The 261,132-nt window shown below is 40.4% G+C and overlaps 5 protein-coding genes across 11 annotated transcripts; 4 read left to right on the top strand and 1 right to left on the bottom strand.

Annotated features, from left to right (window-relative positions):
- Window positions 1-15,284: 15,284 nt before the first annotated feature.
- Window positions 15,285-49,682, bottom strand: ZMYND12 (zinc finger MYND-type containing 12; the record flags this gene model as incomplete). Its single annotated transcript, XM_082613871.1, has 8 exons — window positions 15,285-15,610; window positions 23,589-23,738; window positions 24,971-25,082; window positions 27,614-27,736; window positions 30,043-30,212; window positions 37,551-37,722; window positions 38,400-38,541; window positions 49,573-49,682. 8 exons carry the CDS (start codon window positions 49,680-49,682, stop codon window positions 15,486-15,488), a joined length of 1,104 nt encoding a protein of 367 aa, XP_082469997.1. The 3' UTR covers window positions 15,285-15,485.
- Window positions 49,683-50,174: 492 nt separating this feature from the next.
- PPCS (phosphopantothenoylcysteine synthetase) lies at window positions 50,175-66,478 on the top strand. Of its 2 annotated transcripts, none has more exons than XM_082613625.1 (3): window positions 50,175-50,743; window positions 50,916-51,019; window positions 65,617-66,478. In XM_082613625.1, the coding sequence occupies exons 1-3, from the start codon at window positions 50,236-50,238 to the stop codon at window positions 65,788-65,790; spliced, it is 786 nt and encodes a 261-aa protein (XP_082469751.1). In that variant the 5' UTR covers window positions 50,175-50,235; the 3' UTR covers window positions 65,791-66,478. The 2 variants fall into 2 exon arrangements, with proteins under 2 accessions (XP_082469751.1, XP_082469750.1); XM_082613624.1 differs by lacking the exon at window positions 65,617-66,478 and adding an exon at window positions 52,788-54,134.
- Window positions 66,479-72,350: 5,872 nt separating this feature from the next.
- On the top strand, window positions 72,351-201,990 carry CCDC30 (coiled-coil domain containing 30). The gene is made up of 20 exons (XM_082614037.1): window positions 72,351-72,474; window positions 79,506-79,595; window positions 81,149-81,302; window positions 85,946-86,017; window positions 100,275-100,390; window positions 102,561-102,659; window positions 128,083-128,208; window positions 130,225-130,362; window positions 134,889-135,058; window positions 143,262-143,505; window positions 147,029-147,208; window positions 152,526-152,735; window positions 156,047-156,201; window positions 166,637-166,799; window positions 179,512-179,624; window positions 188,978-189,119; window positions 192,871-193,007; window positions 194,027-194,141; window positions 201,342-201,409; window positions 201,661-201,990. The coding sequence occupies exons 1-20, from the start codon at window positions 72,376-72,378 to the stop codon at window positions 201,836-201,838; spliced, it is 2,769 nt and encodes a 922-aa protein (XP_082470163.1). The 5' UTR covers window positions 72,351-72,375; the 3' UTR covers window positions 201,839-201,990.
- Window positions 201,991-206,076: 4,086 nt separating this feature from the next.
- On the top strand, window positions 206,077-227,870 carry PPIH (peptidylprolyl isomerase H). Of its 6 annotated transcripts, XR_014293344.1 has the most exons (11): window positions 206,077-206,231; window positions 206,583-206,647; window positions 206,957-206,980; window positions 207,255-207,299; window positions 207,506-207,548; window positions 211,914-212,006; window positions 215,228-215,315; window positions 215,811-215,851; window positions 216,653-216,742; window positions 225,803-226,434; window positions 226,666-227,870. XR_014293344.1 is itself a non-coding variant. In XM_082613330.1 (10 exons), exons 1-9 carry the CDS (start codon window positions 206,166-206,168, stop codon window positions 216,719-216,721), a joined length of 534 nt encoding a protein of 177 aa, XP_082469456.1. In that variant the 5' UTR covers window positions 206,077-206,165; the 3' UTR covers window positions 216,722-216,742; window positions 220,268-223,549. The 6 variants fall into 6 exon arrangements, 5 of the variants coding, with proteins under 5 accessions (XP_082469456.1, XP_082469457.1, XP_082469455.1 ...); XM_082613330.1 differs by lacking the exons at window positions 225,803-226,434; window positions 226,666-227,870 and adding an exon at window positions 220,268-223,549; XM_082613331.1 differs by lacking the exons at window positions 225,803-226,434; window positions 226,666-227,870 and adding an exon at window positions 218,169-220,259.
- A 655-nt stretch (window positions 227,871-228,525) lies between these two features.
- On the top strand, window positions 228,526-247,117 carry YBX1 (Y-box binding protein 1). The gene is made up of 8 exons (XM_082613626.1): window positions 228,526-228,846; window positions 229,537-229,600; window positions 238,899-238,932; window positions 241,468-241,557; window positions 241,857-242,159; window positions 242,262-242,344; window positions 245,676-245,941; window positions 246,732-247,117. The coding sequence occupies exons 1-7, from the start codon at window positions 228,681-228,683 to the stop codon at window positions 245,908-245,910; spliced, it is 975 nt and encodes a 324-aa protein (XP_082469752.1). The 5' UTR covers window positions 228,526-228,680; the 3' UTR covers window positions 245,911-245,941; window positions 246,732-247,117.
- The last annotated feature ends 14,015 nt before the right edge of the window (window positions 247,118-261,132 follow it).

Genomic DNA, 261,132 nt, shown 5'->3' on the forward strand with positions numbered 1-261,132 from the left:
CTCATTGCACATTGGGTGGGGGGGATGGGGGTGGGGGGAGTGGATAATATAGACATGACACCAAGTGCTTTTCATTTTAACTCTTCCAGCAGTAGATGATGACACTGCCCTTGGGAGAAGTCACGGACATGGAGTGTTTCATTTCTGCTTCTGTGAAGTATGACAAAAATGAGCAAGGCTACCTTTTTAACCAAATACACTAGAACATATGCACTCAAGAGTCACCATGATTGTGCTTATTTCCCTGGGAGACCTTACTCTTGAGCTGTGATGTTGCATGTACCAAGAACACTAGACTTCCTCTTTGGAGTTACCTTTGAAGCCATGCAAGAAAAGAGGCCTCATAACGTTGTAGTCAGACCTCGTTTTTTTACACCACCCTTCCCCAGAGTTCATCCCGAGCTCCATCACCCATTTTATTGATCAGACTTATCTTCTAATGCTCTTTGGCTGTTAAAAAATGTCATTCCTCAAAAGAATAAATCTACCCTTAAAGGACAAAGACTTATCAATGTTAAGGATGCTTACAAGTGGACAGTTTCCAAGGAAGGTTCTAGAAATGTTATGAGTAAGGTCAGCTTCCCTGGACTAAACATACATCTTCCCAACGTGACCAGTTTGAAGGCAACAACACCCATTTGGGTGTACGAATTCCTGTACTTATTCTGCTGTAAATGTAAAATGTGTATAAAGTCAAACTATTACATTTTTTCCACAACACATTTAAATAGAAATTGGCTTGAAAATACTGTGGCTAAAATCAGATCTCACCAAGTAACTGAAACTGAAAAATGTTTAGCACCATGCAATGGAGATGTTGCACTACACAGTAGTAGTTTAAATACAGTCAACATAGGGTGCATGCCACTGAACTGTAATTCCAGTCATGTGTCTGTACAGTTGAAAAATGATAATCCTTCACCTTTATATAGGTTAAGATATGTACCTTATCTTTACCACTCAGGGTAGGTTTTGAAGGATGGTCCTAGGTCTGTTCTCGTTGGATTTGGCCAGATGTTTTCTACGTAAACCTCTGAACCAAGTGATGACTTTCTGGAAGCTGCATTCACTCCTTCCCACAGTTTAGTGTAAGCCCAGTCTCTCCACTTTACCTAAATAGATGCTAGTGAGCCCCATCCTGAGCACAGCAGCTAGAGGGTGCTTCCAGACTTGTCAAAGGGGGCCCATTTTCCAGCTGCCAGTGACATCTGTCGTCATTGGCATCATTGCTTGGAACCCTGTCTAGAGAGCTGGGGCACAGCTGGATCATAGTCTCCCTCCAGGATTTCCCATACTGGCTGTGGACCCTGTGAGCCTCAGCCAGGTGGCTGGGCCACACTCGTCACAGCTGCCCACAGGGCCTGCTGGAAGGAACATGGGGCACAGAGCCAGATGCCAGTTCTGGTTCTCCCCTAAAATAGCTGATTAACCTTATACAATCAAGTTGACTCTGTGCCTCGATTTTTCCATTCTTCTGCTAGGGGAGATGCCTATTCTATTTAGCTCTTGGGGCCGGTGTTTTGAGGTTGGAGTTAATTAATGAAACTGTCCATTGCGTGGGAGGTGGTAGAAGGACGCCCCTCACATCTGGTTTTTAGCAGTTTCCTATCACCCCCCTCTGGGGGAGTTAAAGAGGCCATAAATTCTTGGCATTAGCACACTAAACAGTGGTAGAGGGCCTGAAAAGGGATGCAGCTTCTCAGAGGGTTATGACCTGAAAGAAGTAAGGCTGTTAGTGTATTCAGCATTCTGGATGGATTGTATCTAACCTGAAACTCTTGACTCTCGTGTATCAACAAACAGTCTTCCTCATGTAACATAAATTGCAGTGTCTGTATACAGTCTTCCCATTATCTGGTAGTAGCATCTTGAAACTGGTCAAAACTTGAATGCCAATAGCTCAGTCACTCAGAATATATATAACTTTGCACTTGGGAAAAATGTCTTCATGCTGTTTGTCTGATTGCTGAGGGGTATGGGGTTCCCCCAGAAGGTGGATGTGGGGCTTTAGGTCTTGAGGATCTGATCAACAATATAAGTAGATCTTAAGCCATTAGTGTCACAATTGCAGACTCAATTCTCCCAGCTCAGAGGGGATTCCATGAACGTTGGGGATGGGCGAGGAGGAAGGAGAGGAAGGTCTGGGATAGTTTTGTGACATTTCAGTGGAAGAAATAAGTTGGGATCATCTGGAATTCTAGTGGGAAGGAGGAAGAAATGGCTCTTCCGTGGGTTGTTTGAATGGAAGAATTGTGAATATGTTTTGCTTATAGAGATAGGGGTCTTTGAAACTACTCTGTATAAAGAAAATGAGTTGCATGGATTCTCATCCACCTCAGCGGAAGTAAGAGAGACATACCTCATCCCCCCCTTTTTTTTAATTAATTAATTAATGTATTTATTTTTTTTAAACCTCAAAGACAATTTATTTATTTTTGGCTGTGTTGGGTCTTCGTTTCTGTGCGAGGGCTTTCTCTAGTTGTGGCAAGCGGGGGCCACTCTTCATCGCGGTGCACGGGCCTCTCACTATCGCGGCCTCTTGTTGCGGAGCACAGGCTCCAGATGCTCAGGCTCAGTAGTTGTGGCTCACGGGCCTAGTTGCTCTGCGGCATGTGGGATCTTCCCAGACCAGGGCTCGAACCCATGTCACCTGCATTAGCAGGCAGATTCTCAACCACTGGGCCACCAGGGAACCCCCCCCCCCACTTTTTTTTTTATCTTTTTTCATGAGGTTTTTTTTTTTTTTTTAGTTGGAGCATAGTTGCTTTACACTGCTGTGTCAGTTTCTGCTGTACAGCAAAGTGAATCAGCCATATGTATACATGTATCCCCTCTTCTTTGGATTTCCTTCCCATTTAGGTCACCACAGAGCACTGAGTAGAGTTCCCGGTGCTATGCAATAGGTTCTCATTAGTTATCTGTTTTATACATAGTAGTGTGTATATGTCAATCCCAATCTCCCAATTCATCTCACCCTCCCCTTCCCCCCTTGTTCTCTACCTCTGTGTCTCTATTTCTGCTTTGCAAATAAGATTATCTGTACCATTTTTCTAGATTCCACATATATGCGTTGATATATGATATTTGTTTTTCTCTTTCTGACTTACTTCCCTCTGTATGACAGTCCCTAGGTTCATCCATGTCTTTGCAAATGATGCAATTTCATTCCTTTTTATGGCTGAGGAATATTCCATTGTATATATGTACCACATCTTCTTTATCCATTCCTCTGTTGATGGACATTTAGGTTGCTTCCATGTCCTAGCTATTGTAAATAGTGCTGCGGTGAACAATGGGGTGCGTGTGTCTTTATGAATTATGGTTTTCTCAGGATATATGCCCAATAGTGGGATTGCTGGGTCATATGGTAGTTCTATTTTTAGTTTTTTAAGGAACCTCCATACTGTTCTCCATAGTGGCTGTATCAACTTACATCCCCACCAACAATGTAAGAGGGTTCCCTTTTCTCCGCACCCTCTCCAGCATTTGTTGTTGTAGACTTTTTGATGATGGCCATTCTGACCAGTGTGAGGTGATACCTCATCGTAGTTTTCATTTGCATTTCTCTAATAATTAGTGATGTTGAGCATCTTTTCATGTGTTTGTTGGCCAGCTGTATGACAAACTATACAAACAGCTCATGCAGCTCAATATCAAAAAAACAAACAACCCAATCAAAAAATGGGCAGACGACCTAAACAGACATTTCTCCAAAGAAGACATACCTCATCCCTTCTTTAAGTCCTGATGAAGGCTGATCTTGAGAACCAGCTCTGAATGTAAATTAGAGGAAGTTTGAAGCAGCTAACTGGGGGTAGCGGGGTGGGGTTCCATGATCACTCAAGTAACAGCTGACCCTCCCGGAAGTTAATGAACAGAATACCATGTGCAGGCGGTCACAGAGCTATGTCGGAGGGTGAGTCCAAAGTCAGTGAAACAGCCTAATAATTTCCTGTGCACCTGGAGGTGAGGCTTCTATCTGCTGTCAGTCTATGCTGATTTTTTGGGAAGAGCCCTGACAGCAGCCTTCTTGTCACTGTCCCTGGAGTCAGTGGTCCTAGGTCTGCCGCTGTAGCCTAATAGAAAACCTGCTGCTGTTTATGAGTGCTTCTGAGACTCCCCAGATCAGATCGTGGCTTAAACTGTTATCACCTGGAAGACCACCATCTCAGGCATATGTTGTCTTAATCCTTTCTTAAAACCGTATTATGCTTCCATTCCAAATCTGTGGTTAGACTGCAGCCTTCCCTTCTAAAACTCACACAGCTGAGTATGAAAACCTTGTCCCTTCAAGCCTTTGCATTTCCTTCTCCAGCTGCGTTTCCCCTGCTGACAAGTGGCACTGTTCTGGGCCCCATGCTGGCAACCCAACACTGTTGGGTAGTCTTGCTCTGGCATTGCATATTCACTAGGGCTCTGAGGCAACCCTAAGAAGTTCACCCATCAAACCAGATTTGAGGGCACAGGAATAGCAGCACTTTGGAACTAGTTCAGTCCCTGTTTTATAGATGGGACTCTGAATCCCAGAGGCCAGGGTCACTTAGCTAGTCAGCAGTAAGGTTGGGACCCAGGCAGTCTGGTTCGCAACCGGTGTGGCATACTGCCAGAGGTGGCTCTGTTCTTCCATGGCGTCCAGCACTGCTGCCATACTGGACCCACCCTGTGCCCATCCCCCTTCTGCTGAGCCTCTGCTCTGGATCAACATGGTGCCAGCTGTGAAGGATTCAGCTCTTGGATGGCTTTTAGGTAAAAGCCCCAAAGGCGTAGATAAGACTTTCTGGTGTATGTTGGCTCATGGCCTGTGCCTTCTGTAGACCAGCCAAGACCACGTAGCCTCACATTACACTATCAGTGATGGGATGTGAGAGAAGGCCCCTGCCAAGCTGACTGAAGGCTTCCTTGGCCCCAGTTTGGTTCATGTTCCCTCACTGCAGAATGTCTTGGATTTGCGGAGGCCTTCGTGGGCCTCCGTGGAGGCCAAGGGCTTGAAGGTCCCAAACGTCTCCCGTCAGGCACACCTGAGGGGGAATCCTGATTGACACACATGTTAGCTACAATCAGCCACAAAGTCAAAGGCTTCCTCCCTCTCGCAGTTCCACAGTGCACCTCCCTTGCAGCCAGCCACTAGGAGCACTCTTCCCTGTTGTAGCCCATGAGTCAGCTGAGGACCCCCTGCTGCGTGAGATCCAGAGAAGTCTGATAACTGGGCCTTTGGATCCCTGTGATTTCTAAGGGACTTATATCTTGGCAGTCACTGCTGACTCCAGACTTCTGCTGCCTCATTTTAAGCAACAATCATGTCTCATCCCTTCACCGCATCAGCTGAGACAGGCTCGGTTCCTGTCCCCACTTCCACACACACCAAAATTCAAATGAGTCAGTGTGGGATTGTGTGCCTGTGTGTGTTTCAGTGATGTGGGAGGAAACGGGAGACGTGGCAGCAATGCAGGCATTGCAGCAATGCAGACGTGGTACCCCCATTCATAAAATGTTCTTCTATATTCTACAGAGGAATCCACTCACCTTCCACTCCATGTGGAACCTGACTCCCTTCTCAGGACAAACAATCCACGTATGTTCTCATGGACGGCAGCATAGCCATTCCTTTTCCTAATATGATTCCTGCCAACACCTCTACCTTTAAGATTTCACCTTCTATCACGGATGGCTTATTAAAGGCATTTTCCTAAGCAAAGACCACTCCCTCCTCAAGAAGAACTCAAGTGCCATCCCTTAGGGTGATATATTTTCCATTCCCACTACCCTAGCCAGGCATGGCAAACACCATAATCAGCACTAGCTGTTGGGGTCATCACGCTTTATGGAAGGCAACACGGATTGATGTAAATGGTGCTAGTTTGCGTTAGCCCCGGTTCAAATCCTGACTTGATAACTTATGGCTTATGTGACCTCAGGAAAGTCACTTAATCTTGCTTAACTTTTGCATCATCACCTATAAATGTGATAAATAAACACAATCCTGAATGTGAAGCTCTTAACCATAAGTCTGGCTTTCAGCAGGTTCCTTTCCTCTTGCTTTCTCCACTGTCAGCAATCACAAACAGCTCCCGCCCGTGATCATGGCTCAGTGCCAAGGGATAAAAGCTGGCAGACAGCAGCTTTACAGCTGGGAAAAGAGATGCGGGGGAGGGAGGGGATAGGACTGGTGGCTGCTTAAGCATGCTGCGGTTTAGGCTTAATGACTGAAAGGTCCCATCCATCCCTGAGATTCTGTGATGCTCTAGTGTAAGATACAGGGGGTGTATCTGGCTTAGAAAAGTCCTGGAGGAAAGGCTGCCTCAAACACCTGGGAGGCTGGAGAGTGGAGGAGCAGCGCGACCTTGTATGATTTAGCACCTGGTTTCTCTGGCTCTTCCTGTATGAGGTTTGCTGGCTTTGCATCAAATGGAAGGAGGAGGTGCCAGGGATTTGAATTGAATCTGTTAAACAGAGGGTGAGGGGAGTGCAGAAGGCTGGGGGGCGGGGGCGCGGAGCTGTGCAGGGAACTCTGATAGCCCAACAGCACCATCTGGACTTGGCAGGGATGACAGCCCTGAGAGCAGATGGAACTAGCCAATAGAACAGCTGAAATTCTGCTGTCCTGGGCCTGTCTCGAGTCGGACCCCCAGAATCTTCTATTTAGAAGGAACACTGCTCTACTATAAGTGGAGAACTGGGGTTCTTAGTCTAGAACTAATAAAGGTCTTCATGAAGGCAAGACCAGGCAGGTGGCTGGTTTGTTTAGTCCCACCTGGAGGTCCCCAGAGTACCAGTGTTGTGGTGGAGCCGGCTTGGACCAGCCCATGAGAGCGGATTGTTACAGTTTCAGGAATTCTGTGGGCTGGTTGTTAGATGCAGCCACAATTTAAAATTTAATTATATAAACCTAAAATTAAAGTATATTAAAAATATAGGTGGGCTTCCCTGGTGACACAGTGGTTGAGAGTCCGCCTGCCGATGCAGGGCACACGGGTTTGTGCCCCGATCCGGGAAGATCCCACATGTGGCGGAGCGGCTGGGCCCATGAGCCATGGCCGCTGAGCCTGCGTCCGGAGCCTGGGCTCCGCAACGGGAGAGGCCACAACAGTGAGAGGCCCGCGTATCGCAAAAAAAGAAAAAAAAAAAGGTAATAGGGCTTCCCTGGTGGCGCAGTGGTTGAGAGTCCGCCTGCCGATGCAGGAGACACGGGTTCGTGCCCCGGTCCGGGAAGATCCCACATGCCGTGGGGCGGCTGGGCCCGTGAGCCATGGCCGATGGGCCTGCGCGTCCAGAGCCTGTGCTCCGCAACGGGAGAGGCCACAACAGTGAGAGGCCCGCGTACCAAAAAAAAAAAAAAAAAAAAAGGTAATAAATATTCAAAACGTATCACTTCCTAGTTATTTTTATTACGTTTTACTATTGTCTGTGCTCCTGAGGTTATTGACATCTGTTGTATTTGTACAGTGGAAATGCCATATAATGGTGTGCAACTGAGCATCTGTTCCCAACTGCATTGTTCAGTGACATCACACTGGTAGTTTGAAGTCAGCCATGGAGGGAATATTTACCCCACAGAGATGGGCAAACACTATATACCAAGTATCTCCCCTGGAGAGCTACCTGTTAAACATTTACCAGCACACCAGTGCCACTGGGTAACCAAGAAAGAAATTGATACACCGATGCATTGAAACATCTCAATTCCAGGGAGGTAGCATGTGTGATGGATTTCTCAGAAGCCAGTGTCCTATTGTAACGTGCAGAACTGACTTGAAGTAAAACGCTTGAAAGCACTGCTTCTCTGCCTGTTCTGTCTTCCTTTGTTCTCACACGTGAGAAATCTTTTTGGTTTGCTCCTAAACTTAGTGATCTTTGAGGCTGTGTCTCACCTGTGAGCTGTACTTCAGCTAAGTTCCCCCCAGGAAAGTGAATTGTAGATTTTCCTGCCTAATTGGCAAACTGAAAATGTGCTGTGAAGAATATATCTTAACTAGGCACCCAAAGAGTTCATTTCCAAGTGGTTTGAACAGCAATAACAATGTTAACTTCTCCCACAGAGAAGAAATCATTTCTAAATGATTGTTTTGCTGGTTTTGCTTTTTATTAAAATTATTACCATGAAACAGAATGCTTTGTTTGCCTTTGTCCCCCAAACTCTGTCCCTTTTGGTTGTTCTTTTTCAGTAAGTATCACGCTGAATCTACATTTTATTATTTTCATATCATAAAATGAGGAAAAGGCTTCATAGAAACTTCATCCTATTCACTTGCACACCAGCTGCATTCTGAAAAACCATAATTTTCCTTTCAAATGCAGAGTGCTGTCTGAATTGTAATCTTGCCAACTCTCAACTGTCAAGATGATGGAGGAAAATACTAATGCAGATGGTATGAGCTTGTCGTGGGCCTGCTCAACATGCTCTCCTGGACTGACTTTACAATGAAGATTCAAATAGCAAGTGAAAGCTTGCTGTGTGTAAGAATGGCTGTGTGGTGCAGGAAGGATCCCAGGGGACTGGAAAGATTTGTGTCCCCACCGGAAGAGCCATTAGACTTTGTTTGCATGACATTTCAAAAGGCTTCCTGGGAGAAGCAGTGCTAAGGCCTTTAGGAACGAACTCCGATCAGCACCAGGCCTGAGACCCTTGAACAAAGGCTGTTCCTCAACTTGTGAGGGTCAGGGAGCCCACCCTGAGGTAAGAGAGTCACAGGGATAACGCTTCTTTGTTGCAACCAGGGATGCTACTCTGTTGTACTGCTCATATTGTCCTTCAACCCAAACACTGGGGAGTGTGACTTGTATTTCTTTTTTATTCTATTTATATATGAAATTCTTCAAACTACACAAAAGTCGAGAGGATGGTTTAGTAAACTCCTCAAATGTTAAATTATCAAAATTTTCTATTTTTACTGCATCTACCTACTTCTTCTTCTTAAGCATTTAAAAACAATTTCCACACACTGTATCTTTTCTCCCCTGCATACTTCAGCAGGCATCTCATTTTATTTTATTTTATTTTTTTATTTTTATTTTTTTTTGCTGTACGCGGGCCTCTCACTGTTGTGGCCTCTCCCGTTGCGGAGCACAGGCTCCGGACGCACAGGCTCAGCGGCCATGGCTCACGGGCCCAGCCGCTCCGCGGCATATGGGATCCTCCCAGACCGGGGCACGAACCCGTATCCCCTGCATCGGCAGGCGGACTCTCAACCACTGCGCCACCAGGGAGGCCCAGGCATCTCATTTTAATAAGAGATTTCCTTATGCCTTTACCGCGTATAACAAAATTAACAGTAATTCCTTGATAGCATCTAATTCCCAGTTCATATACACTTTCCCCAGTTGTCCCAAAAGAACTGCATTTACTGCATTGTAGACCAGTGTGTTTGGTGGGGCCAGGGGTCCTTTGAGAAGGGTAGTGACTGCTTCCCCACCATCCTGACTGTGGCTCTGGCAGCAACCATGCTGACAGGGCACCAGTAGAAAGATCTTTAGGCTGCCTACAGACACCATCCCCAGTTATTGGATCTTGGGATTTCCTCTCCCCAAGGAATAAGCCTATGAGACTTCCTCTTCTGTTTTCCAGGGTTCCACGGTCATCCCCCGAAACGTTTCCAGCTTCATGCTGCTGACACCCACCTGGCTGTCATGCTGGTTCCCATTTCACTGCTTTTCCTGCAGCTGCGTTTTTCACTGCAGGAATTCCCTCAATCAGGGAAGAGCCTTCCCCCAAGGGTTACGGCTCTTCCACCGGCCTCAGATCTACTGTACTTCAGTGAGTCACAGCTCTTCAGAGCTCCCAAAGGCCTTGGCTTCTTCATTTGTTAGAAAATTTTGGCTGAATTTCTCATAAGTCAGAGAAGATTTGAGTAGCAGGACACTGTGTCACATTTAAAGGCCTAAAGAGACAGCAACTGAATGCACTGCTTGCTCAGGGATGTTCTTTTGCTCTAAAGAACATCATTATGACAAGTGGTGATATCTGAACTAAAATCTGTATTTCATTGTTTGATCGCATCCTATCAATGATTAATTTCCTTTTTTTTTTTAAATTATTTATTTATTTTTGGCTGTGTCAGGTCTTCGTTGCTGCCCACGGCTTCCTCTAGTTGAGGTGAGCAAGGGCTACTCTTCGTTGCGGTGTGGGGGCTTCTCATTGCGGTGGCTTCTCTTCTTGTGGAGCATGGGCTCTAGGCGCGGGGTCTTCAGTAGTTGTGGCTCGCGGGCTCAGTAGTTGTGGCTTGCGGACTCCAGAGCGCAGGCTCAGTACTTGTGGCACACGGGCTTAGTTGCTCCACGGCATATGGGATCTTCCCGGACCATGGCTCGAACCCGTGTCCCTTAATTGGCAGGAGGATTCTTAACCACTGTGCCACCAGGGAAGTCCCTAGTTTCCTGATTTCGATGATTGTACTGATGAGAATATGTAAGAGTTTCCTTGTTTTTAGAAGAACCACATTAAATATTGAGTGACAAAGGGGCATAGTGTTTGCAACTTTCTTTCAAATGGTTCAGAGAATAATGGGTATCTATATAGAGAAAATGATGAGGCAAATATGGTAAAATGTTAACATCTGGGGAATCTGGGTGAAAGATATATGGGAATCCTTTGTATGAATACTCTGAATAAATCTGAAATTATGTCACCCTCGTCTGCTGGGTTCCCCTCTTCTCTATTAAACGTTCTGTTTCAGGGCATTTCCTGGGGCTCTCTTCCCTTCCTTATCTCTCTTCTCTTCCCTAGGTGATCTCCTTTGTTTCCACGGTATTAATTACAACCTACACGATGCTCTCAAATTTACCTCTCGAACTCAGGGTTCTTTTCTTAATGTCAGATTGCCTGTGCAGTTGCCTGCCTTTTCATCTCCCCTCAAATGTCTCATAAGTATCTGAAACTCACCACGCCCCAATCTGAATTCACATTCCTCTCTCCTGCAGATCCGCTCCTCTTCCAGGACCTCCTCACCTGAGGGCACAACGCCAACCACTTGCTCAAACCAGAAGGAAAGAAAACACACTTCAGGAGTCATTCTTTGGCTGCTATCTTCCTTATCCCTCACATCCAGTTTTGTTTCTTGCGGTGAAACATGACTTTCAAACTCTGAATGGTCTTTTTTCATTGAAAGCTTTTCTCCCTTGATCATTAAGAGGTTCTAGGATTGTTTCTGCAATCCTTAGAAAGGTTCGCAAGCAAGGGACAACATTTATAATATATCATCTTGGTTTTATATCCTGATCTCAATAGTAACCTTGCTTATATGCTTTTCAAACCTGCTGCTGTTTATTTAAGTATTTATTAGCTATTGAAACTGTCTGTGTAAGCGTATCTATTAAATAAAATATTTATCTCCATCTCATCACCATCAATCTTGATGAATATCAGGAAAAACATACTTTTTCTAGCAAACAAAATGATGATGTGGTTTGTCATCCAAGTAATGCTTCATCATCTTTTCGGAAGCATCTACTTTGCCAGATGTGTGTTTTGTTTGACCTCTTGTTCTTGAGAGATATTATGCTTCGTAGAGCCATCGTGAATACAGAAACCTCACTTGCATGATATATATCTATAGTAGGACCTAGTGGTGGTAGAGCACCTTGGTTCTACTCTTGGTCATCTGAGGACCTATGGCACAGCACAGGTCCAAAGCTGTGCAATGATAAAACATGGGAAAGTTGGTACTCAGAGCAACTACTCAATGTGAATTTTTGTTAAATAAATGTTCATAGACAACATGATATAATTTGTAACACTGCTATGTGCTTGCTAGTAGAAAAAATTGAGCCAGGACTTTCAGAAATGATCCCTCAGCTCCACACCTGCAAATTCTGCTGAAGATGCTTAGGGAAGGTTACCTGGTAGAATGATAAGAGATATTCTTATCTCCCAAGAACTCCTGGTTCTCTTGAACCTGCATATACCTTTTTAGGTCAAGTAAATCACATTTCACAGAGATCTTCAGAACTGAGATTATGTCCTGCATCACTGTATCATGTATGAAAGTGAAACATTTTCATTGATGAGTCAAAAAAAGAGGGCAAAATAAAACATTATCAAATTAGTGAAAGAAAGAAAATCTGAGTATTTGCCATCAGCAAACCCTCACCGTAGGAAATACTAAAGGATTTATCAGTGATGTGAACCCAGATAGAGGGTGTGAAAAGCAAGAAGGAATATGACTTTATAAAATAATAATGACTTTATAAAATAATAATAATAATTGTGATTTGTGGGTTTAAGATATACTTGAAATAAATCACAGTAATAATATATAAGTTAGGGGGAAGCAAATGGAATTTAAAATTTTTAAAGCCCTTGTACTGTCCAGGATGAGGGTAAACATCCTGAATAACTTTAGACGTTGATAAGTTAGGAATGAATATTTGAATTTCTGGAGTAATCACTTAAAGAATAGAAACACAGTGTTTAACCTACAAATTAGCAGACAGGGGGTAGAAAATGGAATGAGAAAAAATACATAATCAATCTAGAAGAAAGAAGAGGGAAAAAAGAACGTGCAGTACAAATAGAAGGCACAAAATAATAGATTTAAACCCAAACAATTTAGCATACAAATAAAATGTAAATTGACTAAATGATTCTTTTAAAATTACAGATATAAAAATATCTAACTATACTATTTTTATAAGAGATACATCCAAACCATAAGGGTATAGATTGTTTGAAAGTGAAAGGTTGCAAGAAGAAATACTAAGTGTTTGGTCAGGATTTAGTCAGGAAAACAGAAGCCTCTCTGAGCATTTTGAGTAAAGAGATTTATTTAATGTAGGGAATTAGAATCTTACACAATCTTTGAAATGTCTGGGTGATCAGGAAGCAAAGGTCAGCAAGCTGCTTTCACAGGAAATCTGCTTTCAGGAAAGAAACAGTGGGTGATTCTCAGGAAGATTAATGGCTGTTCCTTCTCATCCGGCTTCCAAATCCTGTGCAGTAGCCCCTCATTGGCTGAATTTAATCCAGAATCATAAAAGGAAAGAAATACTGGGAACTGTAGTTCCAAGCTTCCCCTTTGAAGCAGAGGTAAATGCTGAAGCAGAGGTAAGTGATAACACCTAGCTGATAACAAGCAATCCAGCCCAAAAGGAAATAGGCATAGCTATGTTAACATCAGACCAAAACATCAGACTCTAAGGTTAAAAGCATTACTGGAGATAAAGAGAATCACTTCATAATACAAAAAATAAGTATTCAATTCACCAGGAAATTACAATATTTGAACTTGTACTTGCCTAACAGCCAAGCCCCAAAATATGTAAAGCAAAAACTGATAGAACTACAAGGAAAAATAAATATAACCACAATCATATTGGATGGATTTTATGTACCTCTCTCAGAAATAAATTAGAAATTCAGCAAGGAGATGCAGCGTTTGAAAATATGAAAAAAATTTGACTTAACGGACATATATAGGGCAATGTGCCCAATAACTCCATTCTTTTATAGCACACACAAAACATTTACAAATACATATTAACCATATCCTGGGCCATAAAGCAAACCCCAAACAATTTCTAAGTCAAAATTGTACACAACATATTTTATGATCTCAATAAAATTAAGCTGGAAAACAGCAAAAAGGTAACATCTTTTAGAAATTAAGAATCATACTTCTAAATGACTCATGAGTCAAAAAAATTAAGAAATATTTAGAGCAAATGATAATAAAAATGCATTTCATAATATGTGGTATCAATGAAAGCAGCATTTAGAGGAAAATTTATAGGCTTAATGCAAGTGTTAGAAAAGCAGAAAGACTGAAAGTTATATTTCTAGACATGATGTGAAAAAGCAGAAAATTATGAGCCATAACCAAGAGAAAAATCAGTCAGTAGGAACAATAAATTGAAACAGTAATTTTATAAATATACTCAATGGGGAAGGAGTCATGAACAAGAATTCATGGGTGGAGAGAACAGAAAACAGATAAGGGAGGGGAGAAAAAGAGAAAGGGGCCAATGACTATGGTAAAGAAGAGAACTAGAGTTTAATGAAATGGACTTTGAAGGACTATTTTAGAATAAGGAAGTTCTAATATTTTCTTTTAAATTATCCGCTGAAGAGCCATTGATCCTTCTCCTCACTCCTCCAATCTTCATTCAACATCTATTTGAAAGAGCTGGCTCATATTTGGGGTTAGCAGGTGAGAATCAAGAAGAAGGGATGTGTCCCTAAAGAGACGAAAAAAACAGCTACAAGACAAGATGTGGAGAATGACAGAGTATAGATAATTGAAGCTAAAAACTGAAGTGAGAAGAGAAAAGTAAGGCCCTGGGACTTCATAGCCATCTTGCAGAAGCATAAGAGTGCCCCAAGTGGATTTTACCTAGACCTGAAGGTGCAGGGTGGCCATCTGACATATTTTTATTATATGTGCCTGAGGGAATTAATATAAGTGAGGAACATAAAACTCTGCGACAGGTCCTTGATTTGCATAACCTCTCCCTGGTACAGATCTACCCAGGAAGCAAAGTGGTAATAGGCAGGCTGCTTAGCGAGTCTGGAGAAAAAAAGGATGCACTAAATGACCAGAGTCCTCGATGGCACTAGCTGATACAGCCATGGCCACACCTGGGCCATTTTAGAACATAATGAGGAGGTTGGGTGTGTGTGGAGGGGTGGGAGGCGGTGAATCAAGGTCACAGAGCTGTTACGTGAGAGAGCTGGGATTTGAACCCAGGCGTGTCTGCTCCAATGCCTACACTCTGTCCCCTACATCACAGGGGACCTTCCAGAGTACTTCCCCCCTAGACAGTATAGATGGCTCATATCCCCTTCAAATAAATGTCTGAGAAAAGAGACACCAATGTGGAATGGTAACTCGGTCAATCCATACTGGAGCTCCTTGAAAGGCCCAGGGGCCTTTTCTGGCAAAGACCTACAATTTATGTCTGCATTTTGCTATTTGTTTTCTATATGTCTCACATCTTTTTGTTCCTCCATTCCTCCTTTACTGCCTTCTTTTGCATTAAGTGGATCTTTTCTAGTGTACCATTTTAATTTCCTTGTTGATTTTAACTGTTTTTTAGATTACTTTTCTTAGTGATTGCTCCAGAAATTATAATGGGCATTTTAATCACAATCTACCTCAGATTAATGCTAACTTAATTACAGTAGAATAGGGAAGCTTTACTCCAGTATAGCTCTATTTCCTACCCCTTTCTTTGGCAAAGACCTATGAAGAATGCATCACTGGGAGACCTCTGAGAAATAGGATAAACTATTTGCAGTTTAATTATAAATACCTTGTTAGTGAGCTGATAACACATTATTCAAAGTCATGCAAAGCCATGATAAATAAGAGTTTTACTGATTTCTATGCCAAAAGCTCTATATTCCCCAACATATGCTGTGAAACAATAAAAACACAGCTATGAGTGCAATCCCAGGGGATGAGGGTGGGCACTTCGGCAATTCATAGCACCTCAAAGCAGCTATGAAAGGCTGGAATACATTAGATGCTCAATAGTCCATGATGCAGAGCTCTTGGTCACCAAGTAATGGGATGAGCGTCCTCAGCTGAGGTGAGATTTAGTAAATCTTGAATGGTGTTTTGTTCATGGACACTGAGCTGCTGTTCTTTGGCTAGATCCAGGGCTCTCATGGCGTATTCCTCTGCCTGAAATACAATTGCAGTGATAAAAGGAAGTTGTTACAGAAAAGCATTACATTGGAAGCCCCATCTCTGCTCGACCCCAAAAACATGGGAAAGGACCCTTCAGCTTCTCACACCAGCCACTGAGTTCTTTGTGGAAACTTGTGAACATACACTGGGTCTTCACAGCTAACCACAGATGTAGGATGAGGGTGAGAGGGGTTAGGGAACAGGAAAACATGGTCACTGAGCTTACAGTGGACAAAGCTTCTTTTCTACATTTCAGGGCCCTTTGAACCAACATTGGGAGGCATAGAAGTGGAAGGTGCCACAAGTAAATTGCCATCTAGGGGGCCAAGCAGCCCAGAGTTTTGACTTGGACAGAGGCTTCACAGGACATCTTGGGACAGGCTCTAGCTGGCCTTTCCGCCCGCCCTCCCTTCCCCGCTCCGTCTCTTCTTCTTCTTCTTCTTTTTAACATCTTTATTGGAGTATAATTGCTTTACAATGGTGTGTTAGTTTCTGCTGTAAAACAAAGTGAATCAGCTATATGTATACATATATCCCCATATCCCCTCCCTCTTGGATCTCTCTCCCACCCTCCCTACCCACCCCTCTAGGTGGTCACAAAGCACCGAGCAGATCTCCCTGTGCTATGTGGCTGATTCCCACTAGCTATCTATTTTACATTTGGTAGTGTATATATGTCCATGCCACTCTCTCACTTCATCCCTGCTTACCATTCCCCCTCCCCGTGTCCTCAAGTCCATTTTCTACGTATGTGTCATTATTCCTGTCCTGCCCCTGGGTTCTTCATAACCATTTTTTTCCTTTAGATTTCATATATATGTGTTAGCATATGGTATTTGATTTTCCCTTTCTGACTTACTTCACTCTGTATGACTGACTCTAGGTCCATCCACCTCACTACAAATAACTCAATTTCGTTTCTTTTTATGGCTGAGTAATATTACATTTTATATATGTACCACATCTTCTTTACCCATTCACCTGTCGATGAACACTTAGGTTGCTTCCATGTCCTTGCCATTGTAAATAGAGCTGCAATGAACGTTGTGGTACATGACTCTTTTTGAATTATGGTTTTCTCAGGGTATATGCCCAATAGTGGGATTGCTGGGTTGTATGGTAGTTCCATGTTTAGTTTTTTAAGGAACTTCCATACTGTTCTCCATAGTGGCTGTATCAATTTACATTCCCACCAACAGTGCAAGAGGGTTCCTTTTCTCCACACCCTCTCCAGCATTTATTGTTTGTAGATTTTTTGATTATGACCATTCTGACTGGTGTGAGGTGATACCTCATTGTAGTTTTGATTTGCATTTCTCTAATGATTAGTGATGTTAAGTATCCTTTCATGTGTTTGTTGACAATCTGTATATCTTCTTGGGAGAAATGTTTATTTAGGTCTTCTGCCCATTTTTGGATTGGGCTGTTTTTTAGATGTTGAGCCACCTCTGTATTTTGGAGATTAACCCTTTGCCAATTGCTTTGTTTGCAAATATTTTCTCCCATTCTGAGAGTTGTTTTTTCGTCTTGTTTATGGTTTCCTTTGCTGTGCAAAAGCTTTGAAGTTTCATTAGGTCCCATTTGTTTATTTTTGTTTTTATTTCCATTTCTCTAAGAGCTGGGTCAAAAGGGACCTTGCTGTGATTTATGTCATGGAGTGCTCTGCCTATGTTTTCCTCTAAGACTTTTATAGTGTCTGGCCTTATATTTAGGTCTCTAATCCATTTTGAGTTTATTTTTGTGTATGGTGTTAGGGAGTGTTCTAATTTCATTCTTTTACATGTAGCTGTCCAGTTTTCCCAGCACCACTTATTGAAGAGGCTGTCTTTTCTCTATTGTATATTCTTGCCTCCTTTATCAAAGATAAGGTGACCATATGTGCATCAGTTTATCTCTGGGCTTTCTATCCTGTTCTGTTGATCTATATTTCTGTTTTTGTGCCAGTACCATACTCTCTTGATTACAGTAGCTTTGTAGTATAGTCTGAAATCAGGGAGCCTGATTCCTCCAGCTCTGTTTTTCCTTCTCAAGATTGCTTTGGCTATTTGGGGTCTTTTGTGTTTCCATATAAATTGTGGAATTTTTTGTTCTAGTTCTGTGAAAAATGCCATTGGTAGTTTGATAGGGATTGCATTGAATCTGTAGATTGCTTTGGGTAGTAGAGTCATTTTCACAATGTTGATTTTTCCAATCCAAGAACATGGTATATCTCTCCATCTGTTTGTATCATCTTTAATTTCTTTCATCAGTTTCTTATAGTTCCTGCATACAGGTCTTTTGTCTCCTTAGGTAGGTTTATTCTTAGGTATTTTATTCTTTTTGTTGCAATGGTAAATGGGAGTGTTTCCTTAATTTCTCTTTCAGATATTTCATCATTAGTATAAAGGAATACAACAGATTTCTGTGCATTAATTTTGTATCCTGCTACTTTACCAGATTCATTGATTAGCTCTACTAGTTTTCTGGTAGCATCTTTAGGATTCTCTATGTATAGTATCATGTCATCTTCAAACAGTGACAGTTTTACTTCTTTTTTCCAATGTGGATTCATTTTATTTCTTTTTCTTCTCTGATTGCTGTGGCTAAAACTTTTTAAACTGTGTTGAATAATAGTGGTGAGAGTGGGCAACCTTGTCTTCTTCCTGATCTTAGTGGAAATGGTTTCAGTTTTTCACCATTGAGGACAATGTTGGCTGTGGGTTTGTCATATATGGCCTTTAGTATGTGGAGGTAAGTTCCCTCTATGCCTACTTTCTAGAGGGTTTTTATCATAAGTGGGTGTTGAATTTTGTCGAAAGCTTTCTTTGCATCTATTGAGATGATCATATGGTTTTTCTCCTTCAGTTTCTTAATATGGTTTTTCACATTCATTGATTTGCATATATTGAAGAATCCTTGCATTCCTGGGATAATCCCCAGTTGATCTTGGTGTATGATCCTTTGAATGCGCTGTTGGATTCTGTTTGCTAGTGTATGTATATATATATATATATATTTTTTTTTTTTTTTTTTTTTGTGGTACGCGGGCTTCTCACTGTTGTGGCTTCTCCCGTTGCAGAGCACAGGCTCTTGGACGCGCAGGCTCAGCGGCCATGGCTCACAGGCCCAGCTGCTCCGTGGCGTGTGGAATCCTCCTGGACTGGGGCACAAACCCATGTCCCCTGCATCGGCAGGCGGACTCTCAACCACTGCGCCACTGGGGAAGCCCTGTTTGCTAGTATTTTGTTGAGGATTTTTGCATCTAGCTTCATCAGTGATATTGGCCTGTAGTTTTCTTTCTTTGTGGCATCTTTGTCTGGTTTTGGTATCAGGGTGATGGTGGCCTCGTAGAAGGAGTTTGGGAACGTTCCTCCCTCTACTATATTTTGGAAGAGTTTGAGAAGAATAGGTGTTAGCTCCTCTCTAAATGTTTGATAGAATTCGCCTGTGAAGCCATCTGGTCCTGGGCTTTTGTTTTGTGGAAGACTTTGAATCACAGTTTGAATTTCAGTGCTTGTGATCGGTCTGTTTATATTTTCTATTTCTTCCTGGTTCAGTCTCGGAAGGTTGTGCTTTTGTAAGAATTTGTCCATTTCTTCCAAGTTGTCCACCTTATTGGCATATAGTTGCTTGTAGTAATCTCTCATGATCCTTTGTATTTCTGCAGTGTCAGTTGTTACTTCTCCTTTTTCATTTCTAATTCTATTGATTTGAGTCTTGTCCCTTTTTTTCTTGATGAGTCTGGCTAATGGTTTATCAATTTTGTTTATCTTCTCAAAGAACCAGCTTTTAGTTTTATTGATCTTTGCTATTGTTTCCTTCATTTCTTTTTCATTTATTTCTGATCTGATCTTTATGATTTGTTTCATTCTGCTAACTTTGGATTTTTTTGTTCTTCTTTCTCTAATTGCTTACAGTATAATGTTAGGTTGTTTGAGATTTTTCTTGTTTCTTGGGGTAGGATTGTACTGCTATAAACTTCCCTCTTAGAACTGCTTTTGCTGCATCCCATAGGTTTTGGGTCATTGTGTTTTCATTGGCATTTGTTTCTAGGTATTTTTTAATTTCCTCTTTGATTTCTTCAGTGATCTCTTGGTTATTTAGTACTGTATTGTTTAGCCTCCATGTGTTTGTATTTTTTACAGGTTTTTTCCTGTATTGATGTCTAGTCTTACAGCGTTGTGGTCAGAAAAGTACTTGATACAATTTCAATTTTCTTAAATTTATCAAGGCTTGATTTGTGACCCAACATATGATCTATCCTGGAGAATGTTCCATGAGCACTTGAGAAGAAAGTGTATTCTGTTGTTTTTGGATGGAATGTCCTATAAGTATCAATTAAGTCCATCTTGTTTAATGTATCATTTAAAGCTTGTGTTTCCTTATTTATTTTCATTCTGGATGATCTGTCCATTGGTGAAAGTGGGGTTTAAAAGTCCCCTACTATGATTGTGTTACTGTCGATTTCCCCTTTTATCGCTGTTAGCATTTGCCTTATGTATTGAGGTGCTCCTATACTGGGTGCATATATCTTTACAATTGTTATATCTTCTTGGATTGATCCCTTGATCATTATGTAGTGTCCTTCTTTGTCTCTTATAATAGTCTTTATTTTAAAGTCCATTTTGTCTCATATGAGAATTGCTACCCCAGCTTTCTTTTGATTTCTATTTGCATGGAATATCTTTTTCCATCCCCTCACTTTCAGTCTGTATGTGTCCCTAGGTCTGAAGTGGATCTCTTGTAAGCAGCATATATACAGGTCTTGTTTTTGTATCCATTCAGCCAGTCTATATCTTTTGGTTCGAGCATTTAATCCATTTACATTTAAGGTAATTATTGATATGTATGTTCCTATTACCATTTTCTTAACTGTTTTGGGTTTGTTATTGTAGGTCTTTTCCTTCTCTTGTATTTCCTGTCTAGAGAAGTTCCTTTAGCATTTGTTGTAAAGCTGCTTTGGTGGTGCTGAATTCTCTTAGCTTTTGCTTGTCTGTAACGTTTTTAATTTCTCTGTCGAATCTCAATGAGATCTTTGCTAGATAGAGTAATCTTGGTTGTAGGATTTTCCCTTTCATCACTTTAAATATGTCCTGCCACTGCCTCTGGCTTGCAGAGTTTCTGCTGAGAGATCAGCTGTTAACCTGATGGGGATTCCCTTGTGTGTTATTTGTTGTTTTTGCCTTGCTGCTTTTAATATGATTTCTTTGTGTTTAATTTTTGATAGTTTGATTAATATGTGTCTTGGAATATTTTTCCTTGGATTTTTCCTGTATGGGACTCTCTGTGCTCCCTGGACTTGCTTGACTATTTCCTTTCTCATATTAGGGAAGTTTTCAACTATAATCTCTTCAAATATTTTCTCAGTCCTTTTCTTTTTCTCTTCTTCTTCTGGGACCCCTATAATTCGAATGTTGGTGCATTTCATGTTGTCCCAGAGGTCTCTGAGACTGTCCTCAATTCTTTACATTCTTTTTTTTTAATTCTGCTCTGTGGTAGTTATTTCCACTATTTTATCTTCCAGGTCACTTATCCTTTGTTTTGCCTCAGTTATTCTGGTATTGATTCCTTCTAGAGAATTTTTAATTTCATTTATTGTGTTGTATATCATTGTCTGTTTGCTCTTTAGTTCTTCTAGGTCCTTGTTACATGTTTCTTGTATTTTCTCAATTCTATTTCCAAGATTTGGGATATCTTTACTATTATTACTCTGAATTCTTTTTCAGGAAGACTGCCTATTTCCTCTTCATTTGTTTGGTCTGGTGGGTTTTTACCTTGCTCTTTCATCTGCTGTGTATTTCTCTGTCTTCTCATTTTGCTTAACTTACTGGGTTTGGGGTCTACTTTTCACAGGCTGCAGGTTCGAAATTCCCGTTGTTTTTGGTGTCTGCCCCCAGTGGGTAAGGTTGGTTCAGTAGGTTGTGTAGGCTTCCTGGTGCAGGGGACTGGTACTTGTGTTCTGGAGGATGAGGCTGGATCTTGTCTTTCAGGTGGGCAGGACATTGTCTCATGGTGTGTTTGGGGGTGTCAACTGATTATGTTTTTAGGCAGCCTCTCTGCTAATGGGTGGGGTTGTGTTCCTGTCTTGCTAGTTGTTTGACATGGGGTGTCCATCATTGGAGCTTGATGGTCATTGAGTGGAGCTGGGTCTTAGGGTTGAGACTGAGATCTCTGGGAGAGCTCTCGCCGATTGATATTACGAGGGGCCAGGGGGTCTCTGGTGGACCAATGTCCTGAACTCAGCTCTCCCACCTGAAAGGCTCAGGCCTGACACCTGGCTGGAGCACCAAGACCCTGTCAGCCACATGGCTCTACTTGCAAAGGTGAAAGAGTGCCTCAGGAAGCTGAGCAGGTGCTTTCACCCCCCTCCATCTCTTCTTTTCTCCCTTATTTCCTTCCTCCCTTCCTTCCTTCCTTCCTTCCTTTCCTCTTTCTCTCCTTACTGTCTTTCAATAAATATTTATTGAAAGGCTACTATGTTCCAGGTACTGTGACTATAGGCAGAAATTCCTACCCTTGTGAAATTGACAATATAGTGGGGGAGAGAGGCAATAAACAAGACAAATAATTAAAATGCAATGGTATCTTAAATAATGGTTCATGCTAAGGAAAAAAAATAAAGCAGGAAGGGGAACAGGAAGCATTAATGGTGGCAGTGGGGTTTTGCCATTTCAGACAGAGGGCAGGGAAAGCCTTATTGAAAAGTAGACAGCTGAGTCCAGACCTGAAGGAAGCGAGGTGCCAATCCTTAGTAGATAGAGGTGTCTCTTTTCTCTAAGGACCCCTTGCAGACCTAACACTCTTAACACACCTTGGGGGAATGACTTCCTTGAATGGAAAATGAGACCCTGAAATGTAGAAAAGAGGCTTTGTCCACTGTAAACTTGGACATACAATGGAAATGTTCCCTGTTCCCTAACCCCTCTCACCCCCATCCCACATAGGGCCGCTGTCCCTCTTTTGTGCTCCCACAGGGCCCTGGGCTTTGCTATCACACTCTATTTTAACCCACTGACTGGGAGCTCTTCCAGGCCCTGGTATACAGTAGGTGCTTAGTAAAAGTTTGCTGATGAAAGGAAAGAAGGAAGAAAGGAAGGGAGGAAGGGAGCGGGGGAAGGACATCTTAAATTTTCCCATGTCACCCACACAGAAAGGCCTCCTCCAACCATCCTCCCTCCTCTCTCCCCTTGCCTGCTTTATTTTTCTTTGTAGTGCTTTTCACTCTCTGAAATTATATTACACATTTATATGTTTACTTGTTTATTGTGACTTCCCCTCCTCCAGAAATATGTAAGTTACTTGGAAATAGGGAACTTGGCTGGTGGTTCACCACTGCACCCCCAGTCCCTAAAACTGTGCCTTGCAAATGGTACAACCTCAATAAATACCTGAATGAATGAGTGGATCAGTCAATCAATAAATCAAGAACCCTGAGATTTGTCACTTGCTGTCTATAAGAAATTGGACAAGCAATGGACCCTCTCTGTGCCTTAGTTTCCTTATCTGTAAAGTGGGAATAATAAAATACCTTCTTTGTAAAGGTAGTATGAGAATTAAATGTGATAATTCATGCAAAGTACTTAGGCTAGTGACTGCCACATAAAAAGCACTCAAGAACAACTGCCTTTCGAATTATTTCTGCCTGGATCCCTGCAGCAACAGGGAACTCACTACCTGTGTATGGTTAGAGCAACTACTCCATCCCCCCAAGGATTCCCCAGAGCCCTTCTTCCCTGCAGGCTTCCCAGCACTGCCCCGGCCTCAGTTAACCTGTGTAACCCTAGGGAGGCCCCCTTGAGGGAAGAAGACAACCCCATGTCCATTGTGCAGGTTGGACTCAACACATAAGAAATGTCATGAGCATCTGAACTTTTTTGGAGTGAAGGCTCACTCTGAGGGTAAAAGCTAGTGCAGTTGGGCAAAACACAGCTGAAATCAACTAGAGGAACTTCTCCCTCCATTTTAGACATGCTTCTTTTCTAGGGGAACTTGCCTTTGAAGAATTCATCATCAGGTAGTAAAGCATGGACAGGATTTTTAGAACAAAGATTGTTTTCTGGGGGGCTTTGTCAGATGTAGATTCTCGAATGTTCAAGATTGAAGTCAGGATCTGAATGGCTTCTGCTTCCTGGGCTTCATCTGCGATGGAAAGAAAGGGAGGAAAGAAGAAACAGGCCCTAGGGCAGCTGCATCTACCCTCAGGGATAAGCACCCTGTTAGGGCACCTGTCCTTCAGGCAGTTAACCAGCTCTGCCCACCAGCTCTGCCCAGCCTGTCATTATCAGAGTAACCTAAAAAAACCAAAACAAAACAAAAAACAAAACTCATTGCTACAGGTCCCAGAGTTGCTTAGCTTTCTTTCTTTCAGAGTCCTAAACTAGATCTCTTAGGCCCCCAATACAGGGAATTTGTCAGGGTGGGATTTCTTGGGTCCAACTCAACTTCCATTCTATAGCAAGAGGAGGGAGCCAGGGCTTCTGGCAGCCACAGCACCTTAATTCCTCTTCCCCAAATCCAAAGATGCTTAAGCAGTAGCCTTTCTGCTTTTCCCCATGTGAGGCTAAGCTTAGAGAAAAAGACAGAAAAGACATACACTGTAATGTTAAGGTTGGCTGTCTTTGGATAGCTATGATTTCTGAGTTTTCTGCTTTAACATGAACTGCTTTTATAATGAGAGAAAATTCAATAAAATTACTAGTTGTTTGAATCTTAGCTCAAAACTTCTCCTCCAAGAAGCCTTCCCTCTTCAACATCATCCAACTGTCCTCACCTCTTCATTCTGGGACTCAGCTTGTAATATAATTTGTACTTGTAGAAGTTTTCTTTTCTTTCACATAGTTTCTGTCTCACCCACTACACTATATGTCTCTTTTGAGAAGAAACTAGATCTTCCATCTCTTTTTATGATCTCAGAGGGAATGATGCTGTACTCAGCCTTCAGCCCTTTGCTGAGCTGTGGGTAGAGAGATGAATCAGACTCAGCCCTGCCACTGAGAAGTTCACTGTCCAGTAAAGGAAGAGGATAAGGCACCAGAACAAATGAGCAATGGGACTTCCATGTGGAGAGATAACACATAAAAACTGGATGCTCTGCAGGAATCTCAGGGGGCTCTGGCAGGGTCTTTTTTTCTCCAGATCTGTCCCTTATTAACCCCCCTGCAAGACTGTGTGTGATGCTAGGGACCTGAATTCTTCCCACCGCTGGTCAAATCTCTTTGATCCCCCTGTCTCAGTTTGCCCATTGGCAAAATGGGAAGATGGCACTGATGTGCCCCACGACAGGGACAGCTGCTCTCCCTCTGAGGGGAAAAGTCTGTGGATCAGAAGAGATGAAGTCACTGCTCTGCTTCCTAGGGAGAAATGCCACTTACCCAAGCCAGTGTCGGTCTCAAATTGTTTGCCTAGTAGATCTACTTGTTGGGTGCGAGCCTGTGAGAGGACTTGATAGTGATTGTTCAAATATTTATTCCAGATCTCAGAGACCTGTTGGGAAAGGAGATGGTAATCAGACAAGCAAGCTGGACCTTAGCCGTTGGACCAACCAGCTGAGAGGGCAGCACCTCTGGCCAGGCTTCCTGCCGGTCTGCAGACTCCCTCTCTCATTGTGCCTGAAGGCAGCAGGAGCCTTAGGAGCCCAAAGGTGCTTGGCCAAGGTAAGTGTGACAAGTGTTGGGCTGCAAAGGGCACATGGAGGGCTGATCTGGGGACAACCCTGGTGGGGTCTTATTACAATGGCTACCATGTGTTGAGCACAAACAACTACCTTTACATCCTCCCAACATCCCAATTACGGTCGTATTCTTATTACTCCCATTTCATAGATCAATAAACTGAGGTTCAGAAAAGTTAAGATCACTCTTGACTTTTGGTAAGAGCTGCTATGTGGCACAGCCAGGATTTAAATTCAAGTCTGCCTGATTCCAAAGCTCATTTTTTCTTCAGCTGCACAACAATGCCTCTTCTTCAGAAGTGGGTCTAAAATATGAATAAATAGTCACCGCATGACAACCTATATCACACACAGAAATTGTTGTTTGCTAAGTAAGATGTTATTATATGAAGATAACCAACATTTTAATATATTGGAAACAGTTTTTTAAGGAAGGTCCATACTGTTCTCCATAGTGGTTGTATCAATTTACATTCCCACCAACATTGCAAGAGGGTTCCCTTTTCTCCACACCCTTTCCAGCATTTATTGTTTGTAGATTTTTTGATGATGGCCATTCTGACCAGTATGAGGCGATACCTCATTGTAGTTTCGATTTGCATTTCTCTAATAGTTAGTGATGTTGAGCACATTTTCATGTGTTTGTTGGCCATCTGTATGTCTTCTCTGGAGAAATGTCTATTTAGGCCTTCCACCCATTTTTTTTTTTTTTTTTTTTTGCGGTACTTGGGCCTCTCACTGTTGTGGCCTCTCGCGCTGCGGAGCACAGGCTCCGGATGCACAGGCTCAGCGGCCATGGCTCATGGGTCTAGCCTCTCCACGGCATGTGGGATCTTCCCGGACTGGGGCATGAACCCATGTCCCCTGCATCGGCAGGCAGACTCTCAACCACTGCACCACCAGGGAAGCCCCACCCATTTTTTGATTAGGTTGTTTGTTTTTTTGATATTGAGCTGCATGAGCTGTTTGTATATTTTGGAGATTAATCCTTTGTCAGTTGCTTCATTTGCAAATATTTTCTCCCTTTCTGAGGGTTTTCTATGACCCAGCAATCCCACTCCTGAGCATATATCCTGAGAAAACCATAATTCAAAAAGACACATGCACACCAATGTTCACTGAAGCACTACTTACAATAGCCAGGACATGGAAGCAACCTAAATGTCCATCAACAAAGGAATGGATAAAGAAGATGTGGTAGATATATACAATGGAATATTACTCAGCCATAAAAAGGAACGAAATTGGGTCATCTGTAGAGAGGTGGATGGACCTAGAGACTGTCATACAGAGTGAAGTAAGTCAGAAAGAGAAAAACAAATATCATGTATTAACACATATATGTGGAATCTAAAAAAATGGTATAGATGGTCTTATTTGCAAAGCAGAAATAGAGACACAGACGTAGAGAATAAACGTAGGGATACCAAGGGGGAAGCGGGGGTGGGATGAATTGGGAGATGTGGATTGACATATATACACTATTGATACTATGTATAAATAGGTAACTAATGAGAATCTACTATAGAGCACAGGGGACTCTACTCATGCTCTGCAGTGACCTAAATGGGAAGGAAATGCAAAAAAGAGGGGATATATGTGTACATACTTTGCTGTACAGTAGAAACTAACACAACACCGTAAAGCAACTATACTCCAATAAAAATGTTTTTTTAAAAAGAGGAAAATATTGTATAGACTTGACAAGCTACAATTGGAATAGATACATACTATTCTAAAAGATTTAAATTAAAACTATTTAAAATTAAAAAAAAAAAAAGAAGAAGCCTAGTACTTTAGACTCTGTCAAGGTCACCTTCTCTTGCAACTCAGCCCCAAATCATCTGACGGTAAAAAACTTGGTATCAAAAGCAGTTAAAAAAAAAATATATATATATATATATATAACAGTTTAACATATTTCACAGGTAAAGATGGACATTTTAAAGTATTTTCATGTTCTTTGATCCCTTCACAGGACCTTTCAACAATTAGTTTCGCTTAAAAACTTCATCTCCTCCTTTATCCCACACCTCAATATGCCCACATTAGCTTGCTCCTAGGGATATGACGGGGTATCTGACAGCCTATTTGGAGGGGTTTGGTTCTTGTTGACCCATAAGTTATTATTTGTTAATTGCTCTATGGATGCTAAGGACTAAACTATTTTGGTAGTGGAGAAACCAGAAGAAAGAAAAGTGGAATATATCATGTATCAAGCTATGTGATTTTGGGCAAGTCACTTCATCTGTCTGTGCCTCGAATATCTCATGAATGGTCTGACACCAGTTGTAAGATACAAGGCCTAAGTATCAAGGCTCAGCTCCCATATTCTCCAGCTCACCTTGGTGTACAATGTGTCTGCCAGGTCCAACTTTTTAAGGCCATAGAAGATATTAGCCAGGTAGAAGTAGCCTCCTGAGGTCCTGATGTGCTCTGTTCCAAATGCACAACTGGCGAAATAAATCTATAGCAGAAGGAAGAAAGAGAGTGCTTGAGTTTTCTTTGTAAATCATATATCTTATAAAGGACTTGTATCCAGAATCTATAAAGAACTTTTACAACAGCTCAGTTAAAAAATGGGCAAAGGATCTGAACAGATAACATGTCGCCAAAAAGATACACCAATGGCACATGAAATGATGCTCAACATTATTAGTCACTAAGAAAATGCAAAATAAAACCCACAGTGAGATACACCTTCACACACTCTAGAACTACTCTAATCAAAAAGACAGAAAATAACACTTATTGGCAAAGACGTGGCAAAAGTGGAACTCTTGTACATGCTGGTGGGAATATAAAATGATGCAGCCTCTGTGGAAAACAGTTTGGCAGTCCTCAAAAAATTAAACATAGTTTTACCACATGACCAAGCCATTCTATTCTTAGGTATATACCCAAGAGGAATGAAGACATGTCCTCACACAAAGACTTGTACACAAATGTTCACAGCAGTATTATTCATAATAGACAAAAAATGGAAACAACCCAAATGTCCATCAACTGGTGAACGGTAAAGAAATTGTGGTATATCCAGATGATAGCGATAAAAGGAATGAAATATTGATATATAAACAACGACACGGGTGAATTTCAAAATAATTATGCTAAGTGAAAGAAGTCAGATGCAAAAAGCTACATATCATTCATTTATATTAAATGTCCTAAAAAGGTAAATCTAGAAAGACAGAAAGTGGGAATGAGAAATGACTGCAAATGGGTATGTGGGCTCTCTCTAGGGTGAAAACTGGATTATGTTGATGGTTGCACAACTCTAAGTTTACTAAGAATCATTGAATTGTACACTTAATTGTACATACCATTGACTTTTATGGTATGTATCAATAATGCTGTGGTGGTTTGGTTTGGTTTTTTTTTGTTAGGCTGAGCTTGATCTGATTCTTAACTGTGTGACCCAGCTTAAGAGAGAGTGTGCTTCTGCTTGATGTGTTGAAGGCTATGAAGCACAGAGAGGAAACACAAATGAAGAAGTGCATTGGTCAGGCTCCTAGGTGGAAGTAGATGGCACCCTTACAAGTATCAATATTCCCTGAGGCTAGTACAATGAAAGGATTATTTACAGAGACGTGGAAGGGGTACGGAACCAACAAGAGTTAGTGAAGCACTAGGGACTATCAATAGCAAGAGACTGTTTACAGTCCAAACTCCTGAGAAAACCAGGGGAGAAAGCAGGGTTACCAGGGCCCAGCAAGAGCCAGAGCTGTGGAGGAAGGCTACCTGACAGGAGCCGTGGCCATGAGGAACACTGGCCCTGCAGGGACTGGGCTGGTGCAGAAAGGCAGCAGAGTGAATACCCCAACCTCTCTCTCCTCCCAACTTCCACTCCTCTGCCATGCCTTTCACTCTCCAAACCCAGTGAGGCCAGAGAGCAATGGAGTCCACCGAGGTCAGCCTCCCAGGGAAGAGTAGGGCAGAGAATGCATTTGGGGTAAGGGGATATGGAGAAGAACCAGCACAACAGTGTTTCCAGCAAATTTAGGGGCATCGTGCAGTGGCAGGCAACCAGAGGGAGGGTTGCCCAGTGGAGAGGCTGAAGAGAGACCCAATCTGCACGGAGACTGCAGTCTAATTCTAACCTCATCCAGGTTTCAGGCTCAGGAACTCTTCCCTCCGGTAATATTGTCCAATACTGAAATCCTAACAGAAACCTCATGAACTTGGGAAGAACAGCTCAGTCATCACCCTCATCAACCTATCTAACATTGGTACAGAGTTTTATAGTTTATAAAGCACTTTCATATACCTCCAGCTCATTTAAATGCAATAATCACACTCTGTAGTAGAGACGTTGATGTTATTTATCAAAATCATAGCCAAAGTACTGCACATGTCGGGCCCTCTTATTCCTCTCTGCAATGACCCAATGAGGCAGAGACTATATTATGATTTCTGTCTTACAGGTGATGAAAAACGTTAAATAATTTATCCAAGTCTGTGTGGCTGGTGAAATGGCAGAGCTAGGACCAGGAGCAAAGTCCTGCTCTTAACCAGGATGCTCTTCTGCCTCCCTTTATCATCCCCCAAGCAACTGAGGCTTGGGAAGTGATGTGACCTGGACAAGGATGCACAGGCAGAAAGCGGAAAGTCTTGAATTCAGGTCGTTAGAATTGTGTTCTTGCTAATACTCCACCAAACAGACAGTTGTACACAGAAAGTTTCAGAGAAATTCTCAGTAAAAAGAAAACAACAACAAACAACAACTAAACAGAGCTGTTCTCAGAAACAATCGGGTGTTATTAGTTTGTTTACATCATTGGCCAGATGATAACGGGCTTCCTCATAGTTTTCCTTAGCAATGTAGAGAAGTCCCAGGTTCCGATGCAGTAAGGAGTGGGTGGCATAACAACATTCAGTTGATTTCAGGACTGTCCACTGCGCTTGGGATAGATACTCCTCAGCCTGGACGATCTGGCCCAGACCTGCCCAAAATAAATAAAGATTATAATCCACATCCTAGCCAGAGAACACATGATGAAATATGAGTCATCACCTATTCACTCATTTATTCATTGACTTGAATACTTACTGACACACAAAAACTTGTATGCGAATATCCATAGCAGCCTATTCATATTAGCCAAAATATTGAAACAGCTTAAATGTTGGTCAACTGATGAGTAAATATACAAAGTGTAGTCTTTCCCTATTCATGAGTGGCATATTATTCAGGCACAAAAGGAATAAAGTGCTGATACATACTACAACATGGATGAACCTTGAAAACATTATACTGAGTGAAAGAAGCCAGACACATAAGGCCACACATTGTATGATTTCATTAATATAAATTTTCCAGAATAGGCAAATCAGAAAGTGGATTGATTAGTAAGTGGCCCAGGATTGTAGGCATGGGAACCGAGGTGTGTCTGCTATTGGTATTGGGTTTCATCTGGGGGTGACAAAAATGTTCCCGAATTAGATGTGATGATGGTTGCACAATCTTGTGAATATACTAAAACCACTGAATTGTACTTTAAAGGGGAGAATTTTATGGTACACAAATTATATCTCAATTTAAAAATATATGTATACGTATATTTGATACTTTTTATGTGCCAGGCCTTGTGTTAAGGGATAGGAATTCAAAGATGAATCAAAGCCCTTACTCTTGAAAAATGTACAGCTTGGCTGGCGGAATGAAGACATGAAAACAAGTATATTTGTAATATAGTGTAAATGCAATGATAGTAACATTATAAGGTTTGGAAGTGGAAGAGAGTAGGAAGTGTTTAATTCTTTGGATGGGGTGGAGAGGGACAATGGAGTGGGGAGAGGCATGGTCAGTGTTATGGACTGAATGTTTGTGTCCCCCCAAAATTCATATGTTGAAGCCCTAATCCCTAATGAGACGGTATTTCGAAGTGGGGCCTTTGGGAGGTAATTAGGTCATGAGGGTGGAGCTCTCATGAATGGGATTAGTGCCCTGATAAGAAGAGACAAGAGAGAGATGATCTCTCTTTTGGCCATGTGAGGGTATAGCAAGAAAAGGCGGCTGTCTACAAGTTAGGAAGTGTGTTCTCACCAGACACCAGCTCTGTTGGCACCTTGATCATGGACTTGTAGCCACCAGAACTGTGAGAAATAAATGTTTGTTGTTTAAGCCACCCAGTCTATGGTATTTGTTATAGCAGCCAAGCTAAGATAGTCAGAAAAGTCTGAGCTAAGTTTTGAGGATGAATATAAGTTTTCTAGATAGTTAAGGGAGGGAGGGCATCCCAGGGATAATTAACACATATGCAGAGTCATAGAGATATGAAATGGTGTGCTGTGCTTAGAGAACTATATATTGGCCTGTGATGCTGGGGCACAAAGTATAAGGGATCAAGTGGCAGGAAATGAGGCTAAAGAGGTAGGCAGGGCACCGATCATGGAGGACTTAGGAAGTCGTGCCAAGGAGCTTGATGCATGTGGATAAAAATTAGAGGATTTTCAGAAAGGGAGTGAGAACCAGAGTTAGATTTAGAAGAGTCCTCTGGCACTATGCCGAGGAGAGATCAGAGGGGAGAAGGAAAAGGAAAACACTCACTAGAAGACTTTTGATATAGTTCAGGCAGGTACTAGACCCTGAACTAAGGCAGCAAATGAAGATGGAGTATATAAAAGAGACATTCAGGAGCTAGAATGGTTATGTGGTTAACCATTTCATGTGGTTAAGTGAAAGTCACCTTTATTTCTAATATTCAAATACTCTTGACACTTAACTCTTTTTGTTTAGTTGTGAAAGAAAAAAAAAAAGGTCATGAAGAACCTAGGGGTAAGACAGGAATAAAGACACAGACCTACTAGAGCATAGACTTGAGGATATGGGGAGGGGGAAGGGTAAGCTGTGACAAAGTGAGAGAGTGGCATGGACATATATACACTACCAAACTTAAAATAGATAGCTAGTGGGAAGCAGCCACATAGCACAGGGAGATCACCTAGGTGGTTTGTGACCACCTAGAGGAGTGGGATAGGGAGGGTGGGAGGGAGGGAGACACAAGAGGGAAGAGATATGGGAACATACGTATATGTATAACTGATTCACTTTGTTATAAAGCAGAAACTAACACACCATTGTAAAGCAATTATACTCCAATAAAGATGTTAAAAAAAAAAGACAAGAAAAAAAAAGACAAGAGAAAAAAAAAAAGAAGATACGTAATAGTTTCCTGCCTACACTTACCTCCTAGGGAAGTTGTCAGAAGTGAGCAGAAAATTACTTTGAGAACATTCTGCAGAGCAGGAGACATGCCCTATGTGTGAAGGGTTCTGTGTGATGGGTGCTGCAGCAAAAATGGCATCAGTAAAGTGTCAGGAGATGAAGACACGGATCCCTCATAAGTCAACCTTCTGTTCTTCTTGTGCTTCCTCCCAGGCCTACTTCATATGTAAGCATTGCTTTATTCTGGTTGTAATCATACCTCTCTGAATTACAGGAGAGGTGAAGAAGAAGCAGTCAACAAGAGGTAGCAAGTAACTTTGCCTGACCGATGCTCACACTAAAATGGGAAAATATTAGATCAGAATCAAGAGGCCATGGCCCATGATCCTCGCTCATGTTACTTAAATAGGCGAGCCACATTTTCCACCTGGGTTTTGCTTAAAAAAATAAGAGCTTTAGACTGAGGTCCTATCAAATTTAAAGAAGCAAATGACTCTTAGCTAAGACATTTATCTTGGGAAACAGTTGGTACGGGGCATTGATATATATTGGAAATTTACATTTTTCGTTGTCCAGTTCTCATTTACAGAGGTATTGCTGAAAAAAAGAAAGGCCCCCATGTCAAGCTGAACCACATCTAAACAAGCATCAGTCCCAAAGGAAAAAGCCTATTTGCGAGAAAAAAACTACAAGGCTGCAAATTCAGAGAGCAGGGTATAATGAGGTGAGAAGAACAAGCTGTGACAAGCAGGTCAGAACTAAGACTGTGACCAGTGAGTGGGTAAGTTCAGGCATGCCCTCCTACATACAGTGCTTACCTGGAGAGGTGTAGGGATGGAGTAGAGGTAACAGAGACCTAAAGTTGCCAAAGGAAGTGAGACTCTCCTAAAGGGGGACTTTCAGGGTATATGCAGTAGAGAGAGAAGGGGTGGCCAATGCATGGGGCAGTGGTACTTGTCTTCAGGGTGAGACAACAGGCTTACACTGGGTTAGTGGCAGATCTGAGAGACATGATGGGGGAAGATTGTGCAGGACTTGCGGATGAAAGTAAAGGAGCACAGGATAAAACAGTCACGGATGATTCAAAGGTGTGGCTGTGAGGCGCTCAGGGGAAGCAAAAGGCATCATTTACTGAGGGCCTGCCTTACCCTATGCCTTACACATGCCTTACACTAGGCTAGGCCATCTGCATCTGGGATTTAAGTCTGCAAAAGAAACATCAGAGGAGGAAACTGCGCATTCATTCAACCCTATATTCATCTAATCTGTTGAGTCTCTACCACTCTGCCAGATGCTCAGTGCATGCTGGATCCCTGACCTTAAAAAGTTCACAGTTGAGTGAATTCGTTACACAATAAAGAAACAAAAAATGAAGTGCTAGGAAGGAAATGAACAGAACACAGTGATCAAAAAAGGCACGGAGAAACCTACTTTGGATGATTAGGGAACACCTCTCTGAGAAGGTGGCGTTTAAGCAGGTACCTGAAGGTTGAAAAGAAATCAGCCATGTAAGAGGGAGAAAACTGCATTCCAGGTGGTATGTGTGAGAGCCCTAAGGTAAGAAAAAGCTTGATGACTAGGATCACATGGCTAGTAAAGAGTTGGAATTTGAACCTAGATTCTCCCGGTTCCAAAACACTGAAAACAGTGGGGGAAGATGAGGAAGGTGGCTCCTCTTTGAAGTGTTACTGAAAATGTCATTTCTAGTGCGTTAAAATTCCAAAGTTTTACTTTGAAAAAAAAGTATGAATGCCTCTTATTTTTCCACTCCAGTCTGGAGGAATCTCTAAGGTGGGAGAGGCATGTCCACAGGGGATGTGATTTATGTAGACTTTCAAAAAGGTTGGCAAGGTTTTAAATCAGTAACTGTGGGAGTTAGAATGAAACCTTCCATTTAGACAGCACTTTTCTGCTTGCAAAGCATTTTCATGTCCATTATACATGAATTCATTTAAACCTCAAAAGAATCCTGTGAAGAGGACTCAGATTCAACAAATGCTTACATAGTTCCCATTTAGGTGTCGGGTTCTAAGGAGTTTTTGAGTACCTTCCCTGCACTAAGTACTGTTCTGGATGTAAAGACACTACGAGGAGAAAGAATAGAGAGAGTCCCAGTTCTCCCTGAACTTATGGTCTAGTGCAGGAGAGGAGCTTTAATTAAACAATCTCATCAAAAAATGTATAATTATTATCAAAGTAAGTGCCCAGAAAAAAGAAAGAGGTTTCTAAGTGGATACATAAAAAGAGACCTGACCCAATCTGGGGGCTTGGGAAAGGGTTCTAATCAGGGGGTGGTGACTCAAGCTGAGACCTGAAGGATGAATAGGAGTTAGTTAGGTGAAGGGGAGGGGAAGAGAAGTGGGGGGAGTGGCTAGAGAAGAACCTTCCAGAACAAGGAAGCATCACAGTGCTTCTGAGGAACCGAGAGAAGGCCAACACAACTGAAAGGGAGAGAGAAAAGAATGAGAGGTGAGGTGAGAGAATTCATAAAGGCTGGACCAAACAGGGACTCATAGTTTGCTTTAGGAACTTGGTCTTTATTTATTGGAGTGACTTGGTCACATTTTGTTTGGAGACCAGGTTGGAAGGAGGCCAGGGAAGATGTGCAGAGACCAGTTGGCAGGTAGTAATCCAAATAAAAGATGATGGGATTTAGGCTAGGGTGACTTTTCCAAAATCCCATAGCTACTCAGTGTCAGAGATAAAGAGAGCCTGGGCTGTATTTCCTTGTCTAGTGCTCTTCCACTAGTTTTGGAGGAGGGACAGTCCAGAATGGGGAGTCAGATCTGAGTAGGGTAAAGAGGGCATTCTTTCAGCTAAGTGGCCTGGTATGAAGTCAGAGCCCAAACCAGTGAGGAGGGGGTCCATACAGAAGAGGCATCCCAGAATAGGAGTCAGAGCCCCCAAAAGGAGAGGAGGGCATGCAAGGGGAAAGGATAGGATTGGAGATGGGAGGTTGGCTCATACAGGGTAACCAATTAAATACATAAATACATCAATGAAAATGGAAGCCAGCATTCTCACTGTCAGAGAAGGGAGCTATAAACATGGAATGGGAGAAAATGAGATTGAATCCTGTGGATTTAAATGTACTCCTATGGACCCATGATCATACACAGATACAGATGTAGAGACGGAGATGGAGATTTAGAAATAATGCGCATACACACATTATTATATTTACACATGTTCCCTAATTCTGTCCATTGAGAAGCCTGGGAGCAGCCATACCTCAATAGCAACGAGTATGTCCAGTGCACAACTCTTGGCTTCTAAATTCCATTTTCTGCTGAAAGAAATCAGGGCTCCTTGGAGGTATGTTCCAGAAAGCAGGAAAGTGATCAAAGAACAATGGGGAAGAATTCCCTGGCAGTACAGTGGTTAGGACTCCACACTTTCTCTGCCTAGGGCTCAGGTTCAATCCTTGGTCGAGGAACTAAGATCCTGAAAGCCATGTAGCCAAAAAAAAAGAACAATGGGGATGTATTAAGGAGACACAGAAGCCAGTGTGATGGGCTGCCACTTGCCAAATCAAGGACAGTTTGAACATCAAATTAATGATAGTAATGGATTGTAACCCACTAAATAAAACAGGAAAACAACAGTCTATGTTGATATAAATAAATAAATGAGTTCATTGAAAGTTTGTTGAGGAATGGAATATTTATATAGTTCCAAATACCTCTCTATAAAATACTTATTAATTGCAAAGAGAAGAAAGAGTAACTTTACAGAGAAGAAACCTGGCAGACACCACCTTAATAAAGTAACTTAAATGAACATCATCAATAATGGAACAAAATAAAAACATGTGCCAACTTATAGGATGGGATGAGAAGAACACAGCATCACTTCAGTGATATTCCTGCCAAAGACACATCACCTAAGTCCAGTCATGAGGAAACATCAGAGAAACTCAAATTGAAGGACATTTTATAAAATAATTGGCCTTTAATCTTTGAAGGCGTCAAAGTCATAAAAGTCAAGGAAAGATTGAGAAACTATTCCAGAATGAAGGAGACTAAAGACACATGGCAACAAAATGAAAAGTGTGATTCTGGACTCTACCCTTTTGCTGTAAAGATGTGATTGGGACAACTGGAAAAGCTGAATGGGGTCTGCTCAGTAGATAATCATGGGTGATATTTGTATTGTGGTTATAAAGGAGACGTCTCTGTGGGAAATACATACTGAAGTAGTCAAGGCATAGGGCATCAAGTAAGCAACTTACTCTCAGATAGCTTAGGGAAAAAGTTCTTTGTACTGTATTTCCTACAGTTTTACTTTTTAAAAAGTTTTTTTTAAAATAGTGGCTCTTAAGGTATAAAGCAGTAGTACAGTACCTAAAAGGCTATAGATGCTCAAAAATGTTAATTCCCCTCAAAAATGCTAATTTTCCTGTTGTAGCAACCACCATGTGTGATGTCTGTGCCCTGCTCTCAGAACTGCCTCTGCCATCCATAGGAGCAGGTTCCTATTTTCTTGCTTGAACTATGTGACCCTGACACAAAGGTAGATACAGATAGATGCCACACTCAAGCTGAGTCCACACAATTCTTTCTTCCAGGAATTTAACACTGGAAATCAGATGCTAATTCGTTTCTATAACCCACCTTGAACCTGGAGGATATGTAAATTCAATGTAAATTCAGCTACATCTGACATTTTGGGGTAGCTGTCTTCTGTAGTAAGAATAGGGTAGAAAAATCTGGTCTGCAGAGATGGAAAATAAAGCAGATGCAGAGAGGGAAACCTAGAAACAGACAAGAAACAAGACCCCAAGACCCAAGAGACAGAAACAGAGACCACCAGCCTTGGTTTGTTATAGCATTCTGAGTAGAGTATCTCATGAAGTCTCACTTCCCTTAGGACACCTCAGCATCCTAATACATTTCCTCCTTTTGCTAAGGCCAGCTAGAGTGGATTTCGTTCAGTTTTACCAAAAAGTCCATGACATCTCCTTCCCCACCTTGTGCCAAACTTTACAGCAATCCTGCTTCTCCACAAAAGGCTCCTCCTTTGCCACTGCCGAAGCTGGATGTTTTGGCCACTGATATGACCCAGTATAGCACTTCTTACAGGCTCCAGGGGGCCTCAAGTCAGTTTCACTTACCAAGGCTGGCCTCGGCCAACAGCAGGTAAGCAGGTACCAGCTCTGCTGAACTCAGGCCATGAACACTCATGCGGAAGCGAAGAGAGTGCAAAGCTGCTGGGATAGCATCTTCATGTTTTCCTTCAAAGATATATTTCTGGGCTACGGTGTAGCAAAATTCGATCAAATGCTTCTGTGGGAAAAAAAAAAAAAGAAACTAGACTATCTGAGACAGCCTAAGGGTAAAAGGCAATGGTGGATATAGGTACACCTGGAGATAGGGCCAACACCTGATGACCTGCTCGAGAGCACACAGTGAGCCTGTCTGCATTGAGGTGGACATGAGACCCAAAATAGGTGATTAAAAAGGCAAACTCTGGACTGTGAGTTCCTCAACTTGTCCAGGAACAAGTATCTTTTCATCTTAGGTTGGTGCTTGGCATAAATGAGTGCTCAATATAAAATTATTAAATGATTATTATTCTTACATTTCTAATAAAATTTTAGTTTAGCAAAGCTTTAATGTCTCAGGACAATCTAAAATGTTCTGCCTTTCTATTTAAGTTTGAAAGAAACATATTTTTCCTTCTGGAGTTATCCTGCTTCACTAATATCACTAATGTTAACTAATATAATATTAATATTAACTAATATATTAACTAATATTAACTAATATAACTAATATTCACTAATGCTGCAGGTTTTCAGTAGATATGTGGAGAACAACAATGGCGTTGAGGACATAAAGACATAAAGCCAAGTCTCTGCCCTCAGAGGTTATAGTTTAGTGACCTCGCACAGTACAACCTTTTCCCTGGGCAGGTTCTCTGCATCCGTGAGTTAACGCTGCAACCGTCCCATAAGCCCTACCTGCCGCTGCTGCAGCTGCTGCAGGCCATGCTGCCGTTCTTCCTCTGAGTTGTAGAAGGGCATGGAAGTGCGCAGGGGAATCAGGAGCTGACATATCTTCTCATGGATGCTGCCCCAATCAGCTCTTTGATGAACCACACCACTGACAACAAAAACATGGACTGCATTATCTTTACCTTTGGCTCGACCACTGATTCTCCTGGCCCTACTGCTGGCCCAGCCCTAGAAACTAGAAAAGTAAGCCCAACACAAACCAGGCAGGGAGCCCAAAGCCATTTCTTACACAAATCGCTTTTCCTTCATGCGGTTATTGGGTGGTGGTGTAAAAACCAGGGGTGCGGGAGGATGTTGTTTCTGCAGGCAGTTATATGCTGTGGTTATTCTGCTTTTCTTCTTCATTAATAACAACAAAGACAGGGCCTCCCTGGTGGCGCAGTGGTTGAGAGTCCGCCTGCCGATGCAGGGGATACGGGTTCGTGCCCCGGTCTGGGAGGATCCCATATGCCGCGGAGCGGCTGGGCCCGTGAGCCATGGCCGCTGGGCCTGCGCGTCCGGAGCCTGTGCTCCGCAACGGGAGAGGCCACAACAGTGAGAGGCCCGCATACCGCAAAAAGAAAAAAAAAAAAATAACAACAAAGACAACTTTAACTCTGCATTGGTCTAAGGTCATTTTCAAAATATCTGAACACTGAAGCTGATGAATTTAAGGGTCTTTTTCTTAGGGAAAGGAAAGAAATTTACATTTGATGAGGCTCTAGGAGACACTTTCCCTACATATAGTATATATACCAATTATAGGTATATATATATATACATATATATATATATATATATATATATATGCCAGTTATAGGTATATATATATATATACCAATTATAGGTGTATATATATATATCAATTATAGGTATATATATATATATATACACCAATTATAGGTATATATATATATATGTTGCATGGCTTGGGAGAGCACCATTTGCATTGTCTTCTGTGCTCTAGGAGGGCCACTCGCATAGAATACACTGTGAATGCCCTCCAGTCCTAGTGGTGCAGCAGGTGGTCATGAAAGTAACTGTTTAACGTTTTGAAAACAAGACAAAATCATTATTTTTTTAAGGTAAGGAAGCACAGGTGTCGAGAGTAAGTAGTTACTCTAGGCCTGTACTCCAAAGCCAGTCATTTTTTAGTTCTCCAGAGGGAAGCATTGTGGCAGTTTGGTATACAGCTTTTCTGACTGTTTTATATGCATATTTAGTATTTTTGTTTTGTTTTGTTTTTTTTCTTTTTGCGGTATGCGGGCCTCTCACTGTTGTGGCCTCTCCCGTTGCGGAGCACAGGCTCCGGATGCGCAGGCCCAGCAGCCATGGCTCACGGGCCCAGCCGCTCCGCGGCATATGGGATCCTCCCAGACCGGGGCACGAACCCGTATCCCCTGCATCGGCAGGCGGACTCTCAACCACTGCGCCACCAGGGAGGCCCATATTTAGTATTTTTTAAACACTTAATTGGACAGCACAAATATAGAACATTTCCATCATTGCAGAAAAATTCTAGTGGACAGCACTCCTACAGAGAATCTACTCCCATTCTTTTTTTTTTTTTTTTTTTTTTTATGGCCGTGCCACGTGGCTTGCAGGATCGTAGTTCCCTCTACCAGGGACTGAACCCACGTCCTCGGTAGTGAAAGCGTGGAGTCTCAACCACTGGGCCACCAGGGAATTGCCTCCTATTCCTTACATAATTGCCTCTATGAATGACTCCCAAATCTATTACCTAATCTGACCCTTCCTCCAAATATGTTTATATAATTGATACATAATTGATATTGATATATAATTCACATACAATAAAAGTCATCCTCTTAAAGTGCACAGTTCAATGTTTTTATTATATTCATGAGGTCATATAGCCATCACCCTATCTAATTCCAGGGCATTTTCATCACTCAAAAAAGAAACTCCATTTATTCTAGCAGGTACTCTCATTCTTCCCTCCAATCACTGTTGCCCAGAAGCCACTAATCTATTTTCTCTATGCATTTGCCTGTTCTGGACTTTGCATATAAATGGAAACAGACAATATGGCTTTTATGTCTGTATTCTTTTTTTTTTTTTTTTTTTTTGTGGTACGCAGGCCTCTCCCGTTGCAGAGCACAGGCTCCGGACGCGCAGGCTCAGCGGCCATGGCTCACAGGCCCAGCCACTCCGCGGCATGTGGGATCTTCCCGGACCAGGGCACGAGCCCGTGTCCCCTGCATCGGCAGGTGGACTCTCAACCACTGCGCCACCAGGGAAGCCCTATGTCTGTATTCTTTACTACTGAATACTATTCCACTGAATGGCTATATCAGTTTTTGTCTATCCATTCATCAGGTGGTAGATATTTGGGTTGTTTCCAGTTTTTGGCTATTGTTATTAATGAACATTTGTGTACAAGTTTCTGTGCGAACATATGTTTTCAATTCTCTTGAGTACACCTAAGAATGGAATTGCTGGGTTATACAGTAGCTTTATGATTAAACTTTTGAGGACTGCCGAACTGTTTTAACATAGGTTGCACCACCAGTGATGTATGAGGGTTCCATTTTTTTCTACATCCTCATCAATGCTTGCTATTTTCTGTCCATTTTTATTACAGCCATTATAGTGTGTGTGAGGTAGTATTTCATTATGGTTTTATTTTGCATTCCCTTAATAACTAATAATGTTGAGCATCATTTTATGTGCTTATTGTCCATTTGTATATCTTCTTTGAAGAAATGTTGATTCAAATCCTTTGCCCATTTTTTTGAACCAGGTCCTTTATCTTTTTATTTTTGAGTTTTAAGTGTTCTTTGCATATTCTGGATAATAGATCCTTAACATTATGATCTGCAAATATTTTCTCCAATTCTGTGGGTTGTCTTTTCACTTTCTTGATAGTGTACTCTGATGCACAAAAGTTTTTCATTTTGATGGTGCCCAGCTTATCTATTTTTCCTTTGGTTCCTTGTGCTTTTAGTGTCATATCTAAGAACTGTTCCCTAATCCAAGATCACACAGATTTACAACTATGTTTCCTTTTAAAAGTTTTATGTTTTTAGCTCTTATATTTAAGTCTTTTTGAATATGGTGTAAAGTAGGGGTCCAAATTCTTCTTTTGCATATGGACCTCCAGTTATCCCTGCACCATTTGGAAGGGACCATTCTTTTCTTAATTGAATGGTCTTGGCACCCTTGTTGAAAATCAATTGACCATACAATTAATCTACAACTAAGGAGACAAAAATATACAATGGAGAAAAGACAGCCTCTTCAAAAATAAACACAAAATGTATGTAAGACCAGAAACCATAAAACTCCTAGAGGAAAACATAGGCAGGAACACTCTCTGACATAAATCACAGCAATATTTTTTTGGATCTGTCACCTAAAGCAAAGGAAATAAAAGCAAAAATAAACAAATGGGACCTAATTAAACTTAAAACCTTTTGCACAGCAAAGGAAACCACTGACAAAATGAAAAGACAACCTACTGAATGGGAGAAAATATTTGAAAATGATATGACCATCATATATAATCCATCATATATAAATAGCTCATACAACTCAACATCAAACAAACCAACAACCCAATTAAAAAATAGGACGAAGAACTGAGTAGACATTTTTCCATAAAAGGCATGTAGATGGCCAATAGGCATATGAAAAGATGCTCAACATCACTAATCATCAGTTAAATGCAAATCAAAACCACAATGGCTATCATCAAAAAAGAACACAAGTAACTGTTGGCAAGGATGCAGAGAAAAGGGAACCCTCATACACTGTTGGGGGAAATGTAAATTGGTGCAGCCACTGTGGAAGACAGTATGGAGGATTCTCAAAAAACTAAAAATTGAATTACCATATGACACAGCAATTCCACTCCTGGGTATATAGCCAAAAAAAAAAAAAAAAAACCCCAAGAACATTCATTTGAAAAGATACATGCACCGCAATATTCATAGCAGCACTATTTACAACTGCCAAGATACGGAAGCAACCTAAGTGTCCATCACCACATTAATGGATAAAGAAGATGTGACATATATATATATACACACACACACACACACACACACACACACACACACATACACACACACACACACTGGAATACTACTAAGATAAAATGAATGAAATTTTGCCATTTGCAGCAACATGGATGGACTTGGAGGGTATTATGCTAAGTGAAACAAGTCAGATAGAGAAAGGCAAATACTGTAATGATATCACTTATATGTGGAATCTAAAAAATACAACAAATTAGTGACTATAACAAAAAAGAAGCAGACTCACTGATATAGAGAACAAACTAGTGGTTACCAGTAGGGAGAGGGGCAATATAGTGGTATAGGGTTAAGAGGTACAAACTACTATGTATAAAATAAGTTACAAGGATATATTGTACAACATGGGGAATATAGCCATATTTTATAATAACTATAGATGGAATATAACCTATATTTCAATTTTTTTAAACTGCAAAAAAAAAGAAAAAGAAAATCAATTGGCCATAGATGTATGTGCTTATTTTTGGACTCTCAATTCTATTCCATCAATCTATAGGTCTATCCTTATTCCAGTACCACACTATATTTATTACTGTAGCTTTGTAGTAAATTGAGAAATGTGAGTTCTCCAACTTTGCTCTTTTTTGAGATTGTTTTAGTTATTCTGGGTCCCTTTCATTTTCATATGAATTTTAGGATCAGAGTGTCCATTTATGCGAAAATGACAATTGGAATTTTTACAGGGATTGCATTGAATCTGCAGATCAAACTGTTTGATATTAAGTCTCCCAGGTTATGAATATGAAATATCTTTCCACTTATTTAGGTTTTCTTTAATTTTGTTCAACAATATTTTGTATTCTTCCAGTGTATACGTCTTGTACTTCTATGGTTATTCCTTTATTTAAAGTGCTATTGTAAATGGAATAGCTGTCTTAATTTCATTTTCAGATTGCTCATTGCTAGCATACAGAAATATAACTGGTTTTTGCATATTTATCTTGTATATTCTGTAACCTTGCTGAATTCATTTATTAGCTCTAATGGTTTTTTTGTGGGTTCTTTAGGGGTTTCTCTATATAAGATCATGTCATCTGTGAATAGAGGTACTTTTACTCCTTCTTTTCCAAGCTGGATGCTTTTTATTTCATTGTCTTCCCTAATTGCCCCAACTAGAACCTCTAGTACAACGTTGAATAGAAGTGGTGAAAGTGACATTCTTGCCTCATTTCTGATTTTACAGGGGAAAGATTTTATAGACTTTGACTATTAAGTATGATGTTAATGTTGTGTTTCTCTATGGTTCTTTCATAGATACTCTTTACCAAGTTACAGAAATTCCTTTCTGTTCCTACTTTGCTAAGTATTTTTATCATGAAGGGTGTTGGACTTTGCCAAATGTTTTTTCTGTATCTATTGAGATGATTATGTGATTTTTTTCTTTATTCTATTAAGATGATGTTTTATATTGATTGATATTCATATGTTGAGCCAACCTTGAATTCCTGGGAGAAATTCCATTTGGTCATGATATATAATTCTTTTTATATTCTGCTGGATTTGGTCTGCTAGTATTTTGTTAAGGATTTCTGCATCTATATTCATAAGGGATATTGGTCTGTAGTTTCCTTTTAATGTTTTTCTCTTGTTTTGGTATTAGGATAATATTGGCCTCATGAAAAGTTGGGAACTCTTCCCTCTTCTTCTATTTTTTGGAAGAGTTTGTGAAGAATTGTTAAGTCTTCTTTAAATATTTGACAAAATTCACCAGTGAAATCCTCCTGGGCTTTTCTTTGTGAAAAGTTTTTTGATTACTTAGCTTAATCTCTTTATTTATAGACCTACTCAGATATTCTATTTCTTCTTGAGTCAGTTTTGGTAGTTTGTGTCTTATTAGGAATATATTTCATGTAGGACTTCAAATTTGTTGGCATACAATTGTACATAGTATTCTCTTATAACCCCTTTTATTTCTGTAAAGTTGGTAGCACTGTCTCCACTTTCATTTTCTTTTTTTAAATATTTACTTATTTATTTATTTGGCTGAGCCAGGTCGTAGTTGCGGCATACAGGATCTTCGTTGAGGCATGCGGGATCTTTAGTTGCAGCACGCAGGATCTTTAGTTGCAGCATGTGAACTCTTAGTTGCGGCATGTGGGATCTAGTTCCCTGACCAGGGATCGAACCCAGGCCCACTGCATTGGGAGCACAGAGCCTTAGCCATTGGACCACAAGGGAAGTCCCTCCACTTCCATTTTCTGATTTTAGTAACTTGAGTCTTCTTTTCTTGATCAGTCTAGCTAAACTTTTGTCAATTTCAATCTTTTTAAAGAAACAACTTTTGGTTTTGTTGATTCTCTGTATTGTTTTCCTATTCTTTATTTCATTTATCTCTGCTGTAATCTTCGCTATTTCCCTCCTGCTAGCTTTGGGTTGAGTTTGCTCTTCTTTCTCTACTCCTTAAAGTATAAGACTAGGTTATTGGTTTGAGATCTTCCTTCTTTTTTAGCGTATGTGTTTACAGCTATAAATTTCCTTCTAGGTACTGCTTTCACTGCGTCACATCAGTTTTAGTATGTTGTGCTTTCGTTTTCATTTCATCTCAAAGCATTTTCTAATTTCTCTTGTGATTTCTTCTTTGACCCACTGGTTATTTGTGTGTGTTATTTCTACACATTCATAAATTTTCCAAACTTCCTTCTGTTATTGACTACGAATTTCATTCCATTGTGGTTGAAGAACATATCTTGTATATTTTCAATCCTTATAAATTTACTGAGCTTTTTTAATGATTTAATAGCTGGTTGACTCTGGAGAATGTTCCATATGCACTTGAGAAGAATGTATATTCTGTATTCTATAAATGTCTGTTAGGTCTAGTTCATTTATAGTGTTGTGCAGGTCTTATATTTCCCTGCTGATCTTTTGTCCAGTTGTTCTATTCATTGTTGAAAGGCAGATATTGAAGTGTCCAACTATTACTATTGAATTATTTATTTCTCCCTTCAGTTCTGACAGTTATTGCTTCATGTATTTTGAGACTGTGGTTGGATGCATACAATCATAGGTTTCTGCATTTCTATTGCCTATTATATATTTTTATTTAAATGTGAGAAAGTTAGCTATTTGATTCCATTTATACGTAGTCCAAAACAGGTAACGATAACCTAGGGCAGGGATTAGCAAAGTTTTTCTTGTGGCCAGATAGTAAATTTTGGGCTTTGCGAGCTACTTGGTCTCTGTTGAAACTACTCAACTCTGTTGTTGTAGCATAAAAGCAGTCATAGACAATACAGAGCTGTGTTCAAATACTCTCTCTCCTTCCTTTCTTCTGGGACAACAGAAATGTGATAAAGTATGTTCTTTATAAACTGTGACAGATCTCATAGAAATGACAAAAAGCATTTTTAAGGGTTTTTTGACAGAGAATTATTGAAAACAAATCAATAAAAGCACTTAACAGCCTGAATAAAGAAATAGGTGACTTCCACAGGGTATTTATTTAATACAGGCTTACTGAGTAATTGTGTGAGCAATGGAAATATTAACTTACTTAACTGTCTGAACTTTTTTCCTACTGACAGCATCTGCATATCTTGCCTTTCTAAAGAAAGGGCGCATATTTATATATTCCTGAGCTCTCTCCTTATTCATCTGTATCACCCCTCACAACCATCACAGGGTCATGCATAAAGAAGGAGTTGAAAAGTATGCTTTCAAATTAGGGCTCACAATCAAATAGCTTGTGGGCCAGGCATGTTTTGTTTGGCCATTACCATGTTTTTTAAACTAATTTGAATGTCGTTAGGCGGGGCATTCATTCTCCAGTTCACCACAGATCTTACTATCGAATACCACTTCACTGTTTTCTCTTCCTGGACAGTGAAAGCATTTTAATTTGTGTCCCATATGTTAAATGAAAGGAAAAATTATTGCAAATTACTCTTATCTATATGCTATGACTTACTAACCTATAGTATTGAAGCCTCTTTCACCTATAATGTTTCACTGTGTACTTTAATAAAAATGCCTTCTCTTAAAAATGTTCTATTTCCTGGGAACGTTCTCACAATCCAACACAGAATGATATGCACAAGATTACACAGAGTGTATAAAATAAATGTATTTATAGGAAAAGAACATGAAGAAATTCACCAAAATGTCAGGCTATTAATTATCTGGGTTGTGAGATTATGGATTATTTTTCATCTTTATATTTAGTATTTTCAAGTTTTCTGTAGTGCGCATGAATTACATTTATAATTGGGAAAAATTATTTTGCAAAAAAATAAACTTTCACAAATCCAAGTTGACTGTCCTTCCTGCTCTTTAAATTTGGGATGAGGAAAAACAATATTTATTGAGTGCCAGCATGGTCTCAGGCATGGGGCTAGATGCTTTACATTCAACCGTGAAAACCCTGGAAGGGGATATTAAAGGCCCTCATTTGTGAGATATAGAACAATTACCACAGTTTTATTTTCTGGAAAAATCATGAAATCTCTAGGACACAAGGATATAGAAATCTGGAGAAAAGGTAGGGGGAGAGTAGAAGACCTTAAAAATAATTAAAGGTGGTGAAAGAAGAGAAAGAAAATAATGGAGGATAAAGGCATAAGAAATAATAATTTATTCATGCATTCATCAAATATTTAGCTTCAATTATTTCAAGATACTTTGCTGGAGACCATAGGTTATACGCAGATGGGTCTGAAACAGATGAAAAGATAACATACATATGACAGTCCTTCTCCATATTCAACATAATATCCTGCATTAACAGAGCATAATAAAATTGAGCTAACATGTTTGCCAACAACTAAAATGAGGCAGGGAAATAAGAGTCATCTGAGAGGTACAGAGTAAGTACAAAGTGAGTTGAGAGGAAGGAAGAATTGCTTCTGGCTGGAGGGATGAAGGGGACAGGGGAAGAAGTAGGTGCTCATATCAGGCAAAGGAGTCTCATCTCTCCCCAGAGTGCCAGTCCTGTACTTAAAATTGTTTACTCAGGACTTCCCTAGCGGTCCAGTGGTTCCAACACAGGGGACCCGGGTTCAATCCCTGGTTGGGGAACTAAAATCCCACAAGCTGCACGGTCCAGCCAGAAAAAAAAAAAAAGATATTAAACAAGTAAAACAAAAACAGAAAAGTACAGAAAAAGTGAAGAAAAAATGTGAGAGAGAAAATCAGATAGGGGCATTTAGGTTGGGTTTTCCAGAAAGACCTCTTTGAAGAAATAACATTTCTGAGAACAGAAAGATGAAAGAGAGCTAGGAAGATTCGTGACTGTAGGGAAAGTTCCCAGCAAAGGCAACAGCCTGGGCAAAGAAACTGAGGGAGGAAAAGAGTTGGCAAATTAGACTTGAAAGAAAGCCTCTGTAACTGCATCAAGGAAAATAGGGGATGACTGGTGGGAAATGAAGATAGAGAAGCAACCAGGGCTTTGCAGTTTCTGTTACAAATTCTGAATTGTATTCTATATGCATTGAAGATACAGCAATGAAAACACAGATGCTGTCCTTGCCCTCATGGGGCATACAGCCTAGTGAGGAATACAGACCACTGAACAAGTGATTTCAATCCATGTCATAAATGTGAGGCTAAGGGACCTAAAGAGTGCTGTGAAAGCACCGAGGAGGGACACCTAATTCAGTCTCCACTGAGACCACTGCAACTGAGAAGTTACGTAGCCTTCAGCGTCTACGTTCCAATCTAAAACCATCCATGACCCCCCAGAGGATAAATTCCAAACTCCTTGATCTCATGTCACTGTTTGGGCCTAGCCTTTATCTTCTTGGTTTAAACTCCTACTACTACCTATCACAATGATGTTTAAACTTTTTTTTTTAACTCAGCGTACAGTAGGAAATACATTTCACTAGTACAAAGACACATAACCACATAAATCACTAAACAAAAGTTTCAAGAAACAATTCAAGTAGGATTACTCTGATACTTTCTATTCTTTTTTTTTTTTTCTTAAAATGCTGGTTGTGATTTATTCATGACCCGCTAATGGGCCCTGGACTGCAGTCTGAAAATCAGTGACTGCTCCCTCCACGGCTACCTCCTCTACCCACCTCTGAACAAAGTCTGTTCTCTCACCCTTTACCCAAGCAGTCCTGGATGCCAGGAGCGCTCTACCTTTCCTTCTTCATTGTTCATTCACCTAGCAATTTCCTTCTGACCCCTCAAGACCCAGCGCAAATGTTACTTCTTCAGAGGAACCTTTCCAGATACTGCCCCATCACCATGCTTCCATCCTTAGAGGTCCCAGGGAATAGTACTCCCTGAGTGACAGCACTTATCATGTAGGGTTGTATTATAATGACTTTCTTTTTTAAACAAGTCAGTTGGCTCTGGACTAGGTTTCTGGACGTCAGCAACCTAGCTGTTTTATCTCAGGTCCCAAATAGGGTCCAATCTGAAGCACAGATCAGTGGATGTTATGCTGAATAAATGAAAACTGATCTCATCTTGTACTACCCTCCCCACACTGTCACCATCTTGGCTATGCTCTGACAAACTAACTTTCTATCTATTCCTCAAACACACCAAAGTCTTCCCTCCCTCGGAGCCTCACTGTGCCACTCTTCCCCCAGCATTTCTCTGGCGGGCTGTTCCTACTCTAAATTCAGATCAATAGTCTACCCTCAGAGAGGCTGTCTGCCCAACCTCCCATCACATTTCTTTTGTCTTTATGGCATTTATCACTCTCTGAAATTATCTTGTTTTGTCTGTTGGTTTACTTATCTTTCTCGTTAGAACATTCGATTTTTTTTTTTTTTTTGCCAGAGCCACATGGCATGTGGGATCTTAATTCCCCGACCAGGGATCGAACCCTACGCCCCCTACAGTGGAAGCGCGGAGTCTCAACCACTGGATCGCCAGGGAAGTCCCAGAACATTAGATTTTTGAGGGACGTGGTGTCCCGAGTTTCCCCCAGTAAGTTCAGCACCTAGAACAGTGCATAGCACACAGTAGGCGCGCAACAAAACATCTGGGGAGGAATGATTGAGTGGGAGAGGAAGCGGACGCAGACACAGAAGTCTTAGGGACCTGTCTTGAAGCCGCTTTGAGGGTTCCCTGACTGAGAGAGAGGGGATTGAGGCGCCCAGGTGCCACGTTTCAGGGCCTACCAGTAATAAGTGACTGTGCAGGCCCCGCAGACCCGCTCGGCCGGAGCTTCGCACACCTCACAGCAGAGCCGGCGCCCCTTGGGCACCGCAAGAGGGTAGATCACGTTCATGCTGTGGCAGACGGTGTTGTCGGTCTCTAGGACCGTTGCCTGGAGAGGACACACTGGACGGCGGTGTCACGTGACCAACAAGGCGCAGCCTCATTCCAAGCTTTTCGCGGGGGGGCGTGGCTCGACTGACACTTGGAGCGTGTTTGTAGGGTTTAAAAAAAACAAAAAACAAAACAAGCCCTGCACTACAAATCCAAAGGTTAAATGGCCGGGCACTCAAATTTTAGCGAGGTCCAAGCCTAGCAGGGCCTGTATGGTAGCCGGTAAGGGTCAAACACGTCCAGCTCTTCACCCAGACTAGGAAACTAAACGAGGGGGTGTGACTCCTCCAGATGCCTGCCCAGCCGAGAACTCCCGCCAGCTCAGTGTCAATTTCGCACGCTGTGGGGCGGAACCAGCACGCATTTCCAGACCTGCAGAAAACCGGCACTGGCTTGCAGCGCATGGTAGCGAACCGCCCCCTTACTATTGCGGCTGCGCGTGGGCCAGGTACCGGGGCAGGGGGCGTGGCGCCAAAGACCCTGTAGCACTGGCGCGGCGGGTTCCGGGACCGATGGCGGCAGTGGACCTGGTCGCCGAGTTCCCCCAGCCCGCCGGTGCTGCGCGCTGGGCCGAGGTGATGGCTCGGTTCGCCGCCGGGCTGGGCGCGCAGGGCCGACGGGTAGTGTTGGTCACGTCCGGCGGCACCAAGGTTCCCCTGGAAGCCCGGCCTGTGCGCTTCCTGGACAACTTCAGCAGCGGGCGGCGCGGTGCTACCTCGGCCGAAGCCTTCCTGGCCGCGGGCTACGGGGTCCTGTTTCTGTACCGTGCTCGCTCTGCCTTCCCCTTTGCCCACCGCTTCCCGCCCCAGACGTGGCTGTCGGCTCTGCGGCCCTCCGGCCGAGCGGCTTCGGGCTTTCTGAGCTTGGAGGCGGAGGAGAAGGCACTCCCGGGCTTCGCCGCGGCTCTGCGGAACTACCAGGAGGCTGAGGCTGCCGGCACCTTCCTGGCCATAGAGTTCACCACTTTGGCAGACTATTTGCATCTGCTGCAGGCTGCAGCCCAGGCGCTCAATCCGCTAGGTGCGTGCCTTTAGGAGTCCATCGGATGCCGGGAGGCAGAGGCTTTCCCCCAAGACGCGCATCCCCTTACCCCCTTTTTACCCACGGCTCTCACAGCGGGGGAACCTGAGTTGAAAAGGAGCTGACCCCATACCCTTCTCCGATTTATTACACCCTGTGCTTCTTTTTGCAGGCTCTTCTGCGATGTTTTACCTGGCTGCGGCCGTGTCAGATTTCTATGTTCCTGTGTCTGAAATGCCTGAACACAAGATCCAGTCATCTGGGGGCCCACTGCAGGTGATGGGCGCTTCTCTTCCAGAGATCTGATTCCCTATAACCAATCTTGGGTTAATTTCCTTTTGATCTGGAGATGGCCTTTCTGCATTCCGTATGTGCTAGACACTAGGGATCAGAGATGACTAAGACACCGCTCTCCCTCAAGGACCTCACAATCTAGTGAGGTTGCTGGACACAGACATAATTACAGTACAGAGTGATAAATACTCTAGTAGAGGTACGTACAAAGTGAAGTCAGAGCATGGGGTGAGTGAATCTCGGGGAAAGTCAAGGCTCTCTGGAGGAGATGGCTTGAACTGGGTTTTGAAAGATGAGCAGAGGGTGTACCAGACAAAGTAGGGACGGTCACTCCAGATAGAGTAAACGATTGGAGTTTGGAAATGGTCAGTGTGTTGTGAACTGAAGTTGTTTGGTAAGGCTAGAGAGCCTGGAGAGTGGTGGGGATGGAGGGCAGACTGAAGAGACAGCTTCCTACATAGAAGATTTTGTATTCCTTCTTAAGGAGCTTGAACTTTATCCTGTGGAGCCAAGGGAAACCAAAGTAGGAGAATGAGATAAAGGTTTTGTTTGAGAAGAACATTCTGGCATCAGTATGAAAGGTGAATTAGAGAGAGTGGTGGGGGCTAATTAGATGGTGGTTATTGTTGCAGTTTAAGGAAGAGGTATGGGGAAGGTAATGGTGTGGTTGAGATGCTGAGATGATCTGGCTGCTTGGAACCTGAGGGAATTCTTAGTCATTTACTGGGTGATACAAGTAGAATTTAAATAGGAGAAACTACCTGTGGGGCACTTTCTGACTTTGTAGAATAGTTCATTTGTTCATTTCTTCAACAAATATTTATTGAGTACCTACTATATGCCAGGCCCTATTATAGGACCTGGAGATAGAGCAGTGAAAAGAAACATACTGTGCCCTTGTTTTGATTATATTCTGCAGAGGAGACAGTAAGTAAGTCAAATGTATACTGTGTTAGGTAGTGATAAATGCTAAGAAGAAAAATAAAGCAGGGAATGGGTATATGATCCCTATCATACTTGCTAACCCTTTGAGGGGATATCCTGATGGTTAGCTTAGTGATTTCATAATTTTTAAATTCTGGGAGCTTTACTTTATCCTGTAATTTCTGTCATTCCTAGTTCTATCTTGAAAGTACACAAAGCGACTCAACATTCCCCTTAGAAGGGATTGAGAATAATATAGTAGTATTTAATGAATGAAAATAGAGTCACTTCTGTTTCCTCAATGCTAAGATGGTACATGACAATTTTATTTTTTTTTACAAGTTACAATTTTTAAATGGAATCAAATAGCCAGTCTAGCAATGCAAGAAGTATTTTAGATTGAGAGGTTTAAAACTCAACCATATTTGAACTTCCGCCAAAGTAACATCTGCATAAACAGATTATTTGCATTTGTTTATTTGAGGGTTTGGTTTAAAAAATAAAAGGGAATGTTTGAGAAAATGTAATGCTGTTCTTTAGAGTTCTGTTAATGGCCATGAGGGTTGCAGAGCAGGGCTAATTCATAAGACATGGTTTGCCCCAGAATATGTATGAAGCTTTGAAATCAGGCATCTTTATGAACACTACAGAGTCAAGGCTTTTAAGTAAGCATTTAATATGCTTTAAAAAGTTTGAAGTGAGAAATCCCACTTGAACTGACATAGCCAAACATATGAGTCTCTGCTTCTTTAGTTTCCCTTGAGATTGACCTGGTTGGTAGGTGGTAACCTTGTTTGCTTATTAAGTTTCTCTTTTTCCAATACAGATAACAATGAAGATGGTGCCAAAAATGCTTTCTCCTTTGGTTAAAGACTGGGCTCCCAAAGCATTTATAATTTCCTTTAAGTTGGAGACTGACCCGTCCATTGTAATTGATCGTGCACGGAATGCTTTGGAAATTTATCGACATCAAGTGGTGGTGGCTAACATCCTTGATTCACGACGGTCCTTTGTGGTTATTATAACCAAAGAGTCAGAAACCAAGTTATTGTTATCAGAGGAAGAAGTAGGAAAAGGCATAGAGATAGAAGAGAAGATAGTGGATGATCTTCAGTCTCGACATACTGCTTTTATACATGACAAAAACTGAAGTAAAAAGCCTTTATTTATAAGATCAAAAATTGTTCAGTGGACCAGGGCTCTTACAGATGGAGAGAACTAGAATAAATCCTTTGCTTTCATAAAGACAGAAAATGAAGGGGAAAAGCAGTGAGTGGTGTGCAGACAAATATTGCTTGGTGTTTGTCTTTTAAAGGTCTTTTAATACTCATAAAACGTGAAAACAAAGGTAAAGCAGTTATGACCAAACCACCTGACACACTCACCTGAATGATATCTTGATTTTGAAAATGATTCAAGTTGTTTCTCACCTTAAAGAAAAAAAAAAGCTTATTGGGAATTATATTCCTCAAAATATACATGTGGGGCCTGAATATCAATCTTCTTCATACTGTAAAAGGGATTATGGATGCATGAATGGCCATGCTTTGAAGAGCAAATATTTGTTCATGCCTACTATGTGATAGGCCCTGAGGATTTTGAGGATTCAAAAGATGAATAAACATGTCTAGTTTGGGAAATGGATATATTAAAAATTAAGTACAATAAAGTGTGTGCCCCAAAGCCAACACAATGGAAAGGATGATAATGTTGTGGGGTTTTTTTGAAATTTACTAAAGATGGGAGTAGGAGAGAAGGACACCTCCCCAAAGATAGATTATCTATAGAATGATGATTGTCCCACTACATTTACTCCTTGCTTCTTGTCCTAGACTCACTCCATATTTGAGTTAAGAATTTACCTTTCAAATATTTTAGAACTGCTCTTGAGGGAAAGTTAACCCGGGCTTCTACCTGGGGCCATGCAGGGCCCAGTTGGTGGCCACTGCCCTGAAGGAGGCATTACAAGGTGGTAAAGAGTATGGGTTTTGGAGTCATCTTAGCCAGGTTAGACCCTTCCAGCTGTGCCACCAATTAGCATTGTAAACTTAGATACCTGATTTAGTTTCCTCATCTATAAAATGGCGATAATTTCTCTGCAAAATAGCACCATTTGTTGTGAGAATTCAATAAATAAAATGGTGAAGGTAAAGCATGAGTCTGGCACTTGGCACATAATTCACATTCAATAAATGGTTGCAATTGCTGTTTTTCTCACTTAGCAAGGCAGTGTTTTCAAAGCTCCCACTGTCCTGGGCTTTGAGTTGGGAGTGCAAAAGAAGTGGAGTCCTGAGAAATACCCTAAATGATCCATAGAATGGTCCGGAGTGCAATGTGGAAAACTACCGTTAAGAACTAGGTAGAAGCAAGTCCTCTACCCCACATAAATGAGTTAAAATGCAATTCATGGAGTGAGTTGGGAAGGGTAGCCCAAAGTGTGTCTGATAACAGAAGTACAATAAGCTTTAATTGAAAAGATATGAACAGAAGTGCTAAGATACATCTAAATACTTCAGGTGAAGTGCTTAGGAAATGTGACTTCATTAAATCAGGAAGCAGAGGAAAAATAACTGCAGCAATCAGGACTTCTCTAGAAGCAGAAATCCTATTGAACAAAAATTTTAAATTAACTTCTGGTCCAATTGGCAAAACCTAAAAAGCAACAGACTAGGCAGTGGCTGCAGTACTAAAGGGGCATGAAATAAAAGATTGATTTTCTTCCCTACATCATAGCTTATGTGGATGATGGCTGTCATTATCTTTGACTGTACAGTGAGGATAAGTGGAGTTAGAACTAGAAGTGATTCTAATGTTTGTTTTTATCATAATTATTGCTTCCCTTGGGAACCATTTTCTGTTGTGTTTTGTTAACGCTTAAAAACAACCACCACTACCCTAAATGGAATTATTTAGAGTGTTTTCCAATTCAGTTTAGTTTCCATTCAGAGCATTTAAACAGTATTTACACATGTAAAAATTCCATTAAGTTGTTTTGTTTGTTTGTTTGTTTAATCAGCAAATGGAAGTGTGTAAAGAATGAAAGAAAACTAAGAATGAGGGTGGTCTAATGGTTAGGATGCGGCGCTTTCACTGCCGTGGCCGGGTTCAATCCCAAGCCACGGCTTGGACAAAAAAAAACAACCTAAGAATGAAAAGGAACGTAAGTCAATGAGAGCAAATAAGGAACTTGATCTAGATTGGAGGACTAAGGAAAGTATCCTTGAGGAGGAAATGACGCTTGAACTGCTACATGGAAGGTAAGTGGGCTGGAGGTGATGGTGGTGAGCATTTCAGATCAGAGAGGAAAACACTTGCAAGGGCTCTGGTGCCAGAGGGAGAGATTGAAGCACTTCTAGAAAGTAAGGGATAAGATCCGTCCAGATAATGCATGTAGAACCGGCACAGCTTTGGAAAGGATCCTATGAGAAACTAGAATAAAACTAAGAAATGTCAAGTATGTGTTTGGGATACCAGCAAAGCAAGGGCCCCAAAACATGAGTAAAATCGAGCTTTGATGAACTAACTAGAATCTTGCGGTAAGAGCATTTAAATGAAGATGATAAAAACCGAGGCTATGTTAAATTTTGTGTCTTTCAGATATTTTTATTTTGCATTACATAGGTGGAGATACTGTTCGCATAAACCGAATTTTCAGTGCTTAGGGCTTCTGAAGGACTTCAGCTTTAGGGATAGTTCTAGTCAAGTCCGGTTTCTTCATTTTTACAATAATAAGCCGATTCCAAAAGTGTTGTGATTTGTCTTAGGTGCCCCACCCAGGTAATGAGTGACAGATTCTGACCTAAAATTCAGAACTCCTGACCTAGCAACCTCCCCCTTTAAGAATGAAGTTACTTCTAGAAAAATAAATCCAAGTTTATTAGGCTTGAGCTCTCGATAAGGTCTGGCGGGGAGCTACTTGAGAACTATAAACACTATAAAGTGTGGCAAAACTTACACTTAAAGTTGCAAATACACGCCATTACGTTACCATGGTTACTACAAAGCCAATGGGATGAACCGTACCTTCGTTCCCGGAGCTAAGCCAGAGGCCAATGTTCTGCGCTGTAGCAATGGTCTCTGGCAGGAAGCACAGCCCCTGAGCCAATGGTGCGTGTCGTTTCTATGGTTCCCGCCGGAAGGACGCGGCGTCTCCGCAGAGAGCGCGGTTGCTATGACGCCCGTGACTGGACGGGCACCTGCAGCTCTCCGCTGAGCAGCGGTGGAGCGTAACTGCCCCCGGACACTCACTGCTCTCTCTAAAGGACAATTTCCGGCCTGGTTCCTGAGGTTCCCGCCGCAGCCCCAAGGAGAAAAGCAGCTATTCTCCGCTCTTTTTTTTTATTTTTAGCATTCCAAGTCTTTCCCGCTTTTCTGCCCAGCAGGGCCTGAAACGACAGAAGAGACTCACCTGGCTTGGCCTTTCTCTGCCTGAGGATGGATTCGCCGGTTTCCCGGGACCCACCCGCCGCAGGTCTTTAGAATTAGGCTGCTGCTTTTATTTAAAGAGGGCTTAGAACCCTCAGTCTGTTAGGTAGACGTTCCTTTTCTCACTTTCCAGGCGAAGACTCACCCCTGCACAGAGACTGCATCTGAAGGTCCAGGCCATGACAAAGTCCACCGAGCCACGGATTCCCCTGGTTGTCGGCCTGTGAACAAAGAACTGCCGTTTTCTCCGTTTTGCCCTATGTTCGCCATGCAGAACTTTAATTCCTGGTGAAGCTCCGGAGGCCTCTTGTATCCGCAACATCAGGCGTCATCAAGTCAGTTACCTTCTGCATTTCAAGCTACAACCTCATCCACTTCTTTCATTATCCTGAGCGCCAGTTTTCTCATCCTGCTCGTTCCGCAGCCATTCTCACCCTTTCTTGTCCACACTGCACACTCCTGAATGTCCATTCGTCTCCACCACCTCTGTCATATCTACACGACCTCCTTCTTTCCTGCTACAATGCTTTGGGTATCTAAGTATTTCACATTCTCCAGTCCTGGAATCATTTGGAAGATTTTCTTTGTTTCTCTGTGCTACGGCAAGCTTTCTGTCTCGGGTAAACTAGAGACGAGAATGGAGAAGCACACTTTGGTAAATACAACCAGTAAATTTCTACTAGTGTGTTTTGAAAGTGGAGGGGAAAAAAATCAAAATGCATTTTTTGGGCTTATCTCAGTCTTATATAAAGAAGGAAGATTGTTCCTTGCTTAAGTGAATACTGTGTTAGGCATACATTTTAGTGATGCATTCATGTATGTGAAAAGATCATTCAGAATGATCATGTAACAAGATTTCAACTTTAAGTTCATATGAACCCAAAACCGCGATACGATAGAATTTTCGGGAAAGGAGATGCTTGAAACAGTTCTTGTGCCTCCGCTTCATGTCAGTTTGTTAATCAGAAACATCCCTTGTGATGTGAGTCAAGAAACAACAACAACAACAACAACAAAAAAAAAAAACAGGAGGAATGATTGAAAATAAATATTTTTGGCAAGGGGGCAGGCTTAATAGTCCTAAAAAGACTGGAACAGAGAGGCCTTAAAAATAGAATATGATTTATTTAAATCCAGTGCAATTGTATTTTAGCATGGAAAACTTTATTTAATTTGTCTTAAAGTATGTGTTTCTCATTGAGTCTTACTATTCTTAAATGTAAAGTTATTTTGAAGATATGCAAAGTGTACCTTTTTAACAGGTATTAGTGGGGATAGAATGATTTAGATATTTTTATTTCTCAGGCCAATTACAGCAGTTATTTGTGATGTTCATGCTTAAAGCCAAGTCAGGTTTCCAAATTCTGAGAAATTCAGCTTTCTTTTTTATAGTAGATTGGAAAAGAAAAACAAGTTCTGCAGCTTTTTCAATTTTTCACATTAAATGGGAACTGAGTAAATTCTAACTCTTGAAAAAAGGGGCTGTTAGATGCTATATGGTAAGGAGTTTTCCTTTCCCCTTCCAATATGTATTTATTGAACAAACATCATTATGTCAATATTAACATAAAATTAAAAAATTTTTCCTCTCACCCCTAGCCCAGTGGTTCTAAACCTGGGACGGGGGTGGGGGTATTTTGCTCTGTAAGGAACATGTGGCAATGGATGGAGACATTTGTCGTTGTCACTACTGGGGATGTATAACTGGCACCTAGTTAGTAGAAGCCAGGGATGCTGCCCTACATTCTAGTGTGCACAGAACAACCCTCCACAAGAAAGAATTAGCCAACCCCAAATGTCAGTAGTGCTGAGTCTGACATATCAACAGTTCATTTTTCTGTTCTGTGTCAGTCCTTGCTTATGTGCATACGTTTTTTACATAGTTATAATTATAGTGTACATTTTGCCTTTCTTTTTCACTTAATTTTATATTTTAAGTTTAAACATTGCTACATTGTTCTGAACTTCTAAAAAAAGTATTTTTCTCATTTTATTCAGAGATTGAAAAGGAATAAAAGGTATGATATATACTGTATTTAAGACATCTGTAAGTTTTAAATTATATTTGGGTAGGAGGAAGAAAGAAGGGCTAGGATGAATAACCCAAGTGGATATCTCAGTCTTCATGGCCATACTCTTTACTGTGTTCCCTTATGTCACTCGAAGACCATGGGATCCAAAGTTCATCCTTTTCTCAGAGGCAGGAGATGTGCTGTAGCATGAGGTATGGTCCTGGCCCCTGCACTGTCGTTGGAGGGCACCTACTAGGAGAAATAAGAACAAGTCGAAATGACTGCACTCATTCTTTTTGCCCTCCTCCCATTTAAAATTCTTTGTCTCTGTCTTGGTTTGCTTTGACAGCTTTACTGCCTCATTCTTTACATCTAGACATTTTTGGAAGCCCCAAATCGCTACAAGATGTGCTTCTTCCCAGACAGTGGCTTTTTAAGATACTTAATGAGCATTTTTTCAGTATCTCCTTTTAAAGAACAGTGTTCTTTTGTTTGTTTGTTTGTTTGTTTTGTTTTGTTTTTTAATTTATTATTTTTTATTTTTTGCTTTATAACAAATTTAATCAGTTATACATATACATATGTTCCCATATCCCCTCCCTTTTGCGTGTCCCTCCCACCCTCCCTATCCCACCCCTCCAGGAGGTCACAAAGCACCGAGCTGATCTCCCTGTGCTATGTGCTGCTTCCCACTAGCTATCTACCTTACGTTTGGTAGTGTATATATGTCCATGCCGCTCTTTCGCTTTGTCACAGCTTACCCTTCCCCCTCCCCATATCCTCAAGTCCATTCTCTAGTAGGTCTGTGTCTTTATTCCTGTCTTACCCCTATGTTCTTCATGACATTTTTTTTTCTTAAATTCCACATATATGTGTCAGCATACAGTATTTGTCTTTCTCTTTCTGACTTACTTCACTCTGTATGACAGACTCTAGGTCCATCCACCTCATTACAAATAGCTCAATTTCATTTCTTTTTATGGCTGAGTAATATTCCATTGTATATATGTGCCACATCTTCTTTATCCATTCATCCGATGATGGACACTTAGGTTGTTTCCATCTCCGGGCTATTGTAAATAGGGCTGCTATGAACTAAAGAACAGTATTCTTATATACTTTGTTATGTGGGCCATTTTAGGCCCACTTTAGATGTCAAAGCATTTAGAATTCAAAGAATGAATTTGTATTACCTCAAGATCTGCATTTTTAGAATTTTTGAATTGCTCAACTATCGGGTCTCAATAAATCCACTGGAAAAATGTTAATTCTGAGATGTCAGAGCAGAACAGGCAGAAGGACCCAGGATTCCAGGCAGAGGGACCCAAATATGCAAAGTCATGGAATAAGAAGCATGATGGGGACCAATCCGTACACTGCAATGAAGGGCTGTCAAGGTGTGGCAGGAGATAAGACAAGAGAGACAGGCGAGAACCAGCTTGTGGAGACTCTGGTGCCAAGCTAAGGATTCGAACTCTTTGTGAAAGCAATGTGAATGTTAAGTGGCAAGTGACTTGCATTCACAAGGGTCAGTCTGAGAGCTTTGTGGAGTACAGACTGGATGGGGGCCAGCCCGGGAGCAGGGAAATCAGTTAAGGATGCTATTACCCTAAGTTGGGCAAATGATGAGGAGAGGCTAAACTAAGAGAGGATGAACTGGAAAATCATAAAAGATGTAGAATCTACAACTTCAGGACTGGTTGTCCATGAGAGTGGGATGAATAAGGAGGGGCTAAGGATAACCCCTAGGTTTCTGGCTTGGGAAGCTATATGTTGATGGTGATTTTATTAACTGTAGAATGCAGAAGGAGGAGCAGGTGTAAGAGAAAGATGAGTGGATTGTTCAAACTGAGTTGTTCACTAGAGAGTTGGATATGCATTGGTCTTAAATAGTAGACTCATTTTGTACTGCCTTCCTAGCCTACATACTCTTCCCTGGAACTTGTACCTCTCCACCAATGCTTGCTTAAAGACTAGGCTTTGGTGGCCATATTTGTACCCCTACTTCCAACCTATCCCAGCCACAAATGACTGAATGAGGAATACTGTACAACTAACTTCGGAGAGAGGGACATAATTCGTTAGGTGAGCAACAAATAATTAATTGTCTCTCTTTCATAAATTTGAACTAAGAGGTAGATAACAGGAATGACTTAATCTGAAAAATTACATAGGCTTAGGACTTGGATGGCTGTTTTTAGCTGATGAGTAAGGAAGCAGAGAAAGTCCATCCATGTAGAGAAACAAGTAAATGGGAGCAGATTCACAAGGAAACCCATAGACAAAGACCTCATGGGTCAGGATAGACTAGTAATGGCTGTCCAGTTCCATATCTATTTCCCATGTAGCTAGGTTTAGTTTGCAGCATATGCTCTTGTATCATATTCTTCCAGTAACCCTCCTGAGTAGTTGGGATTGGTCAGCTGTAAAGGTGAGAAAACTCAAAAACTATTGGCTTGAAAAAGAAATGTATTTCTCTCACATAAAAGTCAAGAATAAAGCAGCCCAGAACTGATAGGGCAGCATTTTGAAATTGCCAGAGACCCGGATTTCTTCTCTCACGATACTACATTATCCATGGCCTGTGGCTTCCGCCTCATGGTGTCTGGGATGGCTGCTCAAGGTTCAAGCTGTCTTGTCTGCATTCCAGCCAGTAGAAAGGAAGAGGAAGAGGAAGAGGGCATCTTATGTCCTTGATGCCCTTATGTCCTTGAAGGAACAACCTTCAAGGACATTTCCTAGACTAGGTGGCACACAATTCCATTTACATCCCATTGGTCAGAACTTAGTCACACAGCTGTATCAAGCTGAAAGCAGGCATCCCTGTGATCAGTCAAAAAAATTAAATGTCTTATTTCTGCAGAAAAAGGGAAGAATACATATTGAAGGACAACTGGCAGCTTCTGCCACCTGCACTTTTATTTGTTCTAACTTCAGTGTATTTCTGTTTCTTTCCACTTTTTCTAGATACAGCTGGAGCTTAGCAGAGATGGATTATTATTTAATCCTCCTAACAACCGAATGAGGTAGGCATTACTATTATATCCATTCTATTTGGGGGAAAGCAAAGTTTTAAAAAGTTAGATGGGGCTTTCCTGGTGGCGCAGTGGTTGAGAGTCCGCCTGCCGATGCAGGGGACACGGGTTCATGCCCCGGTCTGGGAAGATCCCACGTGCCGTAGAGCGGTTGGGCCCGTGAGCCATGGCCATTGAGCCTGCGCGTCCGGAGCCTGTGCTCCGCAACGGGAGAGGCCACAACAGTGAGAGGCCCACATACTGCAAAAACAAAACAAAACAAAACAAAACAAAATAAAAAGTTAGATGACTTGTGTTAGTCACACAGCTATAAAGTGATGGAGCCAGGGATTGAACGAAGGTATGTCAGACTCCTTTGCCCGAGCTATTCATCCCCATGATAGTGAGAAGGGCAGAGAGCCAAAGTCAGGGTCCTTAAGAGTGGTGGCGTTTGACAGGTCTGTGGAAGAGGAGCCCAGGAAGAACACAGGGAAGGAAAGGCCAGGGAGGTAAGAGTGAAAACAGGAGAAAGTGACGTGACATCATAGAACAGAGAAAGGAGTGGGCAGATACTGCACAGAGGTCGTATAGAAAAAGAGCAGAAACACGTCCAGTTGGATTTGGCATTTTTTTAAATTTAATGTAATTTTTAAAAAATTAACTAATTTATTTAATTTTTGGCCACACGGATTGTGGTTCCCCGACCAGGGATTTAACCTGGGCCCTCGGCAGTGAGAGCGTAGAGTCCTAACCACTGGACCACCAGGGAATTCCCTGGATTTGGCATTTTGAGCATCGTTGTAAGAGCAGAAGCCAAATACAGTGATTTGAGGAGTGTGGAAGACATGATAAAGAGGACAGTAACTTGAGGGGGATGTGGTGGGGTCAAAGAAGAGTTATTTTTTTATCTTTATTTTCAAGATCAGAGACCTCTTGACCTAAGGGCACAACGTCAATAGAGAGGGAGATAATGAGCAAACAGAAAAGAAAAAGCTTCCTTGAGGAAGCAATAGAAGATGGGCTCTAGAACACAGGTAAAGGAATTAGCTTTGGTTAGGAGGATGGAAAGCTCCTCCTGGAGGGAAAGATGAAGGTTAGTGTATTGGTGGTAGCAGAAGGAGCTGCCAGAGTTTTATCATGGCCTTAGTTTTACTAGTGCTATGGGAGACAAGGTTGTCGACCAGCAGAGGGGAGAGGTGAGATTTGGAGTTTGATGGGAGAGGTGGAAATCCTGAATATTTACCGAGTGAAATGGTAGAAGAAGCTGGCAAAGTGCATAGAATGACCTATGCAAGTAAAGGAGCTTGGCTCAGGCTGCAGACCCTGGATTTGTAGTGGCTCCAGTCTGCATACTTGTTGCATTTTTCTCTACCAGCAACTCAGCAAACTAAAATAGGCAGAGAAAAGTCAAATGGTCAAACTTTCCCCTGGGTTTGGATTTGCAGGGAAGGTGGGACAAGGAGCTAGATAACTGGGGATATTGGTGAGAGATTGATTGAAATGAACAACAGTTGGGTCCAGGCTTGAGGGGGAAATAAGTGAAACCAAAGAGTTTCTGGTAGTTTGAGAGAGGATGTAAGGGTCCAGGGACTGGAGGGTTCAACTGTTATTATAGAATAAGTATAGTTTAAGAAAGCAACAACTTCATACCCATTACTATGATTATTATTTATATTTTTATGGCAGTTCCTCAAAAAGTTATACATAGGTTTATATATCCAACAATTCCAAAACAACGAGCAGGGACTCAAACAGATACTTGTTACACCAGTGTTCATAGCAGTGTTATTCACAATAGTCAACAGGTGGAAACAACCCAAATGTCCATCAACAGATGAATGGATAAACAAAATACATACAATGCCATGTTATTCCACCTTAAAAAGGAAGGAAATTCTGATCCATACTATAAAGTGGATGAAACCTAAAGACATTATGCTAAGGGAAATAAGCCAGAAATAAAAGGACAAATGTATGATTCCACCTATATGAGGTGCCTAGAATAGGCAGATTTATAGCTAAAGAAAGTAGAATACAGTGGGAAATGGGGACTCATTGTTTAATGGGTACAAAGTTTATGTTTGGGGTAATGAAAAGTTCTGAAAATGGATAGTGGTGATGATTGCACAACAGTGTGAATGTGCTTAATGCCACTGAATTCTACACTTAAGTATGGTTAAAATGGTAAATTTTAAGTTTCATGAATTTACCACACACACAGAAAAGAGCAGAAGGTGGTGGTCAGAGTGGGACATTTGGAGCTGAGGACTGCAGGATTTCAACAGTAGTTTAGGCTATGGCAAGAGCTTGGCTGTAGCCATGGGCATGGATGACTAGGTGGAATGGAGGTTAAAGGTCTCTGGCTTTGGAAGGGTGTTCAGTCTAGGAGCTTGGATGAGTTGGGTATTGACTTGCAGCCTCTACCGCCCTCCTGACCAGCCAAGCCCCCTCTTCCTATATCCCTGCTTACCTTCCGATACCCCAAATATCCCAGAAGCCAAGGATCCAAAGGTATTCTCAGTATCCCCCATCCCCTTCTCCTTTCCACTTCCTCCAGCCTAAGACTCTCCCACTCCGCCTCACAACATGGGGGGGTGGGGGTTATGCTACTCTCCGGGGGCAAGCAACTCACAGTATAGGACATGTAATAATTCAAACATTTGTTTTCTAATTATTCAAAATCTCATCCGTTTATCACAACTGTGTTTTAACATTTTGATGTGTTTGCTTCCATTCTTTTCCTTCTGTGTCTGGTTTTTACATAGTTGTAATAATACCTTTTCATCTACTTTTTCTTTTTATTATAACATAAGCATTTTTCTGTATTGCCAAATAGGCCTCATAGAATGTAATGTATTCCTAGTGTCTTGGGTGCTCTGATACCCAGGACTAAAACCACAAGGAACTGAATAGTGCTAAAAAACCTTGTAGGGGGCTTCCCTGGTGGCGCAGTGGTTGAGAGTCTACCTGCCAATGCAGGGGACGTGGGTTTGTGCCCCGGTCCAGGAAGATCCCACATGCCGCGGAGCGGCTGGGCCCGTGAGCCATGGCTGCTGAGCCTGTGCGTCCGGAGCCTGTGCTCCGCAACGGGAGAGGCCAGAACAGTGAGAGGCCCACGTACCGAAAAAAACAAGAACAGCAACAACAACAACAAAAAAAAACCTTGTAGGGAGGAGGGTAAGAGTGCGGACCAGACGGTGGGGGTAGAGTGGGGAGGAGCACAAGAAGACTTTTAACTGTAAGTCATGGGGAGGACGCATGGGGGCACAAAGATTCAGATCTGGGTCCCTTTTTTTTTTTTTAATTATCAGATGATATTTAACATTCTGTATATCGACCACAAAAACTGTTGATGTGAAAAGGATGCGACTCTGGAAAACTTAGCAAGAAAAGATAAAAATAATCAAAATATAGTTTTGCTCTTTAAAAGCAAAACTGAATATAATTATGTAGACTAGCTGCAGTACAATAACAATTATGCTTATCCCTACAATCTGGGTCAGATTAACTTGGTTAAAAGTTATGTTTAATTGTACCAGCAAGTCTTATTCACAGTTAGTGATTCTAGTAATACAGATACGACTTCATCAATCAGCAGACGTTTATCTCTCCCCCACCATGTAGTGCAAGCTGTTATGTAGCATGACTACTTCCAAGTTAAAAAAAATTAAGACAATATCTATGGCAGGCTTAGATCAAGAAGTTTTAGAAGAGAGTTGAATGACTTAGAAGTCAACAAAAATTATAAGACATATTCTGTGAGCAAAATAGTTCCTTGATAGTACAGAATTAATGGGCTCTCTAGCTTCCAGAGGAGTCCTTTTATTTCTAAATATTCAAAAGAATAGACAGAAACTTCTTTGGAATTTATAACATCGCAAGGGGCCTGTGGAAGATTTTCAGATTATTAAATTGCAAACTTCAGAACTGGGCAGACAGAAAGCTGATTTTTTTTAATGCATCTATTTCATGTCATTTCTCATTTTAGAAGATATAATACAACTCTTCAAAGCTTTATTATTTTTTGTATTGCTAGCTATTTCATGTAAGTGCTCATTATAAATGGATAACATAACCATTAATTAATAGGAAAACTAAACTATACTTTGTAGAGAGTCTAACTCTACATATGAGATTTCTTGCATGCTCAGTTTTATATTTACACGTGTGTATACCTACACATATGCTTATCTCTTTTATCAAGGGAAAAGTTCAATTAGAAGACTTACTTCACCATCTTGGGAAAGAAAGGATTGAACTTCTTGCCTTTACAGAAGAACAACTCTACTTTGTCTGGTGCTTGTTACAGCAAAGACAGGCTGAGGACTGCTACCAGAAATCTAGAAGAGCTATCAGGGAAGCACATGGAAGAAATTAAAGAAGTAAGAACTAATATCATAAAGTTTTAAGACAGCTATGGTTTTGGGACTTCCCTGGTGGTCCAGTGGTTAAGACCCCATGTTTCCAGTGCAGGGGGCATGGGTTCAATACCTGGTCAGGAAAGTTCCGCATGCTGCGCACCGCAGCCAAAAAGAAAAGAAAAAAAGATGGCTGTGGTTTTGTTCATTGTCCTTCATTATATTAACATTAAAAACCAACATTTGAATATCACTGTGTAATTTGCAAAGCACCCACATGTACACTTTTTTTTAATGAAATATGTCAACAAGCTGTATTGGTTTCCAATAGAGTACATGTACAGGACATTGCCCAGAGATGACTAGTTGAATATCCAAATAGGTCCGCTCAAGGTGCTTTCATTATCTTGGTAAATTCATCCTTGTCTCAATAACCAACCCTCTAGCTGACTCTCCTCCTAGTAGGCTTAGAAACCTGATTAGTCAGTGTACTGTGAATGGATCTGCTTCTCAAAGGTGACCTTGTATTGACCAAACACAGAGAAGTTTGTAGAAAAATAGATACCAGCTTTTTAGTTGACAGTAAGAAATATAACTGCCAAAGGAACCAGACACATATATCCTGTGACTGATGCCTTTTTTCCCTACAGGCACACTACATAGGAAGCCAAATTTTAATCAAATGTCTACTTGCTGAACAAATGATTCTAATTTTTTAGAGCACTAGCTAAGATAGCCAGGTTTACACCATAAAGCTATCCAGACCTGCCCTTATTTCTGGACCTGTTATATCCTAGAACCAAGGTACCTAGCCCTTAGATGAGAAGATAATGGCACCTTTTGACTCTTTAATCACTCTTTCTGATGTGTCCAGTACTGATCAACCTACTTTCTTACATATAAGCTACTTTCTTTAAATGAGTTAATAAAATTTTCTCAGGTTGCTTGCAGATCATTGTGTTGTGTTTTGACAGCTCAGCTCAGCTAACTTGCTGATTTTTAAATTTAACTCTTAGAGGGCAGTTTGATTTCCAAACTCTTAAAGAAGAGTACAGCTCCTTTAGAACAAAAGCAGGGTAGCATAGTAGACCGTGAACTTTAACATTAGGCAGTTGGGGGTGAAAAATTGCCTTTGGCACTGACTCACTGTGTAACCTTGGGCAAGTTACTCAACTTCTTTGAGCTTGAAATTTCTCTTCCGTAAGTTGGAGATGATAACAGCTCCTTCAAAAGGATTTGTGAGGTTTACACATGTTAACGTGTAGAAAACATTTCACATACGTACTTGGCACCCAGCAAGTATTCAATAAATTATAACTGTTATTATTAGAAATAAGTAGTATTGTTCCTGCCATTTTAAAGAGGAGGAAACTGAAGCATACCAGGGAGTGATAAAGTTGGACTGTGTTTCTGTGTTCCTTCTACTATATCATTCAGCTTTATGTTCATATTCTGAGCAGTTGTCCCTGAAAAAGGCTTCAACACAATTCAGCAAAATGCAGTTATTTTGGTAGTCTCCTTCTAAGTAATTTGGAATAGTAAGAGCTCAGGCTCTGGCTCTGGCCCACCTCAGTGTGAAGTCCTCCCTTTCCTCTTCGCTTGACAACGCAAGTCCATCAGCCTCTCTCAGCTGCCTATGAAGTGGGAGATAACAGTGTCATAGGGTTGTGGTGAAAACTCAATATTTGATGTCCTTAACATAGTACCTGGAGCATATAGTTAGCTTTCAATCTATTATTATTAGCCACATAAAAGTGCCTTTTGTGAAGCTGTCATATTAATCAGAAACTATTTTTAAAGAACACCCAATAGTTTATTTTAATACAAGCTCCTATTAGCATTTAAGACATCTTAATCATGAGTTTTGCTTAAGATATAAAATACTGTGTAGATACTTCTCTGTTCCTGAGTATCATGACCATATTTCCTAAACCATAGATAAGGAGACTTGATTTGAAACCTGATTTGTTAATGGAAAAAAATATCAGCGATTGTGACTGTCCCAGAAATTTGTGGTGATGTGTCATCCTATCTATGGGAAACAGTGGCTGATAACATGACAGCTGGAAGGAAGTTTAGGGAGAGAGACCCACACTTAAGCAAAGTTGAATTTTCTGTTTATTACTTAGATTATAAACATTGATAGTATGGTGATCTCTTAATGGCTCTTTCACTTCATAGACTTGTAAGAAAATGTATTATTTTCTTCTCAGGTAGAAAATTATGCAAACTGTGTCTGTAACTTACCAGAGGAAAAGGAAGCATTTTCTCATGGTTACGAAAAGGAAATCAAGCAGTCTAGACATGAGTTTAAAGGGCTCCAACTCAAACCGGGTAATTTTTCCTTTTGTAAACATGTAAATTTCAATTTTTTCCCTAATTCTAATAATTAGCATGAGACAATTACAGAAAATTTGGGAAATATGTAAAAGTAGAAGGAAGGAAAAAAATTACTACATATCCTCCACCTCAAGAAAAGTACTTGTAGGGCTTCCCTGGTGGCGCAGTGGTTAAGAATCCGCCTGCCAATGCAGGGGACACGGGTTCGAGCCCTGGTCCAGGAAGATCCCACATGCCACGGAGCGACTAAGCCTGTGTGCCACAACTGAGCCTGTGCTCTAGAGCCCGCGAGCCACAATTAACGGAAGCTCACGTGCCTAGAGTCCGTGCTCTGCAACAAGAGAAGCCACCACAATGAGAAGCCTGTGCACCACAACGAAGAATAGCCCCCGCTCTCGGCAGCTAGAGAAAGCCTGCGTGCAGCAACCAAGACCCAACACAGCCATAAATAAATAAATAAATAAATTTATAAAAAAGAAAGAAAAGTACTTGTAATGTTTTAGGTGTATTTTCTGCCTGTCTTTTTAAGGTATGCATTCTGAAATATTCTCAAATGTGTGTGAGAGATTACAGAGTGGTGATTTTCTTTAATGTCGATTACAGCACTTACCACACTATGTCCTAACTACCTGTGTCAGCTCTTTTGGGGCAGAGATCTCATTCTAGTCTTCCTCATTTCTGTGTTTTTGGCAGCACCGGTCTCGTAAAGTACCTAGCATGTTAAGGGCTCAGGAAATGTTTATTAAGTGCTCCAAAGCTACAAGGGAAAATACAGATAGGACCCCTTTAGAATACTGTATTTGTTTAACTCCATAAATTAGATATTATTATGATATATGGTCAATGATTATTTACATTTGCCACACATTTATGATTTTCTTTGCTGAGCATTTTTCCTTGCATCTCAGATATCCCATTTGAGATCATTTTCCTTTTTTCATTTTAGAACTTCCTTTCATAATGGTCTGTTGATAGAAGGTTTTTCTGTATTTTGAATCTCAGGTGCAGAGAAAATTGAGCTAATCACAGGACATAATTCATATGTACTACACTCGGGTTTCATTTTTTTCCCCTTTTTTATTATCCATTGGATAATTGAGTTTTCTTCTTCTGATTTAAAAGCTTGCATCCTAGTTTTGTTCATATGGTGGTTGCATTTTAAGAGTTTTAAAAATTTCTTCTGACATTTTTACTTATTCTCGGCAGCAGGGTTTTTCAGGGCTCTAATCTGCCATACTGTAAGAAGCAGAAGCTACTCTATGCCCTGCTCCTAACATAAATTAGCTCATGAAGGATTGGGAAGTAGGGGAGTGATGTCACTATAATGTGGAAGTTCACATGTAATTTTCCCCAGCGTGTTAATGTTTTGGGCCCACCAGCAAGCCTTGGAGTTTATACATAAAGCCCGTTCATCCCATGTTCCTCTTCTGGGCTGTTTGGCCACATGTTTTGTCTTGGAAGTGCTTATTGCAAAGGTATTTCTAATCTTTTGCATTTTGCCTTTGTTTCCAACTCTGCAGACTCAGCTCCTTCGTTAGCTCACCTTTACAGTAAACCTGATTTTTTAAAAGAAGACAGAGTCCTATATTTGCTATAGTATTCCTCTATTTTTTTAGGAATTTGACACATCTGTTTAAATCTACCAGTATAATATTAGGATTGTCAGTGTTTTTTATAGCACTCTAGCTACACAATGACAAAGGTTTTGAGTGCCCTATGCCAACCTTTTTTCCATAAGCTCCATTATTTTTAGAGAGCAGTTTTGCGAAATACAAGTTTACTTGTTTGTTTTAGGAACACATACCTCAATCACATCAGAAATGCTTCTATAATTAAAGGATGTCTTTTGAAGGTGGAGCTAACATGATTTGGTAATGGATTTCATATTGGGTGGGAGAAAAGGAGAGAAATCACTGGTGACCCAAAGCTTTTTGGCCTGAGCAGTTGAAATATTGGAGTTCCTAACTACTCAGATGGGGGATACCATGGGAGGTCCTATTTGGGGAAGACAGTAAAGAGTTTGCTTTTGGACATCTACATTGGATGTGAATATTAGACATCCAAGTGGAAAGGTCAAGTAGGCAATTTTGTATATGTTTGGAACGCATTGTGAACTAGAGATGTAAATTTGGGAGTCATCAGCATATACCAAATACTTGAAGCCTTAGGACTGTAGGAGGTAACCTAGGGAGTAAAAAGAAGAAGATTCAGAGCTGGGCCCTAGGTCATTCCAGTGTTTAGAGGTTGGAAAGGTAAGAAATCAGCAAAGGAGTCTGAGAAGGAGTGGCATGAAAGGTAGCAGGAAACCTAGCAGAGTGTGGTGTCCCATAAGAGAAATGATGAAAATGTTTTAAGAAAAGGAAGGGAACAGTTGGGTCAAATACCATTGATAGGCTATGTGGAGTGAGGACAGGTAATTGACCATTGGATTTGGTCACATGGGGGTCATTGTGACTTCGAGGAGAGCTGTTTCTGTGGAATGGTGGATATGAAAGCCATTGGAGTGAATTCAGGAAAGAATGGTAGGAGAAGGGGAGGGGACATAGCTGTGGTTGATCCTTTCTTTTCTTTTTTTTTTTTTGATCCTTTCTTGAAGTTGTGCTGCAAAGAGGAATGAAGACATGGTGGAGGAGCTGGAGGGTGTTATGAGTTTGAAGGAAAACTTTTGTAGTTTTCATCACTGTTGTTTTTAATGGGAGATGTTATACCATGTCTCTAAAATGATTAGTTGGGAAGAAAGCTCCATGAGGCAATAGAGATGAGTCAGCTGCAGTTTTATCTTTGAGAGGAGAGGGAATGGGATCCAGTGTACAAAGGGGGGAGGGGGGCGGGGGTGGTGCTGGCCTTAGGAGCCAAGGGTAGTTTGTTACATCTCACAAGAGGGAAGAGTATGGGGGAGCTGGCAGATTTGGTAGGGGAGCTTGTGGAAACTCTCTTCAGAGTGCTTCTCTTTTCTCGGTGAAATAAGAAGTAGGGTATTCGGGCTTCCCTGGTGGCGCACTGGTTGAGAGTCCGTCTGCCGATGCAGGGGACACGGGTTCGTGCCCCGGTCTGGGAAGATCCCACATGCCATGGAGCGGCTGGGCCCCTGAGCCATGGCCACTGAGCCTGCGCGTCCAGAGCCTGTGCTCTGCAATGGGAGAGGCCACAACAGTGAGAGGCCCGCGTACCGAAAAAAAAAAAAAAAAACAAGTAGGGTATTCAGGTGAGAGTGAGGATGGGGAAAGAGGTATTAGAGATATGATGAGGGAGAGGGATGAAACAAGCAGGGGGATGTAGGAGGATTGCTGGGCAGCAGTAAGGGCTCACTTGAGGTTAGTAGTCGTGAGATTGAAATGAAACCAGTCAGCACTTACCTGTGCAGTTTTCTGTAGCCACATCCAGCTTCTGGAGTGTGCTGGCGAAGAGCTGGATTTAAACAGGTTGGAGTTTTGTCACCAAGTATAATGGAAGGAAAGAGGGTCAAGAGAGTTGTGAATGTTTTCAAGGGAGTGATTGTAATGATGGACTATAGAATCTCAGCTGGGTAAGTGAGAACAGGAATGGGATAAGGAACACTGAAAAGTGTTTAAAGTCAATGGATGATAGTTTCCAGTATGGTCAAAACTTATTGAAATTGAGCTGCTAGTACATAAGAAGGGGTGATTGGAGGATAAGATGTTTGAAATTGAAGCTAGGGAGGAGTTACAGAAACGATAGAGGCTAATGACCAGGTCTAGGGAATTACTGTGGAGTAGGTGGCTGAGTGGGGTGGAGGACTAGATCTCTGGAAGTTAGCTGGTAAAGGAACTGAAACCCAGGGGACTGGGATAATCATCTACCTGAATGTTGAAATCATCGAGACTTTTGGCAGGATTAGTTGAGTGACTGTGGACAAGTTTCTTGGTTTTTGGTGCCTGAGCCCTCATTTCTTAAAAAGGAAAAATCATGGTTCCTACCTCACTGGGTTGTTGTAAAGATTAAATAAGATAGATTTATCTCAAATGCTTAGTACAATACCTGCCACATAGTAAGCACTCACTAAAACAACAATACACTTTAAAGTTATGCAAGAACAAATTTTAAACTTCTGCAAATAGTAAGAAAATCTACTGCTTTTGAGAACCTTTTCCCACTACTTTTTAGTTATTTGCCTGCATTTCTTTTAACAATTTTGTTTCTGGTGTTTCTTCCTAACAGAAGTGCAAATAAAGGAGGTCGAAATCTTGTATCAAGAAGGCTTGTCTGAAATAGCTCTGAGCAGCCCTAGTGAACAGATTGCACTCATGGAAAGAAGTACATTCTTGAGGAAACTGGAACGAGGGGATCCCAAACCAGAATCACAAAGATGTCTGAGCAGTAACCTACAGAAAGAATTTCCCCAGGTATTCAAAATTAACTGGGTAATTGAGTAAGAGACAGGCTAGTTGAAAAATGCATTTGTTCATTTACCCATTCATACATTAAACTATCAGGAAGCCAGTTTTGATAGCACTTAAGAATATAGGCTTTGGGTTTAAATGGACCTCCTCTACCACTTGTTAGCAGTATGTCCTTGAACAAGTTGCTTAACTTTTGTGAGCCTCAATTTCCTCATCTATAAAATCTGGGAGCAACTGAACTACTCCACAAGGTGACCATGAAAATGAAATAATATGCGTAAAGCTCTAGAATAGTACCTCACATGTTAATTAGCATTATTGTTATTATTTATTGAGAACTTACCATGTGCCAGGCTTTGTGCTAGTGGATGTAGGAACAAGGTCAAATTAGAAATAATTTGGACTTGCAAGGAACTTACAAGCTAATGAAGGAAAGAAATAAACCAGTGGTTATAATTCAGTGTGGAAAGCTCTGTGATAAAGTGAAAACTCAGGGGAGGGGCTGAGTCAGGATGGGTAGAAAAGGCTTCCAGCAGAGGTAATGTTGAGTACCATTTTGAAAGCTGAGTAAGTGCTAGCTGGATGAAGAAGGTGGGAAAGGCATTTCTGGCAGAGGAAACAAAGTATAATACATACTGGTTCATGTGAGTCAATGCTTAGAAATGTGCCTGGAGATATTTTCAGAAACCACTTCATGGTGAGACTCATATGCTAAGCTAGAGGGTTTGGAATCAGCACCCAGCAGTGTTCCTGGAGCACACGGGAGGCATAAAAATATTTTGAATGTACAAATGACTAACTGTTCTGGAGAGTCACTAAATGATTTTAAGAGGAGAGTAACATGACCTGATTTGTGTTTTAGAAAAATCACTCTGGTCACAGTAGAGGGGTGGATTGGATAGGGACCAGATTGGAAGCCGGGATTTCAGGGGATGTTAACTAATAATTAATTAAAGAATGAGAACCAAAAACAAGGCTCAGAGTGTAATACAGAAGGGAAGAAGGAGTTATGAAGGAGATGGAATCTATAAAACAAATTGGACACTGTGGAGGTGAAGTCTGGGATGACCCTAAGGCTATCTACCCAGTCACTACTAAGTCATAGTTTTACCACTAATGGAGAGAAAGAATTAAAACAGATACTACAAAGGGTTTTTGTTATTATAAAATGTAATTCATAAAATATCTGTCATATTCCCAGTTATATTTTGTTTAAGCTAATGTTGTAATTTACCTGAGCATAAAGTAATCAGTAGAGTCACTTTTTTGTAGAAATTGACAAGCCAATTCAAAAATTGATAAGGAAATGCAAAGGAACTAGAATAGCCAAAACAACTTTGAAAAAGAAGAACTAGTTGAAAGATACACACTTCCTGCTTTCAAGACTTACCACAAAACTGCAGTAATCAAGAAAGTGCAGTATTGGTATAAAGGCAGATATATAGATCAATGGAACAGAATAAGGAGTCTAGAAATAGACCCACACCTACATGGTAAATTGATTTTCAACACAGGTGCCAAGGTAATTTAATGGGGAAAAGATACACTTTTCAACAAACAATGCTGGCACAATTGGATAGACATATGCAAAAAAACAAAAAAGAAAAACAAAACCCTCAACTCTATTGAGGTTCCCTTCCCCACTGGTAAAGGAGGGAGTCCCTACCCTAAATACTATGAGATAGCCAAATACATGACACCCAACATTGAACAGAGATGTGATTGATAGTTTATTAGTCAGATAGACTCACAGGCCAGGGAGGACACTGCCTGTCATGCAGGGCCACAGGGGTTGTACTCTGTGAATGGAGTGAACCCATAGGGGCCATGGGAGACAGACTTTGTATTACCAATAGGATGAGGTGCCCCCTAGTTCTCATGGGAGGATATGACTGGCTTGTTTAAAAAATTCCATGGGTTGACAGTTAAATGGCAGCCATTAGGCTGAGGACTGGATAAAATATAGCTGTTCTGACTGATAAGGGCACTAGCTGTGTTGAGAATCTTTCCCGTTGGATAGGGGCATATCTGGCAAAAGCAGGGGAATTCATGCTTAGGCTTTTGGTGCACTGTGAGTTACAAGGGTGTCAAGGTAACATGAAATTTTAGGCCTTACAATACATTTATCCTATATCATATACAAAAATTAACTCAAAATAGTTCATAGATCATGTAGGAGATAAAATTTACAGAAGAAAATCTTAGTGACCTTGGGTTTGGCAAGATTTTTATAAGACAGGAAAAGAAAAAAATTGGACTTCATAAAAGTTCAGAACATTTGCTCTTCAAAAGACAAAAATAAAAGAGCAAGCCACAGACAGGGAGATAATTTTTAAAAAAATATATCCAACAAAAGCTTTGTATCTAAATATATAAATAAATCTTAAAACTCAATAATAATAACACATTTAACCCAACTAAAAACTGGTCAAAAGACTTAAAAAGTGACTGCACTGAAGAACATATACAAATGGTAAATAAACACATGAAAAGATGCTTAACTTCATTTATTATTAGGAAAACACAGAAATTACAATGAAGTAATTTATTATGAGGTAACTATTAATGTATCAATGAATGGCTAAAATTTAAGACTAACCATATCGAGTGTTGGTGACAATGTGGAGCAACTGGAATTCCCTTATCCTACTGATGGGAATATAAAATGATACAGCCACTTTTGGAAACTAGTTTAGCATTGACTTAAAAAGTCAAACATATACTTATCACATAACCCTGCCATTCCACTCCTAGGAATATACCCAAGAGAAATGAAGGAATGTGCCCACATAAAGACATACATGTTACAGCAACTTTAATTGTAGTAGCCCTAAACTAGAATCAACTCAAATGTTCATCAAAAGGTAAATGTATAGATCCATAAAATGGAATATTACTTGGTAATAAAAAAGAATAAATATACAAAACAGATAAATTTCAAAATAATAATCTAAGTGAAATAAGCCAGACCAAAAAGAGTACATAGTCTATGATTCCATTTGTGTAAAATAGTAGAAAATGCAAACTAATATATAGTAACAGAAACAGATCAGTTGTTGCCTGGGGACAGTGTTAGGGGAGGAATGAATTATAAAGAAATGTAGGAAACTTTTAAGGGTGATGAATATTTTCATTATCTTTATTGTGGTATTGGTTTCATGGATGGATACATGTAAAAAAATATGTACACTGTAAATATGTGCAGTTATTATATATCAGTTATACCTTTAAAAAGATTTTTTAAAAAGATTTTTCAAAGATCTTATTATGAAATATAACCTGTTAAAATTTCATTGCCTCCCTAGGTGTGTGTGTGTGTATATATATATATTTTTTAATTAATTTATTTATTTATTATTTTTGGCTGAGTTGGGTCTTCATCGCTGCATGTGGGCTTTCTCTAGTTGTGGCGAGTGGGGGCTACTCTTCATTGTGGTGTGCGGGCTTCTCATTGCGGTGGCTTCTCTTGTTAAGGAACACAGGCTCTAGGGGCATGGGCTTCAGTAGTTGTGGCACATGGGCTTCATTGCTCTGCAGCATGTGGGATCTCCCTGGACCAGGCCTCGAACCTGTGTCCCCTGCATTGGCAGGCATATTCTTAGCCACTGTGCCACCAGGGAAGTCCCCGTAGGTATATTTTAATAGGCCAATACTGAATCAACCTGTGCATAAAGTAGGCAAGAGAGTCATTCCAACCAAAGTGAGGCCACGTAAAGTGACACGGAAGTTGAAGAATTTTGCAAGACCTCATCTATACACTAATTAATTTTACCTAACATTTGTTTTTTGGGGTTTTCTGACTTAATACAGGCACATAGTAGAAACAGATTCAAGCAGTATAAAATTGAATGAAAAATGAGTTTTCTCACCCCAAATCCTCAGTTCCATACTCCTAAACTACCACTGCTGACAATTTTTTATTTATCTTTCCAGAAAATTTTCATCCTCTTAAAATACAAATTATGTTCCATTGTGCATATTGTTTTCACTTTCTGTATTAGTGTATATAGATTTGCCTTAGTCTGTTTGACAACATATATTCTTTTGAATGGATGTATCAAAATTTATTTAATTTCTTTATTGTTGCATGGGGCAGAGGACAAAGGGATGACATTTAATGCCAAGAATAACCAAAGATTTAAAAAAACACATTTTATTATGGAATATAGCAGCATATATGCAGAAAAATGATAAAACTTAAAAAATACAGTTTGACAGATAGTTATGGAACAAACACCCATGTAACCACTGGTCCTGTGAGGAATACAACATTGCCAAATTCCTAGAAGCTTCCTTTTCTGATCACAACCCCCTTCCTCCCCACAAAGGTGTGCATCCCTAAGTAACATATATAGTAGTTTAGTTTTGTCTGTTTTTGAACATTACATACAAGGAATCAACTTTGGGAATTGCTTTTTTGTAAAACATTATGTTTGTATTATTTATTTTTAATTAGCTTGTCATTACTATGTATCATTCCATTGTGTGAATATATGGCATGAGACTATCCATTCTAAGTTGTTTTGGGTTGTTTCCAATTTATATCTATTATGAATGTAATATAATCTGTCAGTTATGCTGCTATGAATATTCTTATATATGTGCATGCACTTGTGTAGGGTATATACCTAGGAGTAGATTTAGGGAGTTATAGAGTATGTAGATCTTCAGCTTTACCAGATAATGTCAAACTGTCTCCTTAAGTAGTGGTACCAGTTTATACTGGCACCAGTAAATAGTGTATGAGAGTGCTTTTGTTCCTCATCAACACTTGATGTTGTCAGACTTTTAAATTTTTGCTAAACTACTGCGTGCATAATGATATCTCATGTTGGTTTTAATTAGCATTTCCCTGATTACTAGTGAACTTAATATGATTATCTGTCATTTGGATTTCCCATTTTATTAGTGTTTATTCAGGTCTTTTGTCCACTTAAAAACTGAGTTGTCTTTTTCTTACTGATTTATAGGAATTCCCTATGTTCTGGTTTCAAGTCTTTTATTGATTATGTGTATCACAAATACTTTTTTCCCACTTTGTGGTTTGTCTTTTTAATATTCTTAATAATGTCTTTTAATGAATAGAAGTTCTTAAATTTAATGTAGTTCAATTTATCAATCATTTGTCTTATGGCTAGTGTTTTTCTGTCTTGTTTAAGAAATCCTTGCTTTCTGGGATTTTCATTTTTGCTTTTATTGAATCTATAAATCAATTTAAGAGGAATTGACTATCTTAAATTATTGATATCATTTGTGATCATGGACTATCTCTCCATTTATTTTTTAATGTATATAAATAAAGTTTTATAATTTTCCCTACAAAATCTTGCACTTTTTTTTTTTTTTTTTTTTTTTTTCTTTTTGCGGTATGCGGGCCTCTCACTGTTGTGGCCTCTCCCGTTGCGGAGCACAGGCTCCGGATGCGCAGGCCCAGCGGCCATGGCTCACGGGCCCAGCTGCTCCGCGGCATATGGGATCCTCCCAGACCGGGGCACGAACCCGTATCCCCTGCATCGGCAGGCGGACTCTCAACCACTGCGCCACCAGGGAGGCCCTTGCACTTTTTAAAATATTTATTGCTAGGTACTTCATATTTTTGGGTGCTATTAATAGTAAATGCTATATTTATTAAGAATTTAATTTTCTAATGATTGCTAGTATTAAAAGTATAATTATTTTTATATATTGACTATACCTACCAATGTTGCTAAAATTTCTCATTTATCTTAATAATTTATTTGAAGATTTAAAATTTTTTCTACCTGTACAGTCCTATCTGGGAATAATGATACTTTTGTTTCTTCCTTTCCAATTTGATTCCTTTTAATTCTTTTATTTACCTTACTATACTGGCTAGGATCTCTAGTATTTTCTTGAATAGGAGACATACTTGTCTAGTTAATGATATTAGAGAAAAAGTATTCAGTGGTATGATGTTTGATTAAGGGTTTTTTTTTTAATGATACCCTTTGTCAGGTTAAGAAAGTTCTCTTTTATTCCTAGTTTGTTAAGAGCTTTTATTAGGAATTAATGTTGAGTTTATAAAATGTTTTTTCTATACCCATTGAGATAATAAAGTAATTTAGAAATTTCATCTGTTAATGTGAGAATTTCATTGATTAATTTTTCTAATGTTAAACCTATCTTGAGTTCCTGGGATAAATCCAACTTGTTCATGATTTGTTATCCTTTCTAAGTATTATAGATTAGTTTGATAAAATTTCATTTATGTTTTTGCATCTATGTTTATGAGTGAGGTTGCCCTGTGATTTTTCTTTTTGTATTATCGTTGTCAGGCTTTAATATCAAGGTCTGGCTAGCCAGTGTTAGCCCACCTTTTTTTCATTATTGCCTCCATAATGACACTTTTTAAAGTTTCTTTTGTTTTGTTTGTTTGTTTAATTTATTTTATTTTTGGCTGTGTTGGGTCTTCGTTGCTGTGCTTGGGCTTTTCTCTAGTTGTGGTGAGCGGGGGCTACTCTTCGTTGCAGTGCACAGGCTTCTCATTGCAGTGGCTTCTCTTGTTGCGAAGCACGGGCTCTAGGCGCACAGACTCAGTAGTTGTGGCTTGTGGGCTCTAGAGAGCAGGCTCAGTAGTTGTGGTGCACGGGCTTAGTTGCTCCACAGCATGTGGGATCTTCCCAGACCAGGGCTCGAACCTGTGTCCCCTGAATTGGCAGGCGGATTCTTAACCACTACGCCACCAGAGAAACCCAATAATGGCACTTCTTAGATAATTTTTTCTATCACTCTCCCATGAAATTTTAATGGCACTGATATAAAGTAATTCTATTTTTGTACTGTAGGCATCTGCACTTTGTACTTGAAACGGTAAGATTTTTCTCCCCCTAAAAATCAGTTTGCACTCCCTTGGGGGCAATATTGTCTCATTGAGAATGCATGGTCTCATCTCATAAAATAGATTGGACTGTGCTCCCTCTTTTTTTACATGATTGTTTTTTTAAATTTAAATGACATTTTTATTCATGAAGCTGATTGATGTAATTTTCATTCACCTCTTAATATTAACTTAGGAGAAATTTGAACAAACTCACCATCCTCTGCAAAGGGAACATCAGAAACATCAAGAACTTGTGCATCAGTCTAAAAAAAGTCTGAGTGAGGTAAGAAAAAATTATAATCTTTTACTTAATAACAGTAGCTAGTTACAAGTTAGCTTTTACCTTGGAAGTATTTTGTTTGAATATATTAAAATGTACAAATCCATGCCAAAACATATCAGTTGTGCATAAGAGTATTATAAACACATCACAAAAATTTGGGAAGAAGAAAAAAGTCAATCACCCATTTAACACAATAGCTGATTTTTATTGAATGTATCAAAACTCAAACAATCGATGTGTGTTACGTCCTTTGAAAAACCACCTTGGGACAGTACACACTTCTTCCCAAACACGTTTGGAGCTTCTTTTGGGGCGGAGTCCTTTAGACTGTATGGCACATTATTTTACATATAATTAATTCTGTTTGTGGAAATTATTTTTTGATCTGGGGAAATGTTATTAAGAGCTACATCCACTGAATAAAGCATATACAGAGAATTTAACAATGGGAAGTAACCCAAGATAAATATATATGGATGAGGGCTTCCCTGGTGGCGCAGTGGTTGAGAGTCCGCCTGCTGATACAGGGGACACAGGTTCGTGCCCCGGTCTGGGAAGATCCCACATGCTGCAGAGAGGTTGGGCCCGTGAGCCATGGCCGCTGAGCCTGCGCGTCCGGAGCCTGTGCTCCGCAACGGGAGAGGCCACAACAGTGAGAGGCCCGTGTATGGCAAAAACAACAACAACAACAACAAAATATATATATATATGGATGAAACTGTATATCCATCATAGTATTATTTTCAATAGCAAAAATTGGAAACTGCCAGAATGTTGAAATGATTATATAAATTATCTGCACCCACTGGAACATTGTATAGCCTTTAAAAATAATCATTACAAAATCTGTACAGCAATATAGAAAAATGTTCCTCATATAATGTTAAATGAAAAAGCCAGACAGAAACGTGTATATAGATTGGTATTATGACTATGTAAAAAATGTACATAAGTAAAAAATACTGCAAGGAAAGATACCAGTAAGCTAAAAATAGTTTTGTTATGTAGATGGTATTGGTTATTTTCTTATTTTTTAGAAAAATTTTTGTAATGATTATATTCATATAAAATAAATACATGTCTTGGGGATCAAAAGCAAAATATCATTGAGGTTGAATTTCTTACTTAGTTTTTAAAATGCTTGGAAAATAATTATAGGAAAGGAGCTCTAAACATGATTTGAGCCTTAATTGTGTACATACCTTGAAATTAAATGAAATACCTTATGTAAAGGCATAAGTATTTAATCACCATATAAATGAGGAGTATTTTCACTCTCTTTGGCCAGATGATAATTTTTATGATTAAATTTCTATTATATAACCATAATCTCTTAGATATGTTAGGTTTGAACCTTGTGAAATTGCATGTTTATAGGTTAAAAACAATCAAATATCACCAGTTTTCTATGGTTCAACCTAATAAAAGAAGTGCACATAAATATTCTGTTTGCTACTCTTCTTTATTGGCTTTCAAACATTTATAGGTAATAGCACGATGTCATAAGGGTATATTTACTTTTTGGTGTACTACTAACAATGGTTTTATTTCAGTCCCATGATGAAGACCCAGAAAAAAGTAAAATATCACAAAACTGCAGAGAGAGAGATATGGAACAAGTAACGAGGAGGTTAGGGATGGCCCATGAAGAGATCCGAAGGCTCACTGATGAACTGCAAGGGAAGGAGAAAGAACAGAGTAAATTAGGTAAGCTGTGGTTACAGACGAACATGTCTAACAATGTTTTAAGTGTAATGATCCTACTCAGGTTGGAACATGAGAGCACTGAGAAAAAAAATCTTTTAAGATAAACACATAAAAGTCTGATATACAGCCTCATTTTCTACAGTGTCCAGAAATTTTTATTGAAGCATAGCATAACATACCTACCAAAAAGTGTACAACTACAATATTTACACTACCCAGTGCAAGAAATTTCCAGCACTCTGGAAGCCTTGTTTCTTCTTCCTATGTCTACATATTTTCTCCTCCCCAAAAATAATGACTATCCTAACTTTTAAGGTTATTTCTGAGTTTTGACTACAGGGAGTATGCATCCTTTAGTTTGTTTCTTTTGTTCAATCTTATGTTTGTGAGATTCATTTATGTTGTTGCATGTAGCAGTAGTTTGTTCACTTTTGTTGTTTGTACTCTAGTATTCCATTGAATAAGCCTACTCAATGTATTCTATTTATCCATTCTACTGATGATGGACATTTATGTTGTTTCCAGTTGTGCTCTATTATGAATTGTGCTGCTATGAATATTCTTGTGCTTATCTGTACATCTCTGATCATGACATTCCTAAGAGTAGAATTATTAGATCAAAGGGTTACGGGTTTGTTCTACTTTGGTAGATACTGCCATACTGTCTTCCAAATAGTTGTATTAATTTAAGATCTTCTCAGTTGTATATGAGATTTTGGTTGCTTCACATTCTTTGTCAATACTCAGTATTGTCAGTCTTATTAATTTTACCTTTTCTGATGAGTATGTACTAGTATTTAATTGTGGCTTTACTTTGCATTTCCCTGACAGCTAATGATGTTGAAAATCCTTTAATATGTTTGTTGTTATTATTGCTCATTTAGATATACTGTTTTGTGAAGTTCCTGCTCAAGTCTTGCACATATTTTTCTATTGGGTTGTATCTTTATGTTTTGTAGGAGTTTATTAATTTGTAGGCATTTTCTGTATATTCTGGATATGAGCCTTTTGTTGGATATAAATGTCATGTTAAGTTTTTTTGCCATATAGAAATGCTAATATTTATCAAGTCAGATTTAACCAAGTTATTCTTTATGGCTTCTGGGTTTTCACGTGTAAAGCCTTTTCTGTATCACTACAAGGTTATTGAAAATGTTCTCCTCTGGTGTTTTTTTTTTCTTTTAGTGCATTTATGGATTTATTATTTATGTTTCAATCTTTGCTTTATCTATAATTTATTTTAGTATGAAGTTTAAATTTTTAAAATGACTTCCTCTCTATATAATTTGCAATAATTAAAGAAATTAGACTGATTCTTTTTCATGCAGTATGTATGTTACTTTAGGATCATTTCTTAAAATGTTAAATGTATAAAACAATAATGATCCTGCCAAATTGATTGTGGAATTAAAAACAAAGAATATCAGGAGGGTTGAGATTTTGTTAAGAATGCATTTTAAACAGTGAACACAAATGACCTTTTCAGAATGATGGAAAATTGGGCTAACGGGTACACAATTGCATATATTTGTCAAAATTCATCAGATTACTTAAAAGCATGAATGTTACTGTATGCAAAGTATATCTCAATAAACCCAATTAGAAAAAAAAAGAAATTTGGCCACGTGATTCTGATGAGAAGCAGTCTGCTACTTGTAGTACAGAAGGAGAAAGGAAAAAGCAGGAGCCCTGTTATGTTTAGTTACATTTGGATGCAGCAGAACACAATCACATAGCACCCTGTTCCGTCAGCACTTGGTTGCTCTGGTGGATCCTAAACTATTAATTGAAAACTGTCTGCACAGTGAGTATCCCCAGGGGACCGCTGGGAAGCTGAGTTAGCAAGTCCTTTTAAAATATCATGTGTAGTGTCAGTGTGGGTCTTACGTGTTACTTCTTGAATCATCCATCAATTTATAGCCAGAATCTATCCCTAGGTATATGTGTTACATGATAGTGTTTCCCAAGTATTAGCCTATTTCTTTCAACAAACTGACTCTTTTAAATGAAGGACTTTATTTTAGTTTATTTTCTAGCTCTCTTTATATCACACCCAAAAATTTGTATGGGAATGAAAAATTTTGGCCAATAATAAAAATAGTTTTCAATAATAAAAAAGAATACATGCCAAATATTTATTTATTCTTCAATAAATAAATTACAAGAAAAAGATGAATTTTTAAAGGTTTGAAGGAATTATTAACCAAATATAATGTGTGGCCTTTGCTGGATTCTGATTCAAACAGGTTTTTTAACATTTATGAAACAGTTGGAAGTTTGAATGCTAATTGGCTATTTGTATTAAGGAATTCTTGTTAAATTTCCTTAATCACACATAATGGTATTGAGTTTATATTTAAAAAGAGTCCTTATCTTTTAGAGGTACATAGTGAAATATTTATAGATGAATGATATGATGTCTGGGAGATGCTTCAAAATACAGGCCCCTACCTTACACCTATACAAAAATTAACTAAGTGGACCACAGAACTAAATGTAAGAGTTAAAATTATAAAATGCTTAGAAGAAAACACAGGAGTAAATCCTTATGATCTGGAGTTAGGCAATCACATGTTAGATATAACACCAAAAACGAGAGTGATAAGAGAAAACCTAATAAATTGTACTTACTCAAAGTTTAAAATTTCTGTGCTTCAAAATATACTAACAAGAAAGTGAAAAGACAAACCACAGACTGAGAGAAATATTTGCAAATTATGTGTTTGATGTGGGACTCATATCCAGAATATATGAAGAATTCTCACATATTCTTTTATATTATTATAAAAAGACAGCCCAATTTTAAAGTAAACAAAATAAAATTTGAGTAGACATTTCTTTAGAGAAGGTATATGAATGGCCAATAGGCACATGAAAAGATGCTCAATGTCATTGGTCATTAGGGAAGTGCAAATTAAAACAATGAGATCCCTCTTCACACCCTCTAGAATGGCTATAATAAAAAAGACAATGACAAGTGTTGGCAAGGATGTGTAGAAATTGGAACATTGCTGATGGGATTGTAAAATGATGCAGACACTTTGGAAAACAATTTGGCAGTTTCTCAAGGTGTTAAATGTAAAATTATCATGTGACCCAGCAATTCCACTCCTGCGTGACCCAGGAGAAATGAAGACGTATGTCCACTCAAAAACTTGTATGAGAAGTTAACACAACATTGTAAGTCAACTACACTTCAATAAAATAAATTTAAAAAAAATCTTGTATGTGAATGTTCAGAGCACTATTATTTACAGTAGCCAAAACATAGAAACAACTCAAACGTCCATCATTTGGTGAGTAGATAAACAAAACGTGGTATATCCATCCTGTGCAGAAAATAGTTAACATAGAAAACCTGCTACTGGGAAGCTGCTGCATAGCACAGGGAGATAAGCTCGATGCTTTGTGATGACCTAGAGGGGTGGAGGAATAGGAAGGGTACGAGGGAGGCTCAAGAGGGAGGGGATATGGGGACACATGTATCCATATAGCTGATTCACTTTATTGTACAGCAGAAACTAACACAACATTGTAATGCAATTATACTCCAATAAAGATGTAAAAAAAAAAAAGAAGAAGAAGACCTGACACTGCTGTCCTTAGAAAGTCCTGCTTGTCAGGTTAGCCCTTGGCTAGTATCTGGAAACTTGCATTTGGGGAAGGTTCCCACCATTCCCCAATTTGTAATAGTGGCTTACTGTGCTTGACCTCTTTGTACAAACAATGTGATTTATGCTGAAAACCTGCTTTCCTTCTGAGAGTCTGGGATTTTGATGTGTCCTGGGCAGAAGGTGGTGTCTATGTCACCAGCCCCCAATAAATATGTTGACCACCGAGTCTGTAATGAATTTTCCTGGTAGACAACATTTCACATGAATTGTCAATTCATTGCTGGAGAAATTAAGCACACCCTGTGTGACTCCACTGGGAAAAGACTCTTGGAAGCTTGTGCCTGATTTCCTCTGCACCTTTTCTGTGTGATTGGGAATGATCTCTTACAAGATTCATGTGAGTGTCTTACTTCTGGGAGATTCCTCAACTTGCCATTATAGGAGGCCTATCAGCCATACCATTGGTGATGAGTAAACCACAGGAGGCAAAGTGATAAAACCTGGGTTAGAGAACCCAAATCCAAGACTCCAATGCCCCATATACTTTCCTTACGCCCTTCTGCTCTCCTCATAAAATTCTTGAATGGTACCAAAAGCTATTTCCTGAAATTTTGCTATTTTGATATTTCTAGAAACTACTGGCAAAATTCTAAATATTATTAATTGTAGGAATTAATTTTAAGTATTTCTGTGTGTAATTTCTTTTTACTAAACTGGTAGTACCATGCTTAAAAACTTTCAGCTGTTCCTGTTGTTTACAGTAGTCCAAACTCTTCAGCATAGAATCTGGTTAGGGAAACAGGGAAATATTACAAGATCAGATGATATCAAGGACAGGGATAAATATAAGGTGTAGTACGAATATTAAGAGGGGAATCTGGAAAACATTCCAGGAGGAGGTGACATTCAGAAAGTCAGGGGACAGCCATCAGAAAGAAAGTGTTCCAAAGAGAAATAGTCATTTGAAATTTGATTATTATACTAATCAGTTGCTCCATACACAAATATTTTGTTCTTTTTTTCTTTTAGATTCTGCACTTGAGAAGTCTCAACTAGAAATTGAGAAATTGAAAGAAAATTTGATAAAGCTGAAAGAAAATGGTGAGTCATTTTAGCAGATATAACAATATTTAATAATAAAATATCAAACAATAATATAATTTATGTTAGGTAATATTTTTAAATAATATTACTTAATAAATATAATAATATTACCACTACTTCTGTTGAGGCAGGAGATAGATGGGACCCAGGCTGAACAGTTGGAGTTCGTCCCCTGTGGACAGATACTCCAAAATAGCAGGAGGGAGGAGAAGCTAAGCCCTGCCCAGACAAAAGATAAAAGACCACATATTCCTCATTCTCGAAGGAGAAGACCTTCCTGACTACACACATGCAGAAAGGATCCTTGAAGATCGAAAAGGGAGGGGGCGCCACCCCATAGTAGGTGATGTCAGGCTACCCATAGGCCTCTTCGCTAGAATCCATCTTGGCTAAGAGATGTGTGCGCACACGTGGGAGGACGCTGAGATATACCAAATACAGGCTCAGGCCAGGCAAAGCAAGATGACTGGCCAAGGAAACGTGGAAGAAATGCCCCATAAAGGTGAATCAAACTACCACTAGGGTGTGACTCTCTCTCTGAGCCCCCCGGTGTGTCTATCCACAGGTACCCTTTTTCCTCCTAATAAACACTTTACTTGTTTCACTACTTTCTGTCTTTGTGGGAATTCATTTCTGCAGAGCTGTATGGGCCAGGGCTTTGTCACTGGTCACTGGTCTAGTGCCTAGGATTCAGCACTCTCACTGTCGCGGCCTGACTTTAATCTCTGTCTGGGAACCAAAATCCTGCTTCAAGCCGCTGCAGACTGAGGCCACCCTAGATCACTATTATTACTATATCTACTGCTATTACTATTACTACCACTTGTTGCTTACTAACAGGTACGCTGTCAGGCATTTTATTTATTTATTAAAAATTTTTTTAACATATTTATTGGAGTATAATTGCTTTACAATGGTTAGTTTCTGCTTTATAACAAAGTGAATCAGTTATACATATACATATGTCCCCATATCTCTTCTCTCTTGTGTCTCCCTCCCTCCCACCCTCCCTAATCCACCCCTCTAGCTGGTCACAAAGAACCCAGCTGATCTCACTGTGCCATGCGGCTCCTTCCCACTAGCTATCTATCTATTTTACGTTTGGTAGTGTATATATGTCCATGTCACTCTCTCACTTAGTCCCAGCTTACCCTTCCCCCTCCCCATATCCTCAAGCCCATTCGCTAGTAGGACTGCGTCTTTATTCCCATCTTGCCCTTAGGTTCTTCATGACCTTTTTTTTTTTAGATTCCATATATATGTGTTAGCATATGGTATTTGTTTTTCTCTTTCTGACTAACTTCCCTCTGTATGACAGTCTCTAGGTCCATCCACCTCACTACAAATAACTCAATTTCATTTCTTTTTACGGCTGAGTAATATTCCATTGTATATATGTTCCACATCTTTTTTTTTATTAGTTTCTGCTTTATAACAAAGTGAATCAGTCATACATATACATCTGTTCCCACATCCCTTCCCTCATACATCTCCCTCCCTCCCACCCTCCCCATCCCACCCCTCCAGGCGGTCACAAAGCACCGAGCTGATCTCCCTGTGCTCTGCGGCTGCTTCCCACTATCTATCTACCTTACATTTGGTAGTGTATATATGTCCATGCCTCTCTTTCGCTTTGTCACAGCTTACCCTTCCCCCTCCCCATATCCTCAAGTCCATTCTCAAGTAGGTCTGTGTCTTTATTCCCGTTTTACCCCTAGGTTCTTCATGACATTTTTTTTTAATTCCATATATATGTGTTAGCATACGGTATTTGTCTTTCTCTTTCTGACTTACTTCACTCTGTATGACAGACTCTAGGTCTATCCACCTCATTACAAATAGCTCAGTTTCGTTTCTTTTTATGGCTGAGTAATATTCCATTGTAAATATGTGCCACATCTTCTTTATCCATTTATCTGTCGATGGACACTTAGGTTGCTTCCATGTCTTGGCTATTGTAAATAGAGCTGCAATGAACATTTTGGTACATGACTCTTTTTGAATTATGGTTTTCTCAGGGTATATGCCCAGTAGTGGGGTTGCTGGATCATATGGTAGTTCTATTTTTAGTTGTTTAAGGAACCTCCATACTGTTCTCCATAATGGCTGTATGAATCTACATTCCCACCAAAAGTACAAGAGGGTTCCCTTTTCTCCACACCCTCTCCAGCATTTATTGTTTCTAGATTTTTTGATGATGGCCATCCTGACCAGTGTGAGGTGATATCTCATTGTAGTTTTGATTTGCATTTCTCTAATGATTAATGATGTTGAGCATTCTTTCATGTGTTTGTTGGCAATCTGTATATCTTCTTTGGAGAAATGTCTATTTAGGTCTTCTACCCATTGTTGGATTGGGTTCTTTGTTTCTTTGATATTGAGCTGCATGAGCTGCTTGGAAATTTTGGACATTAATCCTTTGTCAGTTGCTTCATTTGCAAATATTTTCTCCCATTCTGAGGGTTGTCTTTTGGTCTTGTTTATGGTTTCCTTTGCTGTGCAAAAGCTTTTAAGTTTCATTAGGTCCCATTTGTTTACTTTTTTTTTGTTTGTTTGTTTGTTTGTTTGTTTGTTTTTTTTGCTGTACGCGGGCCTCTCACTGCTGTGGCCTCTCCCGTTGCGGAGCACAGGCTCCGGACACACAGGCTCCGCGGCCATGGCTCGTGGGCCCAGCCGCTCCGCGGCATGTGGGATCTTCCGGGATCGGGGCACGAACCCGTGTCCCCTGCATCGGCAGGCGGACTCTCAACCACTGCGCCACCAGGGAAGCCCTCCATTTGTTTACTTTTGTTTTTATTTCCATTTCTCTAGGAGGTGGGTCAAAAAGGATCTTGCTGTGATTTATGTCATAGAATGTTCTGCCTATGTTTTCCTCTAAGAGTTTGATAGTGTCTGGCCTTACATTTAGGTCTCCAATCCATTTTGAGTTTATTTTTGTGTATGGTGTTAGGGAGTGTTCTAATTTCATTCCTTTACATGTAGCTGTCCAGTTTTCCCAGCACCACTTATTGAAGAGGCTGTCTTTTTTCCACTGTATATTCTTGCCTCCTTTATCAAGATAAGGTGACCATATGTGTGTGGGCTTATCTCTGGGCTTTCTATCTTGTTCCATTGATCTATATTTCTGTTTTTGTGCCAGTACCATACTGTCTTGATTACTGTAGCTTTGTAGTATAGTCTGAAGTCCAGGAGCCGGATTCCTCCAGCTCCGTTTTTCTTTCTCAAGATTGCTTTGGCTATTCGGGGTCTTTTTTGTTTCCATACAAATACTGAATTTTTTGGTTCTAGTTCTGTGAAAAATACCAGTGGTAGTTTGATAGGGATTGCATTGAATCTGTAGATTGCTTTGGGTAGTATAGTCATTTTCACAATGTTGATTTTTCCAATCCAAGAACATGGTATATCTCTCCATCTATTTGTATCATCTTTAATTTCTTTCATCATTGTCTTATAATTTTCTGCATACAGGTCTTTTGTCTCCTTAGGTAGGTTTATTCCTAGATATTTTATTCTTTTTGTTGCAATGGTAAATGGGAGAGTTTTCTTGATTTCTCTTTCAGATTTTTCATCATTAGTGTACAGGAATGCCAGAGATTTCTGTGCATTACTTTACCAAATTTACTTTACCAAATTCATTGATTAGCTCTAGTAGTTTTCTGGTAGCATCTTTAGGATTCTGTATGTATAGTATCATGTCATGTGCAAACAGTGACAGCTTTACTTCTTCTTTTCCAATTTGGATTCCTTTTATTTCTTTTGTTCTCTGATTGCTGTGGCTAAAACTTCCAAAACTATGTTGAATAAGAGTGGTGAGAGTGGGCAACCTTGTCTTGTTCCTGATCTTAGTGGAAATGGTTTCAGTTTTTCACCATTGAGGACAATGTTGGCTGTGGGTTTGTCATATATGACCTTTATTATGTTGAGGAAAGTTCCCTCTATGCCTACTTTCTGGAGGGCTTTTATCATAAATAGGTGTTGAATTTTGTCGAAAGCTTTCTCTGCATCTATTGAGATGATCAAATGGTTTTTCTCCTTCAATTTGTTAATATGGTGTATCACATTGATTGATTTGCATATATTGAAGAATCCTTGCATTCCTGGAATAAACCCCACTTTATGATCTTGGAGTATGATCCTTTTAATGTGCTGTTGGATTCTGTTTGCTAGTATTTTGTTCAGGATTTTTGCATCTATGTTTATCAGTGATATTGGCCTGTAGTTTTCTTTCTTTGTGACATCTTTGTCTGGTTTTGGTATCAAGGTGATCGTAGCCTTGTAGAATGAGTTTGGGAGTGTTCCTCCCTCCGCTATATTTTGGAAGAGTTTGAGAAGAATAGGTGTTAGCTCTTCTCTAAATGTCTGATAGAATTCGCCTGTGAAGCCATCTGGTCCTGGGCTTTTGTTTGTTGGAAGATTTTTTATCACAGTTTCAATTTCAGTGCTTGTGATTGGTCTGTTCATATTTTCTATTTCTTCTTGGTTTAGTCTTGGAAGGTTGTGCATTTCTAAGAATTTGTCCATTTCTTCCAGGTTGTCCATTGTATTGGCATAGAGTTGCTTGTAGTAATCTCTCATGATCCTTTGTATTTCTGCAGTGTCAGTTGTTACTTCTCCTTTTTCATTTCTAATTCTATTGATTTGAGTCTTGTCCCTTTTTTTCTTGATGAGTCTGGCTAATGGTTTATCAATTTTGTTTATCTTCTCAAAGAACCAGCTTTTAGTTTTATTGATCTTTGCTATTGTTTCCTTCATTTCTTTTTCATTTATTTCTGATCTGATCTTTATGATTTCTTTCCTTCTGCTAACTTTGGGGTTCTTTTGTTCTTCTTTCTCTAATTGCTTTAGGTGTAAGGTTAGGTTGTTTATTTGAGATGTTTCTTGTTTCTTAAGGTAGGATTGTATTGCTATAAACTTCCCTCTTAGAACTACTTTTGCTGCATCCCATAGGTTTTGGGTTGTCGTGTTTCATTGACATTTGTTTCTAGGAATTTTTTTAATTTCTTCAGTGATCTCTTGGTTATTAATAGTGTGTTGTTTAGCCTCCATGTGTTTGTATTTTTTACAGATTTTTCCTGTAATTGATATCTAGTCTCATAGTGTTGTGGTCAGAAAAGATACTTGATATGATTTGAATTTTCTTAAATTTACCAAGGATTGATTTGTGACCCAAGATATGATCTATCATGGAGAATGTTCCATGAGCACTTGAGACAATGTGTATTCTGTTGTTTTTGGATGGACTGTCCTATAAATATCAATTAAGTCCATTATGTTTAATATGTCATTTAAAGCTTGTGTTTCCTTCTTTTTTTCCATTTTGGATGATCTGTTCATTGGTGAAACTGGGGTGTTAAAGTCCCCTACTGTGATTGTGTTACTGTCGATTTCCCCTTTTGTGGCTGTTAGTATTTGCCTTATATTTTGAGGTGCTCCTATGTTGGGTGCATAAATATTTACAATTGTTATATCTTCTTGGATTGATCCCTTGATCATTATGTAGTGTCCTTCTTTGTCTTTTGTAATAGTCTTTGTTTTAAAGTCCATTTTGTCTGATATGAGAATAGCTACTCGAGGTTTCTTTTGATTTCCATTTGCATGGAATATCTTTTTCCATCCCCTCACTTTCAGTCTGTATGTGTCCGTAGGTCTGAAGTGGGTCTCTTGTAAGCAGCATATATACAGGTCTTGTTTTTGTATCCATTCAGCCAATCGATGTCTTTTGGGTGGAGCATTTAATCCATTTACATTTAAGGTAATTATTGATATGTATGTTCCTATTACCATTTTGTTAATTGTTTTGGGTTTGTTATTGTAGGTCTTTTCCTTCTCTTGTGTTTCCTGCCTAGAGAAGTTCCTTTAGCATTTGTTGTATAGCTGGTTTGGTGGTGCTGAATTCTCTTAGCTTTTGCTTTCTGTAAAGGTTTTAATTTCCCCGTCAAATCTGAATGAGATCCTTGCTGGGTAGAGTAATCTTGGTTGCAGGTTTTTCTCCTTCATCACTTTAAATGTGTCCTGCCACTGCCTTCTGGCTTGCAGAGTTTCTGCTGAAAGATCAGCACATCTTTTGTTGTTGTTGTTGTTAACCTTATGGGGATTCCCTTGTGTGTTATTTGTTATTTTTCCCTTGCTGCTTTTAATATTTTTTCTTTCTATTTAATTTTTGATAGTTTGATTAATATGTGTCTTGGCATGTTTCTCCTTGGATTGGTCCAGCATGGGACTCTCTGTGCTTCCTGGACTCTGTTAACTATTTCCTTTCCCATATTAGGGAAGTTTTCAACTATAATCTCTTCAAATATTTTCTCAGTCCCTTTCTTTTTCTCTTCTTCTTTTGGGACCCCTATAATTCGAATGTTGGTATGTTTAATGTTGTCCCAGAGGCCTCTGATACTGTCCTCCATTCTTTTCATTCTTTTTTCTTTATTCTGCTCTGCAGTAGTTATTTCCACTATTTTATCTTCCAGGTCACTTATCCGTTCTTATGCCTCAGTTATTCTGCCATTGATCCCTTCTAGAGAATTTTTAATCTCATTTATTGTGTTGTTCATCTCTGTTTGTTTATTCTTTAGTTCTTCGAAGTCCTTGTTAAACATTTCTTGTATTTTCTCCATTCTATTTCCAAGATTTTGGATCATCTTTACTATCATTACTCTGAATTCTTTTTCAGGTAGACTGCCTATTTCCTCTTCATTTGTTAGGTCTGGTGGGGTTTTGCCTTGCTCCTTCATCTGCTGTGTTTCTCGGTGTTCTCATTTTGCTTAACTTACTGTGTTTGGGGTCTCCTTTTCGCAGCCTGCAGGTTCGTAGTTCCCGTTGTTTTTGGTGTCTGTCCCCAGTGGCTAAGGTTGGTTCAGTAGGTTGTGTAGGCTTCCTGGTGGAGGGGACTAGTGCCTGTGTTCTGGTGGGTGAGGCTGGATCTTGTCTTTCTGGTGGGCAGGTCCACGTCTGGTGGTGTGTTTTGGGGTGTCTGTGGACTTATTAGGATTTTAGTCAGCCTCTCTGCTAATGGATGGGGTTGTGTTCCTGTCTTGCTAGTTGTTTGGCATAGGGTGTCCAGCACTGTAGCTTGCTGGTTGTTGAGTGGAGCTGGTCTTGGTGTTGAGATGGAGATCTCTGGGAGATTTTCACTGTTTGATATTACATGGAGCTGGGAGGTCTCTTGTGGACCAGTGTCCTGAAGTTGGCTCTCCCATCTCAGAGGCACAGCACTGACGCCTGGCTGGAGCACCAAGAGCCTGTCATCCACACAGCTCAGAATAAAAGGGAGGAAAAAAAAGAAAGAAAGAAAGAAGAAGATAAAATAAAATAAAATAAAGTTATTAAAATAAAAAATATATGTAGAAAAAGAATTTTGTATTTGTAGAAAAAAAATTTTTAAGTAAAAAAAATTAAAAACAAAAACAAAAACGGACAGACAGAACCCTAGGACAAATGGTAAAAGCAAAGCTATACAGACAAAATTGCACACTCACAAAAAGAGAAAAAGGGAAAAAATATATATATATCGTTGCTCCCGAAGTCCACCTCCTCAATTTGGGATGATTCGTTGTCTATTCAGGTATTCCACAGATGCAGGGTACATCAAGTTGACTGTGGAGGTTTAATCCGCTGCTCCTGAGGCTGATGGGAAAGATTTCCCTTTCTCTTCTTTGTTCGCACAGCTCCTGGGGTTCAGCTTTGGATTTGGCCCTGCCTCTGCATGTAGGTCGCCTGAGGGCATCTGTTTTTCGCTCAGACAGGACGGGATTAAAGGAGCAGCTGATTAGGGGGCTCTGGCTCACTCAGGCCGGGAGGAGGGGCGGGGTACGGAGTGCGGGGCGAGCCTGTGGCGGCAGAGGCCGGCGTGACGTTGCATCAGCCTGAGGCGCGCCGTGAGTTCTCCCGGGGAAGTTGTCCCTGGATCACAGGACCCTGGCGGTGGCGGGCGGTACAGGCTCCCGGGAGGGGCCGTGTGGACACTGACCCGTGCTTTCACACAGGCTTCTTGGTGGCTGCAGCAGCAGCCTGCCTTAGCATCCCATCCCCGTCTCTGGGGTCCGCGCTGATAGCTGCGGCTCGCGCCCGTCTCTGGAGCTCCTTAAGCGGCCCTCGCGCGCCAGGAAACAAAGAGGCAAGAAAAAGTCTCTTGTCTCTTCGGCAGGTCCAGACTTTTTCCCGGACTCTGTCCCAGCTAGCTGGGGCACACGAGCCCCTTCAGGCTGTGTTCACACAGCCAACCCCAGTCCTCTCCCTGGTATCCGACCTCCGAAGCCCGAGCCTCAGCTCCCAGCCCCGTCCGCCCCGGCGGGCGAGCAGACAAGCCTCTCGGGCTGATGAGTGCCGGTCGGCTCCGATCCTCTGTGCGGAAATCTCTCCGCTTTGCCCTCCGCACCCCTGTTCCTGTGCTCTCCTCCGCGACTCGGAAGCTTTCCCCCTCCACCACCCGCAGTCTCCGCCCGCGAATGGGCTTCCTAGTGTGTGGAAACCTTTCCTCCTTCACGGCTCCCTCCCACTGGTGCAGGTCCCGTCCCTATCCTTTTGTCTCTGTTTATTCTTTTTTCTTTTGCCCTATCCAGGTACATGGGGAGTTTCTTGCCTTTTGGGAGGTCTGAGGTCTTCTGCCAGCGTTTAGTAGGTGTTCTGTAGGAGTTGTTCCCCGTGTAGATGTATTTCTGATGTATTTGTGGGGAGGAAGGTGATCTCCGTGTCTCACTCTTCCGCCATCTTGAAGCTCCTCTCCTGTCAGGCATTTTAAATGGATTATCTCTAATGTTAACAACAGTGACAAGTTGTATTATTATTACCATTTCATTGATAAAAAAACTGAGTCATGACGAGGTTAAATGAATTGTCCAATAGCTACTTTAGAGACTTCCCTGGTGGCACTGGCACAGTGGTTAAGAATCTGCCTGCCAGTGCAGAGGACTCTGGATCAAGCCCTGGTCGGGGAAGATCCCACATGCCGCGGAGCACCTAAGCCTGCGCACCACGACTACTGAGCCTGTGCTCTAGGGCCTGTGTGCTGAAACTACTGAAACCTGTGTGCCTAGAACTCATGCTCCGCAGCAAAAGAAGTCACCGCAATGAGAAGCTCGCGCACCGCAACAAAGAGTAGCCCCTGCTAATCGCAACTGAGAAAAGACTGCGCGCAGCCAAAAAAAAAAAAAAAAAAGCTACATAAAGTATTAGAGCTGGTATTTCAGTCCATATATGTCTGACTCCAAAACCTTTGGTCAACACAAACAATACATATTTTACTGGGACCACTGAGATCAAGGCAACTTATAATACATTTAACAACACTTCACACATATTTGTTTGCTGGGAAGCCAATAGGCTTGGAATAAGTGGTGAATTAGTTAATCTGACCCTATCTTGGCTGTGTAAAAATGATACCAGCTATAAATAATGTAATGACATTTGAGTGTCATAATGGTAGTAACTACGAAAATAATTTAAAATATGTTTACCAATTTTAATAGTTATAAAACTAGGTTTATTTACCCTGTGCTCTTGTGATTTATAATGAGAAACATGTATTTGGTCTTCATCCTTGTTTCTGCCACCCCCAAGCCCTTGGAATTTCCTAAGTGATAAGAACAGTAGGGCTGTCTTTTGTCGTGGTAATGAGGACTCTTGGAAAGCCCCTCGGTAACCAAAGGATGGGAGTTAGTTGCCAGGGGAGCCAACCACGTGATTAGAGGGTTGGAACTTTCAGTGCCACCCTCCACCCCCTCTGTAACCCCAACTCCTCCGTGTCCCCACCCCCACCTCCTAGGAGGGGGGAGGGGCTGGAGATTAAGTTCAATTGCCAGTGGCCAGTGATTTAATCAGTCGTGCCTGTGTAATGAAGCTTTCATAGAAACCCAAAGGAGCGGGTTCAGGGAGCTTCCGGGTTGGTAAACACATGGAAATTTGGGGAGCGTAGCGCACTCAGGGAGGGCATGAAAGGTCTGCACCCCTTTCCCCAGACCTTGCCCTTAGGCATCTCTTCCATCTAGCTATTCCTGAGTTACATTCCTTTATAATAAACCGGGTAATCTAGTAAATAAAACGTTTCCCTGAGTTCTTTGAGCTGCTTTAACAAATTAATCAAACCCAAGGAGGAGGTCATGGGAACCTCTGATTTATAACCAATCGGCCAGAAGCACAGATAACAACCTGCCCTTTCAATTGGCATCCGAAGCAGAGGGCAGTCCTGTGCGGCTGAGCCCTTAACCCGTGGAATCTGATGCTATCTCCACGTAGATAGCCTCAGAACTAAGTTGAATTGTAGAACAGCAAGCTGGCATCGGAGAATTACGTAGGTGTGTGGGGAAAAAAAAACCATGCATTACAATTGATGATCAGGATTGTTTAAAAAATATATGAATACAATTATAAAATGAACACTGCTTTCTTAGTAACTGATAGAGCAAGAAAACAAAATCAGTAAGCATATAGAAGACCTAATAACACTACTAAGCCACATGACATCATCGATAATTATAGAAAACTCCACCAGAAGTATTATATTCTTTTCAAGTACATATGGAGCATTCACAAAATTATGTTATCGCCATAAAACAAATTTCTGCAGAAGAACTGAAATCATTCAAATTATGTTCTCTGACCATAATAGAATTAAACCAAAAAGCAATAACAGTGGTATGTTTAGAAAATCGCCAAATATTTGGAAGTTGAATAAGATACTTCTAAACTGCCATGCCTTCCGAGAAAAAATTACAAGGGATATTACAAAGTATTTTCTATGAATTAACTTGAATGACAATGAAAACACTGAACATATCAGTATTTGTGGGATGCATCTAAGCCAGTGCTTAAGAGGGAAACTTATCCCATTTAATGCTTATACCAGAAATCAAGAAAGGACTCAAAATAATCTAAGCTTCTACTTAAAAAACCCAGGATAAGAACAAATTAAATCCAAAGCAAGCAAAAAGAAGGAGATATTTAAAATAAGATTGAGGTCAATAAAAGTAAAAACAGAACAAAATAGAATAAATTAGTGGCATGAAGGGCTGGTTCTTCGGAAGGATCAATAATATTGGTAAACGTCTAACTAGATTGTTCACGAAAAAATGAGAGAAGACACACATTACCCATATAAGCAATGACAGAGAACATTTCTACAGATCAAAAAGATAATAAGGGAATATATTGAGCAACTTTATGACAATAAATTTGATGACCTGGATAAGATGGACACATTTCTTGCAAGACACAAATTACCGAACCTCACTCAAGAAGAAACAGATAGCCCTATATATACCAAAGAAATTGAATTTATAGTTAAACATCTTCCCACAAAGAAAACTCCAGGTTCAGATGGCTTCACTTAACAAACTTTTAAGGAATAAATAATACTGATTTTACATAAACTCTTCCAGAAAATAGAAGAAGAGTGAATACGTACTTCCCAACTGTTAAGTCGTCAGCATTACCTTGATGACAAAACCAACGACATTACATTATTCCCAATGACCACAGAAGACCTTGTAAAAGTACAAAGAGTAAGGAGTAATTTTGGGGTAGTAAAATCAAATTGTGTTTATCTGCAGTGGGTTGGCTAAAAAAGTGACCACACAATGGATACTTTCATAAGAATGACATAGATTTTTGTGCACTGACATGAATAGATGTCTATGACATGTTATCAAGTGAAAAAAGCAAGCTGTAGAGTAATACATGTACTGTAATGTCGTTTTGGTTTTTATTTTTATAGGGTGTGTGTGTGTGTGTGTGTGTGCGCTCACAGGACTGTATGAGGTGATACACATTAGTATGGCAGTAAAGTTGTGAATACACTGGGATAGTTTTGTATAAGTTCTAAGTAGCTACTGCCCTGCATCTGCCAAGTGTCTCCCACCTACCCCAACTGTCCCAGCTCCTTCCAGCCCCTTGTCTTTCCAGCCACCAGAGGGATAATACTTGGCACAGCAGTATGTTCTGTAGAACTCTGCTCCAGAGCTACGTTCTCATAGATGAGGGTCCACGCTTTACCAGTTGTTAAATATTTTCAATACAACCCTTGTCTATACATTAGAATATGCATATAAAAAATTTTAAAGAGTATTTACCAAGTATTAACAACATTATTTCGGGTCAGGGTAGATAAGGGTTGGATGAGAATATCTGCTCTGAACATAACCGTTTAGCTTGATTTTTTCTTTTTAAAACAAAAAGCCTATATTCCATTTGTAATAAGCAAAACAGTACTGATTTTAGTGACCTATTTAAAATAGGCCATTATTCAACTGTATTTTTTTTTTTTTTTTTTTTCTTTTTGCGGTATGCGGGCCTCTCACTGTTGTGGCCTCTCCCGTTGTGGAGCACAGGCTCCGGATGCGCAGGCTCAGCGGCCATGGCTCACGGGCCCAGCCGCTCCGCGGCATATGGGATCCTCCCAGACCGGGGCACGAACCCGTATCCCCTGCATCGGCAGGCGGACTCTCAACCACTGCGCCACCAGGGAGGCCCTCAACTGTATTTTTAAGATCTGTGAAAATTAAAAATACTGGTAATATATAGTATAGAGAAATGGACAATGGCATTGTGAGAACGTAGCTTTGTACAATCTTTTTGAAGGATAATTTGGCAGGCTCTGTCAAATTTTTTAAATGCACATGTCTCCTGATCCAGCTATCCCTTTTCTTTCTGGGGATTTATTTTTTTGAAAATAATGCCATAAGTACCTAGAGATTGATGAACAAGGAAAATAATTTTAGAATTGTTTACAAGAATGAGCATTGGCAACAAACCTAAATCTTCATCAGTAGGGGAAAAGTGACACAAAAAAATGGCAATTTGGACGGTGGCATACTATGCAGAACAAAATGAGATAATGCATAAGCAAACTGTCGTATATTAATAAGATGGACTAAAGAGTCAAGAGGAACAAATTATTGATAAAACACTGATGAATCCCCAAAATACTGTATATATTGAGTGAAAGAAGCCTGACACAAACATATATGTATTGTAAGATTTTATTTCTATGAAAACCAAGAACGAGCAAAACTAGTCTATGTGATAGAAGTCAGAAAGTGGTTGTAGGGGTGGGTGGCAGTGGAGAACTGACTGGAAAATATTTGAGGGAACATTATGGGGTGATGGAGATGTTCTATGTCTTTTTCAGGGGAAGTTCCCAGGTATATAAAATTGTCAAAATTCATTGAACACTTAAGATATGTACATTATATTGTATATAAATTATACCTCAATTAAAAAATAGTTCCAAATAAGAAATGGAAAATGACTTTGTAAGAGTTGTCCTGTGAAGATATCCATGATGTATTCACAGGTGGTAAAGTTGCAGACAGTGTTGCATAGCATTGTTTAAATTTTTTTAATTGCATATGCAAAAGGTAGAACAAATCTTGCCCTCCGTATATGTATATGGATTGTGAATGCTTTTTTTTTTTTTCTTTTTGGTGTGTTTTCAGCATTTTTCAAGTTAAAAAATTTACACACTAAGGAAAAAAAGAGAGTAGTAAGGGAAACAAAAGACAAAATGAAGAAAGAAAAACACAAGTCAAAAACAGAACAGGCAATGAAGAAGGAAAACAAAGGAGACTAAAGCAGCAAAAGAAAAATAGGAGAAACATAAGTGAAAAAAGAAACAGCTGCAAATCCGGGAAAGTTATAGGCAACAAGTTTGTACTATTGAAACTTTGATGAGTGCTGGAAGAGCAGGTCTTAACATGAGGTGCTGAGCTGAGAGTAGCCTACAGGCAGAGGTGCTACAGGAGAAAGATGGTTTTGATGAATCAACTTGATTTCACTTTACAGTCTGTCCGTTCACTACTCCTAGCTCACTACATCAGCTGCCTATGGAGGCCCTGCGGTTAATGAGTGCAAGAGAAGTATCTAGGAATATGTGAGGAATATATGAGGTGTGTAAGAGAGACAGGACCACAGGACCACCAGGAAGATGATTTTTTTAGTGGTTTCACTTTTAGAAGGCAGGCTCAATTGTTTTAAAATTCCAGGTCCTGGAAGAATCTCTATTGCTGGAAACCCTATACTCAAAAAGTCCAGCTCATTAGACTGGTATGAGAAATAAAAAACATTCTGTTCTGTTTCATTAGTTGGTAGAACATTCTAGGGCTGGACTTGAGAGTCTGGCAGCTCTTCTTTGTGGAGAATCACATATGCAGAGACATGGTAGGACTGACAAGAATGGCAGGAAACAGCACTTCCTCAGTTTTTAGAGTTAACACCCCCAAATTAAAACTTCGATCCAGTTGAGTCAACTACACTTTCCCTGTTTTAGACTCAGTTGACCTACGGAAAGCAAAGGAACATAATCAGAGACTGGATGAGGAAATTCTGGCTTTAAGAAATCGAGTTCGATCACTTGACTCAGAAAGAAAGGTACTTGGAGAAGAGGTAAGTTATTTAATTTTTTCTTAGAGTTAATTTAAATGTGTATAGAATAGTAACAGTCAGCAGCTAAGCAAGCTAGATGTATCAATACATCATTTATTGGTCATTAGTGAAGACTGATTCTGGTGGCTATAGCATCCCAGGTAGAGCTGTACTTTGACCTAGATGCTTTCTATCAGTATTTCTATTTTATACATTTTAGCTACATATGCTGAACAGTAATGTTACTGCTATTGTGTCAGTTTAGGATCTTTTCTTTTTAATAAGGATTTAGATAATAGTTTATACTTATCACATTTACCGAAGTTTGAGATTATTAATACTAAACCCGTAGTTGTGTTATGTTTTTGAATCATTTCTTCTTAGGAATTTATTGATTTTTAATATGTACTTCCAAGTTCTAAATATACTATATGTCACTTCAATTTTAATTATAGTCATTTCACAGTCATATCTCTAGTGTCTAATACAATGCCTGGCGTATAATAAGTGCTCAAGAAATTTTGTTGCAAGAATGAATAGATATTCATTAGAATGGCTATTATCAAAACAATAAACAATAACAAATGTTGATGAGGAAGTGGAGAAATTGGAACCCTTTGTGCATTATTGTTAAGAATGTAAAATGGTACAGCCACTGTAGAAAACAGTATGGGACTTCCTTTAAAAAGTAAACATAGAGTTACCATATGATCTAGCAATTCTGCTTCTGGGTATACACCCAAAAGAATTGAAAGCAGAGACTTGAACATATATTTGTTCACTCATGTTCATAGCCAAAAGGTTGGAGCAACCCAAGCATCCATTGACAGATGAATGGATAAACAAAATATGGTGTACACATACAATGGAATATTATTCCACCTTAAAAAGAAATATGCTACAACATGGGTGAAACTTGAAGACATTATGCTAATTGAAATAAACAAGTCACAGAAAGACAAATAGTGTATAATTCCACTTATATGAGGTACCTAGAGTAGTCAGAAATCATAGAGACAGAAAGTAGAATGGTGGTTTCTAGGGGCTGTGGGGGAGGGCATAATGAGGAGTTATTGTTTAATGCATGTAGAGTTTCAGTTTTACAAGATGAAAAGAATTATGGAGACGGATGGTGGTGATGGGTGCACAGTAATGGGAATGCGTTTAGTACTACTCAACTGTATACTTAAAAATGCTTAAGGGGCTTCCCTGGTGGCGCAGTGGTTAAGAATCTGCCTGCCAATGCAGGGGGACATGGGTTTGAGCCCTGGTCCGGAAGATCCCACATGCCACGGAGCAACTAAGCCTATGCGCCACAGCTACTGAGCCTGCGCTCTAGAGCCTGCAAGCCACAACTACTGAGCCTGCATACCACAGCTACTGAAGCCTGCCCACCTAGAACCCGTGCTCCACAACAAGAGAAGCCACTGCAATGAGAGGCCCACGCACTGCAACGAAGAGTAGCCCCCAGCTCGTGGCAACTAAAGAAAGCCTGCGCGCAGCAACAAAGACCCAAGACAGCCAAAAATAAATAAATAAAAATTTTTTAAAATTGTTAAAATGGTAAATTTTTTGTTATGTATATTTTATCCTAATTTTTTAAACGCAATCATAATAAAGAATGAATAAACACTGTTCAAGTTGTCTAAATCTCTGTAAATTTGTATATCTAATACTGGTAAAATATGTTTAATGTATGTTAAACATATGTTTATGTTTTATATATACACAAACATACACATACATGTGAGATAAAGTTCAGGAAGGGTATATCCCAAACATTATTACTTCTGGAAAGGGAAACGGGATTATGGGGTAGAGTTATGTGAAGGAAAAGATCACTTGTTGCTCTATATACCTATATGTTGTTTAAATTTTTTACACAAAGAATGTATTCATGTATAACTTGTATATTTTTAAAACAAAGTATCCCCCCTCACTTTTTTTTTTTTTTTTTTTTGCGGTATGCGGGCCTCTCACTGTTGTGGCATCTCCCGTTGCGGAGCACAGGCTCCAGACCCGCAGGCTCAGCGGCCATGGCTCACGGGCCTAGCTGCTCTGCGGCATGTGGGATCATCCCAGACCTGGGCACAAACCCATGTCCCCTGCATCAGCAGGCAGACTCTCAACCACTGTGCCACCAGGGAAGCCCCCCCCTCACTTTTGTATTTAAAATGCTTTTGTATTTCAGGTTGAAAGGCTTAAAGGAGAAATTTGTGAATCTCAAGAGAATAAGCAACTTGGAAACCACTCTCCTGGAAGAATGGTGGGTGCTGAACAGAAAGTAGAGGTATTAAAATTATGTTCTTTCTGACTTCTAATTTTGAAGTGAGTTGCATTTTACAAGAGTGCACCAGAGCAATAGGTGCTGAGCATTTGCTATTCTCCTCTTGCCTGCCTTTTTCTATTGCTTTGCCAGTGAGTATGGAGGAAGAAATTGGGGTACAGAGGATATGTTTCTGTTCACTTCTTCCCCACAGGGAACAATTAATATGAAAAATATAATGGGTTTCGTTAAAGAAAAAAAGACTCTTACATAGATACAACCAACTTGGGCATTTTTAATCATCAAAATGAAGTTGCCTTACAGAATCAACCAGTGATAGGGGAGTGGGTAGTTGGAACCACATATCATAGAGAACTAATATGGTTTAGGCTCCAGTGTGTACAGCATCTAGTCTTTTCAGAACGATCAGCCTCTGAAGGGGTGGGAAAAGCGATCAAACACAAGGCAGATGGAAGCAAGAGCCAGTGTGTTGTAGAGAGGGCGATTTCAGATATTCAGCTCAAGGAGCTAGACTGCTTTGCCTTTCCTCTCACACACCTAAGATGAGTGACATCCCTGTTGCTGAGGGATCTCCTTCACCAGAGCTTGTTTTTACTGTAACTCCCTGGGCCCTATACCCCCAACCTCCTCGGTTGCAAGGAAACTTTAGCCACCCAATTTATTGTTTCCCTGCCCAAGGAACCTGTATCCTTCTTGTCTTCCAGAACTCTCTTGTAGATAAATAATGCATTTTGTAGGAAGGAAGGGAGGAAGGGAAGGTGGGAAGGAGAGAAGGCAGGAAGGAAAGAAGGAGTTTCCAGGCAAGACTTCAGTAACTTTTACCAAAATTTTTCCCAGAGCACCCAGTGGTGGTGCTCTAATTTACAGAAGTTGACTTATTAGTAACTATTTTTATTAGTTTCTTATTTATCCTTCCAATATTTATTCCAATAGAAGCATTTTGAACATTTATTCAGATTTCCTCCTTTCTTAATTTCTCTTCCCTTCCCTTCCCTTCCCTTCCCTTCCTTCCCCTCCCTCCCTCCCTCCCTCCCTTCCTTCCTTTCTTTCTTCCTTCTTCCCCTCCCTCCCTCCCTCCCTCCCTTCCTCCCTTCCTCCCTTCCTTCCTTCCTCCCTCCCTCCCTTCCTTCCTTCTTTCCAACCGTCCTTCCTTTCTTTTTAACTAAAATGCTCCTGGAGATCCTCCCATATCATACAAAGAGATCTTCCTGATTCTTTAGAGCAGCTAGCATTCTGTTGTGTGGATGTACTATAATTTATTTAACCAGTCTCCTGTTGATGGACACTTGGGTTGTTTCCAGTCTTTTGCATATTTATGCAGGTGTTTCTACAGGTTAGAGTCACAGAAATGGGATTGTGAGGTTAGGGGGTAGCTAGATCTGTAGTTTTGGTTGGTATTGCCAGATACTACTCAGTGGAAATTGCATCATTTTCCTCTTCCATCAACAATGTATGAGAAAGCTAGTTTCCTAAAATTTCACTAATTGAATATATTGTCAAACTTTTGTATTTTTACTAAATGATAGGTGAGAATGAGTATCTCAGTGTAGTTTTCATTTTCAATCATCTATTTATAGTGAGATTGAACATTTTTCAAATGTTTATATTTAACACAAATATTTATATTTCTTGTATAAAATTAACTTTATTGAAATATATAATACAATATAAACATACATATTTTAAGAGTTGAGTTCAATGAGCTTTGACAAATGTATACATCTGTATAAGCACAACCACTACAATCAAGAAAGAAAACATTCATTAGCCTAAAATTTTCCCTCCCCTTTTACTATCAATGCCTCCTACTCCACCACTTCCTATGACCATACCATTTCTAGAATTTCAAATAAATAGAATCATCTGGTATATACTCTTTTCTATTTGGCTTCTTTCACTTATAATAATACTTTTGAGATTTATCCATGTTGTTGTCTATATCACTTGTTCATTTTTAAATGGCTGAGTAATATTCCTTTATATATGGATATACCATACATTGTTTATCTATCCACTGGTTAATAGATAATCAGATTGTTTTCAGCTATTATAAATAAAGCTGCTACTAGTATTAACATGCCAGTATGTTTTTTTTTCCTCTTGGATAAATACCTAGCAGTGGAATTACTGAATAACAGAGCAAGTACATGTTTAATTTTATAAGAAACTGCCAGACTGTCTTCCTCTTTGTAATGAATAATGCTGCTATGAACAATCATGTACAAATTTTTGTGTGAACAAGTTTTCATTTTCCTTGGATATGTACATAGGAGTGGAATTGCTAGGTCATGTGTAAATTCTATGTTCAACTTCTTGTAGAACTGCCAGACTATTCTCCAAAGCACCTCCACCATTTAACAGTTCCCATCAGCAGTGTAAGAGTATTCCAATTTCTCCACATCCTTAGTAGGATTTGTTATATTTTGTCTTTTTTTAGTTATAGCTATCCTACTGGGTATAACAAAGTAGTATCTCAGTATAGATTTTTCTTTTTTTAACAACTTTATTGGAGTATAATTGCTTTACATTGTGTTAGTTTCTGCTGTATAACAAAGTGAATCAGCTACACGTATAGTTATATCCCTACATCCCCTCCCTCTTGCGTCTCCCTCCCACTCTCCCTATCCCTCCCCTCTATGTGGTCACAAAGCACCAAGTTAATCTCCCTGTGCTATGCGGCTGCTTTCCACTCTCTATCTATTTTACATTTGGTAGTATATATAAATCCATGCCACTCTCTTGCTTCACCCCAGCTTACCCTTCCCCCTCCCTGTGTCCTCAAGTCCATTCTCTACATTTGCGTCTTTATTCCTGTCCTGCCCCTATGTTCTTCATGACCATTTTTTTTTTTAGATTCCATATATATGTGTTAGCATATGGTATTTGTTTTTCTCTTTCTGACTTACTTCACTCTGTATGACAGATTCTAGGTCCATCCACCTCACTACAAATAACTCAATTTTGTTTCTTTTTGTGGCTGAATAATATTCCATTGTGTATAATGAACCACATCTTCTTTATCCATTCATCTGTTAATGGACACTTAGGTTGCTTCCATGTCCTGGCTATTGTAAATAGAGCTGCAATGAACATTGTGCTACATGACTCTTTTTGAATTATGGTTATCTCAGGGTTACGCCCAGTAGTGGGATTGCTGGGTCGTATGGTAGTTGTATGTTTAGTTTTTTAAGGAACCTCCATACTATTCTCCATAGGGGTTGTATCCACTTACATTCCCACCAACAGTGTAGGAGGGTTCCCTTTTCTCCACACCTTCTCGAGCATTTATTGTTTGTAGATTTTTTGATGATGGCCATTCTGACTGGTGTGAGGTAATACCTCATTGTAGTTTTGATTTGCATTTCTCAAATGATTGGTGATGTTGAGCATCCTTTCATGTGTTTGTTGGCAATCTGTATATCTTCTTTGGAGAAATGTCTATTTAGGTCTTCCGCCCATTTTTGGATTGGGTTGTTTTGTTTTGTTTTGTTTTTTTTGATATTGACCTGCATGAGCTGCTTGTATATTTCATAGACTAATCCTTTGTCAGTTGCTTCATTTGCAAATATTTTCTCTCATTCTGAGGGTTGTCTTTTCATCTTGTTTATGGTTTCCTTTGCTGTGCAAAAGCTTTGAAGTTTCATTAGGTCCCATTTGTTTATTTTTGTTTTTATTTCCATTTTTCTAGGAGGTGGATCAAAAAGGATCTTGATGTGATTTATGTCATGGAGTGTTCTTCCTACGTGGTCCTCTAAGAGTTTTACAGTGTCTGGCCTTACATTTAAGACATTTAATTGTCTGGTCTTTAATCCATGTTGAGTTTATTTTTGTGTATGGTGTTAGGGAGTGTTCTAATTTCATTCTTTTACATGTAGCTGTCCAGTTTTCCCAGCACCACTTATTGAAGAGGCTGTCTTTTCTCCATTGTATATTCTTGCCTCCTTTATCAAAGATAAGGTGACCATATGTGCGTCAGTTTATCTCTGGGCTTTCTATCCTGTTCTGTTGATCTATATTTCTGTTTTTGTGCCAGTACCATACTCTCTTGATTACAGTAGCTTTGTAGTATAGTCTGAAATCAGGGAGCCTGATTCCTCCAGCTCTGTTTTTCCTTCTCAAGATTGCTTTGGCTATTTGGGGTCTTTTGTGTTTCCATACAAATTGTGAAATTTTTTGTTCTAGTTCTGTGAAAAATGCCAGTGGTAGTTTGATAGGGATTGCATTGAATCTGTAGATTGCTTTGGGTAGTAGAGTCATTTTCACAATGTTGATTCTTCCAATCCAAGGACATGTTATATCTCTCCATCTATTTGTATCATCTTTAATTTCTTTCATCATGTCTTACAGTTTTCTGCATACAGGTCTTTTGTCTCCTTAGGTAGGTTTATTCCTAGGTATTTTATTCTTTTTGTTGCAGTGGGAAATGGGAGTGTTTCCTTAATTTCTCTTTCAAATATTTTATCATTAGTATATAGGAATGCAAGGGATTTCTGTGCATTAATTTTGTATCCTGCTACTTTACCAAATTCATTGATTAGCTCTAGTAATTTTCTGGTAGCATCTTTAGGATTCTCTATGTATATTATCATGTCATCTACAAACAGTGACAGTTTTACTTCTTTTCTGATTTAGATTCCTTTTATTTCTTTTTCTTCTCTGATTGCTGTTGCTAAAACTTCCAAAACTATGTTGAATAATAGTGGTGAGAGTGGGCAACCTGTCTTATTCCGGATCTTAGTGGAAATGGTTTCAGTTTTTCACCATTGAGAACGATGTTGGTTCTGGGTTTGTCATATATGGTCTTTATTATGTTGAGGTAAGTTACCTCTATGCCTACTTTCTGGAGGGTTTTTATCATAAATGGGTGTTGAATTTTGTCGAAAGATTTTCTGCATCTATTGAGATGATTGTATGGTTTTTATCCTTCAATTTGTTAATATGGCATAACACATTGATTGATTTGTGTATACTGAAGAATCCTCACATTCCTGGGATAAACCCCACTTGATCATGGTGTATGATCCTTTTAACGTGCCGTTGGATTCTGTTTGCTGGTATTTTGTTGAGGATTTTTGCATCTATCTTCATCAGTGATATTGGCCTGTGGTTTTCTTTCTTGATGACATCTTTGTCTGGTTTTGGTATCAGGGTGATGGTGACCTCGTAGAATGAGTTTGGGAGTGTTCCTCCCTCTGCTGTATTTTGGAAGACTTTCAGAAGGATGGGTGTTAGCTCTTCTGTAAATGTTTTATAGAATTCACCTGTGAAGCCTTCTAGTCCTGGGCTTTTTTTTGTTGGAATATTTTTAATTACAGTTTCAATTTTGGTGCTTGTGATTGGTCTGTTTATATTTTCTATTTCTTCCTGGTTCACTCTTGGAAGGTTGTGCTTTTCTAAGAATTTGTACATTTCTTCCTGGTCGTCCATTTTATTAGCATACAGTTGCTTGTAGTAATCTCTCATGATCCTTTGTATTTCTGCAGTGTCAGTTGTTACTTCTTTTTCATTTCTATTTCTATTGATTTGAGCCTTCTACCTTTTTTTCCTGATTAGTCTGACTAATGGTTTATCAATTTTGTTTATCTTTTCAAAGAAACAGCTTTTAGTTTATTGATCTTTGCTATTGTTTCCTTCATTTCTTTTTCATTTATTTCTGATGTGATCTTTATGATTTCTTTCCTTCTGCTAGCTTTGGGGTTTTTTTTTGTTCTTTCTCTAATTGCTTTAGGTGTAAGGTTATGTTATTTATTTGAGATTTTCTTGTTTCTTAAGGTAGGATTGTATTGCTATAAACTTCCCTATTAGAACTGCTTTTTCTGCATCCCATAGGTTGTGGGTCCTTGTGTTTTCATTGTCATTTGTTTCTAGGTATTTTTTGATTTCCTCTTTGATTTCTTCAGTGATCTCTTGGTTATTTAGTAGCGTACTGTTTAGCCTCCATGTGTTTTTCCCCTGTAATTGATATCTAGTCTCATAGCATTATGGTCGGAAAAGATACTTGATACGATTTCAGTTTTCTTAAATTTACCAAGGCTTGACTTCTGTCCCATGATATGATCTATCGTGGAGAATGTTCCATGAGCACTTGAGAAGAAAGTGTATTCTGTTGTTTTTGGATGGAATGTCCTGTAAAATATCAATTAAATCCATCTTGTTTAATGTGTCATCTAAAGCTTGTGTTTCCTTATCTATTTTCATTTTGGTTAATCTGTCCATTGGTGAAAGTGGGGTGTTAAAATCCCCTATTATTATCGTGTTACTTTCATTTTCCCCTTTATGGCTGTTAGCATTTGCCTTATATATTGAGGAGCTCCTATGTTGGGTGCATAAGTATCTACAATTGTTATATCTTCTTCTTGTATTGATCCCTTGATCATTAGGTAGTGTCCTTTTTTGTCTCTTGAGATAGTCTTTATTTTAAAGTCTATTTTGTCTAATATGAAAGTTGCTACTCCAGTTTTCTCTTGATTTCCATTTGCATGGAATATCTTTTCCCATCCTCTCACTTTCAGTCTGTATGTGTCCCTAGGTCTGAAGTGGGTCTCTTGTAGACAGCAGATACACGGGTCTTGTTTTTGTATCCATTCAGCCAGTTTATGTCTTTTGTTTGGAGCATTTAATCCATTTACATTTAAGGTGATTATCGATATATATGTTCCTATTACAATTTTCTTAATTGTTTTGGGTTTGTTATTGTAGGTCTTTTCCTTCTCTTGTGTTTCCTGCCTAGAGAAGTTCCTTTCGCATTTATTATAGAGCTGGTTTGGTGCTGCTTAATTTTCTTAGCTTTTGCTTGTCTGTAAAGTTTTTAATTTCTCTGTTGAATCTGAATGAGATCCTTGCTGGGTAGAGTAATCTTGGTTGTAGGTTTTTCTCCTTCATCACTTTAAATATGTCCTGTTAGTCCCTTCTGGCTTGCAGAGTTTCTGTTGAAAGATCAGCTGTTAACCTTATGGGGATTCCCTTGTGTGTTATTTGTTGTTTTTCCCTTGCTGCTTTTAATATGTTTTCTTTGTATTCAATTTTTGACAGTTTGATTAATATGTGTCTTGGCATGTTTCTCCTTGGATTTTTCCTGTATGGGACTCTGTTCTTCCTGGACTTTATTACCTATTTCCTTTCCCATATTAGGGAAGTTTTCAACTATAATCTCTTCAAATATTTTCTCAGTCCCTTTCTTTTTCTCTTCTTCTGGGACCCCTATAATTCGAATGTTGCTGCGTTTAATGTTGTCTCAGAAGTCTCTGAGTCTGTCCTCAGTTCTCTTCATTCTTTTTTCTTTATTCTGCTCTGCAGTAGCTATTTCCACTATTTTATCTTCCAGGTCACTTATCCGTTTTTCTGCCTCAGTTATTCTGCTATTGATCCCTTCTAGAGTATTTTTAATTTCTTTTATTGTGTTGTTCATCGTTGCTTGTTTCCTCTTTAGTTCTTCTAGTTCCTTTTAAAATGTTTCTTGCATTTTCTCTATTCTATTTCCAAGATTTTGGATCATCTTTACTATCATTATTCTGAATTCTTTTTCAGGTAGACTGCCTATTTCCTCTTCATTTGTTAGGTCTGGTGGGTTTTTATCTTGCTCCTTCATCTGCTGTATGTTTCTCTGTCTCCTCGTTTTGCTTATCTTACTGTGTTTGGGGTCTCCTTTTTGCAGGCTTCAAGTTCGTCATTCCCGTTTTTTTTGGTGTCTGTCCCCAGTGGCTAAAATTGGTTCAGTGGGTTGTGTAGGCTTCCTGGTGGAGGGGACTAGTGCCTGTGTTCTGGTGGATAAGGCTGGATCTTGTCTTTCTGGTGGGCAGGTCCACGTCTGGTGGTTTGTGTTGAAGTGTTTGTGGCTGTATTATGATTTTAGGCAGCCTCTCTGCTAATGGGTGGGGTTGTGTTCCTGTCTTGCTAGTTGTTTGGCATAGGGTGTCCAGCACTAGAACTTGCTGGTCGTTGAGTGGAGCTGGGTCTTAGCATTGAGATTGAGATCTCTGGGAGAGCTCTTACCAACTGGTATTACGTGGGGCCAGGAAGTCTCTGGTGGTCCAGTGTCCTGACCTCTGCTCTCCCAACTCAGAGGCTCTGCCCTGACAGCCGGCCAGAGCACCAAGACCCTGTCAGCCACACAGCTGCTAGTGTTGGAGGGTCTCCTGCAGAGGTGGGGTGTGGTTGTGGCCCACCTCAGGGACAATGACACTGGCAGCCAAAGTTCTGGGGAGTACTCCTTGGCATGAGCCCTCCCAGAGTCCACCATTAGCCCCAAGAAAGAGCCTGTAACCTCAGTATAGTTTTGATTTGCATTTCCTGAATGACTAATGATATTGAGTGTTTTTTCGTATGCTGATTGGCCATTTCTAGAGCTCATCATTACTTTGTCCAGATCCACGTTTCCATCTGGTACCATACTTCTTCAGCCTGAAGAACATGATTAACATTTCTTCTAGTGCAGATCTGCTAGTGATAAACTCTCTGGTTTTGTTTGTCTGCAAATGTCTTTGTTTTACTTAATTTTTTTTCAATTTTTTTTACTATAATAAAATACACATAATAGATAATTTACCATGTTAATGATTGTTAAGCATCCAATTCAGTGATATTAAGCACATTCATATTGTTATTCAACTATCACCACCGTCCACCTCGAGAACTCACTTCATTTTGCAAAACTGAAACTCTATACCCATTAAAGAGTACCTCCTTATTCTGCCCTTCCCTCACAGCCTAGGCAGCCACCATTCTACTTTCTTTCTCTATGATTTTGACTACTCTAAATACCTCATATAAGTGGAATCATACACTATTTGTCCTTTTGTGAGTTTCTTATTTCAGTTAGCATAATGTCTTCAAATTTCATCTATGTTATAGCATATATCAGAATCCCCTTCCTTTTTAAGGGTGGATAATATTCCATTGTATGCATATACCACATTTTATTTATCTATTCATTTATCTTTGGATACTTGGGTTGCCTTCATGTTTCAGCTACTGTGAATAAAGCTACTATGAACATGAGTATACAAGTATCTGTTCAAGTCCCTGTTTTCAATCCTTTTGGGCAGGGCTCTCCACCCCTGGGCTGCAGACCAGTACCAGTCCGCGGTCTGTTAGGAACCAGGCCAAATAGCAGGAGGTGAGTGGTGGGCGAGTGAACAAAGCTTCATCTGCCACTCCGCATCTCTCTCCATTGCTCACATTACCGCCGAAGCCATCACCCCCGACCCCCATCCGTGGGAAAATTGTCCTCCATGCAACTGGTCCCTGTTGCCAAAAAGGTTGTGGACTGCTGCTTTTAGGTATATACCTAGATGTGGAATTGCTGGATTATATGATAATTCTGTTTAATTTTGTGAGGAACCACCATACCATTTTCCACAATGACTGCACCACTTTACATTCCCACCCACAGTGCACAAGTGTTCCAATTTCGCCACATCCTCATCAACACTTGTTATTTTATATTTTATTTGATGATAGCTATCCTATTGGGTGTGATGTGGTATCTCACTGTGGTCTTGGCTTGCATTTCCCTAATAATTAGTGATGTTGAGCATTTTTTTTATGTGCTTATTGACCATTCATATGTTTTCATTTGAGAAGTATCTATTCATGTCCTTTGCCCATTTTTTAAATCAGATCGTTTGTTTTTATGTTGGCGAGTTTTAAGAATTCTCTATATGTTCTACTTATATTAATCCCTTGTCAGATATATAACTTACAAGTATTTTTCCCATTCCATAGATTGCCTTTCACTCTGTTAAAGTATCTTTTTTTTAATATTTATTTATTTTTTATAAAGTAACCTTTGATGCACAAAAAAATTGTTTTAATGAAGTCCAGTTTGCCTATTTCTTCTTTTGTTGCCTGTGCCTTTGATGTCATATCTAAGAAATCACTGTCATATTTAAGAAAATGTTGTGAAATTTTTCCCCTATGTTTTCTTCTATGAGTTTTAGAGTTTTGGGTCTTAGATTTAAGTCTTTGATAAGTTTGAGTTACTTTATATATATGCTGTTAGATAAGGGTCCAACTTCATTCTTTGGTATGTGAATGTCCAGTTATTCCAGCATCATTTGTTGAAAAGACTGTCCTTTTCCCATTGAATGGTCTTGGCACACTTGTCAAAAATCACTTGATCATATAAGCAAAAGTCTATTTCTGGTCTCTGTGTTCTATTCCTTTGGTCTATTGTCTGTCTTTATGCCAGTAACACAGTTTTGACTGCTGTAGCTTTGTGGTAAGTTTTAAAATCAGGAAGTGGGAATCCATCAGCTTTGTTCTTTTTCAAGGTAGTTTTGGCTATTTGTCATCCCTTGAGATTCCATATGAATTTTAGGATGGGTTTTTTTTTTTTATTCCTGCAAAGATTGCACTGAATCTGTAGATTGCTTTGGGTAGCAATAACATCTTAACAATATTAACACATTATTGACTGGGGGATTTTTGCAGATACTGATGCTTGTGTCCAGCGATTTGTTATGTAAGTGAATATTGAAACACCCACATTTGAGTAAATATCAACAACTTTTTTTGCACTTAATGTATTTATTTGAAACTTTGTACATGTCTTACTAAAGGATTCTAATATTTTGTCAGAGTGTGATAGGCGGTATAGTAGGCACCTCTGTGCAGGGGAACAGAAGATCTATTACAAATACACTGTGTTTCACTGCACTTTCCCCTGGAAAAGCAGACTCTACACTTTCTGGCAGCATTTTTTTTTTTTTTTTTTTTTTTTTTAGTCCTGTGGGACATTTCCTCTAGAATATATTCCTTTATTTAACTGACAGTCGACAAGGTGGATCTCTGCAGGGGGCTCTTTTAGAAATGCCACAAGAGGGACCAGGGTGGGACTACCACTACATTCACCAGAATGGTCAGTTACCCTACTGACCATTCTCTAGCTACGGCTAACAAAAATTGCTTGCAAGTCATTTTATTCTGTGCCTTAAGGCTACAATAAATTTTAAATGCATTGAATAAACTGCAATTACTCAAATAGAAACCCACTTTCTTATACCATTTTCGAGTTTTCCAGAGGATTTTGAGGTTTGCCAGATATTGATTGGATCGATTAACTCCTTTCACATATTCACTATACTCCAGTGTACAAGTGGGCTTAGTTTTCTGATGGCCAGTCCTCCTGTCTTCCTTTCCTGTAGGTGCTATGGAGGCGTCATGAATAGTTGCCACCATGCAGACTAACCTCTTGTCTTTCCATATAAGAAGAATCACTTCTCCCTTCTGTAAGAATGTCATTTCTCCCCTCTGTAGATTTTTAGATTTCAACTTTAATTGGTTTGGTAGACCATGATCCTCTCTTATAGTCCCACAAACTCTGGTTTTATTTTTCAGCAATATTTCAGTTGTGGACACACTGTTGTAATAATTGCCTTCGTAAATATGGTGCCACGAACCAAGATAAGGTTGTAGGACCAATAATATTGTTTCTTGCAGTTTCTTTCCTTCAGCCATGTAAATCTCAAGGTTGCATATGTATCCAGTTTCACTTTCTCTAACCATTCTGACCAAAATTTCATATTTTGTAAGTTTTCCAGGATTATAGGTTTTAAATCTGAGTCGTCCTCTCCACTTTGTCATTGCCTCCTCAAGTGATAGTTCTTGTTTGGGTATATAGATCGATTGAAATTTTGGTAGAAAATAATCCAAAAGAGGTTTAGCTTTTGAAATTCTGTCTACAGGAAGTGGGGTTTCCAAGTTATCTTTAAAGTGAAAAAATGTCATTATTTCTTCAAACCTTCTTCTTGTCATAATCTTCGTTCAAACCTTCTTCTCATCATAATCTTTGGTATTTCAAATAAGGGATCAGTCGACCAATATTTTTTCCAGTGTGACTTTCTTTTTTGTCCCATCAAAATGATTAATCCAAGAAACTTCTTCACGTCATTGGTTACATCAGTCTATTTTAAAGTCTTATACTTTTTATATGATTTTTTATTCTGTTGGTGATTCAATTTTGTTTGAGAAGTGATCAACTCAAAAATATTGTTACCAAAAATTAATTCTCTTATTTCACTAACACTTTGCAGGTTATTACATTCAATAGTTACATCTGACACACCTGTAAAGTCTTCTAATTTTCGTGAAATGTTGCCTTCAGCCCCCTCTTCTGTAGAATCAAAGGAGCATTCTCCAGCGCCATGAGTTTCCTTTTCACTTTCTGTATCAGAGTCAGTCACTAAGGTTTTTTGTCTTTTTGTTGATCTAATATTCACATCGTCTGAATCAAAACTGTATTCTGAAGAACTATCATCTTCTGAGACACTAGTATATATGTTGCTTGGACAATCAGAGAAAGTATCTGCATAAAATTCACCAAAAAATTCTTCTTCACTCAAAATTTCATGATGTGTCATTTTCAAAAATTTCACAGTCATAAACTTGTGTTTATAATATACACAAGGTTGGAACAAAAACCTAATGGAGCAAAATGTGAATGATAATGACAATCATAAGTTGTATAGTGAATGCTTGATCAATTTTAAGCCCTAACAACTTCCATGGTGATGTTAATTGTATCACTCTCTAAAAACGTATTGATACGTCCCTGGTCAATAACATTTGGCATATTAATACGGCTCCAGACAATAAATTTTTAAGTCTTTCAATCCATGAACATGGGATGTGTTTTTATTTATGTCTTCTACAATTTCTTTCAGCAGCGTTTTGTAGTTTTCATTGTGTAAGTCTTTCGCCTCTTTGGTTAAGTTAATTCCTAAGTATTTTATGCTTTTTGATGCTACTGTAAATGGAACTGTTTTTGTAATTTCCTTTTCAGATTGTTCACTGTTAGTGTATAGAAGTGCAACTCATTTTTGTGTGTCGCAGTTGTATCCTGCTACTTGGCTGAATTCATTTATTATTTCTAACAGTTTGTGGAATCTTTAAGGTTTTCTACACATAAGGTCATCTGCAAACAGAGATAAGTTTACTCTTTCCTTTCCAATTTGGATGCCTTTAATTTATTTTTTTCTTGCTAAATTGCTCTGGCTGATTCCAGTACTATGTTGAATAGAATTGGTGAAAGCAGACATCCTTGCCTTGTTCCTGATCTTAGAGGAAAAGCCTTCAGTCTTTTTACCATTGAGTATCATGTTCACTGTGGGTTTTTCATATATATTTTATTATGTTGAGGTAGTTTCCTTCTATTCCTAGTTTGTGGAGTGCTTTTTAATCATGAAAGGGTACTGAATTTTGTCAAATGCTTTTGCAGCATCAGTCGAGATGATCATGGTTTTTTTCGCTTTATTCTGTTAATGTGTTGTATTACATTGATCAATATTCCTGTGTTGAACCATCTTTGCATTCTAGGAGCGAATCTGATTTGGTCATGGTGTATAATCTTTCTAATACGGTGTTAAATTTGTTTTGTTAGTATTTTGTTGAGGATTTTTGCATCAGTGCTCATAAGGGATAGTAGTCTGTCATTTTCTTTTCTTGTAGTGTCTTTGCCTGCCTTTGGATAAGGTTAATGCTGCCCTCATAGGATGACTTAGGAAGTGTTTCTTCCCTTTCAAGTTTTGGGGAAAGTTTGAGAAGGATTGGTATTAGTTCTTCTTCAAATAATTTGTAGAATTCACCAGTAAAGCCATCAGATCCAGGGCTTTTCTTTGTATAGGAGAATTTTGATTACTAATTCAATGTCCTTGCTAGTTATAGGTCTATCCAAAGTTTCTATTTCTTCATGATTCAGTCATTTTTGGTTTTGTATTGCTAGGAATTTGTCCACTGCATGTAGGTTATACAGTTTGTTGATGTACAGTTGTTCAGAGTACTCTCTTATAATCCTTTTTATTTCTGTAGAATCAGTAGTAATGTCCCCACTTTCAATTCTTATTTTAGTAATTTGAATCTTCTCTCTTTTTTCCTTAGTTATTCCAGCTAAAGGTTTGTCAATTTTGTTGATATTTTCAAAGAACAAACTTTTGGTTTCACTGATTTTCTAGGTTTTTCTATTCTCTGTTTTGTTTATCTCTGCTCTAACCTTTATTGTTTCTATTTGCTACCTTTGCATGTAGTTTGTTGTCCTTTTTCTAGTTTCTTAAATTGTAAAGTTAGGTTGTTGATTTGAAGTCGCTCTTGTTCTTTAATATAAGTGTCTGTTGCTATAAAATTCCCCCTTAGTACTGCTTTCATTGCATCCTGTATGTTTTAGTATGTTGTGCTTTCATTTTCATTCATCTCTAAGTATTTCCTTATTTCTCTTATGATTTCTTCTTTGATCCATTGGTTGATTAAGAGCATGTCATTTAAATCTCCACAAATATGTGAATTTTCCAGTTTTCCTTCTGTTATTAATTTCTAACTCCACCATACTGTAGTTGGAAAAGACGCTTTTATGATTCCTATTTTTTAAATACATTAAGACTTAGTTTGTGGCCTAAGATATGGTCTATCCTGGAGAATGTCCTGTGTGCACTTCAGAAGATTCAGTATTATAATGTTGTTAAGTAGACCTATATATGTCTGTTAGATCTTTTTAAATTTTATTTATTTATTTATTTTGGCTTCACCAGGTCTTTCTTGTGGCACATGGGATCTTTGTTGGGGCATGCAGGATCTTTCATTGTGACATGTGGGATCTTTTAGTTGCAGCATGTGAACTTCTCAGTTGCGGCATGCATGTGGGATCTAATTCCCTGACCAGGGATCGAACCCGGGCCCCCTGCATTGGGAGCATGGAGTCTTACCCACTGGATCACCAGGGAAGTCCCCTGTCTGTTAGGTCTCATTGAATTATAGTGTTGCTCAAGTCCTCTGCTTCCTTACTTATCTTATATCTGGTTGTTTTATCCATTATTGAGAGCAAGGTATTGAAGTCTCCAACTCTTATTGTAGGAATGTTTATTTCTTCTCTTTATCTCCCAATTTTTACATTTTGGTTGATTATTAGGTACATAAATATTTATAATTTTTATATCTTGTTGCTGTATTGAACTACTTATTAAAATATAATGTCCTTCTTTGTCACTTGTAACCTTTTTGATTTAAAGTCTGGGACTTCCATGGTGGTCCAGTGGTTAAGACTCTGCACTTTCAATCCAGGTGGCACAGGTTTGATCCCTGGTCAGGGCACTAAGATCCCACATGCCATGGGGTATGGCCAAAAAAAGTTTTAAAAAAATAGAGTCTATTTCATCTAATTTTAGTTTCGCCAACCCTGCTCTCTTCTGGCTACTATTAGCATGGAAAATTTTTTTCATCCTTTCACTTTTAATCTCTTTGTGTCTTTGGATCTAAAGTGAATCTCTTATAGACAATATGTAGTTGAATCATATTTTGTTTTTATCCATTCTGCCAATCTCTGTCTTTTGACTGGAGAAACTAATCCCTTTATATTTAAAGTACTTATTAAAGTAAGACTTACTTCTGTCTTTTTGCCATTTGTTTCTATGTACCTTATAGCTTTTTGTCCTCCATTTCCTGCATTACTGTCTCTCTTGTATGTAGTTGATTTTTTTGTAATGAAACACTTTAAGTCCCTTTTCATTTCGTTTTGACTATATTCTATAACTGGTTCCTTTGTGGTTACCATAGGGATTACATTTAACATGCTAAAGTTATAACACCCTAATTTGAATTTATGCCAATTTAGCTTCAATAATATACAAAAACTCTGCTTATTTACAGCTCTGCCCCCATCCTTTTCAGTTATTGATGTCACAAAATTACATCTCTGTATCTTGTGTGTCCAAAAACATGAACTAATGATTGCTTTTTTTTTTTTTTTGTGGCACGCGGGCCTCTCACTGCTGCGGCCTCTCCCATTGCAGAGCACAGGCTCCGAACATGCAGGCTCAGCAGCCATGGCTCACGGGCCCAGCCACTCAGCAGCACGTGGGATCCTCTCGGACTGGGGCACGAACCCGTGTCCCCTGCATTGGCAGGCGGACTCTCAACCACTGTGCCACCAGGGAAGCCCCATGATTGCTTTTTTAAATGCATTAGTTTCTTAAACTATGCAGAAACCAAAATGTGGAATTAGAAACCAAAGTTACAGTGGTGCTAGCTTTTAGACTAATAATAGTTTTAAAACAATGTATTAGTCTTTTAAATCATGTAGGAAACAAAAAATAGAGTTTCAAACCATAGTTACAATAATACTAGCTTTGATAATTGCTCATGTATTTACCTTTACTGAGATCTTTATCTTTTCATATGGCTTTGAGTTACTGTTTAATATCCTTTGATTTCTCCATGCAGGAGTCCCTTTAGGATTTCTCATAGGGCAAGTCTAGTGGTAACAAACTCCCTCAGCTTTTGTTGATCTTGAATGTCTTAATTTCTTCCTCACTCCTGAAAGGACAGTTTTGCTGGTTATAGGATTCTTCGTTGACAGGTTTTTTTTTTCTTGTAGCATTTTGAATATATCTGCCCACTGCCTTCTGGCCTCTAAAGTTTCTGATGAGAAATCTACTGGTAATCTTATTGAAGATCCCCTGTATGTGACGTCACTTCTTTCTTGCTGCTTTCAAGATTATTTCTCTCTTTGTCTTTCAAATAGTTTGATTATACTGTGCCTCAGTGTGGGTCTCTTTAAGTTCATCCTTCTTGCAGTTCACTGAATTTCTTCGGTATTTATATTTATGTCTTTAATCAAATCATCATTTTCTTTTGTTTTTGATGGTGACCATGATAGTGGCCTATTCCTTGTTGTGTCATCCATAAATTCACCTGAAGGAGGCCACTCTGGGAATCAGGCACCAAGATGAACTTAGAATTGCAGGAGAGTTGTTTGGGATGGTACCTGTGAAGGATAAAAAGAAGGAGTAGACATGGGCAAACCCTTCAGGTCATGATGAAGTCCTGGCATCTGTTAAAGAAGAGAGAGAAGGAAGGAAGATTGGATAAGAAGAGCCTCAGACTGTATTGCAGCTCTGAGAAGTCTCAGCCAGGCCAGCAAGGGCTTTGGCACAATGATAACCTGTAGAGGATCCACACTGACCGGAAATGACCAGGCTTTAATATCCTCACCATGCTCAGTCATTCACTGGAGGCTGCCTGAGAAGAATGTGTCAAGTTCCTTCTTGAAGGGAGATATGACACCTTGTGGCCCTTTGTATCATAACATTCTTGACAACAGAGAAGAGCCTTGTAGAATAACTGGTTAATCTACCTCCCTCTATGATAGATGTTGTCTATGACATTCTGAATAAATGAGCATCTATCTTATTTTAAAAAAAGAAGATCATACAGTTTTTCTCCCTAATGTTTAATATTAAGTATCAGAAATTTTTTTCTGTGTCTAATCTCAATCCTGTAGGCTGTGATAGAAACCAGTTTTCTTTTCCTTGTCATTAAGACTTGAAATATGTGTGGATTTCTAAAATAATAAGGCTTTATATTGACTCTCACTGATCCTTTCACTTACTTCATCCCATGTAGAGCCAGCTGGAATGAGGTAACGAGGAACATTGTAAGTAAATGTTTCTTCTCTTTAAAGTAGAAGTCTTTAAAACTAGAAAAGGTACTTGATGAATAAGTAGTCAGTTATACTTAAATGATTTTTTAAAGTCATTTCCTGAGGAAAGAGGATGTAACTATAAACAGATTTTTGCCTTCACAGTTCTCTCTTAATCTTTCATGAAGAAAAAACCTCAAGCTTCCTTGATTGTGTTTAGCAGCTGGGTGATGGTGACAACAATAAGTATTAAGTAAAGGGTCATTCTCAGCAGAGGAATTAAGTGAACTGAGTGCTGTAACCCTTAGGTAAAGAGTAACAGCCCTTTCCCATGAGCTCATTTCCAGATCTTGACCTAGTGCCATGCTTTCCTTTTCATGGATCTTCAGCTCTTAGGCAGGTACTGGGTGTCTCATGCAATTATTCCTGACCTCTAACTACTTTATTTTCTGTATACTACAAAAAAAGTAAGTGAAAGGATAGAAACTAAGATCTGAGTACCTATAATGTTGCAATGACTCTTCTGGGTGGGGGGTTGGCATAACTCATTTAATGTTAACAGAAATTTGGAGAGGTAGGTATTGTTCACCTTGCTTTACAGATGAGGAAACCAAGATCACAAATGCACAAATGTGGAAGTCAAGATTTCAGATTTCAACTAACTACAAAACCCATGTTTTTGCCACTGCAGTTTCCAAACTGTGTTTCAGGGGTTCTTGCTGTTCCACAGATGCAAGTCTCTAGGTCTTCTGCCTCCACATCAACCAGAGAAGCCTCCACTTGAGGGCACTCTGTAGACAGTTTCCCCATAAGAATTCTTTCGAGGACTTCCCTGGTGGCGCAGTGGTTAAGAATCTGCCTGCCAATGCAGTGGACACGGGTTCGAGCCCTAGTCCGGGAAGATACCACATGCCATGGAGCAACTAAGCCCTTGTGCTACAACTACTGAGCCTGTGCCCTAGAGCCTGCAAGCCACAACTGCCGAGCCCACGCACCACAACTACTGAAGCCTGCGGACCTAGAGTCCATGCTCTGCAACAAGAGAAGCCACCCAATGAGAAGCCCATGCACTGCAACAAAAAGTAGCCCCTGCTCGCCGTAACTAGAGAAAGCCCACACGCAGCAACGAAGCCCCAACGCAGCCAAAAATACATACATACATACCTACATACATAAATAAATATTAAAAAATGTTCTAAAAAAGAAAATATTCTTTTAAATATAAAAGGAAGGGGGGAGTCCTGTGACTTCAAAAGAACAAATAATTTAGAAAACGATTCCCTTAAATCAAGCAGACTCCTCAATATATGACTGTGTTCTTTACCTGTTTTTATATGCAGACAGATTTACCATTAAATATGCCATTTTAGTGCTGCTAGTATGCATGTTCTCAGAGAAAATGCTTAAAATGGAAGAAATGCTAGGTATCTGGCAGGAATAACAGTAGTCATGATATATTGAACATTGGTCGTATGCCATGATCTTGGTTTACAAACATAATCTTATACAATCCCTATAACAGCCCTCCCCAAAGTAAGTAGGTATATTCCATTTCATATTTGAGAGGACATAGAAGAACTTGACCAAAGTAAGAGGCAGAGCCAGGAATTGATCAGGTTTGTCTGGCCCTAGAGCTCATTTTCTACATCATACCAAGTCTCGTGAGGATTCATAGGGGAAGCATATTATAACTCACGGGGGTTACAACATGCCCAGCACTGAGCACATAAACCATCTCTACCAGGAGGTGATGACCGGGCAGTGTTTTATTCTCTACAGGAGCTGCAGCCACCATCTCATTTGACTATGCCTGTGAGAGAGGACAGCACAACACAAGCACATTGGGGGATGGCAGTAACTCTAGTCACACGGTGCCTGAGAGACACAATTTGGTTCAGAGTATTAGATGGCCCCCACCTTTCAGATAGCAGAACACTGAAAGTGGAAAATTCTGAGCTGTTACACCGTTCTCAACAGCTGTTGGCGGCTACCCTGTGCCAGTGAGGGGATTCCCTAGAAGTCCGTTAGTTCTCCTCTTTGCTTACTGCTGGCTGACAGGTGAGGTAGGAGGTCTTCCTAGAGATCTGTATATCCCATTGCTCATTTCTCACATTATTGCGGCCCCTTCCCTGTGTTTTTCTGCTTTAAACTTTGATCGTCGGTCTCATGAAGTGCATAAATTGCCTAAATGCATGACTGTATTTAGTGTGCCACAAATTATGGTAAATTTCAAATATATTTTCTTTTGAAAATCTATCTCTTAATAGTTATAGCATTAAAATACATGACATTCTTGTCCTGAGAAAACACAAAAGAAATGGGGGAAGTTTTCATTTTTAAGGGTTGAAACATTTCCTGCACTTGGCACTGGGAAATCACAGGTGGTAAGGGTGGGACTAAGTAGCATGTCATGTGTGGATGTGCAGAAACGTTCGCCAGTGCAGATGGCAGCTAATGCAGAGGGAGAAGCTGATCTGGGGAAAAGATATCTCCTTCCCTATATCCTTGTGCACTGCTACTAAGTCAACATGATTTTTAAGTAGGTGTTTTGTCCATACCGCTGGACAGGAGGATGTATAAAAGTTACACTTGGGTTTTAGCATCCATTTTTCCAGTAGCATTCCCCATTTTTTCTAACTCATCAATTTGAGATTGCTATTTCTGTTTTATTGATATTAAACATGAGAAAGGTAAATTATTGATAACCAGCTTTACTAAACTAATGAATTTATTTTTTTAATCTGTAGGTTAAATACACATCTAGCAGTAAGTTATGAACCTAGAAATATAAGCAAACTCCAGAATACTTTCCCCCAAATTTAGTTAGATAAAAATCTTTGGTGAATCAACTCTTTCCTTTCTTCAGCCTAAGTAAAGGAATATTTTTATCTCTGAATTAAATTAAAAACTTCAAATTGAAGTTTCTTTTGAAACCTAATTCTGAATAAAAGTAATAAGTAATATCAATGTTGGTGTCTTCTGTTTCTGAATTACATCTAAATACTCATAAAACTCCTTTGCATTTGTTACTGGGCCAATCAACAATAACAAATTACTTTCGTAAAGTTAAAAAAATAAGGTAAATTATCAGCTTGATTAATTCAGAATCATCAGGATTCTCTAGTATGTTTTTCTAATAGTACTTGTTCCCTTTCGTTAAGTTGCAAACAGAGCAAGGGCTCAAATATATAATAAAGCAACTCTTCAAAGGATCCAAGACCAGAAAAAAGGTAAAACTTGTTGGTAAGGGAGATTTCAGGGGTGTAGCCTCTGGAAAAGACATTTAAGAAATGTAGCTTATCTTTTCAGTATTTTTTTAAAATAACACATATGTGTATGTATTTTAACTGATGGTTTATTTGGTTTAAGATTTCCCTCTTAGAGCCTGAATTATCAGTAATATAGGAAGACAGATGAGAAACGAGTATGAAAGCTCAAGAGACAGTGAAAATACAAGATTTGAATGAGGTAAGAAATAAAAAGATCATATTCAGTTACACTTTCTAATACAGAAGAGGCAGACTCCATAAGGTTGCTTAAGAATTACTGAAAATAGACAAAATGTATGGTAAATCTACACCCTATGATTGTGATCAGTGGTTACAGAAAACCTTCCAGGATTAGTCATTCAGGAAGGAGCCCATTAAAAATGTATTTAGGATAAACTAGTATGTTGAAATTGTAAGGATGATTTAAAGGTGTTGTCCAACCAAAGAGTAAATGTGAAAATTCAGAACAATCCAATAATAATATAAACTGCCATTTACATATACTTGTACAATTGAGGTGCCCATAATTATCCCTATTTTTCAGAGGAGGAAACTGAGACTAAGAAAAGTTAGATAACTGGCTCAGGGTCCCACTGTTGGTAAATAGTAGGACAGATCCCGTAGGACTCTTTTCCGACATATCATTACGCAATTCGCAAGTTAGAGAGTATAGACTTGTCAAGTTCATACTGCTCCCTGACTGGCCAATCCAAATATGCAGTTAGTTCACTTGACAGGTTTGCTCTGACTGTGGAGAAGATTCTGCAGCTTCATGGCAATATTAAGGAAATTCTCTCGATTCTCACTCTGTATTCACTAGGCTGCATTTTGACCTCAAATTAAGTTCCTAATAGGTTTTTGTACACAAAAGAAAATAAACTTTGGCAAGTCTGAATAAAGTAGATATTAAAAATAAGGGCTAGGGACTTCCCTGGTGGTCTAGTGGGTAAGACTCCATGCTCCCAGTGCAGGAGGCCTGGGTTCGATCCCTGGTCAGGGAACTAGATCCCACATGTATGCTGTAACTAAGAGTCTGCATGCTGCAACTAAGAAGTCTGCATGTCATAACTAAGAGTCCACATGCTGCAACTAAGGATCCTGTGTGCCACAACTAAGACCCGGCACAGCCAAAATAAGTAAATATAAATAAATAAATAAATAAATATTTTTAAATAAAAATAAATAAAAGTAACAGCTAGACGGTTTCATTGGTGAATTCTACCAGACATTCAAAGAAGAATTAACAATCTTTCTCAAACTCTTCCAAAAAATAGAAGAGGAGGGAACACCTTCAAATTCATTTTATGAAGCCAGAATTACCCTGTTACCAGAACCAAACAAGACACCACAAGAAAAGAAAATTGCAGGCCAATTTCCCTGATGAACATAGATGCAAAAATCCTCAACAAAATATTAGCAAACAGAATTCAACAATACATTAAAAGGATCATACACCATGACCAAGTAGGATTCATTCCAAGGCTGCAAGGATGGTTCAACAGCTGTAAATCAATCAGTGTGATACAACACATTAACGAAATGAGGGATAAAAATTATACTACACATCAATAGATGCAGAAAAAGCTTTTGAAAATATTCAACATCCATTTATGATAAAAACTCTCAACAAAGTGGGTATAGACAGAATGTACCTCAACATAATAAGTGCTATATATGACAAGACCACAGCTTACATCATACTCAACAGTGAAAAGCTGAAAGCTTCTTCTCTAAGATCAGGAATAAGGCAAGGATGCCCAGTCTTGCCACTTTTATTCAATGTAGTATTGGAAGTCCTAGCCAGAGCAATCAGAGAAGAAAAAGAAAGAAAAGGCATCCAAATTGGAAAGGAAGAAGTAAAACTGTCACTATTTGCAGATGTCATGATATTATACATAGAAAACCTTAAAGACTACAACAAAAAACTGTTAGAACTAGTAAATAAATCCAATAAAGTTGCATACAAAATCAATATACAAAAATCTATTGAATAATAACCAACAAATAACAAATATCAGAAAGAGAAATAAAGAAAACAATCACATTTACAATTGCATCAAAAAGAATAAAATACCTAGGAATAAATTTAACCAAAGAGGTGTAACACCTATACACTGAAAACTATAAGACATTGATGAAGAAAATGAAGAAGACACAAATAAGTGGTAAGATATTCCATGCTCATGGATTGGAAGAAATAATATTGTGAAAATGTCCATACTATCCAAAGCAATGTGCGGATTCAGTACAATCCCTATCACAATTCCCAATGGCATTTTTCACAGAAATAGAACAAATAGTCCTCAAATTTGTCTGGAACCACAAAAGACCCTGAATAACCAAAGCAATCTTGAGAAAGAACAACAAAGCTGGAGGCTTTGTTATGCTCCTTGATTTCAAGCTATCTTAAAAGGTGTAGTATTCAAAACACTATTGTATTGGCATAAAAACAGACACATAAATCAGTGGAACAGAACAGAGAGCCCAGAAGTAAATCCACACATATATGGTCAATTAATTTATGAAAGGAGCCAAGAGTATACAATGGGGAGAGGACAGTCTCATCAATAAGTGGTACTGGAAAAACTGGACAGCTATATGCAAGAGAATGAAACTGGAGCACTATCTTACATCATACACAAAAATTAACTCAAGATGGATTAAAGACTTGAATGTAGGTCCTAAAGCCATAAAACTCCTAGAAGAAAACAGGTGGTAGGCTCCTTGACATCAGTCTTGGTGCTATTTTGCACCAAAAATAAACAAGTGGGACTATGTCAAACTAAGCTTCTGCACAACAAAGGAAAGTTATCAATAAAATGAAAAGACAATCTACCAAATGGGAGAAAATATTTGCCAATCATATATCTGACAAGGGGTTAATATCCAAATTATATGAAGAACTCATACAACTCAATAGCAAAAAAAAATTGGTTAAAAAATGGGCCAAGAGTCTGAATAGACATTTTCCCAAAGAAGATATACAGATGGCCAACAGGCACATGAAAAGATGCTCAACATCACCAGTCATCGGGGAAATGCAAATCAAAACCACAATGAGATATCACCTCACACCTGTTAGAATGGCTGTTATCAAAAAGACATGAAATAACAAGTGTTAGTGAAGATGTAGAGAAAAGTAAACCCTTGTGCACTGTTGGTGGAGATGTAAATTGGTGCAGCCACTATGGAGATTGGTGCAGCACATTATGGAGATTTCTCAAAAAATTAAAAATAGAACTACCATATGATCCAGCAATTCCACTTCTGGGTATTTATCTAAAGAAAACAAAATCACTAATTTGAAAAGATATGTGCACCCCCATGTTCATTCCAGCATTATTTACAATAATAAATACATGGAAACACCCCAAGTGTCCATCAAGGGATGAATGGAAAAAGAAAATGTGGTATATATACACAATGAAATATTATTCAGCCATTAAAAAATACTGAAATCTTGCCATTTGCAACAACATGCAGAATTGAGGAACATGCAGAATTTGAGGGAATTATGCTAAGTGAAATAAGTCAGACAGAAAGAGACAAATACCATATGATCTCACATGTGGAATCTTAAAAAAAAATTACAAAAAATCATGGATGTAGAGAACAGATTGGTTGTTGCCTGAAGCAAGGGGTTGGGAGCGGGTGAAATGAATGAAGGAAATCAAAAAGTATGAATTTCCAGTTATAAAATGAATGTCATGGGGATATAATGTACAGCATGGTGATTATAATTAATAAGATTGTATTACATATTTGAAAGTAGGGGGAAAATCACAACTATGTGTGATGATGGATGTTAAATGAACTATGTGGTGATCATTTTGCAAAATATACAAATATTGAATCATTATATAGTACACCTGAGACTAATATAATGTGCTATGTCAATTATACCTCAGTTTTTTTTTAATAAAATAAAAATAAGAGGAAGGGCTTATAAATTAGCCTTGGTTTGAATACCAGTCCTGACTGTGTGACCTTGCACAAATTACCTAATCTATCTGAGCCTCACTTATGCTCTCTCTAAAAAGAATACAATAATAGTTCTAGTCTCATAGGGGTACTGGGAAACAAAATTAGATAATACATGTAAAGCATTTACTACAACATCTGACATATGGTAAGCACTAAATAAATAAAATAGTCATTGCTCTCATTATTTTTGAAATTACTATTATTATTATCATCAATTTGATAAGATAAAATTCTTACCAAATAAAATAAAAATTCCTTATATTTGGTAGGTGCTTAAAACTTACAAAATACTTTCAAAATCACATTTGACTCCTACTCTGATGGCTATAATGTATTTAGGACAAGTATTAGTTCCATTTTACAGCTGAGAAAACAGGCTTAGAGAGGAAAACCTATCTTATGAGCTATGGTACCATGAACTATTTTTTCCCAGGTTTGTCTCTCCCCTAGATGACTTTATAATTGTTTAGGCAGAAAAGTATTATCAGAACTTATAGGGCTTCCCTGGTGGCGCAGTGGTTGAGAGTCCGCCTGACGATGCAGGGGACGTGGGTTCGTGCCCCGGTCCGGGAAGGTCCCACATGCCGTGGAGCGGCTGGGCCCGTGAGCCATGGCCGCTGAGCCTGCGTGTCCGGAGGCTGTGCTCCGCAACAGGAGAGGCCGCAACAGTGAGAGGCCCACATACCGCAAAAAAAAAAAAAAAAAAAAAGAACTTATAGTATACATGATTATTGTACATAGAATTAATTATGTAAAATACTTTTTGCAGATATTGAAAATGAGCCAAGAAAAAATTGAAATATTTGAAAGTGAGTTGTCAGAAGAGAGAGAAAGGAAAAAGCAGTTGACATCTGATCTTAATACTGTGCAGAAGGCTTTGAAAGTTGACAGTGAGGTATTTTGCCATTCAGGATGTTATTTTCCTGGTTTTGCATTTGTAATTTAGGGATTTCATGTTATCATTCATTTTTATTTTAAAATGTAGCTATAGAATATTATTTATACCAGTAACAATGGGGTGACTGTTGTTTCTCCAGGCTGAGTTCCAACACTACCCAAAAAGAGTCCTTTAAGTAGAATGGATTTGATTATTATCGTGGTCATAGTGGCCCGGACTTGTCTCTCCTTTTAACTGCTGGTCGTACCATCTTGGAAAAGTCTATCAGGAGACATACCAGCCTATATTTGGAAGAGAGACCTGGAAGTGAGTTCATGGAAGTCTAGACCACTAATTTAGAGAATGGTGACAATCAGTTTGTAGGGTGGGTGAGAGCTAGCACAATACTCTATATCCCATGCTGATGACTTATAGGAATTTTCCATGAAATGAGGTAGGACATTGATACTACTTGCCCTCTTGCTATGGTTTTGGGTGGCCACTCCCTACCTTCTTTCCTTTTTGCCCAGTGCCTTCCTCATCAACACTTTCCTCCCTCTCTGATCTCAAGCCTTTAGGAATATACCAAGTAGCTCCTCTCCTAAATAAATTTTATGTCACCTGTTCCTTCATAGGGCACTATGGCCTGACTCTCAGGCCCCTTCATCCACCAATCAAACACTGCATATTCCATGTCATCAATGCAGAAAAATGATTAAAATCTACATCTAACTAAAATGTTTTCTCTCATGAATATGGAAAAAAAATCAGAGGATTAGAGGAAACACTGGTTGATTAAGTCACTGAATATGCATTATTAAGTAAGACAGCGTAATTTGTAGTGAAGAACACAGTGTTTGAAGTCAGTCAGACAGTTTGAATCTCAACTTTTCCATTTCCTGGCTATATGAATTTAGGCAGATCACTTTAGTTCTCTGAGCCTCAGTTTCAGTAACCCTACCTTATGGGGTTGTCACAAGATTAAAGGTAAACCACACAGCACCTGTCCTATAAAAAGTAACTTTTAAAAGATACATTTTAGGGCCTCCCTGGTGGCGCAGTGGTTGAGAGTCCGCCTGCCGATGCAGGGGATACGGGTTCGTGCCCCGGTCTGGGAGGATCCCATATGCCGCGGAGCGGCTGGGCCCGTGAGCCATGGCCGCTGGGCCTGCGCGTCCGGAGCCTGTGCTCCGCAACGGGAGAGGCCACAACAGTGAGAGGCCCGCATACCGCAAAAAGAAAAAAAAAAAAAAAAGATACATTTTAAAACAGGTAATATAACTAATGCAGGAGTTGCTGAAGATTTACCTCTATACAAGCCTTGTGTAAAGTAGGGATAACTAGAAACCCAGTCTTTGAACCTATAAATGATAGAAATTAAGAATGCTTATGGCATGTGACCATCCATAACCATGGCCGGTCCAGGGGCTGCTTTCCACTGCTTGGGTGCCTTGTCCAGAGCCAGGGCCTTAGGCTTGGCCTCCTACAGGGCACATGGAACCCAGTTCCTGGTTGTCTATGGGAAGGAGCTCTTTGACAAGACCAACAAACAACACTTCTTACCCAGCCTGACCCTGTTAGGGTTGCCCCTGTGCAGAAAGCCCCTCTGGGCCGGTTGCTGCTAGCTTCTAGAACTATCTTATGCTCCACCAGCTTTTACTATCAGGCTCTGTTTGGAGACCCCAGTGCCCAGACTTTGGCCACTGCAGGAAGGAGCCTGCTACTCTTGGGCTGGCTTGCCTTGGTTCTTTGAGCTTCCTTGTGTTTAATTTCTGGGTACTTTTTTTCAGAATTGGAGCAGGGAGGACATTAAAAGAGAAAGGCAAATTTAGAAAAAGAATGCTTAGCTTAATTAATTGATTTAAGGAATCTTTGCTTTACTAAAGAAAGGAGTCTGTCTGCCAGAGGACAGGTTGAAATATTTAAAGCAAAAAATTTGTCAGAATCATTTCAAAGATTCCTTTTTAGCAATAGTATACCTTTTCTACTGAAAGTCTTATTTTATTCTACTAAATATTGTCATTTCTTAATCAGGAATTGCAAAAATCAAAGTCAGAACTTATATGCCTTTATAATGAAATTCAAAGTCTTCAAGGGGCAAAGGAAGACAGAAACCATTTTTTAATAGCGTATGACCTGCTACAAAGAGAGAATTCTGAATTAGAAACAAAGGTGAGACTAAATTATTATGCATTTAAATGTTTGATGTATGACGTATCTTTTATGAGGATAAGATAAAAGGAAACTAATTTCAGTAAAAGATATCTTGGAAATTGGAGTTTCTTTTATTATTATAGAATAAATTGCCTTAGAGTGTGGATTATAAATCAAGCTGTATTTCAGAATAAATATTCAGACTTCAGCCAGTACTTCACTCTTAGGATTAATCTATAAACTTTTTACTTTAAATAAGCTTCCCAATGGCTTAGTTTTTAAAGCACATATTATAATGTAAAAGGTGAACTCAAAAATAGAACTATCATATAATCCAGCAATTTTACTGCTGGGTATATATGCAAAAGAATTGAAAGCAGAGACTTGAACAGATATTTGTACACACATATTCATAGCAGCATTATTCACAATAGCTAAAATGTGGAAGCAACCCAAGTGTCCATCAATGAATGAATGATGAAGCAAAATGTGGTATCTACACACAATGGAATATTATTCAGCCTTTAAAAAGGTATTTCTGCAATATGTTACAGCATGGATGAACCTTGAGTACATTATGCTAAGTGAAATAAGCCAGTCACAAAAAGACAAATACTATTTGATTCCACTTATATGAGGTACTTAGAGTAGTCAAAATCATAGAGACAGAAAGTAGAATGCTGGTTGCCAGGAGCTATGTGGAGGGAAAAGTTGGGGAGTTATTTAATAGGTATAGAGTTTGTTTTACAAAATGAAAAAAGTTATGGGAGTGGATGGTGGTGATGGATGCACAACAATGTGGATGTATTTAATACCACTGAACTGCACACTTAAAAATGCTTAAGATGGTAAATGTTATGTTTTTTTATATTTTACCACAGTAAAAAATGCAAAAACAGAGGTTTACTAAAATGTCTTCAACTTTAAAGGCTTAGAATCAAAGCATCTTTCCCAATTATACTGAAAATTAGGCTTATACTTAGAATTCAGAAAATGTTTAAATGTCCCAACCCCAATTCATTCCCCAAGTATAAAATGGCACTACCAGATGAGGGTTAGTCCAACACTAAATGGAGAGATTGCCAGTAGTGTAATTTCTAGAGTCCTACCTATTAGGTTATCATCAACTCCTGGTTGAAAAATTCCCTTCCTCAGTCACTCTCTTGATGTTGATTAAAATGACAGGAAGGACTAAAGGCTTGAACACAACAGTTAAAATATACTGAGTTATATTTTAATACCACATGTGAAGTGGAGGACTAAATCAAGGCCAAATTTATCCTATATGAAATTGTTACCCTGAAGTCAGGGAGTAAGTTGCTGAGGGATTGGGACATAGATCAAATAGTATGTGACCTAAGGAGGAAAAGGTCCAGCAAATAGGGTTCGCTGCCTGGGAGGATAGATATGTAGGGCACATCCTACATCTAAGCTTTGTTTTCTAGGACCTTAGCAAGATGAGTTTTCATCACAATGTACAACTGAAGGATCTTCTCTTTCAATATATCATCAGAAAACTTAACATAGAGAATGAAATGAAGTGAGAAGAATACAGTATAAAACCAGAGATCCAGATCACTGTCCTGGTAATCTGGTTTTCTCTCCCTCTCTTTTAAAAGACTTTTTATTTTGAAATAATTTCAGACTTACAGGAAAGTTGCAAAATAGTATAAAGACTTTGCATATACTTTTACCCCTCCCAATGTTAACACGGTACCACATTTGCTTTATCAGCCTCTCTTTCTTGCATATCACACACACACACACACACACACACACACACACACTTTTCCTACCCTCAGAGAGTAGAGACATAATACTCCTTTACCCCTAAATGTTTCCATGTATGTTTGCTAAAAACAGTGACATCTTTTTATCACAGTACAAGTCTCAAAATCAGGAAATTAATATTAATATAGTACTATTATCTAATCTACAGCTTGTATTCAAATTTCACTAATTGCCCCACTCTATAGCAAAAGGACATTTTTTTTTCCTAGTCCAAGGTCCAATCCAGGACCGTACATTGCATTTCATTGTCACATCTCGAAAGCTCCTTGAATCTGCAACAGTTCCTCATTCTTTGTTGTTCGTGACTTTGCTATTTTTGAAGAGTACAAATCATTTATTTTGAAGAATGTCCCTCAATTTGGATTTTTCTCATGTTTCCTCACAATATAATTTAGGTTACATAATTTTGGCAGGAGTACTACAGAAGTGATGTTATATCCTTCTCAGTGCATTGTATCAGAAGACAAAAGGATATCCTTTTGTTCTATTTACTTTGGGTATGGTACTCTCTGCCAGATCTCTCCACTGTAAAGTTATTACTGTTCCCTTTGCAATTAATAAATATTTTGTGGAGAGGTATTTTGAGACTATACATATTTGTTTCCATCAAAATTTTACTCATTAATAGTTTCAATTTTGAAGGTTTGATTCTTTAGTTGTATTCCAGTTTCTCTTTAGAACATAGAGTGCTTTAGACTTAAAGGTAGTCTTGCTAAGAGTGGCTTAAAAAAATTGTATTTTATGTATTTACTAAAGCCCCTGTTTTATAGGCTGTGGTTTTATTTGGGCTGGAAAGGGGTGTGTTCATGTAGGGCAGCTTCCTCAGTTTACAGATACGAACACCAGACTTGGGATATTAAACAACTACCAAATTGCCTGGTGATTCTCAGCCTAAGTTCTGTCCTCCCTACTCTAGGGCCTCAAGCATAAAGTGGAACAGCCAACTGAATGCTTTATGGTACTTGAATATGGCTGATTATGAGACTGAGCTATGTAACCAGGATAAAATTTTGGTAGGGAGGAGCCTGTGGAACAGAGTTGGTCCTGTTGCACAGCATCTGTGCCATGAAAGGTCCTATGGATTTACCTTTCTTCATGATAAAGAGCAAAGCTGCCCACCTACGATATCCACCAACTTTGTCCTGTGAGAAACCAGAATACCTAGAAAGCACTTAGTGTCAAAGTCACCTTCCTCTTCAGAAACCTTCAGCAATTCTCAGTTTGCTAGAACATCACGTCTAAATTCTGTTTGGCTTTCTTTACTTCTTAAGAAACTAACATTTACTATTTTTAATGTTTAAATTTTTACAATGACTATAAAAATCAGTGATTAAGTTGCATTTTGGAATCTTTTATCCTGCTTACAAAAATAATGCAAGCTCATTAAGGAAATTCTTGTCTTTCAGGTCCCTTCATAATCTGATCCCTCTCCCTCAATCTTATTTCCTCGGCTCCTCATCTTGTAGCCTCTACTCCAGTAAGACCATCCTCCTCACTTCTGCACAAATACTCCATACTCAGTTCCACACTATACCTTTGACCATATTGATCATGCTTAAAATATGCTACAGTCTCTTCTTCCCACCTCCTAAGGTCCAGTGTAAAACCAACCTTCTCCCTGGAGAGGTTATAGTCCATATAAGATTATATGGATTTATGGGATTATAACCCATATCACACCCTGTAATTTTTCTTCAGAAAATTGAAAAGGCCTAGGAGACCAAAAGGATTCCTTTAAGTAATCTAAATTGATCTTTAGAATTAAATCCATTGTGTTCTTAGAATCAAACCTAGTAACTATAAACACTGCATTTTCAGAGAGGCTCAGAATGGGAGTCAGGCAGGTTTTTGTCTATCTTCGTGCAATACTTGGAGAGGGATTCATCTTCCATTCTTGGAACTGTCCCCCATCCACCCTTTCTACTGCCTTCTGGAGGCATTCTTTCATTTTATATGAAGATATAAAGAGCAACCTTTGAGGAAAGGAATCTGTTTGTCAAAGAACAAGACAAAACAAAAACCTGAACAAATGTGTTGCCAAACCACACAGCAGAGCAGTGATTCTCAAAGCAACCACTTGCATCAGAATTACCTGGGAGACTTATTTGAAATGCAAATTCCCATTTCCCAGCCCAGACCACTGATCTGAATCTCAGCAGTGGGGTGGCGATGTGAGGCTGCATTCTTTTAACTCCTCAGGTGATGCTCTTATTCACTAAAGTTTGAGAATCACTACGATAGTCTGGGAGCCTTTATACGTTCAAGTGTTTCCAAACAAATAGGAGCAGACTGGAAGAAATATGTTCTCTGTAATGCATAACTAATATTCTTTCTAATGTTTTCTTGCAATAGTATATTATTGCTTTTATGAATCAATGAAGTACACTCGAAACTTGAGAACAAAAATATGTGATAATAATGTAAAAGCTCTAATAGAGTATTACATCTTTTTGTTTGTTAAAAGATAGAACAAAACCCTAAACAGCACTCTGGGAAGCCAATCCCAGAGACCAAAAATACCCCCTTTTTAAAAAAAACATGGACTTACACACTCTTGTGCCTATGGTAAAAATGTATTAGATTATGTAACAACTGCAAATTGTTAAATTGGAATAAGACTTCAATTTGGATGTCAATTTATATTATTTAAGCCAATAAGTATTTAAGCATTTAATGGAATCAGTACACTTTTTTCACAGGCATGCATAAAAATATGCAAAATAGTATATTTGTCTTTTCACTTAACTTTACAGGTCTTGAAGCTTTCACAAGAATTTGAGCAATTAAATCATTTTACTGTAGGGAGAAAAACTGCAGCTGCTAATTTCATTACAACTGAAAATATCTGTAAATATCTTGTGTCTAAAGTACCAATTTTGGAAGCAGAGATTCAAAGCCCAAAGGAAGAGAGAGAGGAGCTCTGGTAAATTGAGAAAATCCCATATCACTTTAATTATTTGGGGGGTACATTTTATTTGGCTTGATTATTATAAAACTTTGACATTTATTTCCAAATGATGTGCATAGAAAAATTAGTTCTAAGAATCCCCCAGAAAGTTTGTTTTTTGGTATGTTATTACATTTTTAAACTTTTTTTCCTGCTTTTAAAGATAAATACATGCTTTTTTAGAAAATCTGGAAAGCATGGAAAATTATAAGGAGATTATAATAACCCATAATTTCCCCCAGGGACAGATGTTAATGTCCTAATTTTTCTTTCTTGTCTTTTTTCTGTGTATATACATATATATGTATTTTTTAAATAATTAAGACTATACTTTGCAGAGAGGTTTGTTTTTTGCTATTTTTATTTAACATTATGTCTGATAATTGTTTTGAGAATTTTCTTCCTTCCTTCCTTCCTTTCTTTCTTTTTCTTTCTTTCTTCCTTTTTTGTTGCTGTTGTTGTTAATCTCGCCCTCTAACTCTTGTATTTCTACTTTTCCACCAAAAGTATCTTACACAGAAACTTTTGAGACTTAGACAAATGCATTACTCTGTTTTGGCACAAATACTAATAGATGCAATCAAATTTTGTCTGGGCAAAAACCTAGAAATAGATCATCCAATGGAAGCAATAGATGTCAGTTTTTACTTATATACCATATTAAAGGATACCTTCTCAGTGAACTGAGAAAATATTGCCTAGGTGTAGCCAAATTTTTATCTTTGTAAATGTTCTAAAATAGAAGAGATTGTTTTGTCAGTTTTGGGCCCCTGAATTTTATGCCCTCTTAAAAACTGGTTTTAAGTTTAGAGTGAGCTCTAAGTCCAAGATTCGCAGTCATGAAACCTAGTTGCGAAAGTGGGAAGAGATACTGGAGAGATGGTGGAGAACAGGTGTAATAGTTGTCACAGGAGCAAAGAGCCAAGAAGCCAGGTCACAACATGTAGGTTTGTTGTATGGGGGAAAAAGTCTAGTTTTGAGCACAAGAATAGTGTTATAGGGCTTTTGAGGGAGATAGTCCTAGTAACTCTGAATGAGATGAATTGGAGAGGAAAGACAGACCAGTTAATCTGGATATTCGCCACAGATGAAGAGATAGTAGTCTAGATTAAATAAATGGCACTGGAGATGAAATGGCCAATCTGAATGCTTTTCAGAGAAAAATTTGACATTAATAATCAAAGCTGACAAAAATCCACTCAGCTGATTTGGGATAATTGGCAGAGATACTTGCCCCAGGGAGCAAGGCTGTGGCCTTAATTCATTTGGAGGTGGAGAATCTTGCCATGAAAAAAACACTGGACTAAAAGTTTTTCATTTCAATGATGTTATATAAATGTATCCATACAATAAGTAACATTTTAGGGTTGACTTTTTTTACTTAACATAATTCTCTGGAGATTCATCTAGGTTATTATGAGTATCAGTAGTTGGATAGTTTTCATTGCTGAGTAGTATTACATGGTATGGATATACCACAGGTTTTTTTAACCATTCATCCATTGAAGGATACCTGGGTTATTTCCAGTTCTGGCTATTATGAATAAAGCTGCTGTAAATATTCAAGCTTTTATGTGAACATAATTATTCATTTCTCTGGGATAAATCCCCAGGAGTGCAATTTTGGGTAACTTGGTACTTGCATATTTAATTTTAGTTAGTTGTGTTTTATTTTTTTTTAAAGAAATTGCCAAACTGTTTTCCAGAGTGACTATATCATTTTACTTTCCCACTAGCAGTATATGAGTGATCCAGTTTCTCTTATCCTCACTAGCATTTGGTGTTATGGCTTTTAATATCTTTTGCCTATTTTCTAATTGGATTTGTTTTGTAATGTTAAATTTTGAGAGTTCTTTATAAAATCTAGATACTTGTCCTTTGTCGGCTCCGTGACTTGCAAGTATTTTTCCCAGTCTATAGCTTATCTTTTCATCCTCTTAACAAGGTTTTCTCAGAGCAAAAAAAAATTTAATTTTGATGAGCTATCAATTTTTCCTTTTATGGATCATACTTTTGATGTTAAATCTAAGAATTAGTTGCTCAACCTTAAATCTTGAATATTTTCTCCTATGTTTCATAGTTTTGCATTTAAGCCTATGATCTATTTCGAGTTAATATTTGTATGCGGTATGAGACTTAGGATTCTCTTTTTTTGCCTATAGATATTCAATTGCTTTAGCATCATTTCTTGAAAAGGCTGTCTTCCATTGAATTGCTTTTGCACCTTTGACAAAAATGAGCTAGGCATTGTGAGTTTCTGCTTCTGGGTTCTCTAATTCTATTCCATTGATCTATGTGTCTATCCACTAATATCATACAATCTTGACTGCTGTAGCTGTATAATATAGTTTTGAAATTAGATAGACTGATTCCACTTTATTCTTTTTCAAAATTGTTGAGCTATCTAGTTCCTTTGCCTTTGCATATAATGTTAGAATAATCTTGTCTGTAGCTACAAAAAATCTTGCTGGAATTTTGATACGAATTGTTTTAAATCTGTATATAAATTTAGGGAGAATTGACATCTTTTCCTATGTAGAATCCTCCAATCAATGGACACAGTATGTCCTACATTTATTTAGATATTCTTTTATTTCTTTCACCAGCATATTATAGTTTTCAGCAGACAAGACCTATACATGTTTTGCTGATATACACCTAAGTATTTCATTTTTCTGAACAATTATAAATGGTATTATATTTTAAATTTCAGTGTCTATGTGTTCATTGCTAATATACAGAAATACAATTATTTATCTTGCATCCTGTGACCTTTCTGAACTTGCTTATTTGTTCTAGGCTCTTTTTTTTTTTTTAATGTTTCTTGGGATTTTCTACATAGACAATCATCAACTGGAAATCATGCGATTTCAGATTCTTTCATCTTTTCCAATCTGTATGCCTTTTACTTCCTTTTTTGTCTAATTTCACTAGCTAGAAGTTCCAGCAATATGTTGAATAAAACTAATGAATGTGAACGTCTCTGTCTTGTTTCCGATCTTAGCAGGAAGGCTTTCAGTTTTCACCATTAATACAATGTTAGCTGTTTGGTTTTTGTCAAATTGAAGAAGTTTCTCTCTATTTCTGTTTTTCTAAGGTTTTATCATAAATGAGTGTCACATTTTATCAAATGGTTTTTCAGTATCAACTGATATAGCTGATTTTCTATCTAGTTGTTCTATCAATTTTTGAGAGGGTTGTTGAAGGCTCCAGCTATATTTGTGGATTTGTCTATTTCTCCTTTCAGTTATTCAGTTTTTACTCCAAATACTTTACAGCTCTGTTGTTTGGTGCATACACATTTAGGATTGCTATGTCTTCTTGGTGAATTGACCCTTTTATCATTATATAATGTCCCTCTCTTTTTCTTTCTTTTAATTTTCTTATTTCTGAAGTCTACTTTATCAGATATTAATATAGATTCTCTTGCTTTCTTTTTATTAATATTTGTATGATATGTCTTTTTCATCCATTTTTGCCTTCAACCTGCTTATATTATTATATTTGAAATGAGTTTTTATAAATGGCATTTAGTTAGGTCTTGTTTTTTAATCCACTCTGCCAATCTCTGTCTTTTGATTGGTGTGTTTGGCCAAATTATCATTAATGTAATTATTGGTATATTAGAACTTAAGTTTGCTATTTAAAAAATATTTATTTATTTGGCTGCATCGGGTCTTAGTTGCGACATGCAGGATTGTTGTTGCAGCATGTGGGATCTTTCGTTGCGGCGCATGGGCTTCTCTCTACTTGTGGTGTGTGGACTCTAGAGCTTGTGGGCTCAATAGCCCCACAGCATATGGGATCTTAGTTCCCCAACAAGGGATTGCACGTGCATCCTCTGTATTGGAAAGTGGATTCTTAACCACTGGACCACCAGGGAAGTCCCAGTTTGCTATTTTTTCATTTTTGATTTTCTATTTGTTCTCTCTGTTATTTGCATCTGTTTTCTGTTTTATGCCTTCCTGTGGGTTATATGAACACTTTCTATTAATTCCATTTTGATTCTTCTATAATGTTTTTGAGTGTGCTTCTTTTTATAGCTTTACAGTGGTTGCTCTAGGTATTACTTTTTACACACACACACACACACACACACACACACACATACATTTTACCAGCTTGAATGAAATGTAGAAACCTTACCTCCCTTTATGTCCCTTTACCTCCCCAATTTATAATACAGTTTGTCTTAAAATTTTTCTCTACACACATTTAGAACCACATCAAACAGTACTATATTTTTGCTTCAACCATCATACAGAATTTAGGAAACTCAAAAGGAGAAGAAAAATGTATTTATACAGATTTTTACTCTTTCTCTCCTTCCTTCCTGATGTTCCAGTATGCCTCCTTTTATCATTTCCTATGTGTACAGAGAATTTCCTTTAGCCATTCTTTTAGAGTAGTTCTGCTAGTGGCAGATGCTCTTGATTTTTCTTCATCTGTGAAAATCTTGATTTCCTCTTCATTCCTGAAGAATATTTTCACTGGGTAAAGGACTCTGCATTGACAGTTCTTTTCTTTCAGCATATGAAAAATGTTATGCCGCTTCCTTCTGATTGCTGTAGTTTCTGATGAGAAGTCAGCTGTCATTTGAATTGTTTTTCCCTTTCTGTAAGGTAGTGTTTCACTCTTGTTGCTTTCAAGGTTTTTTTATTTGTTTTTAGTTTTCAGAAATTTGACTATGATGTTTTTTGGTATGGTTTTCTTTAGGTTTATCCTGTTTGGAGCTCACTCAGCTTCTTGAATCTGTATGTTTATGTCTTTTGGGAAGGTTGTAGCCATTATTTCTTCACGTACTTTTTCTGTCCTGCCTATTCTCCTGTCCTTCCAGGATCCACAACAAAAGCATTAGATCTTTTATTATAGCCCCACAGTTCCCAGAGGCACTGTTTTTTTGTTTTTGTTTTTTCCTTTTTCCCCAGTCTATTTTCTCTCTGTTTTTCAGATTGGGTAATTTCTATTCTTCTGTCTTCAGGCTCACTGATTCTTTTCTCAGTCCCCTCCATTCTGCTGTAGAGTCTATCCATTGAGTTTTTAAATTCTGGTTATTGTATTTTTCAATTCTAAAGTTTCCATTTGGTTCTTTCTTATATCTTCTATTTCTTTGCTGAGACTTTCTAGTTCTGAGACTTTCTATTTTTTTCATTTGTTTCTAATGTGTTCATAATTGCTCATTGAATTATTTTTATGATGTCTGATTTCAAATATTTGTTAAATAATTCTGTCATCATGATTTTGTCATCTAATTGTTGCCTTTTCTCATTCAAGTTGAGATTCCTGGTTCTTGGTATGAGGAGTAATTTTAGATTGAAATCTGAATATTTGGGGTATTATGTTATGAAACTCTAGGTCTTGTTTTAACCTTCTATTTAGCTGGCTTCTTGTGATACCACTCTGGCAGGGTATGTGGAGGGGGGTGCTGTCTACCCCAGATTGGGGTAGAAGTCCAGGTTCCCCATTCAGCAGCATCCATGGACACCCAAGGAAAGAGGGGCTCCTCATTACTGCTGGTCATGGTGGGAGTTCCTACTCCCCACTAGGTCTCTGCTTGGACTGCTCTGACAGTGATGGTGAAGGATGCCTTGTTACTGCTCTCTACTTGGCCTCCATGATATCATGAGCAGGGCAGCCGTAAAAGTCTTGACTCTCCACTAGGCATCCTCTGAAACTACCCCAGTAAAGAGAAAGGTATCTCCTTACTGCCAGGTGGTGGTGGAAGTCTGGACTCCCCATGTCTGGTATGGCCTGGCAGGGATGAAAGTCCCTCCTCCCCACTGGCTTCTGACACTACCCGCAGCAGGGGAGTTGTGCCTCATTTTCCTGGTGAAAGTGGAAGTATGGGCTCCCAGCTTGACCTTTGCTGACATGAGTGGGGTGGAGCCACAGTTTTTTCTATGGCATTTGGCTGGAATAAAGTGGGTAATGTCTGAAAGTTTTCTTTCTTGCTTGGTTGTCCTTTTCTTGGTCTTCTGTATAGAGTAAAAAGCCTTTTGTCTGTGCTTCTTGGTGTTGTCTAGGTTGCCAGCTTCTTCAGCTTTAAGTCTAGGATATATGAGGCTACAAGAAAACCTAGGAAACCCACAACCATGTCGTTCTTCAGGTCCTGAGTTACCTAGATGATCTGACTTCTTTCTTACTTTCAGAGTCTTCTTATGTTTGTTTTATATATAATGTCCAGAGTTTTAGTTGTACTTGGTAGGAGAAATAGGGAAAAGTATGTCTACTTTATCTTCCTGAATGCAGAAGTCAGTTTTCCCATTTAAAAAAAATAATAGGTGTATGTTTGCATTTTCCCAGTCTTCAAGTATATCTAGCTTCTATTGGGAGTAGGAAAAGGAAAAGAGTTTATGGAGGATGGAAAGAATCGTTATTTTATCAGAAATTTATTTTTAAAGCATTTTACTTTTTATCTCATGTTTTTAATCATTTAGATATATTACCTCTAAAAAACTGCTGAGTTCAAAATAAAATATTTAATTCTTTTTTATACAGTGTTAAAGGAATTTTAAAAGGGAAAAAACTCCATAGACACAATTTTTCCTGTGTTACTTTCCAGTTTTTTCTATATTTACATTTCCCATAGTATGTGTTATATTTATACACATATATATATACATATATATTATTTATTGTTCCACCATCTTACTTTAATAAGTATTTAATGTTGATGAATAGTCTTCACACCACTTTCAAGTTGGTTTATCTTTAATCCTCTTAGCCACTTTCTGTGTCTCCATTTAATCACTATTTTGAATACCATGGCTCTGAGCATTATTATACAATCAGCTTTTTTCTTCTTGTCAGTTATTTTATTTCAGTAAATTCATTGGTATGCAATTATTCAGTCAAAAGATCTGAACACTTTTATGGCTCTTCATCCGTATTGCCAAACTGCCTTCTTGAAGAATTTGAGCACCAGCTATAATATGTGAAGCATCCTGTGCTAAGCCCAACAGTACCTGAAACAAATTTAAGATTAAGGGAATAAAAATAAAATAAGCATACTTGTGTTCACTCTACTTTTCATTCATACTCTCTAACCATGAAAGGTACATTCCCTCCCCTTGGGTTCTATGGCTCACAGCCTTTTAGTTTTCCTCCTCCCTCTCTGGCTTCTGAGCCTCCTCTTCATGCCTCTTCCCTCTGCTTGTTCCTCACAAGTCTTTAGGCTTCTGTCCAGAATGATCCTCCTCCTCTTACTTTCCCACTTCTCCCTGGCTCATCTTATCTAATCCCAAGGTTTCTGCTCACATTCCTCTGTATGTGTCTTCACCCCAGGCATGTCTCCAGTCTATACCTATATTCCCCCTTCTTGGGCTACCATTCACTTGCCCATTTGCCCCAGTCAGAAATCCAAGTGTCACTCATTATTCCTTTTTCTCCCTCACCTGCCACATCCAGCAAATGACAGATCATATCAATATTGTCTTCTAAATATCTCTAGAATCCATTCCTCCTCTCCATCCCCACCATCCTATTCTAGTCACCGTTGTTTAGTACGCAGATCACAACAGTCTCTCAACTGGTTTCCCTGCCACACAGATTACAAATGATGTTTCTAAAGCACACTCTCTCTTTTGCCTCTGGGCTTTTACCTATCTTATTTATTAAGTCATCCAACAACCCACCCTCCAGTATATACACACACAAGCAAGTATGCACACATCCCTACTTTTACATTTGCCTAGCTTGTGCGTACTCATCAATCAGGCCTCAGGTTACTTACTACTAACTTAATATAATCACTTGTTAACTTATCCTTATTTTTCACTAAATTGTAAGCTCCTTAGGGACAGGGATTATGTCCTATTGTAGCCCTAGTGCCTGCCAAAGTGCCTGGTGCTTATTGAGTGATTTTTTAAAAATCCTTATAAGCTGTATCTGCCCAATGCCATACTAAAAGTTGAAAAAGTGAAAAACTCATTTAAACTGGTTGTTTGTCTATACCTGTAGACAAAAATCTATGATGGGTCATTTCCCTGAATATGAGTAAAAAAGATATGACTCATTTGTTTTCAAAGTTTATTTCCAAGAATAAGATAACCGCTCTGCTATAGAATTCAAGTTGAAAATCTTGCTCACAGCACTTTCTTTACTGGTAGATATTTTCCCTCCATATTCTGCTCGTATAATGAGCATTTTGATAGTCTTTTGTTATTATATTTGTGCTAAGTCCTGAATTAGGAGAAAGTAAGCAGAAGGAAATTCCAGAGGAGGCAGTGAAGGAGGGCACTTTTCCAAGAGAGGGACAGAAGGAGGAAGACTCACAGCAGAAACAAGATATGAAAGGTGAAGCACAGCAGTTGACCTTGAAGCCTGGGGAAGTCGTGAGGCTCAGAAAAGAGCTGAGCTGTATGAATCAGAGCCTCCTTCAGTCTCAGAGCCCTGGGGATAGCTCAGATGACAGTAGCGTCCAGGTAGGTGTTATAAACACGTGGTCTGACTGGCTTCATTTCCTCTGATCAGATGTGGATAGAGGCTTAATTTTTATATCACGATTAACGTATATTTGTTGAGCAATATCATAACCATATAGCAACCAAAATCTCAGCTAAGCCCATCAGTTGATATATTTTATTATAAAGTGTTCTTAGCCTTCTTCTAGGCTCAGCAGGAAGGAATGCTGATTGATTGTCAGTGTCTGCCCTGGGCAGGTGGGATAGAGAATGGCAGGATTTGTGCCACATTTTCTGTTCCTGGTACCTAGCCTCAATATACAAAATACATTGTTTGGCGCGGGGGGGTGGGGCGTGGGGAAGGCCACAGACTTGGAATTGTTTTAAATATGGCTATTGCTATTTACTAGAAATCTGCCTGCAGGAGAAATAAAAGGAGTGACTACACCTCAGTTCTTCTACCTCAATTTTATTGGTTCCCTCTTGTACAAATTAAGATTTCCCTACACACACTTTTCTAGGAATTATTTTGAGATCCATAGAGGGAGGCTTTGTACTCATATGTAAACCATATTCAGAAGACTGATAATATACATTTGAGAAGTGATTCAAGTGTACATTTAGAAAACAAGGAAGACTATTAGCAAAAGAAGTCAAAAATATATTTGAAAAGAGGTTTGGATAGAGTGAAAACTAGGCAAGTCATAATAAACAAGGAAAATATATACCTGAAAGGAGATTCAGATACATTTGAATGAGAAGGAAGTCACTGGATTTGTTCAGAAGACCAAAAGGAAGTATGATATCACATATTCAAAAAGAGGTTGATTTTACATATCCCAGACAATCCCTTTATTGGGCAGTGGGGCAGTGTAGGAGGCTTGGGCAGAGGCTAAACACTGTGGTCACAAAGATGATAAAATCTTTGCTTATGAGCTTAAAATAATCAGTGAACTTTTAGAATAATGAAATTTACAGTATAAGAAGTCACACCCTGGTTAATTTATTAATTTTCTCTAAGTTACCCTTTCCCGTTATTTGAAGAATTATTTCTCAGTACTTGGGGGGAGGTGAAAAACTATTAAATATATAAAAACTCTCTGGGAAATCAGGGAAAATAGCCATTTTGTGAAAGAACAAATGTATATACCACATAGCCAGTAATTTTTTTCCATAATAATGACTTTGAATTATTGAAAGAAGAGTGTTATTCTTATTCATTTATTCAACCAGTATTAATTGTTAATTGAGTATCAATTTTTTTTTTTTTTTTTTTTTTTTTTTTTTTTGGCCATGCCACACGGCATGCGAGATCTTAGCTCCCCAACCAGGGATCTTAGTCCCTTGACCAGGGATTGAACCCATGCCCCCTGCAGTGGAAGCACGGAATCCTAACCACTGGACCACCAGGGAATTCCCATTAATTGTGTATCTATGATGTGCCAGGCCCTGTGTTAAGGTACATACAGCAGTAAATGAGGTAGACGTGGGCCTCATGGGAAAAAAATAACATATTTGTGTTATTTGGATTCATATTTCCCAAAACACTCACACACACTATTTTATTTACTTCTTTAAGCAAGCAAGGAAGAAAATACATTTTAGACAGATTTTTGTCTGCAGTGTGCTGTGCAGTGATAATTTCAGAACCTCTTTCTGTGTATAGGGTTCTTTGACCTTCTGATAGCTATAGATTGTTCTACTTTTTAGTTCTTGTGTGTGTGTAGTTTTTAGTCTTCACCCCTGTTGTCAGGTTATGGTGCTAATACTTTGCTGCTTTCCATGTGTACTGTGTCTTATTAATCTCATAATGTGCAAATTTAGGTAACTATAGGCTGAGCGCAGATACCAAATTTTAAACAATGCTCATAAATGGCAAATATATAGGGAAAAAACTGTGAGAGCCTCTATTATGAGTAACTATGTGAGCTATATTGTTCATATGTGTTTTGTGACATCATTTGTGGCTGCTGATGGCCTTTGGGGGCTTAATTTCTGCTGTTCAACAGTATTCCTGGTGAGGTTGCAGTAGCTGAGTTCTAGATATTATTTTCCCACTATTCTTGAAACATATTTGAACCACCATTAATTATCTTAATTTTATAGGTTTAAAATGTAGTTTCACATTTTTTTACTATGCTCTAGGCACTATACTTAATACTCTGTGTATATTAAGCAATACAATGAAGCAGAAATATTATTGTTGCCACTTTATAGATGAAGAAACTGAGGCTTTAGAGAGGTTAAATAATTGGCCTAGAATGACACTTTGTAGTGGAACCTGGTCCGTCTCCTTTACAGCCTGACCTTTTAACAGTTTTGTCATCTGCTTCCACTTGCTGAGAAACTCAAAGAAAGCATATAATCCTCACGTCAAGCTAATTTTCTAAGGAAGGCTGGCAAGCTGGCTCCCAAAAGCCCTCCCAGGGTGTCTGTCTTAGATTATCTTGGTGAATTTATCTGTGATTTGCCCTTAGGCTTGCAGTCTCCAAAACTTTGATGTAATAGCCCCCACCCCCCAAAATAGATCTGAGTCTTGGGGATACATTTACATTAAACCAAACTTTCAAGACTATTGGGTAAAATCAGAACGTCAATTAGGTATTCTTCTGTAATAATGAATAAATATCACTTGAACATGTGTAGATGAACCGTGCATTTACCCATAGCAAGCTAACCAGGGATCTTAGATACTTGTAGCTCTTAAGACAAGCAAATTGGATCTAGATTGCCTTTCTGACTAAACCAAGACAGGAACTGAAGGGCTAACAGGACTTGGGCAATTCAGTGTGGCAATTCTGTTATAAGCAAGATAAACTAGAATAATGACATGGGCTTTTCAGGACCTCATGAACAGGAAGCACACTGGACCAGGACTCAGGAAAAAGACAGTATCTTATCTATTGAACTGGAGAAGGTTGAATTCTTTGTCTACTCAGCATGGCTGTGTGTGCCTACCTTTCAGAAAATCTAAATAAATAACTCCTCCTTTGGTCACGGGAGTTTTATTGTGCCAGAGAGACCTGGCAGGAGAGTGTGCTGTTGAGGAGTAACCGAAGGAGAATCACTGGGGAGTGAAAGGAAAGTGATGAGGAAACCTGGTAATTTAGTATCTCTTGCTAAATGTTCTCTTCCCCTTTGCCAACAGACACTATGCGCGCATGCGCACACGCAACCCACATACACGTTCACACACTGCATCTTAATATGTTGACTCGTTGAACTCCCTATTTAAAGCATGTTTTGCTCTAAAACTGCCCACGCTTCTGCTCCACTTCATTAATATGAAAAATAAGAAAGTTAATTTTCTATGCTTAATTACTTTTGTTCGCGTAACTTCTTCAATATTTTCACTCTAATATAACAGGAGTTAAACTATAAGAACATGTACAACTAGCCATACGTGTAAAAGAGGAATTGGCTGTAGTTAAGCTAACTCCAAAAGCATTTACATGTGAATAATCACATTCTGACAACTGGAACCCATGTTTTACCAACATTCTTTCAAATTGTCCATGTTCCCCTTGTAAAACGTTTGCTTTAGTATCCATCTTCTGGAGAAAAACTGAAATACCAGCAGCAAGAGGAGCTACAGCAACTTCGCCAGAATTTGCACCGGCTCCAGACTCTATGCAACTCAGCAGAAAAGGAGCTTCGATATGAGCGAGGAAAGAACTTGGACTTAAAGCAGCATAACAGCTTACTTCAGGAAGAAAGCATTAAGGTAACTCCAGTGGGTGTATCCTTCATTTAAGAGTCTCGATTGCTCAATTTACCCTGGGAATAAAGGAATCAAAATTCCTCGACTTGATAATTCATGACAGAGTCCCCAGATGGGTAGACAATATGAGCTATCTGGTAACTCCCTCCTTTAACTTCTCCCTACCGAGTAGGTACACAGCTCAATGGTTTCTCTGCTGCTTAAAGGCTGTGTGTGTTGTCAACCTGTAAATATGAAAAGGTTTAAGTTACTCAGTCTCTTGAAATCATTACCTAGACCTTTTAGCACTTAGTAAATTTCGATGACCTGAACTAAATCCCTGGTGGTACTGCCCTAGTTCTATCTCTGGATGTATTTGTCTCTAATAGATGCATTCATTATTATTGGTTGAATCAAATATCAACTGCACCAAGGCACAAATCATGAGAGGGCAAAGTTGGTCTTCCTGACATGAGTGCATCAGAAATTTGGGGGAACATCCCCCAAACATGCTTGTTTTAAAATAATCTATATAGAACTGCCATCCACAGATTCATCTAAATTTTATGAAACACAGGGGACTTCCCTGGCGGTCCAGTGGTTAAGACTTCATGCTTCCACTGCAGGGGTCATGGGTTCAATCCCTGGTCGGGGAACTAAGATCCCGCATGCCACACAGTGCAGCCAAAAAAAAGAGTAAGTTTTATGAACCACAAAAATGTTCAAACTGAACCACCATGTAAAATAGAACTTTCTCTGAATTGTGGTTCACTTCTGTAAACATATACTAGGAACCTAATATAAGCCCCTATATAAGATTCTGGAATTCAACATTCAACAAATATTTATTGAGCATCAGTCCTACACAAGGCAGACCATCTTGTCAATTCTGAGGGTTTAATGATATGCAAAACAGACACAGTTCTTATCCCCTAATGCAGGGGTCAGCAAACTTTGACCTATGGGTCAAATCCTGCCTGCCTTCCATTTTTGTAAATAAAGTTTTATTGGCACACAGCCATACCTGTTTGTTGACATATTACTGACGGCTGCTTTTGCACTACCAAAGCAGATATGAGTAGTTCTGGCAGACCATATGGCCCACAAAGGCTAAAATATTTACTATCTGGCCCTTTATATGAAAAGTTTGCCACCCCTAGTGTAGCAGGATCAATGACCTTATTCAAAAAGCAACATAAAAATGGATTAAGAAAGGTCCCTACTTTTAAGGAGCTCACAGTCTAGTAGGGGAGATATGGAGGAAAACAAATAGTCATTTATTTCAAACTTCAAAGGAAGCCCTTTTGGGAGTTCTAGGATTATTTGGATAAACTTCTTCCCTATCCTCACCCTTCATGGTTTTTTGAATTTGATCATATTCCCTCAAGCCTTTGTATTTTTTTAATTTAATTTTATTTATTTATTTATTTATTTATTTATTTATTTATTTTGCGGTACGCGGGTCTCTCACCGCTGTGGCCCCTCCCATTGTGGAGCACAGGCTCCGGATGCACAGGATCAGCGGCCATGGCTCACAGGTGCAGCCTCTCCGCGGCATGTGGGATCCTCCTGGACCAGGGCACGAACCCATGTCCCCTGTATTTTTTTTAACAAATTTATTTTATTTATTTTTATTTTGGGCTGTGTTGGGTCTTCGTTGCTGTGTGCAGGCTTTCTCTAGTTGCGGTGAGTGGGGGCTACTCTTCATTGCGGTGCACGGGCTTCTCATTGCAGTGGCTTCTCTTGTTGCAGAACACGAGCTCTAGGTGTGCAGGCTTCCATAGTTGTGGCTCACAGGCTCAGCAGTTGTGGCTTGCGGGCTCTAGAGCACAGGCTCAGTAGTTGTGGTGCACGGGCTTAGTTGCTCCGCGCCATGTGGGATCTTCCCAGACCAAGGCTCGAACCCGTGTCCCCTGCATTGGCAGGTGGATTCTTAACCACTGCGCCACTAGGGAAGCCCCAAACCTTTGTAGTTTTAAATTAAACTCCAAATCTTTCTCACATTTTAAGACAACCTTTACCTTTCCCTTCAAACACCTTTCTTAGACCCTTTTAACTGTCCACTTTGAGCGTACTCAAGAAATACTACATCTTTGTCAAGGCACAATAACCATAACAACAGATCATGACATCTTATATATGGTTGGCACCCTATAAATATTTGTTGATTAATGAACGAGTCCTTCAGGGATGGGTAAATGAGAGCTTGATAAAAAGAGAAGATATTTTTTGTTCTGTTTTAAATCTCCTTCATGGTGGGGTAAATTATTTGCCATTTCAGTAATGAGACATCATTCTTTTGGCTGGTCCCTTGGACCAGGCATTTACGCAGAGTCATATGCAATAGCCAACTACGTTATAGTGACAGTTTGTCCACTTTATCTCTTATAAAGCTCTCAACCCTGAAAGGTAAACATTTTATAGGTGAGAAAACTGTTCAGGGGACTTCCCTGGTGGTTCTAGTGGTAAAGAATCTGCCTTCCAATTCAGGGGACGCGGGTTTGATCCCAGATCAGGGAACTAAGATCCCACACACCGTGGGACAACTAAAGCCCGTGCACCACAACTGCTGAGCTCGCACCTCAACAAGAGAACCCGTGTGCCGCAAATTACAGAGCCCACGCACTCCGGTGCCTGCGCACCACAGCTAGAGAGAGAAAACCCACATGCCACAACTACAGAGAAACCCATGCGCCGCAACGAAAGATCCCGCATGCCTCACCAAAATCCTGCATGCTGCAACTAAGACCCGACACAGCCAAAAAACTAAAAAAATAAAGAAAATAAAAAAATATATATATATACATATATTAAAAACTGTTCAAGTAGCAAAGCTAACAAATTGTGGAGTCAGAATTTAAACCCAGGTCTGTTTTTGTCTTTCCTGTGTAGAGTTATCTTTCTGTATTATCCTTTCCTCAATTTAGGGTCATTTTCGAACCTCAGCTTTGCCAATTTAGAGATTACTTTTTAAAATCCACTCAGAGGGCCTCCCTGGTGGCGCAGTGGTTGAGAGTCCGCCTGCCGATGCAGGGGATACGGGTTCGTGCCCCGGTCTGGGAGGATCCCATATGCCGCGGAGCGGCTGGGCCCGTGAGCCATGGCCGCTGGGCCTGCGCGTCCGGAGCCTGTGCTCCGCAACGGGAGAGGCCACAACAGTGAGAGGCCCGCATACCGCAAAAAGAAAAAAAAAAAAAAAAAAAAAAAATCCACTCAGAGATAATCGAACTCTGGGTCTCTGGCTAATGTTAGGCGTACTTGTAAGACTGGTTAAGAAACCAGAATACTTATTCGTTGCTTTTAAACCTTTTTATTGTGAAATATAGCACTCAGGAAGTACACAAAACATAAATATACAGTTTAATGAATTGTTGCAAAGTGACTACCCCTGTAACCACCACCCAGGACAAGAAATAGCACATTGCCTGCACACCAGCAGCCCCTGCATACCTCTTTCCCACCATAATCCCATTTCCTTCCATCTTAGCAGGAACCCTAATTTAAGTAATTACTCTCTTGCTTTACTTTGTAGTTTTACCATCTGTGTATTCCACACGGTATGGTTCAGTTTTGCCTGCTTTTGAATATTTTATAAATATAATCAATCAGTATACACACCTTGTATCTGTCTTCTGATGATCTACTTTGTTTGGAAGATTGATCCATGTTGTGGTGTATAGCCATTGTTCATTCGTTTTCTTTGCAGTAGAGTATTCCACTGTAAGGAAATGCCATAATTTATTTATTATTTCTATGATTTATGGCCATGTTGCCTGTTTCCACGTTGGGTATATCAAGAAGAATGCTATAGGCTTGCAGAGCTTCAGGCTGAGAGCGGTTCTGCCACCACCAATACTGAGACACTGTACTGAATCCTCTTCCTGGTGCTTAAATGCCCCGATCTGAAGCTTAAGAAGCCACCCTAGAGGCACATGTCATTGGCCAGAACAGCGTTTGCTCCAGTGTTGTCATCTTATTTCATCATTACCAGCATTACCAAAATGCTGAGCACTGTCTGTAAGACCAATGATCATAGATCTCAGAGGCCTTTAGCTTTCTTGACCTATGGAGTAGGTGGATAATATATTATGAAACCTATACGCCCTTTCTATTTATAATAAGTTTAAGTTTCATAATCCTGAACCAATCCAATGCACCAAATATTCCAACACTCAGTTTCTTCTTTTCTTTAGTTTCTTTGTTTCTTCTATTCATTATAAAATCCAAATAGAAACCGGTGGGACAGGAGATCAGTGGAAGAAGGGGGATTAACAGGATGATTTTAATCTGGCAAAGGCCACATCATTCAAGGCCAGGCAAGCTGGTGGGATATGTTCTCAGAATGTTGGGGAAGCCACTGAAAGATTTAAGCAGGAGCGGGGGTCAAGTAGTTCAATTTATGTTTTTAAAAGAACACTTTGGCTGCAGTGTGGAGAACAGATTAGAAGGGAGTAAAAATGGAAGTGGCATGACCAGTGCTATTGCTATGGCCCAGGATAGAGAGGATGATGACCTAGCAAGGGTGGTGACAGAAATGATGAAAATGGATGCAAGATGTGTTGTAGAGGTAGAGTGACAGCATGTGCTGAATAGGCTCACTATGGCAAAGGAAGGCTCAAGGATGGCTCTCAGATCACTGGCCTGAACAAAAGGTTGGATGTTGGCCTTTACTGAAATCAGAAAGACTGAGAGAAGAACGCTTTTGGAGATATAAGCAGAATCAAGGAGTTCCATTTTGGCATGTATTGGCATAAAAGTGGTATTTTTAAATCATGAGAATGAACCTAGAGAGAGAACGATTCACTCTCTAGGAAGGCCTAGAACAGTCCAATAATGTTTAGAAGTTGAGTGCACTAGACTAGTCTACAAACTAAACCAAGAAGCAACAGCAGAGGTAAGTGAAAACTAGGAGAGGTGGGTGTCACAGACTCCAAGAGAGGAGAACTTTTTGAGATGGATGGAGTAACTGCTACTAACAGGTCAGTTGTCCACTGGACTTAAATTCTGACCAGGGAAGGTCAGTAGTACTCTTGGCACTACTGAAGTAGTGGGAATGAAAGCCGGCTTGGAATAGATGGAAAACAAAAAAGGATGGAAACTCTTTAGACCATGTATGTATAGAAACCCTTAAGTAAATTCCTTTGTCCAGCTGCCGTCTGGCTGGATAGATTTTGGCAAACCCTACTAACACAGAGCAGCTCCAGAGAGGTAATCAGCCACATGACGTTGGTATTTGTCAGCTCTTGGGGGAATACACTTCCTTGAAAGCTGCTTATTCTAGCTCACATTCACATTCATTCCATGCTTATTTTTGTCACTTTTATTTATTCCCCACCTCTAGATCAAAATTGAACTCAGGCAGGCCCAGGAGAAGTTATTAGACAGCGCAAAGATGTGCTCTTCACTCACGGCTGAGTGGAAGCACTGTCAGCAGAAAATCAAGGAACTGGAGCTGGAAGTACTTAAACAGGCCCAAAGCATTAAATCACAGAACAACCTACAGGAAAAGCTGGCTCAGGAGAAATCTAGAGTTGCTGATGCAGAGGAAAAGGTAATTATCTTCACACTTAATAAATAACATGCACTGGATACTACTACTGAAATCCTGTTTCCCTAAGGATTTTAAAAAATAGATACAGTGCAAACCTGATAGAATTCTAGGGGTTTTTTCACTCTCCCCTGCTTTCCTCTTTTGACGTCACCTGCTCCTACGGTTCCAGTGAATCTTGTGTTTTTTAAGACTGCATGAACTCAAAAAGGTAAATTTCATTCAAGCTATAACATGAACTTAAAGAATTGAGACCAAAGGACTTTATATTATTTATAAAGTATATTATTTATACTTTATATTATTAAGTCAAATTTTAAAGGACTTATTCTCCTGTCATTTGGATTGCCCGTTTATTTAATTTTTATTTTGTAACTTTTGGAGGGATGAGTGTTGTGAAATGAACCATTTTGAAATACCGCCCCTGCATTTTAGACTGCCTGACACCAGGTGGCAGTAGTATGTCACACTTAAACGTTTTGATCTGTGGGTTTGGGAGTCAAATCTTACATAAAAAATATTTCATCAAACCACATAAATATAAAACAAACATCAAAATTAGATGATAACAATATGGCTTAAACTCAAAAACCCAATGTTGAGCTAAAGAAGCCAGCACAAAAGAGTTCATACTATGTAATTTCCCTTATATGAGGTTCAAGAATAGACAAAACTAAGCCGTTGGTGATAGGATAATGTCTTTATGAGGGGTATGGAAGGGGACATGAGGGAATCTTCTGTGGTGCTGGAAGTATTCTTTATCTTGGTCTGGAAGAGGTGGTTATATAAGTAAAACTTCACTGAGTATGTAAGATACGTGTACTTTATCATATGTATGTTATTACTTTTAAAAAAAGTAATTGGTAAAATTGATAAAGATTAGTAACATTTTTAAATTTAGACATACTAAATATTGTTACTGGATTTTGTGCAACAGGAATGTATATTCTGACTGCAGCTGGAAGAGTAAACTAGTATAAACACTTCAGAACTCAATTTGGCATTAGATCTAGTTAAGTTAAAGATGTATATACCATGCAACCCAACACTTCTACTAGGCATAAACACTAGGGAAACTATTCTATATCAGTATACGGAAATATAATCATTTTCATGGTAACATTGTTCCAAACAGCAGAAAGTTGCAAACAACCCAAATGTTCACTGACATGAGATGGAAGAGGTAAACTGCATATTTGCACAACAGCATACAACAGTGAAAACGAATGAACTCTAGGTACTTGCTGTAGTTAATACAATATTGAATAAATACCAAATCACCAAAAACACAGTATGATTCCATTAATATGATGGTCAAAATAGTACAAAATAACAACTGAGTCATACAGAAATACATATTATTAAAAGAAAAAGCAAGAACATGATTAACACAAGATTCAAGATATTGGTTTTCTCAGGTGAGGAGGGAAGGGGAGTGATCAAAGAGGGTCACAGAGTAGACTTCAAGCATATTGGAAATGTTCTGTTTCTTAAATTGGGTGGTGGGTTCAAAAGTTTGTCATTTGCCCTTGACAGAGAAGCCAATGGAGCAATACTTTCACCTGTGGAATTAAGATTGGCTATCTTTAAGGAAGTATTTGCCCTAGGCAGAACTAAATGGGGCAGCTCAAAGGAACTTGAGCTGGCCTCAGCTAACTGGCTGCCCACTGCCATTGCCCGTGAATCATTCTACATCTTCGCCTCTCCTATGGTGAGTGGGCTCTGCAGAGACCTAAGGCTAATGCAGTAAGCCCTTCTCTTAGAAGAGGACTGCCATTCACTGGCATCCACTGAAAGTCTGTGGGGAACATGGTGCCAGACCATTGTAAAGGGTTTGTTGTTGCATCAGGAATACAATAGAGGGAGAACAGCAATTCTGCTGAGAACTATATATCTGCCAAATATTTACTAAGCACCCACTACATACTAGTCACAATTTTAGGTGACATAAGGGTTTATAAAAAATATGTAAACAAATTAAAAGGAGATCTAATAAGAAAATTTTAATGACACTTTTAGTCTAACATGTAAATTCTAAAATAAAATCATATATCTCTCTTTCAAATTCATAAGTCTTATTCTTAGTTCTACCAGAGCATTAAAGAATGCACTACTGAGAATTCCCTGGTGGTCCCGTGCTAAAGAATCCATCTTCCAATGCAGGGGACGCAGGTTCAATCCCTGGTCGGGGAACTAAGATCTCACATGCTGTGGGGCAACTAAGCCCACATGCCACAACTACTGAGCTCACGTGCCTCAACTAGAGAGCCTGCATGCCACAAACTACAGAGCCCATGCGCCCTGGAGCCCACATGCCACAAGTAGAGAAAACCCCCACACCACAACTAGAGAGAAGCCCGAGAGCGGAAACAAAATGTCCCGCATGCCTCAACCAAGATCCCGAGTGCTGCCAACTAAGACCCGACGCAGCCAAATAAATAAATATTTTTTAAAAAGAACAAAGAATGCAGTACTGGTGCTAGGCAATATGCCAATAGGTACTTGGTTTGTAAGAGACTTCTATTTTGTTTTGAGATACTTATTCGTGAATTTAGCCACACCATGGAGAAACTAGACACTCTCACATGTTGCTGTTAGAGGTGTAAATTGGTCTAAAACCTATGGAGACAGTTTGGCATTATCTGTTAAACAACCAAACAAATAATAATAACCTTTGCCCTAGCAAAATACACATCTCATAAGTTATTCTAAAAATATTGTTTGGAATAGTATTGTTTGGAATAGTAAAAGATTGGAATCAACCTAAATGTCCATCAGTAGGGGGCTAGTTAAATAAGTTATGGTGTATCCTTACAGTGGAATGGTATGCAGCTGTAAAAGAGAAGACAATTCTATATATTATATAGAATATGGAAAAATCACCGAGTGTACGACTATAAAAAAAGCAAGGTGCATAAGTACATGTAATATACCATCATGAGTGTAAAAATGTTTGTATGAGGAAGAATAGTATTTGTTTAAATGTGCATAAATAAATCTCTGGAAGAGAACATAAGAAATTAACACCAGTGATTACCTATTTGGTGGAGGAAAACTGGAAGGAAGACAGGATAAGGATGGGAAAGAGACTTGTCACTCTAGCTTAGTTTACCCACATACACTAAATTACATGAATGTATTACCTATTGCAAAAATTAGGTAACTTAATTCTAAAATTTAAATAAATCTAGTCACACTCTTTACTTTAGCTGAGATTTTTATGTTAGCACTACTGCTTGTGAGTTATATGGTATTTCCCTAATTGGAAAATATGTCACACTCAAAGTTTTATGTGTAAACTCCTTTCATTTCAGATTTTGGATCTGGAGCAGAAATTAGAACATGCTCATAAAGTCTGTCTCACAGACACCTGTATTTTGGGGAAGAAGCAATTAGAGGAAAGGATAAAAGAAGCAATAGAAAATGAAGCTAAAATAAAGCAACAATATCAGGAAGAACAACAGAAGAGGTAAGAGGAGCAAAGATGTCATTTTTCCGTGGGCGAACCACGACTGAGTTTATGAGCAGCATTAGTTTACCACTGCGTTTTCTCTTTGTCCCCACTGAAGTAAACTCAGTCATAAAGCCTCATATATTGATATATACATAGCACAGTGTATTCTAATTGTTTATTTTCCTGCTTGTCTTTCATACTAGAGTGTGGAATTCTCAAGGGCAGGGGTTATTTCTTGTTCTGAAACACACTTGATACACCAGTAAATCTTCTTAAATTAATGGATTGCCTATGAAATATGATACCCTGGGATTTGCTTTTCTAACTCTAACATGATTGGCACAAAATGCGTACTAGAATGTGGTTGGTGTTTTGTATTTATCAGCTGATTTTCTTCAAAGAAGATCCAAGTACTTTACAGGCATCTTAATCATTAATAAGCTGCTACTGGGTAGGAGCTGTCATGTTTGTTTCTAAAAGTATTTTGATTATTATTAGGATTCTTACTTAAATGATCTTCTTGTATATCCTAAACTTCAGTAACTGATGCTTCTTACTTCTATGGCACTCAGAATGATTCACGTATGTCTTAAGAAAAATATGGTTCTAACTACTGAAAATATATATAGATATTCACATAAACTATTAAGCTCAGAAACTTACTTTAAGCTCCAGTTGGAAGCTCTAGCATAGAGCCTGGCACTCAGTAGGTGCTCAGCAAATATGTTGTGAATAAATGAATGTTTGAATGAATAATGAATTCACTCAGTTAGGTACGATAGAAAAATACTTGTCTCACTGCCGCTTCTACCAGGATGACACCCTCCTCCTGTTTTAATAATACAAATAGATCCTGAATAAACTACAATAAGTATACCTTTTAAAGCACTGCTCACAAAGCAAGAGAAAGCTCTAGGGCAAGCATACAATGAAACAAAACAAAAATAATGAATGGTAAACAAGCTTATAATTCAAGGGGCAGATAACACTATCAGCCCCAGGTTCAAGAGAGGCTGAGGTATTTTGCCACAAGGTAGGACAGCTGAACAAGAGACTCAAGTATGAGCTGGGCATCTTGAAGTAGCTAAGGTGTTCCTCAGTAGGCAGCTCCCTTGCTTCCTAAGAAAATCCAAATTATCTCTGGGGGAAAGCAACCTTAATTTAGATATTAAAGGACCCCCATGTATTAAGTTTAATCAAATATAAGCTTACAAACAAAAATGACCAAATAACACAAGGAAACTGGTTACCATGAATGAAAGTCAGCAGAAATAACAAACATCAGATTTATAACCCCCAAGAAGTTCACCAATTGGAATTAGGAAGACTAGATTGTAAAACAATTGTGTGAAGTTTATGAAGAAACAAAAGATGCAATCAAAGAATTGAACAGGAAAAAAGCTATTTAACTTTCCAGAAACCTGGATTCTTATGTTTGAAGTAGGAAGAGTGATACCAGTTCTATACATCTTTTGTGAATATTGGCTGAAAAGAAATACATAGAAGAGACCAGAGGGCAGACAGCAGAAGCAAGAAGAACTACAGTCCTGCAGCCTGTGGAACAAAAAACACATTCACAGAAAGATAGACAAGATGAAAAGGCAGAAGGCTATGTACCAGATGAAGGAACAAGATGAAACCCCAGAAAAACACCTAAATGAAGTGGAGAAAGGCAACCTTCCAGAAAAAGAATTCAGAATAATGATAGTGAAGATGATCCAGGACCTCGGGAAAAGAATGGAGGCAAAGATTGAGAAGATGCAAGGAATGTGTAACAAAGACCTAGAAGAATTAAAGAACAAACACCTAGGAAAATTAAAAAACAAACAAACAGAGATGAACAATACAATAACTGAAATGAAAAATACACTAGAAGGAATCAATAGCAGAATAACTGAGGCAGGAGAATGGATAAGTGACCTGGAAGACAGAATGGTGGAATTCACTGCCATGGAACAGAATAAAGAAAAAAAAATGCAAAGAAATGAAAACAGCCTAAGAGACCTCTTGGACAACATTAAATGCAACAACCTTCACATTATAAGGGTCCCAGCAGGAGAAGAGAGAGAGAAAGGACCCGAGAAAATATTTGAAGAGATTATAGTCAAAAAACTTCCATAACATGGGAAAAGAAATAGACACCCAGGTCCAGGAAGTGCAGAGAGTCCCAGGCAGGATAAACCCAAAGAGAAACACGCCGAGACACATAGTAATCAAGTTGACAAAAATTAAAGACAAAGAAAAATTATTGGAAGCAACAAGGGAAAAATGACAAATAGCATACAAAGGAACTCCCAAAAGGTTAACAGCTGATTTCTTAGCAGAAACTGTACAAGTCAGAAGGGAGTGGCACAATATATTTAAAGTGATGAAAGGGAAGAACCTACAACCAAGATTACTATACCTGACAAAGATCTCATTCAGATTTGAAGGAGAAATCAAAAGCTTTACAAACAAGCAAAAGCTAAGAGAATTCAGCACCACCAAACCAGCTCTACAACAAATGCTAAAGGAACTTCTCTATGTGGGAAACATAAGAGAAGAAAAGGACCTACAAAAAACAACCCATAACAATTAAGAAAATGGTACTAGGAACATACATATCGATAATTACCTTAAATGTGAATGGATTAAATGCTCCAACCAAAAGACACAGGCTCACTGAATGGGTACAAAACCAAGACCTATATATATGCTGTCTACAAGAGACCCACTTCAGACCTAGGGACACATACAGACTGAAAGTGAGGGGATGGAAAAAGATATTCCATGCAAATGGAAATCAAAAGAAAGCTGGAGTAGCAATACTCATATCAGATAAAATAGACTTTAAAATAAAGAATGTTACAAGAGACAAGGGAGAACACTAGCTAATGATCAAGGGATCAATCCAAGAAGAAGATATAACAATTATAAATATATATGCACCCAACATAGGAGCACCTCAACATAAGACAACTGCTAACAGCTATAAAAGAGGAAATCGACAGTAAGAAAATAATAGTAGGGGATTTTAACACCTCACCTACACCAATGGACAGATCATCCAAACAGAAAATTAATAAGGAATCACAATCTTTAAATGACACAATAGACCACATAGATTTAATTGATAGTTATAGGACATTCCACCCAAAAAACAGCAATTACACTTTCTTCTCAAGTGCACATGGAACATTCTCTAGGAAAGGTCACATCTTGGGTCACAAATGAAGCCTTGGTAAATTTAAGAAAATTGAAGTCACATCAAGCGTCTTTTCTGACCACAATGCTATGAGATTAGAAATCAGTTACGGGGTGGGGGGGAACATAAAAAACACAAACACATGGAGGCTAAACAATACACTGCTTAATAACCAAGAGGTCACGGAAGAAATCAAAGGGGAAATCAAAAAATACTTAGAGACAAATTACAACAAAAACACAATGATCCAAAACCTATGGGATGCAGCAAAAGCAGTTCTAAGAGGGAAGTTTATAGCAATACAAGCCTACCTGAAGAAACAAGAAAAATCTCAAATAAACAATCTAACGTTATGCCTAAAGGAAATAGTGAAAGAAAAACAAACAAAACCCAAAGTTAGCAGAAGGAAAGAAGTCATAACGATCAGATCAGAAATACATGAAAAAGAAAGGAAGAAAGCAATAGCAAAGATCAATAAAACTAAAATTTGTTCTTTGAGAAGATAAACAAAATTGATAAACCTTTAGCCAGACTCATCAAGAAAGAAAGGGAGAAGACTCAAATCTATAGAATTAGTAATGAAAAAGGAGAAGTAACAACTGACACTGCACAAATACAAAGAATCATGAGAGATTACTATAAGCAACTATATGCCAATAAAATGGACAACCTGGAAGAAATGGACAAATTTTTAGAAAAGCACAACCTTCTGAGATGGAACCAGGCAGAAACTGAAAATATAAACAGACCAATCACAAGCATTGAAATTGAGACTGCGATTAAATATCTTCCAACAAACATAAGCCCAGGATCAAATGACTTCACAGGCGAATTCTATCAAACATTTAGAGAAGAGCTGACACCTATCCTTCGCCAACTCTTCCAAAATACAGCAGAGGGAGGAACACTCCCAAACTCATTCTATGAGGCCGCCATCACCCAGATACCTAAACCAGACAAAGATGTCACAAAGAAAGAAAACTACAGGCCAATATCACTGATGAACATAGATGCAAAATTCCTCAACAAAATACTAGCAAACAGAATCCAACAACACATTAAAAGTATCGTACAGCATGATCAAGTGGGGTTTATCCCAGGAATGCAAGGATTCTTCAATATACAGAAATCAATGAATGTGATAAATCATAGTAACAAACTGAAAGAGAAAAACCATATGATGATCTCAATAGATGCAGAAAAAGCTTTTGACAAAATTCAACACCAATTTATGATTAAAACCTTCCAGAAAGTAGGGATAAAGGGAACTTACCTCAACATAATAAAGGCCATATATGACAAACCCACAGCCAACATCATTCTCAATGGTTAAAAACTGAAACCATTTCCACTAAGATCAGGAACAAGACAAGGTTGCCCACTCTCTCCTCTGTTATTCAACATAGTTTTGGAAATTTGAGCCACAGCAATCAGAGAAGAAAAAGAAATAAAAGGAATCCAAATTGGAAAAGAAGAAGTAAAGCTGTCACTGTTTGCACATGACATGATACTATACATACAGAATCCTAAAGACACTACTAAAAAATGACTAGAGCTAATCAATGAATTTGGTAAAGTAGCAGGATACAAAATTAATGCATAGAAATCTGTTGCGTTCCTATACACTAACGATGAAAAATCTGAAAGAGAAATTAAAGAAACAATCCCATTTACCATTGCAACAAAAAGAATAAAATACCTAGGAATAAACCTACCTAAGGAGACAAAAGACCTGTATGCAGAAAACTATAAGACACTGATGAAAGAAATTAAAGATGATACAAACAGATGGAGAGATGTACCATGTTCTTGGATTGGAAGAATCAACATTGTGAGAATGATTCTACTACCCAAAGCAATCTACAGATTCAATGCAATACCTATGAAACTATCAATGGCATTTATCACAGAACTAGAACAAAACATTTCACAATTTGTATGGGAACACAAAAGACCCTGAATAGCCAAAGCAATCTTGAGAAAGAAAAACGGAGCTGGAGGAATCAGGCTCCCTGACTTCAGACTATACTATAAAGCTACAGTAATCAACACAGTATGGTACTGGCACAAAAACAGAAATATAGATCAATGGAACAGGATAGAAAGCCCAGAGAGAAACCCACACACCTATCGTCAACTAACCTATGACAAAGGAGGCAAGGATATACAGTGGAGAAAAGACAGTCTCTTCAATAAGTGGTGCTGGGAAAACTGGACAGCTACATGTAAAAGAATGAAATTAGAACACTCCCTAACACCATACACAAAAATAAACTCAAAATGGATTGAAGACCTAAATGTAAGACCAGACACTATAAAACTCTTAGAAGAAAACATAGGAAGAGCTCTCTTTGACATAAATCACAGCAAGATCTTTTTTGATCTACCTCCTAAAGAAAGGGAAATAAAAACAAAAATAAACAAATGGGACCTAATGAAACTTTGAAGCTTTTGCAGAGCAAAGGTAACTACAAACAAGACGAAAAGACAGCCCTCAGAATGGGAGAAAATATTTGCAAACTAATCAACGGAGAAAGGATTAATCTCCAAAATATATAAACAGCTCATGCAGCTCAATATTAAAAAAACAAACAACCCAATAAAAAAATGGGCAGAAGACCTAAATAGACATTTCTCCAAAAAAGACATACAGATGGCCAAGAAGCACATGAAAAGCTGCTCAACATCACTAATTATTAGAGAAATGCAAATCAAAACTACAATGAGGTATCACCTCACACCAGTTAGAATGGGCATTATCAGAAAATCTACAGACAACAAATGCTGGAGAGGGTGTGGAGAAAAGGGCACCCTCTTGCATGGTTGGTGGGAATGTAAATTGATACAGCCACTATGGAGAACAGTATGGAGGTTCCCTAAGAAACTAAAAATAGAATTACCATATGACCCAGCAATCCCACTACTGGGCATATACCCAGAGAAAACCATAATTCAAAAAGACACATGCACCCCAGTGTTCATTGCAGCACTATTTACAATCGCCAGGTCATGGAAGCAACCTAAATGCCCATCGACAGATGAATGGATAAAGAAGATGTGGTACATATATACAATGGAATATTACTCAGCCATAACAAGGAACGAAATTGGGTCATCTGTAGAGACGTGATTGGATCTAGAGACTGTCATACAGAGTAAAGTAAGTCAGAAAGAGAAAAACAGATACTATATATTAAAGCATATATGTGGAACCTAGAAAAATGATACAAATGGACTGGTTTGCAGGGCAGAAATAGAGACACAGATGTAGAGAACAAACATATGGACACCAAGGGGGGAAAGTGGTAGGGAGTGGTGGTGTGATGAATTGGGAGATTGGGATTGACAAATATACACTAATATGTATAAAATGGATAACTAATAAGAAAAGAAAAAGAAATATGTAGAAGAAATATGTGAACTAAGTATAGGAAAATGAAATATGGAGGGAAGTTATTTTCCACAACAAAGGAGACTATCTACTACACATTGTTTTGTAACCTGTGGAAAGCAACCCCAATTTAGATATTTATGTTGTAACCTATTTTTTCACTTAAAATAGTGTAATCTGTTTACCTGCCATTAAATCTTCTTCTAGAACATTATTTTAATAACATGCCATAATTTACTTACTCAGTCCTTTATTGTTGGACATCTACGTTTTTCCCAGTTTCTTGCTATAGGAAAGAATAACATAATATATACCTCCTAGCCAAATTTTTACACATATCCTTTATTTCCTTGGGATAAATTCCAGCAAGTATAATATAATATAACTGCCTATCATAAAATTTCAAATATTGAAGAGCTATATAAAATAAAAGGCATACGTTCTTCAGAATTTTACCCTTCAGCAATAACCACTTTAAGTGGTTGCTATGTATTTCTCATATTTTTTTCTATGTTTATGCATATATTTTTATTCTAGTTTTATTTTCTTTTAAGTTGAATCATTTTACTCTATTGCTTTGGAATTTGCATTTTTAACCTAACAATATAACATGGACATCTTATTAGCCACTTAGTAGCTGCATCACCTTGGGCAAGTTTCTTATCCTCTGTGCCTGTCCACACCTACCTCATAGCATCAGTGTGTGGATTGGATGAGTTATAGCAGTTGGCTTGTATCAGTGTCTGGCACATACTAAGCACTGTATCAGTCAGGGTTCAAACAAAGAAGTAAAACCAGTAGGAGTCATATATGTTTATCAATAATAAGAGATTTGTTACAGAGAGCTGGTCTTATACAGTTGTGGGAACAGGTTACACAGTCTGTAAGGCTGTCATCTTTGTTTCTTATGCTGGACCTCGAAGTCTGCAGGGCAACCAGTCAGGAAGTGAAAATGGATATAAAGTGAGGGAGAGCTGGAACCCATGAGCACAAGCTGAACCACAGAGGCTAGCCTAGAACCCAGGTCAGTTTCACTACCTCCAACCTTGATAAAGTAGGGAGAAGCTGGTCCCCCTCATCAAGGAGCTAAAAAGACCTGGCCCAGGAGATGGAGAAGATGAAGGAGGATGAGAGGGAAGGTGGAGCAGTTGCAGACCCAGCTGTCACCTCACGCCACGGTGAGCAGCAGATAAGCATCAACAGTATGAGCTGCAGAAGCACCTGCTCTGACTTTCCAAGTGTAAAAATGCTTCACTTCCACCCTCCAAATCTTGCGCAAATAGATCTCTTGTAGCCCACTCTAACCAGAAACATACATGGAAGGAATTCCTAGCCAAGTTGACACATTTTACAAAGCCACTACTACCAAGATGTTATTATGGTTGTTATTTCTATGTTCGATGTTACTGTTGTCAAAATCATCATCTTCTTCTCTTCAGCGAAGTGGAATATTCATTTTGGCTAGAAAAAAAATGTTTGGAGATAAGGGAAGTGGCAAAAAAAAAAAAAAAAAAAAAAGAGGCTAGAAAGGTAAGGTAGGCTTAGTCATGCTGAGCCTAACTAGCCACATTATGGAGTTTGCACTTGTTCGTGGGTGAGATTGGTCTATAGTTTTCCTTTCTTGTGTCTTTATCTGGTTTTGCTCTTAGGGTATGCCGGCCTCATAGAATTAGTTAGGAAGTGTCCCCTCTTCTTCAATTTTTCTGGAAGAGATTGTAGAGAACTGGTATCATTTCTTCCTTAAATATTTGGTAGAATTCACCATCTAGGCCTAGTGCTATATTTTTTGGAAGGCTATGAATTATTGATTCAGTTTCTGTAATAGATATAGGCCAGTTCAGATTATCTATTTCTCCTTGTGTAAATTTTAGTAGATTGCATCTTTCAAGGAATTGGTCCATTTTATCTGTTATCCAATTTGTGGGCATAGAGTTGTTCATACTATTCCTCTATTGTCCTTTTAATGTCCATAGGAGCAGTAGTGATGATGATGATCCTGCTTTCATTTCTATTATTAGTAATTTGTGTGTTCTCTACCCTGGCTAGAGGTTTATCCATTTTATTGAGTTTTTCAAAGAACCAGCTTTGGTTTTATGGTTTTTCTCTACTGTTTTCCTGTTTTCAGTTTTATTGATTTCTCCTCTAATCTTTATTATTTCTTTTCTTCTGCTTTATTTAGGCTTATATCAGTCTTCTTTCTCTAGTTTCCTAAAGTAGAAGCTTAGATTATTGATTTTCAATCTTTCTTCTTTTATAATATTTGCATTTAATGCTGTAAGTTTCTCTCCAAGCACTGCTTTTGCCACATCCCACAAATTTTGTAAGTTGTGTTTTCATTTTCATGTAAAATACACGTAGTTTAAAATAATTTTAAGATTTGTCTTTGACACATGTATTGTTTTGATAGAAGTATGTTTGTTTAATTTCCAAATATTTTGTGATTTTCCACCTTTCTGTTATGGATTTATAGTTTCATAATATTTTAAACAGTTGTATAGCATTTTGGTACATAGATATATCATAATTTATATTAAATGTTTTTTAGACTTTTTGCTGTTATAAAACAATTTTTTTAAATATTTTATTTATTTATTTATTTATTTGATTGTGCTGCGTCTTGGTTGCAGCAGGCAGCCTCCTTAGCTGCAGCTTGCCGACTGCTTAGTTGTGGCATGCAAACTCTTAGTTGCAGCATGCATGTGGGATCTAGTTCCCCGACTAGGGATCAAACCCGGGCCCCCTGCATTGGGAGCATGGAGACTTAACCACTGTGCCACCAGGGAAGTCCCTAAAATAATTTTATAATTAATATCCTGACACATAAGACTTGTAACTATAACAAAGTATGAGAAGCGTTATACTAAGGGAGGTTTAGGATGCTCAGATAACACATAGAAGGGACACTTAATTTGGTCTAGGAAGCTCGAGAAAGCCTTCCTGAAAGAAAGCTATTTAAACTGAGAGTCAAGTAGTTGTTATGGGAAAACTAAGTGGAAAATATCAGGCAAAGAAAGGCCTGGAAGAGGAGGATAGGGAAAAGGTTGGAGTTGCAGGGGAGGAATAAATGTGGAGAATGACTTGTTTCAGGAAGTGAAAAAGTGCATTTTGCCTGGAACAAAATGTTTGAGGGTAGAGGAAGTGGCAAGAAAATGAGGCTAGAAAGGTAAGCTAGCTAACAAACCATATTAAAGGAATTCCCCCACTGCTGAGAGCCCGGGTGGGTTCAGTCCCTGGTTGGGGAACTAAGATCCCAAAGTCCAAAAAAAGAATTTTTACTTTATCTTAAGAGTAAAGGAGAATGCTACAGCAGTGTTAACACGTGTGCATTAGTATCAATAGTGTTTGTAACTAACAACCCTATATTAAAGCAAGAAGATGATGGGATTCAACTCGTAAAGCACTGAGAACAAGTACAAAGAATATAGAATCCCGGGGACTTCCCTGAGGGTCCAGTGGTTAAGACTCCTCGCTTCCACTGCAGGGGGCATGGGTTTGATTGCTGGGCACGGCCAAAAAAAAAAAAAAAGAAAGAAAGAATAAAGAATTGGGAATTAGAGCCCTACCTCCAACTTTTCCTAGCCGTGTGACCTGGAGCAAGTTCATTAAACCTGTCTGTGCCACAGCTTCCTCTGGTAAATAAGGAAAATTATTTCTTCTTCATAGGGGGGTTTTCAGGAGTGAGAGAGAAAACTAAGAAAAGCTTCTGTCACAAAGGAGTTTCCTTTGATGTTGGTCCCTTTATCTTATGGACACCTACCTTACCTCAGTGAACCAAAAAAAATCCCCTGTGCCCAGTATAACAATTTTAGGTCGAAGAGTTTCTTTTGCAGAGCTTTGCAATTCAGTGTGGTTTAATGTACATTAATTGCCCTCAGGAAACTCCTAGATCAGAATATGAATGAGCTACAAAAGCAATTGAAAATCTTAAAGGATAAAGAGAATCAACTGGAAATGACCAGTTCTCAGCAACAATCCAGAATTCAACAACAAGAGGCCCAACTTAAACAATTGGAAAATGAAAAAAGAAAATCTGATGAGGTAAGAAAGCAAATAGGTATGCTTCTGTTTCCCTATTCCCTTAGACCTAATTGATAGCTAATAACAGCTAATAATTATTGAATGCCTAGCACTTTACCCATTAAGTTTAGTCAGGATTCAGTCAGGAAAGCAGAATCTACTCTAGGTATTGCAAGCAAGAAGGAGTTTAACATGGAGAAGAACATGCTTACAGAACTGTTGGAAGGGAGAGGTAGGGGTGAGTAGAAGGTTGCCAGTTTTCAATAAATCCAGAAGTTCAGAAATCACAGGGAAACCAACTCCTGCAGCACCAAAGTGGGAGATTTGCAGGAACTCTCCCTGAAGTCCTTACAAAAGTCTCATCTGCTGTCTTCCCATTCATCTACCTGGTAGTGTTACCCGGATACTGGATTTGCCTTGTCGTAGGTGTTGAGCCAAAAGATACAGCCAAGCCAAAGAACAGGAGAAGGAAGGATTTGTTACTTGCAGCAAGTAAGAACACTAGGGCTCTCTCCCAAAGCAGTGTCTCCTTGAACAGCAAAATTGGGGAAGTTTTAAGCTAAGGGTACATGCATATTCATGAAGGAGCTTGCGCAGAGGAGAATTCAGCATAGAATTGGGGCAAAGGTCCATAGAGTCCAAGCTTTAGTTGATTGAAGTCATGAGGGTCAACATCATCATTCTGTCCTCCACCTAGGTGGGGGTCTTACTTCCTGTAGAACTCAAAGACGTGTATCAGATTGTTATGTATATCCATTGAGGAGGAACTAGGACTAGATTTATCGCTGAACTATTGTTTCTTGACTGCTCTTCCTTTGTTCTTACATTTCCTCACTCCCCTTGAGATCATTAATTACTGAGACCTGTTCAAGGGCAAGCATCGTGGCCAGGCTTAGATCACAAAATGGATTAGGCCAAAAGTGGCTTCTGTCAAGAAATCCATGCCTGGTTCTTTCTCCAGAGACCCCCTACCATATCTGCTTCCAGTAGTGCTAGAGGAGAACAGTGGCTTTTCCTGTGCTTTCCCCATGCTTTCCAAACTGTGTGCAGCTGCCTTTCATTTGCAGAAACCAAACTGGAACTCTGCTGTCAAGGGAGTTTGGGAAATGTTTTCAGACTTCCAACCTTGCAGCACAGGGGACAGCTTAGAAAAATAGGGGCCCTGGTAAGCAATGTAACAGTCCACTTTGTATAGTCAGCTTCCAAACAAACCTTTTACCCAATATTTAACCTTAAAAACAATAAGAAGAATAGTATGCTTTAGAAGCAAGAACAACTACAATTCTTCAGCCTGTGGAAGGAAAACCACATTCACAGAAAGATAGACAAAATGAAAAGGCAGAGGACTTTATACCAGATGAAGGAACAAGATAAAACTCCAGAAAAACAACTAAATGAAGTGGATAAAGGCAACGTTCCAGAAAAAGAATTCAGAATAATGATAGTGAAGATGATCCAGGACCTCAGAAAAAGAATGGAGGCAAAGATCGAGAAGATGCAAGAAATGTTTAACAAAGACCTAAAGAATTAAAGACCAAACACCTAGAAGAATTAAAAAACAAACAAACAGAGATGAACAATACAATAACTGAAATGAAAAATACACTAGAAGGAATCAATAGCAGAATAACTGAGGCAGGAGAATGGATAAGTGACCTGGAAGACAGAATGGTGGAATTCACTGCCATGGAACAGAATAAAGAAAAAAGAATGAAAAGAAATGAAGACAGCCTGAGAGACCTCTGGGACAACATTAAATGCAACAACATTCACATTATAGGGGTCTCAGAAGGAGAAGAGAGGAGAAAGGACCCGAGAAAATATTTGAAGAGATTATAGTCAAAAACTTTCATAACATGGGAAAGGAAATAGCTACCCAAGTCCAGCAAACACAGAGAGTCCCAGGCAGGATAAACCCAAGGAGAAACACACCGAGACACATAGTAATCAAACTGACAAAGAAAAATTATTGGAAATAACAAGGGAAAAATGACAAATAGCATACAAGGGAACTCCCAAAAGGTTAACAGCTGATTTCTCAGCAGAAACTCTACAAGCCAGAAGGGAGTGGCACAATACATTTAAAGTGATGAAAGGGAAGAAACTACAACTAAGATTACCATACCTGGGCTTCCCTGGTAGCGCAGTAGTTGCGAGTCCGCCTGCCGATGCAGGGGACGCGGGTTTGTGCCCTGGTCCGGGAGGATCCCGCGTGCTGCAGAGCAGCTGGGCCCGTGAGCCATGGCTGCTGGGCCTGCACGTCCGGAGCCTGTGCTCCGTAACGGGAGGGGCCACAACAGTGAGAGGCCCGCATACCGCAAAAAAAAAAAAAAAAAGATTACTATACCTGACAAGGATCTCATTCAGATTTGAGGGAGAAATCAAAAGCTTTACAGACAAGCAAAAGCTAAGAGGATTCAGCACCACCAAACCAGCTCTACAACAAATGCTAAAGGAACTTCTCTAAGTGGGAAACACAAGAGAAGAAAATGACATACAAAAAAAAAAAAGCCCATAACAATTAAGAAAATGGTACTAGGAACATACATATCGATAATTACCTTAAACATGAATGGATTAAATGCTCCAACCAAAAGACACAGGCTTGCTGAATGGATACAAAAACAAGACCCATATATATGCTGTCTACAAGAGACCCACTTCAGACCTAGGGACACATACAGACTGAAAATGAGGGGATGGAAAAAGATATCCCATGCAAATGGAAATCAAAAGAAAGCTGGAGTAGCAATACTCATATCAGATAAAATAGACTTTAAAATAAAGAATGTTACAAGAGACAAGGAAGGACACTACATAATGATCAAGGGATCAATCCAAGAAGAAGGTATAACAATTATATATGCACCCAACATAGGAGCTCCTCAATACATAAGGCAACTGCTAACAGCTATAAAAGAGGAAATCGACAGTAAGAAAATAATAGTAGGGGACTTTAACACCTCACCTACACCAATGGACAGATCACTGAGACAGAAAATTAATAAGGAAACACAACCTTTAAATGACACAACAGACCAGATAGATTTAATTGATATTTATAGGACATTCTATCCAAAACCAGCAGATTACACTTTCTTCTCAAGGGCACACGGAACATTCTCCAGGATAGATCACATCTTGGGTCACAAGTCAAGCCTCGGTAAACTTAAGAAAATCGAAATCATATCAAGCATCTTTTCTGAGCACAATGCTATGAAATTAGAAATCAATTACAGGAAAAAAAATAAAAAACACAAACACATGGAGGCTAAACAATACATTACTAAATAACCAAGAGATCACTGAAGAAATCAAAGAGGAAATCAAAGAATACTTAGAGACAAATGACAAGAAAAACACAATGATCCAAAACCTATGGGATACAGCAAAAGCAGTTCTAAGAGGGAAGTTTTTAGCAATACAAGCCTACCTCAAGAAACGAGAAAAATCTCAAATAAACAATCTAACCTTACACCTAAAGGAACTAGAGAAAGAAGAGCAAACAAAACCCAAAGTTAGTAGAAGGAAAGAAATCATAAAGATCAGAATAGAAATAAATGAAATAGAAACAAAGAAAACAATAGCAAAGATCAATAAAACTAAAATTTGTTCTTTGAGAAGATAAACAAAATTGATAAATCTTTACCCAGACTCATCAAGAAAAAGAGGGAGAAGACTCAAATCAATAAAATTAGAAATGAAAAAAAAGTTACAACAGACACTGCAGAAATACAAAGCATCCTAAGAGACTACTACAAGCAACTATATGCCAATAAAATGGACAATGTTGAAGAAATGGACAAATTCTTTGAAATGTATAACCTTCCAAGTCTGAACCAGGAAGAAATAGAAAATGTGAACAAACCAATCACAAGTAATGAAATTGAAACTGTGATTAAAAATCTTCCAACAAACAAAAGTCCTGGACCAGATGGCTTCACAGGTGAATTCTATCAAACATTTAGAGAAGAGCTAACACCCACCCTTCTCAAACTCTTCCAAAAAATTGCAGAGGAAGGAACACTCCCAAACTCATTCTATGAGGCCACCATCTCCCTGATACCAAAGCCAGACAAAGATACTACAAAAAAAGAAAATTACAGACCAGTATCACTGATGAATACACATGCAAAAATCCTCAACAAAATCCAACAACACATTAAAAGGATCATACACCATGATCAACTAGGATTTACCCCAGGGATGCAAGGATTCTTCAATATACGCAAATCAATCAATGTGATACACCATATTAACAAATTGAAGAATAAAAACCATATGATCATCTCAATAGATGCAGAAAAAGCTTTTGACAAAATTCAACACCCATTTATGATAAAAACTCTCCAGAAAGTTGGCATAGTGGGAACTTACCTCAACACAATAAAGGCCATATACGACAATCCCACAAAAAACATCATTCTCTTTGTGACTGCCTGGAGGGGTGGGATGGGGAGGGTGGGAGGGAGGGAGATGCATGAGGGAAGGGATGTGGGAACAGATGTATATGTATGACTGATTCACTTTGTTATAAAGCAGAAACTAATAAAAAAAACCATCATTCTCAATGGTGAAAACTGAAAGCATTTCCTCTAAGATCTGGAATAAGACAAGGATGTCCACTCTCACCACCATTATTCAACATAGTTTTGGAAGTCCTAGCCATGGCAATCAGAGAAGAAAAAGAAATAAAAGGAATACAAATTGGAAAAGGAGTAAAACTGTCACTGTTTGCAGATGACATGATACTATACATAGAGAATCCTAAAGGTGCCACCAGAAAACTACTAGAGCTAATTGATGAATCTGGTAAAGTTGCAGGATACAAAATTAATGCACAGAAATCTCTTGCATTCCTAGACACTAACAATGAAAGATCAGAAAGAGAAATTAAGGAAACAATCCCGTTCACCACTGCAACAAAAAGAATAAAATACCTAGGAATAAACCTACCTAAGGAGGTAAAAGACCTGTACTCAGAAAACTATATGACACTGATGAAAATAATCAAAGATGACACAAATAGATGGAGAGGTATACCATGTTCTTGGATTGGAAGAATCCATATTGTGAAAATATTGGACTATACTACCCAAAGCAATCTACAGATTCAATGCAATCCCTATCAAATTACCAGTGACATTTTTTACAGAACTGGAGCAAAAAAATCTCAAAATTTGTATGGAGACACAAAAGACGCCAAAGCAGTCTTGAGGGAAAAAAGTGGAGCTGGAGGAATCAGACTCCCTCACTTCAGACTATCCTATAAAGCTACAGTAATCAAGAGAATATGGTACTGGCACAAAAACAGAAATATAGATCAATGGAACAGGATAGAAAGCCCAGAGATAAACCCATGCACCTATTGTCAACTAATCTATGACAAAGGATGCAAGGATATACAATGGAGAAAAGACAGTCTCTTCAATAAGTGGTGCTGGGAAAACTGGACAGCTACATGTAAAAGAATGAAATTAGAACACTTCCTAACACCATACACAAAAATAAACTCAAAATGGATTAGAGACCTAAATATAAGACCAGACACTATAAAACTCTTAGAGGAAAACACAGGAAGAACACTTTTTGACATAAATCACAGCAAGCTGTTTTTTGATCTACCTCCTAGAGAAATGGAAATAAAAACAAAAATAAACAAATGGGACCTAATGAAACTTTGAAGCTTTTGCAAAGCAAAGGAAACTGCAAACAAGACGAAAAGACAGCCCTCAGAATGGGAGAAATATTTGCAAACTAATCAACAGACAAAGGATTAATCTCCAAAATATGTAAACAGCTCATGCAGCTCAATATTAAAAACAACAAACAACCCAATCAAGAAAGGTCAGAAGACCTAAATAGACATTTCTCCAAAAAAGACATACAGATGGCCAAGAAGCACATGAAAAGCTGCTCAACATCACTAATTATTAGAGAAGTGCAAATCAAAACTACAATGAGGTATCACCTCACACCAGTTAGAATGGGCATCACCAGAAAATCTACAGACAACAGATGCTGGAGAGGGTGTGGAGAAAAGGGCACCCTCTTGCATGGTTGGTGGGAATGTAAATTGATACAGCCACTATGGAGAACAGTATGGAGGTTCCCTAAGAAACTAAAAATAGAATTACCATATGACCCAGCAATCCCACTACTGGGCATATACCCAGAGAAAACCATAATTCAAAAAGACACATGCACCCCAGTGTTCATTGCAGCACTATTTACAATCGCCAGGTCATGGAAGCAACCTAAATGCCCATCGACAGATGAATGGATAAAGAAGATGTGGTACATATATACAATGGAATATTACTCAGCCATAACAAGGAACGAAATTGGGTCATTTGTAGAGACGTGGATGGATCTAGAGACTGTCATACAGAATGAATAAGTCAGAATGAGAAAAACAAATATCGTATATTAACGCATATATGTGGAACCTAGAAAAATGGTATAGATGAACCAGTTTGCAGGGCAGAAATAGAGACACAAATGTAGAGAACAAACATATGGACACCTAGGGTGGAAAGCGACGGGGGGTGGGTGGGGGGGCGCTGGTGGTGGGATGAATTGGGAGATTGGGATTGACATATATACACTAATTTTTTTAAATAGATAACTAAAAAGAACCTGCTGTATAAAAAATAATAAAATAAAAATCAAAAATTAAAAAAAAGTAAATGAAGAATAGTATGCTTTCCTCTTAAAGGATGCACTATCACTCATATAATTGAAGATGAAATCACACAACTCAGATTGGGACTTGAACCCAGCCAAAACCCATATTGGCACTTGAACCCACTATCTTAATTGAGATCCCACACCTGGTCTCAGGAATTAATGAAGCTGAGGTTCTTCGGTCCCGTCTCAGAAAGAATTCAGTGGATAACAAAGTGATAGGTAAGAAATGGATTTATTTAGAGAGAAACATATTCCATAGACAGAATGCAGTCCATCTCAAAAGGCCAGAGCGGCCCTGGGAGAAACTCACTCCACAGACAGAGTGTGGGTCATCTCGGAAGGTGAGAGGCCCCGAAATATGGCGTGGTTAATTTTTATAGGCTGGGTAATTTCATAGGCTAATGAGTGGGAGGATTATTCCAACTATTTTGGAGAAGGGACAGGGATTTGCAGGAATTGGGCGACTGCCCACTTTTTGGACTTTTATGGTTGGCTTCAGAACTGTCACAGCACCTTTGGGTGTGTCACTTAGCTAATTACAACGAGCACATAATGAGGCTCAAAGTCTACTGGAAGTCAAATCTTCTGCCATCTTTGACCTAATCGATTCCAACCAGTTTTTGTCATACCCTCAACAGCTATGTCATTCTTTTAAAGGTTGTGCCCTGCCTCCTGTCTCATTGATACACTTAACTTCTCAGAGTCCCAGCAGCATCTGTGGTCATTTGGGGGTAATGTTAATTGCTGCTTCTTCAGTCTCAATCCACATGGATATACTAACTTTAAAACTTAATTATAGGGCCTCCCTGGTGGCGCAGTGGTTGAGAGTCCGCCTGCCGATGCAGGGGATACGGGTTCGTGCCCCGGTCTGGGAGGATCCCATATGCCGTGGAGCGGCTGGGCCCGTGAGCCATGGCCGCTGAGCCTGTGCGTCTGGAGCCTGTGCTCCGCAACGGGAGAGGCCACAACAGTGAGAGGCCCGCGTACAGCAAAAAAAAAAAAAAAAACTTAATTATAAGTTAACTACCAATAATACAATAACACATGTTTTGCCAATGAGATATACGTTTGAAAAGCCACTCCCATTCCAGCTCTTGGTTTCTTTCCCATATTCTGGCTCTGAGAGAAACATCATCATATATCAATCAATGGTTAAAAGTTTAGACATCATCTTATCAGACATCACTGAACCTCAAAAGATGTTTTCACCTAGCCAGCATCATAACTACATCTTCCATAGGTCTTTCCACTGTTTTGCAGTTTGGTTTTTTTTTACTGGATAGTGGGATATAGGGTGAGACCAATGACTCTCATATATATGAGCCTTTGTCTTTGTTTCACTTCTCTTACTGTAAAATGATTTTCTTGGTCAGAAGCCATGTTGGGTGGTAGTATATCATGACAAGAAATAAAGAATTTGGTAAGTCCACAGATGGTGGTCCTGGCAAAAGCACTGTGGACAGAGAAAGCAAATCCATACCTAAAATGAGTGTTTCCTTACTATGTATAAAATAGATAACTAATGAGAACCTACTCTATAGCACAGGAAACTCTACTCAGTGCTCTGTGGTGACCTAAATGGGAAGGAAATCTAAAAAGAGTGGATATATATGTACGTATGACTGAATCACTTTGCTGTACAGCAAGAAACTAACAACATTGTAAATCAACTCTACTCCAATAAAAATTAATGAAAAGAACAAAAATAAAATACATTGAGTGTCTCTTTCACTGAGGACAAATTGTTGTTCTCTGCATGGTGGAAGGGGTCCAGTATAATAAACCTGCTACCAGGTGACTGCCTGGCCCCCCAGTGGATGGTGCCATAACAGTTGCTCAACATTGATCTGTGCTTTTAGCAAGTTGAGTGGATTAGGCTTGGTGACTCCTTATAAAATATATTCCTGCCCCCATGCACTTTGTACATGAGCCCACTGAGTGAGCAAATAGAGGATAGAAAAGGAGGCTAAGTGACATCCAGAATGTACTATTTTCCACCTGATTATTGAGAGCCACCTCTTCTGTGGAAGCCCTCTGCTGAGCAGAAACACATGTAACACATATATGTTCACACTCTAGGCCTGTGCTGTCTAATATTGTGTCAACTAGCCACATGTGGCTATCTAAGTTAATTTAAATTACATAAAATTAAAAATTCAGTTCCTCAGACACACTAGGCACGTTTCATGTGCTCAGTAGCCACGGGTGGCAAGTGACCACCATGTTGGAGAGTGCAGACATAGAACATTCCCACCGATTGGACAGCATTTCTAGTCCAGGCCCCTTTTCCAGGCCTCTTTTTCATCAGTCCTCCAATATTATTCTTTCCAAATCCCTGATCATCTGGCCAAACTATTAGAAACTTTCTATAAATTAGCATAGGTCCATGCCTCTGGACATCTCCCTTTCCAGGCAAAGTGAACACAAGCTTTGCCCAGTGAGACTTCCCTTCCCCCTGGTCTTAAGGGCTACCCCTCAGTTGGGGCTGTATGCCACAGCAGCCCTACTTTTTTTTTTTTTTTATGTGGTTCGCGGGCCTCTCACTGCCGTGGCCTCTCCCATTGCGGAACACAGGCTCCGGACGCGCAGGCCCAGCAGCCATGGCTCACGGGCCCAGCTGCTCCGTGGCATGTGGGATGCTCCCGGACCGGGGCATGAACCTGTGTCCCCCTGCATCGACAGGTGGACTCTCAACCACTGTGCCACCAGGTAAGCCCAGCCCTACTTTTTTTCTTTTTAACATCTTTATTGGAATATAATTGCTTTACAATGTTGTGGTCGTTTCTACTGTATAACAAAGTGAATCAGCTAACATAAACATATATCCCCATATCCCCTCCTTTTTGTGTCTCCCTCCCATCCTCCCTATCCCACCCCTCTGGATGGTCACAAAGCACTCAGCTGATCTCCCTGTGCTATGCAGTTGCTTCCCACTAGCTATCTATTTTACGTTTGGTAGTGTACATTTGTCAATGCTACTCACTCACTTTGTCCCAGCTTAGTGGTTGCTGCATATTGTACAGAATCATATGTACATCAGGCCCGAATTTATTCTTCCTTGGCTAACTGGTCATAGAGAACTCCCCATTAGGCCATAGGTTTGGGTTGAGAGAGGTGGTGATGCAATAGAAGTAAGTACCACTTGCTAATGCAGCTTGGAACTTTAAGGACCTGCTTGGGCTCAGTATTTTACATAGCAATTCTGTTTGAGGATGGAATACTACTGCACATGCCCAGCTCAATGCTCAGTGAATAATAGAACACCTCATTTCAGGAAGGACAGCTCAGGTTACTCGATACTTGATTTCTCAAGGCCAACCATTCAGACTCCACCAGGGCCAGTCACAAGCAAGGACCTTTCTCAAAAGGCAAAGAGTTATTATGGGAGGGGAGATGACTTTCCTCCCAAATCAAAACATTAAACTACAGTTTTCCAGAGGCTCTATATTGCTTCCTCAGCTGCCATGGAAACTTGGAGCAACTTTGGGTCTGCTGGGTCATAAAGCCCAAGTGGCAAAGCAGTTTGCACCGCAGCCTGGCACAGCACAGATCTTTGTCTTGCTTTGGGCACCACTAAAACCATACAGCCTTGAAGGTTGCTTGATAAATGGGTTGAAGGCAAAGGTGGTGTAAGTTGATTCTAGACTCTGAAGAGGCATTCCAAGCACTTGGCCTTTTCTACCATCAATAGCCCTCATGCCTCATGTCAGAAAGCCAACAAAGAGAATCTGCTATTCCAGATTGTCTAGTTTGACTATACATTCAAGAATTGGGGAGAAATCACTGAGGAGATTCACAAACCCACTAGGCCCATCATGAAACCTACACTGAGCCAATGAATCACTGCAGACATACTCTAAGACACTCTGTGTGTTCAAACTCCATTTTCCACCTTACTTCCTTAAGCCCCCACTCTGAATTGTGAACCTCAGTCTCATTTTGGGTTCCAAGGTATTAATGTTGACTGAGAACCACTGTACTGTATGTAATTCCCCCAGAGTCTAGATAGTTCCCTTTCTCCAATGCCCAGTCACCTGGGTAAAGGGCCACAGGCGTCTTTGGGGAAGGCTTGGGAGAAGATCACATGCTTGTGGCAGCGTCATACACAAGGTTCTTCCTGAAGACAACCTAGCAAAAGGACCCTGGGTCTGAACTGACTCAGGTCTGGGGATTGAGTACGAGGCCATTACTCTCCATTGTTGTCATTCAAATTGGGCCTCTGTTCACCAGACCCAGGTGCATTTATTTACTTATTCATTTATTTAAAAATATAACTCAAGTAAAACTTTAATAGGCTGTTCATCTATTTTAGTCCTGTAATCACTGTGAGCAATTAACTCCAACCAAAGATCGCTACGAGTCAAACCATTTGGTTAAATCTCTGGCCCTATTATCTAATAAGAGTAATAATGCCCACCTTGTATCAGGGGGTTAAACATTGCCACTTGATCTCTGACACGCTGCAGTACCATCGTCCTCACTAAAATCAGGGCTTCAGTGTTGGCATCTCCCACCATCATCCTCAGTAGGAAAACATTATAGAGCATTTCAGGAAATCTGGTGCTCCCCTCACCAGTGTATTTGGCAAAGCCTCGGGGAAAGGAGTGTCTTCTGAGTGACGTGCGGGTCAGAGTGATGAGGTGGGTGAGCAGGTCGCCCGTGACAAATCTACTCCAAACTTCCTATCTACTTAAGACTTTGGCTTCTTTCCTCTCTTATACCAAGGAAGTGTGGCATCTTAATGTCATTTAACACAGGTCACTGTTGGGTCCAAGTTTCAGTCCACCAACCAAGCAAACTATTAAAGTCATGTTAGACGTTAAAATCAACACATTAAATCCTGAATCTCTGGTAAGCACATCCATGTCAATAAATTCAGCCTATTCAACATTATATTCCTTTCTCCCTAGTGTAATGCCCTACGAATACAGTCCTACCTGTATTCCTCAGGTTTCTGCCAATTTAATTTGGCAGAATCTTTCCATTCTTTCAATATGGCCGTCCTCCTAGGTCAGTCCCTATACTCAACCCCCTCTCCCCAGGATGGGCTGGGATCTGACTCTAGTTGTAGGATTGGAGGCAAAGAGAAGCGGTAGTGGTATAGGGTGGGTGTTAAGAATAATAGGTATCCTTGCACAGGTAGCTGCCTCAGGTGGAGTCAGTAGAGTCCTCGATGCAAGGGTGGTTAATCTCCTGAGACGGCAGGACTGCTTATGCTGCTAAGCGGGGCTCAGCAGGATTTCTTGGTCCAGGATGCTCAAAGTCATTGGAATCCTGTCAGATGTTCTTGTTCCCAATTCTCAGATTTGCATGTATTTCCAAATAAAGCACTATTTTTCACGTAAGAGATGTGGCAAGCCTACAAAATCAACTTATGCTGCAATTCTGCCACCTACTTGATGAAATTTGGGTTTTGGATATATTGTCCTGCTGCCTATATGAAGGATGTGCTCTGGGTCTCTGAGTATGCCTTGTTCCAATAATTAAATCCCAAGCTGGACATTTTCTCCTCTTCGGCTCATTAACATGGGCAGGTGTGGCTCGCCACCCCACACTCCTTGGAGTTCTCAGTGCCTCTGTAACTTTGTAGCAGTCCTGTGGTCCGCCAGAGCACTTCACCACAGGCAACTACATTATAATTTAATCAACTTTTTTGTCATGGATTGCTAGTATTAGTGACAAGATTAAACTGCCTTCAAATCCGACCAGCTCAGACACCAAGTCCAGACTCCCTGGAGCCACTTCTAGAACCAAATACTTTATTAGTCAGGGTTAGGTCAGGAAAACAGCTTTCACTCTACTTCAAGCTGGAAAACTTTCTATATGTGGAATTAAATGCTCACAAATCTACTGGAAAGGTTGGGGGAACAAAAGTCAAGGAACAGAGCTATTGGCTTTCGGGAATTCTGGAAGTGCAAAATCACAGGAAGCTACTCCGGTTTCCATAAGCCTTTTTCAGCAGAAAGGCTTTGCCAGTTTACATTTCGTCAACACCAAACCTGTATTCAGCAGAGTATTCCCATTTTTTTAAAATGTTTTTCAGCATCTTAAGAGCAACCAGGAATTGTCAGAGAAGCTGTCTGGGTTGCAGCAGGAGAAGGAAGCTCTACGTGAAGAGTATGGGCAATTTTTGAAGCAGCTTGATGTCCATGTGAGGTAAACAAAAACAAGTTCCCTTTAGAAGACTGAGCTACTTCTTAGGGAGCCAGAGCAGGGGATGCTCGCAGAAGTGACCTTTCAAGAACGTCAACACCGTTTTCCTTCGTTCCCAGAAGTTCTATCTATAGGGCTTTTCCTAGGGAGATGTGGGGCCTCGTTTCTTCCCAAGAGAGGGAGGGGGAAGGGAATTACTATTTATTGAGCTCTAGTGGTATCTAACATCTTGCTCTTCCCCAAATATACCCCCTCACTTGCCTTCAGCCTTCTTTTTCCCTTGCGTACTTTCCTCGGTCTGGACCACGCTCTCCCTATTTCAACTCTTCATTCTCAACCTAGGAGTCACCTCCTCAAGAAGCCTTTCTTGACACCTCCGGCCTGGGTTGAGTGAGGTGTCACTCTTTGTGTTCCTGTAGCCCTTTGTACATGGCTCTCTGTAATTATTTAAGAGCTTGCCATGTTGTTTTGAAATAACGTGACTCACACCTGTCTTCCTCACCAGACTGTAGGTTTTAAAGGACATGGGCCATGGTCTTACTCATCCTTTTATCCATAGTCCCTGGTATATAACAGGTGCTCAATAAAAATTTATGTTCCCAAACTACCTGCTCTTTCTTCCATTCCCTGGTCATCATCCTACCAGATTCCTCCCGCCCTCCTCCTCTCTGAAGTGTAGCTTAGTAGTTCAGAGTATGTACTCTGGAGCCATATTGTTTGGGTATAATTACTGGTTCTACTAGGAACTAGCTGTGACCTTGGGCAAGTTAAATAACCTCTCTGTGCCTGAGATATCTCATCTTTAATATGGACAAAATAGTCATTCCTATCGCATAAACTTGTTATGAGAGTTAACTGAATGAATATATGTAAAGCATTTACTTAGAACAGTGTCTAGCACACAGCTGTTATTATTATTATATCTACTTATTTTTAGTTTTTCTCCATGACCCACCTCTCTGCTCCTAGCTCTGCATCCCTCTGCTCTATTCTTTCTATAGGTTGAAGTTTCTTATTCTCTTATGTTCTCACTCACCTACTATGTTGATGGTAGTTATGATAATGATTTAAAAACCATTTTCTGAAACTCTAGACGTGTGGTTGAAAAGCAACACTGTTTTAATCAGTGTATTTCATTCCTTGACCAGTGGTCAGCGCCAAGCAAGAACTTTAGCAAAACTGCTCAGGTTAATTCTAGGCCTGCTGGAATCAACCCTCACAACATAGCCCAGATTTAGTTAAGAATTACCCACTGGTCCTGTGATTGATGTTTTTATTCAAAGTAACACATAAAAAACCATTTTTTTACATATATTTTTCATTTTAAAACTTATTTTTATAGAGTAAATTCCTGGGTGTAGAATTACTAGTCCAAAAGCTGGAGCTGTGGATCATAAAATGTATTATCAAACATTCAGAAGAGGGCTTCCCTGGTGGTGCAGTGGTTGAGAGTCCGGCTGCCGATTCAGAGGACACGGGTTCGTTCCCCGGTCTGGGAGGATCCCACATGCCACGGAGTGGCTGGGCCCGTGAGCCATGGCCGCTGAGCCTGCGCGTCCGGAGCCTGTGCTCCGCAACAGGAAAGGCCATGACAGTGAGAGGCCCGTGTACCACCAAACAAACAAACAAAAGACATTCAGAAGCATTCTACCAAAATTTTCTGCCGTCATTATATGAGTAGCAATTTCACCACATCCGAATTTGCATTGGGTGCTACTTTTGGTGGGGGAGGGCTCTGATGAAATTTTCCCCAGTGTTGTTTCTTTTAATTGAGGTATAATTTACATATACACAGATTTTAAATGTACAATTTGATGAGTTTTGACAAATGTATACGCCCACCTAAACACTAGCCCAATCAAGATACAGAACATTTCCATTATCCCTTGAATTTCTCTCCTACCTTTTTGCCGTCAGTCTGTATCTCTTGCTCCTCCACCTCCTCCCAGGCATCCACTCTTCTGATTTCTGCTTCTCCTAGAATTTCATCAAAATGGAATTATACTGCGTGTAATCTTTTGTGTCTGACTTTTTTTTTTAATAAATTTATTTATTTTTGGTTGCGTTGGGTCTTTGTTGCTGTGCGTGGGTTTTCTCTAGTTGCGGCGAGCGGGGGCTACTCTTCGTTGTGGTGCATGGGCTTCTCATTGTGGTGGCTTCTCTTGTTGCGGAGCACGGGCTCTAGGTGCTCGGGCTTCAGTAGTTGTGGCACGTGGGCTCAGTAGTTGTGGCTTGCGGGCTCTAGAGTACAGGCTCAATAGTTGTGGCGCATGGGCTTAGTTGCTCCGCGGCATGTGGGATCTTCCTGGACCAGGGCTCAAACCCGTGTCGCCTGCATTGGCAGGCGGATTCTTAACCACTGCACCACCAGGGAAGTCCTGTGTCTGACTTCTTTTGCTCAACTTATTCTATGATTTTTAATGCTCAGTTATAGATATTTCTTTGATGGCTAGTGGGGCTGAATAGTTTACCATATTATTTGTCCATACCCTTTAGGACAGTGGATGCTAACCCTAGCTGCACATGCATGGGCCCCAACATAGATTAATTAAATCAGAATCTGTGAGGATAGGGCTTAAGGATCAATACTCTTCTAAAATCATCCCCATGTGATTCTGATGGGCACCTAGGGTTGAAAACTACAACTTTAGGAAAGATAATGGAAGGGATTGTCAAAACTCTAGGTTCATTTTTGTTTTCATTCCCCTGATCCCACTCCTGACCTTTACAAACAATGCTTATTTTTTTCCATGTTTTCCCAGCTACTCTTCCAGAGGAACAAATTCCTTGCCTTTTTGAAATAAAAATAAATGAAAGACCATCTGGTTTTATATAAACATAAGCAAAAGTTGTCCTTAAATTTTAGAACATGAGTATTATACGGTCTTATTGTATGAATTAACAAAGCCAAACATAAACTTAGAAAATCCTCATGTTCTTCGGGCAAATTGGCCAACAGAACTTCTGGCTAAACTAATAGGTTTGTCAAATAACCAGCCTGCTATGGAAGGGAAGGCTCTAAGCTCTCCCCAGCTGTACTGCATCCACATACTCTTCACACCATGTAGCACTACTGAAAGAAGCCTGAATATCATGCAATAGGAGCCAGTTAGGTCAAGTATAATACATTCACTTGATGGAACATAATACAGCTGTAAAAGATGGTGGCCATGAAGACTAGATAACATGGGAAAATGCTGTGATATAATACATGAAAAGAGCATAAGATAATTTTAATGTAGACAGTGTTTTAAAAAAAGATGCTTATAAAAAGACTGGAAGGAAATACAAGAATATTATAATACTGATCATATGGGAGTTGGGTTTTTTCCCCAAATTGTCTATAATTTATAATCTTTAAAAAATAAATTAATATTTTAATAGTCCAAATGGCAGGATAAGAGAGACAACAGCTGTCTGGCATGGAAGCTGCAGACGTGGGTTTTAATATCCCAGGGCAGAAAGGGTAAAAGCAATTCCAGAAATACATGTTGTGTTTCAAATGATGTCAAAAATCAGAGGAACTGTGAACAGCTGGGAAACTCAGAGAACAACAGGTGTACTGTTAGATAGTGTTAAACCTCTGAAGCTATGGACCAAAGGATGCTGAAACCCGGTGATATCTTTTGCCAAGCTCTTCCTAGTATAAGGGAAAATGAGAACATTTATGAGATAGAAATATCTCCCTGTAAAGAACATAAGTCACAATCTGCAAGAATAGGTACCTCATATTATGTAGTGGGTGCTGCAAGGGCCACAGAACTGAACGGGTCTAAGGCAGTTTTATGAACCCAGGTATCTAGAGCAACTCTATTAATTAGGATGTAGGTTGAGTTGCTGCAGCAGAGACACTGAATAAGAATGTCTTTAAAAAGAGAGGGTTTTCTTTCTTACCTAAAAGTGCAGGATGGATATGGTAGCTCCATGTTTCCGAAGTCTAGACTCCTTCCTTGTTGTTGCTCCAGCATCTTTAGCACTTAGCCACATAGTTCAGGTGGTTCACTACCATATCCACATTTCTTCCAACAAGAAGGGAGAAAGAGGGGACAGCAAGGGCATTCCATTCTCCTGGAAGGCACACTACTTCCACTCCGGCTGTTGGCCAGGACTTATTCCCATAGCCTCATCTAACTGCAAGGAAAGCCAGAAAATGCAGTTCCTATTTGAGCAACCAAGTGCCAAGCTAAATCCGGGCCTCTATAATGACAGAAGAAGGAGGAAGTGGATTGGGGACAATCCCCAGTCAGTCACTGCCACGTGCACTGACAATCTGGTGACAAGGCCCAGTATGCGTGTCTCTGGCCTACCAGAATTCAAACTTCTCCACTTGGCATCTGGCTAACAGCTGAATTAATCTTCTAAGGGAACAATATACAAAATGATTCTTTTTTTTTAATTTTAATTTTATTTTTTTGGCTGCATTGGGTCTTGGTTGCTGCGCGCGGGCTTCTTCTCTAGTTGCCGCAAGCGGGAGCTACTCTTCGTTGCGGTGCGCGGGCTTCTCATTGCATTGGCTTCTCTTGTTGCAGAGCACAGGCTCTAGGCATGCAGGCTTCAGTAGCTGTGGCTTGTGGGCTCTAGAGCGTGGGCTCAGTAGTTGTGGCGCACGGGCTTAGTTGCTCCGCGGCATGTGGGATCTTCCTGGACCAGGGATCAAACCCGTGTCCCCTGCATTGGCAGGCGGACTCTCAACCACTGCGCCACCAGGGAAGTCCCTACAAAATGATTCTTTTATTTACAATCAGAAAGTAGGAGAGAGAGGGGCACTACTTTGGAAAATGGAAGAGTCTTGCAAAAACACATTTAGAGGTAAGATATAACTTACAAGAACCTAAGACTTTCTTGGAGTAGCTAGTCCATCATAGTTTGACTAGAATTAGTATCTAAATAAGTCTGCTTTGCTCTTCTCCTCCCATCTGGTTCCTAGTTTTTATGTAAAACAAAATATCTCATCAAGAGAAATCGACAATATCCGGTTTGCCTGGCTTTGCTGGTATTATAGCACTGGGGCATAGTGGGAGATCACAGGCTCTGGAATCAGATTCTTCCCTGTAAAAGTAACTTCCCTCTGTGTCAGGAGTCCTCAAGACCACCCTCAGGTTTGGAGACTCATTAGGACTTACAGATCTTAGGAAAGCTTTTACACTCATGGTTATGGTTTATTACAGTGAAAGGAAACAGATTAAAATCAGCAAAGGAAAAAAGCATGCAGCGAGAGTTCAGGAGAGACAAGATGCAAGCCAACTTCCCATTGTCCTCTCCCAGTGGAGTAGTACGGGCAGTGCTTAATTCTCCCAGCAACGTTGTGTGGCAATATATATGAAGCATTCCCAGCCAGAGAAACTCACCTGAGCCTTGACATCCAGGGATTTCATCGGGGATTAGTCAGGAGGACAGAGAGCTCCTGTGATTGACCTTAACTACTTAGTCTCCAGTTCTCCAAACCGTGAAAAGTCAAACTGATCCAGCATGGCCCAGGCCCAAGGGGAACAAAAATGCATTCACCATGGATCATTTTGTTAGCATAAAATATCTGGTGTGGCCCAAAGCCACAGGTATACAGAGACATTATTATGAGGCAGGATATTCCAAGGGCTTAGAGGTTGTCTCCCAGGAGCCAGTCAAGGACTGGAGACCCAGACCCACTGAGTTTACTGCACAGAATCCATCTCCTGGGTCACAGAGTGAGGACGTCACCTTCACAAGTTTGCTTTAAAAACACTCGAGGTGTCTTGTGAAAAGCCTGGAGCACACGTTAGTTCCTTTCACTTAGGACTTCCTCCTGTTTGAGTGTCAGAGCCCCAGACAGTTGACATAGGGAAACTGCCCAGCATCATAGGCCTGAATGACTGTGCCCTCCGGTGCCTACACTGACGGAGAGCAGATGCTTCATTCGTTAAACACTTTTCCTTTCAGTTAAAAAGGCATTATTCAAATTTCTAGGCATTCAGGGAAATCAGAGGCTAGAGAGAGCATTAGAATACTGTTTTGTTTGTTTAGTTTTTCTGTTTTTAAGATATCAGTATGTAATTGACCACAGATAACAAAAAACCTGACTAATATATTTAAACAAACTTTTTTTTTTATATAAAACAAGAAATCTGGAGGAAGGTGATTATGGAGATTGATTCAGAGGCTCAGTAGTGTCCTTAAGGACAGGCTCTTTCCCTCCTTCTCCTCTGCCATGCCTGGCGGGCTGTGGCTTTGTCCTTAGGCTTCACACCTCATGGTTACAAGGCAGCGACTGTAGCTGCAGGTAACAGCCTCTGCAGGAGGGCAGCCAGAGCAGAGAGAGAACTTTGCTCAAGTTCTCAGCTTTTCCTGAAATGCCCAGCAGGACTTACCTGTCTCACACACCCAATCCCCACCCCAACCCACCCTGCACACACCTGGGGCCCACCCACCTTCCTTGAGATCAAGAGGTCCTTATGGATACCTAAATGAACTTGAGTTCTGTTAGCAGAAATGAAGAAAGGCCATTCTGCCCTTACAGCCTGCCACAAGTAGTCTGTTTACAATGAAACAGAAGTAGTGAGGAGGTCCCCCAAGGGTTTCTCCCAAACTTTAGCCTTCATCAGAAGCCCCTGGAGGACCTAGTAAAACACAGATCCTCCTCGAGACTTTCTTATTCTGTAATTCTGCGATAGAGCCTGAGACTTTGCAACTCTAACAAGTTGCCAGGTGATGATGGTGTTGCTGGTCAGAACACAGTTTGAGAACCATTGCTATTGGCTTAGAGCAAAACTAGTTTAGGAACATTAGCTAGAGCAATGGTTTTCAGTAGGGGATAGTTTGCCTTCCAGGGCAAGGGGACACTTGGCAATGTCTGGAGACTTTTCAGGTTGTCACACTGTAGCAGGTGCTACTAGCATCTTGTGGGTGGAGGCCAAGGATGCCACTAAGCATTCTTCAAAGTACAGGTCAGCTCTCTACAAGAAAGAATTGTCTGGCCCAAAATGTCAGTAGTGCAGAAATCCTGGTTCAGAGTGATTTTGTGTTATTAGACCTCATAGGTTTTATCTCGGAGAGGCAGCAGTGAGCGGTGGCACGAAGCTAGATCTTAATTCCCTGCCCAGGAATTGAACCTGGGTAGCCTGTATGAAAACCAGGAATCCTAGCCACCAGACCCCCTGGCTCTTGCCCCCAGTGAAAAGTGCATTTCTCACAGAGGCAACAACTGTAAAAATGAGTACGAAGTTTATTATTAGAGACATACCACAACAACAAGTGGGAGAGCACACAGAGAAACAGTTTGTTTAGTTAAGATAGAAGCAAGGCAGAGATGCACACCCAGAGAGAAAGGGTGTGGGCGTCCTCCCTGATGAGGAGGAGTGCAGTAAAGAAGCGGTTAAATCATTTACATAGGGCAGTTCTTCCGGGTCTTTGTTTACCTTTGGCCAATTATCTGGTTTCTTTTTCCACACCTGACCTGCCCTAGCACCCTCCCCAACATGTGTGCGCAACTTTTTTCCAAGATGGATTCCAGCCCAGAGGCCTATGGGGCTGCCTTAGCATCACATATTATGGGATGGTGCCCCCTCCTTTTTGACCCCCAAGGAGGCTTTCTGTGCACATGTAGTGTCTCCCTTGCCCCAAGGATGGGAAATGTATGACCTCTTGATCTTTTCCTCAAACGGGGTTTAGCCCCTCTCTGTCCCTGCCATGACTGTTATCTTAAGGCATCCACAGGAGACAAAGCCTGGCTGTTTACCCTGTTTCTGCTGTTACTTCCATTTCGGAGAGCAAACAGGAGGCTGGCTGTAAATGCCTAACCTGGAGCCCACCTATCTCCTGTCTCAGGAAATGCAAACAGAAGGCTAGTTACTTGTAAGTGTCCGGCTGGAAGCCTACCCCTTTCTCACCCCAAGAAGTGTGAACAGGAGGCCAGTTGTAAATGGCTACCCTGGAGCCCATCTATTTCCTGCCTTAGGTTCAAAGTGAAAGTTCTTAATTTTTCATTTGAAGAAGCACTTTCTGAGTAACAATATTCTTATTTGGAAAGCACAATCATCTTCGGAGCAGTTTGCCTAGTGGTGGTATGCAGGCTTTAATCTATTTTCTTGTTTACTCAGATTAGCTGTTGTAGTAGCTTGAAATGGTAACTCAGATTTTTGTTGTCTTTTTAATAGCAGGTTTATTGAGATATAATTCACCTGCCATACAATTCACCCATGGAAAGTGTACACATCAGAGGCTTTTAGTTGTACATCCATCGCCACAATCGATTTTAGAACATTTCATTACCCCAAAAAGAAACTCTTTAGCTATACCCCCCAGCCCCAGGCAATCACTAACCTACTTTCTTTCACTCTATATTTGTCTCTTCTGGACATTTCATCTGAATGGAATTGTAAAATATGTGGTCCTTTGTGACTGGCTTCATTCACCTAGCATAGTGCTTTCAAAGTTCATTCATGTTGTAGCATGTATCAGTACTTCATTCCTTTCTGTAGCGGAATAATGTTCCATTGTACAGATACTCCATATTTTGTTTATTGATTCATCAGTTGATGGAAACTTTGGTTGTTTTAACCTTTTGGCTGTTGTGAATAGTGCTACTATGAACATTCATGTACAAGTTTTTGTGTGGACATATATTTTCATTCCTCTTTGGTATAAACCTAGGAATGGAATTGCTAGGTCATATAGCTCTACGTTTAACCATTTGAGAAACTGCCAGGCTTTTTCCATTTGCCATTCCTACCAGCAGTGTATGAGTGTTCCAGTTTCTCCACATCCTTCTCAGCACTTGTTATTATCTTTCTTTTTTATTTTAGCCATTCTACTAGGTGTGAAGTGGCATCTCATTGTAATTTTGATTTGCATTTTCTTTATAGCTAATGATGTTGAACATCTTTTCATGCGTTTATTAGAGGTGAGTCAAATTTATGTCAGAATCAGAGTAAGAGTCTTGAACAGAGACATATAGAATTGGCATTTAAAAGTCTAGACCCAAGGCAAGGACTGAGAGCAAACCCACTTATCTGAAAAATAGACACGATAGAAGTAGTGGGTTATATCACTGTCCAAGGGTGTAGCCAAGAACTAGAAAATTTTAAATTAATGACTGAATTAATGGAGCAGGATTCCAAATTGTTAGATGTCAGGGATCAGAAGCCAAGGAGTTTCCTGAGTTGGGGATGACTGAATCTTGTGTTATTTAGGAGGTTGTACTTGGTCCACTCTCCCCACTTGGGGGGCAAGAAGTCCTGCAGATGTGAGGCAGGACAAGTCTCCATCCGTGGTGCCAGGCCCTGACAAAGCAAGAAGAGGAAACCCAAGAAAGGTGCATACTGAGGAGGGAAGGTAGTTTTCACTGTGTTCAGGTACACCTGTATTCAAATTTGCTTTTGTAGAAACTATAATGAGAAACATCACCACCACAAAGCCAAGCTTCGCAGAGTCAAGGATCGTTTAGTTCATGAAGTAGAACTCCGAGATGAGAGAATCAAACAACTTGAAAATGAGATTGGAGCCCTGCGGCAACAAATGGAAAAGGTGAGGGGAAAAGGTGGAGAGCTCACTGGTAATGCTGGTGTTGGTCATCTGGAGGAAGCCCACTCATCTTAATGTATTTGTGGCCTCTTCATAGCCCAGGTTTCCATTTCTTTTCTTTGCACCCTTTTTCAATTTGAGTAATTGTTTAAGCCCTGCCACAAAGTGTGTAAGACTCATAGTGATGCTAGATCAAATTAGACACTGAAAATATTCTGCACTGCTGCTTAGGACTAATGTCTTGCCTTCAGATGAAAATATCTTCTTAATCACCCTGCAGCAGAGACTTCCAGACCACCCTCCGTAACTCATTCCTACTTTATGCAGCCTTCATTTTGCCTCACATTTCTGTCAGTTTTAAATGGCAGTGAAAACAGGTGACCCCTATTCTTTTATCAGTCCTTGACTAGAGACTTCAGGCTGTTTTCCAAATATCCCTGGTTTCTTTGTTTGTCTTGTCGCCCCTGCGTGACTTTCTAGTGTGTGGGTAGGAAGGAAATGGGACAGATGAATGGGATCAAATGACAAATGGCCTTGAGAGCATTAAACTACATCGATTCAAAATGGAGAGCAACTGGTTTGGCCAGGAATGTTTCCCTTCTGGAGATCCCCAGCCCATTTCAGAATTTTGAAAACATTGTCCTCAGTCTTAAATTACTCATTTCTTTGCCCAGCAAATTTTCATCACACCACCACTATGTGCCAAGGATACCAAAACAGTTGATGTAAATTCAGTTATTCCATGGGCTATTATAGGACTCCAGGGTAAGAATCCTTAGATTACACACAGAAAACATTTGAGGATTATAACAGATGGGTCACCATTGTTGTGTTTTTAGTTTTAAAAAATCCTCTTGTTACTCTAAACTGTAGTAAAAAAGGAAAATATGTTAGATTTTGCAGTACCCTCCTATTTTGGCACTAATTCATCCAACTTTTAAAGACTCAGATCCACAACTAGGAAGACAATATAGAAAGTATAACAGAAGAAAGTAGCAACCCTGGTTCATGGGCCCCCCAGAAATATCATCAACCTATTCTGTATTACCCATTCTTACTTGTGATGCCTGCCTTCCACTTCCAGGCTTACATGGCAAAACCAGCCTCCTGCTTTCAGCAGGCATGTTTCCTGACTGTACTGTGTTCCAGTGTACCCACAAAATCCATGTCTACCCAGAACTTCAGAATGTGACCTAATTTGGATGTAAGGTGTTTTCGGCATAAACAGTTAAGATTAGGTCATACTGGATTAGTGTGAACCCTAAATCCGATATGACTAGTATTATTATAAGAAGAGGAAAAGACACACACAAAGACAGACACAGGGGAAGAAGGCTATGTGATGATAGAGGCAGAGATCGGAGTGATGAAGCCACAAGCCAAGAAACACCAAGGATTGCTAGGAACTACCAGCTAGGAGAGAGACATGGAACAGATTCTCCCTCTGCGCCCCCAGAACTAACCCTGTCCACACCTTACTGGCCTCCAGAACTGTGAGAAAATAAATTCTTGTTGTTTTAAGCTGTGCAGTTTGTAGTAATTTGTTACAGCTGCCCTAGGAAACTAACACATCTGCCCAAAAAACCACAGGCCTCCATGAAATTAACTGGAGACTGCAAGTAAGCAGAGGCGAGGAAAGAGTGGTTGGTGTTGGCCTTGGACAGACTTGGATGCAAAGTCTAGCCCTGCCACTTGATAGTTCTGTGACCTTGCCTGAGTCCCTGTGCATCATTTTCTTCCTCTGTAAAATGGGGAAATAATCCCTACCTCACAAGGTTTTTCTGAGGATTAAAATGCCTAACATGGGACCTGGCACATATAAATTTTCATAAATGTTATTTTCTCCTTAGTGTAAAATCTCTTAGAAGCATGTTAATCAGTAGATGTACCACAGTGGTACAAACCTGGAGCTCCTGATTTTACTTATTTTAGGGCCCGTGAACCAGAGCCCTGAGCATACAAAAGCTGGGCTCACTTTCTAAGCACCTAATCTCCAGAAAATAATGCCACTTTGGGGGGCTTCATTCCTTCAGCCTTCTCTTTATACAGTGAGCCAGCTGAGTCCTCTGACTGTGTGACCACCCAAACCAGATTTCCCCAAATACTTTATCCTATTATTAGAGCAGATGTCCTGATTTTTTGGTTCCAAAAAATACAGTATTTCCAACAGACAGGGTGTCAGTAGCCTGCCCCACTCAATTTCCTTTCTAATCCGGTTATAACTGCAGAGAGCATTATTTGGGGGGTAGCTGCTTATATTCTCAATCTTTATCATAAATATATTTAAATAATAGCAGGCAAGACTCTTGTTAGACATTGAAGGGTCCCGGATGAAGGACTTTAAGATCTGGAAGAGTTTGTTTCAAAACATACTGTAATCTCCTTCCTTACAATTCCTTAATAATAGATGGACAGCCTTTCTTTCTTTCTTTCATTTTGAATTATAATTGACATAATATTTTATTAGTTTCAGGTATATAACATAATGATTTGATATTTATATATATTGCTAAATGTTCACCACAATAAGTCTAGTTAACGTCCATCACCACACATAGTTACAAATTTTTCTCTTGTGATGAGAACTTTTAAGATCTACTGTCTTCGCAACTTTCTCGTATGCAATACAGTATTACTAACTATAGTCATCAAGCTGTACATTATATCTTTGTGACTTATTAATAACCGGAAGTTTGTACCTTTTGACTGCTTTCAGCCATTTCACCCACCCCTCTCCACCTCTGGCAACCACCAATCTGTTCTCTGTATCTATGAGTCTGGTTTTCTTTGTTGCTTGGGGTTTTTTAGATACCACATATATGGACAGTCTTTTCTGAATGATCTATATTAGTACCTTGTTAAAAGAAAGAAAGTTGCCCCTCTTAACCCTGTGATTCACCCATCTACCAGAGGTGGTTTTTCTCCTCCCATCCCCACTTGCTCCCACACCTGGCAGGTGGAAACAAACACAAATAGGTGAAGGCACTTGCCTGTTACCACTGACAGGTTCTTGGTGAAGTGAGAAGGGCAGTTCTACACTTGTGAGCTTCTAAACTCCTCAACAACAGTGATATTTACTAATATCTGCTGACTCAATATAAGAATGTTCGTGTTTTTTTCACAAAATATAATCCTTTATCATTTTAGCTATAACTTCGCTAGCTACTGCTTTCAGGGAAAACGTTGGTAGATAATGAAACATGGTGTCAAGCTAGAAATCATTTCAGCATCATCACTGCAAGAATATTCTCGGTACCTGGTTTACATGCTGAACTTGCCAAGCCAACTGAGACCCTGACATTGGTTGTCAGGTGAGGTGGCTAGATTCCCATCTGCCTCCCTTTGCCTTAAAAAGACTATAACTGCAAAGCAGATGGAAATGTGTTACATGGAAATCTTTCTCAATATGGAGATTCAGAGAGTTCAGTTGTATTTGTTAGTGACTCGATACCTATGGAATTAGAATACAGATGAGAGCATTGGGACCTTACTGGGAGTTGAGCGTTCAGATATTTTTAAATGTTAACCCAAAAGAATGAGTAAATGTCCAAACAAAATACATGACATAAAATAACCAAGATAAATAGAAGAACCATCTAGCTGCCAATTCAGCAAACAGATAAAGACAGACTAGAAGACAGGAGAAAAGAAGTTCACAAGGCAATTTGCTGTCAGAGTTTAGAAACAGGCTGATGCTCTTAAATGTGTGATTCTTTTTCCTGCTGGGGTAATTAGGGGGCTTTATTATCCCTAGGAGAAGGCATTCCAGGACCAGATCACCACCCAAAATGATATCCTGCTCCTAGAAAAGAGGAAACTTCTGGAGCAGCTCACAGAGCAAGAGGAATTGATCCACGGCAATAAATGGATAATATCTTCCATCCAGAGCAGGTAGGTGCCTGCCTGAGTCACCTGTGAGCTCCACAAAGAGGAGGTTTCTCCCTCCACAAAGAGATCTTTCCAGAGGTAGTCCTTTGAGTTTGCAGCCTACCTGATAACTGTTTCTCTGCCATTCTGCTGTTTTTAGCAGTTCATACAAGTGGCAGAGTTGTGAAATTAAAGAGAAAAATATCATGGAGAAGGTGGGCTGGGCATTCAGATAGGCTCTTTCATGGCAACATTGCCTCCTGAGGACCCAGCTATGCTCATTCGGGCCCATCCCTTTCTGTGTGTTGACACTCATGTTTATCATTTGGCATCTATGGAATCAAGGTGTAGACCAATAGAGAAGCAGGCTGGCATCCCAGCTCAATGACTTTCTGGTTTTATCTTCTTACACAAGTTACTTTCCCCACTCTGAGCCTCAGTTTCCTCATCTGAAAAATAGGCTTCATAACAGTATCTCTTTTATGGGGTTGTTGTGAGGATTAAAGGAGCTAATACATGAGAAGTTTTAAGTGCTCACTGTGTGGATAGGTTGCAATACCTAACGTACATGGTAAGTACTTGGTAAGTGGTTGCTGCTGCTACTACTATTTTTACTTCTACTTCTACTACTACTGAAACAAAAGCAGGGGATGACTGAGATCAGAACCAGATGTAGGCTGTGTATGAACAGTGTTCATTCACAATGTATGGCTGTGTATGAACCAGATGCAACCAGATGAACAGTGTTTGAAGGGATGCAGAGCCCCTCCCCTAAATGGGATCGTATCCTTCCTTAAGTTTCTCAAGGGCTGGAATTGTGCCTTTCATATTCTTGCATATAGTGGGTCTCTGTTCTCAGTATGTATTTAATGATGGTGTACAAGCCAGAGACTTGGTCTTGGAATACGGTGGGAATTATTCTGGCAAAGTTGGTGCTAAAATCTGGCAGTGGGCTAAGACTCAGAGCTAGTGGGAAATGGGAGAGAGTTTTTAGGAAGGATACAGAAATGTTTAGTTATGCCTCTGATTTATGCCATCCTTAGAGTACTTTTCCTGGATAAAGAAAATAAGCAGCTACAAGAAAACAGTCTCCGGCTCGCCCAGCAGGTTGGTCTCTTAGAGCGAATCATAAGGAGCATCCAGATCCGCAGAGGGGAGGTAAGGTTGCTGTTCTCACTTTCCTTCATCTTCTGCACGTAGCTGTAGCCTGCACTTGGCCTCATGGTGGACTGCAGCAAAGAGGCTCGCTGGCTGCACACCAGGGCAGCAGGCCTTGAGACTGCTCTTGACCAACTTTGCTCTTCATTGGGTCAGCTTTTGTTCAACGTGCTCCTCCTGTGTGATCCCAAAGTGATTTGTGTGTGCCTCCTAGCTTCTTCCTTAACACACTGTATTGTCATCACCTTTTCACTTCTCTATCTCATCATCTCAGCAGCGACATCCTGGAGGGCAAGGGTTGCATCTCATATGCCATTGTATCTATGGACAGGTACTCCATAAATATTTGAGAATGAACGGATGTTAAATGTCCTCACAGATGCCTCGCCTCCTTCTCAGCTATCCTGTTTAGCATGTATTATTCTTGCCCCATCTGAGAGATGAGCCCATCTGAGGCTCAGAAAGGTAAAGTGAAGCTAGTCTGGTCTGGCAAGGAGTCAAGCCTAAGGAGAATATCTGAGTCAGAGAAAAGCAATTATGTTACAAAAAACCATGCTGGCAAGTAGCCAAGTCCAGAGAGCTGCAGCAAATAAGTCTCTGTTGAGATGAGGTCCAGAGTCTGGCTGGTGAGCAGTCAGCCAGAGGGACTTCAGTAAGCAGAGTTGCATTCTGACTCCAGGATGGAGGCTGCTTGCTTTCTTCCCTGGCTTGTATCACCTGCTAGGCATTTCTTCCTGGGATATTTCACAGTAGATGCTGCTCATTGGGTACTATTACTATGAGCGTTAAGACCTGCATCATGTTTGGTCTCAGAAAGGTGATAGTTTCCAAGTTTTTGAGTTGCTTTGCAGATTTTATCTAAAGTAGAACTGCCTCAAAAACAGAAATATAGATAAATGGAACAGGATAGAAAGCCCAGAGATAAACCCACACACACGTGGTCACCTTATTTTTGATAAAGGAGGCAAGAATATACAATGGAGAAAAGACAACCTCTTCAATAAGTGGTGCTGGGAAAACTGGACAGCTACATGTAAAAGAATGAAATTAGAACACTCCCTAACACCATACACAAAAATAAACTCAACATGGATTAAAGACCTAAATGTAAGGCCAGACACTATAAAACTCTTAGAGGAAAACATAGGCAGAACACTCTATGACATAAATCACAGCAAGATCCTTTTTGACCCACCTCCTAGAGAAATGGAAGTAAAAACAAAAATAAACAAATGGGACCTAATGAAACTTAAAAGCTTTTGCACAGCAAAGGAAACCATAAAGAAGACGAAAAGACAACCCTCAGAATGGGAGAAAATATTTGCAAATGAAGCAACTGACAAAGGATTAATCTCCAAAATTTACAAGCAGCTCATGCAGCTCAACATCAAAAAAACAAACAACCCAATCCAAAAGTGGGCAGAAGACCTAAGTAGACATTTCTCCAAAGAAGATACATAGATTGCCAACAAACACATGAAAGAATGCTCAACATCATTAATCATTAGAGAAATGAAAATCAAAACTACAATGAGGTATCACATCACACCGGTCAGAATGGCCATCATCAAAAAATCTACAAACAATAAATGCTGGAGAGGGTGTGGAGAAAAGGGAACCCTCTTGCACTGTTGGTAGGAATATAAATTGATACAGCCACTATGGAGAACAGTATGGAGGTTCCTTAAAAAACTAAAAATAGAACTACCATATGACCCAGCAATCCCACTACTGGGCATATACCCTGAAAAAACCATAATTCAAAGAGAGTCATGTACCCCAATGTTCATTGCAGCTCTATTTACAATAGCCAGGACATGGAAGCAACCTAAGTGTCTATCAACAGATGAATGGATAAAGAAGATGTGGCACATATATACAATGGAATATTACTCAGCCATAAAAGGAAACGAAATTGAGTTATAGTGAGGTGGATGGACCTAGAGTCTGTCATACAGAGTGAAGTAAGTCAGAAAGAGAAAAACAAATACCATATGCTAACACATATATATGGAATCTAAAAAAAAAAAACGTTCTGAAGAACCTAGGGTCAGGACAGGAATAAAGATGCAGATGTAGAGAATGGACTTGAGGACATGGGGAGGGGGAAGGGTAAGCAGGACAAAGTGAGAGAGTGGCATGGACATATATACACTACCAAGTGTAAAATAGATAGATAGTGGGAAGCAGCCGCATAGCACAGGGAGATCAGCTCGGTGCTTTGTCACCACCTAGAGGAGTGGGATAGGGAGAGTGGGAGGGAGATGCAAGAGAGAGGAGATATGGGGATATATATATATGTATAGCTGATTCACTTTGTTATACAACAGAAACTAACACACCATTGTAAAGCAATTATACTCCAGTAAAAATGTTAAAAAAATTAAAAAGTAGAACTGCCAGATGATGTGACCTAATTTCCAACAGGTTGTCTTTGCTTGAGCTACAACTGTTCTTAATTGTCTAGTCATTCACTCTTTTACTTAATCATTCATTCAGCAAACATTTATTTATTAAAGGGAACTTTATTATTTTTATTCATTTATTTTTGGCTGTGTTGGGTCTTCATTGCTGCACGTGGGCTTTCTCTAGTTGCGGCGAGCGGGGGCTACTCTTCATTGTGGTGCGCGGGCTTCTCATTGCGGTGGCTTCTCTTGTTGCGGAGCACGGGCTCTAGGCGTGCAGGCTTCAGTAGTTGTGGCACATGGGCTCAGTAGTTGTAGTTTGCGGGCTCTAGAACACAGGCTCAGTAGTTGTGGCGCGTGGGCTTTGTTGTTCTGCGGCATGTGGGATCTTCCCAGACTGTGGCTCGAACCCGTGTCCCCTGCATTGGCAGGCGGATTCTTAACCACTGTGCCACCGGGGAAGCCCTCAACAAACATTTATTAATTCCAAGAACTGTGATAGGTCCTAGGAATATGGAAAATAGTTCCTGTTTTCAGAGACCTTCAGTCTAGTAGAAAAGGACAGACACATACATGAATAAATACTATAGTATTGTCGGTGCTGACTTACAGGCCTTAAAGGAGTATTTTTTAGGACCAATAGTTTTGAGATCCACAATATTGTCATCAAATCAAGATAAGAAATGTCACATGGGTCAGAACTAGAGTATATCAAGTTCAATATCCCACGTGTGACAAAGGTACCAAGTTGTAACATCTTGACACCTATTGGAATAAACTCCAAAACTGTTTATAAACTTAGAATCTTAAGGGTCCTCCAATCCAATCCTCTCATTTTACACAGGAGGGAGATAAAACCCAGAGAAGCTGAATGATATGGCAAAGACCACGTATCTACTGCTTACATTTCCAAGACCTGTTGATTCTCAGTGATTACCACACATGCAAGTAGATCAGTATATAGATCCCTGAGAACAGACATAGCCTAGGTCACTTCTTTTCTTGGGGCTACAGTGGTGACAGCTTGACATTCGTTGGGTGCTTACGATGTGCCTGGGACTGTTCTAAGCATTTTATGTATATTATCTCCTGTAATCCACAAAATAATCTTATGTGAAAAGCCTGTCATTCCCATTTTCACAGTTGAAGAATCTGAGACCTGGAGAGGTGAAGTGACATCATTGCCCAAGGTCACATAGCTGATAAATAGAAAAACAAGGACTGAAAACAGCACCCTCTGGTCCCTGCCCTTAGCCACTATCTCATAATACTCCAGGTCAACTGTTTCCCTTGCAGGGGCATTGGAGTAACCAGGGACATAGCCTTTGTAATAGACCATGTTGCTGCCTGTATTGTAATTCCATCTTTCTTCTCAGTTGGCTTATAAACTACAAGAGAGCAGGAACTCTGCCCATCTTGTTACCCATTGCATCCCAAATACTTAGCACCTGGGTCACTGCAACAACTTCTTAACTCATCTCCTTTCAATCTTTCCTCCTCTTCTAATCTGCCCTGCCCACGCCACTAGACCCATCATCGTGAAACACTGCTTGATTTCATAGTACTTCACATCAAAGAGTTTCAGAGACCACCTTTGTCTATAAGACAAAGTTTATTCATTCAACACATATTTATGGACCATATACAGTGTGCCAGGCCTCATGCTGTTCCCCATATGGTTTAAATATTATGGTGAACAAGAGGTACTGTCTGCCTTCCCAGAACTCGGGCCCAGTGAGAGTGACAATCATGTAACTGGCGACTGCCATGCGCTAAGTTCTACAAGAGCAGTAGACCCAGAATGCTGAGGAAGCAGGGGGAGTGGTGTCTCAACCTGTCTGGAGTGGCTAGGAAGGCGTCCGGAGTTATTGATGTCTAAACCAGAACTGAAGCCACATAAGAACTTTCCATATTCCAAATACCTTTCTGACAAACCTGATCAAAAGAAACTAGCCTATTCACCGTTTCCCCAAAAGCTCTGCCATTTCCTCCTCTGAATCATGTATTTCCCTTGCTTGAAAAGACACATCTCCTCTCCCCCGTCCCATCTTCCCAGGCTTTGTCTTTTGAAATCCTATGGTTCTTATAGTCTATAGCCAGAGGGGTCTTTAGAAAATACATGTAGTCTGAGCCCATGACTCAACACTGTGTGAGGATTTCCCACAGTCTTCAGAATAAAACCCGCATTTTCTGACATGGTCTTTATATGCTCTGTGAGTAGGCCTCTGGTCTGTTTTGATCTACATTTTTCTGAGAAAGAATATTTGGTTCTTAAAGTAATGGAGCTCAAAACAGTTACTTTTTTTTATGATTTAAAGGGACAGAAAATGTTTACCAGAGTATTAAGAACTCATCAAATAGAATGGAATGATTATATCAGCTAATATGAGGTAATTCATGTAGAAAAGTGGATATAAAAGGCAGGCTTGGGCCTCCCTGGTGGCGCAGTGGTTGAGAGTCCGCCTGCCGATGCAGGGGATACGGGTTCGTGCCCCGGTCTGGGAGGATCCCATATGCCGCGGAGCGGCTGGGCCCGTGAGCCATGGCCGCTGAGCCTGTGCGTCCGGAGCCTGTGCTCCGCAACGGGAGAGGCCACAACAGTGAGAGGCCCGCGTACAGAAAAAAAAATAAATAAATAAAAAAAATAAAATAAAAGGCAGGCTTGTGAAAAGCACTAACATAAAAAGTATGGCATTTAGTTATTATTTTTTAAATAATTTTATTTATTGAGGTAACATTGGTTTATAACATATCAGTTTCATGTGTGTAACATTATACCTTGACTTCTGTATATACTACAGCATGCTCACCACCAAAAGTTTAGTTTCCATCCATCCATCCATCCATCCCCCTTTTGCCCATTTCACCCTCCCCCACCTTCCCTTCTGGTAACCACTACTCTGTTCTCTGTATCTATGTGTTTATTTTTGTTTGGTTTGGTTTGTTCTTTTTCATTATTATTATTATTCCACATGTGAGTTAAATCATATGGTATTTGTCTTTCTCTGTCTGACTTATTTCACTTAGCATAATACCTTCAAGGTCCACACATGTTGTCACAAATGGCAAAATATCATTTTTATATATGTGTAATCTACTTAATCCATTCATCCTTTGATGGGCATTTAGGTTGTTTCCATATCTTGGCTATTATAAATAATGCCATAGGGGTGCATATAGCTTTTCAAATTACTGTTTTTGTATTCTTCAGGTATAGGACTGGATCATGTGGTAGTTCCTAATTTTTTTTTTTTTTTTTCGCGGTATGCGGGCCTCTCACTGTTGTGGCCTCTCCCATTGCGGAGCACAGGCTCCGGACTCGCAGGCTCAGCGGCCATGGCTCACGGGCCCAGCCACTCCGTGGCATGTGGGATCTTCCCGGACCGGGACACGAACCCGCGTCCTCTGCATCGGCAGGCGGACTCTCAACCACTGCGCCACCAGGGAAGCCCAGTTCCTAATTTTTTTAGGAATTTCCATACTGTTCTCCATAGTGGCTGCACGGATTTACATTCCGACCAACAGTATACGAGGGTTTGCTTTTTTCCACATCTTTGCCAACACTTGTTATTTCTTGCCTTTATGATAACAGCCATTCCAATGGGTGTGAGGTAATATCTCATTGTGGTTTTGATTTGCATTTCCCTAATAACTGGTGTTGTTGAACATCTTTTCATGTGCCTATTGGCTATCTGTATGTCTTCTTTGGGAAAAAATGTTTATTTAGCTCCTCTGCCCATTTTTTAATTGGGTTGTTTAGTTTTTTGTTGTTGAAAGTATGACATGTATAGTTACCAAATATTCTATAGGTATTAAGGATTACAGTTTTTCCCCCAATTTTGTTGATATAATTGACATATAACCTTGTATAAGTTTAAGGTGTACAATATAATGATTTGATATGTATATGTATTGCAAAATGATCACCACAATAAGATTAGTTAACATCTATCATCTCATATAGTTACAATTTTTTTTCCTCATGACAAGAACTTTTAAAATCTACTCTCTTAGCTACTTTCAATATATACAATACAGTACTGTTAAGTATATCATCATGTTGTACATTACAGCCCCAGAACTTATTTCTCTTACAAGGGAAGTTCATACCTCTGACCACATTCACCTAATTCCCCCATCCCTGACAACCACAAATCTGGTCTCTATTTCAATAAGTTTGGTTTTTTTAAACTCCAAGTGTATATGAGTTCATACAGTATTTGTCTTTCTCTTTGTCTGACTTATTTCACTCAGCCTGAAGACCTCAAGTTCCATCCATGTTGTCACAAATGGCAGGATTTCCTTATTTTGTTTAAAAAATTTGTGTTTTGCTGAGTAGTATTCTATTGTATGCGTATTCTTTATCCATTCGTCTATCAGTGGACACTTAAGTTGCTTCCGTATCTTGGCTATTGTAAATAATGCTGCTATAAACATGGAGTGCAGATATCTCTTTGGGACAGTGTTTTCATTTCCTTCAGATATATACCCAGAAGTGGGATAGCTGGATCATATGGTAGCTCTCTTCTTAATTTTTTGAGGAACCTCCATACTGTTCTCCATAGTGGCTGCACCAATTTACATTCCCACCAACAATGCACAAGAGTTCCCTTTTTTCCACATCTTCTCCAGCATTTGTTATCTCTTGTCTTTTTGATGATAGCTAGTCTAACAGGTGTAAGGTGAGGGGATTACATTTTTAACCAAAAATATATATAAAGCATAAGTTCTAGGATCGTATCGCCAATGGTTTATCATTATAATTTTTTATTATTCATCCTTTCTTTTCTTTTAGGAAACAACAATTAATGACATCCCTGAATTTGAAGTATTGAATAAAATTGTGCCCTTACCAAACTCCAGGTGAGTAAAATCAAGACAGTCATCCACATGCCAGAGAGTTATGGCTGCCTAGCTAGTTCTAGTTGCTGGCTTGAGAAAGCATAGCAGGGACTTTCCTGGTGGTCCAGTGGTTAGGACTCTGCACTTTCACTGCCAAGGGGGAACTAAGATCCTACAAAAGTTGAAATTCTATTGATGCCTTAACTCTGTAGCCCCAAAGTGCTGCCGAGAGATCCTGTCTATACAAAGTCCTCACACATGGTCATTCTTAGTTTTTCAGGAACGGATTTGGTAGAGTCAGCTGGAAGTCTTCAAGAAACTGAAGAACATAGGTCAGAAGAAGCAACGGTAAACCCCAAGTCCCTCGAGTCTCTTTCGTGTTCACAGAATTCTGAAGCTGGATACATAAACGTGGCTTCTCTGAAAGAAATACATCGCATCCAAGAATAAGGCCAAGTCAGAACTATAAAATCACTGGTGTCTAAAACTAGACTGATCAAAGCTGCTAACTTAAAGCTTGGGCGTGAAGGTGGAGCATGATGTGGAGAAGAGTCATGACAGATCCTCACTGGACGTCAACCAGGAGTCTTCAAACTTGCTAATAAATTCATTAAACCTGTTCCAATAATGGAGTTCTCAAGTTTGTTTGGTATCCTCAAATGCCTTGTATTGATCAATGTCATGACTTAAGTTCAATGGTTTAATTAGGGGTTTTTTTAAGATTTTTTTTGATGTGGACCATTTTTTAAAAGTCTTTATTGAATTTTTTACAATATTGCTTCTGTTTTTTATGTTTTATTTTTTTGCCCCCAAAACACGTGGCATCTTACCTCCCCAACCAGGGATCGAACCCATGCCCCCTGCACTGGAAGGCAAAGTCTTAACCACTGGACCACCAGGAAGTCCCTAATTAGGTTTTTGTTCAGTAGAGCACATATACAGCTAATTCAGCATTCTTTCTATTCTTATTTTCATGGGTATTTTCTTATTTATTTTTTAATTTAAAAGTAAAAACAGTGTAATCACGTTAAAGCAAATATTTGAGAAAAAAAAAACCTATAAAGCCCACATTCTTAACACAACTATTTTCATTTATTCTTTTCTGGTTCTTATTCAAATGTATATATTTTAAATGGTTATCATATTGTATATTCATTTTCATAGCCTGATTTTAAATTTAATATTTCATAAAACATTTTCCCATGTTTAAACAGTCTTCATAATTATTCTTTCAAAAGCCACGTGATAGGGCTTCCCTGGTGGCACAGTGGTTAAGAATCCACCTGCCAGGGCTTTCTCGGTGGCACAGTGGTTGAGAGTCCGCCTGCCGATGCAGGGGACACGGGTTCGTGCCCCAGTCCAGGAAGATCCCACATGCCGCGGAGCGGCTGGGCCCATGAGCCATGGCCACTGAGCCTGCGCGTCCGGAGCCTGTGCTCCACAATGGGAGAGGCCACAACAGTGAGAGGCCCACGTACCACAAAAAAAAATAAAAAAATAAAAAAATAAAAGAATCCACCTGCCAATGCAGGGGACATGGGTTCGAGCCCTGGTCTGGGAAGATCCCACATGCCACGGAGCAACTAAGCCCGTGTGCCACAACTACTGAGCCTGCACTCTAGAGCCCGTGAGCCACAACTACTGAGCCTGCATGCTGCAACTACTGAAGCCCATGTGCCTAAAGCCTCTGCTCCACAACAAGAGAAGACACCGCAATGAGAAGCCTGCGCACCACAACGAAGAGTAGCCCCTGCTCGCTGCAACTAGAGAAAGCCCACGCACAGTAACAAAGACCCAGTGCAGCCAAAAATAAATAAATAAAAATAAATAAATAAAAATTTTTAAAAGCCACATGGTATTCTATCATGTTGATGTCCTATAAATTCTCTTGTTGTTTGACCTTTGTTTCTACTTTTTTACTATTTAAGATTATGCTGTGATGAAAGTGTTTGTAGATGTAGCTCTTTTCTTCTCTTGAGTACTCCATAAAACACATTTACAAGATCAGCATCATTGGGCTAAAGATATAAATGTTAATAGTTTTGATACGTCACTTGTCGAATTACTTTAAAAAAAGATTGTGTCAACATACAGTTTCTATAGTTGAACTCTTTAAGCCTCAATTTCTTAATCCATAAAATGGGAGCAGTGGTAGTTCCTATCCCATAGAGCTGTGAGGACCAAATGAAATGAAGCATGTATTTAGCATAGTAAAAGCTTAACAAATACTAGACATCATTATTTATTTTCACTAGCAGTTTGAGTGTACTAGTTTTTCCACAACCTCATCAGCATTGGATATTATCTATTTTTAAAAAATTATTCTAAATAGTTGGTATAAAACTATACTGAAGCATGATTTCTGCTGCTCCTTCCCTTCCTGCCCCTTTCCCTCCTTATTCTCCTCCTCTTTCTTCTTCACCTTCAGTCGGAGGGAGAGAGGGAGACCAAGGGGAGAGAGAAAGTAACCAGAAAATTTTTAAAAGACCTCTTAAGTTGAGACACACTGAATTTTTATGTGTAATCCTTGCTTCCTCAGACCACTGAACTAGAAAGGATGGTCAAAGGATATAGAAAATAACAGCTGTGATATTGAATCTAAGCCTTACCCAATTCATTCAATTCACTGGATTCATTGAATCTATTTATTGAATCCCTACTGTGTGCTATTCAATAGTGGGCACACCTGTGAAGACAGGCAAGGAGAGTCTCGGTTTTTGTCATTGAACCCAAGTCCATGTGCCCGAAGCACAGTGAGGACAAACAAACATTGGAATTTGGAGCAGAGGAAGGCTTATTGCAACAAGCCAAGCAAGGAGAATGGGCGGCTCCTGCTCAAAAGACCTGAACTCCCCAATGGTTTTCAGGGAAGAGTTTTTAAAGGCATCTTTTGGGGTGATGGCTTCAGGGTGTATGACTTTCTTCCAATTGGTTGGTGGTGAGGTAACAGGGTGGTGTTCCAGGAATTTCAATCCTCAACCTTCTAGTTCCCACCAGTCTGGAGTCTCAGAAGGTAGTTACCATCCTCCACCTAGGTGGGGGGCCTTAGTTCCTACAGAACTCAAAATTTCTGTGTCAGATTGTTATGTATATCCCATGAGAAGGAACTAGGACTCTGTTTTATCACTGAACTGTAATTTTTAAAAAATTTTATTGGAGTGTAGTTGATTAACAAAGTTGTGTTAGTTTCAGGTGTGCAGCAAAGTGATTGAACTATAACTTTTTTTTTTTTTTTTTTTTTTGCGGTATGCGGGCCTCTCACTGTTGTGGCCTCTCCCGTTGCGGAGCACAGGCTCCGGATGCGCAGGCTCAGCGGCCATGGCTCACGGGCCCAGCCGCTCCGCGGCATATGGGATCCTCCCAGACCGGGGCACGAACCCGTATCCCCTGCATCGGCAGGCGGACTCTCAACCACTGCGCCACCAGGGAGGCCCGAACTATAACTTTTTGACTGCTTTTCCTTTGTTTCTGCATTCCCTCACTTCCTTAATTAGTATCTGCTTGAATCTGCTCTTTGTAACTCAGGGAAGGTCTAGGAGGCTGAAGCCCTTTTCTACAAACAAGAAACGGGGTACACGGAAAGGGTTTTGTACACGGGAGTGTCCTGCAGGGTTCTGCTCAGTTTCGGTCCCGCCTCTTCTTTGGTACTCCTCCGTCTTCATGGAAACAGGTGGACAAGAAAGGGAATAAAGGTTTGGATAGGTTATTCATAAGCTTGTCAGAGGAACCAGGTTTAGGGGGACTCGGTTTCATTTTCATGGAGTTAAATGTGTGTGAGGCTGCAGGTGAAGTGGGGAAACCATAAAATTTTGGATGGTGAATGGCATGAAGAAAATAAACCAGTAATGTATCTGAAAGTGTGATGGAGGGCTACTTTAGATTGGGTGCAATGTTCCTGAGTGATATCTGAGCTGAGACCTGAGCTACAAGACCACTCCCCATCCCCATTAAGATCTAGAAGAATATTAAAGACAGCTAACAGCTAGTACCAAGGCCCTAAAGAGAGTATGGCAACTCCATGACCTCGAGGAACAGAAGGCCGGAGTCCGAAGAAGGTGGCGGCCAGATAATGTAAGGCAGGCCTTTTATGTAAGAAACTGGATTTTATGCTAAATACGGGGAACCAGGAGTGATTTATAAGCAGATTTATTTTAAAAGCTCTAGCTGCTCTGCGGTAAATGATTTGGAGGTGACGAAAGCGGAAGCCTGTGTCAGAACTGGAAGTAAAATCCTAGCGTCCTGACTTCAAGGAAGTGCTGAGTATTTACTGAACAAGCCTGATATGCCAGGCTGTTCTAAGCGCTGAGGATGAACACAGTTCTTGCTTCCGTGGGGCTCCACACTAGTGGACAGGGGTAGAAAACCGCACGTATGACGGTTCACATAGGTCTTAATTTCAAAGGCTGATATGGACCCTGAAGACTGCCTAGTGCAAGCTCCCTAGCCTAAGCGAGAATAATTTGTACTGCACTTAGTGTAGCCAGTGAGTAGGATGTCCGTTGACCTTGAGCAAAAAATGCCGAGTTTTTCCTCCCGGCTCAGCACCCAGGGAGAATCAGGTGAGCTAACAGCTGGCTGACGTACGGGTGGTCTGTAAGGAAGGAGGCGCTGGCCACCCACGCAGCGCCCAGTTTGACGCTGGAGGTGGAGAACTTCCGGGGGCGGGGCCTGGCCTCGGTCGGCTTTTCCTGCGCCTGCGCCGGAGACGAGACCCTCCGAGCAGGGACTAGGTTCGCCGGAACCCCGCGCTCCCGACTTCTGCTTCCGGGTCGGAGCCATGGCGGTGGCAAATTCAAGCCCTGTCAATCCCGTGGTGTTTTTTGATGTCAGCATTGGCGGCCAGGTGAGGTCCTGACAGCCACCCAGCCCACCGCCGAAGGGAAAGTGCACGGGGTCTGAGAGGCAGATTTCATCCCCTCACCAGGGGTAACGGACTCGGAAAGCCAGAAAGTGAAATTGGACCAGAACCTACCGATCCGCGGGGCGGGCTTGGGGAGGAAGGGGGGAAGGAGGAAGAGGAGGAGTCTTGCCCGTCGTGGCGCCCCGCTTGCGGAGGGACTGGGTGGAAAGCTAGCGTAAGCTATGGAGGCGGAAGTGGGAGAGACCAAGCGGCATGTGGGAGGGAGGGTTCCCTGCTCGGTGAGGCCTTCACGGGCTTGGACTGGGCTTTCTGACCGTCTCCCGCCGGTTGCAGGAAGTTGGCCGCATGAAGATCGAGCTCTTTGCAGACGTTGTGCCTAAGACGGCCGAGAATTTTAGGTAAGGAGATGTTCCAGCTTTGCTGGATTAACTAAACCAGAAGCTGGGCCACAGTCTGGAATCGTCTGCCTGCCTCTGTCCGTCCACTCACTGCCCTTGAGATCTGATTCCTCTGGGTATCGCTCTGAATAGTCTTGACTGTTCCCGTGTCAATTTATGTTGTTAATCTGTATGCCTGATTGTCTGGACATCTGACTAGCCTGTAGGTGGGCTTGCTAGCGCCGATGCCTGTGCCCTCCCCTCCGAGGTTAGGAGCGCTCACAACTGTGATGCCATGGTGACTGAATCATTCACTCCTTTCCCTTTCAGGCAGTTCTGCACTGGAGAATTCAGGTCAGTCTCAGACGTGGTTGAGTTCTCTGCTTTCTCCTGAGGGGTGTCCTGGGGCTGCAGTGAAGGTATTGGGGAACCACCGGCAGGCCTTGAATGATTGCTGGTGACAGTAATAGAAGGTAATCCCCCACGGGTCTATCCTCAGTTCATTTGTCTTCTTTATCTCTCTTCTCTGACCATCTTTAGGAGAGTCTCTTTGGTTCAGGTGTGTGGTAAACTGGAAAGGCCTATGATTACCTGTCATCATTCCAAGTCTCTTTCTTTTTGGTTATAGAAAAGATGGGGTTCCAATAGGATACAAAGGGAGCACCTTCCACAGGTAAGGCCTTTGGCAAGCCATACTGGGGGGCTTTTAGGAAAACAAAATGGAGGATAATTCTTAGATCTTGAGAAGGGATGTTTTTGTGAACTCAGCAACTGATTTGAAGACTTATTAAAAGCCAAAGTGATAAACATTATATTTTGAAATCAATGTTATTCTAAACTACAGAATCTTCTCTCAGTATGCTTTGTTCTCTGTTTCAGGGTCATAAAAGATTTCATGATTCAGGGTGGAGATTTTGTTAATGTAAGTATTCTTCCTTGCCTATTAAGGACTTATATGTTTGGTTTTTTGTTGTTATTGCAGCCGCTGCTGTTTTTACTTCAGGGACCCAGTCTTAAGGCTTGAGAACAATGGCCCAGTTTGATGGGGGAGAGGGTGGGGATGGGAATGTCCTTCGATGGCTACTACTCATTGCATCACTAGATGACAGATATCAGCACTTTGAGTCACTGACTTCCAAATCTCAGCCTTTTAGGGCCAGAAAGTGAACTTTCCCAGCATACCAGTAGATGATCCATGACAGACCCAAATTAATTGGTCACATAGAATTTAGCTAGAAATCGGATGCAATTTGTTTTTTCTAAATGGTTGTTAAGTCCCTTTCCAGTGAGCTAAATGCTTATGCCCCATTTTCCAGTCCACTTCTGGAAAGCTGAGTGTTTTTTTTTTTTTTTTTTAAGATGTTGGGGGTAGGAGTTTATTAATTAATTTATTTATTTTTGCTGTGTTGGGTCTTCGTTTCTGTGCAAGGGCTTTCTCTAGTTGTGGCAAACGGGGGTCATGCTCCATCGCGGTGCGCGGGCCTCTCACTATCGCGGCCTCTCTTGTTGCGGAGCACAGGCTCCAGACGCGCAGGCTCAGTAGTTGTGGCTCACGGGCCTAGTTGCTCCGCGGCATGTGGGATCCTCCCAGACCAGGGCTCGAACCCGTGTCCCCTGCATTAGCAGGCAGATTCTCAACCACTGCGCCACCAGGGAAACCCCTGAGTGTTATTTTTAATCAGAAGTTCATTAGTGGGAAAGGAATCAGAGCAAGAGAGTTCTGGAAGGATGTTTTCCCTATTCACTGGGAGAGCCCAATGAACTAATCCTTCACTGCTAAGCATGACTTTATTGTGACGAGACTGTATGTATCCCCATATCAAGCCTCCTGCGCTTCCTCCAACCTTGGAAGGTGCTGAATAAACCACATTTATGCTTTCTTAAGCCCACTTGTCTCCTTACCCACCCACTTCTGTGCATGACCTTTCTTATTAATATCATTTGGTTAGTCATGATGCTGTTTTCTGGGATTTAGGAGACTTTCTTTCTCCTTTATATGTAAATTTAGTTTGACTCTGGGGAGTTTTTTAAGATCTCTCTTTCTTATCTAGGTAAGTTTACAAAGTGGCAAATTTGGGGCTGAATCAAAAACATATATGTTTTGTTTTATCTGTTTGATGGTGCAAAACTGGGAGATTTTAACCAAAAAGTGTTCTCTTTAACATATGGAAAGTAGGGGTACATGAGGCCTGTGTTTCTCATGCAGCAACAGTTGGTTGGAGTCAAGCAACTGCTCCCTTTAGCACGGTGTGTGTCCTTATTATTAAACCATTTGCTTCCCTTATTTATGTCATCTGCCCCTGTAGGCATTTGAGTTTGTAACACCTGGTCGCAACTGATCATAGTAGGGCTTGGGGTGACCATATACTTTTTTATTGGCTGGTAAGAGGGCTGAGAAGCTATTCTCTGCCTTCTTTCCTTTCTTCCCATAGGCTCCTATCTTGCCATATTGTCTTAGCAGGGACAGGACCAACTTCTTATGGGTCATTGCCAGAATCTTTGCCAGGCACATTTGATCACTAGCTGATAGCCCCAGGGTTAGATAGTAGTTGGTTAGCCAGAAGGCTGAGTGTCAGAGAGAAGCAATTACTCAGAGCTACCCTTAGGGCAGAAAAAATGGAATGAGCAAGAGGCAGAAGAAGCAGGATTTGAGACCTTCTAAAGTTGGACCAAGAATATTTGTTTGTTTTAATAATATTTGTTTCTGGTTTTTTTCTGATTGCAAAAGAAAAGTACAAAAATGAAAATAAATCATCTCTCAAGGAATCTCACCTCCCAAGGAATATACTCTTGGCATTTTAGTTTAAAGCTGCCTGTCTTATCATTGCATATATATGTGTGTCAAATATTATTTTTAACAGACTTAAGATCATATGTGTGTTTTAACTTTTTTGTGCTTGATAATTGTCTGCGTTTTCCCTTGTTATTGTCTTCTTCCAAAACAATCTTTCTAATAGTTACCTAATGTTCCGTTATGAATAGACAATGAATCTGTTTGATCAACCCACTGTTACTGAAGATTTAAGTTGCTTTCTCTTGTTTGCCCTACAATTCATTTTGTCATTTTCCCTACTGTGGCTTCTGGAGTGCAATAGATAGTATGATTATATAGAGAATGATGTGGTAACTGTTCTGTTCTCTAGGTTTATTGGGAAATTGGAAATGAACATGTTTTCCTTCTGTATGTATGTATGTATATATTTATGTGGAGTTAAAGGTATAGTAGCTTACGTTTACATAGTGCTGTATGGATTGCAGAACACTTTTCTCATAGACACTGATTGGATCTTTATGGCAACGGTATAAGGAGTAGGTGATTGCATCCTCACTTGATAGTTGAGGAAACTGGGGCTCAGAGATAGGAAGTGACTTCCCCAGCTCAATAATGATAGAACTGAAACTCAAATCCAGTCTTTCCACTATACAGAGCTTGGCTTTATTGATAATTTTTTCAAATAAATTTATTATTTATTTATTTATTTATTGGGTGCGTTGGGTCTTCGTTGCTGCATGTGGGCTTTCTCTAGTTGCAGCAAGCAGGGGCTACTCTTCATTGTGGTGCGCAGGCTTCTCACTGCGGTGGCTTCTCTTGTTGCGGATCACAGGCTCTAGGTGCACAGGCTTCAGTAGTTGTGGCACGTGGGCTCAGTAGTTGTGGTGCACGGGCTTAGTCGCTTCACGGCATGTGGAATCTTTCCGGACCAGGGCTCGAACCCATGTCCCCTGCACTGACAGGCGGATTCTTAACCGCTGCGTTACCAGGAAGGTCCCAATAATTTTTAGTCAAATAACGATTTGAATTTGAGAGTTTTCTTTTCTTCCTTGGCTTATGTTAATTCCCTTTAGTAGCCTTTGCTCCAGTAAGGGCCCCTTGATTCTACACTAGGTCAGTGTTTCCACATTCCATCATGTGCCCAATTTTTTTTTTTTTTTTTTTTACTGCGTTGGGTCTTCATTGCTGTATGCGGGCTTTCTCTAGCTGAGGCTAGTGGGGGCTACTCTCCTCTAGTTGCGGTGAGCGGGGGCTACTCTTCATTGCAGTGTGTGGCCTTCTCATTGCAGTGACTTCTCTTGTTGCAGAGCACGGGCTCTAGGTGCACAGGCTTCAGTAGTTGTAACGCGTGGGCTCAGTAGCTGTGGCTCACGGGCTCTAGAGCACAGGCTCAATTGTGGCGCACAGGCTTAGTTGCTCCGCGGCATGTGGGATCTTCCCGGACCAGGGCTTGAACCCGTGTCCCCTGCATTGGCAGGCGGATTCTTAATCACTGCGCCACGAGGGAAGTCCTAATATTCTTTTTCTTTACTAACTGGCTGGGAGAGATTGGTCTTTTGGCACTCTCTCTATAGTACCTTTAAACCCCAGGGATTCTATTTAAGGTACTGCAAATATGGCCTTGGTCAGGTTGCTTTATTACCCTGACTTAAGTTTGCTCACCTGAAAAATGGGGAAGATGATAATGCTTACACACAGAGTTACTGGAAGAACAAAGAGATAACACAGCTAGAGCTAGTTTAAGCATAAATTGGGGATTTATGACAAGGTGTTTCCTGGAACCCAGAGGAAGAAATAGATCTAGGAACTAGAGAGCCACAGAGCCAATGAGTCCCTTCTCTCTGTTTCTCTAGCACTCTCTACACATGTGTTGCATTCTCTTTTTCTTCTCCAGTCCACCTTGAAGAAGATAGTTATCTCTAGCTTCCAGGTTTACATGATACAAGTTCAACCTCGAGAGCAGCTATTCTACTTCATGTTTCCCAGAGAAGGAACTCTAGTTGGCCCTGCATGAGTTAGGCATCCTCCCCTGGACCTCCCCTGACTTCAACTTTGACCAGGAGGGTAGTATCCTGTTGTATAGATTACACTTCCAAGAGCCCACCCACCTGCATAGTTGGGGGAGTGGAGCCATAGACAGTTAACTAGATTCTCTTATATGACTGCAGGCATGAGAGTCTTTGGGAAGGGCATCGAGGCATCGATTATGTATGTGATCACTGTACTGCTGTCCTCTGCTTTGCTTGTGTCTTAGCCTATCTTTCTAGAGGTCCAGCTGTGACCTGTTGTTTTTTTTCCAGCCCATGAGATGCCCTGACCAGGTTGTGGGCTGCACGTTCCTTGGATGGGGCTTGCTTTGATTGCAAGATAGGGTCAGAGAGGTGTGGCTCCCAAAGTGACCTTCAAGAGTAAGAGGACTTTAAAGCAGTGAGGCTTGGAGTGCAGCAACTGCTTCCTCTGGGCTCTAGGGGCCAGTGCTCACAAATTGCTAACACTTCTCTTCTCTCTGCTCAGGGAGATGGTACTGGAGTCGCCAGTATCTACCGGGGGCCATTTGCAGATGAAAATTTTAAGCTTAGACACTCAGCTCCAGGCTTGCTTTCCATGGTAAGTTGGGACCAGTCAAGGCTTTGGGCTAGATTTATAGCCAGCTGACTTCTGGGTCACTCTTGAGGCCCAGTGCTGTCTCTTGGGATGGAAGCCAATGCTTTCCTTCCCTTGCCTGACCCAGGATTCACCTCTGTACTGCTCACCTCTTTCCTCAATCTGGTTTGCGTTTGTTGGGCTGGACCCACTAGCGGGCTGGGGAGCCAAAACTGAAATCTGTTGTGTGTTTTCTTACTTTGTTTGAGCCAGAACATGTGGTTGGGCACTCAGCCTCGCTGCTTAGAATGTAGCCAGCTGTGCTTTCGAGACCCAGTGTTCCCGCCCCTATCACACCACTCACCAGAACTCTCACAACACCCATTCGTTTACACTGCCTTCTGGCTGGTCACCCCTTTCAGCCCGCTCAGCACTCCTCCTTCCCCATCCCAGTACCCTTCCTTCCCATTTATAACCCCACTCACCCATCTCATTCCCCTTGGACCATGCCCCTGCCCACCTCCTTCAGCCCCTCATCTACACACCCCCACTCACTCCCCCTTCACTGGCCCTTATTCACCCCTCCTCATTTCCCCTTACCCCTCTCACCTTGCTTCTCTTTCATTCTTCAAGCCTCTCCCTCCCTCCTGTCATCACCCATTTCCTTCTGTCAGTGCCCCAAGTCTCACTCCCCCAGACCCAATATTTACATGCACACATTCTCTGTCCTGCTTGCCCACTCTTCCACTCATCTACTCAGCCATTCATCAAATAAAGATTGTTGACATACACTGTTTCAGGCCTCATGGTAAGGCATGAGGATACAGGCCTGATCCCTGGCCTCGTGACATTTAACATCTAGCAGGGGAATCGCACATGCAGAATGATGGGTCCAGTATAGTATAATTCATGCCATCAGTGTAATAAGGGGAGAGTACCTCAGTGTATGTAAAAGTACTGTGAGGGCCCCAAGGAATGAGAGTAAATGCTGCAAGGATCCAAAGAAGTTCTCTACCACGTGGCATTTCAAGTCAAGCAAACGGCCTAGACAAAAGATGTGTGACCATGAAATAGCAGGGTGGCATGGGCAAGGGACAGAAAGTGAGGAAAGTGATGTGAATGGGGAGGGAATGACTAGTAGAGACCACTGGAGAGACAGGTGGGTGTAGGGCTTTAAATGCCAGAATAAGGATGAGGTATGTGGACCTTATTTTATAGGATATGAAGAGCCATGCACTTTTTTGGCAGGGCTGATCAACTTGGTGTTTTAAAACAAAGACCCTGGCTGCAGTGTGAATGGAAGACAGGAGTGGAGAGGGTAGGGCAAAGAAGCCAGTTAGGAGGCTGCCATAATAATTGGGTGAGCCTAGCATAACAAAGAGTGTACAAGTCTCTTTTAGGAAAGTGAGGCTGGGCAAGCATGGGTAAAGAGTGCAGAAGTGGCTTAAGTGGGCTTGGATCATTGCCATGAGGACTGCATGCCACTATGTTAGCATCTGGGGAGGAGTCAGAAAATGGAAGGAAGCCTTGGTCTCTGCTCCCTTCGGGCTGACACTAGTTAAGTTGTGCTGTCACACATCTTGTAGCATAATTGGTTTTGCTTCCATCCTCCACTAAACCATGCATTCCTCAAGGGCAGGGACTGAGTCTCATTGATCTCCAAGCCTCAATACCTGATATAGCAAGGTGCTGAGCAGATACTGATGAATGACTGAAAGATAATTAGAATAAAGGCTGATGTTGAGCACATACTCAACAACACTTTATTTGCATTAATTCATTTTACTTCTCTCGTTATTCCTTTGAGATAGGTACAAATGAGGAGACCGAGGCACAGAGAGGTTATGTGGCTAAACTAGGTCCCAGTCAGTGATGGAGCTGGGATTCAAGCTCAGTCATCTGGCTCCAGAGCTTCTTCCTTAAACCAGTAAGCTATCCTGCCTGGAAGAATGGATAAGTGAGTGGCTAAGGGCAAATAGTTCCCTGAGCTAAAAACACATGTTGTCTGACTGTTTTCATGCCTGCTTGCTAGTAAGTGTTTATACATTGAGCAGCAAGATAGATAGATAGATAGATAGAAGAAACAGAAAGAAGGGAGGGAGGGAGGAAGGAAGGAAGAATTGGGACCACTGAGGAGTCTACCCTCATTCCAGAGGGTAGGTCTATTCTGACTCGCTCAGGCTGTCCCTTGCTTTCATATGTGAGATGTTCCTGCATGCATGTACGAAAACCCCAAATAGCCTCGTCTCACATGGGGAATTTCTAAAGTATAATGTGACATCCCTAATTAGAGCTTACCCCTAGACAATGTCTTTAATGTATTTCATATACATTTTTATTCCTTCAGTGTTTAACACAGACTCAACCAAGTTAATTCCATTAAGCATCCAGTTAAGGCTAGTGACGTATCTAATGATTTCCAGTGTTGCCTCTGTAGTATTACTTTGATGAGACCTGTGCTCTTAATAGCACTAGTTCTTTCAGTTTTCCATTTTCCATTAACTTTTTTCCAAAATAACGTAAGTATGCATTGAAATACTCACATAGTTACACAGACATTGTGGTACGGCAGTGCTGCTGAAACGTGATGTGGGTTTGCTGATGGCTTTGCGTTGTAATTATAGACTGTTCTTTTATAATGTATTGTGAAATATAATGATATAAAGACAATTTCAAGGGAGGAAAGGGGAAGGGATATGGCTGAAGAATTTGAGATTCTTGATTTAAAAAACTTTTACCGATAAAATTCAATAATAAAGGATTTGGGGTGTAGCTGTAAAAAAACAAACGTCATTGATAAACTGTAGTCTTTTTTTCTAGCATAGCACTAGCGTAGCAGCTTCTTGCCCCTTAAATTTTCTTTTTACCATTCTTAAGGGACAGCACAGAGTCATTCAGACTAAGTAGCTTATGGCACAGGCAACAGGCTTTTTCTCAGCTGGTACCTAATTTGTAAGTGTAATCCAGTTATTACTGGTTTTGGACTAAATACAGCAAATCTGGTTCTATAATCAATTGTTCCCATTATAAAAATTCACACCATAGGAGGGCAGAAATTGTGTATTCTGTTCCTCTCTGTATTCCGTTCCTCTCTGTATCCTTGGGTGCTAGCTCATAGTAGATGCTCAGTCAGGTTTGCTGAAAGAAAGCATGGAGGACTCAGGGCTACAGGCTCTTTTGGGAGTTTTGTCCTTTGGCTAACGTGGCCAGGAAAACTCACTGCAAATATATTTGGTTTCCATCAGGCAAACAGTGGTCCCAGTACCAATGGCTGCCAGTTTTTCATCACCTGCTCTAAGTGTGATTGGCTAGATGGGAAGCACGTGGTATTTGGTGAGTCCTATTCCTGTCCTAGTCCAAGCCCAATTCACCCAGAGTGGAACTTCTTATGGAACTGGTCCCCTGACTCTTGTACCAAGAGTGCTCGTCAGGTGTAACTGCCCTGGGTAGTAGTAGGAAAGGTGGAAGCCATGGGAGGTGGGGAGGATTTGCGGTTAGAGAGCTAGAGGGGGAGACGAAGGGGCCATCTGATGTAGTGAGTAACCACCTGGGCGATAGGTGTGTCTGAGGGGGGATGGTAGCACTTAAGAAATACCACCCAGAGGCAGCATGGTATAGTGGAGCTTTGCAATTGCTCAGACCTAGTTTTGAGCCCTAACTCTGCTACTTGCCACCTGTGACCTTGGGCAACATTTCACTTCCACTGAATATTAATTTTCTGATGTGAGTCTGAGGATCAAATGAGATAATGGCTGAGAATGGGCCTTGGAGGCTGGAAAGTACTGTGCAAACGAGAGTAATAAAGTCTAGCTCATACTCTTCCCCCAGGAAAAATCATTGATGGACTTCTGGTGATGAGAAAGATTGAGGTGAGTCCTGTTTGATCTCCTCTTTCTCAGCTATTCTGGCCTAGTACTACTGCACTAGTGTCGAGGAGCGGGAGGACCATGAGTGGGGCTCTGGCTAGGCCCAGGCTTCACTCCTCCAGTTTCAGGGAGGAGGAGAGGGAGGAGAGATCATGTACCTCCCAAGTGTTCTGGGCCCTCAGCCTCTCTGGTGCGGTGCCTCCTGAGCTTTGGCCTCTGGTGTCTCCTCCATCTAGTTGAGAAAATCCTCCTCAGCATTATACTCAAGGTCCTTCATGATCGGGTCCCTGCCTCCCTCTCCACGACCCCTTCTGCCACTGCCACTTCCACATTCTAGTCCCGTCAGGCTACGAGCCCTCCTCTGAACACACATACACATCCCTGCCTCTTGCTCCTTCCTGCCCTCAAGTCTTTGCTCAGGCTGTTTCCTCTACCGAGGTGTTCTCCCTTCTTTTCCTCCTGGTGGGATCCCATCCATCCTTCTGGGCCCAGCTCAAATATCCCCTGTTATGTGAATCCTTCCCTGGCCTGTGCAAGCAGCAGTTTAGTTGCTTCCTCACCCTGTATACAACTCTCTCTTATGACTTACTGCATTGTTACATGTCATGGGTTTGATGTTTTCTAAATGTTGTACATTTTCTCTTTGATATGTATTATGTTCTTCCCCTGTCTGCTAGGCTACAGACTGTTGTCAGATCAGCCTGTTAAGCTCTCAGTCCTTAGCCTAGTGGCCTGCAGGCATCAGTAAGTGTGTGGTGGGGGAGTGTCTGAGTGGAGGAGTCACCACTGTGCTTTCTCTCCTAGAACGTTCCCACAGGCCCCAACAATAAACCCAAGCTGCCTGTGGTGATCTCACAGTGTGGAGAGATGTAGTCCAGAGGAAGACTGAATCAGGTAAGTGTGTCTTTCTTGAGCAGGAGTCAGCACCCCAGAGAAGGCAGCATGGTCTAGTGGAAAGAACTTTAGACCTGAAGACACGGGATTGAGCCCATTTCCTCTCTGCGTGCCCTGGGAGAAATCACTTCCCTTTCTTGAGCCTGTTTTCTCATCTGCCATATGGTGATAATACGTATCTCCTCGGGTCACCGTAAGCATCAAAAGAGAAAGGGTTGGTAGGACACTTTACTTTTCTAACACTTTATAGTTTACAAAGTATCAACCTGAAAACCATCAGGCACTTTCTGACAGCGCTCTTAGACTCTAGTTCCATTTAGTAGTCCCGCTAGGAAGACCTGGCTCCATCCCTGGGTCACTCCCTTCTGGGACAAGCCTGGGCAGCCAGGAGACACCCCTATCATGCCTCTCGTCAGAACTGACGCTGCAGTTCCAGCCCCTGGCTTTGTATTTGCCAGCCTCATGGGTGAATGTGACACATTTCTCAGCCTACATAGACTCACTTCCTACCCGGACTTGTTACTCACTGCCTGCTCTGTGCTGGGCATCATTCTGAGCATGGGGATGGGGGAAAGAATTGAAAGATGCCTCCACCCTTTAGGAGCTTATGGAGAATAAAACACATTCTCAGAGGTGATCACTAGTAATATTAGTGATGTTGTTAAGGATTAATAGGAGTTCAAGGAAGAAATTGATCACTTCCAGCTAGGTAAAGGGTGGTAGTGCTTTGCCTTTCTTTTCTTTTTTTCTTTTTTTTTTAAATTTTCAAACCTGCAGAAAAGTTGGAAAAGTAGTACATTGAACACCTTTTCACCTTTCACCTAGATTCGCCAATGTTTAACATTCGTGTTTTATCATTTTACTTTGACATTTGTTTCTTTCCCTTCTTCCCTCTCCTCCCATTTCCATTCCTCTCCTGCTCCTCTTCCTTCTTTCCTTCCTTTCCCTTTCTTCATTTCTTTTCCATCTGGAAGTTGAGGACTTCTTGACACTTTACCCCAGAATACTTCAGCAAGCGACTCCTAAACATAAGAGCGTCCTGCATAATCACAATAGTATTGTCTATTGTACATGCTCAAACTTCCCCAGTTGTCCACAAAGTAACTTTTTTTAGCTCTAAAAAAAGAAATCCAATCCAGGTTCACATATTTCATTTGGTTGTTTATTTTTCGTTATGAAAGCAACATCATCTCCTAAAATGAGGTATGAAAATTCTCCCAGAAAACAGTTAAGGCCCTCCCCTTAACAGCTCACCCGCATCCACATCCCCATCCCACTGCTCTCCTCACAGGTAACTTGTTCATCAGTTTGATGTATGTCCATAGGGCCTTTTCTTTGCCCATCTAATTTTGGGAGTTTTTTTTTTTTTTTTTTTGCTGTATGCGGGCCTCTCATTGTTGTGGCCTCTTCCCGTTGCGGAGCACAGGCTCTGGACGCACAGGCTCAACGGCCATGGCTTACAGGCCCAGCCGCTCCGCGGCATGTGGGATCTTCCCGGACCAGGGCACGAACCCGTGTCCCCTCATCGGCAGGCGGACTCTCAACCACTGCGCCACCAGGGAAGCCCTTGGGAGGTTTTGTTTTTCCTAAGTGGCATCATACTGTTTGTTCATCACTTTATTTCCATTTGATCTTATGTCTGGAAGACTTTTCCTCCTCCATTCATGTAAAACTATGTTTTATTTAAACAAAACAAAACTGATATAATATGCTATAAGATGTTTGTAGCAAATATTTTATTTTACCTTTCTCTTAATTATTTGAATAATTATACATTCTGAGTCTTAGTTCTTTACATGTTTTGACCATTTTGTCTAGAATATATTTTAAGAAAAAACTGGCAGTGGGTTTCTTATCTTTGGTGATATCCTTTGTTAAACGGAAGTTCTAAATTTTGATGAGATCAAAATTTTTAATCTTTTCCCTTGTGTTGTGTTTTATCTTGTTTAAGAAGGTCCTTACTACCTCAATCATAATGCCTTCTGTATTTTTTCAAATGTTTCTATAGTTTTATTTGTATACTTACAAAATTATCTAGAATTTATTTTTCTGGACTCTGCCTTTTTTTTCAAATGGAGATCTAGTCAAATACCAGACCATCTTAATGAATGTGTATACCTCCATCTGTGACTTACTTTGTGTTCACAGCATCTGGCACTTACAGGCGTTCAGTTAAAATTTATTACATGAGTTAATAGAGAGGGAGAATGTCAGGCATTTTAGGCAGGGAACTGGTGTGAGCAAATGCCAGGGCAGGAATGCACAAGTGTGTGCTGGAAGCTCACGTGGACTCTCTTGTTCAGCCAAGTGCTCCCTTCTCAGGCCTAGTTGACACGCTGAGCTTTCTTTTCTGCCAGTACTGGGGGCCCCAGGCTCAACGTGCTTTCCCCCTGCCCTCACTGCTGGCCATTCCCTCTCCTACTCGTTTCTTGGCTGAACTAAAGTTGAGCTCATAAGTCCTTTTCCTTCTAAAGACTGACCACTGATCACCACCAGAGGACAGAAGATCACAAAAACAATCAAAGTTAGAAATCCTTTTATGTTTAGGGCCTTTTCTCTATTTTTCTGAGACCCTTACAGAAAGTTACTAGAAATACATGTTAGGAGTTTGTTTTCTGAGGGTGGGCGATCATCAACCTTCCTCTCCTCACCCGCTATTAGCAAAGGTCACGTAAACATTTGCCCCCATAAGCCCTTCCTTTTAGCCTACAACCCCAAGCAGAACAAATTCCATGGAGGACATTTGATGCTCCAGAGGCCCTCTAGACCAGAACTTTCCAGTAGGCATTCCTTTCTGTGATGGTGGAAATGTTCTGTATCTGTGCTGTCCATTATGGTAGCTTCCAGCTACATGTGACTGTTGAGCACTAGAAAAATGTGACTGGTGTGACTGCGGGACTGAATTTTTACTTTTATTTAATTTTAGTTAAATTTAAAGAGCCACGTGGTACCTCCAATTTAGTCTTCTAACCTTGACTTGCTCAGAATTAAATCTTTCATAGCTTATATTTAAAGACAATACAGTAAAAGCAGTTATATCACTTATTGAATATTTCTTATGCTCAAATTCTGAGCTAAGAACCTTACTTTAATTATCTCATTTAACTTTACCAAGTTAAAAACTCATAGGTTTTAAGGTGTTAGGGAATCTAGGTGGCAGTCTGACCTTAAGGCATTCCACAGATGGGTTCCCCACTTTGGGTTTCTGAGTAATTGATTTGGGAGAAAGTAAGGAAAAGTAAGGAAAGTAAGTAAAAGATTTGGGATTATGGTATCATTCCATCATGTTTCTTCCCAGCTGTGAAGTTACAAGCATCTCTGATTTCTAAAGGAGTATTTCAGATCCCTCAGGTTGTTTGAGGGCAGAGTAATGTTTGACAGCCAGTGTAGATGATGTTTTTAAGTCCTACTAGGCAGTATTTCTCAAACTTTAATGTACACATGAATCACCAGGAGATCTTGTTAAGGTGCTGGTTCTGATTCAGTGGGTCTGGATGCAACTTAAGATTTTGCATTTCTAACCAGCTCTCAGGTGATGCTGATGCTGACTTGGAGTGGCAAGGCTACAGGGGAATAACAGTCTGTCTTTTAATTGAGAACCCACCATATTCCAATCAGAAAAGACCCAGGAGGAGATAATCTCTTGGTGGCATTGGCCCAGCAGGAATCTACTGCATTCAAATCAAGAGATCGCCTGATCATGCATTTAAGGCCTGTGCCTAGTCACTGGAAATAGAAGATAGGAAGGAGACGGAAGATAGGTGAAGTCACTTGATCAACTGTACCTCCCTATGAAGAACTTCCTTCCTATGAAGAACTTCCTTCCACAACTTCTTTTGTGCTTTACCTTAGGTCCCGACTTTGGTTTTAGTGAAAGTGAAGTTTTCTGTACAACTCTAGGTGTAGTAACCTCGGTTTTATCTCAGTGGGTCCTGTGAAAGCTTTTTACGTTGAATTTGATTAGGTATACATAGACGAACTTTGGGCCTCAGGATTCTCCTACCCAGTCTGAACTGGGTTCTTGGCTACTTACAACTGCATGGGGGGTGGTGGGGGGTGGGGCGTGGAACCTCTGTTTTGAAAACCTGAGAGTCTCTTGGAAAAGAGTGGCTGTGAGCTCTGACAGCCCTGCTAATCTCCCTGTGATCCCCAGGCCTGGTACTATCAAGCAGCAGAGATCTTTCTTTAGTTCATTGTTTCCTAAATTTCCCTGAAGATGAGAATCACATAGGGGCACTTGTTAAACCTACTAATTCCCAGATCCCCCCCTGAAGAGTCTGAGTGAATTTGAGGTAGGATCCAGGATGCTATGTTGCTTCAGATGCTTCTTATCAGAGAAATGTGGGTAACCCTGCTTTAGGTGGTGCTGGTTGAATGTTTTTTAACATTTGTCTCTTAGGAAAAAATATAATTATACAGCACCTAATTTTACAGGTATTATAGCTTACAATGAGGTGTTATTTGAGTTCAAATAGTCAGTAGGTTAAAAATTAATTGTACCTGTGGATGGTGGATATGGTAAGAGCTGTGACACTGCTGTTGGAATGACTGAGGTTTAGGAAATACTGTCCCCCATTCTGGAATTTCCTGTAGATGTGATACATTCCTGTAGAGGAAGATTCTGAAAGACACATCGGTGGCACGTGGGCGGGCTGGTCTTTCATTAATTAAGATAGGTCCCACACTGCAGATGAGGCAACAAACTTGGAAAGCCCAGTTCCTGCCTTAAAGGAACTCACAGTCTCTTGGGGAAACTGACAATTACAGTACAGTAAAGCACTGAACTGGAGGTTTTAAGACAAAGGAAGGAAAGTAAATGCCTGTGTCTGCCTGGAGTGTTTGGGAAGACCGCAGAAGAGATGTTTCAGCTGAGTAAATGAAAGAATGGAGTTTGTCAGGGTAGCTAAAACTGGGGAGGGCATTCCAGGCAGAGGGAATAGCATGAGCAAAGACACCAAGCAGGAAACAGTAGGGAGTGTAAGGGAAACTGCAAATAATTCAATATAGCCAAAGCAGGAAGATATGAAAAGCAAACTGTAAGAGGCGAGGCTAGAGCAGGCCAGGGTCAGCTGTAAGATCCAGTGCAGGCTGAGGTATTCATATGTTAACCTGAGGATGGGGGTGAGCTTCAGGCAGTGCCTACATCTTTCCCCCCTAGGGTGAGAGTCCATCATCATGCTCCTGAGATTCCAAAGGGTAGCCTGACCCTCCAAAAAGAACCAGGCCAGTAGGAGCCACTGAAGGATTTTGAGCAGGAGAACACTGTAATTGACTTGACTTATTCAGAAGATGATTCTAGCAGCAGTGTGGAGGATAGGCTGGAGGCCAGTGAGGTGTCCACTGCAGCCGTCCAGGCCAGAGCAAAGAGGTTCCACATGAAAATATCCGTCTAGGGAGCACCAGAGATGTGGCAGCAAATATTTGCATGCCTGCTGGATGTGTGACACCGTTCCCTGCCCTGAAAGTCAGAAGCCCTGCCAGCTAAAAAGGGCGGGGAGGGGAGAATGGCTCCATTCCAGTCCCTCCAGTACAAAGGCGAAGCTCCCTGCCCTGTAACCAGGCCTTACACACAGAGAGATACATCACGTCCATCGAATACTATATAGCCTTAAAAAGAAAGAGGTAGATCTGTATGTGTTGGCAGATTTCTAAGGTAAATTAAGGGACAAAGTCAAGATGTAGTACATTATATAAACATGATGCTATTTATTTTGAATTACTCTTTCAGAAATTACTGTAGTGATAGATAGCTGGCTGGTAGTAATGGTTACCTCTGCAGAGTAGAGATAGCAAAGAGACTTTCTTTTCAGTTTATATTGTCCTGTATATGCTTGAACTTTCTACACTGGGCATGTAGTTTATAATAGAAATACATACTGTATATATGTAGTTTCAACCAATCCTAGTTCCTCCCAGCCCTTCCCAGGAGCATGTAGCTAACATCAGTTTGTGAATCATTCCCTGGTCCCCTCCTGGGTGCACCCACGGTGCTTGGTTCATCTCTCTATTACAGCATTTACCACAGTGTATCATGAATATGTTGGTCTGGTTTTCTCTAGACTGAGAACTCCTTGAGGCAGGGACCATGCTGACTAACACAGTGCCTGGTCAGTGATAGAGCTTAGGTCCCGGAGCACCATGCAACTTATAAAGTGCACTTATACATTTTTGTACATTCTGCTTGAGGGCCCAGGATTAAACTTCTGTCTGAGCCTGCGGTATGATGCCAGGATCCACTGTGCTCTGGAGGAAGAGGGGTGTGGCCATGTTTGGGGGGAGGGGAACAGTAGTAACTGAGTGTACTCACCCTGTTCTTTTAGGACAGCTAACTCCAAGGCCATAAACAGAGGGTGTGGAGTTTCCTTTCTTTATAACCCTGGGACCAGTCAAGGAAAAGGATTGCTCTTTGTTCTAGAGCTCCACAGAGAGCCATCAAGGTCTGGCAGAAAGCACACAGGCTTCGGAGCCAAGAAGACCAGGAAGCCCCATCACTGTCAGGCCATTAAACTCCTTGGAACCCTAGTTTTTCCCTTTGCTTAATTATAAATAATATATACTACACAGAGTTGTGAAGGGTAAATAATAAAGGAGATAGTGTATTGGCCGTAAATATTAGTTTCTTTCTTGGTTTTGTGTAACACACCTCTCAACTCTGCTGTGGGGCACCAGAGGTCTGGCCTGTGGCAAGAATCAAAGTGGGCTGCTCTTTGGGGAAAGGAGGGTTCGGGGTGTAGAGGAGAGCTGCGAGTGTTTTCTCTCATGGACTGTCCCCTCCCCGTTCCTCTGAGCTGCTTCTCTCTTCCATCTCTCACAGACCCTCCACACCTGCCATTGCAGGCCTTCCCTTGCTCGGGGTGATGCTCTTGAGTAGGATAAGCTGGATTGGCCCCTGTGTTTGCTTCCCTGCCTGCTGCTGCCCCATTTGATCAAAAGACCTTGGAAGTATCACAGACTCAGAAGCCAAGATGTTGTGTTTAAGTTTTCAACTGTAAATAAAGTTGTTCTTTTTTTTTTTTCGGTTTTTTTTTTTTTTTTTTTTTTTTTACCGTGTGTTGTGTTCTTTTTCAATGGTTGTAATGGTAGCCCTGCTTCCTCACTCCTTAGCTCCAGCTAGGAGTACTGACTCTCCCCAGAGGCCAGCATGGGCCAGAGCCAGGCCCTTGATATGCAGAGTTGATGCCTCAGATTTACAAGCACTGGTAGCAGTCCCCTGTTAGGTTCAAGCTGATGGGGCAAAGAAGGCAAAGCCCCAGGGCCTTATGTTCCCAGTAGGTTCAGTTTGGTTACTTCTAGAGCCTGTGGGTGAAGGGTCACTAGCTTGGGATATTTTTGGATGGGAGACCATTTGGTACAATGTGTCTTGATCATGATGAAGTGGAAATCATTTATTAATAGCTAAAATCTTGGTTTGCATCCGAAGTCATTTTTTAAACGGTTGAGGTTTTGAGATGTTCACTTCCCCATTCAGAGCCTCGGTTTCCTCATCTGTAATATGGGGATAATAATACTACTTCATAGCATTGACGAAAGGGTCAAACAAGAGAATGGAGATGAGGGTAACGTGTAGACAGTAACGTGCGTTGGAAAATGTTTGTTTTGAAAGGAAATAAAAGGATAACATAAAAACATAAAAGATAAAAAGATCCCATTGAGTATAATGTTCAGGAGGTAAAGGGAGTTCCCTGGTATTCCTTTCATGAGGCAGTTTCTATGTTATCACATTCCTACTTTCTCCTGGCTCATGGCAGGGATGACTCATAACTACTAGCAGCAGGCTACTGCAGCAGCAGAGTAGCAGAGAGCTGAATTCTGTGATAAAATAGAACCAGGCTAAAAGTGCCATTTCAGTGTACTGGGGGACAAGAAAGGTAGTGAGATATACAAGGGCCCTATAGTTTGGATACTTGCAACTGTCTAAGTAAACGGGATTCAGGGCACACGGGGAAGAAAGGGTTGTGATCTAGTGGAGGAGAAATCTTCAAGTCACTAAACAGGGTAGAATTATAAAGAGAGGGGAAGGAGGATGAGCAGCTGGGATCCTGAGCTGACGTTCTTATGATGGGCCATTCAGTTGAATTCAGTTACACTTGGCACCTGCATTCTTTGCCAGTTTCTGTCCCGGGCACTGGAGCTGTAAAGATGAGTAAGATGTGGCCTGTGTTTGTGACAGGGGATGGGCATGGTTTGGATTCAGTGTGGTGAGTGTTAGAATGTGAGCCCTTAAGAGGACAGGAAATTTGGTCATTTTTGTTTGTTTTTCACTGCCGTCTCCAGCACCTAGTAGCCAGTAAGTGTTCAATAAATACTTGTTGTGTGAATAATAGTGGTATGTATGAGATGCTATGGGAGCAGAGGGGGAAGACTGGGGGCGAGAGGAAGAGGCAACATTGGAGGTAAGTATTGACAGATGGGTTGGAATTAGCCAGGAGATAAGGGTGGGGAGGGCTTTCTAGGAAAAGGCAACTATGTTTGGGGGCCCAGAGTCTGTTAGAGATGGGGACAAGGTGAAAGTTTTGCAGAGGAGATTCTTGGAGTGAAACCACTTGCCTTTCACATCACTTAAAGGTAGACACTGGAGCTGTGGTCACCACACTGGGCTCTTAGGGTGGCAGGGGGACTAGCAGAACCATGGCTTGGGGAGCTCCCACCTTGGAACATGAGATGGATTTTGACATGAACTGTTGCTCCTCCAGTGCTTCAGTACCATCTCTGCAGTGGTAGAGAGGGGGCTACAAGGAAACTAGTTTCTTAAATCACTCATCTTCATGTTCACTGAGCATGAAGAGAGAGTTTAGTGAAGTAATTGGATGAGTAAGTAGTGATACTTTTAAGAAACATTTTAAAGACAAATATTACAGAATTTATATTTCTGCTTGAGAAGCCATCCCTTCAAAGCAGTTACATAAGGAAGGTTACTTATTCTCAGAGGTGCTTCTGCCATTATTCTAAGTGTCTTTGTAACTCCACTTTGGGGAAAAGCTCTCAAGCCTATGGGGCACACTTTTAAATGTCCTAAGTGTTGGCAGAATTGCCTTTGAGGAAATATTTTCTTTTTAACAGTCAAAAGTCACCTGGAGCTGGAACAGATGAACAGCAGCTCTGGGATCCACCTACTTCTCTCCCTACACACTGTTGCTGCCGCAGACCTTTTTCACCTGGATTACTGCTGCTGCTGCCCAGATGACCTCTCTGTTGCCAGTACCTTCTTCTCCAATCCATTTTCTACACCACATCATTCACTTGACACATTAATTAAGATATCGTGTGTCAGGGACTATGCTAGATGCCTCAGGAACTCATAGTCTGGCAGGGAAGATATAATGAGTGCAGTACAGTGTGTTAGGAGAGGGTCTCCTAACCTAGTAACATCTGAGGCAAGACCTAGAGGATGAAGAGTTAAGCAGGCAAAGGAGAAGGGAGAAAGGAAGAATGTTATAAGTAGAGGGAATAGTATGTGATAGCTCAAAGGAAGCAGTGGCTAAAAGGTCACGTGGAAGGTTGGACAGGGAATGTGACAGAATGGGAAGTAAGTTTAGAGGTCATGCAGGGTCCTGCCAACCACATTAAGGAATCTGGACAATCCTGTGGGTGGTGTAGTCACTAAAAGATTTTAAGTAAGACAGTGTCATAATCAGATGGGTGTTTTCAAAAGAACACTGGATATTGTGATGGGGAATATTAGAGTAAGAAAGGTAGAGACGGGGCTTCCCTGGTGGCGCAGTGGTTGAGAGTCCGCCTGCCGATGCAGGGGACACGGGTTCGTGCCCCGGTCCGGGAAGATCCCACATGCCGCGGAGCAGCTAGGCCCGTGAGCCATGGCCACTGAGCCTGCGCGTCCGGAGCCTGTGCTCCGCAATGGGAGAGGCCACAACGGTGAGAGGCCCACATACCACAAAAAAAAAAAAAAAAAAAAAAAAAGAAAGGTAGAGACACTGGCTAGGAGGCCACAGCAGTGCTCTAAGCCAGGGGTTGGCAGGCCAGGTGTCACTCCCTGTTTTTCAGTGGTTCATGAGCTAAGAATAAGAATGATTTTTAAATGTTTAAATAGTTGGGGGGGGGTTTAAATAGTTGAGAAATCTAAAGAATATTTTGTGACATAAAAATTGCATGAAATTCAAATTTCAGTGTCCATAAATTACATTTTTTTGGAACACAGATGCACTTGTTTACTGACTGTCTGTGGTTACTTTCAGGCTCTAAATTTGAGTAGTTGAGAATCTGGCCCGCACAGCTTAAAACACTATCTGGCCCCTATAGAAAAAGTGCGTACTCCTGCTCTGAGCAATGGATGATGATGGCCTACACTAAAGTAGCAGCAGTAGGAAGGAAGAAACTCTGGATTGGCGTTTAGAGATTTTTTTTAGGACTGATTCAGGGAGGCCTTTAAGGGGTGGAATTGACAGGCCTAGATGATACCGATGGGGTAAGGACTACTGCACTAGCCTCCTAGCTGGTCTCCCTACTTTCATTTTTGCCCCTCTGCAGCCCATTCACTATTCTCTAGCCATTAAAGAAAAAAGTGCCATTCCCTACTTTCAATTCTAAAATTACCCTTCTCACTATTGCCCTTAGGTTAAGTTTCAGATAAAGTGTTCCTAATTTAACCCTGCCTACCTCTATAACCCAAATGTCTTCATTCTGCTCTTATTGGACTACTTTAGTTGTATTTGCCCCAGACCCCATCTCTTCTTGCCTCCTACGCCTTTGCATAAACCTCCATGTGCTTGGAGTCTGCACTAAATCTTCCCACCGCCACTCCCAAAATGCTTTGTGCATTTGCAGCGCTGGAGTGTTGGGTGTGTTGCATGTTTAAATTTCTGCCTTTATCCTTAGACTGAATTTAAGAAGGCAGCAACTGGCGCACTTGTCCATACCCAGCAGATAGTAGACGCTTAATAAAGAACGAACTAAGGTGGACGACTTCATCTACATCATGCGGCAGCCTCAATTACAAATCGTTTGTGGAACGTGCATAGTAATCCCTATTTCACATGGCCGTTGTAAGAATAAAATGCACGAAAAATGCCTAGCGTGCTCAATAAACGTGAGGTGAAATTAAATCTGATTTGTGGCCAATACGAAAAGACGTGAATACTCAAGACAGTCCTCCTGTGCCTGGTATGATAGATCGGGAGGCAGGTCCCCACGGAGTACACCCCCGCCCTCCATATGCTGGGCAAGGGCTGCCTGATAGCTTGCGTGGTCCCCCCAAGGTGACTGCTCCGCCGTAAACCGACGCTCTTTGAATGCATACGTTTAAGTCCGTTCCAGAAGCTCTCAGCTCTGCCGCGAGTACACGGCCATTGTAGAAAAGACGGCTCTATCTGCAGTCACGGTCTGAGGTCACAAGGACCATATTTGGAGCAGGCGGGCGGGAGGCCTTCTCTTCATATGGAGCTAAGGTGTCATTGGGCCCCGGGTCAGGTAGGGTAATCCCGGCTCAGGCGTCTGGCCGGGTCTTTCCTTGGGCTAGGACACAGCCTTGGAATTCGGGACCGCCCGGGTTGCCGCCTCGTGAAAGTCACGTTCTCTCTGCCCGTCCTCTCGAGTACTCTATGGTTCTCGTGATGACTCTAATTCTAGTTCCGGTCTCTATGGCGGCGGCGGAGGCAGGAACAGTTGCAGGTCGGCCGAATTAGCCGCCTAAGGGCCAATGACAGTGGAGGAGTGATAGAGTATTCGCCAGTAGAAGTCAAGAGTTGAGGTCAGGTGGTGAGATTGACAGCATTGCTGGCCAGTGAACGATCCCTGGGGCGGGTCGATAGCCGGGCTTATCCCGCCCGTCCCGCCATTCTCGCTAGTTCGATCGGTAGCGGGAGCGGAGAGCGGACCCCAGAGAGCCCTGTGCAGCCCCACCGCCGCCGCCGGCCTAGTTACCATCACATCCCGGGAGGAGCCGCAGCTGCCGCAGCCGGCCCCAGTCACCATCACCGCAACCATGAGCAGCGAGGCCGAGACCCAGCAGCCGCCCGCCGCCCCCCCCGCCGCCCCCGCCCTCAGCGCTGCCGACACCAAGCCCGGCACGACGGGCAGCGGCGCAGGGAGCGGCGGCCCGGGCGGCCTCACATCGGCGGCGCCTGCCGGCGGGGACAAGAAGGTCATCGGTGAGGACCGGACGGGGACGGGGGTGGGGCGGAAGGAAAGCTTGGCGGCGGAACCGTTACCCGAAGCGGGACGAGCCGGCGGGCGCGCGGCCGGCGGGGACCGACTCGGCGGCGCGCGGCCACCCCTCCCCCAGGCCCCCCCATTCGCGGACGCCGGCCCGCCCGGTCCGCGTGCCCGAGGCGCGCCTGCGCCGCCTCCCGCGCCCCCTGCAGACCCCGCGCGGCCGCGCGCCCCTCCCCCTGGGCGGCCGCGCGCCGCCGACCGCGTGTGCGGCGGGGTCCCTCCCCTCGGCGCCTGCCCGCCCGCTGGCCGCGTGCGCTCGGGCCCGCACGCCGTTGTTGCGTCCCCCACCCGCTCCTTTCCGCGTGTACTCGGAGGGCGCGGCGCGCCGCCTACGCAGGCCGGAGTGGGCTGGGCGGCTTCCCTTTTCTCACGTGCTCGCCGCAGCGCCCGCCGCCCGCGGTCCCCGCGCACACCCAGCTCGGGCCCGCGCCCCGGGCCTCCGTAGCTGTGGGCTCACCCACGTGGACCGCGCGGCTGGCCGGCGGGCCCTGGAGAGAAAGGCTGTCAGGTGGCCGCGGGCCGCCGCCGGGCAACGCGGGAGCCACCGGATGCTGATGCGTGGCGGTTTAAAAAAAAAAAAAAAAAAGGATGTCTGGTAATTGTGGGTTTTTTTTTTTTTTCTCCAGCAACGAAGGTTTTGGGAACAGTAAAATGGTTCAATGTAAGAAACGGATATGGTTTCATCAACAGGTGAGATGACCGCCTCTGAAGCCTCGTCCTGTCTCTTGCATGCTCTGCCCCATCTGTCGGCTTTGCGGACTTAGGATTGTTGGAGCTTGTGTAGGTTGCCACCTCTGGTGTATTGTTAGTGGGATTTTGTTTTCCTTGGTGACTTGAAAGGATTAGTGGATCTAGAGATTGTCTTTGTTTTGCAGCTAAATGTTAATCTAAAGCTAACTTGAAAGGTACAAAGCGATTTAAAAGGCAAGCGGAGTGAGCCATCTCTTACCAGTTATGGCAAACTGAGAAAGCTAAGATCTGGTATAATTCCCTTAGGCTCAGGCCCACCACATTTTTATCCTCGTCCTGCTTTTATACGTCACTGAAATTGGTATTTGAAGATGTGAGCCACTAATTATGTAGGTTATTTACAACTTGTTAACCTCTAGAGGCAACATGATTTGATAATGCAAGTATGTGGTCTTGACTAAGGTTAGAATTCCTTTGTTTAGCGTTCCACTTTATGCTGTTTTACAGTGCCTCTGATCAATTTAGGGCTGTTTGGACAACAGTTGTTTTTATTTGCTCATACTGTAACATCTGGAAGAAAATGAATGGCCCGTTTCCTTTCCTCAATTTTTATTTCTCGTACTTCCTTGCCCCCAAATCGTACTTGCTAAAGCGTTGGTTGTAGCTTCTTAGAGCGGTCTTAGTCCACGATAACATTATTTTTTCGTATTTGAAGGCAAAGCTACAAACTGCATCTTTAGGATTAATCCTTAGAGTTGTTTGTAGCCACAGTGATGGTAACAAGGGCAGTCTGCTCACAGTGCTCTTCATGGTCTCCTTGTCAGCCAGGCATCATATCCAAGATGGCTGCCAAGGCTAGTAGTGCACTTACAAGGGTTCAGAGCACTGTGCACGCTACCAGCAGTAGTGGCCTTACAGGTAGGATACAGTCATCGCAGCATTTTCTGTCTTACATCCTTACTTACACTAGACGTTTGAAAGAACTTAAGAATAAGAAGTTAACACCAAATGTTTCTGAAATGGCCACTACTGAAGGAAGCCAAACGGTCGAGATTAAGCTTAGACACGCAGCTGGCTGGTGAAAAACCGTTAGTTACTCAACCATAAGGTATTGTGGAAGCGTTCGGAGCAAAAGAGATTGTAAGCATTTGATGGTCTGTTTTCCACGTTTGCAGTTGTGGGGAAAGATTTTGTCTCTTCCAAAATCTTCAGGAATTTTCCAGACTGCCTTCGGGACAGGCCAAGGCCACATTTTTTTCTTCAGTTTTTTGATAATGGGCTACTAGTGAGGAAGGAAGGAAGGAAGGGAATGCTTTGATGCCAGTATTTGATCACTTTTTAAGTGATCTCTGAATTTGTTAGCATTTCCATTAGTATTTCAGTCTTACTCTGATTCTCCTTATTGGCCCCACCCTTAAACCAGTGGTTTTCAAATTTAAGTGTGCTTACCTTGGAAGGGTAAAAATGCACATTCCTGAATTCTTCCTTCCCAGCTTGGATTCATTGGGTCTGGGGTACATTTTTAAGGAGAATTCCAGGTGATTATGGCTTGTGGGCCTTACCTTGAGAAACGCTGCTTTTGACCTTTGACCCAATGTGATAGGATATCACTGGTGTGCACATTAAGAGGGACTGTAATTTGCAGGCTTTTAAGTAGTTTGTGCTTTAGAAATTGTAACATATGTTTTTTGTTTTGCTGCATTTGTTAAATGGACTTAGGTTATGATATTTTTCAAATGAACAATTGATAATCCAAGATAAAAGTAGTTCTTCATATACTCTAAATTTTTATTCTGTGAGATACCATTCCTTGAATCTCTGTTCTGACTTGCAGTCAACTCATTTGGCCATCATACAGGGCAAGTTAAATGTAAGTTGGCTTTTGATGATCCTTTGTTTGGAATGTCTTAACCTCAAGTGTTTTGTCACACTAACTGGTTCAGATGTGCTTTACATTTCTAAAACTGGTTGTTTCAATGAATGATTCAGAGACTTGAACAAGACACTGTAAAACCTAACAGGTAAGTTCAGGAGAGGTTTACCTTACTTAAGGGAAAATGTATGTCTTAAAGAACTGTAGTTCTGGAAGCTAGCAGGTGGTTCGGGGCTGGAGGCACCTGGCTCTCCTGAGAGACAAAGTGTGTGTGTCACACACGTGTACTGTTTCTGTGTAAAGGGGAGGATGCAGTGTTGGGGATGATTGGTGTAGCTCTAATTTTAACCTTGGAATTCTATGAATTATATATTCTAGGTTCTTAAAGTGTTTATAATTAAAATACATTTTTAATGTAAAACTTCCTTTTAAAGAAGTGTATTTTTATTGTAAACATGTATTTCAGTCTATGTTATTGCCTGTGATGATTGTTATAGCCTTGTTAGAATTATTTTTTTAAGGGTTTCATTGTATGAAAGGTGCTAAATAAGAGTATAAAGATTTGAACACACCAAAAATTTTGGTTATATTTTGTTAGGCTATGTAGTCTAGGAATTCATTGTTATTCCTTTGTGTGCTGTGTCTGCAGAAGATAATTGGATTATGTGACTGGAGGCGTTTATTAACCCCCCAAAATTACTTTTCATTTTATAATGAGAAACTTCACTCAAGACTATTGAAGATGGCATTAGAAGGATGCCACGGGGTCAGTGGTTTCAGGGTTTGATTCTCTTTTAAATCTAGAAACTTGATTTTCTCTTTTGCTTCCAGGTGTTGAGGATTAATCTACGCTCACCAAACTTGTGAAAGATTGGCATGAATCAGTAACAATTTATTTTTCAACCGGACATGCATCTTTTTATAGTGACCAGAATAGGAATACTTTTCTGTTATCCAGAGTACTTAGAAAGCTGAGTTGTAAGGGTTGGGCAAGGTATTTGGAGCAAAAGGAATCAAACAGAGAAGAGATCATAAACTGGTGGCCTACCTGATCCAGAGTATCTTCTTTTTTTTAAGAGCTGTATTTTAGCTTTGGGGTCTTTAGTTCCATGTAAATGAAAATCAGCTGGTCGTGAGTATTACCACCTGTAAATGGGGCATGCATTCTCTTTTTACGACAGTCTGTCAGGCTTAGTTCTCTCCTGTTGTTGACTTCCCTTCCTATATGCATTTATGTGTATTACTTTTTACCCATGGTCTAGGATGATGTTTAATAAACCAAGCCAGAGAAAGGCTTAGCTGTCCCTCCTTAGAAAAATACTTAGTCATGGCTGTCAGGTTTAGTCTCCCTTTGCGGGGGCCCTACCTATTGGGGATTCCACGTGTATATAACTGATCCTTCATTATGGTGGTGATAAAAGTAGCTAATGTTTATCAAGTATTTATGCTAGGAACTATAGTAAATGGTTAAAATCAGCTAATGGATTTAATCCAGCCTTTCAGGTAATAGGTACTATCCTGAAACACAGAGAGGTTGAGTAAACTTGCCCCAGAAGTGTAGCTGCTAAGTGGCAGAGCTAGGATTTTATCTCTGTTTTCTGACACTGGAGATGTGTGCGCTGACTGCTGTTACTGCTGTCTATGAGAAAAGACCCTAGTCGTCTTCAGTGTGGTTGTTTCTACGTGGTCTATATTATCTACAGATAATGGGGGCAGGGGTTACTCTTGGCCATTGAAAGGTTCCTCTTAAATGATCTCTAGCTTGTCACTAGAGCCGTATGCTGCTAGTTCCCCAGATTTGAAAAGCTTTCTGCTTTTCACTGCCTATTTCATACAGTTAGGGATTGCTATAATATAGTTCTAGTTCAGCGTGCAGATTGTCTTTAGGAAGTAAAGGACTTGCTTAATACCTAATATTGGGAGGCAATTAAGGAATTAAAAGAGTAGATCTTTAAACTCATTCTGTTTTTATATGGTCTGTGAACCAAGAACGGGTTTTGCCTTTTTATAAGTGTTGTTAAAAAAGAGAAAAATATACAACAGTCTGTGACCCTACAAACCCTGTTAAATTTAAGTTTATAGACCTGTGGAAAGATGATTGCCAAGTCTCTTGGGCTGTTAAAGTCAAACTGATCATAACTTGATCGCACAGTAAGAACCAAGAAATCATAGGTAGTCTGTAACCTAAATGAGTAAACGCTGTGGCACTAGGGAAGGCTTGAAGATTTGGTGGTGTGCTAAGGGCGGGATGGGGTGGGGTGGAAGGGGGTGGAGGCATAAAAAGACATACCTTCATTGCGCTACATTAGGAACTTTGAAGAGACTTCCATTTTCTTTAGATCCCTTTAGGATTTCTTTTTCTTTGGCATTCTCTTAACTTAAAATAGTATCCCTTTTTTTTCTAAAGTCTCTTGCTATCTGTGTGATTTCTTTTTCCTTAAAGTCACTGCTGTGTTATTTACTGAAAAGAACAATATTCTAGATAGGTGAGAAAAATATGTTTTCATTAAAAATTTTTCAGTAGCAAGTAATGATCTATTAATACCAAGAGGTGGCGTAGAAGAATACAGCAAAAAGAGTACACTTGACTGCAGGAGAATGGGAGGACTGGTGTGTGATACACGGAATGACCCTGTTGGAATACTGTAAGTCTATGCTGTCCAATACAGTAGTAGGTACATGTGGCTATTAAGCATCTGAGAAACTGAATGTAAGATACTTCAATATTTGATGTTGACCATGTATGTTGAAATGATGAAATTAGTTTTACTTGTCTTTACTTTTTATTATGGCTACTAGAGAACAAACTTAGATATTTGGCTTTACAAATAAGGCACTTTGCGCAAGATTATGTAGTTAGTAATGGGGATAGCCAGGATTCCAACCTTGGCTCCAGTGGTTCTGGTTAGGAGCTCTTAACCATTGTGTTCTATATCCCACCTTGCCCCTCTCTCCTCCTTCCTCTCTGATTAGTATGACAACATACTATAACATGCAGAGAACCATTTTGGTAATTCACCTGCTGCCTTAGATTGAATAGTGGTGGCCTTCTAGACAGAAATCCTTGAGGATAGGCCACATCTTATTTTTATTTCTTGTGCTTGAGCACAATGCCCAGATAGCTAACTAGCACAAGTAAATACCCAACAGTATTAAAGAATTGAGTGAGGCCTTTGAGCTTGCTATCCTTTCATCATCAGCCCAGTGGCTTGTGGTAGATTAGAGCTGGCTAATGTTAATGAATAGTAGACACTCAATAGATACTTTAAAATTGAGTACCTACCATGTTCCTATAGTATGCTGAGTGCTAGACAGAAGAATGGCAGCCTCTGTTTTCAGTGACTTGGCTCCATTGGGTTAGAGCTCATACTTTGGCTTGTGTCTAACCTTCCACCCTCAGTAAAGTATGGTAAAGGCAGAAGTATGCCTCTTGGTTCTCAGGAGGTAAGAGGCAGTGCTGGTAATGCCTCCATTCTCTCCTCATTGCATTAATAAATAGCTAAAGGTTAAAACATGCTTCTTGATGAGCCATTTTGGTCCTCTTTAATTGCTGCTTTTCCCTATTCAGTAAGATCTCTAGTAGCCATGACATGCCTTTTTTCCAGTATTACTATAGATCAGGAGTCAAGAAACCCTCTCAGCACTGGTTTTATCTGGCTGGTGAGCAAAGAATGGTTTTTACATTTTTTAAGTGTTGAGGGAAGTGAGGGGGCAATATGCAGCAGAATCCTGGTCGGATTATATGAATAACTTTGTGTACTACAGGTGAGGATGTAGGGATGCTTGTTATTCATTGTTGTTCTCTCCCAAAATTGGAGAAACCATATGCTGTTATCTCCTTCTACAGCTGAGATATGTAAAGATTTCCAAACTGGTCCTTTTTGAGTTTAAAACATGATAAAGCCCAGGGCCTGTGGAATCAAATTCTACCACTCTAAGCAGATGACCGCATACTTCATTTTCCTAATTTGTAGAACGGGGGGTTAATATAAAAGCACCTACCTTGGGATTGGTATGATCTGAAGAGTTAAAGCGCTTGGCACAGTATCTGGAACGTAAACCCTCTGCAGTATAAGCTGTTAGGTGTCTAAGCTTTTCCCCTTTTGTGGGTGAAGAAAAAGATCCAGTTGGGGGCAGCTTTCCAAGGTTACACAGCTGTTAATAGTAGAATGAGGAGTAAAAATCAGGTTTCCTATTGGTAGTGCCTTGAACTTCTTGGTAGTCCTTTAACAAGTTGCAACTAGATTGATTTATTGCATCCATACTGTAGTATTATGGCTTGGCTAAAACTACATTTTTTGATCTGTCAAGTTTTTCCTTAAAATCTACATACTTTTTTTTTTTTTTGGCTGCATTGGGTCTTCATTGCTGCGCACAGACTTTCTCTAGTTGTGGCAAGCAGGGGCTACTTTTTGTTGCGGTGCAGTGGCTTCTCTTGTTGCGGAGCATGGGCTCTAGGCTTGCGGGCTTCAGTAGCTGTGGCTCGCAGGCTCTAGAGCTCAGGCTCAATAGTTGTGGTGCATGGGCTTAGTTACTCCGCAGCATGTGGGATCTTCCCGGACCAGGGCTCGAACCCATGTCCCCTGCATTGGCAGGCAGATTCTTAACCACTGCACCACCAGGGAAGTCCCCTAAAATCTATATATCTTTTGACCATGATATATTCTCTTATAGACTGGTTTAGTGACAACAGAATAAATGAGTATCACCTTGTCTGGCATGACATCATTAGTGAACATATATTGGTTTCCACGTAGCTCTGTACCCAGAAAACCTCTCCCTAAGCTGTTTTCCAAGAGATGATTTATCTTGTGTGTACTACCTGTCTTGTACTATCTTTAAGATTGTCCTGACTGGAGAAGTAGTTTTGGTGAATTTTTTTAATAGTTCTTTTACAATCCTGAAGTAAAATTCGTAGATAACTGCTTTTACTTCTTTTTATTGTGGTGTATAATATTTTCCATCTGTAAATGTCTATTTGCAACTACAGTAGAAAAAATGTTGTATTGGCTACCCAGATACATGGGTGACATTATCGTCAGTAATGAAAAATCCCTCTCTTGAATGCTGCATTTTTTAGGAAATTATAATGTATATTAAAACTGTAAAATACTATATTCAAAACTCAATTAATTTACTTACGTGAAAGTCCAGTACCAAATATCCTTTACCTAGTCATCTGGCAAGTCTTACACCCTTCACTCTCTTTAATGGAAGTAGTGCCCCCTGTCTTTGGAACAGTCTTAGAGCTTAAAATTCAGTTGTGTTGGAGATGAAAGCTAATTAGTGGTGGCTATGGAACTGTTCGTGATATATGTGGACCTATTTGACAGGTGGACATTATGACTAACCATTAATTCCTAGGTGTTCCTAACACTCAACTAGCTTATAAGGTCAGTTTTCACTCACCTGCTTTGGGTAGCTTACTGTGTGTGCGTATGTGTGTGCGTGTGTGTAATCCTGTTTCCATATATTAAATGTCCTCATGTTATGATAATCCAAGCTATATGGATTCTTTGGTGCATACACTGCTCCATGGATCGGCAAGGAGCCAATAGTCAGTAAACCAATCAGGCTAGTTCGTTGTAACCTTTGTTCCTTTTGTCATTAAACACTAGAACTACTACTGAGTCCTTTCTCAACTCTGACCTACTGACAGTAGGGTAGGGTAAATCAATAAATGTCTAGAAATGTTGTTGCTCCTCCAGTGCTTCTTTTTGTTCATAGTATCATCACCGTGACCTCCAGTCTCTAAGCTAAAAATTCAGATCATTCACCACTGCCCCCTGACTTCTAGCCTCCATTCATCCACACAGTTTTTCCCATATTAATTCAAGAATGATATCTCAAGTCTACTCCCTTATACACAGCCCCTTAGTCCAGGCCTCCATCAGTCCTAGTCTGGACTTCTGGTGTAGCTTTTATAACTAACAGGTCTCTTGGCTTCAAACTTTCCGTAATAGCAACCACTTTTTAACACCTAATAATTTTTTTTTTTTTGCGGTACGCGGGCCTCTCAGTGTTGTGGCCTCTCCCGTTGCGGAGCACAGGCTCCGGACGCGCAGGCTCAGCGGCCATGGCTCACGGGCCCAGCCGCTCCGCGGCATGTGGGATCTTCCCGGACCAGGGCACGAACCCGTGTCCCCTGCATCGGCAGGTGGACTCTCAACCACTGCGCCACCAGGGAAGCCCAACACCTAATAATTGATTGTGTTCTAATTTATCTCATAATTTATATGTCCACTACATAAAAGCGTTTACTGGCTTCTCTACCTATATGATGATTTAGCCCATATTCACCCTTCCACACAGCCACAGCCCTAGCCATATCCTCCAGCTAGTTTGAACCCAGTTTGCACTTAATTTGCTCGTTGTTGGTTTTACCCATGTCCGTGACCTTTCCACCTGGAACATCTTTCTCATTTTCCAGTAGACTCCTTTAAGATTTAGGGCAAATGTTGCCTCCTTTAATAGCTACTTGTAAAGTCCTGAAGCAAATATTTCAACCATATTTGTTTAAGAACAGACTGAAGATTGGTGTAAAATGGTGTCACATGAAGTGAAAAGGGAGGTTGTGTGTGCTAGTAAAAAGTTTCATTCATCTTCACCTCCTTAGTTCTCCAGCACAAACAATACTTGCCGTGTGAATGATGTCAATATTGGTGGTGTTCATACTTGTACTTCATTGTGGTCTTGTCTCTCTATTTTAATCAGTACTTTATTTTTAAGAGCAGTTTAGGTTCATGGCTAAGTTGAGCAGAGAATACATAGTTCCCATATACCCCAGGCCTACACATTGCACCCATGACTTCCCCCACTATACTGTACCAAAGGGATATACATTTGTTACAATTGATAAATCTACTCAGACACATCATTATCATTCAAAGTCCATAGTTTACACTTAGGGCTCATTCCTGGTATTGTACATTCTGTGGTCATCTTTATGATCCTCAAGGAAAGTTGGGAATTGGAAATGGTAAAAAGGAAATGATTGAGGATGAAGTGAGAAAGAAGGAAGCTAGTAATTAATGGAAGAGAATACGTTCATGATCTCTCCTACTTAGGTTAGTAACCGTGCTTTTAGAGGTAGGAGTGGGTTGTGCAGGAACGCTGTTCAGTGGGATGAGGAGTGACAGAATGTATGTTGCTAGTCACTTCTATCCTCTTAATAGCTTAGTAGGTCACACTTTATTAGTCTTTAATCCTTCTAAGGTAGATGGTGAGAGTTATTAGCAAAACCGTCGTGGCTTACTGGTTGTGTTTTTGTTTTGTTTCTTAATTTCCTAATGGCTGGTTGGCAGCCAAGAAAGTCTCTAAAAAGGGGAGGGGAGTGCACAAAGGACCAAGTGTATTCTTAATCTTTGGCAACATGAAATGTAGTGTTCAATTTTATAACTTGTTCAACTTGGTTCTATCTTGTAGGAATGACACCAAGGAAGATGTATTTGTACACCAGGTGAGTGCTCGTGTGGATATTTACCCTTCTGGCTCAAGGCTTGTGGGAAGAAAAGGGTGGATATCTTGTCAACTACTGTTCCTTGCAAAAAGGTTAAGTCCAGTCACCAAACAATTTAGTTCCCACAGGAAGAGGGGTAGTACAGCTTAAATGTGTACATTGAAACATTATGTTGGCAGTTTACTTAATTAAAATAGGTGTTTCACATTGGTGTTTTGTTAATGGCTATAGCTTTTTTAAATGTTGAATCTGCTCTACTTGTTACACTAAATTTTGAAACCTAATTTCAGATGAACTGAAAACCTCCATTAATCTAAACTTGAACTAATACCATTGCTATAGATACACAGAAACTTTGACAAGATGCTGTTAGAATTACCTCTATGGTAAGGACAAATAACAGTAATCCTGGGAGAAATCGGCCAAAGTTGCAAACTATATTAATTTGAAATGAATGTTGAAAAACTGGCAAACGTAGCATAGGTCCTTCTGTTATAACAGGATAGGTGCTACATGCTGAACTTCCCCCACAAGTACCATTTAAGGAAAATATTTTGGAAAATGCTTAAACATTAAGGAGTTTATTGTTAAAGTAAGCCACTACCAAATGAACACTAATATTTCAACCTTAAGTATATCATAGGCCCCACTGGACTTAATTATCCTCATAGGAATGCAGTGGGTAGGAAAAATGTTTATAAATGTGTACTTTTATGTACTCTGAGTTTTGTTTTGTTTTTTTACTAAGACTGTTGAAATATTGTCAACTTGTATTGAAAATCACTATAAGAACTTTTTAACCACTATACTGTCATGTAGACATCAAAAGACAAAGTCAGTCTACACTCATGCCTTTATTCAGGGAGGTATGAGCGTGGCTGGCAGCATACTTCATAGGAAGGGCTGTGTTAGGTTGGTGTGTTGTAGCTCTCTGAAGTGTCCTGTACAGCACTCAGTGGCAATCAAGGGGGAAGCCAGATCAATTTCTAGATACATCGAAAACCCTGTCCAGTAATCACAGGGTCAAAAATAAGCATGGAAACTTTTAAATTTGAAACAAATATAGGACTGCTCAGGCAAAGTGTTACATTAAAACAGATGTTTATTTTATAAGATTGAATACCAACACTTAACCTGTTCCTTACTTCCTTTTTGCATGTTCAAAGGAATTTGCAGAATTAGGTACAAGAGACAGCAAGCTTGCCAGTCTTGCTGCCTGTCAGCAACAGTAAAGGGTTTGGGAAGATTGGGGAGGGCATTGAAAATGCTGACCAAAATAAGAGTTTGGGATTTTAATTACCCATACTTCTGCTATCCCCTATGACTGCAGATAATTGAGTTATATGAAAGGTATGAAAACTTTGTGACAGTTTAGATGACAGATGAAATCAATTATTTGGCTGAATGCATATCACCCGCTTGTACCAACCCACAAGGTGTCACCAATATGCTTTCCTCTTTATTTTGGAGGTGGTTTCAACATTTAGTTGTTTCTTAGGACTTTGGCTGCTCAGGTCTTGGTGGTGTATCAAGGAGACTGCAGTTCTGGGCAACTTAGCTTAATTGGCTTCAGATTTGTTGGTTGTCCTGCCTCCTCTGGAATGGAAATGCATGAGTGATCCTGTAATGGATACCGCTGTGATGTAGTAGAATGAACATGGGATTTGGAGTCCCAAGACCTGGATTTAGAAAAGTCCATACTCTGCCACTTATTAGCTGTGTGACCTTGGGCAAGTCACCTAACTTTTTAAAGCCTGTTTATTACCTTAAAAGAGGAATAATAATGCCTCACATCATCTGTCATAATGAGATTGAGTGGGTAATGTGTGGAACAACTTTATGGAAGTACTACAAACGTGAGATATTATTCTTCCCCTTTAACTTTGTCGTAGAAGTCTGGAGAACAAGTAACAATGTGAGATTTAATGTATTCTGGGGAGGTAATAACCAACTGTCCCAGGCAGTCGGAATATTAAAAGTGGCATAGTTAATTCATGTGAATTGCATTTCCATCGAAGTATTACCACAGTCAGGTTGGAAGGGATTTTGGTTGACATTTGTAATTGAGTTTGATATGGTAACACAGGGACAAAGTTGGTTTGGTCAACTTTGAAGCATGCAAAACTAAACTCGCCTGTCATCTAAACTGGCCCTGTGTGGGGCTAGCTTCTACTATTAAGTGCAGTCTTTGGGGATAGATGGATATCCTCATTTTGTTCAAAGCTACATATAATGCTTTTGCAAAAAGCATTTTAAAATATATATCTATATAGTGTCTGTCTTGAGTGTTAAATTACTTGTTTTAGTTTGGAAAATAGTGGTAAAATGCTGGGGCCTTGTAAGATTGGAGTATTTTGGTTGAGGTTGGGGGTAGCATTGGTCCCTGTTTTCCTAAATTTATTGATGGTTTGGTCTTATTTAAAGCTAATTTTAAGTGTATATCCAAGCTAAAATATTGTTGACTCTGGTACATTTTAAATGAAAAAGCACATTATTCTCCCCTGTTAATCTATTTTTGGAATGTGATATTACTAGACTGCCATAAAGAAGAATAACCCCAGGAAGTACCTTCGCAGTGTAGGAGATGGAGAGACTGTGGAGTTTGATGTTGTTGAAGGAGAAAAGGTGAGGATGCTTTTTGTGTAAAGGTTTGACTTCAGTATGGAAATATTTTGGAGATCTCATCCATTAGGATGGTGGCTCTAATGTGGATGGATGGGTCAGGTGACCACTTGAACACAGGTGCATCAATCCTAATGTGCTGGCTGCAGTTAGAGGGCTATCTCTTCAGAACAGTGAGGAACTAATATTTAATCATTTCTATGCACCCCTGGCCACAGAGACCCTTTTTTATTTGCTTTGTGTAAGTTTTGTTAAGTGTACTTAATTCCATTGTCCCTATCAATATATGATGGCTTTTGTAGGGTGCAGAGGCAGCAAATGTTACAGGCCCTGGTGGAGTTCCAGTACAAGGCAGTAAATATGCAGCAGACCGTAACCATTATAGACGCTATCCACGTCGCAGGGGTCCTCCACGCAATTACCAGCAGAATTACCAGAATAGTGAGAGTGGGGAAAAGAATGAGGGATCGGAGAGTGCTCCTGAAGGCCAGGCCCAACAGCGCCGGCCCTACCGCAGGCGAAGGTTCCCACCTTACTACATGCGGAGACCCTATGGGCGTCGACCACAGTATTCCAACCCTCCTGTGCAGGGAGAAGTGATGGAGGTAAATGTGATTTTATTTATTTTTAACTGCCGTGGTATTCAGACTTCTGTCTGGTTGGGTTTTTACTGGTCCACATTGGCTTGATTTCCATTGCCTTTTCAGGGTGCTGACAACCAGGGTGCAGGAGAACAAGGTAGACCAGTGAGGCAGAATATGTATCGGGGTTATAGACCACGATTCCGCAGGTATGGTTTGTATTTTAAAATTTCTCAAGCATGTATTAGGACTCAGCAGCATCATGCTTCTTCTGCAGGCTTTTTCAGCCATTTATCTGTTAACACTTCACATTTTCTTTCATCAGATACTTAAGAGGTGAACCTGAAGTCAGTTATCTTTGAGAATGTGTTCTTTGCATCTTTGCTGGCACTGGTTAAAAACACCTTTATAGATGTGGTCTACTTTATGCAGTTGGTTTTGTTGTTGTTTTTCTCTAATGAGGGTATGGAATTTCACATTTTCTGTCCTTTAACAGGTAAGAGAATAGTAGTTTAAACTGCATTGTATTATAACTTTAAGACCTGGTTCATTGGGAGGGAGAAAGGTAAAAGGTAAGCATATCTTTTTAACAGAGGGTATTTAATTATTAGAGTATAGAGTAATTACGGAAGAGCTCCATGAGCCAGGCACGTTTATACATATTGTAGCACACTGAGGCGGTGTTCCCAGTCCCACGATGTTAGGATTGACTGGTGTAGCAGTTATTTCTTTTAAGGGTCTTAGAGCATTGAGTCTCCAGATGTGATCCCTAAAACTAACAGGTAGTATACTATTTTAAACCTAGACATAGAAACCTTGTAGAAATACTGCTAATAGTCACAATATGTTTTTTAAATAGTGATAATGTTTATCTGTGATAGTGATAAATGGTCTAAAACAGGCTTTCATGGCAGTCTATCCATTTAAATTCCAAGGGCAGACTCCTTGGTCTACTTTTTCTTACATTGTAGAGCTGCTTAAATTTTCTACCTAGTTTCATTGGTGTTCTTGAAAATAGCAAATGAATTTTTGTTGTCAAGTGCTTCTGTTTTACTGTTTGCCTTTTGGTTTAAGTTAGACTAAATGGTCTCATTTGAATAAATAGACTAGTATTACAGTGCCAGATAATTGCTATGGTGAGATAGATAGATAAGGTAGAGAGATTGATTTGCCTTAATGTTTATAGTTTATCAACGAATGCAGGGCTTTCCAAACTATTTAGCCAAGAATTTTTTGTTCAAATGAGTAGTAAATGACACATGCTACTTATAATCCATGGGGTGAAATTCTGATTGCTGTAGATCCAAGAGCAAATTGTAAGAAATCTGAGACCAATATAGCAGGAGTTTTGCTGAGAAGGAGACAGATGAGGTGGCAATAAAGGGAAATGTGTCATCAAGAAAGGATTTTTTGGTTTGAGAAATAAGAGCATATTTGTAGGCTGGAAAACGAGGTAAAAGAGGACAGTTGTCAGGGAAGTAACTGCTAGAATTGTCTTAAGTTAGGATAGGGTTTGGTCCACAAATAGTGGGTTAGTCTTTTGCTAGAAACCATGGGCATTGCATGTGTAAGAAGCCAGAGTATATGGGCCCCGGTATGTTAGTGAAGTCAAAAGGAGAGAGAGGTGAGAGAGATTTGGGGACTTTGGGACAAAGATGTGAAATTACCTCTAGAAGAGAAATAGGGGAAATCAAATAATAGTGTTCAGAAATTTAAAGTGGGTCCACCCAACGTGGTTGTACTTTTCCAGCCATTTTGAGCAGCAGCCTCAGATTAGGCAGAGAGTTAGATTTGTTCAGCATTTGTCTACCCAAAGATGACTGGGTTTGAGATTGGTTATAATGATTAACGGTGGACTTTATACTTGGAGAAAGAGGAGAGAAACAGATTAAGGAAGAGTAAGTGACAGAATGAGTGATGGGATCATTGGATTATAGGTCCTAGTGGAAATAGAGTGGGAGAACAAGACACCTGGAATAAACCAGGAAAATAAGTAAGGGGTGATTAGAGAGTGGAATGCTTGAAGTTGAGAAAACCTAGGTAGCAAACAAGAATTGGATGAGAAGTAAAGAACCTAAAAGCCCATATTATGTGGGACTGTCATGATAATTACAACAGGAAAAGTGTAGTAAAGGAATATGGCATAACATAAGATTTGAAAGCTTGGGGTTTTAGAATTCACTTTAGAAGCCGCAGTGATAGGGGTGGGACAGCCACCACTTGAAGGCTACAGGGGAAAGACGGCAGTTTTACTGAGGACTGGTCAGGAGTTCACAAAATGTGGGGAAACGGTTTCAGGAGAAGGGGGGGCGGGTTGGGAGAGGTAGGTGGGAGATTGGAGGGGTTAGAGGTGAAAAATGGAATGTATGGATCTAAATAGGAAATTAGAGTTTATTATGACCTATAATAGGTATAGAAGGATGATACTAATCTTGGTGTTCATTTAAAGCATGCAACTGAGTGGTATTTAGTATATTCACAAAGTTACGCAGCCATTACCACCGTCTAATTCCAGACATTTTCATCACCACCATGCTCCCCCTAGTCCACCACCACCCACAAAGTCCTGTATTCATTAATAGTCACTCTCCATTCCCCTCTGCCCCAGCCCTTGGCTACCACTAATCTGCTTTCCCTGTCTCTGGATTTGCCTATTTCGGGTATTTCTGTGTCTGGCTTTCAATTCACATATTTTTAAGGTCATCCATGTTGTTGCATGTATCAGTACTTGATTTCTTTTTACGACCAAGTCATGTTCTATTGTATGAATATCACAGTTCTTCATTAACCAGTTGATGGGCATTTGGGTTGTTTTCTTTTTTTGTTGTGAATAATACAGTAATCACATAATGGACACTGTTTTGGCTATAGACCGAGGAGTAGAACCACTGGGTCATATAGTAACTCTTTGACATTTGTTGCCAAGCTGTTTTGCAAAGCTGCTGCACCATTTTATATTCCCACCAGCAATGTATTGAGGGTTTGTTTCTTCACATCCTCCCCAACATGGTTATTTTTCAGCCTTTGGATTATGGCTATCCTAGTGGGTATGAAGTGGTTTTGATTTGCCTTTCCCAGTGACTAATGGTTGTTGTGTACTTTCATTTATATGAAGAGAGCATCTTTTCTCTGGTTTTGACTTCCTGCCTTTTTAGCAAGTGTTCATCTGTAAAGGTTAGTTAGTACTTGTTCCCAAACCTGGTTACCTTAAAGCCCATGTTTTTAAATGACATCAAGGTGTTGATAGTGTTGTACCACCTTTAGTCCTTTCATGGCTAACTTTGTAATAGATTATACTATGGGTAAAAGTTTACAAGACTATTAAAACCAGTTTTAAACGTTCATCTTCCAGTTTATACTTCCAAATCGTTTTCCCAAGTCATACTCAATTTGTGGAATAAGAGCCAAATTTGCTTTTTTGATTTTGCTAAATTGCCTGCGGACCACTTGGTAAACAGAAAGGCCAGATGTGTTAATACTGGTGGCTAGGTTAAAGAAAGAAGGTTTTATCATTGCAAGTTTGCACAATGTTCATTCCAGGGGCCCTCCTCGCCAAAGACAGCCCAGAGAGGACGGCAATGAAGAAGATAAGGAAAATCAAGGAGATGAGACCCAAGGTCAGCAGCCACCTCAACGTCGGTACCGCCGCAACTTCAATTACCGACGCAGACGCCCAGAAAACCCTAAACCACAAGATGGCAAAGAGACAAAAGCAGCCGATCCACCAGCTGAGAATTCGTCCGCTCCCGAGGCTGAGCAGGGCGGGGCTGAGTAAATGCCGGCTTACCATCTCTACCATCATCCGGGTAAGTAAGCGTAGATGGCCTTCTGGCCTCTGAGCAGTCATGAGTGGTGTCCATTAATGAAAGAGAAAAAACCCCAGTTCATCAGGTAAGGTAAACCACTTAAACATACAATATCTTCTACCCAAACTAATCATAACATGACCTGAATATCCCATTTTGGTAATGGGGCGTATGAGAGCCATACTTTGGCTCACTGACACTTGGAGGCCTAGCTTTACATTGTATCTTGAATATGAGAGCCTTCTGTCAACTTTTTTGGATGATTTTACCAGTAAGCAGAGGAAAGTCTTGCTAACCTTAACCCTAACAAGTAATGTTAATTACATTGCATTATTTTTCATTTTTCAAAAATAAGTTTGATTTTAAAAAAAAAGTGGGATAGCTACTAGGATTAATAACCTAGGTGATAGTGACCAATATGGTTGGTCTCTTTGGGAAAAATGACAACTTTGGCATTGTGTCATCAATTCCAGAATCAAGGGATTCCCTTTTTATTTGATTCTGGGAGCCATTTGGCACTAGAATTATTATTTTCAGCCACTGATACTTTTTTTCCCCTCTGTACTATTTTCTGAGTGTCACAAGGTCATCCAGAACCTAGGAGTAACCATTCGTGTTACACAGCAGGGTCCCCCCCTGTTATGAATTGCTGTGTTAAGATAAACCAGTATGAGATTTGTTAATGCCTTCCCTACTTAGCTAATTTGAATCTGGAGCAGTTTGGTGTGTACTAAAAGAAAATTGCAGTGAACTGCACAAGATAATTTAAAAACTTTTTTTTCTTTTACAGTTTAGTCATCCAACAAGAAGAAATGAGTACGAAATTCCAGCAATAAGAAATGAACAAAAGATTGGAGCTGAAGACCTTAAGTGCTTGCTTTTTGCCAGTTGACCAGATAACTAGAACTATCTGCATTATCTATGCAGCATGGGGTTTTTATTATTTTTACCTAAAGACGTCTCTTTTTGGTAATGACAAACGTGTTTTTTAAAAAAAATAAAAAAGCCTGGTTTTTCTCAATACACCTTTAAAGGTTTTTAAATTGTTTCATATCTGGTCAAGTTGAGATTTTTAAGAACCTCATTTTTAATTTGTAATAAAAGTTTACAGCTTGATTTTTTCAAAAAAGTCAACAAACTGCAAGCACCTGTTAATAAAGGTCTTAAATAATTGTCTTTGTGTATATTTCTGCCTTGTTCGTTTTAGTTTATAAGTACTTAGCTGGTTATAGGACCCTTATTAGCTTAAATCTATCTGTAGATAGGTGGTACTCATTGGTATTTACTCAGGAAATTTTTTAAAATGTGTAATCCTTTATTGAGTAGCATGCCTGTGGGCCCGTACTGAAAATTAGAAAGTATTTCCTATGGTAATCTGGCCATTTTCCTTTCTGTGAGCTGTTTTTACTGGGAGGCAGTGGTAAAGGAGAAGAGAGAGGGCATGGTCTAGTGGAGACTAACTGGACTCTAATCCTTGGAAGCCATTTATTTGTGCCCTACTGTGAGTTACTTCAGCCTGTGGATTGAAGGATACCCACCTTAGTTTATCAGATGCCTGCCACAGAGACTGGTGTACTCGGTTAACACAGCTCCTTTGCTTGGGCACTGGAGACGGTACCCACAAATAATGGAATGCTTGTGTGAAGTCTGCTTAAAGAACATAGAGGTCAGTGACATTCATTTTGTTCTCAGCACCCTTGTAACCTAAGCCTGTTCTGGCTCTTGTTTTATAATGTCTTATTAAAATGCCCTTTGGCTTCCTTTGTGGAATAGTTAATGACTGCTGTCTAGAGACTAATTCTGGATCATTCTGGCCAGCTTTTGAGGCCTTTGGGTTGCTGGATAGTGGGCTTAGCTTGAAAGCATGGACTTCGAGAAAATTTGTGTTGAGAAGTGGCAGTGGTGTAATAGACTTAGCCCACTACCAGACACCACAGTACTTGGTGTTGAAGAAGAAAAGAATCGTCACCGAAAGGGCTCCAAGGGAAGTAGCATCCTAGGCAGGAGTCTGGTTAGAGATAGAGTAAGAGAACATTCAGAGAAAAAGCTGAACCCAGAGGTCACAGTGGAGGGTTTGGGAAGGGGGAGCAGTGTTGGGTCGATGAGGAGCAGGGGAGAGCTAATGGGAACTGTAGTGGCAGTGAATGGGAATCTGGTAGAGATGAACAGGAAAGTGTAGCCCGTGACAGGCTTAGGCCTGAGGTTCTGCTGGTGGAAGGATTAGTCTGGCACGAAGGCTGGTAAGCTGGCTTGTGGCTGGGGAAGGAGCATTTTTGTTAGGAATTCTGCCTCTCCCTGCTCTGAATGGTGCCTCAGATATTGGAAGGGCTGCTTACATCCCGTCAGTCTGGCTGCCTGGTTTTAAAGGCATAAATGATACAAAGAAGTGAGTCAACTTGCACAATATTCACACACCTTATCCAAGTGATGTTTTAGTACTTGTTACTGGTTCGGGGCAGCCAGCTATACAGCCCTTCTGTCTGGGCTGAGAAGCTGGTGATAGGGGATCTGGATGATTTTTTTTTATACCTTTTTGGCAAGGTGCAACTTGCAGGGATCTCAGTTCCCTGACCAGGGATCAAACCCGGGCCCTCAGCAGTGAAAGCATGGAGTCCTAACCACTGGACCACCAGGGAATTTCTGTGGGTGATTTTTAAATAGAATGATTTTCATTTTAGATTACTCTGGGACAAAGGAGTGGCCAATTTGGACATTGCTATAGAAGTCCAGATAAGATGAGACCATAGATAAGGCAGTAGGAAAGAACATCAAATTTGAGATGTTCTCGGAAATGGGGTTGACAGATTGAGGTGACTAGTTGAATGTGGAGTGAGGAAGCGGGAAGAAGGGGTCCTGACTGCAGAGTGGTGATACAGATGGTGCCACTTGCTGGAGTAGAGAATGCACAAAGGGGATTCAGATATACAGAATTTGAGGTATCTGGGGCATCCATAGGGAGTATGTGGGAAGCAGATTTGGAACTAAGGAGTGAGGTGTAGGCTGAGGTGTAGGTTTGATGCTCATCAGGTGGCTATTGAAAGCTGTGGTCATGGAGGAAATCACATCAGAGCATCTGTGGAGGCCCAGAGATGTGGGGAATCCAGGAAGGGGGACGTCACAGAATCCTAGAGAACAAAGTGATTCAGCTGGCATCAAAACCAAAAGGTCCAAGAAGGTGGAGGCTGAAGTGTCCACTGGGCTTAGTGACAGGGAGACTAAGGGTGAGAGCAGCCCTGTGGAGATGGGTGGCCCCAGACTCAGCAGGTTGAGGGGTGACTAGGGCTGCTCCTCCCACAGCCTTCCCCATCTCAGCAACAGCCAGTTCATCCTTACAGGTCCCAGCCAAAACCCTCAGAGTCTATCCCGACTTCTCACTTTTTAGAACACTCCACATCCAATGGGTCTGCAAACCCTGTTGATTCTGCCTGTGCTATATCCAGAATTTGACCACTTCTCACCACCTCCGTCCACATGGGTCCAGACCTGTGTCATCTCTCACTTGGATTATTGTAGTACCTGCTAGGTGAGCTCCCTGCTACCTTCCTTTTCCTGTCCCACCCCTCTCCAGTCCTCAACATAGCAGCCAGGGTGTCTGTCCTCTTAAAAGCCATGTCAGACTTTGGGTCACTTCTCTGCTCAAAACCTTAGAGGTTTCCATTCTTTCTTACGAACAAAAGCCAGCATCCCGCAAGAGGCTTCACAGTGTGTCCCCATTTGTCCCACTCCCACTTGCACTGCTTTCCCCCTGGTTTACTCCCAACCTCACAGGCCTCCTTTTCCTTGAATGTGCCAGCACATTCCCACCTCAAGGCCTTTACACTTCTGCCTCTTGACAGGAAGACTGTTTCCCCAGAGAACACTAGTAGTATAAATGGCGTTCTCCCTCTGTTATTTTGGGGAAGGAATAGGAAAGCCTTCCCTGACCACTCTGTTTAAAATAGCAGCCCCCTCCATGTCCAGATCTCTTGACTACCTTCCCCTGCTTGATTGTTCTCCATAATATATATAATCATTTGCTAATCAAAATTGCATATTTTCTGTCTTTGCTAGACAGTAATCTTCAGGGCAGAGATTTTTGTTTGTTTGTTCTGCTATATCCCAGGATCTGTAACGAAAGAGTACAGAGTAAAAACTGTCGAAGTTGGGAAGTGGGATGAAGGAAGCAAGGGCTGCTGCTGGAAGAGCAGATAAACTAGTTATGTTAGACCATATAATTTATGTGTTAGCTAACTAGGATGCTCTTGAGAGTGAAAGGGATTTGGTTGTCAATTACACTGGGATGAAAGGACTGCCCTAGAATGACCAGAATGGGAGTTCTGGTCACTCTAGAGATAAATAAATCTTAGGGAAGGGTCTTTTAGGATGAGACATGTTTATGTGGGGTTGAGGGAAAAGGAGCCAACCAAGAAGAGCTTTATGATTATAGTGCAACCAAATGCCTCATTTACCCTTTGCATAAAATTGCATAAAATTCAATTTTCATAGATTTGAGACACCAGGATGGAAAGTGATTTTGAGTCAGAAAACCTGAGTTCCAGTCCTGCCAGTGAAACTTCACCCCCAGAGCTTCCATTTGGAGCTACCACATTCAGTACTGAACATTGAAGTGTTTCTCAAAGTAAGGTCTGTGGACCACCCACAAGAAAATCAACAGATTCCTGGATCCCACCATCAAACTGCCTCATCCAAATGCAGGGGAGGATGAGCTTTTAAAATCTTAAAGAGAAATAGTACCTGCTCCCTAAATTTATTGCAAAGATTAAGTGAGAATACCTTACATTTCGTTAGTGCTCAGTAAATGTTGACTTATTACAGGAATATTTTAAGGATCAACTTAGATAAGAGCTCTGAAAATTGTAAACTGAAATTGTGGTGGCCATGAGATTATGACTTGTAGATCTCTAACTACAGATAATATAATTGATCCAAGCAATTGATTGCTCTGAAATCTACCACGTTTGTCCTGTGGCCATGCTTTCCAAGTGCTCCCAAGCCAAGGAGTAGACTCAGCAGAGATTCTAAAGCAGTCCTGTTCCTGGAAGACATGGAACTCCTCTGACAGCCAACTTTGGCTTGAGGACACCCATGATGGCCTTTGCCAAACTTCCCTTAGGCTGCATGGTAGTCTATGATTCTGCTACCCAATATTCCTTCACTTAGGCTTGATGGCTCCCCTAGCTCCCTCCCCTATTTTTTGAAAGGTGTTTCCCTAATAAAATCCTTGCGTTTTAATCCTATTTGGGAGTCTACTCGAGAACCCAGACTAACATCATGAGCATCACAGAAAAGTAAGGAGGTAAGGATTCTGGGAAGATGGCTGCATATGAAGCACCAGGAATCCATCCCCCTAACTTCAACAACCAGTACACAGGTAATATTGGTCTGATGTAAGTATTTTGGTGCTGTGGAGTCTATTGAAGGCTTGCAACATCCAGGGAAGACTTATAGTAAATTGAGATTAATTTGGGGAATTTTAGCTCTTAGTTCAGCTGAGGCTACCCATCCCCCACCCAGCTCAGCCCCATGGCAGGCAGTCATGCACATGTTCCCGGAGCACCTTGCACATACCTTGCAGCAGCCAGGGTGAGCAATAAGGACCCCATCCCCCAAATACTGGGGCTCTGTTTTCTGACTAAGCTGCTTCTGATGAAGGAGATGCAAACACAGCAGCCATTGTTGCACTTACCCCTGCTTTTGCAAGCCCCTCCCCTCCAGCTGAAGGGACTTCAGGGGCTATAAACGGCTGGTGCCTACCGCCTCTTCATTTTAGTCTTTTTCCCCTTTTGCGAGCCAGACATTAAAGACTAGGACAATCAAAAGCAATCACATATATGGGGGAAATTAGAAAGTCACTGCACATGCACAGACTGAGAAGAGACCTGAAAATACCTTAAATTTACACCTCAAGCTGATGGCCCAGGGACAGCCTAGAGCAAACGAGACAACAATACAGCAAACTCTGGAGAAGAGAGACAAGCTGATTTCCAGGGTTACCACATTTTAGATTCAGTGTCAAGTTTTTAACAATAACAAATAAGGCATACAAAGAAAAAGGAAAATATTGTCCAAAGGAAAGAAAAGAAACCAACAGAAACTATCCCTGAGAATGACCTAGTGGCAGATCTACTAGACAAGGATTTTAGAACAAATGTTTGAAGATGCTCATGGAACTAAAGAAAGATGTGGAGAAAGTCAAGTAAACAAAGTATAAACAAAACAAATACCAGTAACAAGATAGAAAACATAAAAAGAAACCAAAAAGTTCTACAGCTGGAAATTACAATAACTGAAAGTATTCACTAAAGGGACTCAAAGGCAGATTTGAGCAGGCAGCAGAAAGAATCAGTGAACTTGAAGATAGGAGAATGGAAATTATTGAGTCTGAGAAACAAAAAAAAATTTGAAGAAAGGTGGACAGAGCCTAAGGGACTTTGTGGGGCACCATCAAGCAGACTGACAGACACATACATTGTGGGAGTTCCAGAAGGAGGAGAAAAAGGGGCAAAGAGAATGTCTGAAAAAATAATGGCTGAAAATGTCCAAAATTTGATGGAATATGTGAATATAACCATACAAGAAGCTTAACAAACTCCAAGATGAACTAAAAAAGACCCACACCAAGACATACTAAAAACAAACTGTCAAAAGAAAAAGACAAAGAATCTTGAAATCAACAAGAAAAAAGCAATTCATTACATACAAGGGATTCTCAATAAGATTATCAGAAGATTTCTCAGAAACTTTGGAGGCAGAAGGCAGTAGCTGATATATTAAAAGTGCTAAAAGAAAACACTGTCATCCAAGAATCCTATATCCAACATATCACAAAAGGACAGATTCCGTATGATTCCATTTATATGAGGTACTTAGATTAGACAAAATCGCAGACAGAAAATAGAATAGTGGTAATGAAGAGTTATTGCATAATAGGTATAGAATTTCAGTTTTGCAAGATGGAAAGAATTTTGGAGATGGGTGGTAACAATGTTTACACAACAATATGAATATACTTAATAGCACTGAACTGTACACTTTAAAATGGTTTAGACCGTAAATTTTGTTATGTGTATTGTACCACAATAAAAAATTGAAACATGATGGTAAAGATGCTGAGGAAAGATATAGAGAAGAGTAGGCTTGAAACAAAACTATTCAATAGTTTTAGGGTCTTACAGTGATTGTCAGATTCTGTACAAAGGGAAGTTAGATGGCCTAAGGAAGAAAAACTTTAGTGGAAACAACCAGTATTTAAAGGCTTTTTCATTTGTACATCATCTTTCTTTCCCATTTTTGTAAAAATATCACAAAGCAAGATTCATGTGCTCATTATACAATTTTTGGAGTATGTATTTAAATTAAAACTTAAATTTTTTAAAAAAGGAGGTGATATAATAATTTTAAACCAACTGTGGTATTTTAACATCTAATATTTTTTTGTTAATTTTGATTGTCATGAACAATCACTTTTACAGAACAGGAAATAATAAAAATGTTCTACTTGAGTAATAATTTTTAAATGTATTCTAAAATTATGTGAGGGCACTCTGACAAGACGACTCTTCCACTTCTGGTAACGTTGGACCAACTCTTCTGCTGAAGACTGCCAAGAACACTAGGCAAATAACGTAAGCTGCCACAATTCCAAGAACTGGCCTCAGGGAAATGGGAAGAAACCGACCCTGGAACTGAAGACTAACTATACTTAATAAGATGACGCTGATCAGACCATTGCTCTTGATGGCCAATTTCAAGATGACTGTCAGGGCTGACTGTGCTGTTTCTGCAAGTAGCCCCCTCCCTTTACCTATAAAAGCTCTTACCCACTGATTGTCAGCTGATCTGGAAGTTTAAATGTTTGCTGGTCTGGAAGAGGCAGCTGTACTGTGCTAGAGGGAAAAATTTGGAGTCTGGGCCCACCAATTGTGCAAACCCTTGTACACTACCCCATGATCTGAGTGGAGGACTTTGAATGGTTGTACCGTGGTAGTAAATTAAACCAACCCTCACATAGATTGCAACCTGACTTGGAGTCAGGTGGGGGCCCAGAAATCTCAAGCCCTAAACTTGGATAAAGGTGATCCTGAATTGCTGGTTCCACTCCCCCCACCCCAGGCACCAAGCTAAAGCAAATAAAATATTATTTGTGGAAAATCATATAATCCTAGGCTTTGAATTATTTCTACAGATATTTTCCAAGTGCCAAATCAAGCATATATTCAAAGATAACTGGGTCTACAAGGAAACAAGTCATCATGAACAAGGACCAGCAGAAACAGCAGACAATGGAAAAAGACCCACAGGAAGCCCAAATACCAAAAATATCAGACACAGAATGTAAAGCAACTATGTTTACTATGTTCATTAGATAAAAGGAGAAACTTGAACATTTTAGAAGGTGTTATGGGCTGAATTGTGACCCTCTCAAACCCAAATTCATGTATTTAAATCCTAACCCCAGTACTGCCAAATGTGACTTATTGGGCCATAGAGTCTTTAAAGAGGTAAGGTTAAATGAGATCACTGAGGTGAGGCTTAATCCAATATACCTTATGTCCAGTATAAGAAGAGGAGATTAAGACATGGACACACACAAGGAAGGACCATGAAGGCACCAGAAGAAGAAAGCCTTCTACAATCTAAAGAGAGAAGCTTCAGAGTGAAACCAACTCTGACACCTAGATCATGAACTTTCAGCCTCCAAGAAGGTGGGAAAATAAATTTCTGTTGTTTAAGCCAGCCAGTGTATGGTAATCTGTTGTAGCAGTCCTGGCAAACTAATAAAGAAGGGAACCAGAGACTGTTTAAATTGACACAGCAGATTTTAAAAGATTAACCAGGTGGAAATCTGAGAACATAAAAATACAATACACCAAAGAAATCAATGGACAGGTTCAGAAGCTGATTAAACACAGTTGAAGACAAAATTAGGGAATTCCCTGGTGGGCCAGTAGTTAGGACTCAGTGCTTTCACTGCCAAGGGCCTGGGTTCCATCCCTGGTCGGGGGACTAAGGTCGTGCAAGCCACGTAGCGTGGCCAAAAAATAAAACAAAAAAATAATAAATAAAATAAAATTCGTTAACTGAGTGATAGTTGAAGGAAATCATCTGTAATGAAGTACAGAAAATAAAAAATGTGGAAAATAGAGGCTAAAACCTAAGAGATGGAGAATATAGTAAGAAAATCAACCAGTCTGTAACTGGAGTCACAGAAGAAAGAAAAAATGAGAAAATTGAAGAGATAATGGCTGAGACTCAGTCAGAAATGACTGGGGTGGGGAGAGGGGGAAACACCAAAAGAAAGAGTCAAGAATCCCAAAGAGGTTAAATAAAAAGAAATCCACATCTAAACACATCAAAAATTGTACCACAATTTTTTTTTAAAAAAAGCAAAAGAGGATATATTACAAGGAATCAGGGGGAAAAAAATTACTTTCAGAGGAGAGACATTTAAGCTATTTCATTCCTCAACAGAAACAATGGATACCAGAAAATAGTAAAATTATAGTTTCAGAGTAGTAAAATGATATCTTCAGCAACCTGAAAGAAAATAATTGTCAACTTAGGATTCTATACACAGTAGGATATGAAGATGAAAAAAAGACATTTTGAGACAAAAATGGAGAACATTCACAAGCAACAGATCTGCACTAACAAGCCGAAGATAATGATCCCATTTGGAATATTAGGAGATAAAAAAGGAATGAAAAGCAAAGAAAGAAGTCCTAAACCAACCAAGGCTGCCTACCTCTGAGATGGGGGAGAAGTAAAAGCTGCCTGACACTAGAGAAAAGTAGGAAACCCATTACTAGGGTCCTGAATAGATACAAAACAGAAGTCTGCTGCCTGATGGGAGGGCAGGAAACTCCCTCCCCCGCAAGCCCCACTGTCATTACAAGGCAGAGTTCAGATGCTCATGTGCACAGGGCCTGTCTATGACTAAGGCTGAAGCAGAACTGAGAAAAACTCCCTGCCACCAACATGAGCCTTGCGTCATAAAGCGAGCAAGGGCAAGCTGCTGCTGGGGAAGGGGCAAGAGCATGGAGGCAGATTCCCTCTTGTGCAGGCATGCAGGAAGTGTTGAATGCTGAAGCTCAGGAACACTAAGAAAAACTCTGGATTCCAGGTCTCAAAGTAAGCACAAGGTCTCAGCAGCCCACTATCATCAGAAATGAGGAATTGATTAGATGTGCTTATCAAATGATGACACAGCAGAGGAAAAAGTCATGAACTTGATAAGTTGGTAGAAATTAGACAAACGAAACAGAGAAAAACATGGAAAAAACAGAACAGACTATCGAAGAGCTGTGACACAATATCAAGCATGTGACTGAAGTAGCAGATGAAGACAGGAAAAATGTAGCAGAAGAAATGTTTGGGAAAATAATGGCTTCAAATTTTCCAAAGTCTGTGGTAACAAACCACAGATCCGGGAAGCTCAGAAAACCCCAAGCAAAATGAACACAGAGGCAAAAACACACCCAGGCACTTCATGGTCAAACTTCTGAAAACCAGGGATGGAGAAAATATGACAAGCAGCCAGAGAGAAACAAAGGAGCAAAAATAAGAACTACAGCAGGGTTTTCATTTAAAAACTATGTAAGCTAGAAAGCACTAGCGTGACATCTATTAAGTACTGAAAAGGATGGGAGAAGTCAACCCAGAATTATATACCCAGCAAAATCATCTCTCAAAAATGAAGGTGAAATAAAGATTTTGTTTGTTTTCATCATAGGTGAGTTCAAAGCTTTCATTTCCATCTCCATCTTTGGAGGCATTTTCAAGTGCCCTCTTAGAAGAGTGGCTTTCCAGTGTTCTAGCTTTCCCTTAGACTTTTTAAAAAAAACTTTCAATCTTGAGATAATTTCAAACTTTAGAGAAAAATTGCAAGAATAGGTCAAAGCATTCCTGCATGCCCTTCACTTAGATTGCCCAATTAATATTATACTGCAACGATTTGCCTTGTGACTCTTTCTTCATTTGTATTTATGCATATTTTTTTCCTGATGCCTCATTATTCTTCTAGTACTTGTGTATGATTTCCTAAAATACAAGGACAATGTCCTACAAAACTATCTGTTCACAGTGAACTAACTTTGATATAGTATTATCATCTCAACCACAGACACCATTCAAATTTCACTGGTTGTCCCAAGAATGTCCTTTATAGGTCCAGAATCCAATCCAGGATCATTCATTGCATGTAGCTGTAATATCTCTTCAGTCTCCTCAGTCTTTGCTGTCTTTCATAACTTTGACAGTTTTCAAGGGTACTGGCAGTTATTTTGTAGAATAACCTCAATTTGTATTTGTCCATCTTAAGTAGACTCAGTTTATGCACCTTTAGCAGGAATATCATATAAATGATGCTGTATTCTTCTCAGTGCATTATATCAAGGGACACACAGTTTTGTCTTGTCCGATTACAGGTGGTGTTAACTCTTATCACTTAAGATATGCCTGCTATGTTCATCACTGCAAAGTTAAATATTTTGTACTTCTTAGTTGATAAATTACTCATATTACTTGGAATTTTACTGTAGAGCTTTTTCTTCTTACCCACTTATTTATTTATTTATATCAATATGGACTAGTGGATTCTTATTTTTTTATTCATGGAGTTAAAACCCATTACTGTTATTATTTACTTTGATACTCAAATCGTTTCAGATAAAGCCAGAGGGAACCCCTTTCGTCTGGCTTCTGTATCCTTTAGACATGTCACCATCATTCCTTGAGCATGTTCTTACTTTCTGGAATGAGATGATCCAAGTTTATTTTGTACTTTCCTTACCCCAGCCCTCGAATCAGCCATTTCTCCCTGGAGTTCTGCTACCTTTTAGTAGAGAATGGTATTCAGAAATCAAGATATGGGTTTGCCCCTGGGGCTCATTGTTCTTGGCCTGTCTAGGGGATAGAGCTCACAGATATATGTACAGTCGACCCTCAGCACCCATGGAGCATTGGTTCCAGGACACCCAGCCCCCTCCCCCACCAACCACAACCATACCGAAAATCCCCGGACGCTCAAGTCCCTTATATAAAATAATGTGGTGCAGTCGGCTCTCCATCTTTCCAGGTCCACATCCATGGTTACAGAAGGCTCTGTGTATGTATATCGCACACATGTACATACACACACAACTATATCTATTTCTACATTTATCTACATATATAAAAAGCTGCGTGTTCATCCAGATACCTCCAATTCCAATCCAACTCCACAAGATTTATTCTAGTCTTCCTCGTTTCCATCTTTGTAAATCCGTTCTCCGACAATGAGAAGCCTGGCTCCCATTATTTTCAGTGTATTTACTTATTTGTTCAATCCCCTTATATGTAACTAATCTCTGACCCTGCCAGCCAAGGACTCTTCAGCTTTGTGGTGACCACATGGGCTACTGCACAGAGAGCGAGAGGCAGTGCTTCAGGTTTTGACTCTGTGATTCCATAGCATTGTGTCAGCCCTTTGATGCTTGAAGAATTGTTTACCCTTTCCTCAACACTTTTTTTCTTTTTAAAAAAATTTTATTGAAGTATAGTTGATTTACAATGTTGTGTTAATTTCTGCCGTACAGCAAAGTGAATCAGTTTCCTCCACATTTTTAGTTGTTTTCAACAAGACTGGTGTCCAGAATAAAACTGCCTGCAGTAGTCTCATAAATTGAATTAAATATTGTTTTTATGTGCTCTGTGAGGAGAAAAGGTCAGGAAGCACTGCTTTGGGTGTTGTCCATTCTCCATGTCCAGTGTTGCCTGGATCAGGTTTCGTTGTGGTTCCCCATAAGCTTGGCCAACTCTAGGCAAAATCTTAAATTGAACCACTTTCATTATATCCAGTATTCAATGGTAGCTCAGTTGCAATTCTCAGTTACAATCTAGAAAAGGAGAAGCAACACACAGCTCTCCCTAGCCCAAACTTCAGTATGTGTAGGAGTCACCTGGAGGTCTACTTAAAATGCTGAATCTGTTTCACCTAGTCTGGGGTGGGGCCTGAGATTCTGTATTTCTAACAAGTTTCCAGGGGATGCAAATCCTGTGGTTGGAGAACTGTGCTCTGAGTAGCAAGAGTCTCTATTCAACACCTTTATTCCAGTGGTCAGCAGGGAGGATACTAAATTATACAACCAGTAAAACTTAGATGTATTTTTAACCTTTAGATTTTTTTCATTTGTGCACACACACGCACACACGCGCACAGAAGAGCGGAGTGAACCCCAAAGTACCACTGGCATTTACCAATCTTATTTTATAATTTCTCCGGCCCCTGACCTTTCTATTCCTAGAGTATTTTAAAGCAAATCCAGCCATTATATTGTTTCAGTGTGCACCTCTGACAGACAAGGCTTAAAAAAATAATAACCAGTGTCGTTATCACATAAAGTGAACAATACATATAACCCAAAATTAACCATAATTCCTTGACATCATCTGATATTCAGTTCCTATCCATATTCTCAGGTTCAGGCAATAGATGAGTGCACTGGTCAGCTGCTCCAGCTCCCAGTTCACTCCCCTTAGCTGAACACCTGTTGCCACGGTACTTGGGCTTTCCTTCGGGGCTGAGGGCACAGGTATATCCCTCCCCAAACCGTCTTTTATGGCTTGCCAATTTCATTCTTGGAGGAACTCTGCTAATAAACAACAGCACAAGCTTTAGGATCATGTCCTTTGACCCACCTTCCTGGGTCTCCTCTCAGCCCTGTAGCCTTGAGACTGGGACAGGAAACAGGAGAGCTGGACAGTTGGCCCTGTCACAGGTGGGCAGCCGAGGTGACCGTGATGTAGACATTTGAAAGAGGAGAGACCGGGGGCAGGCGGGAGGGGATCAGGCCTCCCAAACTCTTCTAGCTGCAAACTCTAAACTTTTCCCAGGCATCCTCCCATTGCCAGGATCCCATTCCGTTGTTAATCAGTGTACTGATTGGGTTGTGAGTGGTCAGCTGACTCTCCAGCTCTCCAATCTCTGGCCATAGCCACAAAAGTCTTCTCTTCACGAAGGATCACACGGAAGCTTGTTTCCACCCTGCCTTCATGCTGCCCGCTGGCCCAGAGCTTGTCTCTCTCACAGCCTATCTCTGAAGCAGCCAGCACACTCTATCCCGACATTTTCCTACCAAGTCCCAAGCCTCTGGTGGTCCCTGAACCGCAAGAGATGACACGTGGTTTCCCAGCCAACCGCTCCTGACCAGATAGTGAGGGCGTCCCAATCCCCCGCCTGGGACAGAGAGGCCAGCCTCTGGGCTCCACACCCCACCTGCTCAGCGACACCTGGAACAGGAGCCCTCACTGCAACGCTCACTTTCTAGGTTCCAAATTTGGCATTAGTCTGGGCTCTTCTGGCTGTGTGTGACAGAAATCAAACGCACAATTGTTTCAGCCAAAAGGGGTTTATTTCTTGAGAGGGTGTGTGGACCTCATGAAACGGCCTGGTCCCAGGAAAGGCAGAGGGAAACGGGCTTCCTCTTGTCTGTCCCGCCTCTTCTTGTACGAGACCCCCTCCGAGGGGCAAGAAATGTGGCCCCCCCCAGCCCCAAACTTCAGGCCTCACAGAAGTGCCCTCAGTGCTGCTGGCCTCAGATGCCCAGGTCCACCTCAGTCCCATTAGGTTGGGACGCCTGGGGTGGGGGGTGAGCTAGGCATCAGCTCCCCAGGTGACTCAAATGTGCGCACCCAGAGCCGAGAACCGCTGCTTTAGAGCCTCAGGCACCCAGAGACACTCTTCTGTAGTTCTTGCTCATAGTTCCAGGGGGCGGGGCTCAGGTGCCCACCCCCTCCAGCCCCTGAGACGCCCCTGTGTACGTGCAGCCGCTGCCACGCTGGGGCGCCTGTGGATGATCCCACAGCAGCTCTGCCATCTGCTTCTCCCCTCCCACCCCTACCTTCCCCTGGAGAGTGCATGTGCGATAATCATCTTGTCTGACTTCACCTCTCAGAGGTACGTCAGGGGAGAAGGCTGAGCTGTGTCCTTAGGATCTGGTGACTTGGTGGGAGATGTCCCAGGACAGGTGGTGGAGGAAGCCAGGACAGAGCTGGCTGAGGAGGGTAGGGGAAGGCAAGGGACAGCTCTTTCCAGTCAGGAGAGACAGAGGGCAGAGGCCAGAGAGAGACTCAGGGTCCCGGGAGGATGTCTGGGATGGAAGAGGCCTGAGCATGAGGGCAGGGGCTGATCTGGGTTAATTTTCCCTTGACTG

The sequence above is a fragment of the Mesoplodon mirus genome, assembly GCF_964341445.2.
Source record: "Mesoplodon mirus genome assembly, chromosome: 3".
Lineage (NCBI taxonomy): Eukaryota > Metazoa > Chordata > Mammalia > Artiodactyla > Ziphiidae > Mesoplodon > Mesoplodon mirus.

What these genes read in the sequence shown, in the direction of transcription:
- PPIH (XM_082613330.1), top strand. Translation starts at nt 206,166, where the DNA reads ATGGCGGTGGCAAATTCAAGCCCTGTCAATCCCGTGGTGTTTTTTGAT. An exon ending in ATGTCAGCATTGGCGGCCAG is followed by an intron (nt 206,232 to 206,582) that starts GTGAGGTCCTGA and finishes CGCCGGTTGCAG; the next exon opens with GAAGTTGGCCGCATGAAGAT. An exon ending in TGGTGATGAGAAAGATTGAG is followed by an intron (nt 215,852 to 216,652) that starts GTGAGTCCTGTT and finishes TTTCTCTCCTAG; the next exon opens with AACGTTCCCACAGGCCCCAA.
- YBX1 (XM_082613626.1), top strand. Translation starts at nt 228,681, where the DNA reads ATGAGCAGCGAGGCCGAGACCCAGCAGCCGCCCGCCGCCCCCCCCGCC. An exon ending in CGGGGACAAGAAGGTCATCG is followed by an intron (nt 228,847 to 229,536) that starts GTGAGGACCGGA and finishes TTTTTTCTCCAG; the next exon opens with CAACGAAGGTTTTGGGAACA. An exon ending in AAGATGTATTTGTACACCAG is followed by an intron (nt 238,933 to 241,467) that starts GTGAGTGCTCGT and finishes TGATATTACTAG; the next exon opens with ACTGCCATAAAGAAGAATAA.
- PPCS (XM_082613624.1), top strand. Translation starts at nt 50,236, where the DNA reads ATGGCGGCAGTGGACCTGGTCGCCGAGTTCCCCCAGCCCGCCGGTGCT. An exon ending in CCAGGCGCTCAATCCGCTAG is followed by an intron (nt 50,744 to 50,915) that starts GTGCGTGCCTTT and finishes TTCTTTTTGCAG; the next exon opens with GCTCTTCTGCGATGTTTTAC. An exon ending in CATCTGGGGGCCCACTGCAG is followed by an intron (nt 51,020 to 52,787) that starts GTGATGGGCGCT and finishes TTTCCAATACAG; the next exon opens with ATAACAATGAAGATGGTGCC.
- CCDC30 (XM_082614037.1), top strand. Translation starts at nt 72,376, where the DNA reads ATGGAAAGAAGTACATTCTTGAGGAAACTGGAACGAGGGGATCCCAAA. An exon ending in CTAAAAAAAGTCTGAGTGAG is followed by an intron (nt 79,596 to 81,148) that starts GTAAGAAAAAAT and finishes GTTTTATTTCAG; the next exon opens with TCCCATGATGAAGACCCAGA. An exon ending in TTGCTGATGCAGAGGAAAAG is followed by an intron (nt 152,736 to 156,046) that starts GTAATTATCTTC and finishes CTTTCATTTCAG; the next exon opens with ATTTTGGATCTGGAGCAGAA.